Source organism: Armigeres subalbatus, chromosome 2, assembly GCF_024139115.2.
Source record: "Armigeres subalbatus isolate Guangzhou_Male chromosome 2, GZ_Asu_2, whole genome shotgun sequence".
Classification (NCBI taxonomy): domain Eukaryota; kingdom Metazoa; phylum Arthropoda; class Insecta; order Diptera; family Culicidae; genus Armigeres; species Armigeres subalbatus.
In genome coordinates, this window is record NC_085140.1 from 62,108,668 (window position 1) to 62,337,243 (window position 228,576).

A 228,576-nucleotide genomic window follows, 5' to 3' on the forward strand; every position below is an offset into this window, starting at 1 on the left:
TTGAAAATACTGATTTTCAACTGTTTATTATCGATAATTGACAAAAAGTTTAGAAATAGGTAAACCAACCAATCACGTACATGCATCACTAGCACAGACATCAAAAATCAATCACTTGCGGGTTTGGATCTAATCCTCAGTTTGAACTAGGAATGGGCGTTTTTCGGAAAAATATCGATACTGCCGAATCGATGTTTTTATTATCGAAATATCGATGCCGAAAAATATCAGCGTTGGAACATCGATATTCCGATATATCGATAAGCCCGAAAAATTAAAAGCATGAGCAAAACAAAAAAAAATCCATTTCAGATCATCAAATTACACATCAAAGATTCGCTGTTTCAAACAGTTTGTGCCTAATTTGCTATATTTTCACTTTGAAAAAAATCGAAATCCGATATCAGCTACAAAAAAACGATACGGTCAAAAATCGATTCAAAATATTGATAATTCGGAGTAAAATATCGATTCCCGATATATCGTATCAGTATCGCCCATTCCTAGTTTGAACAAGATTTCACGCAGAGCGGACGCATCAAAGCGATCCACAGTGGGGAAAATGCGACCCGAAAAGGTACCTATTTATTGCGGCTACTTGCTGCGCCGGAAAAATACCATTCCTTAAGGGAAAATCCACGACAAATCGAATGGTGCTATTTACATTCGCCGGAAATTATGGAAACTGGCCGTTTTGTCCCATTTACCTCCAAAAATTATATTTTTTCTATGACAGCTACAATTTAAAATCGATTGCGGCTAACTATTTCTATGTTTTCTGATGCTAATTAAGTAGAAAATACTAATGGTATCTATTCCGACCATTTACCCCTGGAATCGTGTTTATCTATGACAGCTACAATTTAAAATCATATTCGGCTGACATTTTTTTGGTTTTTATGCTAGTTTAGTAAAAAATACAAATGGTATAAATTCCGGCCATGAAAAATGACTGGAAGAGGCTATTTTGCCCCATTACCCACGAAAATCGATTTTTTCTGTAGCTGTCATTACAATTTAAAATTGATTTCGACTAACTGTTTCTATGTTTTCTGATGTTAATTTAGTAGAAAAATAGTGAAAACTGTTCCGACCTTATACCATGACTGGAAGTGGTCGTTTTGCCCCATTTACCCCTGGAATTGTATTTTTCTATGACAGCTACCATTTAAAATCAAATTAGGCTGATTATTTCTATGTTTTTTATACTAGTTTAGTGGAAAATACGAATGGTATAAATTTCGGCCTTGAAAAATGACTGGAAGTGGTCATTTTGCCCCATTTACTTTCGATTTTTTTTTCTGGAAGTTTCAATTTAAAATTGATTATGGCTAATTGTTTCTATGTTTGCTGATGCTAATTTCGGCCTTGAATCATGACTGGAATTGGCCGAGTAGAATCTATTCCGACCTTATACCACGACTGGAAGTGGTCGTTTTGCCCTATTATCCCCTGGAATCGTATTTTTTCTATGACAACTACAATTTGAAATTGATTTAAGCTAACGATTTCTTCGTTTTCAAATGCATATTTAGTAGAAAATACAAATGGTATCAATTCCGGCCTTGGATCATGACTGGAAGTGGCTATTCTGCCCCATTAAACTTCGATATTTTTTTATGACTGTTACAATTTTAAGTCGATTGTGGCTAATTATTTCTATGTTTTCTGATGCTAATTTGAAAGAAAATACAATTGCCATATAATTCGGCCTTAAATCATTACTGGAAGTGGCCGTTTTGCCCCATTTACTTCTTAAAATCTATTGCGACTAGCTAATTCTATGTTTTCTTATGCTTAAAGTAGCCGCACACCTCAGGAAACCCTTCCGCTCATCTCAATAATAAACATAAAAATAGTAAGGCGCAATCGATTTCAAATAGCTAGAAAAAATGATTTATAGATGCAAATGGGGCAAAACGACCACTTGTGGTCATGATCCAAGGCTAGAATATTTAATAACTGTATTTTCTTACAAATTATCATTAGAAAACATAGAAATACTTAGCCGCAATTGATTTTAAATCGTGGCGGTCATACAAAAAATGATTTTTTTTTTTTGAAAATGAGGCATATTGGCCATTTTTAGTCACGATTCCAGGTTTGTAGTTCCTACTGAATTTGCATTAAGAATCATAGAAATAATTAGCCAAAATCGATTTTAAGTCTTAGCGATCATATGATAAATTGACTTTTAGAGGTTAAGGGGGCAAAACAGCCATTGTTAGTGACAGTCCAAGGCCGGATTATGTACAATTTAGACCATTCGTATTTTCTACTAAATACGCATCAGAAAACACAGAAATCGTTAACCGAAATTGATTTTAAGTTGAAGCTGTCATATAAAAAACTACGATTTTCGTGGGTGAATGGGGCCAAAAGGACACTTCCAATTATGATCTAAGGCCGGAATTTACACCATTCGTATTTTCTACTAAATTAGCATTAGAAAACATGATAATAGTCAGTCGCAATTGATTTTAAATTGTAGCTTTCATAGAAAAAAACGATTTCAGGGGTAAATAGGGAAAAATGGGCACTTCCAGTCATGGTATAAGGTTGGAATAGATACCCTTCGCATTTTCTACTGACTAAACATCAGAAAACATAGAAATAGACAGCCGCAAATGATTTTAAATCGGAGCTGTCATAGAAAAAATACGATTCCGGGGGTAAATGGGGCAAAACAGCCCTTTCCAGTCATAATTTAAGGTCGGAATAGATACCACTTGTATTTTCTACTTAATTAGCATCAGAAAACATAGAAATAGTTAGCCGCAATCGACTTTAAATTGTAGCTGTCATAGAAAAAATATGATTTTTTGAGTAAATGGGTTAAAACGGCCAGCTCCCATAATTTTCGGCGCACGAAAATAGCACCATTCGATTTATCGTGGATTTTCCCTTTAGGAATGGTAGTTTTCTGGCGCAGCAAGTAGCCGCAATAAATAGGTAGGTACCTTTTTGGGTCGGATTTTCCCCACTGTACGATCGCAGCGGAGCGGACACAGCATCACGGAGGCGCTGGTAACATTTTCAACGGAAATCCATCGCATTGGTGGAGGTGCTCGGTGTGTTTGAGATGTCGTAAAATCCCGATAAATCGATTAGTTACTAATCGATTACTCTTGATTCTTGTCGATTATTGAATCGATTAATCATTGTATAGTAATCGATTCAAAATTAATCGATTATCACAACGATGAATCGATTAATCGAAATAATCAATTAATTTTCGACATCCTTATGATGTCGTAAAATTCTGATTAATCGATTAGTAACTAATCGATTACTCACGATTCCTCTCGATTATTGAATCGATTAATCGTTGGGTAATAATCGATTCAACATTGATCGATTATCACAACGACGAATAGATTAATCGAAGTAATCGATTAATTTGCGACATCTCTAGGTGTGTTGCTGCAGATCATTCAACCTCAAAGAACCAGCATTTTATATGAAGAAATGGTTGACTACAAAAAATAGCAGTGTTGCGATCCCGTGCCGCCAGTGGCGATGCTTTTATTACATTACATTTATTACAAATTGTGGTGTCAGTTAGATGTTGGAAAGGCGCATTGAGGAAAAAAATGGTTCTTCTCAGGTCTAGCATTTTCTGAACAGAAAGGTTTAATTGCAAAAATGGACTGTTTCGGAGGCATCGGCGTCTGGCGTGGAAGCATGGTTTCTGTTAGTGATTCCATCCATTCAAATTTACCGGCTCAATTTGTGCAATACAAGAAAGCTGCTTTCCGGCGCGCAACCCATTTTGATCGGGATTCCGCAAAGAGCGGATTAACCATTTATAAGGCAGTGGCAACTATATTGCCACCAACAAATTATATGTTTTTCTGTTTATTAACAAGAGCTCTACTTATTATTTTCCATGTAGTGACTATATTTACTATCTAGTAATCCCCCAGATGAATTTGAGCCATAAAAATTGAAATGTCACTTTTGAGAACGGTTTTTTTTAAAGAATAGATCGTAAGTTTCGAGATGGATTTTCAGTTATAATTCGAAGAAAAATGGCGACAAAGATAAACTTTCTCCCATTGGTAATAATTATTTTGGATCTCATGTGTTGTAGTATGGTGTGATTAGCGTGAAAAATGCTTTGCCTTTCTTGTATATTTGGTTTTTGTATTTTTGACGAAATTGCTTGTACAGTTTTCTCTTATGATGCGTTTTCCAACTAGGACTCTTCGCTAAAAAATGTAACTCGCCTTGTTTTGATTTGTTTTACGATAAAAACTATTTTTTAAAAATCTTTTATTTATTTTTGTTGCATTTTCTCCCGCTTGCCACTGCCTTGGCAAATAACATTCTCCGAACCCGATCGGTCCCGATCAAAATGGGTCGCGCGCGCCGATGAGCAGCTTTCTTATATCTAATGAAGTAATACCATTAGCTCCACCCCTTCATTAATCGTTATGAGTGCACATTATATTTACATCCATACCCGATCACAAAGGGGCGGGGCTAATGGGCTTAATTTATTGCATACAAGAAAACTACTTTCTGGCGCACGCGAGCCATTTAAATCGGGATTCCACAAATAGCGGTTCGACATTTGATGCAGCGGAGCGGACACAGCAGCACGAGAAGCCATGGGTAGCAGTGGTAGGCAATGCTGAAAATTTATTCCAAATGGTGGAGGCTTAGCGAAAAATCAACGAGTGGCGCTCGGTCAGTTTCAACGCAAGGTGCCGACAAGCGTTTCAATGCAGTTATTGGAAAGGCGCATTGGAAAAATGAAATTGTTTCCTCTCAGGACCAACATTTTATGGAAAGAAAGAGTTAATTGCGAAAATGGACGGTTTCGATGAAATCGGGTTTGGCGTGGTAGCTTGGTTGCTGTTAGTGATTCCATCCATTCAAATGTACTGCATCATCTTCCGACGCGCTATCAAATTCGCTTTTTACAGTTGAATTCTGCACTTTGAAGAAAGATTATTTAAGATAGTCGGATCAACCTTATTTTGTATAAAATGGTGGCTTTTGTATAAAATCAATGAAGACACCACCTTAGTGGAAATTATTTACAGCAAGCACCCATTGGTGACCGTTGCTCGGACCGACAGATGCCAAGCGATAATGTTTTGCAATATGAATAAACTTCGTCTTAAGTCAAAAATTATTCCTCGCAACAATACGAATCGTAGATAACCAACATCTCATAACCAAATTCAGAATCTTGCGAGAAAATTTCATAGGATTCTTAGAATTAGTCATTCTCCGAACGGTCCATTGTCTGTGGAATACCGATCAAAATGGCTCGCGCGCGCCGGAAAGCAGCTTTCTTATATCTAATTAAATAATTCCATTAGCCCCGCCCCTTCATTAATCGTTGAATGCACATTATATTTACACCCCTATCAGATCACAAAAGGGCGGGGCTAACGGGCTTAATTTATTGAATACAAGAAAGCTGCTTTCTGGCGCGTGCGAGGCATTTTGAGTAGTGACAATGCTGAACAATTTATTCCAAACGGTGGAGGCTTAACAAAAAATCATCGAGGACTGTGTGTAATTAATTCTTGAAGTTCTCCTCACTTTGTCACGTACGCTTCCATCGCGGGCGAAAACCAAATGTTTCAAATAAATATCCTCAGCTTGCACATCTTTGCGTTGATTGGCTGCCACCTAATCACACGATGGCGCATCTTACCCAGCACTATGAAGCCGGTTCCCAGCTCGTTGGTGGTGCCACAGCTTTGGTAGAAGGTTGCCGCTCGATGCCCGCTTTCCCACACTTTCTGTCCTGTCCAGCAAATCTCCTGCAGCGCCACGACGTCGAAGTTGCGGGATGTAATTCATCGTAGATCATCCTGTCGCAACCTGCGAAACCTAGCGACTTGCAGTTTCATGTTTCAAGCTTCCAATCGTGATCCTTTATTCGTCGTCTAGGTCTTTGCCGAATATATCGAGTCGTATTATCTCTTATATTGCTCGTAATAATTGGTTTTACAGGCGGCTTATTGAGCCTGCGCAAACCTCCTGTGTCGTCGGAGGGCCGTTGTGTCAGGTCTGTTTTGTGTCCCACCTGATACTAGGAATTGGGATTGTGCGCTTTGAGCGACAGACGGTCGCTTTGGTTGGGCCTACTTACGGATACATTCAGATTAGGTAGGGTAAAAATATTGGTTTATATTTTTGGATCGCTTCTTTTAACTTTTTTAATTGTTTTTAATTTAAGCTTTATTAGTTCTGAGTATTAGTTAGATTAGTATGTACACATTAGAGTAGGCATTGAGTTTTATCATTCGTTGCAATGTCATTTTAAAACTAAGTTTTGACCTCAGAAAACGCAAAATTTCATTAGTGAACAAAAAAAAGAAACGGATAATTTCTTTTTTTCAAGAAACTCAAATTGGCACTATTCAAGAACTTGCAAAACATAATGCCAAAGAATACATGCAAGCCATGCGTCGTTAGTTGTGGCCCATTTGTGAGTTTATTTAAACATTCTTGGTTCATATGTTCGATTTCAACATAACCCACCCCTGTCGCAGGTTGGTCCTTGCTGCGTTCCCGTATGTGGTCCCTGCTACGGACCCTCAACCGGTGTATGTGCTCCGGGCATCCCCTGTGGACCGTGTTCGCCGTGTTATGGACCCTGCAATCCGTATTGTGGCCCTTGCTGGGGACCGAACGGTCCATGCGCCAGAATCGAATACTATGACCGATGAGAACGGAATTCATTTGCTTGTCTAGAGTTTACAATAAAGCAATGATTTTCGCAGCAAAACTCAATCAAACAGAACTCTATTTTGATTACTAGAGAAATAACAGAAGTAATTCGTTGATAACCGTAATTCTAACTGTTTATTTTCAGCGATGATGTCTTAAGATAGTTATCATGCCTGTTCTTGTTTATAAGATGGTCAAAGATTTCGTATAAATCTTGGTTTGTTCGAATTGATTTGCTTGAGTGAACGAGAATTTGCTTTAACATTCAATGAATAGGATATTCCATCGTAAGGAAGAACAAGAACTGTTGTAGAATACGGACGATCTTGTATATCACCAGGCCAATGTATTCAATGTTTACGCCCGAAGAGTTCTTGTTCTACATAATATCAACAATCTTAGAAACATTAAGGCAAACGTCATTGCTAGGTGGATTAATCTTTTTGCCTTTCTCGTACAACAATGTTGTACCGAAAGGCTATCATTTCACTCCGAAAACGAACTTTTTATAGAAGCCTCTAAGATCCATAGTATTATATACCAATCGACTCAGCTCGACGAGCTGAGCACATGTCTGTCTGTCCGTGTGTATGTATGTGTGTATGTGTGTGTGTGTGTGTATGTGTGTGCACAAAAGCTATAAAAAACATTAAACAACTTTTCGTATAGAAATCCTTAACCGATTTTCTCGCAACAAGTTTGATTCGATAGTTGACAAAGCCTTGTTGATCACTATTGAATTTTATAACGATCGGTAATTGCGTTTAAAAGCATCGGACCATATAAACCCCATATAAGGTTGGTGTCTTAACTAAATGCGAGAAAGGCACCATCGCTAGGTGGATTAATCTGTTTTTTTTTTAAGGATAGACCTTGAAATGATTTTTTTTGTTAGGAGTAGTCTTGATGACTATGTTAAAACACTGACTGTTGCTTCAAGTATAATTATATTAATTAAAAAGACTTGACGATATGGATGGTTGGGACTCTTCATTAGACTCAAATCAGTAAGCTCTTCTTGCATCGGTCCGTGCAGTTTTGTATCCACTTTGTAATTAAAAACAAGTGATAAAGATCAATGAAAAGGATCATTAAAATCTGGATGTCTCCAGTAAATACAAACGTTCTACGAACACATACACCTTTTGACTTAATGTCTTGGAAATATCAAGCCCTAACTAAACTAAACTTTTCAGAAGTCTATCTGGGACGGAAACTATTTGTTTTTCGTACCTGTAAGGATGTAATTACCAAATTCGTTTGGAAAAGTTTAGCATTCATGCCATTGTAGGCATTCGTTATTCAAAATTATTCGCCTATCATCGCACAATTATAATCTGTGCTTATTATATTTCAGTCACCACAGCAAATATGACCTATCCAATCATATACCGGAACGTCGTGCGTGGTACACAACTATTTAGCTTAGAATACACGTATGGAAAAACAAGAAATCCGAACAGAATGAAATTACCATACGCCGCAATCGCTGGCGGCCCATCGCACTAGGGTCGTTGCGCGAGGTTATCCGACCGTCGCCGAGTCATTCCCGTCCCGAGCTGAGCCGCTTGGGTGGCGCGGGCGGATGATAATGATGGTGGTACGCAGCAAACTATGAAAATCTGCGCACACCTCGCGGCAAATCCGAACGCGTCCAGCACCACATGGATGGGCAATGATGGTTGGATGGGTTTGTTGGTGACACATACCGAACTATACATGCGGTCCAGAAGGAAGGAGGAAAAACGAAAAATAGAATCGTCCATAGTCAACGGCGTTTTCCAGCTATGGGTATGCGATATTTTTGGTACATGTACTCCGTTTGCCTAGGAATTTCTTAAACAATTTCAAAACTTTGCTTTACAATTTTTTATTGCACATGTGGCAAATTCACAGCTGGGGCACTCCTTAGTCGTGCGGTAAGATGCGCGACTACAAAGCAACACCATGCTGAGAGTGGCTGGGATCGATCGGTCTAGAACATTTTCGGGTTGGAAACATTCTCGACTTCCCTGGGTATAAAAGTAACATCGTGTTAGCCTCATGATAAGCAAATGCAAAAATGGTAACCTGGCTTAAGAACCTCGCATTTAATAATTTAGATGTGAAAAAAATCGTTAGGGTTTTAAAAGTCTGAGTCCCCCAGCAAGTTCAATTGCAGGACAAGCTTGATGTTGACTAGTTGATCATTTTTTTATCATTGTTTCGGTAAAAAATTACAACAAAAATGGTATTTTATGTGACACTAGTTGACCCGGCAGACGTTGTCCTGCATAGTAGGCGAAAATGCGCGTTGCAAACTGCCCTTGCGAATCCTTATTTTAGTTTTTCACGATTTACACAACTTTACTAATAATTTTTGACTGGGGAAATATCATATAAACCCGTCGGAAACGATAACGGACATATTTGCTGAAGGAATGGAGAAAATCCATCCAGCCGTTTTCGAGTTATGCGGATACGAACACAGACCATTTCATTTTTATTATATAGATAAATGTATGTCTTGGCTATTAGTATAGAAGCAGAAGTATCCTTGGCTGAATCAATCAAAGTTGCAAAAAAATGTACTCACATGAGCTTTCCTTTATAAACAAACAAATCTCTCATCGCATACCCTAAAATCCAAAGCACCGAAGAACATCCGCATATCTATTGGGGAAAAGCGCTCCGTGGTCTGCGAAACAATTATATTAAATAGACTCGGTGGAAAAGTTCTGGTTTCATTCGAACTCCAACCGTCGTCAGGTGCGCTGTGGATACGCGTGAGGTTCGTTGTTTCAGACGCGATCGCGAGTTTAGGTCACACTTGCTGTGATCGATCAATGAATCTACCAGATAGGCGCCAGGTGCCGGTGACTTCATTCCGACAGAGCTGACATAATTTGGTGGTTTCGAACAAAAGTAGATCGTACTGACCCCTGGAAGTGTTTTTTTTTTCGGTGGTTCATTTGTATTGTGGAAAAAATAACAACCGACCCGGGGACAGTGTGAACAAAAGAGCTGAACCTTGAAAAAAGTGGCTCCGAAAATAGAAGAACGAAACCCGGCTGCGTGGCCCAACAATAGCCAGTGGACAACATAAACTTCGTGAATATTCAAACACGAACAACTCAATCTAGAACAACGGGCCGGTTCAGCGCCAAAGTGGGGTCATTCATGTAACCTCCAAGCTCTGTGGGGGTGGTTTGGTGTAAATTCCGTTTTTCAACTTGTACCGATTTCTATCAAGCATTTTGCTTTTCTCGTATTTTTCAGCAGCATTAGTTAATTGGCAGTTTATGGAAATCTTTTGGCATGTTTCGTTGTTTCAACAATTACCATTAGCGAACGTTGTTGTTTGGTAGGATCTCTTGACAGTGATCGCGGTCGGTGTGTTTTGCGGGGGAAATTAGCATTTGGTTTCGTACCGATCGCATTCTAAGTAGTGTGGATAACGAGAAGAAACCCCAACGAAAAACGATAGCCTAAAAGTGGTGTGGCACGTGTTAAAGCGTAGTTATTTTTTGGAATAGTGGAAACAGGAAAAACAAAACCAACACGCAACAGCAGAATGGGCGATGATACAGCGTTTCGAAAGGTGAGTGATCTGCTATTTTGATTGTTTGATTTCATCTGGGAAATTCGGCCTTTTTGTTGATGGTTGCGAATAATCTTGAGAATGAGTGACATTTCAGGGTTATTATGAAGAATCATTAAAATAAACGCGGGGTTGTAATAGATGATGAATAGCTTGTCGCGTGTTTATTTGCTAGATCAAAGATTATGTTCTACATCTATGCATGCTACAGAGTTGCAGATATAACAAGCACAAAATTATATCTGTTTCTTCAATTTTAAACTAACTTGTAGGGTAATTCGCCAAATGTTGAACGGCCAATTTTTTCACCTATTGTTGAACGCACGTGCATTTTTTATGGGAGTTCAACAATAGGCGACAAAATTAGCCGTTCAACATTTGGCGGTTTCCCCTATGTGAGTTTTTTTTTTAATTTTTTAATTAGTTTCAAATGGAATAATTCGCTTTTTAAAATGATTCTATATTAGTTAGTAATTATAAATATAAACTAATAAAGACATGCTTTGTGTATTCTCTATACTGCCTGTAACAGCATAGTTGTCCCATCTTTGCTGGGTTTCCTATTCATATGGGACAGTTATGCGAATTACAGGCAGTATAGTACTAGTCAGGGGCTCTCATTAGCCGTGCGGTAAGACGCGCGGCTACAAAGCAAGACTATGCTGAGGGTGGCTGGGTTGGATTTCGGATTGGAAATTGTCTCGACTTCCCTGGGCATAAAAGTATCATCGTGTTAGCCTCATGATATACGAATGCAAAAATGGTAACTTGGCTTAGAAACCTCGCAGTTTTCTGTGGAAGTGCTTAATGAACACTAAGCTGCGAGGCGGCTCTGTCCCAGTGTGGGGATGTAATGCCAATAAGAAGAAGAAGAACTAGTCAGGATGCCCATAGAGATCGTCCTTTATATGGGCTGACCAGATCATTTCAGTGAAAAAAAACGGGATAAACGCACTTGTAAATCGCGACATGTCAAAAAACCTTGTGACAAAATTCAAGAGCTGTGAAATTTTGAAAATCTATGGGCCTAATTTTCGTTTTCCGTGTAAGAATTTAGTGAAAAATTTTAGAGTGAATCATGTACCAATCATTTACCGCCTTCTATTGTATTAAGTTAACTATGGAAAAAAACTGAACCACAAATATTTCACTCTTCAAAGGGGGAGGATTGTCTTTAAAACCACCCCCAAACTTTTCCAATTCTGAACAACTGAAAATAACAAAAAAAAGGCGGAATCACAAATGGCAGAATCTCGAAAGGCAGACTTTCTTATACATGTAACAAAAGGCGGAATATATCATAAGGCGTAATTACAAAAGGCGGAAATACGAATGGCGGAATTTCAAAAGGCAGAATTCTGTCATTTCTTAGTTTTACACAGGCGCCTGCTTAAGGTAAAGGAGGACATATTTTATTCTTTGAAGGCTCGTATCTGCCCGGTCTAAGTTGAAGGAGGATATGATTCCTTCTTTAAAAGCACGCCTCTTCGTATATTTATCTAATTTCTATCGGGGGTACGCCGTTTGGCATAAAATAATTTGGCCTAATAGTTGTTTGGTATAATGGTCGTTTGGCATAATTGATTAAAAATAATATATACTCAGAAAAAAATAAAAAAATTCCTTTTTGGCATTTATATAAATTATAATACCAATATGAGATTTTTTCTCATCTACATATAGGCTGTTCTTTCAGTTCAGGTGGCTACACGGTAATAATTAATATTCTTATCGACGATTTAGGTTCTATTCAATTTCCCTGAAAACTGTCTGTCGAGAAATGTATAAAAAGATTCAAATGTCTTTTTCCCAGAATATATTTACTAATTCCAAGCAGATCTTTCCTCAGAACGTATTATTTGCCAAAAAGTGAAGGTAAAAGTAATTCTATTTTATTGAATTTTCGTTCGTATCACTTTTTTAAATCAAACGGTCGCTCGAGATAAGGTGAAACGCCTGATGTGGCCTTTCTTTTAAAGCACGCGTTTGCTCTGTGTAATGCGAAAGGGGAGACTATTCTTTCTTTCAAATTACGCAATAGCTCGGGATAATGCAAAAGAGTTGATGATGCCTTCTTTTAAAGTACGGAGCAATGCAAAAGGGGAGATTATTCCTTCTTTTAAATTACGCTATTGCTCAGGATAATGCAAAAGAGTTGATGGTGCCTTCTTTGAAAGCATTCTTCATTGTAAATATCTAGAAGTCTATGTTGAAGTCCAGCTTTAAGTTGCGTAAAGAATATGATTATTGAAAATAAGATCATTTTCACTGCGTTATGCCAAACGACCATTATCCGAAACGACTATTATGCCAAATGACCATTATGACAAACGACTTTATGCCAATCGGCCTAATATCAAATGACTTTATGCCAAACGGGGTAGCCCCTTTCTATCTATTAAAATCTCATTTCATGACTGAAACACTAACAGCCTCCTAGCTTAGTATCTATTAAGCACATCCAGAGTTATTAAGTGTACGATTTGCAGCCCAAAAAACGACCGTTAAGAGATTCGATTTCAGTTACCTTCAGCATGGTATGCTTTGTACAAAATATGTTATATCGCTGAGCTACGAAAGGTCTCCCCACTAAATAACAAGAAAACATGCATCTGGCCGATCAACGGCCAAAGTGTATCTTTTTGTAGCGAAAGGAGAATCACGCCATTTGATCTGTTGGTTTAGAATGTCCGCATAAGTTAAAACAGCCTAATGCAATTCTGCCTTTCGTGATTATGGATTTTGTGATTCCGCCTTTCGTGTTTCTGCCTTTTGTATCGTTCCGCCTTTCGTTCATTCTGCCTTACGTATTCCGCCTTTCGTTTGACACCCCAAATATTTCACTCTTCAAAGGGGGAGGATTTTCTTTAAAACCACCCCCAAACTTTTCCAATTCTGAACAACTGAAAATAACAAAAAACCCAGATCAATCCACCTAGCGGTGGTGGTGCCTTTCTCGCGCATTAAAATAATAAGAAAAACACATAGGAGAGATCGAAATAGCACTTTAGTGGGATAGATTTTACTTTTTGCATCAATTCATTCGCATTTGCGGTCATTTGAATGCATTGCTGCAAACTTTGAAAATTTTTTTTTTCGTTTTCCCAAGGGGGGACCCTTGGCAGAAAAACAATGTTTTTCAATAACTTTGGAACGCAATGACCGATCGGGCCAATTTTCAATAGGAAACAACTAGACCGCAATTCGCGTCGACTGCAACTTGTTGCGAGTAAATAGAGTCTCACATTTTTGTACACACACACATACAGACATCACCTCAATTCGTCGAACTGAGTCGATTGGTATATAACACTATGGGTCTCCGAGCCTTCTATCAAAAGTTCGATTTTGGAGTGATCCTATAGCCTTTACGTATACTTTGTATACGAGAAAGGCAAAAATAGTCAAAGTATCCTGCCTAAAGTGTAGTTTACAGTTCTGAAAACACGTCACGGGATTTGGTCTTCCATGTATTTCAAAGGGGCAAGTTTTCCTAACTATAAACCAGCCTTTAAAGCCGGTCTGAGTATCAGAGCGATAAGAAAACAAACACATTCTAAGAAAACAAAATTTCAAAATACAAATGCGAAAAGAGCCCTATTGCTCTGGTATTATTAATTTCTTGTGCAAAACCCTTTTCCAAGAATATAAGTGAGGGAAATCTGTGGGTAAGAATAACAAGAATCTCAGCAAGGAAAGAATATAAACAAATCGTGATTTTAATTACTTCCATGATAATTAGGCTGACCAGATCATTTCGGTGATAAAACGGGACAAACGCGCTTGCAAAACGGGACAGGGTTAAGACAGGCATTTTTATCTTTTCGTCATAGTATCGAAACCAAAACAAAAATAAATCGTAAGCTCAAGAGAAACGTTCTTCATAGTTGGAGATTAACGTTGCTTTTGTTGGTTTAGCCTAATGTGACCAGTAAGCGTCCTGCGAAACGCGGAAACACAGGCTTGAAAATGGATCCTCCAAAAATGCATTTCGCATAGATGTTAGGCAAAAAAAAGGAAAATGTTTGTAAGGCTGTATAAATTGTAATAAATCTGTATAACGAAGTTAAAAAATGCAGCGTCACATTAGTTTAGCTCCTACGACGATGGACGGATATACCTGCCGTGTCCCCATGTCAAAAAAAACCTGGAATAAAATTCAAAAGCTCTGGAAATTTCAAAATTTATGGGCTTAATTTTCATTTTCCTTGTAAGAAATTAGAACTATTTTAGAGTGAATCATTCACCACCATAACCTTATATTGTATAAGGTTAGTTGTGGAAAAAATACTAAACTACAAATATTTCACTCTTCAGAGGAACGCGGACAAAAACACGAAGGCAAAGAAAATTACGCAACTCTCAACATTTGGAATTTTATTTTAATTTACTCTTAGGCATGGGTTAGGAATTTTATTATTGGCCAATATCAAGAACTTTTCCAATTTCCAAAATGCCAAAAGACAAATGCGAAAAGGGCGAGATTATTGATTTTCCGTGCCAAATCCCTTTTTCATGAATATAAGTGGGAACAAATCTTAGGATAAGAATAATAAGAATCTCAACAAGGAAAGAACATTGATAAAATGTAATTTTAATTATTTCCATGAATATGATTGGCACATGAGAATAAATGTCAAATCTAATCCATTCACAGTCCTTTTTGATCGAAATTGATTTAAATGACGCTAAAAGTAGCCTCACACCTCGGAAATCTTGTCCATTGATTTGTGCCCATGTGCTCCCAAAAAACGGGACTCATGCAAAGATAAAAAGCGAATGATAAAAAAACATCCTGAGCAATAGTTCGGTTTCCAGCTCGGACTCTCGGAGATTTCCGCCTGATTTTCAGGCGTTTTAAATCAGGTCGAATTTCTAATTTTTCGTAACGGAATCCTAAAGAAAACTCGTTTATACACATTTCATTTTCATTTTCATTTATTTAGTTAACATCTAAACAGATAACACTGAATCAACAATTTGACGCCACAATGCACGGTTCGAGGCCGCATCTCTCCATCCTCGGATACGCCCCACGCTCGCCAAGTCGTTCTGCACCTGGTCTGCCCATCTCGCTCGCTGCGCTCCACGCCGTCTCGTACCTGCCGGATCGGAAGCGAACACCATCTTTGCAGGGTTGCTGTCCGGCATTCTTGCAACATGTCCTGCCCATCGTACCCTTCCGGCTTTAGCTACCTTCTTCGAGCTCATGGTTCATTCTTCGCCGCCACACACCGTCTTCTTGCACACCGCCAAAGATGGTCCTAAGCACCCGTCTCTCGAATAATCCGAGTGCTTGCAAGTCCTCCTCGAGCATTGTCCATGTTTCATGTCCGTAGAGGACTACCGGTCTTATTAACGTCTTGTACATGACACATTTGGTGCGGTGGCGAATCTTTTTCGACCGCAGTTTCTTCTGGAGCCCGTAGTAGGCCCGACTTCCACAGATGATGCGCCTTCGTATTTCACGACTAACGTTGTTGTCAGCCGTTAGCAAGGATCCGAGGTAGACGAATTCCTCGACCACCTCGAAGGTATCCCCGTCTATCGTAACACTGCTTCCCAGGCGGGCCCTGTCGCGCTCGGTTCCGCCCACAAGCATGTACTTTGTCTTTGACGCATTCACCACCAGTCCAACTTTTGTTGCTTCACGTTTCAGGCGGGTGTACAGTTCTGCCACCTTTGCAAATGTTCGGCCGACAATGTCCATGTCATCCGCGAAGCAAATAAATTGACTGGATCTGTTGAAAATCGTACCTCGGCTGTTACACCCGGCTCTCCGCATGACACCTTCTAGCGCAATGTTGAACAACAGGCACGAAAGTCCATCACCTTTGTCGTAGACCATTGAACGATCTTCGGCCAGCGCAGATTCTCGAGGGTGAACGTAGTCTCTTCTAATCATCTTTTCACACGCGACAAAATCGGAATAACCGTTTAGAACACACGGCAGACAGTTTGAACTTTAAACAGCGACTGTCTTTTACAACATCTATTTCAAGACTGACTGGTGCAGGCTATGTTTGTGTGGTGGCTACCCGGCTGTTCTCTCACTCTCTCCTGACGCTTTGATGAGCACTTAGAAAAGGATTAGGACTGTCAGGTATAAACTTAGGAATAGAACTTTAGGTATATTTTATTTATTTTTTTTAGAACTTTAGGTATATTTTATTTATTTTTTTTTAATATGTTTTTTTTTAATCAATAAATTTTTGTTTTAGTCCTTGTTTTTTTGTTATTTTACTTTCATTTTACTTACCGAGTTCATTGATTCTCTACAATCTCCCTCTCATCTACTCCTATTAAACATAAATACATATAAATAGGATTCAAAACACATAATTTCTAACCGCAAGGGATTTGTCAAGGAGAAAAAGGCAAAATAATCCCATTTCTCATAACATTTGATATTCTCTGTATTTTATTTATTTGAAAATATAAATTTATACTAGAAGTAGTAAGTGAAAATTGAAATCGAGTTAATTGTATGTAAAATACATTACCTGTTTTGGTTTCCCCTTCATATTGAACCAAAAAATCGCATTACAATTGAATAAGGTAATTATACTATATTTAATTACAAAGATGTCCATAGAATAATTTAATCAAGTAGGGAACCGTTAGAAACGTGGTAAACAAACATGTCCTTAAATTTTTCAGGTTTTCTTATTATTCGTTTAGGCCTGGTAGAAGTAACGTGAGTCTTTTGTGCGGTAGATGGTGCTTCTTGAGCATTTACGACATTCGAATAAGGGCGGTAATTTCGACTCGCACCCGCATCGTTGTTAGTTATTTCGAATTCTGTATCGGTGAACACAACAGGTCTATCTTCAACATCCTTTTCTGCTGCATCATCCACTACAGCTTCATCTTCTGTCACATCGTTGCTATCGAGATCATTTTCATTCGCGTCATAATCCTTTTCAGGAACCAGCTTGATGTCCTGGACGTTCCTGACGTACTGTACGCCTCTGCCACTACGGATCACAACCTTTGCTCCTTCACGCATCAACACTGTGTATCGTTCTCTTGAAAAATAACGGATCAGTTTTGTTAGGTCGTGGAATCGCCATTACCACTACGTCACCGGCTTTGATAGTTGATGGTTTAGCTCCTCTACATCTATCTGCATAGCTTTTGCTAATCAGCTTGGTCAAGGAATCCCGTTCTCTAACATCATTGCGATCTAATTCCTTGATGGATTTTGACTCCCACAGCGCAGGAAATGACCCACGGTATTTCCAGCCCACAAGGAGCTCAAAGGGCGTTATTCCGAGCCGCGAATGTGGCTTAATCGTATTATGGACATGAACATACCGGTCAAGAGCGCTTCTCCAATTAGTCGAATCTTCTTTACTGCCTGCGAGGGCCTTCAGAATGCCTTTGATTCTGACGCTCCACGGCACCATTGGATTGAGCACTCAGAGGAATGGACTTTCTAACTCGCACTCCTTTTCGCTCCCAATGTTCGATGAACTCTGAACTAAAGAACGGTGGTCCATTGTCACTCTGAATAATCATTGGGAGGCCCCAAGTTTCGAATGCCTTAGATAGAGCGGCAATCGTGTTACTTGCGGTTATGGCACCAATTTCCACAACAGACAAAAATCTCGAATAAGTATCGACTATGATCAAGAACTCTCCAGTGCCACATCCGCGTACTGTTAAAAAATCGATTTGAAGAATCTCCCAAGGTCCGTCAGGAAGAGTGCGGCTTGAGAGTGGTATCGGTGGGTTTTTTCTAGAAATCACTAAACAAGTTTGACAAGATTTGACAAATTTTTCTACCGCGAAGCTGACGTCAGGCCACCAAAAATATTCGCGAACGATGCGCTTCATTGCTGCTGTACCAAGATGGCCTTGATGAGCGGCCTCCAATGCTCGCCGACGAAGACTTGTTGGAAGTAGTACCTTATCCTCTTTAAATACGGTTGATCCAACGAAGCGTAGATCCGATCGATGAAGCTGGTACCGACGCAATGAATTTGGCCAATCGTTAGAAACAATAGCCGCGCGAACTGCCATCAGTTCTTCATCTGTTTCGGAACCGCTTTCGATATCGCTCCATGAAATATCCATACAACCAGCATCAAGAGCGTAAAGAACATGTTTATCGTCTGCATCATCAAAAGGAGGATCACATTGTGCTTTGCTGATAAGCCTCGAGAGCACATCTGCTACGTTCATATGTCCGGGAACTCGTTTTATCGTGAAGTCGAAAGGCTGGAGTCTTAGCGCCCATGCCTCCGCTCTAGAAAGAGCTCGCTTGTTGACTTTTCTTCCTTCACCGAAAATAAACTGGTTTGCCTCAGAGTCTGTTCGGATCGAAAAAGACTTGCCAGTTAAATAAAAGGAAAATCTTTCTACTCCCCACACAATAGCTAATGACTCTTTCTGAGTCTGTGGATATTTTCTTTCCGATTCCGTTAACGCTTTCGACGCACAAGAGATTATCCTCGGTTTACCCTCTTTGTCGTATTGGACAAGGACAGCACCGAGCCCGCTTGGCGAAGCATCCACAAAGACGTCTGTCTCATCATCGCTGCAGAAATAACCCAGTTTCAGGACTGAAGTGAGCGCATCATCCCTGAGAAAGTTAAACTCGTTTTCTTCGTCCTCAGTCCAATAGAAGGTTTCTGATTTAGCCAACTCCCGCAACTTCTCCGTTTTATCTGCCCGCTTGATAATGAAGCGCTCAACGAAATTTATTAAACCCAGGAAACTCTTAACCTCTGACTGCGTCTCCGGTCTACGGAAGTTTTTAATGGCTTTCAACTTCTCTTCTTCTACCATAAGGCCTTCGCTGGACATTGTGAATCCTATGAACTTAACAGAAGTCTCACCGAAAACACATTTCTTCTCGTTAAGACAAACGTTGTGCTCGCGAAGACGACGAAGCACCTATTGATAACAGCAAGGGTCAGGCTAACTTCAAGATAAATTTACAGATTATTGACATACCTCTTCCAAGTTTCTATCGTGCTCCTCCTTAGTGCGGCCGAAAACTAAGAAGTCATCCAAATAACTCACGACTCCTTGACAACCAGAAAGTATTACTGTCTGGCAAACTTCCTGGAATATGTCTGGGGCATTACATAGCCCAAAGGGCAACCTTTTGAATCGATAAGTCGCATCACCAGCGAAGAAATTGGTGAGGTGTCGAGATCTTTCATCCAAAACTATGTGAAAAAATGCACTTGATAAATCAAGTATAGAGAAGTAGGTTGCTCCGTGTAGCTCAGCCAATATCGCTTCAAGAGTTGGCATCTTGAAGGGGGATCTGATGATACTCTTGTTCGGACCTCTCAGGTCCACTACCAGCCTAGTCAATAACACGCAAATTATTAACAAAATATTACTACTACTATATGAACAAACCTTATATCGTCTCTCCCTTTCGGTACTACGAGCAAAGAAGAACAAAAGGATTTTTCCATACCGTCTGCTACCGGTTCAATTATCCCTGCCGCCAACAATTCATCCAATCTACGTTTCGCCTCCTTCTTAAATGCTGGTGGAATACTAGTATAAATGCTTCTTGACGGAGGCTTGTTCTTGTCGTAAGCTAGTATAACAGGCGGAACATTAAATTTAGGAAACTCCTTTGTTCCTGAAACTGAAAGAATTTCTCCAGGCGTAGGACTAGATCTTGAACTATCATCGTTCATAACTGGCACCCTCAATCCAACTTGCAAAATGCTATACCGAAATGCAGTACTTCTACTTAAGAGAGACCTAGCCTGATCTACAGCGTAAAACTTTTCCAGTAATACTGGACGATCCTCGGAGATAATAAGTTCAGCAACGAAATTGGCCAGGACATTGATATTGCTATTGGCTGCGTAACCCTTCAATACCTTATCTGAACCTGTTTGGACGTTAAAGATGGCCGCTCGTGATTGATCGTTGCTCATTATTTCTCGAAAAATGTCTCCATTGATTGTATTAACTTCGGCTCCAGAGTCGATCAGAAAGTTAACAGACAATCCTGCAACACGTCCTTCAATACAAGCCCCATTTTCAATCCCTAACTGTGAAACAGGCACCTCATTGACCATCGCTTCCGTTGCCTGAAACAACGCAAGAAACACCCAGTGTTTATTCAATTCATTTGTAAATATTGACTTTTTTGTTCTATACAAAAAAAAGCGCTATCTGGTATTGTTTTATTTATTTCAATGTAAGTGAATTGAATTCAAGAATAAGTGTGTTTATAAAATCACAACTAATGTGAAAAATAATCAATGGAAATGTAGTATGTTAAACAGTAGCACAACCGTATCGAGAATTACACAATATGACTTACGTTAGAATCCTCCGGAGACTCGTCCTTGGTAATCATGGCAATTTTCTTCGGTGCCGGTCCGACGGTACCATCATTACCATTGAGCGCCTTTCGTTTTTGTGTTTCTCGTGATTGGCTGCAAGCTTTGGCCAAGTGTCCCTTCCGTAGACAAGTTCGACAGACTTTGTCCGCCGCTGAGCATGAAGAAGCTAAGTGATATCTACCCAAGCAACGCCAACAAGGTTTATATTTCGGCTGCGAGGTTGTATCCCGATGAAAACCTTGTCTGCTAGGTCTGATTTGTTGATTGACGAATCTTGTCTGACTTCCAACAGGCGACTGATACTGGTGATCGTATTCCGGGCGAGCGTAATGAGACTCAATTCGACTGGACCCTGATGAATATCCGGAAGAAACTGGCGCAACGTGGGCCTGTTGTGTGTGAGACTTGGCGAACAACTCCTCGTTTTTCTTTGCGATTTCGATAGCTCGCGCTTTTTCTAGTATTACTGCAAGACTTCCTCCTTTCCTCAAAATTTTTCTACCCATTTCGCGAATACTGAAGTTAAGTGCATGTGATTGGATCACATCTGCCACATTTTCTATAATCTGGTTGTCATCATAATTGCAAAGCTTTGCTAGGTTGATGACACGTTTCACATATTTGACATCCGATTCACCGACAATCTGAGTCAACGATCGAAGTTTCTGTCGGTGAAGTAGAGTGTTATCGCGTGAACCAAAAAAATCCATTAGTCGACTCATCGCGCTTGAATACGGATTATTGCCGGATGTGCTAGATGAGCCCATATTATCCAGAAGGTCCAGAAGCTTTGGTCCTGCTTTTGATACGGAAAATACTCATCTTTGTAACTTCGTCTGTTACCCCAACAAGTTGCATTGAAGCTTCTAGTAATGTACGCCAGTTCTCAAAAGAACGCCTATCTATATCATCTTCACCTCCATGGGTCTACATTCCGCAATGTTCAACGTGGCGAACGAAAGGTTGTTCATGGATGTTGATAACGAATTATTGCTTGTGTACGTATCTCGAATGGTAGACTGAACACGGGTTGACTTAGGATTTATGGAAACCGCGTTCGATGTCATTAGCTGTTTGTTCCTGGCCTTGACCTTCCGCAATTTCAACGAAAGTTCCGCGTTCCGCTTACGCTCAACCTCCAAAGCATCTTCCTCTGATGACGGAATGGCATGTACCACTTCGATCGATGATCTGAAGGCAATAAAAAGAATATAATTCAATCGAGAAGCTGTACAAATATTATCAGACATAAACAGTCAATCGGTTTATTATTCAGATTATAAGTTTTGGTAATAATGCCTTTTTGTTGCCAACAACCCAAGTGATTGCAAATTCGTCTTTACTCAGTTTATTCCTGAACTGGATTCCAATTCATAAGATAAGCTCAGCAATATTTGAAACTATTATCGGTTCACTTCTATAATTGAACCTTCCAAGTTTGTCTCTCCTTAGTTCACTCCAGATCAAGATTTCAACTGACCTATCTCGGCCCAGTAGTACTTCCGAACTACTGACCAGTCCGCTTCAGAACTGGATTTCAACTGAGCTGACTCGCCCCAGTAGTACTTTCAAACTGCTGACCAGCCCACTCCAGAACTGGATTTCAACTGACCTAACTCGGCCCAGTAGTACTTTCAAACTACTGACCAGTTCACCCCAGAACTGGATTTTAACTGACCTAACTCGGCCCAATAGTACTGTCAAACTACTGACCAGTCCACTCCAGAACTGGATTTCAACTGACCTAACTCGGCCCAGTAGTACTGTCAAACTACTGACCAGTCCACTCCAGAACTGGATTTCAACTGACCTAACTAGGCCCAGTAGTACTTTAAAACTGCTGACCAGTCCACTCCCGAACTGGATTTCAGCTGACCTAACTCGGCCCAGTAGTACTTTCAAACTACTGACCAGTCCACTCCAGAACTGGATTTCAACTGACCTAACTAGGTCCAGTAGTACTTTCAAACTACTGACCAGTCCACTCCAGAACTGGATTTCAACTGACCTAACTAGGTCCAGTAATACTTTCAAACTGCTGACCAGTCCACTCCAGAACGGGATTTCAGCTGACCTAACTCGGCCCAGTAGTACTTTCAAACTACTGACCAGTCCACTCCAGAACTGGATTTCAACTGACCTAACTAGGCCCAGTAGTACTTTCAAACTGCTGACCAGCCCACTCCAGAACTGGATTTCAACTGACCTAACTCGGCCCAGTAGTACTTTCAAACTACTGACCAGTCCACTCCAGAACTGGATTTCAACTGACCTAATCAGGCCCAGTAGTACTTTAACTGCTGACCAGTCCACTCCCGAACTGGATTTCAGCTGACCTAACTCGGCCCAGTAGTACTTTCAAACTACTGACCAGTCCACTCCAGAACTGGATTTCAACTGACCTAACTAGGCCCAGTAGTACTTTCAAACTGCTGACCAGTCCACTCCAGAACTCGATTTCAGCTGACCTAACTCGGCCCAGTAGTACTTTCAAACTACTGACCAGTCCACTCCAGAACTGGATTTCAACTGACCTAACTAGGTCCAGTAGTACTTTCAAACTACTGACCAGTCCACTCCAGAACTGGATTTTAACTGACCAACTCGGCCCAGTAGTACTTACAAACTGCTAACCAGTCCACTCCAGAACCGGATTTCAGCTGACCTAACTCGGCCCAGTAGTACTTTCAAACTACTGACCAGTCCACTCCAGAACTGGATTTCAACTGACCTAACTAGGCTCAGTTGTACTATCAAACTGCCCATGCAAAATTTCCATGCAAATAATAGTTTGAGTTTATCACGATTTTCACAATCTTATTCGTAATTTTCACATGAAAATATATTGTATAAACCCGTAGGAGATTATAACGAATAGAAAACCCATTTAATAAACATGGACAAATTCTGCCTGAAGCTCGTTCAATTTAGCCACAGCCTATTGAATAATTAAAAAATTGCGGAACTCCTTGACCATACGTATACCCTATAGTACAATACGATTTACCGAATAGTTTCGGTAATTATAATTCAAATCTTCGTAGATTAGTTAACATGAAAAAAAAATCGAACCTGAAATTGAACCTTGAACAGAGCCAACTATCATATTAATTATTATATTTCCTTTTGAACAAATAACTGTGGTTTAAACCCGATCGAGTACAAGTACAAGTGTGCTTACAGCAACTTGAGTCATTGTCATATGTTGAGTATGTATCATGAAAATTATTGAATGCATAAATACTACTGCTAAATGGGAAATAAATTTAAACGATACCATATAATTTAAATATAAAACATATTTGAAGCTTTATGAAAATATGTTAACTGCGTACAACATAGTACATATATGCCCGTTAATATGATACTTACTTAGGTAGGGAGCGCAACCTAGAATGGCGGGATAGGTACAAGACGACTTGGCAAATATGGGGCTCAGCCGTGGTGGCAGTTATATCGCGGTCAAATTCAATAACAATCACATTCAAATATAGTGGCGTCAAATTATGTTGATTCATTGTTAATTGTTTAGACATAAACCCATAGTATTCTGCGCTTCATAAGTAACCATACTATCATTATACAATTACTATACATAAGCGGCTTCGTGTTTACCCAAAATAGCTGAAGGATTAAAATTATACATTCGATTCACTAACTTTGTTGCAATAAAATATCAAATTTCCACCTTTGTCGGAAAGCAGAAAATCATTTGTCTTTTATTAATAATTTCATTTACTTAAAGCGGACTATCTTTGCGATTTGTTGACATATTATAGTTAGTAGTAAATGTAGACTTAATTATCACCTGCATGAATGAAATAGAACACCTACGAAACTAGTGTCGTTTTCTGAAAATCGTGAATCAAGCGACCAGTATTCTGCTTAGGATTCATCAACACAACGTAACTGCACTGTAAACCAAGTCAAGTAAACGATAATCGATGATAATAAAGTGGTTGTCAGTTTTTTTTATGAACTATTATCGATTGGGAATTATACCACTTTCTGCTGCTATTTAATTGTCCGGTAGTAAAAATATGGAATTGTAGACACCACATAAATACTCGCAACAAAAGCATCCCGTTGTTGAATTTTTTTTTTTACAGCATACTTCAAAGCACTCGACTTACCTTGCATTTTTTTTTACTTCTCTCATTATGAATGAAAAGCGCACAGTACATTATGATGCGTTCCCGCTGTTCGCTCGAAAATGAAAAAGAATGCGAAACGGGAAGTAAATGAAACAACACACTAATACAAACGTCCGCATCAACGGTTCACTGAGTATGGTGAGTTTCAACTCGCACATACCATCACAACCGATAGGAAAAAACGGTGATTCAACAGAGTGGTGATCATCAACACACACACATAAACAACGCAAAACGATTTTGTGGCCGAGAAAAAAATTGATCGGCTGGTCGCCATGTTTCATTTAGCGTAGATTCTTGCAAATTTGTTAAAACAATTTTTCAAACTTACTGGTTGGGAGCGCGATGTTCTCTACCGGCCGGGCCATTGTCGTAGACCATTGAACGATCTTCGGCCAGCGCAGATTCTCGAGGGTGAACGTAGTCTCTTTTAATCATCTTTTCACACGCGACAAAATCGGAATAACCGTTTAAAACACACGGCAGACAGTTTGAACTTTAAACAGCGACTGTCTTTTACAACATCTATTTCAAGACTGACTGGTGCAGGCTATGTTTGTGTGGTGGCTACCCGGCTGTTCTCTCACTCTCTCCTGACGCTTTGATGAGCACTTAGAAAAGGATTAGGACTGTCAGGTATAAACTTAGGAATAGAACTTTAGGTATATATATTTTTTTTTTAGAACTTTAGGTATATTTTATTTATTTTTTTTTAATATGTTTTTTTTTAATCAATAAATTTTTGTTTAGTCCTTGTTTTTTGTTATTTTACTTTCATTTTACTTACCGAGTTCATTGATTCTCTACAACCTTGTCTTAGTCCCCGGCGCGATCCGAACGAACTGGAGTGTCGTTTATACACATGGGAGCGAAATTTGAGACAAGCTCCTGATGTGTAAACTACCTTTAAAGTACGTGCGGACAATAAATATTGCCTTTAATCCGAACAAATTTTCCCTCGGTTTGAAACTGCCTTAAACTCGTTTTGTTCAGTTGATTTATAAATTATTTTTTCATGACGTCGTTTTTTATAGTGAATGATTTCGAAATATTCAAAATTATTCAGAAAGACTTTAAATAATCTTTATTTGTTCGAAACGAATCAAATGATTGAAAAATATGTGGTAAAGCAGATTTGAAAAAAAATTGAATTACCTACTTCGGAAGATTCAAAAAGAATAATCGGAAATTAGCTTAATCTGAACATTAGAATGTCTGTCCCTGCGCTTTATTTTATTGACGTTGAGGCGTGACCTGATTTTCAGGAAATACTTGCCTTCCAAGTTACTAATTTCGATCAATCCACTAATGAAATTGGCCACATTTTAATGCCTCCGGAATAAGCAGAAAAAATAATTCAAATGAAAGTTTATGAAAAAATCCCCCGTAGAAGCTCACATTGTCATTAACTGTGGAAAACCTTTTAAAAAATTGATCAATAGAAAATACAAAACGGCATAGATATAATTCTTTTAAATACAACACTAATAAAATAACATCTCACACTTTTTTTATGGGTGGGTTTCGTCCACTTTCTTTGTTGAGAGATGAGCCAGCCGAGGGCTGTAAATCTATCTAATAAAGACATAAAAAAACACTTTCTTTGTAGGTATTTGATCTCAGATTCCGGCGTTAAAGAATCAATGAAAAAACGGGACAAATTGAGGATTTTTTAGATTACGACGGGACAGCACAAAAAGGTTTAAAAAACGGGACAGTCCCGTTAAATACGGTACGTATGGTCAGCCTAATGATAATGGTTGACGCTTGTAAATAAATGTCAAATCTAATCAATTCACAGTCCTTTTTGATCGGAATTGATTACAACGACGTTAAAAGTAGCGTCATATCTCGGGAATATTGTCCGTTGATTTTGTTCCTATGTGCTTCCAAAAAGGCGGGACTTATGCAATTTCGTCACGCAAAGGAAAACAAATTCTGGCCAATTTATGCAGCTCGATCTCTCAGATATAAATAAAAAATAAATAAATAAATAAACTAGTCTTAAAGTACGTAAGGACCGAAATCCGAAAAAAAAATCCCTCGGTTTGAAACTGCTTTAAATTCGATTTTGTTCAGCTGATTTGTGATTTATTTCTTAATGTCGTCGTTTTTTTTACAGTGGATGATTTGGAAATATTTAGAATTATTCAAAAGGACTTTGAATGATTCTTAATGTTTCGAATAGAATCAAATGATTGAAAAATTTGTGGTATAGCAGATTTGAAAAAAATAGAATTACCTGCTTCGCAAAATAAAAAAAAATCGAAAATGAGCTTAATCTGGAAATTAGAATGTCTTAACCTTAAGAAGTAGATCCATGGAAAATACATAACGGCATAGATAGCATTCTTTTAAAAGCAACACTAATAACATAGCATCCCAACTTTTTGATGGGTTCTGTCCATTTCCCATTTTCATCCCCCCATCAGATGACACGATGTTTGCCCCTTTCAATATCTAGAAACGCGAAGTATGAATGGCATGCTACAAAAATCTCAAAAAATATTTGTCCCGTAACAGGACATGAAAGAGTGCAATATCTGCTTTATTTTTGTGTTTATTACCGCTTTGAACTAGGTGAATAAAAGGATATATGATTAATTTCTCGACTAGTTACTATTCTTCGCATACACCTATTAAAAATTTTAGAAATTTTAATTTTAAAATAAAATACAACATCCTTTTATGACTGCCTTTCATGTGAAGTTGATCGAAGAACCCACGATTCTTTCATTTGGTCGCCTGAAATAGAAAAAGGCGCTTTGCTCTCTGTCTTATGACGATTAAGACCTTTTACAATACTGGTTTCGTCTACTTTCTTCGTATTTGGTTTTAGATTGATCTTGCCTAGCTTGAGGTACCTCCAAGGTTTTTTTTAAATCACATGAAAGCTAACATGCAAAAGTGAGTAATCGGCTCCTATTCAATTTGATTACATTCTTCAAAAGCAATTCCGGGATACTGACGAAATGTCGATAATTTACGTACTTCTACTTAGCCATTTCTAACATTGGTAGGACTTATAATTTTCCTATTAAAGTGAATAAGCTTTAAATTGTTTCGATTAAATTTCTTATTTGGTTATTAAAGAAGACGTACCACAAATGCGTTACGAAATTATAAAAAACTTAAAAAGAAATGGTTAAAATATAATAGTTTGATATTTATGAAACATAAAATTGTTTCTGAAACTTTTAGTCTTCCTATGGAATACTTTGGTGAAGAAGGCTCAGTTCGTTCCCTAGTCCGATGTAGGAAATATTCTCAACTTCAACTCTCATGCCCTGAGTATCATCATATTAACAATGCAATAACATCGCTTTGAATCATCTAAGTAACTGTCGTGACCGTAAATAAAAGAACCTTTAGATTCCTGAGAGGATTTCAAAACTCTGATAGTTTTAATAATTTCAACATTTTGAAAACATGATATTCTGAGTAAACCACTGGAATTCTGATCGGAATTCCATAATAAAAAGGATATTAATCGATGTCCTTTTTTATGGAATTTGATTTCCTGTTCTTGTTTTTGTTAGAGCTTTTGATTGTAGAGAATATCGAGCAAGCTCAGCAAAACTCGTCTAACTCGCCAGAGTTAAATAAAATCATCAGCAAAATGGTGCGTCCGCTTCCTCATAAATGAGTTGAAGCGTAAAGACAGTTAACAAACATACAGGCAAGAACTTTTTTTTTTAAATTTATTACCAGACTAAGGCCGAAGTGGCCTGTGCAGTACATAAAAGTCTTCTCCATTCAGCTCGGTCCATAACTGTACGTCGCCAACCACGCAGTCTGCGGAGGGTCCGCAAATTGTCCTCCACCTGATCGATCTACCCTGCCCGCTGTGCACATCGCCTTCTTGTTCCCGTCGGATAGTTGTCGGGAACTATTTTCACCGGATTACTATCCGACAGTCTGGCTACGTGCCCGGGTCACCGCAGTCTTCCGATTTTCGAGGTTTTTTTTAAATTCTAGATTGAATTCAACACCGAATTTATCCGAGGTGTGAACGATGGATGGTTCTCCCAACAGCTGATGCAACTCGTGGCTCATCTGCCTCCTCCACGTACCGTCCGCCATCTGTACCCCACCATGGATGGTACGCAACACTTTCCTTTCGAAAACTCCCAGTGCGCGTTGGTCCTCACGAGCATCGTCCAGGTCTCGTGCCCGTAGAGAACTTCCGGTCTAATAAGCGTTTTGTAGATAGTCAGTTTGGTACGGCGGCGAACTCTATGCGATCGGACTCTACTCTATTGCGGAATCCAAAGTACGTACGATTTGCTGCCATGGTGCGTCTCCGAATTTCTCTGCTAGTATCGTTATCGGCGGTCACCAGTCAGCTCAAGTACACGAATTCTTCAACCACCTCGATTTCGTCGCCGCCATACAAACTCGTGGTGGGTCCCAGACAACCAGAATGCATGCATAATAGAATTGTTTTTCTGTTATGCGATGCATATGCGCACAAATTTCATCGCTTACCAGTCGCGAAAACACTTTTTACGTACAAAAGTGGAGGCGATATATGTATTTCTTATCCGACGTTGCACGGAAGTGTATGCGATGTGCACGATTTTTATGCGAGTTTGTTCGTTATGCATTGCGATGTAGTTTGTGATAACAAACTCTGTTTGACAGATAATCCGATTTCATGTGAGTTTGATTGCAGGAATATGCGATGTCAACAAATGAAGCTGGAATCAACTCGTAAAATAGCCTACTGTGCGGGAAAATTTATAAATAAACTGATGAGATTTGCACAACAATGCGATTCTGATGAAACTTGGATCGGTAAACGATTTTGATCGTGCATTCTTATGCGATGTGTGGTCGTCTGGGGTGGCTTACGTTGTCCTCTCTTGAACCTCTTCCTATTATGTACTAATTGTTGATTACTAGTCCAATCCGTTTAGCTTCCCTTTTCAGTCTGATGTAGGCCTCCTCCATCCTCTCTAAGTTACGTGCCATAATATCAATGTCGTCGGCGAAATCAAATCACTGGACGGACTTCGTGAAAACAGCTCTCCTGGTAGTTGGTCAACTGCAGGGGCTTTTTGTTTTTCAGCCGGCCGATCTCCTCCTGGATTTCCTGGAGATTCAGAGCCGGCAAGAACAAATATTACTCAAAAAGTTGTGTAAATCAAAGTATATTAGGACACTGACTGTGCCAATACGTCGTTCACTTTTGGGCACTTTTGCTTATCCGATTTGCTCACAACAAGTTGCATTCGGCTGGGAATTCTGTCTTTTTTTTGTTTGTGTTGTCAAATTGACGGCTGGGACCAATGTGATCCATCTCGCCGGCACTTATCTTTAACCGATTTGCTCGAAGTTGAATTTTACGCAGAATACTGAACCATTGTTTCCTTTTGAAAATTGGCCAGATCGCACTATGGGATCAAAAGTTATTGCCAAAATACTATCTTTTACAGAAAAATCGCGTGAAAAGGTGTCACCCATTTTGTTGGCACTTATCAAAAACTCAGAATACTGGCCCATTGTTTCCATTGAAAATTGGCCAAGTCGCACTATGGGCTCGGATGTTACAGATTTTTTACAGAAAAATTGCGTAAAAAAGAGTCACTAATTTTTATTTGGCACTTATCCTTAATCGAATTGCTCGCATTTCAACAGTTGCATTCAACGCAGTATTCTGACATTATAGCAAGGAATGCTTAGAAAAAGCAAAGAATATGAATATTTGTAACATATTTATCCAGTAGTAAATTTAGCACAAACTTTATATAAATAAAAAAATACTGGAACTTATTTTTGTAGAAATTTCTGTTTTTCGTTTTGGTAAAGGGCTGATTTTGCTGATAAACTGTAAGTAAACTGTTGAATCCATAATACCAAAATTTTCCACAATCCATAACACTAAAGTACTGCTAGAGTTATAAGCTTTTGTTTAAGTCAAGTATGAAACTCAAACTTGCTTTATTGCTTTCTTGTATTTTTTTATGGAAATTTTCTTATTTTTTCATTGTTCTTTATTGATCATTTTGTGGAAAAAATTGTAATTTTGTTTTGTAATTGTTCATTGCTAATATTGATTTATTTATGGAAATTTTGTATTTTTTTCGTTGAACATTTTGATTTTTGACCCTTCCTTCGGAAGTGTATATAATTTCACTTTGTATGCGTTACGCAGGTGTGTTACGTATTGATCTATCCATAAATCTCGTGAATTATTAAATAAAATGTATGGTATTTTAAACAAATTCACTTTGACATTGAAAATATAATTATAACAAATGATATGACATGGAATTATGCCTATTTTCCCGATTTGTTTCAAAGAAACAAATGATTTTAATTGAGGAACATATAGAAGCATGTACAAAAAAATCTTCTCAGAAAAGCAAAAAACGTAAAAATTGAAAGGGATTTCAAAAATTTCTTCAGTGGAAGCTAGATAGCAAATGTGAGCATATTTTGAGACACTAATAGATCACTTGTATACATGTATGTGTGCGTATGTGTGCAAATTCTGAAATTTACTACCATAAAAATCTCGCTCATTTTTAAGGTATTGAACAAGTTTAGTTTTACCAAATTAGGCATCCATAAGGCGAAATATATGTTATTATTGAACGCTATTGAGTTTCGCTCAGATCAATGACTGGTTTAGTTAGTTCTGGATTAATTAATATCGAGGTCTCTGGAAATTACAAGTACAATATATGCAACCAGCGTTACGATAGCTACTAACCATGTCACAATAGTTATTCAATCCGACGAGCGCCTTATAGATAGGCAGCATGAAGTACAGTACGTTATCATTCGTTGAGTTGTCACTCAACACATGACATCCGCCTTTGGGTAGGCAATTATTTTGTCATTTTCACGGTAAATCACCGTGGGAAGCTGAGTAGTTTTATCTCGTTTTAAATACTGGAGACTGGAAAAAAAATTCCTTATAACTAAGGAAGGGTCAAAATCCCACTGTAGGTGGATTAATCTGGGTTTTTATGGAAAATTCTTCTTTTATAATTGCAATTTTTGCTTTTAAAAGTGCTTATTTATTTTTGTTTTGTGGAAAATTCTTAATTGTTTATGGAAATTTTGTTTCATTTGTGGAAATTTTATATTTATTTATTGCTCATACCCTGATTTCTTTATTGGCAATTTTCTATATTTTTAAAGGAAATTTCTAATTTTTTAGGGAGAGGTTCTAGCTCTTCTGGGAAATGGATCACCTGAAAATGGAGATGGTGCCTTTTTATTCATTTTTATTCATATATTTATTTGGTAGGCACTCTGTGTTCTTAACCGGTGCCGTAATCTACGGTGATCTACGGAGACATCGCGGTTGACTATCATCTTTGAATTTGCAAGATCCGACCACGCATTTCCAGAATTCAGCGGGAGGAGAGTTCACTCGGGTGTCGATTCCCCATAGACCGATTAGCGACCGGGTAGTCGCTAATGTGAGGCAAGGGTGCATTTCATCTTGGTGGGTGCGATCTTGGATCTTGATGGGTGCGATCAACCGTGTACCACACATTGAGCCGCTTTGGCAGTTTATTGTTGTGGAACATCCAGACGACTCTGATTTGGCTAATAAAAACGAAACGCTAGTTCTGCGATGCTCTTTTGTGTGTGCTTAACGAGCTCACCGTATGCTTCTTTGCGGTGGGTGCACCATCAACGCCCGCAGAACAAGGTGGTTGAGTGTCAACGGGAAAAGGCCCTCAAACTTTGCAGTAGCCGGACGATCGGAGGAATTCAATATCTTGACAGTCTGATATCATCAGATGACGAAATTGGGATTGATATGGAACCATGAGTCAGAAAGACTGGGGCTACCTTCGTGAATTTTCGAAACCGATTTGTTCCACGCACCGAAATTCGAATGTACTACTCTATCGTGAAGCGTGTTGTGTTTAGGCAAAGATAAAACAGATGATGGTGGGCTGCAAAATGGTGGGTTGACATCAAGGAAGGAGCGCCCAACAGAGCTCTGGTCCCCACAAGTCCCTATCTCACGCTTCCACGGGTCGTCCGATGACAAAATACCGCCAGCTAAGGGTTGTGTACTTAGCTGGTAGTGCAGCCTTCTTCTGACATCAGCTAGAGTGAGAAGGTACGCCTTGAGCGTCTGTTCACCAGGAGCTGCGGCTCAAACAGCGTCTGCCTGGTACCCAGCGGCTGATTAACGAAATGCTGTATCGCGTCAGCTATACCTAAGGTGGCAGCCCCATCATCGCGATGTAGGTAACGCGACCCCGGTAAGGTAGCTTACTGAAGCCTCTCAAATACCACGAAAAATGGAGATAGAAGAAAAAGAGAACGTTATTTTTGGCAACCGACCCGGCAACGAAATAAGGACTATGATTGGAAACTCGGTACCTGGAATGTCAGGACCCTAAATGAACCTGGACGAGTGAGCCTTCTGGCTTCGTAGTGATGGGCAAGCAGATGAAGCGAGTGATGCGGTGGAAACCCATTAGCGAACGAATCTGTGTGTTGAGGATACGGGGCAAATTCTTCAATTACAGCCTAATCAACGTTTACGCACCGACAAACGATAAATCCGACTTCGCGAAGGACAAGTTTTATGAATGTCTTGGTAAAGCCTACGGAGAGTGCCCAAAGCATGACGTGAAAATTGTTATCGGAGACGCTAACGCTCAGGTCGGTAGAGGGGACTTTTCCGTCCCATAATCGGTAGGAAGAGGCTTCACTCCGCTACCAATGACAACGACCTACGGCTAGTAAATTTCGCTGCAGCCAGAGGAATGGCCATCAGCAGCACCTACTTTGCACGAAAGAACATCCGAGAGCACATCTGGAGACATCCAAATGGTGAAACTTGCAACCAGATAGACCATGTTCTGGTGGATGGGCGCCATTTCTCGGATGTAATCGATGTGCGGACATTCAGAGGTCCGAACATTGACTCTGATCACTACCTCGTTGTCAGTGAAGTTCGATCACGGTTGTCAACTATATCGAACGAAAGATCACAGCGAACGATGCGTTACAATATCCAGCGATTGTCGGCGGAAGGAGTATCGGCTGAGTACCGCCAGAAGCTCGACGAACGGATAAGTGCAATCAACGTTAGCGACAACATCAACGATCTATGGGAGTCGATCCATGGAGCGGTGAGCACAACAGCACGAGAAGTGGTAGGCACTGCACAGAGGCGACCCAGGACGGGTTGGTTCGATGTGGAGTGTCAGAGAGTGACAGACGAGAAGAACGTTGCCAGAAGCCGGATGTTGGTGTCAGGTACCCGATCGAATAGAGATCGGTACAAGGAAGCAGGAGCAGTCGAAAAACGAACCCACCGCAGGAAGACAAAAAAGTACGAAGAACAAGTGATTAGTGAGGCGCAGGAAAAATGGAGCAGAACGATATGCGGAGGTTTTATGAGTCTGTCAATGGCGTGCGGAGAAAGACAGCGCCATCTCCCGTCATGTGCAACGACCAACAAGGGAATTTGCTGACAGATAAAACTGAAGTGGCTGCCAGGTGGAAGCAACACTTCGAGACTTTGTTGAATGGAGGAAGTGACGGTGCATCGGAGAACAGAATAAATATTAGCGACGATGGACAAGCTGTGGAATCACCTACACTAGATGAGGTTAAAAAAGCTGTCAAAGAGCTGAAAAACAATAAGGCTGCGGGGAAGGACTGAACTTCTCAAACATGGCAGTGAGAAGCTTTACAAAGTTCTGCACCATATTATGTCGAAAATATGGGAAGACGAGGAAATGCCTGCTAGCTGGTTGGACGGCCTCATTTGTCCTCTCTTTAAGAAAGGGCACAGACTGGAGTGCGCCAATTACCGAGGAATAACCCTCCTTAATTCGGCGTACAAAATTATGTCCCGTATTCTGTTCAACAGATTGAGACCGCTTGAAGAGTCCTTCGTCGGCGAATACCAAGCAGGGTTTCGTGAGGGCCGATCAACGACGGATCAAATGTTTACCCTGAGACAAATCCTTGATAAATTCCGGGAGTACAACTTGCAGACACATCATCTGTTTATTGATTTCAAGGCGGCATACGATTCAGTGAAACGGAATGAATTATGGCAAATTATGCTTGAACATGGTTTTCCGGCGAAACTGATACGGCTGATTCGTATAACGTTGGACGGATCGAAATTAAGTGTAAGGGTTGCGGATGAAATATCGACGTCATGTGTTACCTTAGATGGATTAAAGCAGGGTGATGCACTCTCGAACCTACTGTTCAATATAGCGCTCGAGGGAGCGATTAGGAGAGCTGGTGTGCAAAGAAGCGGTACCATTATCACAAAATCGCATATGCTCCTGGGATTTGCGGACGATATCGATATTATCGGAATTGATCGCCGTGCCGTGGAAGAGGCTTGACGCCTTTTAAGAGGGAGACAGCGAGGATTGGACTCACGATCAATACCAGCAAAACGAAGTACATGGTCGCTGGCAATCAACGTGGGTTCATTAGTGGTGGTGGTAGCGAAATAGTGCTGGATGGTGAAAAATTTGAAGTGGTAGAAGAATTTGTGTATCTTGGAACATTAGTGACGTGCGATAATGATGTTACCCGCGAGGTGAAAAGACGTATTGCAGCTGCAAATAGGGCTTATTACGGACTTCGTAACCAGCTTAAGTCCCGTAGTCTGCAAACGAAAACAAAACTCGCGCTGTATACTACTCTGATTCTTCCGGTGGCTTTATACGGCCATGAGACATGGACGTTAAAGGAGGCTGATCGGAGAGCTCTCGGAGTGTTTGAGCGTAAGGTGCTGCGGATAATACTCGGCGGTAAACAGGAGAACGGTATCTGGCGGCGTCGCATGAATCACGAATTGTACCAGGTGTATAAAGGGCTGGATATTATTAAGCTTATACAACACGGCAGACTACGGTGGGCTGGTCACGTTGTTCGTATGCCGGAAGAACGTCAAGCGAAGATAATATTTAGTAGAGAACCCGGAAGAGGCCGCAGGTTTCGTGGAAGGCCGCGTACACGATGGCTTTTTGCAGTTGAAGAGGACCTGAGGGCGCTCAATGTTCAGAGCGACTGGAAGCGATTGGCCCAGGATCGAGTCCAGTGGAGAAGGATACTCCATTCGGCGTAGGTTCATCGAAGAGCTGTAGCCCATCAAGTAAGTAAGTAAAACAGATGATGTCTTAAATTTATAACTCGAACGGCCTTACACTGCCGAGCAACATAAAAGCCATCAACAACCTATAACAAACGTGGATGGAAATGGGCCCGGCATATATTGCAATAATGCAAGGAAGCCCAGACGGAATCTGTAAGGAGAGGATATAGAATATTTATGCCGATAGAGATATATGCTCGTATTTTCATTTAAAATACTTTTGGGACACATTTATAGCCTATGAATGATATATTTCGTATCAAGATCAAAACAGTGATGCATAAAGTTCAAAATTTTAAAAATTAAAAACAGCACAAAAAAATTTTTTTTTTCGCCCCCTCAGTATTTTGGGAAAGTTGAAGGGGGGGGGGGGGTGACATAAAATAAATTTAATATTTGTATCGGCCTATAAAAATATTACTTAGGACACTTAGGCTGTGAACCATTCCACCGCTTCGTTTAACTTTTAATTAAAATTTGACAGTTCGATCCACTTGAGTTTTGACAGATTGATAGTTATTTGGAGCAAAATGGATTTATCGCCAGTTTTCTCTCGAACAAATTTCAATGCATGTTGGATATTTATTTAATTCCTATGACAGATTCATGACTGCAATCTCTATGACCAGTTTTTTGGCGTTCTTATTGATTATTGCCACATCGGTAACTGCCCAAGTAACCATTAAGCCGTTAAAATCGACTTTATTTCGGCTCTATAGTCGTAATAAAACCCTGTCAGCAGAGCTAATAAGACTTAAAATATTCTTTAGTGCTGCTCAAAAGCCGCTTTTGGCAAATTATTTGGCTGGTTTAGTGCTTGCCCCTAACTATATTTCCACGCCTATGCCAAAATGTCAAAATTTTTAGACGAGTTGGAACGGAACAAAAAAAATGAAATGGAAAATACTTGTTTACACATTCTGATGCGTTCTTTCTCTTTTATTCCTATTGGGGATTCAATTTTTTTGCTAATTTAATTTAACTCCGGACTTGAACGCTTGGAGCTGTGTATGATGCTTTTTGTTTAGGTTGATCGCTTACTTTACCATCTGATCCAACACGGATCTGCATGGATGTATTGTTTGGAAGGGATAAAAAGCAGAAGGATTTCATCTGCCTCTGCATCAAGGGCGAGAAAGTATTGAAAATGACGGAAAAAAAAAACATTGAGTAATTAATTATAGACGGATTTGTTTGTATTTAAGAACCCCACAGCTCATGAAACACTTTCTTGTATTTTCCATGCAATATGATGCGTCTTGGCTGCGGATTATTATTCATCATCGTAACAATATTTAAAAGCACACACGACTGATCTTAAGAAAAAATGTTTCTAATGCGAGTAAAAGAGACAGGTTATGAAATTCTAGGTGTGATTGTTATTGATTATACCAAAACGTCATAGATAGTAGCTCTAAATTGGCAATCATAATTCCCTTATTCGGCTTGAATCCACAGGGCTTATATCAAAGCGTTATATACCGATATACGGCTTCTCTTGATGCTCGAAGTTTATACGGCTGATTAGCATTTGAAAATCGTATATATACAGCTTATTGGCACTGAAATGTTGTTATATGGTTTATATAAGGTTTATTAAAGTGCTTAATGGTTACCTGGGTGCAACTCATTTAAATTTTAAAATCTTACTCATTTTTCGAGCACGATCAAAGATCTGAGATCTGAGTAGGCAAAGTCGCGTTGTCGATAGCACTGCACGGACTGCTTTGTCTCTTTCTCGCTGTAAAGAAATTAGGAAACAACAAGGCCAGTAAACGTCAAAATTAATGAGGAACGAAAGAGAAAGAAATGTTTTCGTGCAGCGCCCTATTCTGCCTTCACTTTTTTCTCCATGAATAGTAAAAAATATGGATTCGTAACTAGTGAAGTCTAATAGGATATCAAGTGTCAGCGACAAATACAGATTGAAGATTTTCACCAGTCACGCTCCTTTGGCACAGGAATATTCTATCAAGGAGAGGTGGAGCAACTTCAGTCTTCATAATAGTGAGTTCAATTGCGTTAATTTATCCTAAATTTTTCGATTAATATGATTCATAACTCTTGTTCAATTCAAATTTCATGGACTTAATTGAAGCCAAGGTTGTTATCAATCATTTAGTAACTTTCGTTCGATCATTTAGTAGTTTATCAATAACTCATTAAAGAAGCTGAATTTCAAAATATATTGTATGGTGGACTTCTAGTGCGAAGGTTTTTCTATAACTCTGCATAATGGTTAGTTGTTAGAATCCAACTAATAACGGAGTTATATCGCTATTTGCAGTAAGTTAAACTAAGTGATTGGAATTTTGTTATAATTTAGTCTATGTTGCTGAAATTAGTTATATCTCCGTTACTAGTGGATTTTAAACAACAAACCATTAGGCAGAGTTGTAGAAAAACCTTCACACATTAGAAGTCTACCATACAACGCATTTTGAAATTCAGCTTTTGGAATTAATTATTCACAATCTACTAAATGATGGAACGTAAATTACTAAATGATCGAAAACATCCTTGATTGAAGCCTCAAAATGTCACTCCATCAGCCAGCCATCACAAGCTTGAAAAAAGAATCTCTGGCCCAGATGGTGGAATTTTAAAACACTTTGTAGGACTAATTAAACATACATCGGTTTAAGCGATTCATAGTCCTCTTTCTAGAAACAAATTTATGAGTGAGTGAGTCGACGAGTTCTGCTTCAATCAGAGCAATTCAAAGTAAACTACTTCCATCTACCACTCGCTCCAAATAAGCAACCGTAAACAGAATTTGAGATAATTTTGTCCGTGGATTGAATTATCGTTAAACGAAATTTCATCAATACTTTGAGCATTTGTAATTTTAAAGGAAAGTTATCAGATAATTCAATTTTCTACTCTTTTAATTATCCAATGATGGTAAAGAAGACCCAAATGATTTCTTCATTCATTTAAACATTACAGTCCCTTCCCGATTTTGGCAACACGACCGGATTTTAATGTTGCCAAAATGGGGATGTTGCCAAAAACGGGAAAAAAAATGCATACAAAATTTCAATTTTTTTTTGTTTGTTTTATTTAAGCTAAATACTTAGAATATGTACTACAAAGTATGTGGAGTGTGTTTGAGTGATGCACGTTCATCATAATTGACATTTTTGCGATATTATGCATAACTCGGAGATTGTAGTTTACACAAAATTGAAACAATCTCCAATTTTAATTTCATATTTCGTCAATTTCATAATACAAATTGAATAATAAATAGCATTTGAAATTAACAATAGCGTCGGCCACGTCCTTACAAAAGTTCATGGTGATAAAGAAACGTTTCTATTGTAGGTGAACTTTTTTGTGGTCGGTGTGATTACCCGAGCAGCACAAGTCAGACAAAAATGGTTGCAGCAACTTGATTGTGACTAAATCTGGTCACATATGAGTTGCAGCAACCTATGTGAAGCATGTGTGCTGCTAGGGTAAGAGTAAAGTTCTGTGCCCAATTTTCGCTGACATTATGGAAAAAATGGACGCAAGGCATAACACATTCCATTGTTTAAGAAAATGGTAACATAAATCTGCATTCTGCACATTGGTCAAGCGTATCCAATGTAGATGGAAGAATCCTACATCAGACTGAAGAGGGAAGCAAAGCAGATCGGACTAGTCATTAACACGTTGAGAACGAAGTAGGCTCAAGAGAAGACAACGGCCATTCATCACAAGCTTGTATCAATAGCGACAAAAGAATTCGCATACTTGGGCTCACTTGACCTCCGATAACTATACCAGCAGACAAATTCGGAGACGCAACGTGGCAAGAAAGTGTACGTACTATGGACTCCAAAAAATACTCCGATCGAATAGAGTTGCTGAATAAATAATAATAAAACCACATCTAACGCATCACTCGCGGTGGTTACAAGCTCGGTGGTCTAGTGGCTACCGCTTCTGCCTTATAAGTAGGTCAGTAGTCAATAAGGGACCGACTGTTTACTTCGATGACATTTACTTCCAGGGTGCAGCAGCCGTAAAAAGTGTAGACAACAACCTTCCGTGCACCATGTTTACGGCACTCGTCACTGAGTGGCGATATCGGCGTTTCTATCTGTGTTGTTAAGCCTGCTACTCTATGTTCTGAGATTTTCACATTTTCCACCATGAGCTCATGGAAGAATGGTAGTTGGAAATCGATAAAATGTATGGGAAAATCAAGTATTTTGCAAATTTATGGAAAATGGAAGTGTTTTAGAAGAAAGTAGTGATAAGGAATGAAGTATGAGGTGAAAAGATTATCTCCTGCACTTAGTTTGCACTGATTAGTAGTTTTATAGTGATGAAATTTCGATTTTACTACCACTGAAAAAACGCCATCTCTTGCATTAATCGTTTTGACTGGTACCTTATTCCAGGCTCGTTCCTTTCCTACTTTATATTTCTATCATAGTTCTTTCTGTGTTTCACATTCTACCAAAACGATTCCTACTGTTATAACCTTCCACACTAACAATTTCAAAACCTCCCGTGGCACCTATGAGAGGTCGTAGAGTTCTCTGCATCTTTCTTAAGTAGGTGTCCGACTAACCATCCTTCCCCTTCCCCAGCATTCGCAAAGACGTGACCAGGACAGATATGGACTATTGGAGAGTGCATTGCTTCAATCTAAGAGATAGTGATTAGTCCCAAATCAATATCTGTGGTAACGGATGAATGTGATACTACTCTCATACAATAGTATTGGCTTGTACCACCTACGAATTTGTGCGAATTGCTCAATGCTAATGCTAATCTAACGCATCACTCGCCTATCGAACCAGCTAGAATTACACCAGCGATCTCATGGGAACTTCACAGGAGGTACTCCACTTCTGATACTTCGCCATCACAAACAGAACTCTCGAGAGCAGCCATTGGAAGTGTGAGTGAGCATTGATCTATTGCAATCGTAGCATCCATAGCCAATGAGTGAACTGCCTCGCTCAGATGGATGCCAAACAACGAGTAGGAGCAATCGCTGCTGTGATAAACAATGAGCAACACCGTCTAACAAGCCAAGCCATGTAACAATGTAAGCTACGATTTTTGTATGTGTACCCCGCTTGCTCTAGTACAATCAACCCAAGCAATCAAACCACATCATGCGTTCTGCTTTATTTGCTCTTCATTCAAGGTGATAAGATAGTCGACAGAAAGTATCAACGCCTCCCATTCAGTGTGCTAGAGTTCTAGACTCTTAAAGGTCTTTATTTTTTGAATGCTTGAATGTCTTCTTCTAATAGCGCACCGTATCGACGCTCATTGTTGTGTTAGCAAGTGATTCGCTTCACTCAATAGGCTCCCATTGAGCGTTGAAGATCATTAACGACAAGCATCATAGAATCCAAATTTAAAAGTACTCGCGTTTGCAAAGGCACACCACTTAATACGGAAGCAACGCACAACTGTCATTTTCATTATTTCAGCTTTGCTGCGACTTTTGTGCGTTGTTCCCATATTGAGTAGTGTGCCTTTAAAAACGCGAGTACTTTTAAATTTGGATTCTACGATGATTGTCTTTAAACGGTGAATCATCGAACGTCCAATTTCAAAGATCTTAGGAAGCTCATAACTTGCCCCGCGGCAGAGCACCAAGTTGGCTTAGATTAACCCGATTTCTCATGATCTGACTTTTTTCAATGCCTGCTTGAGAACCTTACGATTACATGTTACCAAACTCTTACCCTTACTGTTGAACTATTGTAAACATGCTGGAATCAAAAGGCTCTTTATGCAATTGACACATCAGGAAACTGGAAAAGCCAACAGAGTTCTGATATTAATCGCTAGACAAATTTGCGTCAATTTTAAATAATAAGACTCTTTGAAATAAAATTGTTGCTTATTATCTATACGGGAATGCACCAGAAATACGGATAAAATGATAAAATGACAGCTTCTCGGCTGATATCGGAAAAGATGCGCATAATGAGCAAAACGACTTGATGGCTATATAACGTATTTAGAAAATAGAATGTGCTAATCACTAGCAATTAAACCTACTGGGGTATGCTTGCTCCTGGATCACTTATGCAGTATCTGTTGCATTGTGATGTAAACAGCGGGCTTTGCTTAATAGGTGTTGTACTATGTACAACGGTGTGAGTCAGCTTGTCGATGACAAAATCAGTGAGAATGCCAAAAAATACGGCATTCTACGGTGGGTTGGTTATATTTGGGTAGTGTGAATAGGGACGTGGAAAACGTGAATAAAAGAGCAGCAAAGTTTCAATCGAAATTGTTTGCAATGAGCGGTGATACGAGTGGTGATTTATTATTTCAGTGAAAGTGCCCACTATTCGTACAGAGCCCATAATACGCATATAAACCTTAATGATATTCACTTTTGGTTTTGTTTATCCTATTACATATTAATAAAAAGATTTTAGCTCTAAAAAGTAATAAAAAAATATTTTCGAGGTTGTTGCCAAAATCGGGAAGAAAATGTTGCCAAAAACGGGTGTTGCCAAAATCGGGGGTAGACAAAAACGGGTGTTGCCAAAATCGGGATGGGACTGTATTGGCTTTTCTAAAAGACGATCAAAGTAATAATGATGCTTATAGTATGTTTAGATTACGAGATTTATAACATGATATAAAGTTAAACGACAACTTCTACATCAAGATACTCCTTATCATAGCTTGATCATGATAAAGCTTGTAGCCGGAATAGGCTCTCAAAATAGTGTTAGCTACTCTCTTAAAGTTTTTGAAGATACTGTGAAGAACATGTGCAATAACACTTTATTCTTGCAAAAATGGACACATTCAGGCTTCTGATTAATTATTTGTTTACAATTTAACTTCAAAGATTGTTTTCAGTTATCTGCAATTAAATTGCCATAGCATCATTATTCTATAAATGAATGAGTACAAGATAAAGTGATGACCGAGTTTTTAACATTTTTATGTTTTGTCAGCCCCCGATTTTATGACAGTTTTAATATCATTTCTTCATGATCCAATTTTGCCACATTTTTTTGTTATACTCAGAAATACTGCAAAAAACAACTAATGATTTTCATCGTCTTTTGTTTGTAATAAATTATTTCAAGAACTTGGAAGAAGAAGAAGAAACATTATTTCATTCAAATGTTAGACTTCCAACTATATGACAGTCAAAAACTAATAATTACTTTATATTTGAGCTATTTGGACTTCTCTAAAGAATTGTTCTCAATACTTTTTATAATGAGCGAGAAAGGCATCATCGCCCGCTAGGTGGATTAATCAGGGTTTTATGTACCATTTTCCAAACATTTATGGATTATATGTCGTACGTTCATGGGAAAATAGCAGGAAGGATATTATTTTTCTTGATCATGTTTAATGATACATATTTTTTAATTTGTTGCTAAATCTTAGCTTAGTTGTGGATCTTAAAATTATTGTTTATGGATACTCCTGAACTATTTCATTTTATGGAACATTCAGATGTTATTTACGGATTATTATTATTTTTTATGGCTCGTTTTTGCACATTCACCGGTACAAAGTAAGGGCTGCCTAGAAATCATGCTCATACTCTTGGAAAACTCGGAACATCGGTCCTCAGACCGATCTGAGATAAGATAACTAGAGGCTTTCTACATCCAACGGTTCCATTTTTTATTCAAAATCAGATTGTTCTTAGCAAAGTTGTGCTGTTAAGTAATAGCTATGTTAAGTTTTAAAATTAATTTCCACTACATCATTTTTAAAGGGAATTAACCCATGGTCGTAATTTATTTTGATCTTGGGACTTTGAACAGCGATTTTGCTAATTTTTTAAGGCAACAAATGTACTGAACAGAAAAAAACTAACTAATAGTAACGTCATATTAAAGAAAAAAAAACTGAATGAAAAGATCATTAGTCGTTTCAAATTTGAAGGTCTAATATAAATATGTCTTTTTGAAAAATATCTCCTTAAATTGATATATTTTGCAATTATAATGCATCATATCATCCGTCATTACGCATTTTTGTTTCAGGTACCCCCTGAATTTGTGCCCAGAGACCAGCGAAGGTACCCCCGAGGGTACATGTACCCCAGGTTGAGTACCGCTGATCTAAGGGATACAACTGTCATCTTGACAACGTTTATCGTGCAGTCTTTAGTAAGAATGACACACAGGATAGTTTCCCTACCATTTTCATTTTGAATCCTAAAACAAGTCGCACTTTTGAAACTATTGAAATAGTATTTATAACATGTGATCGTGACAATATATTTGCTCCAACCACATTTTTCAACTTATGCGTCCTCAAATCGCTGGTTAAGAAAGTGCATCCAAACATGACTTAATTGGGCAACCGCAAAAAAAAATTCTCATGGCGAGCTATTTGCATTCCGCATTTCTGTTGACTCAATTTCAATTCACATCTTAATTCCAATTCCCCCGAGAGATTTGTGCACGTCGTCGTTTTCTGAGCTTCGTTTTGTTTCCTCATCGAAATATCGTACCCATCGTCAATTTAGCTCGCCGAGCGGCCACAGTCCGGTGGCAGCCATGAAAATGTCAAATCGAAAACCCCAAATTAGACCGTGCTGGTTGGTTGATGTGAGAAAAAATACCGAATTTCGTTCTTCGTGGTCATCCGGAGAGGTCACTCACTGTGTCACATTGGGTCCGAGATGCTCTCCGTTTTGCTGACTTTGTACGTTCGCTCGGTTGCTTCCGTTCTAACGGGTTTGCTCTAGGGAGATCTTTCCGATGAACAGAAAGCCGGGAAATTCAATTATCTTTTCCATTTCGGCACCGGGGCCGTTGGAGTGGACGTGCAGGCATGGGAATTTGCTTCCCGAAGCAATGCAACGGGAATAAAGTATCAGAGGTAGGCAAACTGCCGGGCATCAGGCATGGCTATAAATGTCATCGTAAATATTCATTTGTGGTAAGAGTTTTTTTTTTGGTACGCTCTGCCACCCACGCGGCCACGTCCGGATATCGACTCGTTCGTTAGGGCCAAGGAATTCTCAGGTAATCAGGCATGTATGCTCTTCCTACTTCTGGAAACATATCAAACGTATCGGAATCGGATATGAGACTCCCACGACGCAAGTCCTAATTGAAACTGATGCCATTTCCCGGGCAAAAGAAAACGGATGTCCGATCCCAATTTAACTAGAAAGTCGGTTGTTGGTGATAAATTTTCTGGGCTTTTTGTCCGGGATATATTTCCCGTAACGACCCAACTAGAACTGGGGCTCCTTGCAAGCGTCCTTGTTGGATCATTGTACCTTGAACCATTCGTATACAAAAACGCTGTAAAATATTTACAAACGATCAGATAACAAAGCCAAAAGAGATCTACTGCCACACCGTTCGGTTTGGTTGGTCGCCGTCGCCGACGTCGTCGGTGCTGGTCGATTCGAACGAGAAAGTTTTCCACTTCCTTTCTGTTTGTTGGTTTACATTTTTCCTGTTACTGGCACGGCGCTAGTTGTTTTATTGCCAAGTGCCATTGCAGCACAGGAAACAGGGAAGGAAACTGGAAAATTTGTTCTATTAATGCACACGACATCTTTTACATGGTTTATCAGTCTTTTAGTTGGAGGGGCATTTTATACAGGTGGCTTTTGGTTGGTGGGGCTGGAAAATATGGCATCGCACAAATCTTTGACTCAGTTTCAGTTTTCAAATTTGGGAAAACTGTTATTCATGAGAAATGCTTTGTGGAGTTCATAATATGTCTGTTGCTGGTTCGACAATGTAAACATTATGAGTTTAAATGCATTATGCATGCTGAAACATAAAACAAGGTGTGAAAGGTAAAACGATAGGGAAATAACCAGGCATTGCAATATCATTTATATCCTATAGTTCCATCAGTATGTTTTCCCAGATCCATCTGCAAGTTGTGGTGCCTGCCTAGGATGTGGTGGGGTTTGACAGCGGGCTCTGTTAAACTTCTATAAAAACTGCACACTAAACAGACCTGACTCTTCGATGAGACAGGAGGCTTGCGCAGGTTCAATATGCTGCCTGTAAAACCAAAAATTACGAACCAAGAAACTTAAAATCAAATCGACCACGTTCTAATCGACGGTAAATTCTTTTCCGACATCACGAACGTCCATACTTACCGCAGTGCAGTACCTTGTTGCAGTATTTTTTTTTACAAGGGAAAATGCATTTACACACTAACCCAGCACACGTGCATTGTAGTTGCCAAACTACCACACGGAAGTGTACTGGAGTGTCGGACTCGACCGTACCGGTAATACCGACTAAACTCCCTTGGGCTCCGCCATCGTTTCCCCCAGGAACCCCCAGAAGTAGCCTACGTCTACTGGCGCACACCTCGGAGCTGTTGGACATCATCCTCGATAATGCCGCCACAGCAGTCAAAGCCTTCTTGCACGCATGTTCTGCATGGCTACCGAAGGTAAGCTTGTCGTCTATGATGACCCCAAGAATCTTCAGACTCCGCTTTGAAGTGATCGCGACGTCTCCCACGTGAACAACTGCATGCTGTGCCGACTTCGGTTATTGACGATAACCACCTCCGCCTTATGTTGAGCGAGCTCAAGGCCTCTCGCACTCATCCAGTCCGCCACAGTGCTGATCGCGTGTTCTGCGGTTGGTTCTACTTCGGGGATCGACTCCCCGTAGACCTCTAGGGTTACATCGTCAGCAAAGCCGACGATCTTCACGCCAGGAGGGAACTTTAGCTTCAGAACCCCGTCATACATAAGGTTCCATAGTACCGGGCCCAGGATTGACCCTTGCGGGACTCCTGCGGTAATGGGAACACTTTTCTGACCGGCATCGGTCTCGTATAGCAGCACACGGTTCTGGAAGTAGCTTTCCAAGATCCGGTACAGTCCCACCGGCAGGCTAAGCCGGTGTAACGAGAGCGCGATGGCATCCCAGCTTGCGCTGTTGAATGCGTTCTTCACGTCCAGTGTCACCAACGCACAGTATCGAATTCCTCGCCTTTTCCGTTGGATCGCTACCTCTGCAGTCTTGAGGACTGAATTGATAGCGTCCACCGTGGACTTACCCTTCCAAAAACCAAACTGGTTACTCGACAGGCCATCCGTACCCTCTGCGTACGGGGTGAGCCTGTTGAGGATGATCCTCTCGAGCAGTTTACCCGTCGTGTCGATCAGGTAAATTGGTCTGTACGCCGATGGGTCGCCCGGCCTTCGGCAGCAGTACCAACTTCTGCCTTTTCCATCTCTCAGGGAAACGACACTCATCTAGGCATCTCTGCATAGCTAGCCTGAACATGTTCGGGTTCTGCCTTGAGAGCACTGTTTGGGACTCCATCAGGCCCTGGAGCTTTGTTCATCGCAAGGGAATTAGCCACTGCGAGCTACTCTTCATTCGTCACCAGAGCCACCATTTCGGCCACACTCCCGGCGCTCTCCTGCTGCTCTTAATGGCCTTGTTAAGGGCCAGTCTCGCAGCTCGAAACACTTCACGGCGGACCGCTCTTTCCTCCTCGGTGCGGGCTCTTTGCGTCCTACGTCTAGCCTTGAGGCAGGCTGATCGTAAGGCTGTAATTTCGGCACTCCACCAGTATGCCGGGCGTCTGCCATTTCTTGGCAGGGCTTTCCTCGGCATAGTAGCGTCGCACGCGCGTGATAGGACAGCTACCAGCTCATCTCCGCTTAGACTGCAGGTGTTTGCCTCCAGTTCCAGGACCGCGGTGAAAACTTCGCTGTCGAAGTAGTTGAACTTCCACCCACGGACCTGACAGGGATCACCCGCCCTCGGATGCTGCACACCATAGTTGATCTTGAAGCGAATTGCTAAGTGATCACTATGGGTGTAGCCCTCGTCTACCCTCCAGTCCAGGTCAGAGACCAGACCGGGGCTGACAAACGTTACATCTATCCATGACTCGGCCCCATTCCTACGGAATGTGCTACTGGCTCCGTCATTGACAAGCACTGCGTCGAGTTTTGCAAGTGCCTCGAGTAACGCTTGTCCCCTCTGATTGGTGCAGCGGCTGCCCTATTCCACTGCCCAAGCATTAAAATCTCCCGCTATAACGAACGGGCTCCGACCTACTAGGTCGGACGATAGTGAATTGTTCCATTGGCCACCTTGGCGTAGTAGCTACAATAGAACACACCATTGATCTTGGCTATCGCGACACCCTCCGCGGAGGAGTGTACAACCTCTTGAACCGGGTACCTTCCCGTTGTGCAGATTGCCGCCGATCTAGACCCGTCCGCCACCCAGCTGCCATTGTCGGCAAGGACGTTGTACGGGTCGGACAGGAGGGCGACATCGGTCCTCGACTCCGAGACCGACTGCCACAGCAGTTGCTGGGCAGATGCACAATGGTTCAGGTTCAGCTGTGTTGGTTGTTCAGCTTGCACGGCTTTTTCCTATTGGCATCTCCGAAGGGACACGCAGGCCCGCCCATAGCATGGTTCCGGGCCTGCTTCTTACTGGCGCAGATGAGGCACTTAGGTGCCCTGTCGCATTCCTGAGCCTTGTGTCCCTCCTCGCCACAGCTACGGCACACCTTGCTTCGGTCTGGGCCCTTGCAGTCATAAGACTTGTGCCCGGACTTAAGGCACCGGTAGCACCTGTCCACTGAAGGTGGCTGGAGCACGCTTACTGGGCATACTGACCAGCCGATCTTCAGCTTCCTTTTCTCAGTGACCTTTTTGGCATCAGCCACCGGTAGTCTGAAATAGGCTACCTGCGTACCAAAGAGTCCCCCTCTTAGACGTACAGAGGACCGCTCAACCTCTGTGCCGCACTGCTCTTTGACGGCAGAGACGACGTCTTCCGCGGTCGTGACCTCGTCCAGTTGCTTACACTGGAGGGTCACTTCCGCACCCAACGACCTGACCTGAGTGCCGTCACCCAAGACCTCCTGGACAAGCTTTTTGTACGCTACACCGCTGGATCATTTCACCGTTCTTGGTACGTCTGACGCTGCGCACATCCTGACCCAGGGCCGATAGGCTATCGGCCGCTCGCAGCGATTTGAGGACATCGGCGTACTTGTCCTTGTCGGTTTTCACCAGCAAGGCCTCGCCTCTGTCTCTCACCTTCTTCGCAGGTCGAGGGGTGTTCGACTTCCGCACCCTACTGACCAGCTGCCAAGGATTTGCATCCCCTTGGGCGGATACCAATGGCTGGCTGGGGCCAGCTTGTGGCTCAGCAACTTGAGCCTGTTTGGTGCCTTTCACCTTCTTGGGCACACGCCCTTCAGGCTCCGGTGCACCATCCAGACGACGTTTTGCCTTAATGGTAGCGCGTTTGGGTCGCTTCGAGTTTGGCGTTTTCTTGCCCTCACTGGCCGTAAGGGCGGAGTCGGTCGCCTCTTTCGCCGCAGTAACACCGCTAGGGGAGGAGAGGGCCTTAGTCTGGATACCTTTGGCTACCTTCTCTGCTACCGCTACACGCCTGATGTAAGCGTCCTGTTCTTGTCTTGCGACTCGAACAGCTTGCCGAAGCACCAACAGGCTCTGTTTAAGCTCCTTGTTGGTGTTCTGCTTACCGCTTATGAACTCGATGATGTCATCGAGTTTCTCGGCCACCACCCGTATCCCTGGTAGTGGCTCATCAGGCGTGCAAGCAGGGCTACTCCCCACCACCACAGTCTCCTTCGGTACTTCCAGTTGCAGCAACCGTCACTCCGCTCTCCCCCTCTCTAATAGGGGACCCTGCTAGACCCCTTTTGGCAAAGGGGTCCACCACCTCCATCTCCAAAGTCTTTGAAGACTCATTGCTATATGGGTCCCCCTTGCGGCTGCCGCCGAATCCTACAGAAGTAGTCGCCTTTAGTGATCCCATGGTTATCTATGCCTGTATTGCGGCAAACAGGGAGGCCATGCGTGCGAGGGTTGACACTTGCGTGTTCAGAGCCAGATCAGCGCAAGTCAGGAAAGGGCATCTGAGCCTACTCCCACCCAGTAGGCAAAACCGGATGGCAGGATTGGGCAGCGTGCTACAAGGCCCGCCATGGTTTTATGGGACGGAAGACAGCCTAGCCATTAGCCCACTCGCCGTTTCGAGTCGGTGCCACCCGACCCTACTAAGAGAGTAGAATGTCAGACTGCCAGCCCTCGCTTCACAATACTGCAATCGCGCTCCCTCGTTCGTAGCTCATTTAACCGACTGGTCATGTCAACTAGTGTTGACCGACCATCGTTTCCAGTGGGTACCGCGCGGAGGCGAACTACACTGCCCATGCCTGAGCTTAAACGTCATGGCTTAACATTGGGTGGATACAAGACGGTAGATTAGCTCAAGAAGACGCGCAGCAGCTGGAAGTGGTACTCCCAACGGAAGAGCAGCCAGGCGCAGCTTATCTTGAAAATGACTGGGGAGATATTCGATCTTCCATTGGAAGCACAGTAACCATCGCACTAGGCACCATGTCCCGGATCAGAGAAACGACTGATATGACGGCGAATGTGAGCCGTAAATGGAGGAGAAAAATTCAGCATGCACGAGGGCGAACGAGGCACGATATAAACGGGCACGGAACAGACAAATTCGATTTTGCGTAGGAAAAAACGCTAACAGGAAGATCAAGACTGTGAAGAAAGGGAGCAACTTTTTTTTCTTTATTTAAGTGATTTTTTAATATTAAAACTAAGTTCATCACTACAGGCGGAGCAACTGTACTGCACTAATCACACACGGAAATTCTATGAGAACCGTTTTTGTAAGGGCCACGTGCCACAGCCTGGCATGTGTAAGGACATGAACGGGCATATTCTTACGAACGAGCTGTGCAGAATAAGACTTGATCAATAAATACAACATTAATCAAATTGTTCCCTCACTTGTCTAAGGGATAAAAGTCTGAACCAATTTAAAAACATGCTTCAAAGACAACCAGTTACGTAGATGCATCTTGGGCAACTTAGAACATCTGAACAACTCAGAACAATACACAATGTTCTAGTTTGAATTCTATGGGTCTGTGCCAACATAAAATACAAATCAATAGACTGATGTGTACTGTGTTGCGCTCATAGATAAAACGAATAAATGCCATGGAGATCAAAGTGCTATAACTATTCCGTAGAATTCGGAGACCTTAGAAGTAATTAGATATTATTAAAAAAAAAGTTTAATTTTGAAACAAACAAAAAAAGATTCGTCTGCCGGTGAGACATCTCACTTCTCACTCTTCATTTTTCTCTTCTCACTGCAAAAGGTGAGAAACGCGAAGTGAGTGACCCTTTCGGCCAAATGACCATTTCGGTCAAATGACCATTTCGGTCAAACGATCCTTTCGGCCAAATGGCACTTTCGGCCAAACGACCCTTTCGGTTAAACGATCCTTTCGGTCAAATGACCCTTTCGGCCAAATGACCCATTTCGGTCTGATGACCCTTTCGGCCGAACAATCCTTTCGGCCAAACGACCTTTTCGGTCAAATTACACTTTCGGTCAAATGACATTTCGGCCAAATGACTTTCGGCCTAATGGTATACTGGGACAAACAACTTTCTAAAATACTAAAAATGACGTGACAATATTTTCGGCCACCTACTTGTATGGACCCGTCTCATAGTGCATAGGAGAGGAGAAAACTGCCAGCTGTCACCGAGAGAAAAAATCAGAAAGGTTATGTACAAGACACAACCGCCCAACGTAAACTACGTAAGGCAGTTTTGTTCATTGAGGATTGTAGTGCCATCATGCATGAATATTTTTAGAAAATTCATTTGATTACTTATGTCACTGGTTTCGAACAAAACTAGCGTATCTTAAGATATGCAAATTGTTGGCGATTCAAACCATGCGTGAGTCAAATCCCATCAGAATCATGGCCTAGAGATTTGCTCATGATTCGAATCGCAATTTGCATCATTGCATGATATTTACGTGTTCTTCATTGTTGAATGCATTGAATTAACTGTTTTTCGTCTAAAACAATGGCTAATAATTGCACATATAAACAAAACATACGCCTCGATTGCGTTTTGACGCTTTTAGAACGAAATCATTTTTCAGTGAGTGAGCGAAGCGATTCTGGCCGAGAAACTCAAGCGCTATGCTCCCTTTACAGAATCGCAGGCGAGTTAGCTCGTGCATGAAACCTCGATGATTCAGATTTGAGTATGATTCTATCAACAGTGAGTGTCACTATGGATAAAATATTCGTGCAACCATTTTATTAATATCATTGCAAGACTTTTTAATCAGGGAGCAAGAAGGTGATAGCTCTATTGTAACTCATATAGCCCGTTTCAAGAACGTATGCGTTCGGAAGCTTTTGTCGTATACAATAAGTACCGCATGATTGCATCCACGTATTATGAAAATATCTAAAGTGCATTCACACTTCCTGAATCAAATTTAAAACCTTCTGATTCAGACACGCATTTAATTGGACAAAATATTATCAGGCCGTTATTAATATGTTTTAAAAATATGTCTACCTCCCCCCCCCCCTCCTTCGGATTGTTTTGCTCAAAAATAACAAAATTCCGGTAAATTTTGAGAACTTTCAAAACATTCTTTAACAAATCCGAGGAGTTTTCTTTTATTTTTTTTTCCATTTTAATATTTATTTTTTACTAGCAGACCCGACGAACTTTATTTCGCCTAAAATTGATTTATTTTCTGATTAGTTCTCAAGTTATGCAGAAATTTTTGGTTTATTTGTATGGGAGCCCTCCTTTCCAGAAGGGGAGGCGTTGCAAACCATCACAGAAACATATTTTCTCTTCCATAACCTCCACACGCCAGATTTGGTTCCATTTGCTTGATCTCGAGTTATGATGAAATTGGTGTTTCATTTGTATATGAGCCAGGTTTCAAAGAGGAGATGGGGTTTCGAACCATCTTAAGAACCTTCCCCGGCCCCAAAAACCTCTGCATTCAAATTTTAACGCCGCTCGATTCAGTAGAAGAAGAAGAAGATTACCCCCTCCCCCTTGACTTTGCAGAGATCATAATTTTTCATAAATATGTGTAACGGCCTTATTAGTTTTCAGTTTGCAAAAAAAAATGCTTAACATTTTTCCAAAGTCGTTTTTTAATATAAAAATGTTTGTGCAATTACATTGCGATGATTGCATTACTAGCAAGGGCATTGGCATTGATAACAATTGATCGTCGCATGCCTGCACAAACATGCCCCTATCTGCATAACTTTTTATACAGCATGCACTACATTATGGAACGTACACACGGTCAAGCAGTTTGACCAACATTGACTCCACCTCTCGTTTATTCAAACATCCATCAAGTTTTACCAACAGCGGCACGAACAACCAATTTATTCGACCAACAATATCACACACGAACGACCGACGCGCCAACTTGAGCACCAACCATCAAAAATATTTGTGCAACTTCACTACGAATGCTCAAACATGTTCGGGGAACCTTGACTCCACCCCCGACAACTCAAACCAAAATCAAACCGTTTTAATTTTTTCCAACCGAGCCGCCAACTGTCAAATGGTTGTTCGAACAACTTCACACACGTTCAAACAAAGCAGCAACCGAAGCGTTTTCTTGGGGGCGGAGTCAATGTTCGTCAAACTGCTTGACTGGTGTGTACGTTGCATTACGCATTTTTGTTACATTTGTTTCGACCGCGGTCACTGGTCCGGCTCCATTGTTCTACTTTTTGTGCGAAACACCGCAGGGTGGCAGGGTGCTGCCAAAATGATCCGATACCCTATTTTAACGTTCATAACCCAAAAATACAATTGACAAATTGGTAGAGAATTTCCGAGTCGATTGATATATAAATCTCAAAAATCCATCGAAGATAAAGGCGCTATTAACGTTCAAAATCTCGAATTTGGAAATTTTCATTTGTCACCCTGTATCCAAGTCTTCCTCTTAGACGTAGTTTACGTCAAAAGTAGATTCATAGGAATTTCACACGGTTTTAAACAAAAATTAAAGATTTTTTCCCGAAAATTCTTGATTTAAGGGTTTTTTAAAAGCACACGAAATAAGTATGTTATCTCGATTTTTATATCAATTGTTTAAATAGTCGCTAATTCATAAGATTGTTGAATTTCCAACACCACAAACCGAAATTGTTTAACTGGAAAATCTTCAACATGTCTTAGAGGCATTTTAATTCAAATTTCCTTTATCATGCCATTTTCTAGGTTTTTTCTAGGTGGCAGCACTGATGAATCTTTCTTAAATCTCCTTCTTTCGATATTCTTCGTTGTATGAAGCATGACAACATTTAGTTTGATTCAATCTTGGTATTTACGGAATTGATAGCTTCTTGTACACATATTACACAAAAACCATACACTGTGAAACTAAACTATCCAAAATCGAGTGTGAAAGCATCCAAAATTAAGTATTTCACTAACACTTCCTTTTTGGATAGTTTTTTGTTCCCATTGATGGGTGATATTAACTTTGTTTCGAAGTCTAGTCCAATAACTCACGCCTGAGTTATTTTGGTTTATATGTAAATATCCAAAATAAAGTGTTGGGACTTCACTTAGTTTCGGTTGAAAACTTACTTGACGCCATTTTAATTGATCGTTGTCTTCACTCGGGAATTGAATTTGTTAATTAATAATGAAAGCATAAAAGCAGTTTTTAGTTTACAGTGAAACGATAAAATCATTTGATTGCAAGTAAGTTTCAATTGATTAATTATGAATAAAAGTGTTACTTATAAATTTACTATGCGACATTTCAGGATTACTGATGGATGAAAACTCTGGGAATGACAAATTGAATCAAGGATTTTTCAGGGCCGCTCCTGTCCCACACCACTGCAAAGCAGAACATTCTTTCAGGTGGAAGCAATTATTGTGCGGCAGTAATGCTTCGATAATTAGGATAGTGTTCCTGGAAGCAGGTCATTTGTGCTTTATTTATTGCGAACATTCGTGCTTGTTGCATACCGGAAGCAAATTGATATCCATATAGTGACAACAATTATGGACATTTATATATGTAATACACTGAATATGTAATAAAAAAAACATGGGAGCGGGCAGTTTTTCATAGTCCCTAGAAATTATAGTGCTTGAAATTTCATTTAAACATAAATCACAATAGCATTTATATAGAAATTTTCATCCAAAATCAACTCTTGTTTGATAAGTAAAATTCACCCAAAACGAAGTGTTTTTGAATAACTCAAAATTAAGTACTTAGCGAATAACTCAATTTTGAGTGGTTGCACTTAGCTGTCAAAGTGAAAAAGACTTAATTTTGGATTGTTTCGGATCTCCGTGTACAAATTATCAGGATTTCTTACAAAACTTTTATAACAATCTGACAATATGCCGAAATTTTATGCAGGTTTTTGTAAGGTTGCTATATCTACTGAATTGTAATCAAATCTGATACCCGCTGATTGGGTGCAGAATTACTTGTATTTAATTTCAGAGTTTGGGTCATAATTTAATTTTGTGCTGTTGCAGAGTTCGAAATAGATGTGATGAATAAATTAATAGAGAAGTACATCTGCGACAACACACTGTGCTGGTTTATGTTTTCTCTTGTTTTACAATCGTTGGGGAAATCTGTACGAAATACGACGGTTTGGTAAAATGCGTAACTTTATATTCGCAGTCAATAACCCAAATATTGTAACAATGGCTGAGTCCAATAAACATGTGGAAGGCATCACACAAAACGAGAGAAGAATTAAAAAAAATCAACTAGGTATTTGAGGTTCTTTTCCTCAAAACTTTTTCATTCGACAGAAAAACATTATAACTAAAGGGTGTTCGACTGTTGGTAAACACTTTGAAAAGATTTTAGGATGAAATCTTCGTTGGTTGCTCCTTGGGGGCTTATGTTGTGCATATTTCCCCTTTATGAAAAAAAGTGAATATTGTTTTGATTGCGGAAGCAGTTCCACTGGAAACGCTGCCGCAATCAAAACAGTATTCACAGGAAAATGTTAATTTTTATAAAACAAAAACATTTCACAGTTGATAACTGGTTTTTGTTTGTTCTGAAGCGCGCTGGAGCTCGGAAGCAGCTCTCTAAATAATAATTCCATGCCGCACTCGGTGACAAGTGTTGCTCGTGGTACAACAGGCACCGAAAACATACTCGCATTCGTCCTTGGTGACCCAACGTGGCCACTACGGGGAATAAAAGTTTAAATTGCATTCACAGTAGGGTGTTCGAAAAACAAATCAATTTGAAATAAAAGCATTGATGAACTTTCGAAAGTGGGTCATGTTTGGAAGGTAATTATGTATAGTCATGCTGGGGGTAAATTTCCAGGTCGCATCCAACTCGGTCGCATTCGTTTCGGTCTACAAAGTCATTTAGCCAGCCATGAAGCTGTAATTGTTAAAATCGATATTGTTGCTTAGCCTCTCAAATTGATTTTTTTTAAATTTCACATCTTATTATATGTATTAATTGTTTTTCTTTTTAATTTTTTCTGTAATTTTTATGCAACATTCAAAACAAATTGTAGAGAAAAATTTAACGACATGTAAAACATCAGCCATACCAGCAAACAAATAAACATTCGATTTTCATTTAGGTAAATTAACATTCAAGATAACAAAAATAAAAAAATAATAAAAAAATAATGAAAAGATATCTATAGTGGAAATACAATTTCTCTGCAAAACTTCTGATTGGTTTCTCATCACCCTGATGCAGAGCAGTTACAGTACAATGAAAGTTCATGTCGCATAAAACCGCATTTCGGTTCGTGTTTTTATTACTCTATACCTTTGCATCATTCCGGATCATCGAACTATCAGATGAGCTTGATAAAATACACAACACCGGATCGAGCAGGCACGCAGGGTATATACCTAGCTAGATTGAATCAATTCAGATAAAAAATAACACACTGGCCTCAGCATCCAAACATCAATTTTCCACTCAATTTCATTTGATCAATGGCGTCGGTGTGGGGTACTGTCCTGGTGGTGACCACTTCGCTGTTATGGGTTTTCGAATCGAAAACAAAACAATTATTTTCGCCATCGCATTTCAACTGGACGAAAATCGAATCTTTGAGGGAAGGTTGGTTGAAAATACACTTTTGCAAGTTTTGTTTGACGATGTTTGGCGGTGAGATGCGCTGCTGAAGAGTAAGACTTTAGTAATTTGAATTGTTCTAATGAGGATCAAAAAGGCATTTTATCAATCGCTCTACACTTTATGTATCGAATTCTTGTTTTAAATATATAAAACTAAGAATTAAATCAATCAGTAAATCATGGATCGATTGTTCACCTGAGAATCCAACATTAGAATATTCGGAAGAATTTCCTTGGAAAATTCCTTCGAATTTCCTTGGAAAATTCCTTCGAATTTCCTTGGGAAATTACTTCGAATTTCCTTGGGAAATTCCTTCGAATTTCCTTGGGAAATTCCTTCGAATTTCCTGGGGAAATTCCTTCGAATTTCCTTGGGAAATTCCTCCGAATTTCCTTGGGAAATTCCTCCGAATTTCCTTGGGAAATTCCTCCAAATTCAGGAAAATTCCTCCGAATTTCCTGGGAAAATTCCTCCAATTCCTTGGGAAATTCCTCCGAATTCCTTAGGAAATTCCTCCAATTCCTTGGGAAATTCCTCCAATTTCCTTGAAATTCCTCCAATTCCTTGGGAAAATCCTTCGAATTTCCTTGGGAAAATCCTCCGAATTTCCTTGGGAAATTCCTCCGAATTTCCTTGGGAAATTCCTACGAATTTCCTTCGAATTTCCTTCGAATTTACTTGGGAAATTCCTTCGAATTTCCTTGGGAAATTCCTTCAATTTCATGGGAAATTCCTTCAATTCCTTGGGAAATTCCTTCGAATTCCTTGGAAATTCCTTCGAATTCCTTGGGAAATTCCTTCAATTTCCTTGGGAAATTCCTTCGAATTTCCTTGGGAAATTCCTTCAATTTCCTTAAATTCCTTCCAATTCCTTGAAATTCCTTCAATTTCCTTAGAAATTCCTTGAATTCCTTGAAATTCCTTCAATTCCTTGGGAAATTCCTTCCAATTCCTTGGGAAATTCCTTCCAATTTCCTTGAGAAATTCCTTCCAATTCAGAAATTCCTTATGAAATTCCTTCCAATTTCATGGGAAATTCCTTCAATTTCCTTGGGAAATTCCTTCAATTCCTTGGGAAATTCCTTCCAATTCTAAATTCCTTCAATTCCTTGGGAAATTCCTTCAATTTCCTTGGGAAATTCCTTCCAATTCCTTGGGAAATTCCTTCAATTTCATGGGAAATTCCTTCCAATTCCTTGGAAATTCCTTCAATTCCTTGGGAAATTCCTTCCAATTCCTTGGGAAATTCCTTCAATTCATGGGAAATTCCTTCAATTCATGGGAAATTCCTTCCAATTCATGGGAAATTCCTTCAATTTCATGGGAAATTCCTTCCAATTCCTTGGAAATTCCTTCCAATTCCTTGGGAAATTCCTTCAATTCCTTGGAAATTCCTTCCAATTCTTGGAAATTCCTTCGAATTCCTTAGGAAATTCCCAATTCCTTGGGAAATTCCTTCAATTTCCTTGGGAAATTCCTTCCAATTCCTTGGGAAATTCCTTCAATTTCCTTGGGAAATTCCTTCAATTTCATGGGAAATTCCTCCAATTTCCTTGGGAAATTCCTCCGAATTCCTTGGAAATTCCTCCAATTCTTGGGAAATTCCTCCGAATTTCCTTGGGAAATTTCCAATTGGAGGAATCCTTCAGATTCTGGAAATTCCTCCGATTCTGGAGAATTTCCCAGGCTGGAGGAATTTCAGTCGGAGGTTCCATCAGAGGTCAGGAGGAGTTCGAAGTCGGAGGAATTTCCCAGGAATTCGGAGAAGTCGGAGGTCAGGAGGAGGAGGAGGAGGTCAAGGAGAAGGAGGTCCCAGGAGGAATTCAAGGAGGAGTCAGGAGGTCAGGAGGTCCCAGGAGTTCGGAGGAGGAGGTCCCATGAAGGAGGAGGATTCGGAGGAATTCCATGAATTCAGGAGGAATTCCCAAGGAATTCGGAAGAATTCGGAAGAATTTCAGGAAGGAATTCCCAAGAAATTCGGAAGAACTTCCCAAGGAAATTCGGAAGAACTTCCCAAGGAAATTCGGAAGAATTTCCCAAGGAAATTCGAAGGAGTTTCCCAAGAAAATTCGGAGGAATTTCCCAAGAAAAATCGGAGGAATTTTCCAAGGAAACTCGGAGGAATTGCTCAAGGAAATTCGGAGTAATTTCCCAAGGAAACTCGGAGGAATTTCCCAAGGAAATTCGGAGGAGTTTCCCAAGAAAATTCGGAGGAATTTCCCAAGAAAAATCGGAGGAATTTTCAAGGAAACTCAGGTATTTCCCAAGGAAATTCAGAGAAATTTTCAAGGAAATTCGAGGAATTTTCCAAGGAAACTCGGAGGTATTTCCCAAGGAAACTCGGAGGAATTTCCCAAGGAAATTCGGAGGAATTTCCCAAGAAAATTCGGAGGAATTTCCCAAGAAAATTCGGAGGAATTTTCCAAGGAAATTCGGAGGAATTGCCCAAGGAAATTCGGAGGAATTTCCCAAGGAAATTCGGAGGAATTTCCCAAGGAAATTCGGAGGAATTTCCAAAGGAAACTCGGAGGAATTTCCCAAGGAAACTCGGAGGAATTTCCCAAGGAAATTCGGAGGAGTTTCCCAAGAAAATTCGGAGGAATTTCCCAAGAAAAATCGGAGGAATTTTCCAAGGAAACTCAGAGGTATTTCCCAAGGAAATTTAGAGAAATTTTTCAAGGAAATTCGGAGGAATTTCCCAAGGAAACTCGGAGGAATTTTCCAAGGAAATTCGGAGGAATTGCCAAGGAAATTCAGAGGAATTTCCCAAGGAAATTGAGAGGAATTTCCCAAGGAAATTTGGAGGAATTTCCCAAGGAAATTCGGAGGAATTTCCAAAGAAAACTCGGAGGAATTTCCCAAGGAAACTCGGAGGAATTTCCCAAGGAAATTCGGAGGAGTTTCCCAAGAAAATTCGGAGGAATTTCCCAAGAAAAATCGGAGGAATTTTCCAAGGAAACTCGGAGGTATTTCCCAAGGAAATTCAGAGAAATTTTTCAAGGAAATTCGGAGGAATTTCCCAAGGAAACTCGGAGGAATTTCCCAAGGAAATTCGGAGGAATTGCCAAGGAAATTCAGAGGAATTTCCCAAGGAAATTGAGAGGAATTTCCCAAGGAAATTGAGAGGAATTTCCCAAGGAAATTCGGAGGAATTTCCCAAGGAAATTTGGAGGAATTTCCCAAGGAAACTCGGAGGAATTTCCCAGGGAAATTCGAAGGAAATTCCCAAGGAAATTCGGAGGAATAATTCGGAATAATTTTTCCAAGGAAATTTAAAAAAAAATCCGTTAGAAAATCGAAGGATTTTCCAAATTAAATTGTTTTAATTTTTCAAAGGCAATTCGGAATAATTTCCAAATGAATTTCAAAGGATTTTCTAAAGGAAATTCGAAGAAACTTCCAAAAAAATCACAGTTATTTTTAGGGAAAAATCGAAAGAATTTCACAACGAAATTCGAAGGAATTCCTTTAAATTCTGAGGTATTTAAAAAAAAATAAAAAATTCAGAGGTATTTCAAAAAGAAATTCTGAGGTTTTTTTCAAATGAAGTTCGGAATAATTTCGAAGGAATTTTCGAGAGATTTATTTTAGGAATTTCCGAAAGATTTTCCTTGGGAATTTTTGAAGATTCGAAGAAATTTTTGGAAAAAACATTCCTAGAGACCTTTTTTTATAAATTACGAAACAATTTATAGAAGATAATCTGCAATTAAAATTTCGTACAATTATGCCAAAAATGCTGGTGCCCCACCATTTCCAGAACTCTGACGCCGCCAGTGACTAAGAAAATTCCACCAAGTAGTCTATTGAGTTAACGGGTGGTCGTTTCGGTTACTCCATGAAGAAAAATGCGTTCGATCGTTTTGACTAAAACAAATAAAACAGTCTTACACAGTGAATTGGTGACGCAAACATAACATTCCTTGAACACTTCTAATGCCGGAACTATTTGAAAACATTCCTTGCTATTTTTGGTTTGGGTGTATAATTTTATTATACCATTCCCATAAAAAATTACCAGCCTCTTCTGAGAAAAAAAACACTCCTCACGACCATATTATAACAGCTTTTCCTAGCAATAAACTTTTAAGACCCAAACACCATTGTTGACATCAAAATGACTCCGTTCCGCAAGATTATGACTCCCCGAACCCCTGCTGTGTTAATTGACCGTGATGAAACGAGCAGAATCACGCTCGTGCTAGCCGAAATTACTATTTTAACACTCATCATCCGAAGAATGAGCGCACAGCTTGTTCTGGTTCGAGTGATAAATTATAGCCATTGCATAGGTCATATTGTTTGGATCTGGTGGAGTCGACGCCGATTCCGCTGCCACCATGCTGATACGGTTTGCTACCCTTCCCATGACGACGATGACGACACAGAGACAAACGATTACTTTTTCCAGTGGGCTTCGAAGCTTTGCCCAAGGGCCACATGGTACAACTTTTGAATCGTTCAACTATTGCCTACAGCTTAGTGTCCATTCCTCACTTAAAAAGGTATGAACTGTGTGGATTCTAAGCAAAGTTTCCATTTTTTATTCGTAAATCATGCTCCTCAATATTTAGCTCGTGCTGGTCGGAAAAAAGTTAACAATTAAACACAAATAAAACCCCTTATCGGCTGAGGACCACTGACTTAAACAACGGTTGATGGGGACTTCGGTTTGCCAGAGGGGTTGGGAAGAGGTTCAATTTGCGCATTTCGGTGCGGAAAATTGCCATTAATGGAAGCATGTTCTGCCAGAATCATACAATGTACTTTGTTCTCACTTTGTGTCAAATTAGATTAAATTACCCACATATGACAGACGGTTCAAATAGCATTTTTAGGGTACTTGGGTAAATAATTTTAGAGTAGTTAATTTCCCAATTTGTATTCGTGTGAAGCGAACGTTTCCTTCCGGAGATTGGCCTATTTCTGTCATGGCGTGCATGAAATTTGTTTCAGCAATCAAGATTTCTTGATTGTTAAACATTAAAGAGCGTTTTTATGCTGAGAAGCTACCGCCCTCCGCCCCAGTGGGTGAGGTCTGACATGCAAGCATACAATCAGTGCCGACCTCCCTCGGTTACCTACCGACCGTCATTTCACCACCCTTGATATGGGCCATGGGTGCCACAAGCTGGAATTGAAACTTATCATAATAGCAGTAATTAACCTTACACTGGATGAAAAGAGGTACATACCAGTCAACACGAAAGTACGGGGTGTTATTCGGATCAGATTACACACATGCAACCTTTCAACCATAAGCTCTTTGCGGCCCCCCGAACCCACTCGAACAAAAACGCATCATCACTGGTCGTCGCGTTGGTTGGGGTCTGCGCCACGCCGCCGGGCGTAACGTGATCAGGGTCGGATGGAAAGCCGGGAAATTCATAGTTTGACTCCAAACTATGACTGTAGTTTTGAGTCTGGTATGAAAATTTAAAGAATACCACTCTGCTACAGAAGATACAAAATTAGGGACCGTCACAAGTTTCGACCCTGAGTCCATAGTCTCACTTTCACAGAAAAACAGATTTAATTAATATCAAAAGGAAACAACGCCAACTTCAAAAAGCATTCAACTTTCTCAGCTTGTTGGTCACAGAGCGCTGTGTGCTGCAGCAGCCCGTCGCAACCAAAAGGATAGTTCGTAGGCAGGATATGGGTAAAAGTTTTCCGAAGGGATGTCAGCAGTAGTGGGACGGAAATTTAATCACTTCCCATCACAGTCTAGCAGTTGGGACGGCTAAGCAGCGTATACCGGGTTCTGTGGAGCCATCACCCCTTCCTCTAAGGACGCTTTATGATCACTCGAAATGACCACGTCTTCAATAGTGTTTTGTATGGGTCCGGATGCGGAGGGTGATGGAAGCGGATGCTTTCTTTGCGTGTTGTGTTGTTGTAACATACAGCAGAAGCAGTTTCACGCTCCTTTAAGCAGAAGTGTTTTCTTATCATTCTGGGCGGGTATCACCATCGGGGATGCATGAGTTGGGTTAAGGGGGTCAGACATTCTTACAGAAAAGAGATTGGTTCCCACAAGACACAGGGCATATGGTGCGGTAAACGAGCTCTAGGTTTAATCGATTTCTGAGTTCAGAATGGTGGAGCTGTAGGGGAAACTGGACACACATGATCCCCACTTTTTGTTTAGCATATTTCTCGGTGTAACATGCACAGATTTGCACGCTTCTTGATGGACTTGATAAAGAATTTAATAAGCTATTCAAAAACGTCATTGGAAGCAATTATTTGTTCATGAAAGTTATCAAAAAATCGATTTTGCTGAAAGATAGAAAATTTGGCATTTTCAAAACTTGCGGGAGACTTGATCCCCATATAGGGGGAAATTGATCCCGTTATGAGCTGAACATGTTTAGGTTCTTCCAAGTCTAATGAAAGGACGCATTGGTCTAGCCTCAAATCCTAGCAATTCTTCATAGTCTGTCGTAATAGCAGTCGTGCGAAAATTAAATAATGTTGGTTTTAAAAAAGGCAAGTATTTTGGTTCTCGAATAGAGTAATAGTGACAGATAGAATGCCTGCTATAGCAACAAAATTGGCATAGTGATGATGATTCATCTGCAAACCATTCACTCCATTAAAGGACAGTGGTCATATCACGACAACCATGATGTGCTCAAGAGGATCTCGTTTTGTGATTGATACAATTATTATTCCAAAAATGGTTGATCGTTACATAAATATATCTTTGTAATTTTAGAATCTAATTTTTTTTATTAAATGTCTGAAAATTGGCCACACTGCGAATGCCATGGCCCATGGTAAATATCCCTGAGTACCTGTTTTGAGATCAATAAAAAACTTGTGATATATCGAGATCGCCAGACTATTTACTACCAATACCACAACCGTGATCATACCAGGATGGTGACTTCATACATCAATATGGAACTGTCACGCATCATCATTTTTGTAGTGTGTGTTATTATTACACAAATGCGATTTCTCTAAAGTCTATCTGCAGACTGCAGTCAACTCGATTTTTTTTTTCTTTATTTTAGAGGTTTTCAATCCTAACCTCTTTAAAATTTGACCTCCTCGACAGAATCTCCGTACCAGGGATTGCAGAAATCGCTCTTAATAGATAACGAACAACGATAAAAGAGAGGCAAAAACCTCTTCGAATCATAACAAGCCATGAAAACAAAACTATCGCACTTGTATACAAGTTGGAAAAAACGGTTTCGGATCAGTGGTGCGAATTCTCAATCTCAGTGACTGAAATTTGTTGGATATTGATACCATTGCCTCTTCACACTCACTTCCTAATAGTGAAAACTGAAAATGGTTAGCAGCAACAATCAAAGATAGAGTAAACAAAAGACCTCTCTTCTCATTGCACATGCAGCCCGCAGTGACAGTCCATTCAGTTCACTCGCTGCTGCGTGAATGCGACGGCCCTATAGACCTGTGCAGGAGTTCATGAAATTCACTCACCCGATGGATTTTGACATTTGAGCGGGACGTCTTCTCGAACAAAAGTTCATTTTGCGTTCATTATGCGACCCGCTCAAACGTCATAATTTCTTGGGGGAGTTCATTTTGCGTTAGTCTATATAAATGCATGGGTGAATACTATCACTTAAAAGACAATGACAGGAAATTTGTGCCGAATGATCATCAGCTTCAGCCCGCTGCTGGCAAACCGATGTTAGCTAAGCCACTCCTGCTTTGTCTTTCTGACTGAAAGGCACCGTCATAGGCAAAGAGGAGCAGAGAAAAATACAAAACAAAAGAATCACACTCAGCAGGCATTGTTGATAAATTGCACCACTGTTTCGGATAGGCGGCCCCCACCTAAAGGGGGTTTGATAAAACGCGTTTTTCTCGCTCATTTTATGTTGGGGACTATATTTGTTACGTCCAGCTGTGCCAAACAAGTTGAAATACATTATCAGAACCGGTGCCCCCGCAATTGGGGCTTATTAAAAGAAATTTATCATGGGTTGTAGCTCCCCGAATCAGTTCATTATCGTAACAGCTACCGAAAAACGTCTCTCACGGTATGCTACCTATCGAGAGTGTATACAGACATGATAAGTGAGAGATTTTCTCATTCTCCTTTGGATTCAAACCCTGTTCCGTTCACGGCCATGGTAACGTCATCGGCGAATCCTACCAGCTTGATCCCTGGCGGAAGCTTCAAGCTCAGCACACCATCGCACATAACGTTCCTCAGTAATGGACCCAATATTGATCCCTGCGGTACACCTGCCGTGATGAGGGCGCTAACCAACTAACCTCGTCTGTCTGGTAGTAAGTAAGTCTGTAAGTAGGTTCCCAGAATCTTGTACAGCCCTACCGGCAAGCATGGAAAGCATCATTCGCGCAACGTTCAATTTAAAATCATCAATGAACATACCTCTGCTGTGACAAACAATCATAGCAACCAAGCATGTGGAGAGTTTAGCATTCACGCGAAAAGAGAAGATCAAAACATAAACATGAAAGAGTTGACAGTTTTCATTCATGACTGTGTTCATCTGTTGATTAATTCTTGCTCTACACAAAGCACACCATAGGTGTGTTGTTAAACTCATCTTATCGTTTTTTGATGAGTTTGCTTGTTGTTGTTGCAACTGTGTCGCGCTACACGATAAGTAGTTCATCCGCAACCATCATGCAACACATCAATCCATCCTAAGGTGGATCATGGTGGGCTGTGTCAATCAGTGGAGCGAACGAAGAGCACCAACTTATTTTGACAGTTCGTTTTTACGCTTTTAGTTTATAAATAGTTCGTCATCAAACTGGCGAAGGAAATTGTTTAATTTTTGTTGTAAGTATGTTTATTTCAAAATACTAAAATATTATCCAAATCAAAATCATCTTTTCAGGACATTAAATAAAGACATTTCGGAAACGGAAGATGAAGAGGAGCATAGTCCCCGCATGGAATATATTAAAAATTAGGTTCTAGTATTGCTAGAATATATATGTGAAACAAATGTAATGTATCCCAAATAAACTTATTGAAATACATTTGACGACGAGTTAATTGCCACGAGCCAAATTGGTCAGATCGTTATTGAATTAGAAGTTCCTTCACTTGATAATTGCATTACATTCCTTTTTTTAATTGCTTTTAGAACGCCTCGAGAGATTCTTTAGATGATTACAAACACGATTTAAACTTTTCTGAGAAAACTCCACGGGATATTTTAACTTCTATCAGGATTCCTTCAAAAAATCCTGGCAAACTTTCTCCAAAAACTCATTCGAGCGGAAGCAATTTCGGAGGAATTTCGGCACAAATTGCAGAAGAAATCTACGGAGGCTTTATTCGCGTTATCGAGAGGATATTTAAAAAAAATCACGGAGGAATAGCCAATAGAATTCCCTAAAAATTTCTTAATAGAATGCCATTAGAATACACCGAGGAAATTCATTTCCGAATCAACTTGAAGGAAGCAGAAGTGCTGAAAACTCCAGAAGGAATGACCGAAGCAGTTCAGTATTTCCTACGTAAATAATTTTATTTAATTTCTTTGGGAATTCTCTTCAATTCCTCTAGGAATACCCCGGAAATTTATCCAAAAACTCATTCAGGAGAACCTCCAAAAATTCCTCAAGGAGGTCATCCAAAAATTCCTCAGGATGTCTTCCGGGAATTCCTTCAGTGATTCCTTTGCGAATGTTTTAGAAAATAACTTCAGGAATTCCTTTCGGAAATGCTACCGACTTCCTTCGGAAAATCCGCCTTCTGGTATTCATCCAGAAAATTTTTTTATCAAATTTCTCCAGGAATTTCTCCAAAAAGTCCTTCGGGAACACCTCCAAGAGTTCATGCGGGAATTCCTCCAGAAATTTTATCCGGATTTCTCCAAGGAATTACTTCGAAAATTCCTCAAGGAATTCCTCCAGAAATTCATCCAAAAATTCATTCAGGAGTTCCTACAGGAAATTCTCCAACAATTCCATCGGAAATTCCTCCACGAATTCCTTCGGAAATTCATCCAGCAATTCCTCCAGGAACTCCTCCGGAATTTTCCCTAAGAATTCCTTTAGAAATTCCTCCAGTAATTCCTCCGGAAATTCCTCCAGGAATCCCTCCGGAAATTCCTCCAGGAACTCCTCCAGAAATTCCTCCAAAAATTCCTCTAGAAATTCCTCCAGGGATTCCTCAGGAAATTCCTCCAGGATTTCTTAAGGAAATACCTCCACGAGATACTCCTGAAATTCCTTCAGGAATTCCTCCGGAAACTTCTCCAGCAATTCATCCGGCATTTGTTCCAGGAGCTCCTCCGGGAATTCCTCCAGAAATTCCACCGGAAATGGCTCCCGGAATTCCTCCAGAGATCACTCCAGGAATTGCTCCGGAAATTTCTCCTGAAATTCCTTCAGGAATTCCTCCGGAAACTTCTCCTGGAATTCATTTGGTATTTCTTCCAGGAATTCCTCCGAAAATTCTTCCAGAAATTTCTCAGGAAAATCCAAAAATCCAGCAAAACTTGTCCTGGAAATCCTCCGAAAATTCTTCGGGAGTTACTTTCTCAAATTCCTCCAGGAATTCTTTCCTAAACGAATTCCTCAGAAATTTTACCACAAATTTCGACGGAAGTACATTCCTTCAGGAATTCTTCGGGAAAATCCTTCAGAAATTTCTCTGGAAATTCTTCCGGAAATTCCACCGCAAATTCATCCAGAAATTCTTCCAGGAGTTCCTCCGGAAATTCCTCCACCCATTCCTCCGCAAATTCCTCCAGGAATTCCACCGGAGATTCCTCCAGGAATTTCACCGGAAATTCCTCCAGGAATTCCAACGGAATTTTTTCCAGGAATTCCACCGGAAATTTCTCCAAAAATTCCACCAAAAATTCTTCCAGGAATTCACAGGAAATTCCTCCAGGGATTCCTCCGGAAATTCCTCCAGGAATTCCTCGGGAAAATCCTCCTGGAATTCCTTTGGAAATTCCTCCTGGAATTCCTTTGGAAATTCCTCAAATCATTCCCCCGAAAATTCCTCCAGAAATTCCTCCAGCCATTCCTCCGGAAATTCCTCCAAAAATTCCTCCAAGAATTCCACCGGAAATTCCTTCTGGGATTCCCCCGGAAACTCCCCCAGGAAATTCTTCGGAAATTTCTCCAGGAATTCCTTCGGAAATTCCTCCAGGAATTCCTTCGGAAATTCCTCCAGGAATTCCTTCGGAAATTCCTCCAGGAATTCCTTCGGAAATTCCTCCAGGAATTCCATCGGAAATTCCTCCAGGAATTCCTTCGGAAATTCCTCCAGGAATTCCTTCGAAAATTCCTCCAGGAATTCCTTCGGAAATTCCTCCAGGAATTCTTTCGGAAATTCCTCCGGAAATTCCTCCAAGAATTCCTCCGGAAATTCCTCCAAGAATTCCTCCGGAAATTCCTCCAAAAAATCCTCCGGAAATTCCCCCAGGAATTCCTCCGGGAATTCCTCCAGGAATTCCTCCGGAAATTCCTCCACGAATCCTTCGCAAATTCCTCCGAGAAATCCGTCGGAGATTCCTCTGGCAATTCCTACAGGAATTCATCCAGAAATTCCTCCAGGTATTCCACCGGAAATTCCTGCAGGAAATCCTCGGGAAAATCTTCCAGGAATTCCCCCGAAAATTCCCTCAGAAATTTCCTCGAAAATTCCTCCAGGACTTCCTCCGGAAATTCCTCCAGGAATTCCTCAAGAAATTCCTCCAGGAATTCCTCTGGAAATGCCTCCAGGAACTCCTCTGGAAATTCCGCAAGAAATTCCCTCGGAAATTCATCCAGGAGTTCCTCCAGGACCTCCCTTGGAAATTCATCCAGGAGTTCCTCCAGGAATTCGTTTGAAAATTAATCCAGGAATTCCTCCGGAAATTCATCCAGGAAATTCTTCGAAAATTCGTCCAGGAATTCCTCCGGAAATTTGATCAGAAACTTCTCCGAAAATTCGTCCTGGAGGAATTTCCGGGAATTCCTGGAGGAATTTCGAGGAATTCCTGGAGGAATTTCCGGGGAGTTCCTGGAAGAATTTCCGGGGAATTCCTGGAGGATTTTTCGGAGGAATTCCTGAACGAATTTTCGGTGGAACTCCTGATCGAATTTCCGAAGGAATTCCTGAACAAATTTCCGGAGAAGTTCCTGGAGGGATTCCTGGACAAATTTCCGGAGGAATTCCTGGACGAATTTTCTAAGAATTTCCTGGAGGAATTTCCGGAGGAGTTCCTGGAAGAATTTTCGTAGGAATTCCAGGAGGAATATTCTAGGGAATTTTCGGGGGAACTCCTGGAGGAATTTCCGGGGGAGTTCCTGGAAGAATTTCCGGGGGAATTCCTGGAGGATTTTCCGGAGGAATTCCTGAACGAATTTTCGGTGGAGCTCCTGATCGAATTTCCGAAGGAATTCCTGAACGAATTCCGGAGGAGTTTCTGGAGGGATTTTTGGACAAATTTCCGGAGGAATTCCTGGACGAATTTTTGAAGAATTTCCTGGATGAATTTCCGGTGGAATTCCTGGAAAAATTTTCGTAGGAATTCCAGGAGGAATTTCCGGAGGAATTCCTGGAGCAATTTTCGAGGGAATTTTCGGGGGAACTCCAGGAGGAATTTCCGGGGGAATTCCTGGAGGAATTTCCGGGGGAATTCCTGGAGGAATTTGCGAGGGAATTCCTGAAGGAATTTCCGGAGGAATTCCTGAAGGAATTTCCGGAGGAATTTCCGGAGGAATTTCCGGGGGTATTCCTGGAAAAACTTCCGGGGAAATTCCTGGAAGAAATTTCCGGGGGAATTCCTGAAGGAATTTCCGGAGGAATTCCTGGAGAAATTTCGGGGAATTCCTGGAGGAATTTCGAGGAATTCCTGGAGGAATTTCCGGGGAGTTCCTAGAAGAATTTCCGAGGGAATTCCTGGAGGATTTTCCGGAGGCATTCCTGAACGAATTTCCAGAGGAACTCCTGGACGAATTTCCGAAGAATTTCCTGGATGAATTTCCGGAACTTCGTCCAGGAATTCTTCCGAAAATACGTCCAAGAAATCGTCCGAAAATTCCTTCAGGAAGACCTCCGGAAATTCGTCAACAAATTCCTCCGGAAAATAGTCTAGGAATTCCTCTGGAAAATCGTCTAGAAATTCCTCCGAAATTTCCTCCAGCAATTCCTCTGGAAATTCCTCCATGAATTCTTCCGGAAATTCGTCCAGAAATTCATCCGGAAAATCGTCTAGGAATTCTTCCTTGAAATCCACCGAAAATTCCTCCAGAAATTCCACCAGAAGTTGCTCCATAAATTCCTCCAGGAATTTCTACCGAAATTCGTCTAGGAATTCTTCCGGAAAATCGTCTAGGAATTCCTCCGAAATCTCCTCCAGGAATTCAACAGGAAATTCGTACAGGAATTCATCCAGAAATTCGTTCAAGAGTTCCTTCGGGAATTCCTCCTGAAGTTCCATCGGGAATTCCTCCGGAAGTTCCTTCGGGAATTCCTCCGGAAGTTCCTTCGGGAATTCCTCCGGAAGTTCCTTCGGGAATTCCTCCGGAAGTTCCTTCAGAATTCCTCCGGAAGTTCCTTCGAATTCCTCCGGAAGTTCCTTCGGGAATTCCTCCGGAAGTTCCTTCAGAATTCCTCCGGAAGTTCCTTCGAAATTCCTCGGAAGTTCCTTCAGAATTCCTCCGGAAGTTCATTCAAAATCCTCCGGAAGTTCCTTCGGGAATTCCTCCGGAAGTTCCTTCGAATTCCTCCGGAAGTTCCTTCGGGAATTCCTCCGCGAGTTCCTTCAGGAATTCCTCCGGAAGTTCCTTCAAGAATTTCTCCGGAAGTTCCTTCGGGAATTCCTACGGAAGTTCCTTCGGGAATTCCTACGAAAGTTCCTTCGGGTATTCCTCCGGAAGTTCCTTCGTGAATTCCTCCGGAAATTCCTTCGGGAATTCCTCCAAAAGTTCCTTCGGGAACTCCTTTGGGAATTCCTCCGGAAAACCCTTCAGGAATTCCTCCGGAAGATCCTTCAGGAATTCCTCCGGAAGTTCCTTCGGGAATTCTTCCGGAAGTTCCTTCGGGAATTCCTCCGGAAGTTCCTTCGAGAAGTCCTCCGGAAGTTTCTTTGATATTCCTGGAGGAATTTCCGGAGGAATTCCTGGAGGAATTTTCAGAGGATTTCCTGGAGGAATTTCTGAAGGAATTCCTGGAGGAATTTCCGGAGGAATTCCTAGAGGACTTTCCGGAGGAATTCCTCCAGGAATTTCAAAGAAACTTCCGGAAATTCCTCCAGGAATTCCTCCAGAAATTCCTCCATGAAATCCTCTGAAAATTCCTCCAGGAATTCCTCCGGAAATTCCTTCAGGAATTTCAAAGAAACTTCAGGAGGACTTCTCGAAGGAACTTTCGAAAGAATTTCCGAAAGAACATACGGAGGAATTCCCGAAGGAACTTCCGGAAGAATTCCCGAAGGAACTTCCGGAGGAATTCCTGAAGGATCTTCCGGAGGAATTTCTGAAGGGTTTTCCGGAGGAATTCCCGAAGGAGTTCCCGAAGGAACTTTTGGAGGAATTCCCGAAGGAACTTCCGGAGGAATTCCCGAAGGAACTTCCGGAGGATTTCCCGAATGAGCTTCCGGAGGAATTCCCGAAGGAACTTCCGGAGGAATTCCTGAAGGATCTTCCGGAGGATTTCGAATGAGCTTCCGGAGGAATTCGAAGGAACTTCCGGAGGAATTCCGAAGGAACTTCGGAGGAATTCCAGAAGGAACTTCCGGAGGAATTCGAAGGAACTTCCGGAGGAATTCCCGAAGGAACTTCCGGAGGAATTCTGAAGGAACTTCGGAGGAATTTCGAAGGAACTTCCGGAGGAATTCCAGAAGGAACTTCCGGAGGAATTCCCGAAGGCACTTGCGGAGGCATTCCCGAAGGAACTTCCGGAGGAATTCCCGAAGGAACTTCCGGAGGAATTCCCAAGGAACTTCGGAGGAATTCCGAAGGAACTTCGGAGGAATTTGAAGGAACTTCCGGAGGAATTCCGAAGGAACTTCCGGAAGTATTCAGGAATTCTCGAAGGAACTTCCGGAGGAATTCCCGAAGGAACTTCCGGAGGAATTCCCGAAGGAACTTCCGGAGGAATTCCCGAAGGAACTTCCGGAGGAATTCTGAAGGAACTTCCGGAGGAATTCGAAGGAACTTCCGGAGGAATTCCCGAAGGAACTTCCGGAGGAATTCCCAGAAGGAACTTCCGGAGGAATTCCCGAAGGAACTTCCGGAGGAATTCTGAAGGAACTTCGGAGGAATTCCAGAAGGAACGTCCGGAGGAATTCCCGAAGGAACTTCCGGAGGAATTCCGAAGGAACTTCCGGAGGAATTCCCGAAGGAACTTCCGAGGAATTCCCGAAGGAACTTCCGGAGGAATTCCAGAAGGAACTTCCGGAGGAATTCCCGAAGGAACTTCCGGAGGAATTCCTTGAGAAACTTCGGGACCTGGAGGAACTTCCGGAGGAATTCCTAGAGGAACTTCCGGAGGAATTCCTAGAGGAACTTCCGGAGGAATTCCTGAAGGAACTTCCGGAAGGAATTCCTGAAGGAACTTCCGGATGGAATTCGAAGGAACTTCCAAGGAATTCCAGAGGAACTTCCGGAGGAACTCCTACAGGACCTTCCGAAGGCCTTCGTCGAGGAACTTCCGAAGGAATTCATAGCGGAACTACCGAAGGAATTCATAGAGAAACTTCCAAAGGAATTTCTGGAGGAACTTCCGGAGGAATTCCTGGAGGAACTTGGAGAGGAATTCCTGGAGGAACTTCCGAAGGAATTCCAAGAGGAACGTCCGAAGGAATTCCAAGAGGAACGTCCGAAGGAATTCCAAGAGGAACGTCCGAAGGAATTCCTGGAGGAACTTCCGAAGGAATTCCTGGAGGAACTTCCGAAGGTATTTCTTGAGGAACTTTCGAAGTTATTCCTTGAGGAACTTCCAAAGGAATTCCTGGAGGAACTTGCGAAGGAATTCCTTGAGGAATTTCCCGAAGAATTCCCGGAGGAACTTCCCAAGGAATTCCTAGAGGAACTTCCAGGAGGAATTCCTAGAGGAACTTCTGGAGGAATTCCTAGAGGAACTTCCGAAGGAATTCCTAGAGGAACTTCGATGAAGGAATTCCTGAGGAACTTCCGAAGGAATTCCAAGAGGAACTTCCGACGGAATACCTGGTGGAGCTTCCGAAGGAATTCCTGGAGGAACTTCCGGAAGGAATTCCTGGAGGAACTTCGGGAAGAATTCCTGGAGGAACTTCCGGAGGAATTCCTGGAGGAGCTCCGGAGGAATTCCTGGAGGAACTTCCGGAGGAATTCCTGGAGGAACTTCCGGAGGAATTCCTGGAGGAACTTCCGGAGGAATTCCTGGAGGAACTTCCGGAGGAATTCCTGGAGGAACTTCCGGAGGAATTCCTGGAGGAACTTCCGGAGGAATTCCTGGAGGAACTTCCGGAGGAATTCCTGGAGGAACTTCGGAGGAATTCCTGGAGGAACTTCCGGAGGAATTCCTGGAGGAACTTCCGGAGGAATTCCTGGAGGAACTTCCGGAGGAATTCCTGGAGGAACTTCCGGAGGAATTCCTGGAGGAACTTCCGGAGGAATTCCTGGAGGAACTTCCGGAGGAATTCCTGGAGGAACTTCCGGAGGAATTCCTGGAGGAACTTCCGGAGGAATTCCTGGAGGAACTTCCGGAGGAATTCCTGGAGGAACTTCCGGAGGAATTCCTGGAGGAACTTCCGGAGGAATTCCTGGAGGAACTTCCGGAGGAATTCCTGGAGGAACTTCCGGAGGAATTCCTGGAGGAACTTCGGAGGAATTCCTGGAGGAACTTCCGGAGGAATTCCTGGAGGAACTTCCGGAGGAATTCCTGGAGGAACTTCCGGAGGAATTCCTGGAGGAACTTCCGGAGGAATTCCTGGAGGAACTTCCGGAGGAATTCCTGGAGGAACTTCGGAGGAATTCCTGGAGGAACTTCCGGAGGAATTCCTGGAGGAACTTCCGGAGGAATTCCTGGAGGAACTTCCGGAGGAATTCCTGGAGGAACTTCCGGAGGAATTCCTGGAGGAACTTCCGGAGGAATTCCTGGAGAGGAACTTCCGGAGGAATTCCTGGAGAGGAACTTCCGGAGGAATTCCTGGAGAGGAACTTCCGGAGGAATTCCTGGAGGAACTTCCGGAGGAATTCCTGGAGGAACTTCCGGAGGAATTCCTGGAGGAACTTCCGGAGGAATTCCTGGAGGAACTTCCGGAGGAATTCCTGGAGGAACTTCCGGAGGAATTCCTGGAGGAACTTCCGGAGGAATTCCTGGAGGAACTTCCGGAGGAATTCCTGGAGGAACTTCCGGAGGAATTCCTGGAGGAACTTCCGGAGGAATTCCTGGAGGAACTTCCGGAGGAATTCCTGGAGGAACTTCCGGAGGAATTCCTGGAGGAACTCCCGGGGGACTTCCTAGAGGAACTGCCGGAGGAATTCCTGGAGGAACTTCGGAGGAAGTCCTGGAGGAACTGCCGGAGAAATTCCTGGCGGACCTTCCGGAGGAATTCCTGGAGGAACTTCCGGAGGAATTCCTGGAGGAACTTCCGGAGGAATTCCTGGAGAACTTCCGGAGGAATTCCTGGAGGAACTTCCGGAGGAATTCCTGGAGGAACTTCCGGAGGAATTCCTGGAGGAACTTCCGGAGGAATTCCGGAAGGAACTTCCGGAGGAATTCCTGGAGGAACTTCCGGAGGAATTCCTGGAGGAACTTCCGGAGGAATTCCTGGAGGAACTTCCGGAGGAATTCCTGGAGGAACTTCCGGAGGAATTCCTGGAGGAACTTCCGGAGGAATTCCTGGAGGAACTTCCGGAGGAATTCCTGGAGGAACTTCCGGAGGAATTCCTGGAGGAACTTCCGGAGGAATTCCTGGAGGAACTTCCGGGGGAATTCCTGGAGGAACTTCGGAGGAATTCCTGGAGGAACTTCCGGGAATTCCTGGAGGAACTTCCGGAGGAATTCCTGGAGGAACTTCCGGAGGAATTCCTGGAGGAACTTCCGGAGGAATTCCTGGAGGAACTTCCGGAGGAATTCCTGGAGGAACTTCCGGAGGAATTCCTGGAGGAACTTCCGGTGGAATTCCTGGAGGAACTTCCGGAGGAATTCCTGGAGGAACTTCCTAGGAATTCCTGGAGGAGTTTCCGGGGAAATCCTGGAGGAACTTCCGGAGGAATTCCTGGAGGAACTTCCGGAGGAATTCCTGGAGGAACTTCCGGAGGAATTCCTGGAGGAACTTCCGGAGGAATTCCTGGAGGAACTTCCGGAGGAATTCCTGGAGGAACTTCCGGAGGAATTCCTGGAGGAACTTCCGGTGGAATTCCTGGAGGAACTTCCGGAGGAATTCCTGGAGGAACTTCCGGAGGAATTCCTGGACGAACTTCCGGAGGAATTCCTGCACGAACTCCCGGAGGAAGTCCTGGAGGAACTCGGAGGAATTCCTGGAGGAACTTCCGGAGGAATTCCTGGAAAAAAACTTCCCGGGTTAATTACCGAAGAGATTCCCGATTTTCGAAAGAATTTCCCGAAGAACACCCCAAACGATTTCCCTTAAGAATTCTTGAACGATTTCTCGGAGGAAATCCAAAACGATTTAATAAAGGAGTTCCTGGATGAACTCATGAAGGTATTCCCGAAGAACTTTTCGTAAGAATTTCCTAAGCAATTTCCGGGAAAATTACCAATTGATTTTTTTTGAAAAATTCACGAAAGTATTCTTGAAGGAATTGCTAAAAGAAACCCCGGAGAATTCTTTCATGAATTCATTTGAGAATTCCTTTGTGAATTCCTTCAAAAAGTTCTTTGGAAATTCCTCCGGAAATTCGTTTAAAGAAAATCCTTTGGATTTTTTTTCTGCAATTACTTTGAGAATTCCTCCGGGAATCTTTGTGCAAATTACTCCGAGAAATCCTTCAGAAATTCCACAGAGAGTTCCTTCAAGAATCTTCCGGATATTCTTCTAGAATTTTTTTTACGGGAATTCCTCCAAGCGCTTTGGGAGCTCTTCCAGAAATTCTTCCGTGATTTTCTCTTTTCAGGAATTCTCATTCTCAATTCAATTTATCCAATTATTTTTACCAGAATTCCTCCAAAAACTGATTCAGAAAACCCTTCAGGTATTTGTTCGTATTTTTTTTTCAGAAATTGCTTTTGGAATTTAACCAGGAGTTTGTCAGGGAAATTCTCCGAGAATCTGTCTGGGAATATCTTCGGAGATTGTAACCGTTTGGTTCCAATTTTGCTTGTTGGCTCCACCACAAGTCCCTAATTTTCCCTTCCCCTGAACATGCCCCTGAAAAAAGGAACGACGATCACTCAATCTCTGTAAACCGACCCGGTGACAAGCGCGGTGTCATCATCATCAATAGACATAGACCGCTGTCATCATTGAAACGCAGTATGAAAAAAAATTATAGCCCAGGACATCCTGGCTACAATCTGGCGATGGGCTAAACAATAGGATGTCAGTAGCCTGGTGTAAACAATACAGTGAGTGAATGTTTGTTCCGTTTTCATGCGTACCCTAAATTGACAGTATTGAATATCAAGCAGTTTGAGGGGGGGTAAAACATCAACACCCCTGTAGCTTTAATGCCTACTCACAGCTGGAGCGCAGGGGAAATGTAGAATAGGGAGTGCCGTCAGAATACATATATGTGTAAGTTTCGAAGAAACGGCTTTCCATATAAAAGACGGGGGACGATGAGGAACCTTCCTTTTCCAACTGTGATTGTCGAACGGAGTCGAAGTGCGCGCGTGTGTAATTTCCGTTTCGAGTAGCTAGGTCCAGTGGAAAAGTCTGATCGTTAAAAGATTAAGTGTTAGTAACGATTAAAAAAAGATTACAAAGAAAAGGTGAAAAGACGAATTTACTATAAACAAAAGAATCGTCCACAACGCACATGTTAAAACAATAAGAAAAAGGTCCGTTCAAGGGGCCTTTTTCTTCCGTTCTATTTTCAAGTTCGTCCTCAGGTGTTCATGGTGGTGGTGCAAACTCGTGCCGAATAACTACAACCCTCGGCGGCAGTGTAACAGTCGACGTAAACACGATAGGCAAACCGCGAGCAAGATCGGAACGTTCCCGGCCATTCCGGCATTCTTCGCCGATGTCGCCATTGTTACCGCGAACGAGATCGGACAGATCCCGGCCATTCTCTTTCCATCTACGCCTTTTGCGACCGTTCAGCATCCGCCATTGCAATCCGCTCCGCGGATAGAGAAATCCGCCATGATACCATCAAACACCGGAGGTGGTCTAAGAAAGCCCAGGACCATTGAGAACAACCCTCCATCCGACCTATCATCAGGATTCCAACCAATGTTTCCCAACTACCACGATTCGTACCACAAGGACCAGTGGTTACCCAGCATCGAACCCCAGCCTACCATCGAAAGCTTTCGCACCGATCATCGAGACTCCAGATCCGGATCCGGCAGCAACTAGCGAACAGCAAGTATACCCTTTGTGACGTCGTAAATAAATATTGTTGATTAGTATGTAGTAAATCGTGGTAGTTCAGTTATTAAGAAGTGTCCTTGAATAGTAAACCTTTCACAAACTTTTCTTTTTATGCGTCCCCTGGTTCACCAAGGAACCGTCATGCCTCGCCTTTCGAGTGATCCAGTGGTAGCAAGACAATTATCTTCCCTCCTGTGTTCTGATTCCGCTTTGTTGTTCAATCGCTCGCAACATCCGTGGGAGGTTAACTTTATTGAACTCCTGCTTCGAGACAAAGACTGCTGTTTAGAGTGTGTATGAGGTGGAACAGTCGATAAACGACCCTCAGATACCTGATCCGTGAGCCAGCGAGTTTCAAGATTCGTCTGAGAATTCCTTTCGGATTTCTTCATGTGATTCTTTCGAAAATTCTTCCTGCAATTTCATCGAGAATTCTTTCGGGTATTCCTTCGGTAATTCCTTCGAGAATTCCTTCAGGAAAATCTCTTGAACAAATTCCAAGAGTGGTTTCCTAATAAATTCCCTGATGATCTAACGAGGAAATTTCGCAATGAGTTCCCGAAATAGCACAAAATTCGCGCTAGATTTTGATCAAAAGTTTTTTTCTCGAATTCCATACTTCAGTGGACTTCCTATGGGAATTTCAGCAGAAACATTTTCAAATTCCCGTATGATTTCCCAAGGACTTTTCGAACGGATTTCTGTGCGGCATCGGGAATTCAAATAGAATTGCATTGGGAATGTCTACGTGGATTTCACTTGGAATTCTTCTGTAATCACAAAACAATATTGTTAGAAATTCGCAAAGGAATTTATGAAGCTATTCGCAAAAGAGTTAATAACATTTGGAGAAACTCTAGGGGGATTTCCTAGAACATTTCCCAAAGAAACAACAGGAGCTCCAGAAGTCTACAAATAGTTAAATTTCATTTTTATGATGCAAAAGGGGGTCGCTGGGCCAGGTCACCAGCGTAAATCCGAGAACTTACACTTAGCTCCAGAATTCTACAAATAGTTCGAAATATTTTTTTCAAGAGACTTGAATGAGAAATTTATGAATAGATTTCCAAAAAAAATCCAGCGTAGGTTGTCAAATGCATTCCTCGAGGAATTGCTTAAGGATTACTCAATACGGTTCTTGTTTGCTTCCGGAATTATTCCTCTAGAATGGCTTCGGTGGTGAATTCCTAAAAAAATACTTGAAGGATTTGTTTGAGGAATTTTCGAAAGAATTCAAAGGCGAAAAAAAAATAATGAAAAAAAAAGTCTTGAATGAAATATTGCGACATTTACTCCCATTTAGACTTACCCTGAATAAATGATTATCACAGTCGAATCTCGCACTCGATTTCGCAGTGCGTCAGGGTTACTGCAGAGTAAGGTTACCTATTTTGTCCATACATTATTTATTTTGAAATACCTTATTTTGATTGGCCTTGCATCTGGCAGTCAGCAAATTCGATAGTCAACAATAAAAATAGTTTGTTTTCATCATCGTCTCAAAGCGGTTGACAGTGCGAAGTTCGAAAACGTAGTGAGAAGGATTATCACAGAAAGCTAAACAATTGTGAAAAGAGCAATATTAAGGAAAATTAAACTTCTGCGTCTTCAAAAATATCCGAAATAACTCGCTTCAGCCAAACAAACCACTAAAGTAACTGCCGGAGCAGCTCTTGGTGGAATTTACTAATAACCAGGAATTGCTGAATCGATTCCGGCAAGAATGTTTAATGGAATTTCCTGAAGTATTTCTGCAGAAACTCCTGGGTGTGTTTCTTGATAAACTTCCAGAGCATTTGCTGAAGATAGTTCCGGAATAATTCTAATACGTTTCGTTGTTTAGCTAATGTTCCAACGTCAACACCAACAAGATTTCCAATCACGAATCAACATGGTTGACCTAGAAAAACAATCAATGAATAAATTATTAGATATTTAATTTCCCGAAAAAACATCTTTGAAAATAAATATCAACGCTTGGAACAGTTTTGAATAATGTATTGGAATTGAACATTTCTTTTTGACATCTAAGATGTCAACAAACCGAGGTTTTATGCAACAAGAACTTTGCTACATATGCGTGAATCAAGTTTGTCACGGATGAACCATACGAAACAAAAAAATGACATACTACTCATCAAAATCAGTCATCAAAGGCGATTGTTGAATTTAACAACACAGCTCATGATTGCTTGTCAAAACAATCATAAGTGAACGCATTCGTTGAATCACGACGATTGTTTTGAAAGCATTCGCAAATTGCTAATTGCTTGCGTTATTTGGTCCCCTTTTCTGTTTTCATCCGAACAAGTAAGTACTTTTCAATTTCAATAGTCAACTCGCTTTATAACCGTAGCGTATGAATTTCAGGATGAAACGTCGCACTACACAGAAAAGTACGCTGCTGCAGGTTATCCATGTGGACGACGGGAAGTACCGCTGCAGAGCGGATGACAAGTGCAGCTACCAGCAGGAAACCCTGATGCCGGGGAACTTTAAGCGGCATATACTTAAAATGCACCCCAATGTATACGCGGCCATGGATCTACCTGCTCCGGCACCAGAAAAAGCTGCAGAACCGCTCAAGAAAAAATGAAAAAGCTCGCTGTGGAAATCAACAGGGAACAGGTGCTACTATGTCTTACGCAGTTGGCCACGGCGCTGCCACACTCGTTTCCTGAAATGACCGGATTCAAGACGTTGCTAACCCCCCTATGCGATGCCGCCGCAATCACGGCCAACCGTAAAACGATTGCTAGTTTGGTGGAAAAATCAGCACGCGTTGCTCGGGAGCGATTGAAGTTGATGGAGCTACTCGAGGCAACCGTCATTTCGTTGGCTTCAATGCCAGATTCAATAGTGATGGAATCATTACTATACGAAACCTCGGTAACTATTATTCTGAATATATCCGCAAAAAATCTTGATTCTTAAGTGTAGAACTATCTGAAACGAAAAGTGAGTTTTACCCAGACTCTTAGCTGTTTGCTTGCTAGAAATATTATACTACGGGAGTCAGGGAACGATGTTAAAAATGCCGTGGTGTGGATAGATAAAAAAATAAGGGTTCTTCTTAATAGTCGGTCCAATTACACTTCATCGATTTGCACTACACGTCAAAAGTATGGAATCGCTGCAACATGCATTGCACCGCCAGAGTTCAATATTGCAACCCCTCGAAAACTTTAACAGAACCAACTAGCGTGAAAGTTGTTTGCAGGTGATGCTAACCTTTTTTAAATTTTGCAAAATTCAGCTCGGGTGGTGTATGTGTATGCTAATGGATCGGGGATAAATAACGTCTGCATCCATAGCTCACTATTACTTAAAATTTTGAAAACCCGATAACTGTAGCTTCCAAAGTACCTTCGTAATTGATCGGGTGTCTCACTTACCTGTTGCATATACTTATTGGTTTCATCTGTAGTCATTCATAAAAGTAATGAATACTAAAGCATTGTTTTATTATGGACATTTATTGTCAGGTGATCGCAATCTTACCCCGTGAAAACGTGGGACATGATGGAACCTCTGGAATGTCCGCAGGAGAAACCTGGTATGCAATACAAATGTTGCTTGCCTAAAATAGATCCAGCGACATGTCAACCTTCACGGATTTTTAAGCAGATGCTAAATATGAGCTGTAAATGTTTTTTGGGCAACGGCCAATCCGGATTCACCAGAATGTCCGCCGTAGGAACCTTGTATATGGGATTTTTTTAAAATACATGAAGTAGGTCTTATGATGGCTCTGCTCTTTCTTCACAGATTAATGTAAGGTTGTATTTTTTTTTATTTCTCTGAAATTTGCATAAACATTCTTTATGATTGCATAATTGGTTTGCCATTTTGACTCTAGTCTAACTTTTGACAAGGGCCTAAGCAAAAACACCTTGAATACTTTCAATAAAAATTAACTTGAAAACGGCTTGTCCGATCGTTTTGGTGTCTTGGACAATGTTTTAGGTATTTTGTAACATTTAATAGGCGTATTTTGAAATTATTTACAAATAAATGAACTTTAGAGAAAAAAATTCAACAATTTTATATACGCATACATTGAAGGAAGGGATGCGGTAATAATTTTGATGTGATCCTTTATTGTTCAAAATTACAATTGTAGCAATCAAGGAAACTCAAGAAAGGCAGACGAAGGAAAATTTACAGCTGCTTACTGCAGAGGTGCTGGGTGGCTTCGGATTATTGCTGAATGACGTTTATGCAGTTACCCACGATAATGGCGCGAACATGGTTGCCTCTGTCGCCGAGATGAAAAAATCACTGGAGCACGCAAACATCGATTTAAACGAAATTGTGGGGGGGCAGCAGGGACAGCAGGAACAGCATGATGTCCAAGGGCTTGACGACCCCTCCCCAGCTGTCTGCGAGTCAGGGAGAACTGCCTAGGGCGTGGTGGGATTTAGCAGTGGGCTCTGCTAAAATCCCTCCCAAAAAACCACAAGTGCCCGTAAGCGGACTCTATCAAAGCGACTGTGTGCCGCTTCAAAAGCACAAGCCCAGGGAGGGAGTGCCAACTGGCATGTGGAGTGTCCCTACTTCGGTAGGGTAGTGCGTGAGCTGCTTCGGCAGGGAGTGAGTGATCTGTTGTGCTGAGGCAGGAGTGTCATAGCGAGTCGCCGCCGCTATGGCCACCTCGAAGCGCAGCAGAAGTCTGAGTATGGACTGCACATGCTAAGGTAAGAGTGTCGTAGCGTAGTATCGTTGATTAGTCCCCACATACCGCTATCGACACCTCGAGGCATGGCAGTGGAGTGTTAGAATAAGTTGTGGAGTGTACCTACTTCGGTAGGGTGGCGCGTGAGCTGCTTCGGCAGGGAGTGAGTGATCTGGTTGTGCTGAGGCAGGAGTGTCATAGCGTGTCTCCGCCGCTATTGTCACCTCAAAGCGCAGCAGAAGTCTGAGTATGGACTGCACATGCTGAGGCAGGAGTCGAGGTATCCCATCGACACCTCGAGGCATTGCAGTGGAGTGTTAGAGTGAGCACCCGAAAGGGTCACATGGAGCGAATGGTCTTTGGAGAAGCTGCTTCGGCGGCAGGGTAGCAGTGGGTTGTACCCACACACCTACAGTTGTGCACATGTGGTGCATGGGGAGTGTCCCTGCTTCGGCAGGGTAGCGTATGGTCTGCTTCGGCAGTGGTGTGATTGATCTGCTCGTGCTGAGGCAGAGTGTCGTAGCGCAATATCTGTAGGCCCAGGCAGTTACCGCTATTGACACCTCGAGGCATGGCAGCGGAGCGTCCGGGAGAGCATCCAAGTAAGACTCAAATGGAGTGAATGGGGTGCGAGCACCCAAGTCAGTCTCGCGTGGGACGAGTGCCTGTGTGAGCGATAATGAGTGAGTACGCTTAGTACTGCCGTCCCCCCAGAAGTAGTACTGCGAGGTAGTTCCTGGGGGAAACGATGGTGGAGCCCAAGGGAGTTTAGTCGGTATTACCGGTATGGTCGAGTCCGACACTCCAGTACACTTCCGTGTGGTAGTTTGGCAACTACAATGCACGTGTACTGGGTTGGTGTGTAAATGCATTCTCCCTTGTAAAAAAAAAAAAAAAAAAAAAAAAACGAACTTGTGGATTATTGCTTCGAGGATTGCGAAGAAAACGTTGATCCGTGTGATACAGGACATGATGATGACGATCCAGATGACCAAAAAGAGGTTGAGGATGCCGAGACGGAGTCCGACGACGAAGATGATGATTTCAATCCTGGTAAAAGTAAACAACTAGAAGAGACACCCCCGGTCCCTTCGGACTCATTTGACGCCTCCATGCAACACGTTTTGGGAAGAGTTCGGTGCGCAGCTCATACCGCTCAACTGGCGGTATGGGACGTTATAAAGCCGTATGAAAAACGAATCAGAAAAATTCTGAAGCTGGTGATTAAATTACGGCAGCGAGAGTATTCAAAATTCGTTAAACAGCATGGCGCCCACCTACCACCAATCAGCAACAAGACCCGGTGGAATAGCACATTCCTAATGCTGAAGTCCCTCTTCAAGCAAAAAACTTTCTTCAACATGGTAAAAAAAGCGTACCCGGAAGTCAGTAAGAAGAAAGTCCATTCTCCTCCCCAGATCATATTTCAGTAAACCTACCATAGGGAAGATCCATGAAGTACGTCACGCAAAAATTTTCGATTTTCAAACCCCCCTCCCCCTTTCCTCACGCTTTTTGTAACAAAATTCGAAAATTTTGGTATAGATCGTCACGCTGCTATGATCACCCTCCCTCCTAGAGGCGTGACGTACTTTGTGGATAACCCCACAGACCAATGTCCTCTGTTACTCTCGTAGACTGTAAATTTGACAACGTATTAACCTTTTTTCAACTACAGATTTTACACCGCATTGGCAATTTATTGAGCAGTTTTGCGAAGCTTTTGAACCTGCATTTGTTCTAACATTGCAACTGCAAAAGCGACACGTCTCGCTAGCGATTTTTATGCGTACTGGTTGGTGTGCCAAGCCAAACTATGTCGTTTAAAGGATAGCTGCTTGGCGCAACGACTTCTGAAAGCGTTCCAGCGGCGTTTGCAGAAACTTACTGAGTCAATGCAGTTCAAAGCCTGCATTTATTTGGACCCAAGGTTCAATTTCCTGGGATCTCGAAGAATTTCTTCCAAAGATAAAGAACTTATCGAAGTATGTTTTGCTTTCAGCTGCTATGAACTATGGTTTTATATTTTTCCACTAAATTTCAGGAATTTCTCATCAAGCTCCACAACAGAGTAAATGGCAAAACGGATCAATCTGCCAGTCCAGATTCTGATGACATCATCGATGAAGATGAGCTAGAGCTAATATTGGCAGGATTTTTCGACGAAGACTCGCAGGGAAACACTTCGGTGACCAACAACTCCACCTTCGCTCAGAAATTGAAGCAGCTAGAGCTGAGAGAGAAGGTATCGATTCTCGATACGTCGCGTCCTAGTCCGTCGACGAGCGCTGCGAAGCCTGTTCGTTTCAATCTATTGAAGCATTGGGTGAGCCAGAAGTTCGTGAGCCCTGAACTCAACAGAGTTGCCCTGATTGTACTATCAGTTTCGGTCACTCAAGTTTCTGTCGAACGAGCTTTTATCGCCCTGAAGCTGGTGCTAAACGATCGAAGAATGAACCTCACGGCCGCTGTTGTGGAAAATAATCTGCTGCTGAAACTCAATCCAGATCTGCTTCCTCAAATCGCTGCCATTATTGAAGGAGAAGAATCGTAGCTCGCCTACAGTTTGCTATATTATAATCATCGTTTCATTTTCTCCCAGTTCCTGTTAATTCTAGTGGAACCTTGGCTGTGGAATTATGACCATTTCATGAAATCATAAATACATTCAATTTTGTTCTTGTGATATTTCTTTAAATATTTCCGAATGTTACGTTTTTATTCCATATAGCAAAGCAAGAGAAACAAAACTGAGTTTTTGGTGCAAAGGGGAGGCTGGATAGACTAGATCCTTTGGAAGACTTGCTGCTCCTCGAAGAGAATAGAATTTTGTTTCAAGTAGTTTCGCTGCATGATTCCATAGTTTTATTCGGTGCAAAAATATGCATATTCTCGAAAAAATCATGAAAAACGAGCTGACATATTTTGGTTCCCGGACGTGATCAGATGGGTAGGTTCTCCCGATGGAGTTTCATAGCAAAATGTTTACATTGTGCTGTAATAATGCAAAAATGGTTGGAGGGTCCACTATTGATTGAGGGTCCACTATTGGGCACTTTACCCTATATAAATTCCTATTTTGGAGTTTTGGTGTTTTGGTGTACAACGGAAATTGTCCTGTCACTGGTTCCACCGGGGCACTCCAGAGGGCCCCGGAGGTTATCAAAGGCGTCCGTGGTCCTCTTTGGCAAAAAAAAAACAAAATATGCCGGTTCTAGAAAAATCATGATGAAAAAGACCGTCACATGCTAGGTTTTGGTGTAAATCTGAATTTGTTACCTATCGCCGGTTTCTTTAAGACACTCGAGAGGTTCCGGAACGAGGCCAATAGGGTCAATAATTTTCTTTGGCACAAAAATATGCATATTCTTAAAAAAAAAATCATGAAGAATGATTCGTCACACGGAATATGTTGATGTAAAACTGAAATTTTCCCGTCACCTGTTCACCCGAGATACCCCGGCGAGGTTTCCTGAAGTGGGCAATAGGTCCATTATCTTTTTCGGCGAAGGAAGAGCCGTCAGAATTAAAATTGTCACCTATTACCAGTTTCCCAAGGACACTACAGAGCTTCCCAGACGTGGCCATGGTGCTCATCGAAAAAAAAAACATATGCATGTTCTTGATAAACTATGAAAAATGAGCCGTCACACGGGATGTTTTTGGTGTAAAACTATAATTATCCCGTCACCGGTTCCACCGGGGCACATCGAAGTTGACCAATGCGTCACATTTTCAGATTACGGCAGTGGAGTCCTTGTTCCTATTCGACACAAACTTATGCACAAATTTCAAAAATCATGAATATCAACCAATTCTATATATATATTGTTATGAACTAGATTATTTGTTCCTAATAAAAATGTTATTGCATGCATTGCTCCCCAAAAAACTACCACGTGCTCAAGGATGCAATCTTGCAATCAAATTCCAACAAACAGATTGAATCACGTGTGAACCTTCACGCAAAAATTTTCTGATTCAATTTTCGGCTAATGGTTTACGATCTGCTTGAATCACGTAGTGTGCTGTCATTCATTCTCTCAGTTCATTGCTTTGTGGAATCATCCGTATCAAAAATCGCTTTGGTTCATTTGGAGAGACTTCACCATACTGCAAATGAACGGGAACAAACTGTCAAAGCAATGATCGCATTAGTCAAGAATCACGCGTGTGAATGAATTCTTCCATCCTTGCCTGCCGGTACTCCTAGCCGAAGCAACGAGTTCGCGATCTCCATCCAGCACGCACTGTTGAATGCATTCTGCACGTCGAGTGTTATTACTGGGCAGTAACGTATACCGCGTCGCTTGCATTCGATGACGACCCCTGCTGGTGGTGACAGCCGATTCTACACGGATAAAATTCAATTCCCGAAAATGATAAAACTGACTCATGATTTCATGATTATATTACAACTAGCTTTATGTACCCGGCCTTGCTCGGAATTGCCAGTTTGATTCGCAGTTTTTTTTTTCACAATCGGAAAATGAATAAACCAATTGGTCAACAGGATAATTGCGTTTTCTTATCGATACTTCATCATTTGATCAGAAGAAGGCAGATTTCATTTGAAAACATTGACTGATTTTGAAGAAGGGAGCAAACCCATAATCGCCATATTCCGGGCAAACGTTTATTTGTAAAGAAGGAAAAACATCCACCGATGCCTTATTCCGGGCAAACGTCTATTTTTAAAGAAGGGATCACATTCACCATCCAGAAGGAAACACATTAATCATTGCTTGTCACTGGGCAAACCATAATTTCGATAAATGGTTAAATTGATCGATAACTAAACAATACAATAATGGGTTCAGAAGTTAGGCTGGAGCATACACACAAACATACAAACATTGAGTTTTATATATCTCGGGTACTTATTCAAAAGGACGTATGTGATTTTGTAAACAAAGATGCATACGTCGATTTGTCAAATATGATGGCACTCCTACGCAAACCAACACAACGAACATGTAGCCGAAACCTCCCCCTACCTGTATGTGGCGATGGTTTGCGTGGGAGTGCTATCAGATTGCAGAAATCAACGTTTAAATTTTTGTTTACAAAATCACATACGTCACATACGTTGAATAAGTATCCGAGATATATAGATAGCTAATAGCTATATGTATCCGGCTTTGCTAGGGACTGAAAAGTAAATTATTCAATTAAAATGTCCAATGCTGTAGCACAAAACCCACAGAGGTAGATCTACCGCTCATAGAATTGTTCCTTTGTATCAATCTATTTTTATATATTTGTTTGGCCCTTCTACCTTTTCAATAAACATCTTCCAAAAATAGAGAATAAGTGTACCAAATCTGGTTGTAATTTATCCTGGGAGTTACACTGAATTGCTCATTTTTTAAAGACAACCCCTTCCCCCATAACTTCCCTTTTTCCCCAATGACCCTCCCACCTCCTTTGTTATCTTCTCCTTGGGATAGAAAATGTGTACACCAAATTTGGTTGAAATCGGTCCTGGGAGTTAGGTGTTACACTGAATTGCTCTTTTTCTAAATACAACCCTTCCCCCTTACCCTCCCTTTTTCCCAATGATCATCCTTTGTTATTTTCTTCTTAGGATAGAGAATGTGTGTACCAAATTTGGATGAAATCGGTCCAGGAGTTCAAAATATACACTGAATTGCTTGTTTTCTGAACAATACCCCTCCCCTCAGACCCCTCCCCTCTTTCCCAAATTACACTTCCATATGATCGACTACTCTTAGTGAATATGTGTACAAAATTTGGTTGATATGGGTACTGGGGGTTGGGAGTTACACTGAATTGCTCGTTTTATAAAGACAACCCCTCCCCCCATACCCTCCCTTTTTTACAATGACCGCCCCACCCGCTTTGTTATCTTTTCTTTAGGGTAGAGAATGTGTGTATCAAATTTGGTTGAAATCGGTGCAGGGGTTCAGAATTTACTCTGAATTACCCGTTTTCTGAACAATACCCCTCCCTTCTTTCAAAGATTACACTCTCATATGATTGTTTCCTTATATTGAATATGTGTACAAAATTTGGTTGAAATCGGTCCTAGGAGATGCAAGTTACACATAATTGTTCGTTTTCTAAACAAAACCCCTCCCCCTTTTCTAAATGACCCTCCCATCCCCTTTGTCAACTTCCCCTGAGGATAGAGAACGTGTGTACCAAATTTGGTTGAATTCGGCCAAGTGGTTCAGAAGTAGTTAGCGAACATACATACATAGATTGATTTTTATATATATAGATTTCATTTCATGTTATGAAAATACACCATGATTTTGAATCATGAATTCATGATTTGTTCAACCATAACGCGTTGATGCGTTACGATTTGCACAACTTACGTTCTTGGGCTCATGAAATCATGAGTCATCAAACCTGAAATCATGAGTCTTTTGACCTGAAATCAGGAATCTAACTCATGAAAACGGGAGTTGTTTTTTGTGAATATGGGCTCAATCTGCCATCAAATCGTACTTCAATTCTCGATATCATGAGTCATTTGACCGGCAATAAAATTCACGAAAATGGAAGCTTTTGGAGGCTCAAATCATCTGAATGTAATGTATTTTTTATGTTTCCAGTTGAAATCTAAATAAGGGAATTTCTTTCGATCATCGTGTATCACATGAAACGTATTTTGCAACACTTTTTTTTGTTGTTGTTATCCAAACCTTTTTGCTCTAAATGGTTTTATTTTGATGAATAATGATACCTACCAAATTCGCATTATGCAGGCACTAACATGGAAAATATGCGTTTTCTTGGGCTCCGATCCTGACAACTTTAGTAGCACATATCACTCAGCGTCGTTTATTGTAGATGAAAACAAGATACTCCAGGATATATGGAATCCAGTTTGCCGTTTCCAATCTTTTTTGTCATCCATCGACATCTACAAGCATAAATTGCGGGTTCGTGAGCTCGACGCAAACGCTTTTCTCGGTAGTCCATTTTCCTCTATAATGGCAAGCTTAATGTTGTCAACTAAAACATTATCATTTCTATACAATTACAATACAATTTCTATACAATTCTATACAATTATTTTGATACTTACAGATCAACTTTTGATGAAATCCTTTTGCGTACGTAATGGACGATGGAACATTATAATCTGGGACATTATAATTATGATCTGACAGATGCACGTAACGCTTGTCGTAATCATGATTCACGGTCATGGTTGCGGTTGTTATGACTCATGATTTTAGTCAATTTGATCATGAAATCATGAGTCATAATCATGGTTTCATGAAAAAAGGAGGATCATGAATTCATGATTTTCAAATCATGAAATCGGTAAGAGATTTGTTTCCGTGTAATGTACCCAGAGTAGACCGTCCTCTTTAAAAGCCGAATTGCTCGCTCGATAAACCTCCCGCCTCCTCCACGTACGGTGACAGCCTGTTTGGATCAACTTCTTCACTAGCTTCCCTACCGTGTCTATTAGACAGATTGGTCTGTACGCTGAGTGGTCTCCTGGTGGTTTGCCCGATTTTGGTAACAGGACCAAACGCTGTCTCTTCCATGTATACGGGAATATCCGCTCGTCCACGCACCTCTGCATAGCTGACTTGAACATGACCGAATTGGTCATTATGGCTTCCTTTAACGCTATGTTCGGGATCACGTTCGGACCAGGTGCTGTACTCGGGTCGAGGGACTTTGCCACCGTCATCCTCGCCACCTTCTATTCTCGCTGATGGCGGCCAACCCGAGCAGCGAGTTATACATAAATCACAGTAACTTATATGTGACCAGATTCAGTCACAGTTAAGATTGCTGCATCCAGTTTCACTTGACTTGCGCTGCTCAGAAATGGATCGGGCCGTGGTGCGGGAGTAGTACGTCGATGATCGTTTTCAGCCTTGTTGGACATCGCTCGAGAGGAGCCAGTGCCCCTCTTGTTTCGGCCATCATCATTCGGCCATCATAGGCGTCTCCCCATGGGTTCAAATTGGCGCTCTGGCACAGTCTGTCAAAGCAGTCCTTTTTGCTCTCTTCGATGGCCTTGTTTAGGGCCAGCCTCGCCGCTTTGAAAATCTGGATGCGTTCTTTCCTCACTTCCGCCGAGCGTGACCTTTGTAGTCTTCTTCTTCGTCGCCGCTCAAACTTTCCGTGTTTTCTTCCAGACCCTCTGAAGGTCTTACCGTCGAAGTGAGCGATCTTTCATGCTCGGGTTGTAGGAGTAGCTCCCTGGCTGTCTCTCTTTGCTTCGCTGCATATCCTGTACCGGATAGCCAAATGGTCACTGTGGGTGTAACCGTCGTCGACCCTCTACTGCAAATCACCGACTTAACTTGGACTGCAGAATGTTACGTCTATTATCGATTCCGTTTCGCTGGAAGGTATTTCTCAAGCCTTCGTTGCACAGCACGACATAGAGCTTGGCTAAAGCTCCTAGCAGCTTTTGCCCTCTCCGATTAGTCCAGCGACTTCTCCACTCTATCATCCACGCGTTGAAGTCTCCTGTAATGACCACTGGCTTGCTACCCACTAGGTGTCATCCGATCGACAATCTGGGTGAATTGTTCTATCGGCCACCTTGGTGTGGCATAGCAGCTGCAGTAGTACACTCCAATTTATTTTCGCTATAACTGTACCCTCCGCTCTTGTGTTCAGCACCTCCTGGATCGGGTATCTTTCCGTCGTACAGATCGCCGCTGATCTGGATCCATCCGCTACCCAGTTCCCGTTATCGGTGGGGATGCGATACGGGTATGCCAGGATAGCTACGTCCGTGCCCACTTCTGCTACCGACTGTCACAGTAACTGCTGGGCGGTCGCACAATGGTTGAGGTTCAGCTGCGTTACTTGCACGGCTTCCTCGTATAACCACTCAACGGGCACGCAGGTCCACCCATGGTGTGGAGGTTGCGTTCCTGCTTTCTGCTCGCACATAGCGTACACGATGGTGCTTCATAGCACGTATGCGCTTTATGGGCATTTTCGCCGTAACGCCTACATAGGTTACTCCTGCCCGGCCCTTTGCAAGCCCACAACTCGTATCCCGCTTCGAGGCAACGAAAGCACTTATCGACTACCGGTGGTTGGTAGAGGCTGACTGGACATACTGACTTTCAGCTTACACCACCACTCCACCTTGGTCCTTGATGGTCGAGCCCTCACTTCTACACTCTTGCCTAGGACCTCCTGGGCTAGTGCTCCTGATGAAATACCGTTTGCCTGTGAGCACTTCCTTAAGACAAGGATCATCTCGCCAGCTCAGGTCCTATGCAGATCTTTCATGCCATCATAAGCTCACTTTGATAAAACTAACAAGTTTTAAGCGAACCTTGGAAAATGGTCTTGAACACCTTCTCAAGAGTGGGCCTCTTTCGTCTTATAGTGGTTTTATGGCTGACTTGAAGCAAGCTTGTAGGACAATTGGCTTTAAATGTGGTTTTAAGGCACAAGTCTAGAAGTGTGCTTCAAGTGCATCATAAAATTAATTTTGCTACTTGGGTATGGAATTAAAGTAACATAAATATATTATATATATAAATATAAATATATATAATATAATATATAATATATAAATATTAGACCTCTTCATGTTTTCAAAAAGTATCAAAAATTCAACTGGTCAGCCCAGAATCACAATTCTTATGCTAAAATAAGTCTCCTGTCGGTTTAAAGAAATCTCAGCGTGCAAATTTATGACAAATGTTTAGCTTCTGATTTTTAAGAATTTAACGATAAATCGCACATTGACAATTATATTACTCAAATTTCCAGAGAAAAAAGAGGAATATTAATATAATAAATTAGCAATCATTTGTCATAAATTCAAGAATTTTGTAGAATAACGACTTTTGGGGGAAACAGTATTTTTATGCACTTAAAAGCTTGATAATCACTTTAACATGGACAAAACGTGAACGGAACGAATCGCAATGTTCACAAGACTTATAGAGTACACCCAAAACTTCCGTATAGAGGTTGTTGCGATAGTTTTCGACGTTTATATCTCTTGTTAGATATTTCCAAAATTGAAAATATCTCAAAAACACTAAATCGACTTGAGCCACCTCGAAATTTTATCCGAATTAGCTGAAAATTTGACAGGAGACTTATTTTAGCATAAGAATTGTGATTCTGGGCTGACCGGTTGAATTTTTGATACTTTTTGAAAACATGAAGAGGTCTAATAAATATATATATATATAAATTACCTTTAATTTGAATTCTTTGGAGTGAAAATGGGTCATCGCTCTCCCCGGCAGTCTAGAGGCCGTAGAGCAAAATCGTTAAAAAAGGTCTCTCATATTTTAGTCTTCTTGCTGTCAGATACAGTCAATCTATTCTACAAGCATTATTAGTAGTTAACTCATTCTCACCCCCATTTGATCCATTGTCACCCCCGACGACTGTACTATTGCATTTCCAAATTGAATAGTACTAATTGATCGCATAATAAGTGAACAGAATTATTCTTCTTCAAATTCTGCAGCTTTTTTTTTTGCTTTCTCTTTTCTTTATCCTACAAACTGTTGAAAGAATAATGCATCAGAACTATACGAACATTTATATGTGGGAACTAGCTTTGTAAAAATAACAGAGGGAGAGACTACTACACTTTATTATAGAATGAAAAAAAATCCATAAAGCCTCCCAAAACCATTTTGCGTGCCTTTTTCCGTTATCAGAGCATTCATGATCGTTTTTTTTTCATTGAAGAGATCCAATCAATAATTCGGATATAATATGGTATTCATCTCCCTTATTCAGATGTTGCGTCTCTATTCCGAGAAAGGCTGCTAAATAAAAAAAAGGTACTTCTCGCACCTGGAGTCCTCACGCTAGTCATAAAATATTCGAACGAACAGGAGCAATATTTTCCAAACTTCAGACTTCTGTTTCCTCCCAATATACCTACAGAGTAAATAAACGGCGTGAGCTGTTCAAAATGCTACCGAGTGGATTATTTTTTTTATTATGGTGCTATTTTAGGGTTACGGCAGGATCGGTTCTCGCTATAGGCTCCAAGACAAAAATGCTGCTATCTTTTAGTTTCAGGATTATGTGACCGGAATGGACGGAGATACTGGCCGTAACCCTACTACGTGTTTACGCTGCCCACTGATCTACGTTGTTCGTAAAATTGAAAATTTCGAGAAAATATGAGGGTTAACCAATAGGTTGAGATGAATGCCAGGAATGAGAAAAGAGCTTTTTAACTATGTAGCATAAACCACAGGAATAAAATGATTAGAGAATAATTATCCTATGAATAAAATAACCCGAATGTGTAGGTTTACTAATAGGGTATAAAGAGATGATGTTCGATGATAATAAAAATCGCAACGTTTGTGTTTTGAAATGAAAAATTAAGAACGTATAAAAGGAAAAGAATAAAGCAAACTGAGTACAAATAACTAATTTATTTACTTAGTGGGTGTGTTCTCTGTTTTTGCTATTAGTTTGAATGACATCATTTTCGTTTCCGTCAACACTTTTGAATACAATTTACGAACTTAAAAACATTCCTATAGTCGCAGCTCTATTTGAAGTATTAAAAAAAAATGTGTTTGAATTACTTAATTTTATTTCTAAAAGGATACGCTAGCACGAGAAGATTTATCCTTCGTTGAAAACGGAAGTTTTCTCCTTGTTAAATTACGTTTATAACCTGTTTGAAAATAAGACAACAATTTTCATCACATTCTCGGGAAGTGTTTACATGTGCTGAGCTGGTAAAATAGCCTGCCATTAACACCAGAAATCACACACCAACGAAACAGACAAGTAGGTAAATAGATATCTGAGGTAGCTTTATGGCAGGCCATCCCAGCGTCTATTGTGGTAGAGCTGTTGTAGCTCAATGATAATTTCCTCAACCACGCACGTTACCATGCGCCAGAAATGAACGTGGATCTGTGCATGGTTAATAAAGCGTAGCGAACGTGTGCCGTCGTGGCGGCAGCAGTTCTACACATAGTGGAGATTGCTGACGCCATTCCACTGCTATCAACGCTAGAACGAGCAGCCTCGCTGCTCACGGTTGTTGTTGGCAGCAGCATGCCCAAAGTTGGGTCACGAGTGCGACATATTCACGTAATTAAATACACCTCTATAGAGCATCATAGTTCACGCCACGCCTTTCGGTGAAATGTTTACTACCGGTGGTAAACTGTCCGTAGTAGTGGCAGCAGCTGCAACAGAATGCGACAACATAGTGCCAGTTAAGCATTATTGCAAACGCCATTTGGTCGAGGTGCACGGAATTGCGTGCGTCCGTCCTTGGGCAGGTGAAACATGCGACAGGATTAAGGTCATGCTGATACTTTGTACAGGGCATTTATAAAGGAGACATGATGACTGTTTACAACTTAAGTAGTGCTAATAGGAAAATCTTGAATTGCAAAGACGTTTGTCCAACAGTTAAAAAAATAAATATGCTTATGATTTATTCTTCATATGCAATATGAAGACCTTTGTGATCGGCTGCAACAGTGCCTTCTTATATTACAGGTCGGACTCAATTATCCGCAGTAAGGTTTTTTTTTTTATTCCAGAAAAAAAATCAAATCTGCAATTAAATAAGGAAACACTTATGTTTTATTTTATTAGCAGTGGTGTAGTCAAAAATTATTTGGGAAAAGCGCTGGGTAATCCACCTATCGGTATCGGTGACTTTCTGGTGTATTATGGAAAGATAGTATTTTTGCCATAACTTTTAAGTCCATAGATCCAGCCAATTTTCAATAAGAAACTATAACTCATTTCTTATATATTGTGCTAACGTAAGAATTATACTACATACACAAAACGCAACGCGAGACTGGACACAACACTTTTGGTTCTCACACACTAGAAAAGGATTTTCAAAAAGTTACCTTTTTGTCGACCGGTTTGGGGCCGTCCAGAAACCACGTGGTCATATATTGGGGGAGGGGGGTTTGGAAAATGACCACGCAAAGCCACATGGGGGAGGGGGGAGTTGCTCTCGAACCACGTGTTTTTTTTACACGAAAAACTTTTGGTGAATAACAATAGCGGGGTAAAAAATACAAATCAAAAAGAATGTTCATATTTTCAATTTTTTTACATTCTAATGAATTTCTTCGACAGAACTTGTCGGAATTTTTTCGGAATACTTTTTTTATGCTCTTTGTGAACTCTATCACATTTTTTTTTAATTTTCCAAGTATTTTTTATTCGAGGCATTATTTAGAATTTCCACGGAAGAGTCTATGGATTATCTTCAAAAAATTATTTGGATTTTCAAAGAATAAATCTTTTTTTTAAGGTTCATGTTTATTGAATTTGCTCCATAAATTCTTCCAAAATTTCATCGGGATTTCATTCTTCTTCGGAATGTCATTTTTATTTCTTTGTTCAACTAAACATTGCTTTAAATCTTTACCATGCAAAGATGCACAAGAAATGATTTAGAAATTTTGAGAAATTTTCACATCAGAAAATCTTTAAAATTTTGATTTATTTTTTTAAGGAATTCCTACTGGAAATGCTTCAAAAGTACAACCTTTACAAGTACTACAAAAGTACAATATTTTCGTTATTTCCACTTGTAAAAACATCGGAGTTTCCTCTGGAAATTCATTATTGGTGTTTCAGATGAACTTTTTTCGATTTTCTACTGGAAAATCTTAGGATTTTCCAACGGAAATATTTTGGCATATTCCGAATAATTTCTTTTGGAAATAAAAAAACTGCTGAAAATTTTTAAGAATTTCTTTTGGAAAACGAAAAAAAATTCCATTGGAAATTTAGAAGAATTTCCTTTGAAGATTCATTAAAGATGCCCAGGATTTTGAAAAAAAAATCTTTAGAGATTTCCTTCGGAATTTGATGTTTATTGGAATATTCATCGTAAATATGCATTTCGGATCCTTCTACGGATTCTTCCAGTTCTTCAAAATTTCTACCGAACATTTTTCCGAACTCTTCCACAGAATTTCGGAAAAAATATCGTTGAAATTCTAAAGATTTTTCCGTTGAGACTCCAAAGAATTTCTTGTCAATATTCCATATGGTTTCCCTTGCAACTCCAGAATAATATTCTTGAAAATTAAGAAGATCTTGATATTCAAAATTAAACCAAGCAATAAATGTAGGCAATAATTTAGGCTTAAGAAGCCTAGTTTTTTATGATATTGAATAATTAGGATAATTGATTAAAAAATCTAATAATGCACCTAAATGTTCTAAATGCACAAAATTTTAGTAGTGCGTATGAAAAAGGTTATGGCATAGAGAAACTTGCATTGGAAAAATCAACATGAAATTCTAAATAAAATGCTTTTTAAATTCATAAAAGGGTCTTAGAACTAAGTAGATTCCTGCGATATGAAAAAAGTGGCAGTGTTGCAGAAAAAAACAATCCAATTCCTAAGAACAATCTAGTTTAAAAAATAGTGTTATAATAACGATTGAAATTGAATTCCAAAACAAATCTCAACCCTTTCAGGACGGATGGGTCATAAATGCCCAGCGTTTTAGATTGTCTATAAAATCACAAAAGAGAGCTAGGCCACCATTTTCTTCAGTAAAATTGTTCATCTAGACATTGGATTTACTGAAAAAATATGGGAGCTCAAATTTGACTGATCCTGAAAACTCAGATATCCGAAACCTTGGGAAGCTTTCGATTCTAAGAACATGCAAATGAAGTTGAAATGTTTGAATCATTCTGAGCACTCAGATAAGATGGGTCATCCTGACCGTTAAGCCAGTGATTAATATTCAGGAATACGAGATGCTCAAAGTACTCCAAAATGCTCTCAAGTTCAGCCCACGATATCTACCAGATCAATCAAGACATTTGCAATGTTCTCATCATCGGTATATACCCAATCCGATGAAATAAGCATATGATCCTAATTTCCATTGACATGAGATCCAAGAGACAAGGTACTCAAAATTATCTTGAGTCAACATCAAGTTGCACAATGACTATGAGGTTTGTTCGCTTTTTTTGTAGGGCCTTAGAAGCACTGGGTTCATGGTCATCTACCTGATCGATCCACCTTGCCCGCTGTGTACCTTGCCTTTTTGTTCCCGTCGGATCGTTGTCGAGAACCATTTTCACCGGATTACCGTCCGACATTCTGGCTACGTGCCCGGCCCACCGCAGTCGTCAGATTTTCGCGGTGTGAACGATGGATGGTTCTCCCAACAGCTGATGCAACTCGTTATTCATTCGACTCCTCCACGTACCGTCCGCCATCTGCATCCCACCATATATGGTACGCAACACTTTCCTTTCAAAAACTTCCAGTGCGCGTTGGTCCTCCACGAGCATCGTCCAGGTCTCGTGTCCGTAGAGAGCTACCGGTCTAATAAGCGTTTTGTAGATAGTCAGTTTGGTACGGCAGCGAACTCTATTCGATCGCAGCGTCTTGCGGAGTCCAAAGTTCGTACGATTTCCAGCCACTATGCGTCTTCGAATTTCTCTGCTGGTATCGTTATCGGCGGTCACCAGTGAGCCCAAGTACACGAATTCTTCAACCACTTCGATTTCGTCACCACCGATAGAAACTCGTGGTGGGTGGCTTACATTGACCTCTCTTGAGCCTCTTCCTATCATGTACTTCGTCTTCGACGTGTTGATGACTAGTCCAATCCGTTTAGCTTCGCTTTTCAGTCTGATGTAGGCTTCCTCCATCCTCTCAAAGTTACGTGCCATGATATCAATGTCGTCGGCGAAACCAAATAACTGGACGGACTTCGTGAAAATCGTACCACTCGTGTCAATCCTTGCCCTTTGTATTACTCCCTCCAAAGCGATGTTGAATAGCAGACACGAAAGACCATCACCTTTCCGCGTTTCGAAGGGACTCGAGAAACTACGCACATCACCCGATCCATTGTCGCCTTGATCAACCGTATCGGTTCATCCGGAAATCCGTTTTCGTGCATTAGCTGCCATAGCTGGTCCCGATCGATGGTATCATATGCTGCTTTGAAGTCGATAAATAGCTGATGTGTGGGCACGCTGTATTCGCGGCATTTCTGCAATACCTGATGTATGGCGAACACCTGGTCTGTGGTAGAGCGTTCACCCATAAATCCCGCCTGGTACTGCCCCACGAACTCTCTTGCAATTGGTGTTAGTCGGCGGCATAAAATGTTGGAGAGTACCTTGTAGGCGGCGTTCAGCAATGTGATTGCGCGGTAGTTGCTACAATCCTGCTTATCGCCCTTTTTGTAGATGGGACACACGACACCTTCCATCCACTACTGCGGCAGAACCTCATCTTCATAAACCTTGGTAATCACCCAGTGCAGCGCTCTAGCCAGTGCCTCACCACCGTGTTTAAACAGCTCTCCTGGTAGTTGATCAACTCCAGGCGCTTTGTTGTTTTTCAGCCGGCCGATCTCCTCCTGGATTTCCTGGAGTTTCGGAGCCGAAAGTTGCATGTCCTGCGCGCGTGCTCCTAGGTTCATTACCATACCGCTACCGTTGTCTGCCATATCGCCATATCGTAAGAAGGTTCCCGTTTATGTCCTTACACATATCGGGCTGTGGCACGTGGCCCTTACGTGAACGGTTCAACTTCTCATAGAACATTCGTGTGTTATTAGCGCGGTACAGTTCCTCCGTCTCTTCACGGTCTCAATCTTCTTGCTGGCGCTTTTTCCTCCGGAAAATCGAGTTTTGTTTTTTTGCCCGTTTGTATCGTGCCTCGTTGGCCCTCGTGCGGTGTTGCAGCAATCTCGCCCATGCTGCATTCTTCTCCTAAACTAGCTGCTTACATTCGCCGTCATACCAAATGTTTCTCTGATCCGGGGGCACCGTGCCTAGTGCAGCGGTTGCGGTGCTTCTAATGGCGGATCGAATATCTCTCCAGCCATCTTCAAGAGACGCTGCGCCTAGCTGCTCTTCCGTTGGGAGTGCCACTTCCAGCTGCTGCGCGTATCCTTGGGCTAGTCTACCGTCTTGTAGCCGCCCAATGTTTAGCCGCGACGGACGACTCCGACGCGTGTTGTACACCGTCGAGAGTTTTGAGCGCAGACATACTGCAACGAGGTAGTGGTCGGATTCAATATTCGCACTGCGGAAAGTGCATACGTTCGTGATGTACGAGAAGAATTTACCGTCGATAAGAACGTGGTCGATTTATTTTTCCGTTACTTGATTGGGTGATTTCCATGTGGCCTTGTGGATATTCTTGCGGGGGGAAGAAAGTGCTTCGGACTACCATTCCGCGGGAGGCTGCAAAGTTAATGCATCGTTGGCCGTTGTCATTCGATACGGTATGCAGACTTTCCGGTCCGATGACCAGTCTGTACATTTCCTCCCTTCCTACCTGAGCGTTCATGTCACCGATGAAGATTTTGACGTCCCGCAGTGGGCATCCATCGTATGTCTGCTCCAGCTGCGCATAGAACGCTTCTTTCTCGTCGTCGGATCTCCCTTCGTGTGGGCAGTGCACGTTGATGATGCTAAAGTTGAAGAAACGACCTTTTATTCTCAGCTTGCACATCCTTGCGTTGATTGGATGCCACCCAATCACGCGTTGGCGCATCTTTCCCAGCACTATGAAGCCGGTTCCCAGCTCGTTGGTGGTGCCACAGCTTTGGTAGAAGGTAGCCGCTCGATGCCCGCTTTTCCACACTTTCTGTCCTGTCCAGCAGATTTTCTGTAGCGCTACGACATCAAAGTTGCGGGGATGTAATTCATCGTAGATTATCCTGTCGCAACCTGCGAAGCCTAGCGACTTGCAGTTCCATGTTCCAAGCTTCCAATCGTGATCCTTTATTCGTCGCCTAGGTCGTTGCCGATTGTATCGAGTCGTGTGATCTTCTATGTCGTTCGTAATAGTTGTTTTTAAAGGCGGTTTATTGGGCCTGCGCAAACCTCCTGTCTCGTCGGCGGGCCGTCGTGTCAGGGCTGTTTAGCGTCCCACCTAACACCAGGAATTGGGCTTGTGCGCTTTGAGCGGCACACGGTCGCTTTGGCGGAGCCTACTTGCGGATATATGCAGCTTTTTATAGAGGTTTAACAGGGCCCACTGTCAAACCCCACAACATCCTAGGCAGGCGCCACAACTCGCAGATGGCCTGGGGAGGGATCGTCAAGCCCTTGGACATAGTCCCTGCTGCCCGCGAATGCTTGTTGAACTTGTTGCAAGCAAATCGGTCAACGCTTCGTTTCAAAAAGTGTGTGTATAATAATTAGACATGTCCAAAGAACATAAAAATGAACTAAACTCATTTTTTCAACGTTCTAAGACGAGTTTAGAACTTTCCATTTAATTCCACTCCGTTTTGTTATCGTTGTTGAGTCAAGTTCAAGACACTGAAGATGACCTCACAGTTGAGGTTGAAAAACGTATCTGCAAAGATAACAAAACGTAGTGGAACTAAAAGGAAAGTACTTAACTCGTCTCAGACGGTTGAGTGCATTCCACTAAAAAAACTTGAAATATTTTTTCGTAGATTTCAACCAATTATGTCTGCATGTAAAAACTGCATAAAAACTTCATTAACAATCAGATAGGGGACAACTAAAACGATATAGAATGATTTGTCAATAGAATGAGGTTGCCCATAACCAAACCAATAAGGATGCCTACAACCAAATTTCGCAGGCTTTTTGCAATCGTCATTGAGCCTCAAAATAGATTAAGTTTACTGTATGAATATGCATTGGAACTCACTTTTTGAATAAAATCACTTCAATTTAAGGCACTTTAAAAAAGGCAAAAAAAAATCGTTTTGCTTTTTTTGTAAAAAAAAAAAGATTTGTTCCTAGTTCAAAGAAGATATGCCTTTTGGGGCCCTCCTTAGCCGTGCGGTAAGACGCGCGGCTACAAAGCAATACCATGCTGAGGGTGGCTGGGTTCGATTCCCGGTGCCGGTCTAGCCAATTTTCGGATTGGAAATTGTCTCGACTTCCCTGGGCATAAAAGTATCATCGTGTTAGCCTCATGATATACGAATGCAAAAATGGTAACCTGGCTTAGAAACCTCGCAGTTAATAACTGTGGAAGTGCTTAATGAACACTAAGCTGCGAGGCGGCTCTATCCCAGTGTAGGGATGTAATGCCAATAAGAAGAAGAAGAAGAAGAAAAAGCCTTTCAGGTTATATTCTCTTCTTATATTTCATACCTGGATGTTCAATCTAGTTGTTTCTCCATTATGTGGAGAGAATCGGTCTAAATGGACAACGAACGAAGGCTGCACAATAAATACATACCTAAGAAATAAGTGTAGACATTATTTGATTATGACCGTAGATTTGAATTCACTCTGTTTTCCCAAAAGACAACACTGAAAGTCCGAAAATGAGGGTATATCCTCCATTCGGTACTACAGACATTATAATAAGGTACATCAGGGCAAGTTTTTTCAAAATTGAAATTCGAAGTGCTATAAAAAATTTACCCTTGGATAAATTTTGAATCCGTTTGCGGTGTTTGCTAGTTCGGGCAAAAATTATACATAAAATATGAGCAGCCTCTCCATTTTTTTTATAAATATTTTGTTTACTGAAATTATTTTTTTATCTGCATCGTTTAAACTTGCCCCGCGTATCGGTGCAAGTTGAAACACTGCGCTGTATACTAGGGTGGCTCAAATTAGTATGGGAAAAACTTTTTTCAATTTTTTGATGGGCCGCCCTCTTATTCGGTTCTATTTGATGCCCTGATGCTCTAGACAAAATTTCAGCCAAATCGGTCAACGTTTGGGCGGTGCTAAATTTGTTGGAAGTTTATATGCAAAAATGTATGCAGAAACATCCAAAAACAGTGAATTGCAGTTGGACGGCACAACTTACGATGAAGAACTATGATATTCATTCAGATCATGGAGAATTTAATACAGAATGGTATGCTGAAAACCGCGAGAAGATTAGAGTTTGCCCGGCTAAGTTATTAGCATTTCTGTGAAGTGGGGTTTGAGCAAATTTCGTTTCTTTTACCTTTGAAAAGAAATAAATTCACCCCTACAACACTCCAGTAAAATGCTAATATCTTTGCCTAATAAACTCTAATCTTCTCGCGGTTTTCAGCATAACATTCTGTATTTTATTTTACAAGAACTGAATGAGTATTATGGTTCTTGATCGTAAATTGTGCCGTAAAACTGCAAATCACTGTTTTGGGATGTTTCTGCATACGTTTTTCCATATAAACTTCCAACGAGTTTAGCACCGCCCAAACGTTGACCGATTTGGCTGAAATTTTGTCCAGAGCATCAGGGCATCAAATAGAACCGAATAAAAGGGCGGCCCATCAAAAAATTTAAAAAAATGTTTTTTGAGCCACCCTACTGTATACAGACATAAGCTAATTTAGCCGTATTAAAAACAAAATGTATGTACTCAGTAAGATCCAAGAAGCACGAGGTTGTTAAGGTGACTATAATACTGCCAGGATTCACATAGGAGTCCCATGTAAGTTTTCGACAATTTTGGTATTCTTTCAGAAATTAGCTTAAAATTGTCTTCTGTAACTGATAAAACAGTACTAGAAGTTTGAAAATCAAATCATCTTGATATTTACTCGCATAAAGGTCACATGCCAGACTTTTAAACTCTTTCACACAAAAAATAAACTTTAATATAGTCATTAGGGATTAGGGTGGTTCAAAAAATCGATTTTGCTTCACAGCGCTCATCTGATTTTTTATCATGTTCTGAGTGTGCTCTGAAAATTTGAGGTCATTTGGATTAAAACTGATTTATACCTGCGCTTAATGGAGAAGCGTCATGAACAGTATAATGAAAAAAAATAATTTCCCCATGCCAATTTGCATGCAAACTTGAAACGGCTTGTGCTAGACCAGTTTTAATCCAAATGAGCTAAAGTTTCTCAGGACAGGACTCAGGACACTCAGGACATGATAAACTATCAGATGATCGCTGTGGAGCAATATCGATTTTTTGAATCACCGTAACAGTCATTTAATTGTCCCACTGCTGAACCATATACAGATAAAGAGAATAAGGTCAAATTTTTGGAAAGATTTTTCCAAATTATTAGATTTTTTTTTTGTATTTCTCCATGTAAAACAAGTTTTGAAAAATTCAACGGGAAATTACTCAAGTCTGAGAAAATGACATGGGACTTTTATGCAAATAAGGCCAGTATACAACAAAGTCATAAGCGTATTTTCAGAGACCAAATTTTAAAGAATGCACTACTAGACGTGCCCAGCTTAGTATGGGGAGAAAAAATGTTGTCGAATTCCACGGGGCACCTCCCAGGATTGTGTTTTTGGGTGAGAAAATCAATCTCTCAAAGTTTCAGCTCAATCGGTGTGCATAAGGTGGCGCATTTGATTTAAAGTTTGTATGGGGCTTTCAGCCAAAATGTATAGGAAAATGCTTTCGATTGCATGCTGCCTTTGTTCAACGTTAGTAAAATTACAATCAACCAAACAGCAACCCATCTTTATCGTTCGTATGTTCGAAATCAACAGCCGCTTTTCAAAAGTGGGCTGAAAACAGCATCCACCTATAGAGCTCATATTGGAAAAATAATAAATAATAATTTTATCCATTTCGCTCGACACTTTTGGTGGCTGAAATAAGAAATTGTGGGCAATTATCGTTGTTTTTAACTACTGGGTGCAATATCCAAAAGTAGGCAAGTCGCCTGATGGCATAATATTGGTTGCAGCTCATCATATGATGATGACCCTACCTATATAACATCCTTATTATCAGTAGACGGCTCGTGGCTCGTCCTAGTCGCAATTTTCTATTGATCGTTTTTGATTTTTCATACCTAAGCTGAAAATGTAGCCCCGTTTCCAATTTGCAGCCATTTATAACCAAAATACGCAAAATTGTTTTCGGGATGACTGCACTGCGATACACGATTCGACCAAAACAGCCTCCATTCATCTGCATTTCACCGCCCCTGAGGCACCAAATTATTAACCAATTTCCCAAACCGCAATCAATTTTTAATCGTGTCAAAGGCAGCCAACTCATGGTGAATAGTTTCCGAGAGGTCCCCGTTCGTGCTCACTTCAGCATCGCTCGTTATGACGTTTTCGGCTGTGCTCGTTACGGTGACTTAAATAAAGAACTTTATTTTGAAAATTCGATCTGTTAAGGGTTAAGACCACTTTAACCACTATAAAACGTATTACCATCTTTCTTGATTGAACTATCTTTATTTGAGTTTCGTGAAAGAGGATAACTTTTACTTCCACCCGAATGATGTTCTTACATTCCTTTAAATTAAGCCTAAAGCCAGAGCCACCGTGCTGATGACTGCATTCACATCAAGTACCTACCTACCCAATTGAGGCGTGGGTGGGCTTCAAAAGGCGCTACCAACCAAGCAGGCATCAACCGGAAACTTTGTTGTGGTTTTGTGTCAACGTGCCTGCGTTCATGCTCCCTGCTGGGGGCTACATTATTACAGCCTGTACCAGCAGGATCCTTTGTAGCTGATGCCTACTTTCTTTCCGATTCGGCGGGGCCACGGGGGGACGATTACAGATCGGTGTGCTGTTTTGAGACGACACAAAAAAGCAGTTTCCCAAACCGAGTTCAAGTGGGTCGTTTTGGGTGGGCTGGTTTTCATCTAGCAGTTGCAAAGTGGTGTACACCACGTCGAGGGGAAAGTATGTGGCCGGAAAATATCAAGTTTGTCCGTTGGAAGTTGGGCAAGGCACAAACATGCTATCCCTTAAGTGGTTGAAAGCTGTTCCTGGTTGTCTTGAAGGTAGCACTACGTGGTAGACAATAGTCAAGGACCGGGAACTCAGTAAGTTTTGTTCCTGGGGAAAGTTTTAATGTTTCCAAAACAGCTCATTTTATGACACCCCAAGTGGCCGTTGTTGTATCTAGATGGGGGTTGTCACCATTTTCATACGCAGCTCTGAAGTTCTTCGACGAAAATGTTCATGAACTGTTTCAGAATTTCGGAATTTGAATGATACTAATTCTGTTTGGGGATCATTCATATTGAAATTTAGATTTTTTTTCTTCAATATTTTGTTTTATGTGTATTGATCTCTGATAGAAAATGCATTTTAAGCAAAAAAAAATGTGATGAAATTGTATAAACTTGATCTCATTGATTGCTTGAGTAAACTAGATCTATAAATTAAAAAAAAGGAGATTTAGAATAATTGTCGTACAGACCCTTCCAGGAACATGTCCCAGCTATGTCATTGGCATAATTCCACAGAAGAAACAATCTCATTTTAGAATACTCGTCCGGCTTGTCAATTTTCCATTACATAATCTTTATTAGGCGTTCCTGATAGCCCTTCCATCATTTGACGAAAAGTAATTAAAAAGTAATTAAGAACCAATTGACGCACGATTTCCACTAACACAAATTTCCAGCCGACAACCACGCTCTCTTGAAAGTGAATGTTGCAATTTCAATCAAACAAATAAGCGCCCATTTTCACTTGTCCGCTTGTCCACTCCAACAAGCTGGCGACAACAATACGACAGCATGATGCATCAGGCATTGCAGTCCGATATCACTTTTACTTCTTCACCGGTTGTGCAGCAATTTGCAACAATAATCATCATCGGTATTTGCGAGTGCACACAGTAGCTGCAGATTCCATTCGGAATCAGAATGGTTCGGATTGGGAATCAGTCATGTTACAATTTTGACCTGCATTCGAGGACAAAAGCGAATTTGTCTGGTTGGTTCATGTGGCGAGCGGACGTGTGCGGGTGGTAGGCGACCTCTCACCACCACCATGTACGACGATGAATCCGATGATGGGGGAAATGTAATTGTAAATGAGAAATTGGAGCTACGATGGGGAGGGTCTTTGGTCGTTCCTGATAAAATGTGAAATATTATTTGGTTGACATGTTTTTTTAACAATTTATTAAATTTCCTTTGAAAAAATAATTTAGGTACTTACATTTTCAAGCTACATATTTTTATACAAGCAGACCCGACGAACTTCGTTTCGCCTCAAATTGATTTATCTTATTAGTGCTCCAGTTATGTAGAAATTTCTTTTTGCTAAGAAAATTATTTTGAGCTTTTTAGTGGAATGTCTTCACTTGTCATAAGACGAGTTTGTACAATCCCATTGAATTCCACCACTTAATTGTATCTTGACAGATACGTATTTCGACCTCAACAGTAAGGCCGTTTTCAGTGTCTCGTACTTGACTCGAAAAAATAAATTCTCTAAAATCACTGCAAATTTTTCGGATGAGCTCAAAATGGTTCACTCTGAAAGCGAACACTTTTTAAAAAATCCCTAAATGATTAGATTCAAAAAATTACTTGGATTTCCTTTCTTGTCAGAATGCCTGTCCAAATATTTGAAAAGGGTTTCTTGAACACATTGAAAAAAATCTCATCCATGAAGGGTTTTCCGTGGAAATTGCGGAATATTAAATTTATCTCAAAACTAAGGATTTCCCTTGGAATTTGTGAATTCAAATAGGTTAATCCTCAAATTGTAGTATATTTATTTCTAAAAGCTTAATCCTTCATGGTTCAATAAAAAAGCGTACAAAATCAAAATCTGCTTATAGGGTTTCATTGGTTATCAAAATTCTAGAAGAAACTCCAGGATGGATTGCTTACAGGATTCAGGAGGATCTGGCTTATAGGGATCCAGGAGGGAATGGGATTCGGCTTACGATTCGGTCTATGTGGTTCCAACAATAATGTATAAACTATCCGATAAATATGAAAGGTTTCTAAAATAGTCATATTTACAAAAAAAAAGATGAGCTTCCAACTCACCTTTAAAATCCTTGTAACGATAGGGTTATCTACAGTTGCATTTTTTGCAATAGTTGAAAGGTCCCTGAAATCACATTCAAAACTCATTTTTTTTTTTTACCATTTCATTTATTTGGTAGGCTTAGTCGTGTGTGACACTTTGCGGAGCCGCTATTCTTAAGTATGATATTTTTACAATCAGTATCATCTTATCATTAACAGTTAGTAGGGAAAAGGGACGTAGACCATAATACTCGTGGTGACTCAAGGTTAAAAATGAGGCATTCCACGGGGGCATGTCAGTCGATCCTGAGCGACCATTTCGAAAATATTTGAAACTCTGCACAGTTTTTCAATTTCATCTAAATCGTCATTTTTCGATATCAAATCTTCATATTGAGTCACGACTAACTTTTCAAAAGGGTGTATGTGAAAATGGTTAAAAAATATTTAAAAAGCTGCACAGCAAAAACGGAATGTTCGATTGTTATGATTTTTTCAGCACAGTTAGACAACTAAATGGTGATTCTTAAGAAAATGTGCACAGTAAAAAAAATTTTTTTGCCTTTAAAAATATAATTTTGTCACAAAACTCAAATATCTCAAAACCCTATCTTTTTTCGAACGTAATTTTTTTAGGGAAAACGGTCCATTATATTAGCTATCTACCATAAAAATTTGGTGATGGTAAACTAATAAACAAAAAAGTTATGACATTTCAAACATTTCACAATTTTCACATTTAGTAAAAATTTTTTTTTCTGTGTAAGTTATTTCGAGAATTGCAGTTTGATGCAGATTTTATTGTTAAGGGACGTGATTTAAACAAGTTGTTTTCATGATATTTTGATTTAATTATTCATAGCATCTATAAGAAACTTAGACACGATCCAGTGTTGTGATCAAAAGTATTGATAGTGTCATAATTGTCATTGCACGTGACTGGCGAAAAATTCTTTTCATAGTGTTGAAACCTGTTGATAATAACGTTGATAGAAACATATCAGAAATGTTATTTTTAAGACAAAAGCTGCAAAATCAAAGATTTATATACACGTGTACGTCTATAGTTTACCTGCAAAAATATACCTCTTAGAGAATAGACTTTATGATCGGGAGGAAACGAGTATCTTCAACAACAACAAATGCATGATAGGTACATACCATGACAATGCTCACGAAAAAGCAAAAAAAAATTACTACTACTAAGGTTGTTAAAGATCTTATAGTAATTTTTTTCTTCAGTCAAGCAAATGACACCAAACTAGTCAGTAAAAACTTAAAAGTGATTTTGTTTATTGAAATATTACGAACAACATGAGTAGCCGCTTTCTCAACTGTTGTAGGCCGTTGGATGGAAAAAAGTGTTCAAAAGAGTTACGAAATCTCACCGAAAGCACCATAGATAAACTGAAAGCGACTGGTTATGCTCCAATGTCCACATTGAATACAAATTTACGCATTTGCACGTCCTGCCGTCTAAACGTTGACAAAAGAGCAATCTGTATATCATCGGTTGAGCAGAGCGCAGGAAGTTCGAAAACGACAGCAACTGAGGAATTGCCAGATGTATCGACAACAACTGAGGAATTACCAGAAGTATTAAGTGCTGAGAGCCTTGCCACCGTACCATCAGCGAAATCTGTTTCAACAAATCAATCGGAAGATGAGTGTATCCAAAAGGTCAACATCGAACGCTTTAATGAGGGCATAGCTGGGATAAAAGTGACTCCGATTAAATGGAGTAAGATGGACTACGTTTATTACCCGGAGAAAAAATACCGTGAAATAAACGAAGCTGTACGAAGAAACCTCTTCAAATTAGGACCTGATGATGTGGAAAATACAGACTACGATGAGGTAATTATAAATATGAAGGAAAGGTTCTCGAATGCAGCCACGACAAGGAAAGAAAAATTATTGATTTTGTCGATGCTGCCAAGTTCATGGTCTATTCAGGATGCCATTGATGAGTTCAAAACCAATAGAAATACAGTAAAAGAGGCAAAACAATTGAAGAATAACTGTCTTTCAACCAAAAATACTAGGTCTAGTACTGCATTAACAGATGAGACAAAAGAAATAGTAGTTCAATATTTTGAAGATGATGAAGTAAGTCGAGCTATGCCTGGTCAAAAGATTATGTATCAGTAAAAAAAGATGGAAAGCGTCAAGCAATCCAAAAACGATTAATGATGACGACTTTGAAAGAAGCGTACACACGCTTCAAGGAAATTCACGATAATATTAAAATAGGTTTTTCCTCATTTGCAAGCCTTCGGCCAAGGCAATGTAAGCTTCTTTCCAATTCAGGAACACATAATGTGTGTCTGTGCACAACCCATGAGAATATTAATCTTATTTTACATAGTTTGAAAAGAATCAATTTAACAGAGGATATTAAAATGTTAACTGGTAGTCTTTTGTGTGAAAATACAACATCAAATTGCTATCTACGATCTTGTTCGGATTGTCCAGATTCTTCATCATTGGAAAATACTTTATTCGCTGAGTTTGAAGAAAAATATATTGATCAGTTATCATTTGAGCAATGGGTGACCACGGATAGGTGTGACATAGAAACTATTGTAAAACCTGTAGATGAGTTTGTGTCATATTTTTGCTTGAAATTAGAAAGTTTAATTCCTCACGATTTCATTAAAACAGAACAATCCAGCTTTTTAAAAAATACGAAAAATACATTTACAAAATGGTGAATTTTTAGTCATTTGTGATTTTTCTGAAAATTACAGCTTTGTATTGCAAGATGAAGTGCAGTCCCATCACTGGAACGTACAACAAGCTACAATTCATCCATTCGTTATTTATTTTAATGGAAGTACGCAAATTGAACACTTAAGTTTTATTATAATTTCCGAAGATTTAAGACACGATTCAGTATCCGTAAACTTGTTCATTGAAAATGATTAACTTTTTACGCGTTGATAAGCATAAAGAAGTCAAAAGATATATTTCATGTCTGATGGAGCAGCGTCGCAGTACAAAATCGTAAGAATTTTTCGAGCCTATGTCAATTTAAATCAATGTACGGAATTGATGCAGAATGGCATTTTTGCTACATCACATGGCAAAGGTCCTTGTGATGCTATTGGAGGAACAATAAAGCGCATGGCCACAAGAGCAAGTTTAGCCAAAGAACGTGAGCATCCAATTAAAACTGCGAAAGAACTTTTGATTGGGCAAATCGTAGAAAAGAAAAAGATTTAACCAAATTATCATTTTGTTTTACTACTACTGAAGAGTACGAAATAAAGGCTTCAGAGCTCAGCGAGCAATTTAATAACGCGAAAACGATCCAAGGAACCCAAAAATTTCACTGTTTCATTCCATTGAGTTTTTGTGACAAAAATGATATTTTTAAAGGCAAACAATTTTTTTTTTTACTGTGCACATTTTCTTAAGAATCACCATTTAGTTGTCTAACTTTGCTGAAAAAATCATAACAATCGAACATTCCGTTTTTGCTGTGCAGCTTTTTAAATATTTTTGAACCATTTTCACATACACCCTTTTGAAAAGTTAGTCGTGACTCAATATGAAGAAAAATGACGATTTAGATGAAATTGAAAAACTGTGCAAAGTTTCAACTCAATAGAAAATCATGAATTAAAAATTTTCTTAAATTTTGATGCTGTTGCTTGGAATCGCTCAAATTACTTAATTCAGGACGGGCGGGGTAGGAATATGGGTTTAGGTTATTCCAGCTGCTCATCCGGGCATTTGACGTTGGAAACGGTTTTGCGTGGCGTCGTGCTCGATTTTTGTTCGGCATGGAGCATCTTCCGGATGGCCAGGGCTTTGTGGTACACGGAACAGAAAAACAGAATCGAACGGAGAAAAAAACTGAGAAAGAGAAAAACACGGGCATTAGACTTTGATATCAGCCGAGCGAAGAAAGGCATAGATGGCCTGCATATAATCCACATCGCGATCTCCCAATACACCTCTTACTTCCCTGAAGGGTTGCAAAACTCATTTTGAAATGAATTTTGTTCAATCTTCATGCAGACCCATCTCTCCCTATAAACAATTGCGCCTCGATGTTTAAGTTAGGGGTTTGCCAAGGTTAGGACTAAGCATGCAGACATACCTTAATCTCATCCCAGGGGCTGCCTAGCCTACAGATTCTACTGATATGACGGCCTCTAGCCGCCGGATGGTGGACGCCAGACTCACCCTGGCCAATACCGATGCAATGGTTCAGCTTTTGGGAGGGATTTACGCACACTGCACCCGCGGAAGGTCGGGGAATCCCGATTTGGCAAACGTTTTAGGAATTCGATGCACGTGGCTATTGCTAATCACGAATTCCACAGTTAGTGACTCAATTTTACGGCACTGTCACTTTGAGACGATTAACTACCGCACTTGGGGTTCGGACGGTCACTCTCGGTTATCGACCGGCCAACGTAGTGAGGTTTCCAACAGACTTTCACTTGTTCATACGGGGAACACTTTGAACTTGGGGCTTCACGGTTACCGACAATCGACACGGTACGACTATCTTCAACGAGCACCAAGCACCAAGAGAACTTCTCTTCAGTGCAGCGGTTCTCAACCTTTTTGTTGAGAGGTACCTCTTCGAGCTTTTACATTCATTTAGGTACCCCCTATTTTTTCACTGTACAGGAAAATAAGCTTCTTCTTCTTCTTATCGGCATTACATCCCCACACTGGGACAGAGCCGCCTCGCAGCTTAGTGTTCATTAAGCACTTCCACAGTTATTAACTGCGAGGTTTCTAAGCCAGGTTACCATTTTTGCATTCGTATATCATGAGGCTAGCACGATGATCCTTTTATGCCCAGGGAAGTCAAGATAATTTCCAATCCGAAAATTGCCTAGACCGGCACCGGGAAACGAACCCAGCCACCCTCAGCATGGTCTTGCTTTGTAGCCGCACGTCTTACCACACGGCTAAGAAGGGCCCCAAGGAAAATGAGCATAACGCATAAATATGAAAAAAGGATCTGAAAACTATCGGGACATATGGCACTCCAAAAAGTTGTCAGATATTTTTGCGGTTCCGTGAAGTTTTTCAATTCAAATAAAGTTTATACATACTCTTAGGACTTTTTGAAGCTTCCAAACTTCTTAAAAATAGTCCTCCGAGCCTCTTGAAAGTAAGCTGCTTCCGTGTCTCTTGGAAGGTTGCTTCCGAGCCTTTTGAAAAGAGGTTTCCAAGACTCTTAGAAGGAGACACCAGAGCATTTTGCAGTCTATTGAAGGATTTTTCCAAGTCTGTTGACATCAGGCTTCCGATCCTCTTGAAAGGAGGCTTCCGATCCTCTTTAAAAGAGCCTTTCGAACCTGTAGAAAGGAGGCTTCCGAGCCTCTTGAAGGGAGGCTTCCGAGCCTCTTGAAAGGAGGCTTCCGAGCCTCTTGAAAGGAGGCTTCCGAGCCTCTTGAAAGGAGGCTTCCGAGCCTCTTGAAAGGAGGCTTCCGAGCCTCTTGAAAGGAGGCTTCCAGGCCTCTTGAAAGAAGGCTTCCGAGCCTCTTGAAAGGAGGCTTCTGAGCCTCTGTAAAGAAGCTTCCGAGCCTCTTGAAAGGAGGCTTGCGGGCCTCTTGAAAGGAGGCTTCCGAGCCTCTTGAAAGGAGGCTTCCGTGCCTCTTGAAAGGAGGCTTCCGAGCCTCTTGAAAGGAGGCTTCCGAGCCTCTTGAAGGAGGCTTCCAGGCCTCTTGAAAGGAGGCTTCCAAGCCTCTTGAAAGGAGGCTTCCAGGCCTCTTGAAAGGAGGCTTCCGAGCCTCTTGAAAGGAGGCTGAGCCTCTTGAAAGGAGGCTTCCAGGCCTCTTGAAAGGAGGCTTCCGAGCCTCTTGAAAGGAGGCTTCTGAGCCTCTTGAAAGGAGGCTTCCTGAGCCTCTTGAAAGGAGGCTTCCGAGCCTCTTGAAAGGAGGCTTCCGAGCCTCTTGAAAGGAGGCTTCCGAGCCTCTTGAAAGGAGGCTTCCGAGCCTCTTGAAAGGAGGCTTCCGAGCCTCTTGAAAGGAGGCTTCCGAGCCTCTTGAAAGGAGGCTTCCGAGCTTCTTGGAAGGAGACTTCCTACCCTCTTGTTTTTTAGCTTTTCGGAAAAAGCCGCCATGCCTCTCAAATAAAGGCTGGTTGTAGTGCCAAGATTTAATAGGTTCTGATTCTCTGATCACCATGCATATGATATACAATACAAAGTTCGCAGCTCTGGTTTAGTACATCGGGAGGCTGGGCTACCAACGTTTTTCCGACGGCGTGTTTGAGGCAAGATTATATAACAATAATTCTAGCTCTATATATTTAAGCTTTTATTTTTATAATATTTATGGCATATTGAAAATGTAACAATGTTCAAAAACCTGTCCCAAGCGGGAAAATTACCTTCCTGGAGGCAATAAACTATATAGCGGGTCGCCAATCGCGTCTCCGGTTTATAATCGGATGGTTTATGTGCCACTCCTAGAAGGAGACCATCCGACAAGTTTGCGTTGCCCGGCTTGAGACCTTCTGAGGGGAAGGGTCACTTTTCCTTGAAAGAAAGCTGACTGGCTAACCTGGATACGCGTGTGAAACATACATTTTCAGTGCAAAACGTAAACAAACGAGCATAAATTCCATACAAAAATCCAAGATGGCTGAGTTGGGGATATTGACCAGTCAGAACACCCCCCAATAAATGCATCTTGTCTCCGGCTACGCGACTCTTCTCCTTCAGCTTACTCCGACCTGACTCCGACAAGCTTCTCTGTACTCACTCTCACTTGTCACATGCTATGAGTTTCACATGGGAGCCGTATCACTATGCTACTACGGAATCACGTACAAATTGTTGTGCCTCTTATCGAGTCACATGGCCATGGACGATACAAACAATTACGCATGCATTTTACTCACGGTTTCGAACTAGCTGTTTTGGGGAGGACCTACGGATGGGGCCGGAGCTGCATTACGCACTACTCCGGGCCAGAACTCACGCCGACGGACGGCGTATTGCGTCGATGTTGCTTGACCACTCACTCCCTCATTTGGCACGCGGGCTTACGCTTGAGCGCGGTACAAACGTCCGTTGGTCCTCCTGGCGCGCAAAGAAAAATTGTTGAGGCGCCGTCGGTTGTCACTGGACGATGATGATGCCGACAACGGCTATGCGGTTGGAGGACGTTGAAAATTGATCATGCCGATTGATGATGTTTTGCGGTAATTTGGCTTCGCCTGCCAAAGGTGCGATGTTGATGGTTCGCAACCTTCTCCGGCCAAGTGTACCCCGGAAACAATTGCAGCCGTTGCGTAGGATCAAAAACGGTCTATCACGGATGTAGTGTGTCGGCTGCCTTTGCTGTCACGGACCTTTTTATACAATTCACAAAAGCACATACGCACGAGGTTGGAGACGCTGTCTTGCAAATTCACAAATTAACTAATTACCTTTTGAACTCGGATCTACGCACACACAATTTACACGGAATCTAGCTAATTGAGCGTTCATTACTTTATTACTACAGGGAAACAAAGAATATAAATTAGCTAACACCTATTTAGAAACTATGTCACTTTTTCCTTTTGAAACACAGTACGGTACGGAACAAAACTGACCGCTTTTGCCTCTTCTACAGAACGGAACAAAGTAAACGATTCCGGGCTGGGAAAATCCTCAGATACTGCGAAAGTTTAGACATTGTCTCCAGAATTCGCGAATTCAACGAAGTTGAAATTTTTGAACCCGAGCATCAAAAGAATTTATCCACGAAATCCCTCAAAATCGTGAATCTTATTCCCACAGACCATTCAAATTAGCCAGTAAGCTTGCTCGCTAAGAATCGTGTCAAGCGTGGAATGCCGGACAAGTCAAAATTCAACGTAACTTCATAAGATCGGCGTGCGGGTCGATGGCCGCAATCCACGCGCTACTTTTGGCGCTAAATGCTGGCTAAACCCCATGTGTTTCTTTGGTAGCTGACTGTTGGGAACTCATAAGACTCAATTCTTAGCGTAGGTAACTCAATAGCGTACTTCTTCTAGACCATTCTTGCGGTGATCCGACACAAAGGTTTATTTCAAAGGACGCAACCAGACATGTAAAGTTTTATAATTTAAATAAATAACCAAATAAATATATTAACTAAGCATTGAAATAAATAAATATGGCGTACTTGTTAGAACTAGCGGAAACTTTCATACGGAATGGAAATCCAGTCTATTGCTACACATACCGAAGAGTCAAGACACATGGAGCTGAACGGAGCAACCATTCGCACCAAGAACACGGTCAAACGGAATCACGGTGGATCGTCGCCTGACCTGCGGCGAACACTGCAAGAGAACCCGGGAAACCTGCAAGGTAAGATCCAACATCATTAAGCACATCTCTCGGAGAAGAACACGAAGTAATCGAGCTCTGCGCCTTCGTGTAGTAGATGCGATTCTTACCAGCCACCTACTATACGGATCCGAGCTCACGTGGATAAACTTGCCCGAGCTCACGCGCTCCCTAGCACTGCTCTACAACCGAGCTGTTAGGCTAGTCTCGAGACACCTCCCATCAACACCGGCGGACATCGCATGTGCCGAAGCCGGCGTTATGCCCTTCCGCTATCCAAGGTGACCATAGCCCTCAGCTACAAAACCATAGGCTACTTGAAATAAAAACAAAGCCTCCGATGGCCCCTGTTACCTCCTCGACAGGGCCAATCAGGACTTCCAACAGACAACCTAACAGCAGCTACCAAAAATCGCCGGACTCCACCGCCTTGGCCCAAGGAACTGGTCGTCCAAACCCCCGAAGCAGTAAACGCAGCCTCTTCAGCCAGCGGATCCAGGAACGATACCGATCAACGTCGACAAGATACACAGACGACATAAGTGTGGAAAATCAACTCAAATAGTCAGTCCGATAGTGTGACGTTCGAGAACGAACTAAGTGGGAATCCAGCTACGTGCGTGTGTGGTGATTGCGCCTTTTCGACGCTTCTCACCAACTGTAGTTGGCGTCCTGTTGCTGGTAGTTATCCGTGTGGCTAAGTGCATCTCCTGAGCGAATACTGCCAGGAATTACCATTTGGCTGGCCGACGTATGGTTATTTGTTTCCGGGGTTGACAACTGCGGACGACTTCCGCCCCAGTTCTGCGGGACGACTTCCGTGGACCAAAGTCGGACCTATCCGGTCGGCCGACGACTTCCTGCGGGCGGTGCGTAGTGAACAAGCCGATCGTCCCCGAGCTTGGCAAGACCTACCAAGTGACAACCACACAGCCTGCCAACATCTTGCCCAGAGGTGCCGGGATTTCTACGTATTTCTGAAGATACTGTCTCGCCCGAACCGACGCGCCATAATTTTTGTCATTTTTTTTGCTGCGATGCATTGAAATTAATGTTAAGAAATGAGAAATGATGGAAATAATAAAATTTATTTCCCTAAAGTAACAATAACAATTCATTAGATCCTCCCCATATATCCTGAGACCAGCTATGACAGCTAATGCACGAACACGGATTTCCGGATAAACTGACACGGTTGATCAAAGCGACGATGGATCGGGTGATGTGCGTAGTTCGAGTTTCAGGGGCATTCTCGAGTCCCTTCGAAACGCGCAGAGGGTTACGGCAAGGTGATGGTCTTTCGTGTCTGCTATTCAACATCGCTTTGGAAGGGTAATACGAAGAGCAGGGGTTAACACGAGTGGTACAATTTTCAATAAGTCCGTCCAGCTATTTGGCTTCGCCGACGACATAGATATTATGGCACGTAACTTTGAGAAGATGGAGGAAGCCTACATCAGACTGAAGAGGGAAGCCAAGCGGATCGGACTAGTCATTAACACGTCGAAAACAAAGTACATGATAGGAAGAGGTTCAAGAGAAGGCAATGTGAGCCACCCACCGCGAGTTTGCATCGGTGGTGACGAAATCGAGGTGGTAGAAGAATTTGTGTACTTGGGCTCACTGGTGACTGCCGAGAATGATACTAGCAGAGAAATTCGGAGACGCATTGTGGCTGGAAAACGTACGTACTTTGGACTCCGCAAGACGCTCCGATCGAATAGAGTTCGCCGCCGTACCGAACTGACAATCTACAAAACGCTCATTAGACCGGTAGTCCTCTACGGACACGAGACCTGGACGATGCTCGTGGAGGACCAACGCGCACTGGGAGTTTTTGAAAGGAAAGTGCTGGGTACCATCTATGGTGGGGTGCAGATGGCGGACGGTACGTGGAGGAGGCGAATGAGCCACGAGTTGCATCAGCTGCTGGGCGAACCATCCTTCGTTCACACCGCGAAAATCGGACGACTTCGATGGGCTGGGCACGTAGCCAGAATGTCGGACAGTAACCCGGTGAACATGGTTCTCGACAACGATCCGACGGGCACAAGAAGGCGAGGTGTGCAGCAGGCAAGGTGGATCGATCAGGTGGAAGATGACTTGCGGACCCTCCGTAGACTGCGTGGTTGGCGACGTGTAGCCATGGACCGAGCCGAATGGAGAAGACTCTTATATACCGCACAGGCCACTTCGGCCTTAGTCTGAATAAATAATAAATAATAATAAATAGATCCTCCCCGCAAAAAAGTTAATTTTTAATCTCCCTGCTCTTAGCACGCTTTTTGTTTCGAACATCTGCAAGAGTGAGGAACGCCTAATAAAGGTTTCGCCAAGGGCGCTGGGCGTCTACGCTTAGGCTCTGCATACGTTCTGAAGAATCCCTTGCAATATGGGTATAAAAATTCATGAAATTGTTTCGGAAACATGGTCCTATGTGTTAGGCCATAGGATGGTTTGACAACGGACCGGTATCCGTGAGGCCTATAGTGACCACAAATTCATTCAGAAGAAACCATGGCAATACGGGCATATTTTTTTTGTTGAAAAATGAAAAACTTCTGAATTCCAAAAGAAATTTTTCTTGATTCCATTCCATTGAGCCATCCATATCTTTTTCTATATAAATAAAAATGAATTTCTGTCTGTCTGATTCTCATAGACTCGGAATCTACTGATCCGATCAGCGTGGAAATTTGTATGCAGAGGTTTTTGGAGCGGGGTAAGGTTCTTAAGATGGTTCGAGACCCCTTCCCCCTTTGGAAAGGGGGGCTCTCATACACATGAAACACCAATTTCTTCAGAACTCGAGAATGAATTAAGCAAATTGATCCATATCTGGCATGAGGAGGTTTTGGAAGGGAATGGTTCTGTGGTGGCTCGGAAACTCTCCCCGTTCTGGAAAGGGGGGCTCCCATACAAATAAAACATAAATTTCTGCAAAACACGAGAACCAATCACAGAATAAATTTAGTTTAGGAGAAACAAAGTACATCGAGTTTGCTAGTGTACAGTAATGTCAGTGTATATATTATGTAAAGCAATGTCCACATAGAATCCGGAATCATTTATTGTATTGTAGCGGCACGGAAAGTGATCGCTGCAAGAATTCTTTTACAGCGGTTTGTCTACCTATTCGCCCACTTGCTGTGGTATAAATTTCACGAAGTTTCGTGCAGCGTAACAAAAATTATTCCAGATGGATGCCGAAAGGAGAAAAAAAAGTCTGCACACCCACGTTGATAATCCTGTCATCGACGATGGAACCTACGTCAAAATGGATTTCGGACAGCTTCCTAGCCAAAAATTCTACATGGTGACGGCACGAGGAGTAGTTCCTGCGAAGTTTAAGTTTGCTTTTTGGACAAACTTGCAAAAAAAAAACGGATGATTTTGGCAAGGGATATGCAACTGTGGGGCATAGATCTAAGTGTTTGTGACGAATAAGACGATGGACTCGAAGCTGTACAAGGAGGAATGTCTCAAAAAACCGCGGTCGACCTTCCATAAAGCCCATAAAGGTCCCGTGAAGTTTTGGCCAGATTTGGCGAGTTGCCACTACAGCCGGGAAGTCATCCAGTGGTACCGCGATAATAACGAAGATTTCATCGATAAAAACATAAATCCACGCAACTGCCCACAGCTCCGGCTCATCGAGACATTTTGGGCAGTAATGAAGCGGAAGCTTAAGAAAAGTGGAAAAAGTGGAAAAACAGCTCAGGACGCGACTCAGATGACCAAAATGTGGAACAAATGTGCCAAGGAAGTTGATTCCGGAGGTGTGCAACTTTTGATGAGAGGAATAAAGAAGAAGGTGCGAATTTTCACTATAAACACGAAGAAATTATTTGCATCAATAATTTTTCCTTAAAGTACAGTGAATTACCCTTGTTTTGATGTATTAACCTTATTTGTACGTCAATCCGCTACCGAGATACAGATGATTTTATTATTCCGGATTCTAAATGGACATAGCTTTACTACATTTGCTTACATATTTACTTATTTATTTTCTACTCGTGTTTCCTAAGTTTTGATGGGACGAATCTGTTGCGCATAGAACAAACCCTGTGAATTACAAAACATTTTCATTAGAACCTTGAATTATTAGAGCCATCAATCCATGAGCAGGTCAAAAATATTATAAGTGTGAAATTTATTTTTTCCGTAATCCATAGAACGAGCAGAACCACCATAGAACAGACCCATCAGTGACTAAACCATTCTGGTGTTGAACGAAATCGAGTTACAACGAATCTATTGGGTTACAATCGTTGCTACCGTTTTCCCTTCCGTGCCCTGTCCCACAACGAAATTAATCTTTTCAACCAAACTACCTTCCATCGCTTCTGACTCTGCCGATGCCTCCAACCAACCTCACGCCCCACCCATCGATTACAATTTATTTAATGTTATTTTTCCATTTATTCTATTCTATTTCGATTCACAGCTGGCCAGCTGCGCGCTGGTTCTATCGCTGGCCCTGCTGCACGGGGGCTCGTGTGCCAGTTTATCCAACGGAGGCAATGGCGGAGGCGTTGGCGAAAGTACCGTTGGCGAAACGGTCTCGTCATCGAAGTTGGTCACCGGACCGACGCTGGGCAGTTTGTACCGGAGCACCCGGGATGAGTACGGCCACTACGGGCGGGAGCAGCGGTGTGCCAGCTGCGGTGGGGGCGGCGGCTACGGTGGCTATGCTGATCGGGACATGAGAACGTACGGCGGCCGGCAGGGTGGAATCTACGGGTACTACAGCGGCCGGGGATCGGCTTACGACGATAGGAACTGGTACTATCGGCCGGAGGCCTATGACGACCGCTATCGGGGCGGCGATAGATACGTGAACATGATGATGGGGTAAGTTTGATATGTGGATAAATGGTTGCACAGGTTTGCAGCGTTATTCGAACTTGATGAGTTTATTCTAGAATTAGTTTACAAAATTTCTAACTGTTAAAACCTAGAGGACTTGAAATATTGCATAGCGATTTAGATAAGAATACTGCATTTACACGAGTTTCCCAGATCGAAACTGCTCGTAGTCAACACAAATTTTATCACTTATGTTATGGTAAGGCCAATCTCTACGATAGGACAGAAGACATTCTAAAAAAATTAGATTGCCAACAACAATTTAAGAAATTTGAACTCTAAATATACCAATGCGACTTACCACTTTTATTGATAACTTGATCAAAGCACATAGGCCAAAGTTTTCCTTCCATTTCGTCGACTAGTGTAATGAGGATGTAATAAATCAACATACGAATTATTAAGAGATGGGTCCAATTTTATGCCAGTTAGGTTCGACATAATCTAGCTAAGCCAGCGCTTCTCTTAATTAGGGTGAAACTTATCGACTCGGTTTAACGATTGCAGCTATGACGACCGCTACATGCAGCAGATGAGCCCCATGAACCGTTACGATGACCGATACTACCCGTCGTCGATGCGCGGCTACTACGACAACCGCGGGGAACAGCGAATGCCGGGAAGCGGTTATTATCCGGAACGGATGGGCATCTACGGCTACCGCGGCAATGGCTACGATAATCTCGATCCACTCTACGACCAGTACCTGATGTCGTCCCGTGGAGGCACTAGCAATTATAATAACAGAGGTACACGCGTCCGAGATTCTATCAATAATCCACGGTTCGTGTCAACTGTTGAACTTTTTTTTTCAGATCGGTACTACGGAACTTCCGGTGGATATGGCGGTTACGGAGCATACGATCATAAGAACTTCCGGCCTTGGGACGAAACTTACAGGTACTATTACAATTAGTGGAAATGCTGCAGAAAACAAGATGTAGATAAAAAGCGATATACATCAAATCTAACCAATTTGAACCCCAACAGCTTCTGCTTAGGCTTGGCAGCGTGCTTGAATCTAATCCAGCTTGTGAATAAAACTTTTGTACAAATAATCCTTCGAAGAAATGATTTCGAACAGCTTCAAACACAGCTTTGCGCTTCTTATAATCCCAAATGCTTTTCCCGTTTCTCTCAACGTCCGCCGTAATGCATTTTGCAGCTTTTTACAACAATTCCCAGAATGGTCTGAAAGACGACCCCATCTCGGCTTTTAGGTTTTAGTACCCGTTTCATCGCACTGGCAGGCCGCAGCCTGTTTTTTTTTGTTCCTGTCAAGGTGTAAAATGGTGTAAAGTTTTATGCCACGGCCGGAAGCTTCTCGGTAGCAATAAAAGAAACCGCTTCGTTGGATGTTTTTTATTAGTAATCAGAATCTCAATAAGCGACTCCCTTTCTGGAAATTGAAACGGTTTTACGTGGACTTTGAAAGGAAGAGTACGCGCTTCATCGGTGTGGTTTTAACGGGTGTGATCCAGGATTTAAATCGGTGTGCATCATGTGAAGAAAGCATTTTATTGGCGAATGAGTTACAGTTTTCAATCGAATGAAAGAGCATTGTATCATATATGAATATTAAAAGCAAACAATATTTTTTGCTGACGTCTTCAAAACGAGTAATTTTTAACGACACTGTTCACACACATTCGAAAGCAAACGTTCTGTTTGCTAGGAGCAGTTCAAAAGATATTAAAGAACTCGTTTGAAACGTTAACATACAGAGCTTATACAGACTTTTAGATAATGTTGCCGACTTATACAGTAAAGTGGCTCACATACTTTTTTTCCTTTCTCGTAAACTAAGTATGCATAAAGACTATAGCACCGCTCCAGAGTCAAATTTTTGATAGAAGGCTCGGAAAACAAATTGGCTTTGCTGAACGAGCTGAGGTATTGTCTGTTTGTGTGTATGTATGTATATGTGCAAAATTTTGTAGACACAACTTGAACTGGAAGTATTTGGAACTTAGCATTGTCCGATTTACTCGCAATAGGTTCCATTCGACAGGGAATCCGATACCATTATATGCTATTGAAAATTGGCCATCGGACTATGGGGTCAGAATCTATGGCCAAAATACTATTTCCTATATGCCAAACACCCTAAGAAATACTCACTCATATTTATTGGTACATAATGCACGAGAAAGGCACCAACACCGCTAGGTGGATTAACACCGCTAGATGAATTAATATGGGCAGGTTCTTTCAAAATTTAATACTTCCGCATAACGAAAAAAATTGTGAACTATCTGACGATAACATTGTACAAATGTATTAATTGAGAAAATGTTAAATCATTAATTTATGAATGATACGAAGTTTGCTCAAACACTTCTCAGAAAAATGCAAAGATTTTTTTCATATGATCAAATCATCACGCCATTTTTACCATAATATTGATGAAAAAATTGTGGACAAACTGGGCGGGTTGCATATGTAGTAATTGTGTTTTTAATGTCATCAATGAAGTGCTGAGTGTCAAGATTTCTTCTATTAATTAATACTGAGCTTTGTACCAATATGAACTGATTAGAGTAAACATTTTTCCAAAGCATCAGGGGTTCCAGTAGAATTGAATAAGGGTGCAGTTCAGTTTATTTTTGGAAAAGATTTTTTTGGAAATTAACTTTGTATCAATCGATCGTAATATTTTGCCCAACTATTAGAAACAATGGATTATGGTTAACCAATTAATTCCGTTCGTGCATTGCAAGCCCAGACATCGCATTCGTGCAGCTTTCGGTCTGGGCTCTAATTCTCAGTTCAATCAGGACTTCACGGAGAGCGGACATGAGGGCCGCGCCGCACAACAGAAGCGCAACGATGACACCGGTAGCAGCGATCCCAGCTGAAAGAGAATATTGCGAGAAGACAGAAAAATTCGAACGAGAGTCCGACGGTCGACCGTCGGAAAGCTGTTCCGCAAACGTCAAATCACTTGATGCACGAAAAATAATGTTGGTTGATTTTTTCGGTGTGAATGTTGATTATTAAAAACAAAGAAAATATGTAACTTTAAACGAGTGTTACTTGCCGCTATATATTTTAAATAAGTTTTATGGTACTTTCAAGGCATTTCGGAACGTATTTATGCGTTTTTGAAACATTTTAGACTTCTCGAATATTCTTGATATCAAGGAAAAGTGTTCATATCACTTTTCGCACAGTGCATGTCATATGAAGTTTCCGACATTCAGTCTTCTTCTTCTGCTTTGTTCCGCAAAATTAGAAGTTTTCTCTGTTCTCGCAATAATAATCGATTACCCGAAGTCGACAGCAGAAAGTTAACCATTGAGTGGCCAATAACAGCAATCAAGAAAAGCCATCGTCAAGCAGAACGCCCCTAATCTTTCGGAAGAAAACGGAAGAAAGCGTGAATGTGAGCAGAAATTAGCTGATCCAGCTAAAAGCTCGTCGCAGCTAGAAAGAATCAGTGCCTCATCATTCGAATCCCAAACAGTTTTGTTCAGCACTATGAATTTCGATCCCAAAAGAGTAGTCAATCGCTGGAAATCATACCCCAGAAAGAGCTGCAGAACAATTCAGTGTTGTTCTGTACTGTGCAGAAAATTCCGAGGGCTGCTCGATAATGTCCTATCAAACAATCGCTACAGACGCCAAAGATGCAAATAATGTTCTGTAGCGTTCAGTTTTACTTGGGTGGGTTGCTGCGTACAACGACGGAAATGAATTTCTGCTGAAATCGCTATCAACGAGATCGTTGCGAATTTACTTTTTGCAGTCAGTTGCTCGTTGATTTCCCACCACCAGTTGCTAACAACGAAATCATCACGATTGAATTTTCAGAAGTCGTTGCTGCGCTGCCTTCTGAATATTGATGAAGCACTTATGGGATTGGTTGATTTACCGAAACTGATTGCTAAACTGTTAGCAAATGCTCAATAATAATTAATAGTAAATCAGTGTATTTGATATGAAACATTGACCAAGACAATTTAGCAAGTAACGGCTGGGATATCAATGATCAAAGTCTATCATATTTTGATGACGTTTTTTAATTTTTCGCAATCGCGTATACGGTTTTGAAAACACAGACGGTAGCCCTCGTCAAAACCGATTTATTTCCAATAATACGCCTTTTCAATCACTATTAGGTATTAATAGCAGCAACTCAATATCAAGAAGCAAAGATGCCACTTGTACAAATGCCTTCAAGGCTTTCTACGGTAGTTGGTTTGGAAATTTTCTTGCGAATTCCTTTCGAATTTCTTTTGGGAATTCTCTCGGAAATATCTCCACAAATTCTTTTGGGAAATTCTTTAGAAATTCCGTTCTTCGTACATGCATCTGAGCATACCTTGGGTAGTAAATAGCTTTGGGAATTCCTGTTGAAACTCCTCCGGTAATTCATTAAAGATTTTTTTTGTTTTAATCTCTTCGTAAATTTTATGAAGTGCTTGAATGCTTGAGAAACTTATCTAGAAGTACAGTATGGAATTCTTTTAGCTTTTCCTCTGTGAGCTCTTTCGGAAATTTCTCAGGGAATTATTCTGGAAACTTCATGAAAATTTCTATGCGAATTCCTTCCTAAATTCCTTTTGGAATTCCTTTGGGACTTCCTCTGGGGACTCCTTTGAAAATTGCTATGGTATTTTCTCTGAGTTAGTCGTGGGAAATGCTTTTGAGGATATCTTCGATTATTTATTATGAAATTCCTCATGAATTGTAACTGGAAATAGGATAAAGGATGTATTTTGGACCACCCTTCCGGGAGCTCTTATTTTGGACCACCAAGAAGAATTTGCACTCAGTGGTCCAAAATATGAGCCGCTGAACTGGTGGTCCAAAATACCTCCCTTACTCCTCCCCTCCCCTCTCCCTCCTCCCTTGAATAAGTGACGTCACGACTACATGTTTTCTACGTTTCTGTTAAAGAGCTCGATGAAAACTAGTCGTTAACACCGTTTTAGGAATGTGGCGTATACGTTACTCGGAAATCTACCTACCTTAAAAATTCTTTCGGAAATTTTACTGTGAGAGTTTTTCAGGAAATGAAATTCTCTGAAAATTCTTTAAAAAAAAACTTCCGTCCTTCTAAAATCGCTTGGAAGCCTCCTTTCAAGAGGCTTGGAAGACTTCATTCTAAAGCTGGGAAGCCTCCTTTCAAGAGGCTCGGAAGCCTCCTTTCAAGAGGCTCGAAAGCGTCCTTTCAAGAGGCTCGGAAGCCTCCTTTCAAGAGGCTCGGAAGCCTCCTTTCAAGAGGCTCGGAAGCCTCCTTTCAAGAGGCTCGGAAGCCTCCTTTCAAGAGGCTCGGAAGCCTCCTTTCAAGAGGCTCGGAAGCCTCCTTTCAAGAGGCTCAGAAGCCTCCTTTCAAGAGGCTCAGGCCTCCTTTCAAGAGGCTCAGGCCTCCTTTCAAGAGGCTCAGAGCCTCCTTTCAAGAGGCTCAGAAGCCTCCTTTCAAGAGGCTCAGAGCCTCCTTCAAGAGGCTCAGAAGCCTCCTTTCAAGAGGCTCAGCCTCCTTCAAGAGGCTCAGAAGCCTCCTTTCAAGAGGCTCAGAAGCCTCCTTTCAAGAGGCTCGGAAGCCTCCTTTCAAGAGGCTCAGGCCTCCTTTCAAGAGGCTCAGGAAGCCTCCTTTCAGAGGCTCAGGCCTCCTTTCAAGAGGCTCAGAGCCTCCCTTTCAAGAGGCTCAGAAGCCTCCCTTTCAAGAGGCTCCAGCCTCCTTTCAAGAGGCTCAGTAGCTTCCTTTCAAGAGGCTCAGACGCCTCCTTTCAAGAGGCTCAGAAGCTTTCTTTCAAGAGGCTCCGAAGGCTCCTTTCAAGAGGCTCGGAAGCCTCCTTTCAAGAGGCTCGGAAGCCTCCTTTCAAGAGGCTCGGAAGCCTCCTTTCAAGAGGCTCGGAAGCCTCCTTTCAAGAGGCTCGGAAGCCTCCTTTAAAGAGGCTCGGAAGCCTCCTTTCAAGGGGCTCGAAAGTCTTATTTCAAAGGCTAAAAAGCTTCCTTTCAAGAGCCTCCAAAACTCAACAAAATCTTTTAAAAAGCTTGATGTAGCTACAAAATTAATTTGCAATCAGAAAAAATTCAGACAACTTTTTTGATTGACTATTATATCCCATGAGTTTTCGGGTCAGTTTTTCACTTATCTCATGACTTATGCTTATTTTCATTTACAGCGAAAAAATGAGGGTACCTCAAGGAATCCAAAAGTTCAAAGGGGTATCTCTTTGAAAAAACATTGAAAACTGCTGACTTAGGGAATTCTTAAAAAAAATCCTTAGAGGTCTTTGGGGAATTACTGGATAGAAATTTCCAGAGTAGTTTCCAAAGCAATTTCTGTAAGAAAGCTCAAAGGAATATCCAAAAGATTTGGCAAAGTAGCTACTAGAGGCTGGTGATGAACTTCAACAAATTTTAAAAATTATTCAAATATAGTAAATAAAAATACTACTGGAGCAATTGTTTAATTGACAATCGATCCGAGAGGGTACAATCAGAATCAGGATTGAGGATGATGAACAAGCAGTGGAGCCACCAATGCTAAAAGAAGTGAGAAAGGCTATTCGAGGGCTAAAAAACGGTAAGGTCGCTGGTACGAAATCCTGGTAGAGCTTCTAAAAGTTGGGAATGAACGGCTGAACGAAAAAATCCACCGAGTGATTGAAATGATTTGGGAGACACACAATTCTGTGAAACGGAATGAACTGTGGCATATAATGCTAGGACATGGCTTTCCGGCAAAGCTTATTAGGCAGATTCGTGCGACGCTGGACAGATCTAAATCGAGCGTCAGAATACCTGTTGAGAAATCCGAATCGTTCGTGATCAGGCCTGGGATTTGTCACCATCATACAGAAAAACCATGCGACAAAACCAAAGAGAAAACAGTCACCTCAAACTGGACAACACAACCTAACCAAGGTAGCTCGATACAGCGTACTACTGGTCTCTCGCTCCGACAAGTCATTTTGAATCTTGTCACATACTTATTTTGTTACGATATATTTGTCGTGTGACGCTTTCCATCGCGACTAAGGTTTTGCACAACCAAACGGATTAGAATAGTTGTCATTGTTATTGACAAAAAAGTTCGTCATGTCACCTTTGAATTTTGTCGCGACAAAAATTGTTGTCGTTGTCAGCAAAATGTTGTCATTATGAATTGATGACAAAATGTTGGGAAACCATTGAAATGGTGTGGTTTCTGGGTTTTACAGCAGTTGAAGTCGAGCTTATTTAAAAAACGGCTAATATGTACGGCATAATAATAATGTGTCGAATTTTGGTGATTTTAGTCCAGCTCCTCCTGTTTCACCAAAATGCGTCATTTAATTACATATCTAAAATGCATGTTTAAAAATCACGAATGGTTTGAAATTATCTATATCCGGAAATCTTTTAAGCGAGCCATTAACACTCGAGCACACAAGCTGTTGTATTTTGAACATCATAAACAAAAAAACATATCACGCTGTACATAGCTTAAACAAGCCCGCATGAGCGTTTCATGACCGTAATTACGTAAGCACTTATGGAAGGAGTACTATCATTTTCTTACTCTCCATATAAATAAAAAATAATGTGTAAGAAAAAAATTTTACATAGGAGCGCGTGGCTAGCGATTAAAATTTAATACTCCGCCCAAAATAACGTGCAGTAATTCCAATCAATCAAAAATGTATCGCATGTTCCTTAATTGCCCCTAATGTAGGATATACGCTTAAATAAAATTCCGTATTTCTCTTATACATAAAATATTGCAGTCAAATAACCGTCTATCAGGCAATTGCTACAAACGGTGTACCGGTTAAAATCCACTGAGGTCGATATTTACGCGGACGATTGATTGTACTGCGTAAGTCAAAACCGCGTAAAAATGACTTTATCAAAAATCGCTGTTTCGTATGCTCCGATTTTTTTTCAAATCCACGTAAACAAAATCGGTTAAAAAACAGCATCAATACAAAACCCGCTTGAAAAGTACGAAAACTCCATAAACCGCGTGAAAAGCGAGCAAACTTGCGTTGCGTTAAATGGTTCAGTTATTCTACACTGGGGGATCTTTCTCTGTGCAAGAGACACTTGTTTTTTTTGTTTATGTATTATTATGTACGTAACAACGCAAAAATTGAATAAAATGTCTTATTTCTAAACAGAAAATCTGTCAAGAGAACAAAGAAATAATTAATTATAAAGTGCTCTTTTCAGTATGATATTTCCAATTTGTCCGCTGCTATTGCTCCTCCACGCAGATGGACAACCAGAAGATGCGACATAACTTACTTTCGGGACCAATGTTGTGTCGTGCACAGAGCCGAAAGTGTATGCGTTGTCACACTTTTGTCGCAGATGTGTGCTCTAACAAGACATACAACAAAAGCAAATTGTCGCGGTTGGAAAAAGTTGTCATCTGGTCGTGGGGATCCAGTCGTGCGACGGAAAACTGGAAGTTGACAAGTTTTTTTTTACTGACCATGTTTTTATGTATCTTGTCAAGTGTCACTGACAAACGCGACAATTCCCAGGCCTGTTCGTGATATTAGATGGATTGAAGCAGGGCGATCAGCTCTCTAATTTTTTATCTTACATGGCAGCAAAATAAAATTTCTATAAAGAATTAAAAGTTTTACATAACAAATTAGTAAATTGCCAATCAGGGTATAAGCAACAAATAAATAAAAAACTTCCTTAAATAATGGAAAATTACCATAAACAATTAAGAATTTTCCACAAAATAAAAATAAATTAGCACTTTTAAAAGAAAAACTAAACACAAAATTTCCATTCATAAATCAATATTAGCAAAACACCATTACAATATTTTCCACAAAATTAATATTTTCTTTTCATAAATAATAAAAAAAATTCCACAGAACAATCAATAAAGAGCAATAGAAAAATTAAAAAAATTGAATAAAAAAAATCAAGAAAAAAATTAAATAAAGCAATAAAAATGATTATATTTTCCATGAACAATGAACGCTTTTAAATTTTCATATTTTTGATTGCCTACCTATTTTTTTTGTGAAAAGTTTTTATTTTTTGTAGCGGATAAAAAAAATTTGCTGAAAAAAAATTTATTTTGCCGGAAAAAAAATATTTTGCCGAAAAAAAAATTATTTTGTGGAAAAAAAAAATTTGTTTGATTGCTAATATTGATTCATTCATGGAAATTTTGTATTATATTCAATATCAGTCAAATTTTTATTTCTTCATGGAATATTATTATTTTATAATTGCAACTTTTGCGTTAAAAAGTGCTATTTAATTTTTGTTTTGTGGAAAATTTCTAATTGTTCATGGAAGTTTTGTCTATATTAGAGAAAATTTATTTTTATTAATTGCTTATACCCTGATTTCTTTAATGACAATTTCCTAATTTGTTTTGGAAAATTTCTAATTTTTTAGTGGGATTTTTCATTTTAGTCATTCAACATAGCTCTGGAAGGTGCAATACGAAGATTTAGTATGCAAAAAAGGGGAGCACCCTTGGTTTTGGACATCGACTACATCAGTGTAGATTAGACTGGCCCAGGAAACAAAAAGTTGGCTAATTCCACGGGGCACCCCCCAGGATTGTGTCTTTGGGTGAGAAAATCAATCTCTGAAAATTTCAGCTCAATCGCTTGTTGCATAAGCTGGCGCATTTGATTTGAAGTTTGTATGGGGATTTCAGCCAAAATGTATAGGAAAATACACCTCCGTCACTCATTCGATCTGGAAATTGGTTCTGATTGCTCGATTGACCTCAGAATTGCAAAAACGGCAGTTGGTATGCTACAGAACAATTTCACAGAACATTGTATGATGATTAAATGAACTTTTATATAGGTTTCGGCTGATGCGATTCGATCAAAAAACCCAAAAATACACAAACCAGCTCCTAATAAATCAGCCGAAAATTATATAAAAGTTCATTTAATCATCATGAAATGTTCTGTGAAATTGTTCTGTAGCATACCAACTGCCGTTTTTGCAATTCTGAGGTCAATCGAGCAATCAGAGCCAATTTCCAGATCGAATGAGTGATGGAGGTGTATTTTCCTATACATTTTGGCTGAAATCCCCATACAAACTTCAAATCAAATGCGCCAGCTTATGCAACAAGCGATTGAGCTGAAATTTTCAGAGATTAATTTTCTCACCCAAAGACACAATTCTGGGGGGTGCCCCGTGGAATTCGACAACATTTTTTTCTCCCCATAGTAATCTGGGCCAGTCTAGTGTAGATCGTAGAGCAGTGAAAGAGGCTTTCGTACCTTCTAAACGGGACACTGAAAGAATAGGAATGATCATAAAATCTGTCAAAACTAAGTACCTGGTGGCTGGCAGAGAACGTGGCAGTCTAAGCAGTGTTGGTTCCGAGGTGAAAATGGATCCGATTTGAGGTTGTCGACGAATTCATATATCTTGTAACACTCGTTACATGTGATAATGAAAAGACGTGTTGCAAGTAGGACTTCCTTAATTTCACATGAAAATTACAATGGAATTGTGTAGAAATTTATTAAACATTTCCGTAGGAATTTTCCACGAATTTTCAGAGGAATTTTCGCAGAAATGATTAAGGAATATCCAGGTGAAATTTTCAGAAAGCTTCCGCGTGGAATCTCTGTTGTTGGAAGCATATTTGATATCCCCTTTTTGTATTGTCAAATTAATTCCCAAAAGAATGTTTTGACGAATTTTTAAAGGATGTTCCAAAGAAAATTTCAAATCAATTTTCAGATAAAGATAAAAAATCTCCTAAGGACGGAAAGGATTACAAGAATACTTTTCAATGTGTCTTTCATCTTTCTAACAGACTGCGATAGCGTAGCCGGTACCGTAATCAATAAATTGATGGCTTGAGTCAGTCAAACCTGCATTTACACATCCGACTTTTTGAATAATATTACGGAAAGACCAGATGAATAGTTATCATTTTGAGCTTATCCATCAGAAGCTGCGTTAGTCGAACTCCACTTTTTTAAGGTTATCGAACCGTCTCCAAATAAAATGCTGAAAGCATTTTTTTCATTACGAATGTGACACATGTTCTTCTTTCTACATTTTGCCACCGGACATGTGCCACCGCAAATCAAACATCAAAGCAGAACTGGATGTCCTCAGTTGCCATCCCAGAATCCTGCACATGAATAACAAATGCAAATAGTAGAATCAGTCAGATGAATATCCATTCCCTTGATTTCCTCTATAACCCGATGCAAAAAAACATACAGATATGGAAAACGAAAACACGTTGGAAAAATATCAAAAGAGAATCACTTGTCTGTTTGTGGGATTGAGCTTCCTTTTGAGGAACAGATGGGGGTAGTGGTTCGAACGAAAACACACATTAATTAATGAACTTCGAGCCCGAAGACACTGGCGACTGCTGACGACCGACCGACAACGGAGCTGTCACATACCCCAAGTCATTTATAATGAAAATCCATAAATCACTGGAGGATGTCAATTAAAAGCAATTTATGGGAACTGGATGATTGTATCTTGAGAGATGATCCTTCCTCCATCCGGCTCGTCAAACTCGTCACTCCGAAACGCATACCTTCGTTCGCTTATCTTCCGTTTATGAATTTTGCCGGCAATAACCCTAAGAAGGACGACGTCTACGAACAGAATTGGCACTGCACCGTAAGAACAAAGCGTTCCTTGAACCGTCGATGGTTCTCAGCTTCCCGATGCATGTCGCCTTTTGAATTATTTGATTGGAATTTCCCATTCCCTGGGAGCGATATTGCTCCCACAACAAAGGCCTTTCCAGTGAAGATGAAAAGGCAACTCAAAACCCCTCGGAAGGAAGCTGTGCGATGTATGACGCTCCAACCGTTCGGCTCGTTAGATCCATCAGCCATGCAAATTTGTTTACAAATTCTTCGAACAGTTTCAAAGTGCCCAAAAAGGGGCAAATCAAGCCACGGGCGTAATGGCAATGGCCACCGAAACATCGTTGATCGAAAGGCGAACGACTCGGAATGAGTAAATGCTTTTAATGAAAGCACTAAATTGAGCTTAATGACTGTTTGATTATCGTACGATAAAAAAAGTGTGCTTTCAATATACGAACGAACGAACGAACGAGTGAGCAGCACCGCGCTGGCATAAACGGCGCGGTGCAAGCCGTTCATGACTCCAACCGCATCCAGCTCGCACCTTGCATCAGAAGCAGTGCTGTACTCACCGATGACCAACCGATGGTAGAACGGACTTCCTCTCTAATGGTTTTCCGGCGTAGCTGCTGCCCCACCGAACGAGCTGAGCGTGTGAATTCGAGTCCGTCGAGCTCTAATGGTCTAATGATTCACCCCATAAAAAGGGCGCGCAATTACTTATTTGAAACATATCGGATCGAACGCCGAATGTCCTGTCCAGTACTCAACGATCGTAACGTAATGCACTCGGGGAACGGAAGATTGAATGAACATCTGACCTGTTTGTTTGAGAGATATTTTTAACGAAACTGGAGTTTCGAATATTTCAGGGCATTCTTCTTTATATCATTTTGATTAGACACTAAAATTAATAACCTGAAAACTGCTTCAACCTCTAAAACTTTCTGTAATCATTTTCTATTTCTACGGCGAATGAGTTTATTCGAAAATCTTATATCTAATGGTGATCCAAGCCTGAGAAACTTTTTTGATTACACCAATTGGGTGCCAATAAAGATTAAAGATGAGATCCGAAGTGCGCCATCGAATGCAGACAGCAGCGGATCTGCTTCTTTGTTGGAAACAACTTCGAATGGATGGTTGGAAAAGCGAGGATACGGTGTTGCCACAGTGCCTGAAAACTTTGATCATTAAAAAGTGTTACCCCAGCGTTGATGTTCCGCGTGTGCAATAGGAGCGGTAGCTGAATTGGCTCAAACCATTTATCTCGTCTCTCCAGCCACTCGTTATTGGATTCAATAACGATTCGAATTTTTGTTTTCAATTGCCATCCGCAATCCATTTCTTCAAATTGTTTTCAACAATCTGTTTCTGGAATCTTGAAGTTTGGTGCTACGTGATTTTAATCATATTGATTCATGGTTCCCCAGAAATGATAAATTTGAGTTTTTTTAATCAAATGGAAAACATTTGAGAAAATACAGTTCCACTAAACTTATTGATGTTTTTGTTTTTCTCAAGCATATTCGCTGAAATTAATTTCATTTTGAAGTTTAATCATTTATAATTCTATGTAATGTAAGTATTCATCTAATCAGTATAACAATGTCTTCGTGGAATGTTCTTTCCGATAACTGTGTTTCACTGTTCGTTTTTATTGATCAATAAAATATAGAAGCTTATTTGGATATTGGTTTTGTGTAACATAGATTCATCTGATTCCCCAGCAATCAAATAAAGTTCGCTTCACCTAGCATTAAAATGGAATAAATTGAGAGTTCAGATCTCCGTCAATGTTTTTCTTGCTCGTCTCGACAGACAAAGAATATTACTCCCTTCAACCTTCCTGGAAGATTTAGTGAAAAATTGCCACTGAAGAGATAGCTTTGAAGGGTCGAAATTTTCAGAATTTGGGAAAATCTCTTCCAAATATTAATATCAAACCACTTCAAAACGATGATCGAATGCTGATTAGTAACCTTCCGCGAGCCTCAAAATTAGCCCAAACTCAAACACCAGACTGTGACTAGGAGCCACACAGAAGGAAGCCCACTTGGCGGCATCGCAAATCAGAGCGACCGGCGCCGTTCCGCAAATGTGAGTTTCTCGTTTTCAGCTTTTCGTTGGCAATAACAATTACCCAGAATCATGATTACGCGCCGTTCACAGTTCGACCGAGTCAGTGCCACATTAAAACTAATTAACCAACTTTACTGAGTTGCAGATAGACTTAAATTTGCAGACACATCCACATATCCACTCACACATTAGCATCTGATCCAGGGAATGCGCTTTGACTTTGGAAGCACTCGAAGGCAAGGGTATTTTGCTCTTTTCAGTAAATTAATGAGTTGAATCGAAAATCCGCTGCAAAATTATTCCAACATGGGTTTAGCAAAAATGCTGTGGTATTTTATTTTACCACTATTTTATTTGGTTACTCTTATGTTCTGATGTATGATAGGGATGTTCTTGAAATGTCCATTTTTGTACGAACAGTTTTTATTATTTTATATCTTATTTATTTATTCAAAAGTAATCTTAATTGAACAGCACAACCCCTCTTTCCCAGTAGAATTGTAGAAACTATAAAATTATGTCCATTGAGCAAATAACAATCCTTCCCGCTTCTTACTCTGCACAATCGCATGGCATGCACGCAAACTCAACCCCCTAGAATCGAACGAAAGAATGGTTTCAAGCTACAATTAAACGAAAACTCCCTCCATATGCAACCATTTTAACAAGAAACTTTCTCCCCGCGTTCGTACTAAACCATTTATCCTATCCCAAACCAAAAATAAAAATGAAACCAAAACCATCCTTGGAGAAGCGGAACTTCCGGTTTTGATAATTCTGGACGTGGTTATTATTTTGCAAGTCGTCCATCCCCACCATCGGCATCGCCATCGGGCGGAGCATCTGGTCCCCCGCAGCATCAATACCCCTCGGCACCGTCATCCCCTTCATCCTCCCAGCACCACTACCAACATCATCAATCGTCATCCTCGTCTGGCCCGTCCGGGACGTACTCCGGCAGCAGTGGATCATCGAGTGGACACTACAACGGACCGGACCGGCCCGATGCTGGTCCTGGCCGACCGTGCTGTTCCGAGTGTTGTGCCCCCAGCAGTCGTTATCCGTCGGGTCCAACCGGAACCGGTCACGGATATCACCAGACACCATCGCAGCACCATCAGCAGAACCAGTACGGCGGCGGTGACCGTCCCGATAGCCACGGTCGGCCCGGTTCCTGGAACTATCTGAGTGGGGGAAGTGCCTCCGGCGGGCAGGATTACCATCAGGGTGCGTCAGCGGCGGGAGGTTCGTCGCATTCGCAACCCGGTCAGGAGTACGGTGGCAATCGGGGAAGCTATTCCGGGCAGCAGCCACAGCAGCAGCCTTCCCAGCAGCACTATCAACAGCACAGGCCAGATGCCCCTGGTAGCGGCGATCGGCAGCAAAAGTGAGTAGATGTTGCTTGGTGTGCTGTTTGATCGTGTGCCATTAACTTTTGGAATGCGTTTTATGATACTAATCTTGATGTTATTTTCTAGTTATAGTTCTAGATTTTGGTTGTTTATTTTTTCTGCAGTGGATTGATAATTTAATGTTCATGATTTTTCAGCAAGTACTGTAAAAAGAAATCTGCAGTGATTTGAAAAGATGTAAAATATTTCAATTTTTTTCTTAACCTGTTATTTGAAGTCCGAGGGCGGATTTTACAACAGATGACAACTACAGCTGCTACAGCTCCGAAACTAAATTATTCCGATCTTTCCAAGAAAAATCTTCCAAATTTTCCGAAGGAAAATCCTTCAGAATATCCTATTGAATTTTTTTCCGAATTTTCAAAGGGAAATGCTTAGGATTTAGGATAGGAAAATTATTCCGAATTTCCGAATACAAATTCTCCAGAATTTCCTATGGAAAATTGTTCCGAATTTCCGAAAAGATATTCTTCCGAACTTCTATTTTATCAAATTTTTTTTAGAATTATTTTTGAAATTCCAGATGCATATTCTTTCAAACTCCCGGACGGAAACTCTTCAAAATTTCCAAAAGCAAGTTTTTCCGAATTTTCGAAAGTGAAATCTTGAGAATTTCCGAAGGAAAATTTATTCGAATTTCCGGAGAAAAATTCCGAAGGGAAATTCTTCCGAATTTCCGAATAAAAATTATTCCGAATTTCCGAATACAAATTCTTCAGAATTTCCGAATACAAATTCTTTAGAATTTTCGATGGGAAATTGTTCCGAATTTCCGAATTTTCCTTCCAAAAGGAAATTCTTTCGAATTTCCGAAGGGAAATTCTTTTGTATTTCTGAAGGGAAATTTCTTCGAATTTCCGAAGAGAAATTCTTCCAAATTTCTGAAGGGAAATTCTTTCGAAGTTCCAAAGGGAAATTCTTCCGAATTTCCGAAGGGAAATTCTTCCCAATTTCCAAAAGGAAATTCTTCCGAACTTCCGAAGGGAAATTCTTCCGAACTTCCGAAGGGAAATTCTTCCGAACTTCCGAAGGGAAATTCTTCCAAATTTCCGAAGGGAAATTCTTTCGAAGTTCCAAAGGGAAATTCTTCCCAATTTCCAAAGGGAAATTCTTCCGAATCTCCGAAGGGAAATTCTTCCGAACTTCCGAAGGGAAATTCTTCCGAACTTCCGAAGAAAAATTCTTCCAAATTTCTTCTGAAGGGAAATTCTTCCGAAATTCAGAGGGAAATTCTTCCTAATTTCGGAGGAAATTCTTCCGAACTTCCGAAGGGAAATTCTTCCGAATTTCCGAAGGGAAATTCTTCCGAATTTCCGAAGGGAAATTCTTCCGAACTTCCGAAAGTAAATTCTTCCGAATTTTTGAAGGGAAATTCTTCAAATTTCCGTAGGGAAATTCTTCCGAATTCCCGAAGAGAAATTCTTCCGAATTTCCGAAGGGAAATACTTCCGTATTTCCGAAGGGAAATTCTTCCCGAATTTTCAAAGGGCTCGGCTTAATTTCTGAAGCTAAATTCTTGAGAATCTCGGAAGGGAAGTTCTTCCGTATTTCTGTAGGTAATTTTTTTTTTCGAATTTTCGATTTGCGAAGGGAAATTCCTCTGATTTTCCAATAGAATTTTTTTCTGGTTCTCGCAAAAAAATTTTTTTTCAATTTTCAGAAGGGAAATTCTTCCGGATTTCCGAATGTAAATTCTTTCGAATTCCCGAAGTAACATTTCTCCGATTTTCCGAAGGAAATTTTTTTCCTATTTTCCGAAGCAAAATTCTTTTGAAATTCCGAAATGAAATTCTGCAAAATTTCTGAACGGAATTTTTCCTAATTTCAGAAGGTAAAATCTTTTGAAATTCCGAAGGTAAAATCTTTCGAATTTCCGAAGGGAAATTCTACTGAAAATTGAAATTTTTAGTTGAGTGTCCATACTTCACGTGTGAACTTCTTCATTATTCAAATGACTGCGATTCAAGGGTGTCAAGGAAAAGTTGAACAATACGTTTTCATGAGTTTTGAAGAAAACCATCAAGCTCCAACTGAAATCGATCTATGGTGACTAGTCTTCTATCTATCTATCTTCTTCTATCCATGAGCAAGAGCATGAGCAGGATAGAACGCTCGCGGTTGCTACTCCATTATTGCTGGATCAAACTATCTATCTTTATATAAAATGAGTTTACATTTCTTTTGAGGTAATGTAACTCACTAATGAACGGGTTCACCGATTTGCATGATTTATGCATGGTTTGTCTTGGGATCAGCCATGTTTGTATTAACTAAGATTTGATTTATTTGACGGGGAAAGTTGGAAAATTGCCAAAATGCAACGGTTTCATGAGTTCTGAAGCTAGCCATCAAGCTCAAACTGAAATCGATTTAGAGTGTGACGTTGCAATCAACCAAATGATGACATATCGAAAATAAGACCCGAGCTAGATCTGGCAGTAAGTTTTGCCAGTAAAGAATTAAAAACAGATATTGCAATATCATCTGAGTACAGGAAATTATCTTTGCTTGTGCAAAGATATTGTCCCAAATCAAAGAGCGCTCTGGAAGATACATATCTCGCGGTTAGCGGCGTAACTGCATTGATCGAGGATTTGATGACGATCCGGATAGCCAGCGCTGTTTGGATTTTGTCCACGCTGCGAAGGAGCTGCTTCAACAAAAGTTTGTGACAAAATGTTTCTCCGTGATCACATAGCATGCACTCATATTAAGTCATCACATAGCATGCACTCATATTAAGCAATCCGTTTTAAAGCGAAACTACCTGGATTAAGGAAGATTCCGAAAATTGTTCAACGTGTTCAAAACCCCTGAAACGCGATCGATTGATCTTGTTTACTACAATCATGAAGTTTGACATGTCGCAAGCGAGGGTTATAACAGATCAAAAATGGTCAATTTTCCTGAGGCCCTGGATTGCGGAATATGTCCATTATCCAACACACGACCAAAAACCTTATAATACGATCTATCAATCTTGTTTTGCGAAATCATGAAGATCGACATGCTGCAAGATAGAGTTTGTCCCTGATTAAAATGTCCATTTTCATCGAAGAAACAGGATTTTGGAAGAATTTATCCAACTTGTCTAAAATCTCTCGGAATAATTGAACTGGTTTTGAAACTAGTATTACCTTTTTTTAAATTCAACTTGCCGTGCGCTTACTTATAGAAGCGCTAAATCGTTCCCACGGGTGCTAAGAAACCCACCCCAGTACACTCCGAGATATCTTCGGAACCAAGTGGACAATTCGTTGAAAAATGCAGACGTGATGCTTTTTAGGTTCAAAGAAAGTGACACATAGTGCATTAGCGGGTCAAAAATGATTCAATCTTCAATTTGCCCCAAAAATTCATTTTTCAACCAATGGTCAAACTACTGCTGATTACTGACTGTTTATTTTTTGCTGTTGGGGAAAGGGGGGGCAATATGCCCTAGCTAAGCAAACACTGCTTTATTGTCTTGTTTGTAACGCTATTGATGGGTATTTTTACATTATGCATCAGTTAAACAAGATAGCTAGTTGATGCTGTTCAAAAATTGTCAAAAATCTCAATCATATTAATAATATTCACATTTCAAAAAAGTGGTGATATTCTGTTGCCGGAATACTCATGAGGCAAAACGCCTTTTAGCTGGCAGCTCCTAGGGAACAAAGTACCACGCGTCGGCGAATCAGCATTCTGGTATGGATAGTGCGTGGAGACGCAAGTACATTGTAGGTCAGTGCCACTAGGGCGTTTTGCCTCGCCAAAATGTTAGATGTTTTTTCAAAATAAAGAAATTTCCGGTTTTTCCGACCTTCCCATACACTATTTTGAATTTTTTTTCGCCTAACCTACATAATTTTAGATCTAGTTTTGTTACGGACATCTTAATGACGGTAAATATGAGGGAAACCACAAAATGCGTTTTGCCTCGAGGGGGCGTTTTGAGGCCTCTTTCCCTTTAGTTATTTTGGTTCTAAGGAATCTGTTTTTAATGAACAAAGGTTTAAACAATTTTTGGTGCTATCACTTGTGCTTCAAATGAAAATAGTTACATTATAATGTAATAATAATCCCAATAGAATGTAGTCATTGTCTATTCTCATGGTTTATCTTATTTCCTGGTTATTCAACGATTCGGTGTCCTTCCATAACATCTCCCAAGTAACATTTTAAGTTTTATAACGCTCTTGAAGACCATAATTTACTCTTCAAGAGTGTTATGAAACCAGCATAAAACCAACATGTTACTAGGGCTGGAACATCCGTTACAGTGAAAACTTTACTAAACTTGGATCTTGCATAACAAATGATCATCGTGGATCATCCGCAAAAGTTGTCACCTCATTTATCATATCCCAGAAGAGCATGAGATTAAAATAAATGTTGTCATATTCTTGTGAAACAAATTAATGTCGTGACCCTATCTCATGGAACTGAGTGGCCACCGGAAGCTTCGGGATATCCGTAAAAGTGGTCATTTCATGACACTTATTCTAGAAGAGGATGAGTTGACTGAATTGACCCCCTCTACGAATGTTTCGCGTTTACCGGGGATCTTCCAATGATCACACAAGTCCATGAGAAAGAATCACGACATTCCATTTTCGCTTACAGTACAACAAAAAGTAGTGAAAAGTTGCACTTTTTACGATGAGTCTCGTGAAACGATCACTTCTATGGATGTTCCGGATCCTTCGGTTAAACACCGGACAGTCGAATAACCTCGAAATTGAATAAACCTTGAAAACATGTTATGGTTTTTAAGCTGCAAAAAAATGGCATTTCCAAAATTAGGAGGCTAGCCAGCCACGGGCAGAATTTTTTTTTGATAAAGACAAACAAGTTTGTCGCAAAAAATCGCCTTTGAATCTTTATTCTTCAAAACTGATACTTGTGAACCAGTAAAGCCAAACTGCAAAAACAACCCGAAGTCCAGAAATGAGTTTTTGGGAGTGAACTACAGTTTGGATCTTTTTTTACACGCTAATGAGCTGAATATGTGTCACTTATTGTAGCATTCCTAAAGATCGCTGAAAGCCGCGCATCACTGACATTTTTTTGTTTAAAAAACTGCCCAATGTCACTTACAGAACTACAACGTCACAAAACATTTCTGGACTGAAATAGATCCCAAAGCACTAGGAACATGAAAATATCTTCCTGGTCAAAGGAATTCCTTGAGAAATTACAAAATTCCACGAAAAGCAAAAATGCATTCGCTTTGAAAAACGCCCATAAAAACTAATAGAAGTACAAACATACATTTTTTTGGATAAGTCTCATATATACCAGTTGCCCTTTGAAAATTCTCGAAAATGAGGTCGTAAAAATTTATTTCAACCTCATTTTCGATAATTTGCCTTTCCAATGTGATACAAAATGTAATCTTCTTAAAAATACATCTCCGACGCATTAACAATTCATGCACATCTACATCATCTGGGACAGAATTGTAAAAAAAAAACAAACTGATTTATTCATCTAACCGAATTATTGTCTTTCTCGTTCTACTATGAATCATTCTTTTTCAATAAATCGGGAATGCATCCTGATAAAATTCAAAAGCATCCACTGGAATAATTTTCCAAAATGGGAAAACTTTTGGACAAGTTACTAAATAGTACTGAAAATAATTGCCACAATAGTTAGTTGTTTTTGACCTCGCTATTATGAAGTACTTAGAGCTCAGATAGCCTAGTCGATAAAGGCATGGCATCACCAAGTCTGTGGTGGCGGATTCATTTTCAGATTTGTTTAACGGGTCTGGGTTTGGCATAGAGTCTTTTGCCATATATCGTCATTCGGGATGAGGGCATTTGGCATAAATGACGTTTGGCATAATTTGAAACTGTAAAAGAAGTCCTCATTCTAATATTGAAGCAATCAATTTCCAGCTTTGGAGCAGCTAGGAGCAAATTACCACACTGACTACCGGGAAGTAGACCAAAAATAGGTTTCAATACATGATACCCTCACTTTTGACGCAATTATGCCAAATGGTCTTTACGTCAATTTTTGTAATGCCAAATGACTTTATGCCACACAATATACAAATCTATGCATTTGGTTGGCATCGAAATCTCTCAATGACTATGAAGGTGCATCGAAAACACTCTTAACCTTCTGTCTGTGCTCAAAAAATATTTAAAAAAATATTTATGTTGTCATATTGACCCCAAATTGGAAATGTTATAACTTTTTAAATATTCAAGCTATTTTGTATGTTTTGCGATGCTTCGGAAGATAATTTAATCATCTTCCAAAATGCTCCAGGGTGGGTACCTCGTAGAGAGCGGTTTTCGTGAAGAAAGTAGAAAAAATCAGTGAATTTTCAAGCTAATAATCCTTATATCAGGGTTTGCAGAAATGGCTCTCAATCAGGCAGGCTTCAGAATTCTCAATCAAATGAATAAAAACCTGCGAATAATCCATTAAGCGGAGTGTGATTTGTCATGGTTCCCCTGTGAGGTAGTATTCTCACACAACATTTTTATCCGGATAGAATGGCGGGTGATAAATTCGTGAGCGCCGGATCGCCGGATAATTTAATATTAATCCACAAATTTTTCTTCTCGTCGCCTCACAAGATAAATTTTCCAAGTATATTTACAAAAATTTAGGACCGCAACGGGATTCGAATCCAAAACAATTTTAGAATGTTCAGAGCGCCCACTAAAACCACGCCACCACATGAATTCGGGACTGCTTTGCGATTTGGGCGTAACTTATTTTGTAAACAAACATTGCTTCATGGATTCCGGAGAATGCAAGCGTTTTCATCCCAAACTAATTCCCTTATCCGGTAGAGGAAAGCTTAATCTGTCGGACCCATACCCATTGTTTTAGCAGGAATTCCCCTTCCAATGTTTGTTTACAAAATAAGTTACGCCCAAATCGCAAATTGGTCCCGAATTGATTGAATGCAAGGGGAAAAACTGCTGTATTGAACCTTCTGCTTATCGTGGCGCTTCGTCAGATTCAATCAGCTTGGAGAGGCAAAGTAAACAGCATTTGATTTTCGCGAAACATGGGAAGAAGGATAACAATTTTTCGCACCATCGCTTGTGCCGGAGTTTATCGCACTGTAATTTATCCGGATAAAATGCATGGTGGAGTGATCAGTTGTCGCGTGAGTGAGTGAGAAATCCGAACCCTGCTCTCAATAGATAACGAACAACGATAAAAGAGAGGCAAGAACTGTTCCGAGCCATGATAACATGATAACAAATTTATCAAATTTGTATACAAGTGCGAAAAAATATAATCGGATAGGCTGCCACCACAGAAGAATGATGATTCTCGCTTTGTTTTCGCTCCTTTCGTGTTGGTTACTGCACAGATGTGTAAAACAAGTTGAACTGCATCATCAGAGCCAGTGCTCCCCGCATTTGGAGCTTTCTAAAAGAAATTTATCATGGGGTATAGCCTCCCGAATCAGTTCTCTATCATGACAGCTTGCGAAAAAAGTCTCTCGCGGTATGCTACATATCGTATGTGTATACAGAGATGATAAGTGAGAGACTTGTTCTTTCTCTTTAGGATTCAATCCCTGCCTTATATCTTTCGAAAAAAATTCTCATTGCACTGAGCACCGTTTTGTAGTCCTGAACATCCCGAACAACTGTGCAGAATATAACTTGAGTATAGGTACAAAGAATCTCAAGACACTCCATTCCCATTTGAAGAACTTTGCTAAAGACATCATCTTTACAAATCTCATTTTCTTTCGATAACAATATTTACAATGTAGAATATTCCATTTATAGAAATATCTTGAGTAGTATAAAATGATGTTTTCATACATACAACCCCCTAGCGGCCAAATTTCAAACTCATCAATGTCTACTTATGTCAAAGCACACGCCTTTCGATATTGGTAACATGAACATGAAAAATCACTGTTTTTTACCCTTCTTTATGAAAGCCCCTCCCCGCGAGGTACTTGCCCTCGAATGGTCAATCTTAGCACTGGCGCTAGGTCACGACGGGGCACGTGACCCACCAATTCGAATATTTATCTGAAATTCAATTATATACGCAAAAATTGTCCTGGAAAAACTAACTGATTTTCTTAGAATTTTGATTATTCCGGGAGAAACTTCCGAAGGAATTTTTGAAGTTATTTTCGAAAGAATTTTAGAAGAAATTCCAGGAATATCATTGCAAAATCCAATCGGTATTTCTCCGGGAATTCTATTGAAAATTCCATCGTAAATTCCTGTAAGAATTGCCTTACCAAATCTATCCGAAAATCTTTCAGGCTTTACTTTGGAATTATTTTCGAGAATTCATTCTGAAATTTCTCCAGGAATTTATTCAAAAATTTCTTCTAAATATCCTTCAGAATTGTTTTACACTCCAAGAATAATTTAGAAAATTTCTCAACGGATTCCTTTCGAGTTTCCTCCTTCGGAATTTCTTATTGAAAGTCCTTCGAAATTCCATCGGAACGGTTTTTGAGTAAAACCATACAAAATTTAAGCAGAGACTGTTCCGGAAATTTTGTTGGTAGATTTTTTTCCTGAAACTTATTAAAGAATTAAGTAGGCAACCCTGAAGAAGTTTTCGGAATGATTTTTAACGGATATATTCAAGGTATTTCCAGATGATTTTTTCGAGGAGCTCTTGAAGTAATTTCTAAATGATTGATATTGTTGATAATACTAGACCAACATTTGAAAAGGGTGTAACAGCAAACATTTATTCCTTATGATTCCTCGTCTACATATATTGCTATACATGTAGACGAAGAATCAGAAGGAATACATTTTGGCTGTTACGCCCTTTTCAAATGTTGGTCTAGAATAGATTTTAATAATAATTTTCTGAAGAATAATTTGTAAGTAAAATTTTAAAGAAATTTTATGAATTTCTTCTTAGAGTTATGGAAGGAATTTCTTGAGGAATTAGTAGAAGATTTTGTTTGACAAAACCTGATTAATCCACCTAGCGGTAATGGTGCCTTTCTCGTGCATTATAAAAATAGTATTTTGGCCTTTACTCTTGAGCCCATAGTCCGATCTGCCCAATTTTCAATAGGAAGCAATGGTAGAGTATCTTGCGTCGAGTGCAATTTGTTGCGAGTAAATCGGTTAAGGATATGTGCCTGAAAATTGAGTGACATTTTTTTTACCCAATTTTTCTATAAAAAGTGGTATTTTGGCCATAACTTCCGAGCCCATAGTCCGATCTGACCAATTTTCAATAGGGAAACAATGGCAGAGTGTCCTGCGTCGAATGCAACTTGTTGCGAGTAAATCGGCTAAGGATAAGTACCTGAAAATGAGTGACATTTTTTTGGGTGGGTGCACAGACGAACACACATACACACACACACACACACACACACACACACACACACACACACATACACACAGACATCACCTCAATTCGTCGAGCTGAGTCGATCGGTATATAACACTATGGGTCTCCGGGCCTTCTATAAAAGTTTGTTTTGGAGCGATCATATAGCCTTTACCGTATACTTAGTATACGAGAAAGGCAAAATGGTAAAATTTTCGATCCCATAGTCCGATATGGCCAATTTTCAATAGGAAACAACGGGACAGGATTCTACGTCGAATGCGATTTGTTGCAAGCAAATCGGTTAAGGATAAGTGCCCGAAAAATGAGTGACATTTTTTACGTCGGTATATTTGGAATGATTAACGGAGAAACATTTGATTTTAATTTAAGATGGATGTTCGGAGGAATTTCGTAAAAAAACGCGGACAAATTCCTAGAGGAATTTCCGGAGGAATTCCTGGAGGAACTTCCAGAGGAATTCCTGGATCAACTTCCGGAGGAACTTTCTGAGAAATATCTGGAAAAACTCCCGTAGGAATTCCCGGAGAAACTTTTGGAGGAATTCCTGGAGGAACATGCAGATAGATTCCGGAAACTTGTAATACACAAAATTGATTCACGCTGTCTCACGCCACCGCCAATCACCACCACGCCACTGCCACTAGCAGAAAATGATCTATCACGCCTCACTGTCGATAAAATTTCAATCGGTGCACAGGTCTAGATAGAATATCAAGTTAAATCATGTATGGAATTTTCGACCAAACAAGCAAGGTATCCCAGGAAGAACCCATGGGAGAAACTACTGTTCCAGGATAAACTTCTTCGAAAATCCCAGTAAGACGTCTTACTTGTTGTGAGCAAATCGGTTAAGGATAAGTGCCCGAAAAATGAGTGAAATTTTTTACGCGATTTTTTTCGTATGAATTTGTATTTTGACCATAACGTTCGATCCCATAATCCGATCTGGCCAATTTAAAATAGGAAACAATGAGACAGGATTCTGCGTCGAATGCAACTTGTTGCGAGCAAATCAGTTGAGGATAAGTGCCCGAAAAATGAGTGACATTTTTTGAGTAGTTTTGCGCACACACACACACATACACACACACACACACACACACACACACACACACACACACACACACACACACACACACACACACACAGACATCACCTCAATTCGTCGAACTGAGTCTATTGGTATATAACACTATGGGTCTCGGGCCTTCTATAAAAAGTTTGTTTTGGAGCGATCATATTGCCTTTACCGTATACTTAGTATACTAGTATACGAGAAAGGCAAAAATCTGATATATTTGCTGATGGCATTCCTTAAAAAATTTCAAAAGGGTTCCTGATTCAGTTCCGGAGGAATTCCTTAGGTCATTTTCAAAGCAAATAATTAATAAATGTATAAAAAGAATTCTCCTGAAAGGTTTCCCGTTGGAATTCCAAACATGTTTTCAATAGAATTTACAAAATAATTGCCGATGAAGTTCCGAAAAGATATTCTAAATGAATTCTCGAAGAACAATTTCCGAATGATTTTCTGAAGGAATTTTCGGGGATATTTCGGATGGTATTTCCGAAGACAAATTGAAGAATAATGGAATTCCGGAAATAAATTGAAGGATTCCATTGGATATTCTTCTTTTTATTCTTATTGGCATAACATCCCCACATTGGGACAGAGCCGCCTCGCAGCTTAGTGTTTATTAAGCACTTTCACAGTTATTAACTGCGAGGTTTCTAAGCCAAGTTACCATTTTTGCATTTGTAATATCATGAGGCGAACACGATGATACTTTTATGCCCAGGGAAGTCGAGACCATTTCCAATCTGAAAATTGCACAGACCGGCACCTGGAATCGAACCCAGCCACGCCACCGCACGGCTAAGGGGGGCCCCATAGTATTCCTTCAAAAGTTCAAAGAATGGAATTATAAGAAAATTACGGAAGTTATTCCAAAATTCATTTACGAATTCTTCTCTGAATAAGTTTTAATAATCCTGCCAGTACGTTCTCAAGAAATACCTTCGAAAACTCTAGGAAGAACTAGTTGCTTCGAAATTTCTTCAAATTTCCAGGAATTCTTTCGAAAATAATTTGGAGATTCCTTTTGATTTTTCTAAATTCCATTTGAACATTCTTATAGTAATTCCTTCAGGAAATCCTTTAAAAATTATTTCAGGAATCCTTCTAAAATTTCATTAAGAAATCTTTTTGAGAAATCTCTAGAAATTTCTTAGGAAACTCCATCAGGAAATCTTTTGAAAACTCCTCCGGAAATTCCTTTAGGATTTCATATTTCATTCTTCAATGTTTTTTGCGTAATAACTCTCTCAATCAAATTTCTAGAATAATTCCTGCAGGAATTTTGTAAGGAATTTCTGATGAAATCAACAAAGGCTTTGTGAGTGGTTTTGCGAAAGAAATTTTATTAATTATTCCTGGAGGAGTTCTCAAAAGAATATCTGGGCGATTTTCTAGAGACGTTTTGGAGGGACTTCAAAATGTATTTCAGGAGGAATTTCTGAATAAATTCTCGAAAAAAAAATCCAAAGAACAACCTGAATAAGTTTTCGGATAATAATTCTGAACGAATTTGTGAAGGAATTGTTGAACAAATTTCCTGAATAATAATTATAGGAATCCACGAAAAGATTTCAAATGAAATTTTCAAGTTTTAGATTTCTACAGAAGTTCGTTAGAAAATTACTTCAGATACTCTTGCAAGAATTCCTTCAGGAATATCTGAAGGAAACCCTACGGGAATTCTTCTAGGAATTTAATCGGGAATTCCTTTAGAAATCCGGACAGTAGTAAGATAAAACACTTTTTTGAATCTGGAATTAAGACTTCACGTCAAAATAAACTCCAAAAATATCAGGATTGCAGTCGACCGATCATTTATCATACTTCATCGGATATTTTCAAGAATTCCTTAGGAAATTACTTTAGAAGTTGCTTCGGAAATTTCTCCAGTATTCATCCAGGTGATATTTCATGAATGTTTCCAAAAGTTCGTTCGGCAAGTTCTCCACACATTTTTTCGTAAAAAATACCCCCAGGTATTAACTTGGTTAGTCATCCAGAAGTTCATTCAGGCATGCCTTCAAAAGATCCTCCAGGAGTTCCATAATAAACTTCTCTAAGTAATACATCGGAGAATCCTCCAGTGATTCTTTAGTAAAAGGAATTCCTTTAGCAAATTTTCAGAAATCCAGAAATTCTTCCAGGTGTTCCATTCCTTCGGCTCCCGTAAATCCACCGGAATTGCTTTCAGTAATTTACGAACGAATTTCTTAGGAAATTTACAAAGGAACTCCTGATGGAATTTCTGAATGTTTTTAGTTTCTCTGTACATTCCTCCAAGAATTCCTTCGGAGTTTCGGCAAAGTCACTTAAAGATGCGACGCGAGACAAGTCATAACACTTATTGTTCTTACAATCGTCAAAGGAGTTAAAAATCACCTTTCTGTCGACCGGCTTTGGGCGCGATGTTACCCATCTTCAGGACAATGTCCGACTGGTTACTTCTAGGGGAGGCTAATATGTAGCTGTGTTGGTTCGGCAAAGTATCTGGAAATCACTTAGGAAATAGATCCAGAAATTCTTTTGGAAATGCATCAAGATATGCCGTCAAGAATTCCTATAGGGAAACCTTTGAATAATTCCGTCTTGAGAACTTCTTCAAAATACCCTTAACGAATTATTCCCAGAAATTCTTGGTCGGAATTCCTACAAGAAATGCCTTCAGCAATTACTTCAGGAATTTCTCAAAGAATTTCTTCCAGTAATTCCTAAAGAAATCCCTTCGGAATTTCGTTAGAACATCATCCAAGAATTCTTTCTATTTTTTAGGAATTTCTTGAAGAAATCCGAATGCGAATCGGACATTCCTCCGAAAATTTAGTTAGTCTCAAACCTTCGGATATTCCTTTGAATTCGGAAATTACTATAAGAGTTCTTTCGGAAAAAACATCCGAAAATTCCTTTGCAATTTCCGTTAGAAACTCTCCCGGAAATTCCTTTTGTATTTCCTATTTCATTCTTTAATAAATTTTCTGAAAAATTCTTCCAACAAAATTTCCGAAACACTTACTGCCAGAATTTAGGAAGAAGCACTTACAGTTATCTCAATTGAAAGCAATGAACGATTGCGGGCATACAAATTAACCTCATTGAACGGGTGGTGATTTTAAATTATGTTTATTTTTTGGAGTGAAAGTATAGCCTCTCGGGCACAACTTTGGTTTAGGAGAAAGGTACAAAAAAAAATGAAATAAATCAATCCACTGCAGCCATGGAATTCACAAGACATCGCAATTTCGCTTCGTTAGAGCGCCATATCAAAAGACAGCACAACATCCAAAACATTCACCTGCATATGCAGAAACACACCCGCTCGCAAACACACAAGCATGAACACCTACACACACAACTCACTGACACGTGGGCGTCATCATCTTCGTCGTTTGCCTGTTTGCTAGCAAGTAAGGTAACACACCCTCAGCCCCATGGGAAAAAGTAAATTTGCTTCCGCTAGCAAGAAAAGTGCTTTTTTAGAATTCGTTTTCTTTTTTACATTCGCTTCTTCAATTCAGACGCTAATGGTATCAGACAGCAGTACTGCGGCAGCAAAACCGGTAAGCGGGAAAGCTCACGAAAACTCGATTTTCCCACCCTGAACAATATATTATTCCGCTTGGCAAGGGAACGGGAAGTGAAGTGGGGGTGCGTCCCGAAATAGATTTGCAAAGGAATTTCGAAAATGCACTCCCACAGAAATGCATCTGGGGAGACGAGCGTGAAAAGCGATTGCACATTAGAGAATCGGAGAATAATGCTGGAAACAGAATCAGATGACGGGGGAACCTTTCGAGGGGGTGTGTGGGGTGGTAACAAAAATAACATCGTACTCAATTGCACCGGGAGGATGTTTGCTTTCAAGCTGTTGAAGTGCCAGCAGCAAGCAAGTAAGCCAACATGCTTCAGCTCTTTCGAATTTATTTTTTCGTATTTTTTGTGGGAATTTATTCTGGTTTTGCAATGCACACATACCGCCGCACATCGCACTTTGGGAAATCAATCACCATGCTGGCACCTTAGCTTGAATACAGCACTATCAGTATTTTTTATGCACTTGAATCTCATAAGCTCTCGTGGATGTCCATTGAATATTGCTATCCGACACTTCCTTGTGATGCACAGTGATACTATAAGAGAATGTGAAATGTTTTAGTAGATTTGATTTCAACTGTCTGTAAACAATTTATAATTTGATAATGTGTCTGCATACTGATTTAATGAATGCTGTATTTACAACCTTGGAAAATCATTGCAGCGATTTTTGTAATATAATCAGTTACCGGAAATGTGGATGTATCCCAATTTTCGCTATAAAAGCATAAATACATAATCAAATAAGTTTTTTTATCTATACGGAAGATTTTTTCTAGCAGGGTGGAATCGAACCCACACTTCACAGCACATTCATCTAGACGACTGACGTCGCTAATCGAAAAGCCAAGTAGCATACGATTTTCCAGGAAACCAATTTTACCTGCAATGCGTATTATGCAAATATGTCGTAATCACATTTAATCAAGAACGAGGAGGGCACAAAGTTTTTCTTTAAATTCCAAACACATCTGCAATTTTTTATCTATAATCGAATCACGGATAATAGAGCCTCGGGATAATGGAATCCGAGCTGTGAAACACTTAGCTTCCAGTATGGTATGATTCTGTTCAAAACTAAATTCACTAATTGAGAACCGGTTTGATGCCACTCCAAACACATTTCTTTGAAAATTCTCACTCCAAAATAATCAAATCATCGACGTGTCGGCCTGGTCATTGAGCCCCAAACCAAGTTCAGTGCGCCAATCAACCATTCGATGTTCACAGCCTTGTGCAAAGCTCCTACCGAAGGTCTATGCCAAGGTAATTCCCCGGAAAGTATGCTCACACCAGAATTCAGAATCAGAACTAATCCCTATTCAAATCGGGTGACATTTTCCCAAAATCCTGGTCATACATGGCACCTTGCCTCCAGGTCAATTTGTATTCCACGCAGTCATGTTCTGACTTGTCTGCAAAAACTTACCTGCTGTCAAGTGTGGGCGGGAACTACTTTCCGTTGCACCGTGGGACAATGTTCAACAATTCATTTCCCATATACTGTATGAGTAGACCCATGGCACTACGTTCCCACTGGAATTCGGTCCACCTGCAGCTTGAATGCCTACAGTTTGAGCAGCATCACGCTCACCACCGGCTTTCAATGCATACATTTATTCAGCATTAGCCTGCTTAGGTTTTAGAACATCACACCATCGATTCGTTGTGGTTGCGAGAAGCAAGAAGGAATGGAATGAAAATGGGATTATCCCGTCCCAAAGATGGGGTTTGTACCGAACCATGTCTCCATTTGCTCCATTCGAACGCTCCATTATAGGACGTACACCTATTCCCCATATGGTGTGATGTCACCGGAGAAGGTAAATTCGAAAAGCTCCGCAAATATTTACAATTTACATACATTTCAGAGATGCTTTCTGGTTGCTTTCTCTTGTCGACGCCGTCGTCGTCTTCATCGCAAAGGAATATGTGTATATGAACCAGGAGGAAAAGCTTGTGTAAGCATAGATTGCCTCAGTATTGCTTTCCCATCGTGGATCCGACGGAGGCGGCAACCGTGTGTGTTCTATGAACAGGACACATTGCCGTCACAACATCAGCAATTTTTGGCTTGACACGATTTACAAGTGCGACTTGGCTAAGAAGGGATGTGTGAAAATGGCATGTTGTAAATATTATTGCAATACATGTTTTCTGATCCTGTACAGAGTACATATCAGCATTTGATGCACAAGCACACGTTAAACAGCACTACATTCATTCAATAGAATGACCTATCTTGCGGTTCAAGAACAAATGCCTAAAGAATACATATATAGAGATGCTGTATCTGAAGGACTTTGTTTTGAATTTTCTTACGCTTGGTCTATCAATATTTACACAGAATCTTTAAAACGGAGGGAAAAGTTTCATAAAGAAATATTTTTAGAAGACATCCGATATGGTATAAATAGGTAGAAAAATATTGTAAGAATACGAAATTTGATGTCCTACGTCGTAATCTGTATACAAATTCTTAACGTGTTTTCGATTATTCAATGTACTGTATTAATTATTAGATAAATAAGACCGCTTCGTGCTTTCGTGCTATGCGGTGTTTTTCTCTCTTTGCTGAAGGAAGTTTTTAAAACTACCCGAAGCTATTTTATTTTAAAAGTGCTTCTCAGCGCTATTTGTACCTACTGATCCCGTTACAATCTTTGCTTGGACGTTGGACCCGTTTACGGGAGTAAAAATCCGACAAGCGGTGGTAATCCTGCAGAGTGCAGGGACACCGTTCTGGGAAAAAACCTTCTTAGTTTCTCAGTTCGATTTAATTCATGACGAATTTGAGCAAATCGAATCTATCTCTAGCCCAGGTGATTCGATTCATGCTAGGAAGGGTGACTGCCGCGTTTTGCCGGGATCCTTTGACGATCGCAAACGTCTTATATAGTATTTTATATAGTATTTAACTGAGAAGCGGCATAATTTCTTCACATACGACGACAAAACAGAGCGATTGTTCAAAGCCGATTGTGAAAGGTCTCTTAAGTGATGATAAATGACTGGATGAGATTAAAATTTAAATCTCTCAATTCCTTGGATTTCCATCAGTCTTAGTAATTAAGATGGAAAAGAAATCTCGCTCAAGTACTTCCCAGAGGAGTATTTCGCAAGAATTTTATACTACACGCAAACTTTCACCTACTCAGTGACTGAGTAAAATTGTATTGCTCTCTCTTTCTATCCCACGGAAATTTTACTCAATTTCCGTCAAAAGCAGGACAACTCAAAACTATGAGTAATCCTGGTTTTGACGGAAATTGAGTAAAATTTCCGTGGGAAGAAAAAAGATGGCAATACAATTTTACTCAGTCACTGAGTAGGTGAAAGTTAGAGTGTACATATAACGAAATAAAACAAAACTAACGCGCACACATTATGGCTTCTACTCGTGACCTCAGCTCGTGATGAATAGGATCAGTGGCGTAGCCACGGGGTGGTTTTGGGTATAAAACCCCCAAAGACAAAATTTTTGAAGAAAATTTTTTTCGAAGAAAAATGTTCAGAAAACCCCCAGACCAATTTTCTGGCTACGCCACTGAATAGGATGATGACATGATGACGTTCGACACGAAGTTGTCACAGCTGCTGTTTGACAGCAGTAGAGGCTCAATAGATTTCGCGCTAGGGACGCGCAACACCTCCCCTGTTTAATAAATCTGATACGGCTCGTAACGGATTGGTGCGCGGCGCTGCCTTGACGACCGTCGCTGGACAATTTCCTCCAATTCAGGATGCCTAGCTGGAGTTCGTTGTCGACGCTGATGATGGTTAGGCTCCATAAAGTTCCTCAAGAATTCTATTCTAATGAATTATTGGCAGTGGCTGATTTTCTACTCGCCGCAGCCACATCCAGGCGCTATAGTATATGCACAAAATAGCCAGCAAGAGTTAACCGCCAGAAATTTGTATGGCGAAAGACATCTAACGCTGGTTTTCTCAAAATTAGGAACTTTTTATGAAAAACTATTTGGTACCGGTTATGAGGGATGGTGTCTGCTACTACGCCTACCAAATATTTTTTCGATTAAAATGCTTAATTTTGAAAAATCAAACCTTAGATGCCTTCGCCATACTGATTTCAGAAAGTTAACTCCTAGTGTGCCGCTGTAAGCACGCTCAAAGCAGGCGATTCATTGTAACTCGTTCAAGCCTTCCGGTTCTACTGGTGGCTCGACAGCCTCGAGCGTATTTCCAGAACTGGATGGAGTCAGACTCCACGTATCGAGTAGAATTTCAAGTGGAATTTCTCGATTTGTTGCATTCTCATTAGGGTGGTTCAAAAAATCGATTTTGCTCCACAGTGCTCATCTGATTCTTTACCATGTTCTGAGTGTCCTCTGAAAATTTGAGCTCATTTGGATTAAAACTGATTTGGCACAAGCCGTTTCAAGCGCAGGCCAAAAGAAAACCTACATTAGGTATAAGGGATACTCAACAGCTTTCACCCAACGAAAACCGCATGTTGATTAATCGTCCCAATAATTAGTAATCGATTTTAAGACAGGTTGCGAATCTCTAGTCATGATCGTTAAACTTCTTTGAGGGCATCACTGAAATGTGCAGTGCAACATAGTAGCCTGAATTTGTGTGTGCTATCTTTCGCGCCACGGGCAGCAATGTTGCCTGTTGATGAGTTATGCAATTAGCTCCAGAAAACCACGGTATGGATTAAATTCGATTACTAATTATTGGAAGGATTAATTAAGATGCGGTTTTCACTGAGTGAAAGCTGTTGAGTATTCCTTTTAGCTATGTAGGTTTTCTTTTAACATGCGCTGGATGGGGAAGCGTCATTAACAGTATAATGAAAAAATAAATTTCCCCGTACTAATTTGCATGTAAACTTGAAATGGCTTGTGCTAAATCAGTTTTAATCCAAATGAGCTCAAATTTTCAGAGGACACTCAGAACATGGTAGAGAATCAGATGAGCACTGTGGAGCAAAATCGATTTTTTTAAACCACCCTAATTCTCATTCTTGCTGTCGTAGCGCTTTCGTAACTGATTGCTGTGGGAGCGAATGAGGCGTTGACGATCAGGTAACCAGACATTGTACATGACTTGTCCAATTCGCTCCACTACTTCTCCTGGTACCCAGCTCCACTCGTTGCCTTGGTGTACTTGAGCATATACTTTTTCTTTCACTTCGAAATGTTTTGCTTTTGCTCCATGCTTTTCGTTGTACTGGATTGCTTGCTTGGTGCTGTCATCTTTGTAGAACATACTTGGTGGTTTCATTAGCTCAAACGATGTTCGAAGAGGTTTACCGAAGAGAATCTCAGCTGGTGATTTTCCTCCTGGCACATTTCGGCTGGGTGTTGAGCGATAGCAGAGTAAGAAAGTATCTATGGCTTGTTCTAGATCTTCCCCCCCGGCTTGAATTTTTTTGATTGTCCTTTTAAAGGTGTCGACAAACCTTTCAGCTAATCCGTTGCTTTGTGGATGGAACGGTGCTATTTTTAGGTGCATGATGCCATTTGACTCGCAGAATGTTTCGAACGCATCGCTAGTGAGCTGGGCTCCATTGTCGGAAACTAATACTTCGGGCATTCCGAAGCGGCTGAATATCTTGCGAAGAATTGCGATTGTTGCTGTTGTTGTAATCCGTTTTGTTGGAACAACTTCGGGCCACTTAGACAATGAATCTACAAGCAGCAGGTAGTATGTGTCGTTGACAGGTCCTGCGAAATCCACATGCACTCTTTGCCAGGGTTTAACGGCAGTAGGCCAAGGTTCCAATTTGGTTTTAGTGTCAGTCTTGGCTACAGCACGACATACAAAAAACAAGGCAGGCTCATCACGTATCTAAACATTCAGTTTGAATGTAAACATATGACGTCACTGCTATCTTCGTACAACATGGACCGAGACGATGCTCTATACGGTCGCAGCATGCTTACTTTTGTAGTCCAACATGTGGCGATAAAATATGCGTCACATTCGAAGTGTCATTTTTCTAACGAGCCTACCTTGTTTTCTGTATACCGTGGGCTACAGCAGCGCATTCTTGACAGTTTCTGACTAGATCAGTTATGTGTTCGTCGATGTTCGGCCATTATACGAAATTTCGTGCTAACGACCTCATCCGTTCAATACCTGGGTGACCCTTATGTAATTGCCGAAGAACCTTCTGTTGAAACTTTCTTGGAATAATGACTCGTTCTCCATACATCAAGACCTTTTGCGCTTCATAAAGAGATTCTCGACGAGCGAAATACTGTTGCAGGCCACGATCCTCCGCACATTGGAACAACTCAGAAAAAAGACGGTCAAAACCTCATTGTGGCGTTTAATACAGATGTAGAACCATGATTTTTTAATAGAATGTGTTCAAAAAGCTGCCCGGCGAAATCTAGAGCGTGAAATCCCCTATTATGTTTTAATGCGATACCCGAGCAAAAAAATTGTTTTTCAATTTTTTTTTTTGTTCGGGCTTTTGACAATGTTCTAGAATATTGTGTTTTGAGAAATTTTGCTGTATTTTACTGTATGTTTTCTTCCTAATTTTATAGGTTGAATCGTTGTTTTTCGATACTGCTGTCTAAAACTCATATAAAAATCGATTTTCAATATTTTTAAAATAAATATACAACATATCAACACGTTTTATATCACAAAATAAAAAATGGAACTAATATACGATCGTTTTCAGATAATATGGTCTTTCTGATTAGAATTTCAGTCAAATAGAACGGTTTTATTGAAAAATAGGCTAATTTCTTGATTAAATATCAGCCTTATAGGCACATTTTGGCAGCTAGATTTCCGTTATTCTAAAAGCTGATTTTGTATAAAAGAAGCCAGTGGGTAAAGCTCAGTTGGGTCTGATGAGGCTCATTGGTTTTTGTTCCAATTTGTATAGTGTAGTTTTCGAAAAAAAATAGGTTGTGTTTCACCTGTATCCAGTTTGTACTAAAAATGCTATAGCTCCCGCTCACAAAAAGCATTCCCCTTCCCTTAAGATATGGAAGATAGAAATATGCATTCAAACATGATAAGTAAGTAAAATATAAGTATACTAATTTTGTTGTTTCAATTTGATTTGCCTTTAATTGATTATTAGGCAGTTGTTTCCGCATTATCGATTAACTGTAAGGTGCAAGTATCTTAACCAATAAGGTATTATACGGGTACAGTACCGAGTTTTGGCCATATCTCCATATTCGAGCATTTATTTAAAATATTTTAGAAGTTCTAGTGATGTTTTAGCTCTCATAAAGATACACTTATTATTTAGTCAAATTTACTTCTAAAACCAATCGATTTTGTTAGAAAACAATGTTTTTCAAAAGTTGGCTGAATTAGGCACTGAATTATAAGCAAAGGGTACGCTCACCCTACTTATAGAAATAATAAATAGATCCACAATAAGGCCGATGAAATGAGTATATGATGAGAAAGAGAAATATTTATCGAAAACTACACTATAAAAATTGGAACAAAAATCAGTGAGCCTCATCAGACCCGACTGAGCTTTACCCACTGGCTTCTTTTATACAAAATCATCTTTTAGAATAACGGAAATCTAGCTGCCAAAATGTGCCTATAAGGCTGATATTTAATCAAGAAATGAGCCTATTTTTCCAATAAAACCGTTTTATTTGACTGAAATTCCAATCAGAAAGTCCATATTATCTGAAAACGATCGTATATTAGTGCCATTTTTTATTTTGTGATATAAAACGTGTTGATATGTCGTATATTTATTTTGAAAATATTGAAAATCGATTTTTATATGAGTTTTAGACAACAGTATCGAAAAACAACGATTCAACCTTTGAAATTAGGAAGAAAACATACAGTATCTTTAGCAAAATTTCTCAAAACACAATATTCTAAAACATTGTCAAAAACCCGAACAAAAAAAAAATTTGAAAATAAATTTTTTTGCTCGGGTATCGCATTAAAACATAATAGTGGATTTCACGCTTTAGATTTTGTCAGGCAGTTTTTGAACACATTCTATGAAAAATCATGGTTCTAAATCTGTATTAAACGCCACAATGAGGTTTTGACCGTCTTTTTCTGAGTTGTTCCAATGTGCTCCGCCGGGGCCTTGCCGGGTCAACCCTTCCTGATAAAACTCGTTATACTTTGAAGCGTTTCATCCTTAGCAGTCTCTTCTGCAATTGTTTTATAGGAAACTGGAAGATGCTCAATTGACTGACCTACAATATTGCAGATGACTTCTTCGATCTCAATAGATGCCTTGACAAAATCTTCATCTGGTTGGATATGGGAATTGATTAACCGTGACAGGATATCCGCGTGCCTGAAATGAAAAATCGTACAATAACATAGTGAGCGCCCACCTTTGCAGGCGGTCGGAAGTGTATAGCGGAATTCTGTAGTGTGAAACGTCTGCCATAAACCATGTGATGAAAGTTTGTAACAGCATAAACCAAACCCAATGCCTTCTTTTCGATTTGGCTATACCGACTTTCTGCCGGTGTAAGGCTCCTTGATGCGTTATATACAGCCTTTTCTGACCCACCCGGAAAACGATGGCACCAATGCCAACGTTAGATGCTTCCGCTGATACTACGATGTCGAGGTGAGGATTGTAGTGTGTCAACATTAGAGGTGATTGTAATATTTCTTTGAATCGATCAAAGGACTGTTGACACTGATCGGACCATCGAAAACACACTCCTTGTTTCAGTAGTTCGTCCAGTGGTTGACGAAGCTTCCTCATTTCCCGGATGTATTTCCCATAGTAATTAACTCCTCCCAGATACGAACGCAGTGTCGCGATGTCATTGGGTGGTGGCATGTTAACTACAGCTTTCACTTTTTCAGGATCAGGGCGGACGCCCTCCTTGTCCAGCAACTGCCCCGGGTAATTTACCTGACGCATGAAGAAATGAGATTTTCCGAATTTTACTGTAAACCCAAAGTCTTGGAGGCATTCTAAAACTTTGTGTAGTTTCTGCCTATGTTCCTCCTTTGTACAGCCTCCGACAAGGACGTCGTCAAGGTATGGACATGTACAGGTCAGTCCGGCTAGCATTGCATCCAGTATTTGATGGAAAGATTGATATCGGGGGATAAACGGTTGAACTGGTAAAGGCCCTTGTGCGTATTGATGTTGATCAGCTTTCGACTTTCTTCATCTACTTGTACCTGAAGATAGGCATCCGATAAATCAATATGGCTAAACACAGTGCAGTTGGCCATCCGATTGAATATATCTTCCGGGAGAGGCAAAGGGTAATTATTTGCCTCCAGTACGCGGTTTAAGCTGGCACAAATTCGGACGGTACGATCCGGTTTACGTACAACCACTATTCTGCCGTCATACGCATATTTGTCCCATGTTTGCTGGGATTCCCTATATACATGGGACAAGTATGCGTATAACGGCAGTATTGGTGCTGCCCATTCCGCGTACGTAATTGGAGTGATTATTCCTTTGTCTTGAAGCCGGTTCAACTCGTCTTCCACGACAGCTTCCATGCTATACGACACTGGACGCTTTGGTTTAAACACCGGTCGAGCGTCGTCATGGAGGGTCAAGTGCACCTGCATCTTCGTACATAGACCCAACCGGTCGGCGAAAACGTTTGGAAATTTTGCTTTCAATTCCGCGACTTGTTTATTTTCTTGCTTGACATCAATCACCTTACAGAAGGACGAAAATGGTACGTCCCGCAGCCCAAATTTGTCGAGTAGATCTGAGCCAACGACGTTGAGAGACAGATTTGAAGAACAGACGTAACAGTCACCTTCTCTTTGATTGCCGCTGATGCCAGTGTAGGCGCGGAACATTGCGTCGATTTCTAGTCTGTCGCCAGATGCAATCTGAATTTCACAATCCGGTGATGACATTTCTGGCGAACCGATTTTGAACCAGTTCTCCTTTGATATAATTGTGATGTCGGAGCCGGAATCAACAACGGTCAACAGGAACACCGTTGATGGTTGTCTTGAAGTATCGTCTGTTTCGCTCCACGTTTTTAACTACCACAATCTTGTTTGAATGCTAATTACGGTTTACTTGCTTCCCTTTGCCTGGCTTCGGAGGTTGCTTGTATGAAAAACAGCTGCAACAGCCCTCCGTATGTCCCGTTCTCCCGCAATCACGACATTTATGATCCTTAAACCCACACTGACTCGAAAAATGCATTCCGCCGCAAAACCAGCACGATGACTTCGGCGCACTTTCTCTAAAACGGATTGCCTTTTCCTTCCTAATAGACTGCGAGTACGTACGGACGGCATTTGTAGCAGCAACGGTTGATGTGGACGGTTCTCCTCCAATGAGTACCGTATCCTGCTTCATATTGATGAGACTTTTGCATTCTTTGACAATTCGTTCAAGGGTCATGTCGCCTTCGTTCATTCTTGAAAGTAGCCGCATCCTTATATCCGAATCCTTCGGTGACTTGAGTCCACATACAAAGATAAGACATTTAAAATGATCTTCCTTCAATTCTTGTTGACTTTACACGAGTAGCTGATGATATCTTCATCTTCGTCTTTCGTTGTTTGAAGGCACTGATATTTCCTTGGCCAATTTCGGCAAGATGAATGATGTGTAACTTTCCTGCGCATGTGGACTCAACTTTCCTAATAATAGTCGTACCTTCGCATCATCTGCAAGTTGGGCTGCATCTTCTCAAATAAATCTGCATACCATGAGAACCAGGCATCAAACGAATAACCTTTTTCAAGGTCATATGCGAATTGAGTTCTCCAAAGCCAGAATCACCAACACTAATGTCACTGTGTATGATGTGTAAAATAAAAGTGGGTGGTAATACCGTGTTGCAGCAAAGCTATCACAAACACTTTGAGAGGAATACTGCGGATTCACGCACACCTCTATTCATTTGGAGAAGTCAATTCGGTGATATTTGTTGCTAAGGAATCCAATATCAACTCATTCCGATTTGCATTCTGAACGTTTCCTTGGATGGCAGAAACTTGCTGCGACAGCTGTGTCATCAACACTTGCTGATTGCTGAGGATTTTCAATATCGTCTCTTTGAATGGCTGCTCTCCATTGTTAGACTGCGATGATTGTGATAGCGACATGTTCACACGTGGTGCCGCACTACAATTGTTTATATGCTTCTTTTATTATCGCGACGCAAAAATCAATACTACGCGAATTCCCGCAAACTCGTCGCCACTTTGTTACGATGGACAACACGGAGTTATAGTGACTCGTAACAACTAATAACTTTATTATACGAACTACATAGGGTAACCGTACCCTTAGTGGAGGTAGCACCAATAGTGGAGGTAGTGGGGTTTTAATGAGATTTATCATATTTATAGACTTTACGATGGTTTCAGTTGATGCATCGTGCTTTAAATATCCTGTTAAATGTAACTTATCTTAAAATTTCGCTTGAAAAACTATTGAAAACAATTATTTTCCTTAACAAAATTGACTCCCTTGCACCTATAGTGGTGCAACTGTACCAATAGTGGCGAGTCTCATAAGAAACCAATGGATAGCACCACTATGGGAACCAAAATTAATTTTTACCGCCACTAAAGGAACAGTTTACCCATAGTGGTGCAAGCAATATTTGGTAATTGTTGATGTCAAATGTCATCTACCTCATTTTTTTAGCAAATTTATTAGTTTTTTTATTCAATAAGATATTATAGCTTCAAATTTCCCATAATTATCAATTTATAAAAAATATTTTCTTTTGTGGATCTACTAATACCTCCACTATTGGTACCGTTACCCTATAACGAAATAAAACAAAACTAACGCGCACACGTTGTAGCTTCTACTCGTGACCTCAGCTCGTGATAAATAGGATGATGACATGATGACGTTCGACACGAAGTTGTCACAGCTGCTGGTTGACAGCAGTAGAGGCTCAATAGATTTCGCGCTAGGGACGAACAACAGTTAGTGTAACAAACGTTGTTTTAGAGACCGACGAATCGTCTGCATGTCGACGGTTGTTACCGGAAAGAGTATTGTAAGTAGGGAGAGGAAGTGTCATTACTTAGATCAGGATTCACCTTGGTAAGTGATGTAATCCAAGTAACTAGCATGTTAATGTTGACGCGAGAACAAAGTAAAGATCAGTTACGACGTATTTTGTTGTGTCATTGTTCACCCAACGTAAGGGCAGACAATCAATCGCTCCGGTAGAGCTATTGTTAATTTATCTTTTAACTGTCCGCGATTATTAGTTAGCGTGATTGTTTTATATTAAACTAACGCGAGGGAAAATAATTAATATAAAACATAGATTTTTTCACGTACAGAAAAAATAGCAAATATTGTTATATCTCTTTGTACGTTGGTGTACCAGAAAGCTAAGAACTATGTACTGTATTGGAATGCAAATTGGTTTGTGAAAATTCTAACATAAGCTGTCCCTAAAAAATGTATGCTGGGTGTTTCTGTAACTGTAATATTACGTGGTCCCACTCAGGAAATGACGTACCGCACATGAGAAAACATCACAATGTTATTTATTCATAGCTTATGGGTCGTACACATGTTACGTAAGTATTTTTTCTGGGTTTTTACCCCCCTCCTCGCATGTAAGATTTTTTTCATACAAATGATTTTTTATTCATATGGTGCGTAAGAAAATGACGGGCCCCCCTCCCCCCATAAGTGCTTACGTAATATGTGTATGGCCCCTTAGCGGCGACACGTGAAGTTTTGAGCAAATCAACCACTTTCTTGATTTGTTATAAAAATCGACTCGACTTCTATAAAAACATTCTTCATGCCTGCCGTATCCTAACGGAACTATCAATTCTATACTTTCGCCTCTAGGGTAAGACGGTATAATATGCCCCCCCTAAGGCAACTCCTCGATAACTTTTTACTTTTCAACGCAATTTATGCAAACTTTGTGTTATTTGGTAGTCCAGGAAGTCGCAAATGCATTGCCCGTGAGTAGTCATATAAAAATATTACAGATAACACGTAATAAAACTTTTTTGAAAACTCGTAAAAAATGGATTTCAAAAAGTGCCTGGGCAATACGCCCCACCTTAACCAAAGACGTTTCATAGCCCTTCATTAGTATTTTATCAATTACATAATAAAAAGGTTACAAATTCTTATGTGCTTGACAATAAAAAACCAACATAAGTCCATTTAAGCAGGTTGAAATTACATTTCAATAGTTTCCATATAATTTGGAAGCAACTGATGCAAGCTCGCCGCGCTTGTGTCCAGTTGGTAAGGGCATATTGTCCTGCCTACACTGGGGCGTTTTGACCGACCCTGTGACAAGCGCGGTGTCATCATCATCAATAGACATAGACCGCTGTCATCATTGAAAAGTAGTATGAAAAAAAATTTGTGCCCGGGACATCCTGGCTACGATTTGGCGATGGGCTAAACAATAGCATGACAGCAGCCTGGTTTTGACCAGTGAAACATGTTTTTGGAAAACGTTTCATTTTTGAAGATGGAAGCAATTTTATATTATATTAACCACTGAGAAAAGTTATTTTGTTGCCCAAATATGTGTTCCAGATCAAGTTTTGCGGACAGTATGCTAGCGTCGCTCCAGAATGTTGAGCAAACAAACATTAAAAGTTACATAAAAACTGTGACTTTTTGTATTTTGCAAATATTTTCATTATGTAGCACAAACATACTCCCATATCCACATAGGATGATGGTTTTACAAATATTTATAGGTACCAACTGAATTTGACCCTTAGTTAGTTATAGTTTTCTAGAAATCAAAGAGGGGCGTTTTGGCCAGGTGGGGCGCATAATACCGTATTACCCTAATTCTATCATGAACATGTACGTCCAAGTTTGGAAGATGATATTAGCATTTCCATATCACTGTAAATCGTTTAACTTCACGTAGAAGTAACACACACGAAATCATTAATTTAGTATCAAATGATTCACTAAGTTAGCTCCAATAAATTGGTGCGGGTGTTAAAATGTGAAATCTTCTATTTTGATACATTTAATACTCCGTAACGCGTGCATTTAATACATATTTGTCAAAGTAGGACTTAACATCAAATTCGTAATGATGTATTGGTCCGATATTGTGAAATACATTTCTCGCTTAACTTTTCAAAAGGTCCTAAGTCACATTTTTTTCATGATTTAATTTGAGTATTCCAATCAAGAGATTAACATGAAATACGTTGATTGCATTATTCAGATTAAATCATGAAAAAAATGTTACTTAGGACCTTTTGAAAAGTTAAGCGAGATTTAATATAATGAATGTGAAAGAAATGCATAGATTAATACAAAATTAATATTATTATTTTAATTCAGATAAAGGAACATATAATATGTGGAATATTCAGTCGATGTAACCAATATATTAATAATAGTAGAAATAACAGATAGAATGAATGTGATATGAGTGAACTGTTCGTATAATATAATACTTTATTGCAAAACCGCTAGAAATTATATTGCTCAAGATGGTGAGAGAATTTCGGAATTGATTCCGCAGACATAACAAGAACTGTTTTAGTTCGTAAATTGCCGTTATACGCATAATTGTCCCATGTACATAGAAATCCCAGCAAACATGGAACAAATATGCATAAGACGGCAGTAATGGCTGAATTGTATCAAGATACGCAGGAGTAAAAGGGTATAGGATATATTTGGAAACGACTCACCGGGGTCAAATTTCTCAGGTTTCTCAGCGCAAAGATCAGTTTCGAGTCTATGATGAGCTTGATCCATTGCATCACGATCAGCACCAGCTCTGCGTTTTTCGCCAGGTTCAGCCACTCAAGATCAATTCACTGCTTCGGAAATTTTTCCCACTCATGAACACTTGAATAACCAGAAACCTCTTAACCACAGATTTTAATCTTTTTACTGCTGTAGCGTTGTAGATAGTGATGGCTCTATTTTGCTTAGTATCACTTGCCGATGAAAATTTGAAGAAATTTGATTTTTTTTTGGTAAAGAAGCAGACGAGAGAAAAAATTTCACGTCATATTCACCATTTATATATTGCAAAAATGCAATCTGTAAAAATGGTACTCTTTGCGGTTGCGAAAAACGGAGACCGTCACGCAAATATGATATACATACTTTGAACTTCAATATTTCAGCTGTTTTTCGATGGATTTTCAATTTATCTGGACCATTCGATCAGAGATGAATCAACGCTTCTTTGTATATATCTAAAAATACTGATTTTTAACTATTTATTATCGATAATTGATAAAAAGTTAAGAAATAGGTAAACTAACCAATCACGTACATGCATCGCAAGCACAGACATCAAAATCAAGCATCTTACGGGTTTGGATCTAACTTTAGTTCGAACAAGATTTCACCAAGAGCGGACACGGCCGAGCGGAAGCAGCGGAGTGGACACAGCAGCACGAAGGCGCTGGTAACATTCTCAACGGAAAACCAGTGTCGGTGGTCGGCGTGTTGTTGCGGATTATTCAACCTCAACGAACCAGCATTTTATGTGAAGAAAGGATTGACTACAATATAGCACTGTTGCTATCCCGCGCCACCAGTGGGAATGCTGAAAATTTATTCCTAATTGTGGTGTCTTGGCGAAAAGTCATCGAGTAGCCGTCGGACAGTAACAGCAGGAAAAAAAAATGCAATGGGTGCAGTTAGTTATCGGAAAGGCGCATTGGGAACAGAAAATTGGTTTCTCTCAGGACCAGCATTTTCTGAAAAGAAAGAGTTGATTGCAAAGATGGACTGTTTCAGTGTCGTCGGCTTTTGGCGTGGTAGCTTGGTTGCTGTTAGTGATTCCATTCATTCAAATTGATTGCATCATCACCCTCCGATCTGCGCTTGTGATGGTGCTGCCGAACGGAAACTTTCTGTCTTCGCCAAATGATTAATTTAGCACTGTGATGAGAATTCTCGTATCCACCTTCCTTGAGTGAAATGAAATAATGGTCCACCAAAGAATATATTTCCAATAAGATGAGTTTTCAATCCCTAACAGCAACAAAATGAAATTAGAATCAAAATCAAAACAAAACCCTGATTAATTCCTAGTGGTGTTGGTGCCTTTCTCGTGCAAAAAAAAAACTAAAAAATATGAGTGAGTGTTTTTAGCGTGTTTTGCGCATAGAACATAGTATTTTGGCCATAACTTTTGATCCCATAGTCCAATTTGGCCAATTTTCAATAGCAAACAATGAGACAGGATTATCAGTCGAATGGAACTTGTTGCGAGTAATTCGGCCAATGCTAAGTTCCAAAAAGTGTGTCTACAAAATTTTGTACACATACACACATACACACACACATACATACATGCACACAAACAGACATCACCTCAATTCGTCGAGCTGAGTCGATTGGTATATAACACTATGGGTCTCCGAACCTTCTATCAAAAGTTTGGTTTTGGAGTGATCATATAGCCTTAACGTATAAGTATACGAGAAAGGCAAAAATAAATGTTGCCATCCATTCGAACAAACATATTGCATCATCTCTCTCCAACACGAGCTTGCGATTCTGTTTTCGAAGGTAACTGTTAGTCGTCGCCAAATGATTAAGTTTTGCACCTTGAAGAAAATTCATCTCGGATCAACTTTCTTTTGGTGAAATGGTGAACCGGAAAGAATCGATTTCATTTAAAATGGCCAATAGAAACAATACCTAAGCATCTTGTCAGAAAAGTTTTTTTTTGCTGACGATAACTAAATCGATGAAGACGCCACCTAAATGGAAAATATCTACCGTAACCACACCCGTCGGCTACTGTCGCTCGGATCGACAGATGCCAAGCGATAATGTTTTGTAATATGAAGAAACTTCGTCTTGGGTCAAATTTTTGTTGTTACTCTTATCAACAATAAGCATTTTGAATAAGAACTCTTAACCAAATTCAGAATTGGTCCACTCTCTACGGAATGCTGATCAAAATGGCTCGCGCGCGTCGGAAAACAGCTGTCTTGCATTTAATAAAGTAATCCCATTAGAACCGCACATTCATTGATCGTTATGAGTGCACATTATATTAACATCCATAACAGATCACAAACGGGTGGGGCTAATGGGCTTACTTTTTCGTTCAACCTCAACGAACCAACATTAAACCAAATCATCAAAATGGCGTATTTTCAATTTTCCCAGCCAACAAAAAGCGTAAATCGTTTCTTGTCAGGACCACCATATTCAACAGAAGAGAGTTGATTTAAGATTTTTTTTTATTCGACAGAAAATTCAATAAAAATGATAGCATAGGTAGCGGTGATGGCCGTCAGCGATGGTTGCGGCAGAAAAGTTATTTTTTTTTTTTTTTTTGTAAAATTTGTTTATTTTTGCATAAGATAAAAATTAATTTACAAAATTATTACTTAAGCGTGTTGAATTTCAAATTCTAGAGATCCTATATCTATAGCATTATTACATTGTGCAATAAAGAAGACATATTGAATAAACATTTTCAAAATTTTTAACTTTTTTTTTTTTTAATTTCATTATCCCTAATAGTTTGGGTCGCAGGAGCTCTCCTATCGAAAGTCTTCGCCATCCATTGAGCAATGATGAAATTTTGCCTTGCAGCAAACTCCAAGCTGCTTGGACTCGTACACATTCGCTGAGTTTGTGTTCAAGTGTCTCAAGTGCACCGTTGCAGTGCAGGCAGTTTTCTCCGTCGGCCCTGTTTATTCGGAACATCAGTCTCCGATGATCCAGTTTCGCGTTCACCAGAAGGTAGAGGGTGCTACGCTGGGTTGAAGACAGACCTCGTATTGCAATATTTGTCCAAATTTGTTGCCAATTCTCCGTTGGATGCTCACGCGATATTTTCGGTTCTTCTGTTTGCTCAACGTAAAATTTGTGAATATTATCGGCGGATGGATGTTCTTGGATCAGTGGAGGGAGTAAAGGATAGTTGGAAAGGATCAGCTTTAAACATGGACAGTCTGCGGGTGGGTTGGGATTGACTTGGGAGAGGAGGGATTTGTAAAAGGAAGGGAATCGATATCATTCATATGCCTGTTTAGGAGTAGAGCTTTGCATTTAAAAGCAGGCAAATGTAGTTGCATACCTCCAGATTTTAAATTCCGCGCGAGCTGATGCATTGGCACCCTTGCTGGAATTCCACGCCAGAGGAAAAAACCCATCGTCGCCGTCAGCTTTGCGGTGTGTACAGCATTCGGTGAGAGAATCGAAGCGAGATACCAGATCTTCGAAGAGATGAAAGTGTTGAGCAATATTACCTTTTGATGCAAGGTGAGCGTGCGCTGTGAGTGTAGATGCACTAGCCGAGCAAATTTGCCCACTAGCTCATTCCAATTTAGCTTATTCATCAAGCGAACGGAGTTTGCAAAGGTCACTCCCAAGATGCGAACAGTGTTTTCACTTCGCAGCCATGGTACAGTGAGTGGCATATCATCAGTGTACCCAACTGATATCGACGAGGATTTCGTCAAACTTAGCTTGGCGCCAGACACGCGTTCAAAGAGATGGAATGTTTCCCTCATACAGTCGAGCCTTGTTCTGCATGTGGAAATCACCGACACATCATCGGCATACGCAACCACGAGATCTGGCCCACCCAGCATCTCGAGTCGTTTCATCAGAGGGTGCAGGTATAACACGAACAGATGCATGGAGAGTGGGTCCCCTTGTCGAACCGATCTCTCGATTGGGAACGGTTCTGATAGATGTCCATTAACAATGAGCCGTGACGATGAGAGTTCTCCTATTTTGGTGAGCAAGCGTACGAAATTTGGATCGAAGCCGAGTGAGCACATGTTCCGAGCAATGAACGAGCGATCCACGAGATCAAAAGCGTGCCGAAGATCGAAAGAAGCCAACAGTCCCCGTTGTTTTGATTTTTTCAGATATGCTATGCGGTCCTTGATAGCAAGAGTAGCTTGAAATATATTGCGACCAAAATTAGAGCATTTTTGGCTATCGCTGATCACATGGTGTGTTCGCATAACGTTTTCGAGACGCTGCTTCAGAACCCGGGAAAAAATTTTATAGTCGCAATTTAAGAGAGATATCGGGCGATATGCATGGGCCGTTTGATCATTTCCTTTTTTCTTCACCAGAACGATCACGCCGTTGACGAATTCGGGCTGGAAATCTCCGGCAAGCGCTTCATTCATGACCAATGTTAGTTCTCTCCATATAATTTCAAACGTTCTGAGGTAGAACTCACGTGGTATAGAGTCTCCTCCGGGAGATTTGTTCGGGCTGCTCGTTTTGATTGCTTCGAAGATGTCAGCTGGTGTTATTTCCTCCATGCATTGGTTGTTCGTCGGATCGTTCTCGGGGATCACCCTTTCGCACAAAAATGTGTTGTCATCCACTTCTTCTCTCACATCAGCGGAATATAGCGCACGGTAGAATTCAAGCAGGTGCCTTTCGATGGTTTCGGATCTATCGATAATGTCGTTGTTGTCATCCCGTAGCTGTGTTATGGTCGTTCTTTTTTTCCGCCTTTCGCCTAGATGAAACGCAGAGATCGGCTCCCCGGATACAAAGGTCTCATTGATGCGCATGAATGACTGGGAGAAATTGCGTTGCAGACTTAACATTTGTGCCTTTATCCGATTTATCACTGACAGCAGTGCTGGATTATGGTGATAGTTGTCGTATGCTTGCCGTAACTGAACATATAGTTGTTGATGTGCTCGATGAAAGCCGTCGAAAGCTTCCTTCGATTTCCACCGGACAAACGATTTTATTTTCGGTTTCGCACACGACAACCACCACTGCATCCAAGACGGAAAATTACGTCGCTGCCGAGTCCAATATTGCCAGCGCACTTGGAACTCTTCTATATTTTCTGCGGTCAGAATATGGGGACGGAGAGACCAGTAACCACGACCAGGTTCCCGTCCAAGATGTGGAAGACAAATTCTAGCGGTCAGTGCCTTATGATCCGTGAAGGAACAAACGTGTGTGTACGCTGACTGCAGATGGGATCTTAGGCTCGGGCTGACGTACATTCGATCGAGGCGAGACGACGATATATGCGTAATGTACGTATAACCAGCTATGTTCGGGCATACTTTTTCCCAAACGTCAAGAAGTTGAAGCTGCTGTACGGTAGCGAGGAGAGCGGGCTGGGATTGGAGCCCGTGGCATCGCATTGCCGCAAAACACAGTTGAAATCTCCTGCTAGCAATATGTGTTCGGTTGGATGACGAAGGTAATACGCCAACGTATTGTTGTAAAAGCGCTCTCTTTCCGCACGCAGGGCTGTGCCGGACGGTGCATAGACGTTACAAAGTGTTGTACTTTGCACCTTCAGGGCGATTAGTCTCCCATCTAGGCTCTTCTCGACGTTTGAAAATTGTATATGCTCTTTGAGCGCTATTGCTGTTCCTTCTAGTGTGATCTACATTGCACACAATGTTATAGCCTGGTAGAGCAGGCTGTTCATTTTCTACTTCTTGTAAAAAGCAATATCGATCTCCAGCATTCGAAGAAAGGTTCGGAGGGCATTTAGTTTGGTCGTGTTTGCTATGGTATTGATGTTTATTGTGGCGATGTTATAGCTGTTGAAAGCCATTACAAAACCGAATCTCCCTCCTCGTTTGCCTCGTCCACATGGTTGTGTCGAAGCTTCTTACCCGGCGGACGACCACCACGACGCTTGCTGCTTGTTGAGCCCGAAGAGATGTCGGTTTCGTTTCCATCGCTAGCTGGACGCATAGAAACTCGGCTTGATGACAGAACGGTCTGTTGGAGCGCCGGCGGGGCATGAGATTGCTGCTTTGCTCGACAAGACTTTCTTTTGTCGGCTTTTGGATGTTCGTGGTTGTAGTTGTAGAGCTCGAAGCGGGCGGCTTCGCGGCGGCAGGCAAATCGTTCGCGTTTGCTCTCTTTGTAGACAACGGCTGGGATTGTACGTTCGTTTCTCTTGGCTTTGCTGTAAACAGCTTCGCGAACGACGGCTTGGGCTTTGATGGACCGGGCTTTGGTGCAGTAGGAATCGATGTCGTCTCTTTTGTCACATTGGCGTAGGATTTCTGTACAAGTAGTTTCTTATTCTGTACACATGTGATGCCATTGTGTACGAATTCGCTACAGTATTTACAGGTGTGTAGCTGCCCGAAGTAAACTACATTCGTCGTCTGCCCGTCTATTGTTATGTAGCTTTTGATGTTGCGCTTCACCAACATTCTTACAATCCGAGTACCCGTCGGTAGCCCAGCGAAGAGATATTTGCTATCCCATACCTGGTCGCAGATTGAGAGCACCTCTCCGTAGGCGCTGAGAAACTCGGATATCTGCTCGTTTGTGATATCCTCCGACAGATCGGTCAGCTTCACCTCCACAGCCCCATCTTCGAGTGTGATACGTAGTTTGTAGACTTTGCCATCAACCTCCGTCTCGTGCTTGTTGTCGTGCTCAGCAACGATGTTTTGGGCTAGCTCCAGGTTGATGACCTTCACAAATGCGCAACCGAGTGCTCTACTTGGCTGCAGTCGGACAACTTGCTCGCGTTGTAGGCCTAATGTGGACCCAACAAAATCGTGAAGCTCTTCGAAAGACGGCTTCTTCGGCACGTTCGCATAATCAATGCGAAACGTGTTTTCGCGTCTAATGCTCATCGCTACACTATTCGCGACGAGAGAAGAACGCGAAACGATAGATGACGGAAAACTAAAGCGATAGAAAATATAATCGTGCGGCTTCCAGCAAAACGCGACTGTACTGCTTGGAAGATGAGCGCAAACTGAGGCGGGGATAATGGGCTTACTTTTTCGTTCAACCTCAACGAACCAACATTTTACTAAACCATAAAAATGGCGTATTTTCAATTTTCCCACTCAACAAAAAGCGTAAATCGTTTCTTGTCAAGACCACCATATTCAACCGAAGAGAGTTGATTCAAGATTTTTTTTCTATTCGACAGAAAATTCAATAAAAATGATAGCGTAGCGGTGATGGCCGTCAGCGATGGTTGCGGCAGAAAAGTTATTCGCTGCGATAGCTTCGGCGAAGTGAAGTTTTCTTACTAGATTTAATCATTTAGTTGTTATGAATGTTTGGAAAGGCCCATCATAAAAAAATAAATCTGGGCTTTATTAGGATTACTCGAGAAAGGCGCAAAAATTTTAATTAGCTAGGAAAAAACAATTAAAAAATTTAAATTATGTGGTGAGTTATATTTTGGATTGACAACCGTATTGATTTAACAGGACGGTTTGTTTGTTTTGACCCTCCTTGTGTGTGGCCATATACAATTTGATCAACTTCTCCCAACAATGACCAAATGCTATAATTTTCTCATAGCACAAAGCAATAAATATGCTTAATGGTATGTACTAGTTAACATCTCAACATTCCATTACTTTTTTAGGATATCTGGAATTTAAGCTGTTGCGTCAATAAGGGGACATTTGATCACTCATTTGTTACCCATACAAAATTTTGAAAAAAAAAACCCAGATTAATCCACCTAGCGGTGATGGTGCCTTTCTCGTTCGTTCAAAAGGTTTGGAAAAATCTCAAATAACACCAATATGTGGATTGGTCTTATTTTTCATATTTTTTTATATGCATAAAAAAAATTCTCGCCAAACGCAATTTGTTGCAAACAAATCGGATGAGCATAAGAGCAAAAAATGGCATTTTATTTTGTAGTTTTAAAATTAGTATTTTCGCCATAACTTTTGACCCAATTGTACGATCCGGCCAAGTTTCTATAGGAAACAATGGGACAAGATTCTGCGTCGAACGCAATCTGTTACGAGCGACCTGAGAAGCACACATATTGCACATCAATCACAGTTACTTATATATGACCGGATTCAGTCACTATGTGGTTACTGCAACCAGATTTGTTGAACTTGTGTTGCTTGCGGGGGAATAGATGAAGTCGAAGTGCTAAAAAAATGAGCTAAACTTTTTTGAACTCTTTTTCACAATAAATAGTAATTTGACCATGACATCTAGGCCCATAGTCCGATCTGGCCAATTTTCAATAAGAAACTATGAGACATGCTGCGTCGAATGCAATTTAATGCGAGCAAATCGGTTGAGGATAAGTGCCCGAAAAATGAGTGACATTTTTACACGATTTTTCGTATGATTTAGTGTTTTGGCCATAACTTTTGATCCCATAGTCCGATCTGGCCAATTTCAAATAGGAAACAATGGGACAGGATTCTGTGTCGAATGCAACTTGTTGCGAGCAAATTGGTTGAGGATTAGTGCCCGAAAAATGAGTGACATTTTTTACGCGATTTTTTCGTAGGATTTTGTATTTTGGCATGAGTGACATTTTTTACGCGATTATTCCGTAAAAAAAGTGTTTTGGCCATAACTTTCGATCCCATAGTCCGATATGGCCAATTTTCAATAGGAAACAACGGAACAGGATTCTGCGTCGAATGCAACTTGTTGCGAGCAAATTGGTTAAGGATAAGTGCCCGAAAAATGAGTGACACTTTTTACGCGATTTTTTTGTATGAATTTGTATTTTGGCCATAACTTCTGATACCATAGTCCGATCTAGCCAATTTCAAATAGGAAACAATGGGACAAGATTTTGCATCGAATGCAACTTGTTGCGAGCAAATCTGTTAAAGATAGGTGCCCGAAAAATGAGTGACATTTTTACGCGATTTTTTCGTATGAATTTGTATTTTGGCCATAACTTCTGATCCCATAGTCCGATCTGGCCAATTTCAAATAGGAAACAATAAAACAGGATTCTGCGTCGAATGCAACCTGTTGCGAGTAAATCGGTTAAGGATAAGTGCCCGAAAAATGAGTGACATTTTTACGCGATTTTTTTGTATGAATTTGTATTTTGGCCATAACTTCTGATCCCATAGTCCGATCTAGCCAATTTCAAATAGGAAACAATGGGACAGGATTCTGCGTCGAATGCAACTTGTTGCGAGCAAATCGGTTGAGGATAAGTGCCCGAAAAATGAGTGACATTTTTTGAGTAGTTTTGCGCACACACACACACACACATACACACACACACACACACAGACATCACCTCAATTCGTCGAACTGAGTCGATTGGTATATAACACTATGGGTCTCCGGGCCTTCTATAAAAAGTTTGTTTTTGGAGCGATCATATAGCCTTTACCGTATACTTAGTATACGAGAAAGGCAAAAATGGTATAATTTTCGATCCCATAGTCCGATATGGCCAATTTTCAATAGGAAACAACGGGACAGGATTCTACGTCGAATGCAACTTGTTGTGAACAAATCGGTTAAGGATAAGTGCCCGAAAATGAGTGACATTTTTACGCGATTTTTTCGTATGAATTTATATTTTGGCCATAACTTTCGATCCCATAGTTCGATCTGGCCTTTTTCAAATAGGAATCAATGGGACAAGATTCTGCGTCGAATGCAACTTGTTGCGAGCAAATCAGTTGAGGATAAGTGTCCGATAAATGAGTGACATTTTTTACATGATTTTTTCGTATGATTTTGTGTTTTGGCCATAACTTTTGATTCCATAGTCCGATCTGGCCAATTTCAAATAGGAAACAATGGGACAGGATTCTGCGTCGAATGCAACTTGTTGCGAGCAAATCGATTGAGGATAAGTGCCCGAAAAATGAGTGACATTTTTTAAATGATTTTTCCGTATGATTTTGTGCTTTGGCCATAACTTTTGATCCCATAGTCCGATCTGGCCAATTTCAAATAGGAAACAATGGGACAGGATTCTGCGTCGAATGCAACTTGTTGCGAGCAAATCGATTGAGGATAAGTGCCCGAAAAATGAGTGACATTTTTTACGCGATTTTTTCGTAGGATTTTGTATTTTGGCCATAACTTTCGATCCCATAGTTCAATCTGGCCAATTTCAAATAGGAAACAATGGGACAGGATTCTGCGTCGAATGCAATTTGTTGCGAGCAAATCGGTTGAGAATAAGTGCCCGAAAAATGAGTGACATTTTTTACGCGATTTTTTTGTATGATTTTGTATTTTGGCCATAACTTTCGATCCCATAGTTTGATCTGGTCAATTTCAAATAGGAAACAATGGGACAGGATTCTGCGTCGAATGCAACTTGTTGCGAGCAAATCGGTTGAGGATAAGTGCCCGAAAAATGAGTGACATTTTTTACGCGATTTTTTCGTATGAATTTGTATTTTGGCCATAACTCTCGATCCCATAGTTCGATCTGGCCAATTTCAAATAGGAAACAATGGGACAGGATTCTGCGTCGAATGCAGCTTGTTGCGAGCAAATCGGTTGAGGATAAGTGCCCGAAAAATGAGTGACATTTTGTTGAGTAGTTTTGCGCACACACACACACATACACACACACACACACACACACACACACACAGACATCACCTCAATTCGTCGAACTGAGTCGATTGGTATATAACACTATGGGTCTCCGGGCCTTCTATAAAAAGTTTGTTTTTGGAGCGATCATATAGCCTTTACCGTATACTTAGTATACGAGAAAGGCAAAAAACCAAAAAATATAATATTTGTTCTCAGGCGCCTATCTTTGGGTATGTTTGACAGATTTGATGAGGGTTGACTGGAAAAAAATATTTATTGAGTCGATATCAAAGAAAGGGGATCAAGTTTTCCCAAATTTTAAGATGGCATGGCTGTAAAAAATTCATATCAAAAATCGTCCATGATACGTATAGCAAAATAGAAAGTTTGCGTATTTTGAAGAAAACATATTTGAATAATCAGAGAACAACTTTCTATTTTTTCAAAGCAAGTTCTTGGAGGGGAATCAATTCCCCCCGAATATTTTTGAATTCAATTTTTGACAGCACTTCAAAAAATCGATTGTGTATAACAACAACAATTTACAGGCTGTCACACAGACAAATTATATATTTCTGGTAGAGTGTGTGTGAAAACCGCATAAGTTTATTTACTTAAAAGGGGATCAAGTCCCTCCAGTCTCCCCTATTTGTATAAGAATCTAGCCTTTTCGCATATGCCCAGTTCACGTACAGGTTTTGGTAGATTGTTATACTAGAATGTTACTTACTTGATACTTGATGGGCTACAGCTCTTCGATGAACCTACGTTGAATGGAGTATCCTTCTCCAATGGACTCGATCCTGGGCCAATCGCTTCCAGTCGCCCTGAACATTAAGCGCCCTCAGGTCCTCTTCAACTGCAAAAAGCCATCGTGTTCGCGGCCTTCCACGAAGCCTGCGGCCTCTTCCGGGTTCTCTACTAACTATTATCTTCGCTTGACGTTTTTCCGGCATATGAACAACGTGACCAGCCCACCGTAGTCTACTGTGTTGTATAAGCTTAATAATATCCAGCCCTTTATACACCTGGTACAATTCGTGATTCATGCGATGCATGAATTACTAGAAAGTTAGAAAATATAAAAATCAACGGTTGAGATAGCGACTTAATGTAGCTGACAAAAGTCTGTAACTTCCCATTGGTGTTCAAAACAAATTATGATGAAATCATTGAAAAAAGTTATGAGCGAAACACGCAACTAGTTATAAGTTTTAACTGGAGACAATCCCTTATATGTAGAACGTTCGCACAGAAAGAACTAAAATTAAGATACAAAATAGGAAAGGGACGAGCCTGATGTTGAACGCAAGACCTCCTGTCAATAAGGTAGAAGCGGTAGCCGCTGAGCTTGCTCGCAAAAAAAAATCTTGTCCATGTATTAATCACTTATTCTAGCCGATTTGTTCACAACAAGTTGCAATAACTCTCAATAACGTATACATTTATACAATTGTTAATATAGAATCCTAACAATTTATGTAGGTCTGTCACGCATCTATGTTCGTAAAAAAAAATCAAAATACTGGTTGATATAGGCCAGCAAACACCTATGGAGAAGAGCAATTAGTTTCCCAGATTTGATTCCCACTCAGAAGTCCCAAATCCATAAATTAGTTGCACATCCCTAGGCACATGTTATACATATAGAGATTCTTCCTTCCCCGGCCAGGACGCCCCGAAGAAAGCATTCGCATCAGAACTCAGGCTGGTGTAACAAAACAAATTTACATTTTATCTCAAGTGATAGAATGCAATTCCTTCGCCCGGGCGGTGTGTCGCCTTTCTTCCCAGTTTGGAAATACGGCCTGGAGTTGTCTACGACGATAAACCATGTCGACTTCCGTCGACCGCACAGTCACACTCGGCAACAGTTCCAGCACGTTGTAGGAAACGAATGCAATTGCACTTTATCCTATGCGACGGCGCTCATCTTGGCTCTGTTGGCACACCGGTTGATCTATTTGTTTGGTTTCGATTTTTTTTCTCTTCTTTCGGTTGCAACTGTTGTAGGTTATGGCTTTGTAGCTCTGTGTAATGTCGATGTCGTACTCCTTTGAAAGAGTCCCGGAATATGTAGGCACACACATTTCCCCAAATGGCTCTTGGTGGACCAGTTTTGCATGAAGCCAAGTCAACAGAAACCGTATAGGACAAGACCCAACCGCCCCATCGAGGACGATGGTCAGCAGAATTGGAACATTCCGGCGGATGCCCATTATCTATCTTCTTCATTGTCCGGTTCTTCCCCACAATCCCCTGACTTTGGTGTGTATCCAAATGGCATGTGTTTCGCCATAACGGCCGTGGACGTGAACAGAAATTGTGCATTTATTTGTAGCCACTGTGTTCGGTGGGAGTTGGAAAAAAAGGTTGCATTTGCTTAGTCAGAAGTCCGGTGTTGGCTCTAAATTCCAGCTGCTGACTTCGGTGCCAACGGAAGTCAACACAAAAAGGTAGTTCACCAGAGCAGTGAGGGATGCCATTATTCAGGAAAGCTTCCGCGTCTTGGATGTTGGAGCGAAGCAGATGGGGCCGACTGCCTGACAGTGGTGGTCTGGAAAGCTATGTATAGTGGAAGTAAACTTCAAATACCGGAATTCCTGGGGAGTGCCATGGAATGGCATTCGGTGGCGGCGGTGATGGCATGAAGATTAGCTCAGCAAAGGTGCCAGACGAGTTATTTAGTTCAGTGTGCTTGAGCGTACCGAAAGATGCCACTGGATGTGCGTTGGTCAGTATGTTGATGTGGACATGGACTCGGGAAGGAATCTTACCGCAGGTAAAGGGTCGACCATGAATAGCGTAATAATATTTTCAAGACATGCTGCTCCGAATGTCTCCGTAGTCTTATTTACACAGAGTATAGAAAACTGTTATGAAATATGATAGTCGGCTTTGTTTTTGGACGGTTCGAGTGCCTGCAACTCGTTACGACTATGTTTTATCGTATATTTGTATCATCATTTTTGATTTTTTCGGCTAATCAGCTTTCTGCTATAGATAGTGCGTGGAGACGCGTAGTACATTTTAGGTTAGTCCGGCAAGGGCGTTTTGCCTCGCCAAAATATAATAGGGGAAGAGGCCCCAAAACGCCCTCCTCCCAGGCAAAACGACTTTCGGGTATTTACTTCTGTTTACCATGTTTGAGATAGCCTTACCAAAACTAGATGTAAAATTGTGTAGGTTAGGCGAATAAAGTGTCAAAATAATAGATAGGAAGAAATTTTCTACATTTTGATGAAACGTCTACTAATTCGGCAAGGCAAAACGCCCTAGTGGAACTAACCTACAATGTACTACGCGTCTCCACGCACTATCCATACCAGAATGCTGATTCGCCTACGCGTGGTACGTTGTTCCCTAAGAGCTGTCGGCTAAATAGCGTTTTGCCTCATTCATTTTCCGACAACGAAATATCACCACTTTTTTGAAATGTGGATAAGGCCGAAACAAATATTTAAAAATTATTCTGTCTTCCCTCCTGTCTTATGCCAAAAAATAATATTTTAAGGGGGCAACAAAATAAAATTCGAAAAATTTTGAGAATTTTCAAAACATTCTTTAATAAATCCGAGGAGTTTTTTTAATTCTTGATTGATGACTTGTGAGGAAGTCAGATTTTTTTCTTTTTTTGGAAAAGATGTTTAATTTTGATACACATAGTTAAGTTTGCCATTTTAAGGTGTTTTTATGAGATATTGCGAAAAAAGATTCGGCTGCCGGTGGGACTTGAACCCACACTATTCCATTAAGTACACGGACGTATTACCAATTATACAACAGCTGCCCTTGCGAGAAGTTGTTCCATAACCAGCTAATAACGATGGGATATCAGTCAATTCCCCGTATCCATCGAATCTGCTTTGGCAACATTTCACACCCTTTTCTCTCTACCCAACTATGTGTATCAGAATTGAACAACAGTCGGTTGCGTTTGAATCACAAACATGTGCTTCTATTTGTCGTATTGAGGCGGGTTTGCTTCTGCAACGACAATAGAGGCTCGCTTGCCACCGAGCGTCCGACCAGCTACGGTGTGTGATACTGCAGGGTATCATCTCTTTTTCTTGATTGATGACTTGTGAGGGAAGTCAGATTTTTACTTTTTGGAAAAGATGTTTGATTTTGATACACATAGTTAAGTTTGCCATCTTAGGGTGTTTTTAAGAGATATTGCGAAAAAAGATTCGGTTTTTTTTAATATTTTTCATTTTAATATTTATTTTTCATTATTTACCCCCCCTCCCCCCATCCTTGACCTCACAGACCAATAAGACATAATGTTAATTAAATATTTGTAACAGCCTAATATCAATATGTTGGAATTTTAACATGGCTAGCTGTTGCATGAGGTAGAAACACTAACGCCCCTCCTTCCCATACTCGGAAGCATTCCAACGAATTTACTTATTTCTTTTATGTATGCAATCTACAGATTCTAAATATGTACTGAAAATCAAGTAATTCTTTTGTAATGTGTGAAACTAACATATTGAGGGCGGGAATAGAGGTGCTCCAATTCCACCAATTCCACGTTTATCGTCGGCGCAAGGAAAACAATTATTTTGTACCCAAACGGCGAAAATTCCGCATTTCTCGTAAAAAATGTGAAGAATTTCATGTGCAAATGCCGAAAAAAATCATTACGTGCTCCTAGAAATTTAAAAAATACAAATGTCTGTAGAAATTCAATTGAACTTTACGTGAATGAATCACAATGAATTAATTTACCGAGCAACCATGGGCATAGGCAGGATTTAGATGAGGGGGGGATGGCAACTTTTTTAGGTCTTCTGAATCGTAGTTTTATAAAAACACATGAATATTAGTGCTTGGCACTATTTCCAAAAACTTTGAAACCAAATCCACAACCAACAGTAAAGGCTGGATCACAATAGCGCGTTGCGAGTCGCATCGTGCTGGGCGTTGGGGTCAGCGTTTTGTACTAGATGGATTTTAAAATGCATGATTTTTTGCTCATCAGATAATTTTAAATAAAGTGAGAAAATTATTAACGAACTTAGTATTCAGAAAGAATATAAAATCGCCTATAACAATTATTATAAAAACCCTTCATTCTTCCATAAGTTTTAGAAAAATAAAACCATACATCTGAATTTCTAAACAAATCCTCTCTGAAATAATATTTATTATAAAATAGGCAGAAAAAACAATTTGCGAGCTTTCTCCAGGAATTCCTCCGACAATTGCTCTAGGCATTTTATCAGGAATTCTATCAGGGATTCTTTAGGAATGCCTCCAGCAACTTCTTTGGCAATGTCTTCAGGAATTCCACCATAAGATTCGCCGGGACTTGATCCGAAAATTCCACCAATATTTACTCCAAGAAGTAACTAATAAGTTCTGCAGGGAATTTTCAGATAATTCTTTCGTGCTGTTTCTCATAAAAAATTATGAAAAATTGCACCGTGGAATTCCTAAGAATATTCCGTGGAAATTCCGCAGAATTGCCAGTAAACATTCCTGAGAATTTCGCGAAAAATCTTAGAATTTCTTATGTTAGGTCCATTCCATTCCGTGAAAGTTTCCAATATTTTTTTATAAACATTTCAAAGAATTTCTCCAGGAATCCCACCAAAAAATTATACAGACATAATATCAAAAATGAAATCAACAATGTAATTTACGGATGAATTCCTAGATTAATCCTGAAAGAATTCCGATGGAAACTTCAAGATTTCCACTGGGAGATCCTCCAGGAGTTTCTCCGAAAATTCCTCCGAGAGTTCCTCCGGGAATTCTTCCAGGAGTTCCACCGGCAATTCCTCCAAGAATTCCTTCAGGATTTCCTCCAAATTCTTCCGGGAATTTCTCCAGAATTTCCTCCGGGAATTCATTCAGGCTTTCTTTCTAGAATTCATTTAGGCTTCTTCAGGTATTTATACAGAAATTCCTCCAGAAGCTCCTCCGAGAATTTATCTGGAAGCTCCTCAGGGAATTCTCCGGGAGGTCATCTGATGATGATGATGGTTCAGTTACATACCCCTACAAAGGTTTCAGCTAGACGAAATTTGTCTATAAGATGAATTGTCCAACATTTTTTCCGAGAATTCTTGTGGTAGTTTCACTCCGAGGGTTCTTTGAAAATTCTCCTGGGAGTTTCTTCAGAAATTCCTCCGGAGGTTCCTTCGAGAATTCCCCCGAGAGTTCCTCCGGGAATTCCACCGGCAATTCATCCGAGAGATTCTCCGGGAATTCCTCCGAGAGTTCCACCTTTCAGCTTTTTTTAGGAAATCATTTGGGCTTTCTTCAGAAATTTAGCTGGAAATTCCTCCCGAAGTTCTTCCGATAGTTTCTCTGGGAGCTCCTCCGAGAGGTCGTCTAGGAATTCTTCTAGGAGTTCTCCTGAAATTCCTCTGGGAGTTCTTACGGGAGCTCCTCCGGCAGTTCCTTCGGGAATTCCTCCGGGAGATCCATTTGCAGTTTCTACGATAATTCCTCCGGAAGTTTCACCGGAAGCTTTCTGAGGAGAAACTCCCAGAGTAATTTCCGGAGGGGAGGAATTCTCGAAGAAAATATAAGAGGAATTCTTGGAGGAACTGCCGGTGGAGCTTCTGGAGGATTTTCGTGAAGAACTATGGGAAGAATTTCCGGAGGAAACCCTGGAGGAATTCCCGGAGGAACTCTCGTTAGAACTCCTGGATAAACTCCCAAATGAACTTCCGTAAGAATTCCAGGAGGAACTCCTGGCTGAATTACTAAAGGACTTCCCGGAGGAACTCCCAGAGAGGAGATGAGGATTTGTAGATATATTCCTAAAGAAGGCCTAAACGAATTCCTGAAAGAAAGCCTGAATGATTTCCCGGAGGAACTTTCAGAGGAACAGCCGGTGGAATACCCGGAGTTGAATTTCTAGAGGAACTTCCGAAATACCGTTTCCCTGTCAAATATTCTCCAGAAATTCCCTGAAAAGTTCCTGGAGGGATTCCCGGAGGAACTCTTGGAAAAACTCCTGGAGGAGCTCCCGAAGGAATTCTCACAAGCAGCACTTCCGGAGGTTAATTCTTCGCCGCTTAGTTGGCACTTGGTCTTCGTTCAGCAAGACTACGTTTAATACCGCTAGAGACTCAAGCAGGATTTAACCTCTAGCGTTAGTGAACCGGGAACCCCAGTCCACTGCCCACGCATTGAGATCACCTGCTACAGCTACTGGTTTTAAACCACTTAGCTTCGCCGCATGAATATCGACTACACTAGTGTACTGCTCTATACTCCATCTAGGAGGACAGTAGTAGCTACAAAAATAAACTCTGTTTACCTTTCCTATGATAAAACCCTGAAAGTCAGGAGATGATATTATCTCCTGGATGGGGTATAGCCCATAAGTGCAGATTCCCACAATACCGGACATGTCCGCTATCCAGTTGCCGTTTCCAACAGGGATGCGGTATGGGTCGAACTCAATAACCGACTGTTGTAGCAACGGTTGAGCTGCCTTACAGTGGTTGAGGTTTAGCTATGTTGCTTGCATGTCTGGACCCTTCTAGAGGCCGGACAGGCTTGAGCACCGGTAAAATGCATGCCTGTTGTCAGTGCCCGGGGGACAGATCAGATATTTTGGTGCAGCCTGACAGGTGCGAGCTTGGTGATTTCCAGTTTCACACCTACGGCAAAGGTTACTGCAGTCAGGCCCCTTGCAATCATAGGATTTATGACCGTGGCCAAGGCACCTGTAACATGCCTTAATTAGTTGGCTTGTGCTCAACGAGCATACCGATCAGCCCACTTTCAGTTTTGCCTTATCCAGCACCTTCTTTGCCTCAGCCACAGATACTTGGAATGAGGTAACCTGCATTCCCGCGTAGCCTTTGCGTAGCTGATTCCTGGATATCAACATTGCACTGATCTCTCAGGTTGCGGACCTGAATCCTTTTAGGGGAAACTGGGGTAATATGCACCCCCGGGGCAAAACGACCCTTTGATGTTTTTCAGGACATTTTCGACAGATTTTCAGAAGTTTTTACAACAGCGCATGTAGTTCGGACCTCGAACTACGAATCTAGCAGTAAATATTCTTGAAAGTATGTCCTAAACACCACTGAAAAAGTCAAAAGGTCGTTTTGCCCCGGGGGTGCATTTTACCCCAGTTTACTAGCTACATTCAGGTCCGCCACCTGTGTGACCTTACTTAGCTTCGGAGTTGCACCGCTGATGGCTATCCGCTTTTGGAGTTCCGCAGTCTGACTCTCCGCCAGCCGCTTACCCTCAGTAAGGAGACAAAGCTTCGATTCGGCCTTCTTCCTGGCCTTCGCCGCTGACTCCTTCTCCTTAGTAAGAATGTTGATCTTGTGCTCCGCCTTCTTACTGGCTTCTAGCAAACTCCGACTTCGCCTCCATCTGGAGGGAGATCCATAGTGTTATATACCAATCGACTCAGCTCGACGAACTGAGGTGATGTCTTTGTGTATGTATGTATGTGTGTGTATGTGCGCAAAAAGTCTGGCTCACTTTTTGGCACTCATCCTTAACCGCATTGCTCGCAGCAAGTTGCATACGGCGGGGATTCCTGTCCCATTATTTTCTGTAACTTAAACTTGACTGATAGTGTCAGAAGCTTTGACGATAGCTTCATTTTTTTACACCAAAAAGGCGTGGAAAGTCTCGCCAATTTTTTGACCAGTTTCTATTAACCGATTTGCTCGCAACAAATTGCGTTCGACGGGGAATCCTGTCCCATTGTCTCCCATTGAAAAATGGGCTGACCAGACTCTGAACTCGGAATTTTTGGCCAATATACTATTTTCTACAAAAAAAAAAAAAACAAACTTTACGTAGGAGGCCCGGAGACGCTTTTTTTTCTCGTAAAATACATTTCAAAAATTGTTAGGACACTTAGTCTTAGCATGAGCATGATTGACCGCCCACGATTGCTCTCCCGTTATTGCCAGGTCAGCAGTAATTACACAGTGTCGTGTCCGAATGCAGGTCAATTAAGGAATGGTTAGGAAGATGTTGATGTGTGTTGATACTCGCTTTTATGGAAGCCGACGAGTCATCTGCACTTCCACGAGACATCACAGGGATGTTGGATATATCGGGTAGGTAGTGTAGTAGGGCTCGTTTTGGTAAACGGAATGCGTGTAGTTTGATCAACGTTTAACAAGAACACAATCGAACGCGCACTAATTAATTGAACTACCGACCGCACAAAGCAGAACCAAGTATTTTTATGATCGCACGATCGTTCTGCGTGATCAACTAAACACGATAGGAGGCGTCCTGATTTTTATTTGCCAAATAATTAACTCACCCGCACAAGGCAGAACAAAGTATTCCGATGATCGCGCGATCGTTCTGCGTGGTCAACATAACATGATAGGACGCGCACTCACTTTAATCAGTTTCCCGATTGTCATCTATAAACAAACTGCACAAACTGCATAAAACATTAGACACAGACCATCTATAAATTCTTTTTTTTAATTTCCTGACTTTTACTTCCCGGATCACGGTGGCGTAGTCTTAGCCAAAATTATAATGAAAAATAAAAAAATAAATCGGTTTATGCTAAAATCCGACGCGAGAAAAACAAAACTGAAACGCGGTACACTTCGATCCATAATTTAGATGATGTATGCACTAATAAAACACAGAAAAGAATAGAAAAAAACCCAGATTTATCCACCTAGCGGTGCTGGTGCCTTTCTCGTTCGTTCAAAAGGTTTGGAAAAATCTAAAATAACACCAATATATTTTGAGCTTTTTAGTGGGATGTCTTCACTTGTCAAAAGACGAGTTTGTACAATCCCATTTAATTCCACCATTGGGATTGTACAAACTCGTCTTATGACAAGTGACCAATATGTGGTTTGGTCTTATTTTTCATATTTGTTTATAGGCATAACAAAATTTCTCGCCAAACGCAACTTGTTGCAAACAAAACGAATGAGCATAAGTGCAAAAAATGGCATTTAATTTTGTAGTTTTAAAATTAGTATTTTCGCCATAACTTCTGACCCAATTGTACGATCCAGCCAAGTATCCAGGGGCGTGTCGTGGACTTTTGGTACACCTGTTCTACCACCCTGCTAAAAAAATGATACATAGTTTGGTTTCGGATATATGAGTGGTTTCGTATGAAAGTTGTGCGTTTAATCTAATATTACAATCGTTTCTTGTAGAAATACTACAATAAGAGATCGGCGAAGACGCCATCTTGTTTCCAATCGAACCGTCAAAAGCGGTTCCAATTCGACTTGTTTGCTTTTTGCATCCATAAGAAGCAAGCAAAAAGTTCAAGTGATGCCATTATTATTTTCACTATTTCATGCATTTTCATACGTTGCCATTTCGACAGTTTTTCACTCCGCCGGTCTCTGGTTATAGGGTGGCTAGTTTCTTGTACAACTCAACCAAATATTAGAGAAGAGAAAAAATCATGTAGAAAAGATTTACAAAACAATAAACTACTTGTTAATCTCTTTTGTTCCAAAAATCTTTTAAATTAGGATGCACTTAAAATTTTAAACTCTCGCAAGTCGTCCGAAATTTAAGAGATTTTTCAAATCGGCTTTTTCGCCATTCGGGGTACATGGGACTTATCGCCGCTAATATTCAAACTCTTACATATTTTGTTGCTATGAAAGAAATCTTATTAACCATTATTAGTATAATTGTTTGATGCGACCCCAGATTGTGACGACCAATGAGTACATTTAGAAGCTGTTGTCACATTTAGAAGAAATGTTTTCCAGTTATTTAATTTTTCAAATTTAGTGAATTTAGTTTTCTCTATATTGATTGATTCTGAGTATTCGTAAAAAAAGCATTATTTGATGTCTCTTTTGAAAAATCAAACACTAATTTAATATTGTTTTTGATGCATATTCATCAGGGGAAAAAAGAAAAACAAACTGTTCCCAATCATCGGAGTATGATATGAGAACAAAAGCCCGACCGAAAGTACGTCGCGTCGTTGATTGTTCTTGCAGCGCGTCGAACGGGTTGGACTCCAGGGGCCACGCCCCCCCCCATAAATCCGGCCCTGGGCTTAATTGTGAAATAAAGTTAAGAATTAATTCTCACAGGTATTTTCAACAACGCTCCACAGGCCTGGCCGCTTTTATGTCTGAACTACATTTATGATGTAGTCGAATCTATCACTTTCCAGGATTCTTTCACGAACTGGCTGTGTATGTGTCGACTAGACTAGACTAGACTAATGGCATTTTCAGATTTCGTTATCTAACGTCCAACAGTACATTATCACTAAAATAAAAGTACAATACAAATGAACAAAGTACCATGCATAAACTAGACTACTTCAATTTGGCAATGTAAAACAAATTGTTTATTCGACAAAACTTTTCGTTAAATTTTTTTCATCACAATCGCAATACATTTCAATCTGAAACAATAACAATGTTCATTTGGCTCAGATTCTGACAGCTCTCAATGCTCGATTGGCTCAAGATGGCCGCTTTCGCATATCTTTGAATGTAGGATCCCTAATATAAACGTGCTTGCTTCGCATGCGAAAGAGGATGATGTGAAGAAACGGAGAAAGCTGGCAACGCTCACGCTCGTTCTCTAGGCGCGGAGAACGAGTGAGTATACCAAGGAGGAAATCATTTCAAACCATTTGTCATGGCGCAAAACATTAAATTTTACTTCTGGCAGCGCTGCTGTTGGTTCTTCATTATAAATCGTACAACTGGGAAAAGTTTTCTATGTGATCTGGTGTAGTGGGTCGGATAAACACATATTTAGCTGCAATTTGACTGTACACCAAGCATGTGGCGTTGAATTGATCTGCCTACGCAATATTTTGTTTCGTTAGATGTTAAAACGTCATCGGAAATATTACGTAAAACTTTGTTTAAATAATTTTACTGAGTAAATTATTTGTCCTAATAATTAATTGCCAAGAAATTAATTTCCTACTTCTGAACTAAAAATGGTTTCCTGTTCCAAGAACAGGTAGAACCTATAGACGAGGCGCATCTGCAAGTTTCTATAGGAAACAATGGGACAAGATTCTGCGTCGAATGCAATCTGTTGCGAGCGACCTGAGAAGCACACATATTGCACATCAATCACAGTAACTTATATATGACCGGATTCATTCACAATATGGTTACTGCAATCAGATTTGTTCAACTTGTGCTGCTTGGGGAATAGATGAAGTCTAAGTGCTAAAAAAGTGAGCTAGACTTTTTTAAACTCTTTTTCACAATAAATAGTATTTTGACCATAACTTCTAAGCCCATTCCGATCTGTCCAATTTTCAATAGGAAACAATGGGACTGTGACTGGATTCTGCGTCGAATGCAACTTGTTGCGAGCAAATCGGTTGAGGATAAGTGCCCGAAAAATAAGTGACATTTTTTACGCGTTTTTTTGTATGAATTTGTATTTTGTCCATAGCTTTCGATCCCATAGTCCGATCTGGCCAATTTCAAATAGGAAACAATGGGACAGGATTCTGCGTCGAATGCAACTTGTTGCGAGCAAATTGAGGATAAGTGCCCGAAAAATGTGTGACATTTTTTGAGTCGTTTTGCGCACACACACTCACACACACACACACACACATACACAAACACATACACACACACAGACATCACCTCAATTCGTCGAGCTGAGTCGATTGGTATATAACACTATGGGTCTCCGGGCCTTCTATAAAAAGTTTGTTTTTGGAGCGATCATATAGCCTTTACCGTATACTTAGTATACGAGAAAGGCAAAAAAATAAACTTTGGCCATATCTGTTTAATACCGATCTGTTTAATTTTCAATACGAAACAATGGAACAAGATTCTGCGTCGAATGCAACTTGTTGCAGGCAAATCGGCTAAAAGTAAGTGCCTAAAAAATGAGTGAGATTTTTTCTTGTCGACAAATGTATTTTGGCCATTACTTCGAATCCCATAGTTCGATTCGACCAGTTTTCAATACGAAACAATGGGACAGGATTTCGCGTCGAACGAAACTTGTTGCGAGCAAATCGGTTAAGTATAAGTGCCTGAAAAATGAGTGAGAATTTTGTACGTGTTTATCATGTGAAAAAGTGGATTTTGGCCATAACTTCGAAACCCATAGTCCGATCTGTCCAATTTTCAATACGAAACAATGGGACAAGATTCTGCGTTGAATGAAACTTGTTGCGAGTAAATCAGCTAAGAGTAAGTGTCTAAAAAGTGAGTGAGAATTTTTGTTGTAAAAAAATACATTTTGGCCATAACTCCGAAGCCCATAGTCCGATTCGGCCAATTTTCAATACGAAACAATGGGACAAGATTCCGCGTCGAATGCAACTTGTTGCGAGCAAATCGGTTAATGATAAGTGCCTGAAAAATGAGTGAGATTATTTTGCGCACACACATACACACACACATACACACAGACATCACTTCAATTCGTCGAGCTGAGTCGATCGGTATATAACACTATGGGTCTCCGGGACTCCTATAAAAAGTTCGTTTTTGGAGCGAACATATAGCCTTTACGTATACTTTGTATACGAGAAAGGCAAAAAGTGATATGATGACAAGAATGTACAATTAATAAAATCAATATATAATAGATACAAAGTAGGAAAGGGGTGGAAAAGTCATTGATAATGTTAAGAGGCAGACCTATAACGGGATGTTTATTGCTTAACATAATATTAAAGAAATTAATGAGCGGCATCCGCTCACTGGACAGCACTAATAAATACACCCAACCAACGTCCTTCAGACCTCCCCCTTTACAACTCCGTACAAGAACCCACCAAAATCCATATGAAAACCAGGCACATGCGAAATTCCTAGACTCTTGTACCTACAATCTAGCAAAAAAATCCTCAAAAATTCCGCTCCAACACAGAACCGCATGAAAATCTAACTTAAGTCGAGCCAAGTACGAGACACTGAAGACGACCAGACAGTTATAATAAAACGTAGTGGAATTAAATGGAGATTACTAAACTCGTCTTAGACGGTTAATTTCTCGATTTTTATTCGTGCCTCATTCAATTCGATTATTATTATTATTATTATTTATTTATTCAGACTAAGGCCTGCGGTATATAAGAGTCTTCTCCATTCGGCTCGGTCCATGGCTACACGTCGCCAACCACGCAGTCTACGGAACGATCCACCTTGCCCGCTGAGCACCTCGCCTTCTTGTGCCCGTCGGAACGTTGTCGAGAACCATTTTCACCAGGTTACTGTCCGACATTCTGGCTACGTGCCCGGTTCATCGCAGTCGTCCGATTTTCGCGGTGTGAAAGATGGATGGTTCTCCCAACAGCTGATGCAATTCGTGGACCGTTCGCCTCCTCCACGTACCGTCCGCCATCTGCACCCCACCATAGATGGTACGCAGCGCTTTCCTTTCGAAAACTCCAAGTACGCGTTGGTCCTCCACGAGCATCGTCCAGGTCTCGTGTCCGTAGAGGACTACCGGTCTAATTAGCGTTTTGTAGATTGTCAGTTTGGTACGGCGGCGAACTCTATTCGATCGCAGCGTCTTGCGGAGTCCAAAGTACGTACGATTTCCAGCCACTATGCGTCTCCGAATTTCTCTGCTGGTGTCATTTTCGGCAGTCACCAGTGAGCCCAAGTACACAAATTCTTCTACCACCTCGATTTCGTCACCACCGATGCAAACGCGCGGTGGATGGCTCACATTGTCTTCTCTTGAACCTCTTCCTATCATGTACTTTGTTTTCGACGTGTTGATGACTAGTCCGATCCGCTTAGCTTCTCTCTTCAGTCTGATGTAGGCTTCCTCCATCTTCGCAAAGTTACGTGCCATAATATCTATGTCGTCGGCGAAACCAAATAGCTGGACGGACTTATTGAAAATTGTACCACTCGTGTTAATCCCTGCTCTTCGTATTACCCCTTCCAAAGCGATGTTGAATAGCAAACACGAAAGACCATCACCTTGCCGTAACCCTCTGCGGGTTTCGAAGGGACTCGAGAATGCCCCTGAAACTCGAACTACGCACATCACCCGATCCATCGTCGCTTTGATCAACCGTGTCAGTTTTTCCGGAAAACCGTGTTCGTGCATTAGCTGCCATAGCTGGTCCCGATCGATTGTATCATATGCGGCTTTGAAGTCGATGAATAGTTGATGTGTGGGCACGTTGTATTCGTGGCATTTCTGCAGTACTTGGGGAATGGCGAACACCTGGTCCGTGGTAGAGCGTTCGCCCATAAAACCCGCCTGGTACTGCCCCACGAACTCCCTTGCAGTTGGTGCTAGTCGACGGCATACAATTTGGGAGAGTACCTTGCAAGCGGCGTACAGCAATGTGATTGCGCGGTAGTTGCTACAATACAGCTTATCGCCCTTTTGTAGATGGGACACACGACACCTTCCATCCACTCCTGCGGCAAAACTTCCTCCTCCCAAATCTTGGTAATGACCCAGTGCAGCGCTCTAGCCAGTGCCTCACCACCGTGTTTAAATAGCTCTCCTGGTAGATGGTCAACCCCAGGGGCTTTGTTGTTCTTCAGCCGGCCAATCTCCTCCTGGATTTCCTGGAGATCCGGAGCCGGTAGAATTATGTCCTGCGCTCGTTCTCCCAGGTCCATCACCATACCGCCATCTTCATCTGCCACATCGCCATTCAGGTGTTCTTCGTAGTGCTGCCGCCACCTTTGGATCACCTCACGCTCGTTCGTAAGAAGGTTCCCGTTTATGTCCTTACACATATCAGGCTGTGGCACGTGGCCCTTACGTGAACGGTTTAACTTCTCATAGAACTTTCGTGTGTTATTAGCGCGGTACAGTTGGTCCGTCTTCACGGCTTCTTCTTCACGGTCTCGAGTTTTGTCTGTTCCGCGCCTGTTTATATCGTGCCTCGTTCGCCCTCGTGCGATGTTGCAGCAATCTTGCCCATGCTGCATTCTTCTCTTCCACTAACTGCTCACATTCGCCGTCATACCAGTCGTTTCTCTGATCCGGGGGCACCGTGCCTAGTGCAGCGGTTGCGGTGCTACCAATGACGGATCGAATATCTCTCCAGCCATCTTCAAGAGACGCTGCGCCTAGCTGCTCTTCCTTTGGAAGTGCCACTTCCAGCTGCTGCGCGTATTCTTGGGCTAGTCTACCGTCTTGTAGCCGCCCAATGTTAAGTCGCGGCGTCCGACTTCGACGCGTGTTGTACACCATCGGGAGTTTTGAGCGCAGGCATACTGCAACGAGGTAGTGGTCGGATTCAATATTCGCACTGCGGTAAGTACGGACGTTCGTGATGTCGGAGAAGAATTTACCGTCGATTAGAACGTGGTCGATTTGGTTTTCCGTTTCTTGGTTAGGTGATCTCCATGTGGCCTTGTGGATATTTTTGCGGGTAAAGAAGGTGCTTCGGACTACTAGTCCACGGGAGGCTGCGAATTTTATGCATCGTTGGCCGTTATCATTCGATACGGTGTGCAGACTATCCGGTCCGATGACCGGTCTATACATTTCCTCCTTCCTACCTGTGCGTTCATGTCACCGATGACGATTTTAACGTCCCGCAGTGGGCATCCATCGTATGTCTGCTCCAGCTGTGCGTAGAACGCTTCGTTCTCGTCTTCGGGTCTCCCTTCGTGTGTGCAGTGCACGTTGATGATGCTATAGTTGAAGAAACGGCCTTTAATCCTCAGCTTGCACATCCTTGCGTTGATTGGCTGCCACCCAATCACGCGTTGGTGCATCGTACCTAGCACTATGAAGCCGGTTCCCAGCTCGTTGGTGGTGCCACAGCTTTGGTAGAAGGTAGCCGCTCGATGCCCGCTTTTCCACACTTTCTGTCCTGTCCAGCAAATCTCCTGAAGCGCAACGACGTCGAAGTTGCGGGGATGTAATTCATCGTAGATCATCTTGTCGCAACCTGCGAAACCTAGCGACTTGCAATTCCATGTTCCAAGCTTCCAATCGTGATCCTGTATTCGTCGCCTAGGTCTTTGCCGATTATATCGAGTCGCATTATCTCTTATATTGTTCGTAATGATTGGTTTTCTAGGCGGCTTATTGGGCCTGCGCAAACCTCCTGTCTCGTCGGAGGGCCGTCGTGTCAGGGCTGTTTAGCGTCCCACCTAACACCAGGACTTGGGCTTGTGCGCTTTGAGCGGCACACGGTCGCTTTGGTGGGGCCTACTTGCGGATACATGCAGCTTTTTATAAAGGTTTAACAGGGCCCACTGTCAAACCCCACCACATCCTAGGCAAGCCCCATAACTCGTAGATGGCCTTGGGAGGGATCGTCAAGCCCTTGGACATAGTCCCTGCTGCCCTGCTGCTCATTCAATTCGAATTCTGTGGACATAATTAAAGCCTTGAAATATTATTCCAACAGCTAGTCACCGCAAATAAAAAAAGATCGAAAATTGCTAGCTCGGTATTTTAAAACCCTTTCTGGGATTAATACATAATCGACTTTCTAGAATCAAATTAGTGTGTAAGTTATTTGCCTGCCCCTGATTTCGTCTACTCTCGTCTACTGCCACATTTATTTGTACAGAGTTTCATACTCAGAAAAAGTACTGAAAACTAAGGGTATGCGATAACACATTTTTTCTAACGAAACGAAACGAATCGAAATTTAAAATGTCTATGTTGATTCGAAACGAAACAAATCGAAATATAGATTTCGAGTCTTCGAAACGATACGAAATCAGGGTCCATTTAATTCGAAATTTTTCGAAACGAAACGAAATTTTATTTTTTTTTCCGCGGAATTTTTATTAAATTGATTTTATATTATGTACGGAATTTCGATTTCACTTTTCAAAGTCAAATAACTGTTTTGCGATAAATAGAGTTATAATAAGAGAAGTAGTAGTCTGTGATAAATCGCTTCATTCCCGTTTATATACCATTGCTAATAAGGCAATACCCCAGCATTCGTGCCGCTTTGAAAGCAATACATCATGGAGCGTGTACTCCCGAATCTGATCAATCAGTTCAGTTTTATATTAGTAAGTAGGGGAAAAGCTCCGATCTCCACCTCACTTTACATATATCTATCTCATAGCCAAACAAAGAAATACGGCACCAAATTCGTCGCTTCTTTTTGTCAACATGCGTGCTCACTGCTGAAAAAAAAATCACAAAAATAATAAACAAACCAAATTCCTTTCCATTGCTTTGTTTTTGATGGGATTGAAATAGGAGCTATGAGATGAAGTGGCGAACCGTTTGATTTTGATTTGTTTGATTTTTCGTTTCAAATTTCGTTAAAATCTAATTTCACCTGAATTTTCTTTAATTTTTTGTGAATTTTTTCATAGGGTCAACTCATAGTTTCATTGACGCTAAAGGTCGTAATCGAGTTAAAACCAATCGTGTATAAAAAGAACTGGGTGTAATCTACTCTGGATAAAAAAAAGTTATTCACTTGCTTCGGACTTCAAAAGGGCCCTTGGAATCCACGACACGACTTTCCATCTTTGACAAAGTTATAGTGAACTGATTCATATCTGGTTACATTTACACAAATAAGATAGAATCATTAAAGATACTTTTCGTTTTCTGTTAGATATTTCTAACAAAATACTGAGGATGCTTTATAGAAGAAAACTAAATACGTATTTGTCGACTCAGAACGGGGCTATGTAGTAAGCATCTTAAATAGCAATGCGAGCAAAGGCGTAGGATTGCCAATCCGGAGATGGCGAGCTCGATTCTCGGTCTGGTCAAAGATGTCTTGCCACACAAGATACATTCGTTACGTTCTGGAGCCCTGGTCAAACGAGTAGTTCAAACTGGAGGGTAGATGATGGCTACACTCACAGCGACCACCTGGCGGTTCGCTACAGTATCTACTATACGACCAGCATTCAGCGGACGGAAGAAGGGGCGAGGCCTAGCCCTCGTATGTGGAAGACATCGTACTTCGACAACGAGGTATTTAAAAAGCGCTCCGCCGCGAACACAATACTCTCGGTCTGAGCGGCGAGCAGCTGGTAACAATACTCTCGCGTGCATGCGATGCCACCATGCCTAGGAAAGTCCACCCTAGGAATGTGAGACCACCGGCTTACTGGTGACTCAAGCAATTGCGAACCTGCGCCGCGCCTGCCTACGGGCAAGGAGGCGGATGCAGCGAGCACGCACAGAAGAGGAGCGTGTTGAACGACGGGTGGCGTTCGTGGCTGCTAGAGCCGCTCTGAAGACTGAGATTAGATCAAGCAAAAAGCCTGCTTCTAGGGCCTGTGTCAAAGTGCCAACGCGAATCCATGGGATGACGCCTATAGGGTCGTAATGGCCAAGACACGTGGGGCGATGGCCCCTACAGAGCGGTCTCCAGAGATGCTGAGAGGATCATCGCGGGGCTTTTTCCACGTCATGGCCCAAGTCACTGGCCTAATTTTGTGGAGCTGCCAGGGGTCAGGGTGGCCGACGAAGGAAGAGTAACTGTGGCGGAACTTGCGGGGATTGCACAGTCCCTTAGTGTAGGTAAGGCGCCAGGACCGGATGGTATTCCGAACCTGGCCATCAAAGCGGCCATTGCTGAGGCTCCCGAGATGTTCAGATTTGTCATGCAGAGATTCCTGGACGAGGGAGTCTTCTCTGCAGCAAGGCAGAGCTTCGTCCTATTGCCAAAAGCGGAAAAACCACCGGGGGATCCATCGGCATATAGACCAATGTGCCTGCTTGATTCGGCGGAGGGTGCGGATGGTCTATCGAGTAACCAGTTTGGCATCCGGAAGGGTAAGTCGACCGTATACGATATCTTGTCGGTTACCAAATCCGCGGAGATAGCTATCCAGCGTAAGAGGAGGGGAGTTCACTATTGTGCAGTAGTGACTCGACGTGAGGAATGCATTCAATAGTGCAAGTTGGGCAGGTATTGCAAATGCGCTCCTGCGTCGTTATCGATGAAGACATACAGTGTTTATAAATGCGCGGCACGAGAGGACTGTCTGGTTGGCCTCAATGGTCAAATGGCAGCGTGCGTGGGACAGTTCCACTAAGGGTAGATGGATAACCTAGTCCGGAGGATGTGTAAAGATGAAGTTGGCTGGAACGCCGTTTTATCGGCTATTGTCTCGGAGCTACACAGGAGGTGGCGCGTGGACTCGAGGAATGGCTAGTTCAGGCGCAAATAAGAGGTGGTCCAAGGGCTCTGAGTCGGCTTCATGGGTCATACCAGCGCTGTGATCGAACTCGATCCTTGGAATCCACTTGGCCATATCACAGAGAGATCAATTTGGGGTGCACGCGGCATCATCTTTCTTGATACCAGATACGATAACATGGTCTTCTTCTAAAAAAGCGAATCACGATGTTTGGTGCTGCAAGTACATGCAGCCAACCTCGAGGGTGTGTTGTGCACTGGCCCCCCTTTGAAGCATTACTATTTGGTTGAACCGAAGGGACGATGGACTTGACGGCAATGGAAACGGTTTAGTGGGTCGGGGATGTAGTCCTGCCTCTCTCGTTTGCTGATGGTCCCCAACCCCGCACTCCCTGGACGTCCAACCCAGGATGTCTGTTGAGCAGATTCCCCCTCCATTGCTTAGGAAGAAAAAAAAAATAAGATACCTACTCATGCAATGGTGGACATAGAAAAGTTTTCAATTAATAACTGAGGAAGTACTAATAGAATACTAAGTTGAAAAGCAGTAGTTGAAAAGTTCCAGTTGGGATGTAGAACCATTGAAGAAGAAGAAGTGAGCGTTTAATAGAAAAAATTGTATAACTATAGTTTTGAAAATAGTTTTATGGCTTAGTTCAGCGGCGCAGCCAAAAATTTTGATAATATAAAGTATGGTTTAAGTATAAATTTGTTTCGAAATTCCGCGAAATTCCGTTAAATTTCGTTAGAAGCTGTTTTTTTCTAGCGAAATTTTCTTAATTTTACGAAACGAAACGAAATGAAGAAATCAGATTTCGCCATGCTCAAATTCCGCGAAATTCCACGGAATTTCGTTTCGAACCACCTGAAACGAAATTTTTCGAAATACCGCATATACTTACTGAAAACATCGTTTTTATCTTATATTAAATCAGTTCATGAATTTGGATGTCTGAAAAAGAAGAATTATTTCAATAATTAGTGATGGGATTCGGCTTTACAGTCTCAAAATTGTTCAAACAATAATGTTTTAACTGCCCGACGTTTCGGCTGTGTTTGGCAGCCTTCTTCTGGGGGGAATTAGTTTTACTTATATAGTTTTACTATATTAGTTTCCCCCAGAAGAAGGCTGCCAAACACAGCCGAAACGTCGGGCAGTTAAAACATTATTGTTTGAACAATTTTGAGACTGTAAAGCCGAGTCCCATCACTTATATTTAACAGTCGAGACATCATAGAATTTCAAATTATTTGGGATTCATAACCAAGGATGTTAACGATCGTTCAGTAATTTGCGTTCGATCATTTAGTAGTTTGGCAATAACTCATTCCAGAAGCTGAATTTCAAAATATGTTGTATGGTGGACTTCTAGTGCGAAGGTTTCTCTACAACTCTGCCTAATGGTTCGTTGTTTGAATTCCACTAGTAACGGAGTTATAGCTATAGTTTCAGTAACTTAGACTAAATGGTAACAAATTCCAATCATTTAGTTTAAGTTACTGCAATTAAGGCTCTAACACCATTAATAGCTGAATTCTAATAACGAACCATTAGGCAGAGTTGTAGAGAAACCTTCGCACTAGAAGTCCACCATACAACCTATTTTGAAATTCAGTCTCTGGAATGTGTTATTGACAAACTACTAAATGATCGAACGCAAATTACTGAATGATCGTTAACATCCTTGTTCATAACAGACAGTTATGGCAGTCAAGAACCATTAATTGCTTTATATTTGTGCTGTTTAGACTTCTCTGAAGAACTTTTTTCGATACATTTTATAATAAGCGAGAAAGGCCTCTATGTGGATCAATCTGATTTTTTTTCATTTAAGGCATCTAACGATTCTGTGAGATAAGACACTAAAGTTCACTAACCTATGATGTACTACGCGCCCTCACATTCTTCCCACAGAGCTATATTATAGGATCCGAAAGAATTTACCTCGTTTTCGAATGTTGATCTTTAATAACAATGGCATTTGATTTTCCTCTACGAATTGCAGCAGATCCAACTATCGCCATTCCTGCGGTCGATAAATGCAGTATGATATATCAGATTAGCAATAAATCAATCACTAATGGCTAATAGCATCCCATTTTTCCCGATATATCATACACCAGATTTATGGGCTGTCTCCCCACGTTAGCTACTGCGAACTAATTGCGCTTGAAACTAGCAAAATAATTACAACTAAAACTTAATCCTTCCTGATCCGAACAAATTACTGCTCCATCTGCTCTGTCGAAGTCCTTCTGTGTCTGCAGCACTGCGGTAGCCCATCAAGATTGATTATTCGCATTTGTTTTCAACTCGGGAAAAACTTATTTCCCTTCCGGCAGCCCAACTTCATTCAATCAATCCGTTCCAATCGAATTCCACCTCACCCATGCATCGGTTAATCTGAGGCACTTTTTCAATCTCCGACTGCCTCCCGGCAGTCGCTCGGAAAACTTATATCACTATACATGTCCCCCTCCCTCGCCCAAGTCGGTTCCGTTCAGAGAAAACTTTTAATTTTTCCCACTGTAACCGGGGCTATTAAGTTGGTGGTGGGGTGCTTTCAGCTTCCCTTCCGGTTCGGTTTGAATGTCTTTTTATTATTCATCTTTAGTTTCGCACAACATCTGTTTCCACCGGAAAGCCGATTTCGTTCGGACTACTTCGGAGTCCTGAGTTGGTATGGTCCAACAGCTAGAGAGCACCCGATCTCCGTTTAATTAATTTCCCTGCTGCTTTTCTGCGGAAGCTGCTTTTTATTAGCAATAAATTTGGGACTTGTTTCGCCGGCTTTGGAGACCAGAGGAGGACTTTTTTCGGAATACGAAGCATGGATGGAGAGTGTGACTTGCAAAACACACATACAGGCTGACTCGGATGTTATATTGTTTCAGGAAAAAATGCTGGAAAGTCAAGGAAATACGGAATGGCAGAAACTGCACCCAGCGAGTGAACAGGAGAAAGTTTTCGGCTCCAAAACTAGGTTATAAATTAGCGTTAAACTCAAGTTGGCTTGAAGCGAAGGAACAATGAAGAAATGGAGCATGGTTCGTTCGGTTGTCGGTGAAAAGTTGGTCGTTGGAAGTACATTATGACATTTTAGCATTCGTCATAATTTGTATTAGTACCGTTTATGAATCAAATTTGCTTCAAAACGACTGCAACCCATTTTTTCGATTGTCTGGTTTATATAGAAATGACTGAGCATAGAAAGTTCTTTTTACTCGTCAGTGTTGAAAAGCTTTATTTTTGAGTCATTGAATGGAAATTCTGTGAACGAGTTTTGGCTAAAGCATCTCATGGATAGTAAAATATGTTTAGGTGGTACAGCTCAAATCTCCACCAAATTCGCGATTTAAAAAATTTAAAAAAGTTTCCATTAGGGAAAATATGAAAAAAAAAATGTTACTTACATCAATAGAACTCTTATTCGTCCAAGTTAACTGAGTTTTCCCAGCATCACCATTTAACCAAAACCAAGAAGAGGTGCTCCCTAACAAACACCTTCCACATTATTTGCAGTGATTTCGTTCAACCATTTAACTCGGCTTATTTGCTTCGTCTAACCCTTATTCCCCGAAAACCCACACACCAAATGCTAACCATTAAAACAGAGCTTCCACGCTTCTCTCGCCCCTTCTAGCACTGCCTATGGTTCACGACCCCGGCCGTCCGGCCTAGGTGCCACCAGTTACCTGATGGATAGGGAAACCGGCGACTCGGCCACCGCCAGCGAGCTTCACTCAGCGGACAGTGCCCACGGCGAGGGCGGCGGTCCCGGATCCTCCAGCAGTTCCTCCTCGTCCAACGACAATAGCAGCAACCAAAACAACGATGGCAAACCCGTCGTCGGCGAGAACCCACTGAAAAGCAATGAATCCTAAGTGAGAGCGGAAAAATGAAATAACAAAGTGAAATGACAAATGGAAACTTGATCCCAGGCTAAACGACCACAGGACCACGATGATGAATGGAACCAGATTAAGTTAGGGAAGAGCGAGGAGGATGATAAAAGAACTCGAATAAATTTAAGAAGAGATGACAATTTTCTTTGTTCTAAGGGCAATTATTACGACAGGAGCGTAACATAAACCGGGAGAACGTGTATTCAGCTTTTTCTTAAGATGGAACGCAATATTTTTGTATTTCTTTCGTGAATTGATACAATCTGAAAGAGACGATTTAATATTTAAGGTTTCATATATACTATTAAATAAGTTCTAAGTGTAATGATAGCAATAAAGTAAGTAACTGAGAAATGATGCTTTCGATTATTTGGGTCAATCGTTCTTGTTCCCCATTGGGCAAATACCACCTTGATCGGTAAATAGTTGCTGGCAAACGGAGTCCACAGCGCGGTAAATACTTTCCGCAAAACGACGGGCCCTCGTATCTTCGATGAACGTTTCACAGCCATAACCGATGCACTGATCTCGATAGTGAAATAGTAGACCTTCCTGTTCCGGGACTCGGAGCTCGTGGGTGTCTGTGAAAGTGAATGGTGACGTTTAGAAATTTAAAAATTAGCTATGAAATAGATTAGATTAGATCCCATACTGATTTTTCTCATAGTGCGATAATAGCCATTGAAGTTTCAAAAAGCATTTCAAATATGTGGTGGGCTTCGTGGCCGTGCGGTTAGCGACGTCAATCGTATAGACGCATGTGCTATGGAGTGTGGGTTCGATTCCCACCCCGGTAAGGACGACACTTTTCGTGATCGAAAAATCCTCCACTGGTCTACTGGGTGTTATATGTCCGTTGTATCATGCTAAGTATTTAAGTGTTCAGTCTGTACGACCTCTGATCGAAGACGGTGTTCCTGTCTAATTGTCTAATTGTCATCGGATTTTGCTGAAATTTTTCTGAAATCTTCATTATTCTATTACCGTGAAACAATTTAGAATGATTGAAACATTATTGTTTAGTTTTCTGTTTATCATGTCACATAAATTCCTCATAAGACTGTTAGGAGTAATTTCGAATCATTATTTTTGACGCCTCTAAGTATTTTCAAAATTTAAAACAGAAAATCGAAGTGCTGTTGGCCTATCATTTGCCCGACTTTGAAAGAATATCGGGTTATTTTTTCAGGTCGGTTCATACGTGCGGCACTTTTTCGGTTTTTGTTTTCGATTTTTAAAATAGTTAGAGGCTTCAAAAAATATGAGTGTTCGGGAAAGCTGACATTAAATAAGCCAAAGAATCAACTGAGACAATAAAACGAGATACAATTTTTGACGGTAAGGGTCAATTACGGCTTGTCATAAAGCGTGAAATGGAATAGTACAAACTCGTCTTATGTCAAGTGAACAAACTCCGCTAGAAGCTCAAAATATCTTTTTTATCAAGAAATATAGATTTCATTACGGCATGAGACAAAGAACTATTTTATTAGTTTCAATGCCAATTGATAAGCTACGAAATCCGAAGATTTAAAGTATGAAGACTCCCAAAACCGGTAATAAAGGACCAAGAAAAAGATTAAAATCCCATATCCAAAATAATGTTTGAAAATTGTGGATTGGATTATTTCCATTTATGGATACTTTTACTGTCACCAGTGGGGATGAAGGCGAAACTGTTCAGTATGCGATGGAAAGGGATAATGTACTTTGCTAAGCTCTTATAGATATGCTTTTTTCCGCAATACCTATAAACAGCACGTGCTATCAAAGCATTCATCACCTCACTTTACCGTGTAGCTTTCCTGCTTCCGACGGCGAATCCGACCACTTCAAAGTTGTATTTTATTGACCTAACGAAGGACAACAGTTCCTCCAAATGACTGACAAATCCATTCTAAAGTTGGATTTTTCTTGATTCAAATAGATCCGATAATGATTTGCACCATTCAGAGTTCAGAGATTAATTAATTATATAATTAATTAAGATTAATTTACTAATTAATAAAGATTAAATTAAGCACAACTTCTCAAGTGAACCCATATGAGAGGACTATAACTATTTTGGAAATTTAGAAACAGTTAGTGGCTTCAAAAATATGTCTTCTTCGGGAAAGTCGACCTTGAACGAGTCAAAGAATTGACTGAGGCATTAAAATGAGATACAATTTTTGACAGGAAAGGTCAATTGAGTGCAAGAAATAGTCGTTGTGGACAGTATAAGCTGGAAGGAATCATAAGTAAAGAGCTTTCAGCAATTTCAATGATCTTCCAGTCCGTTCTGGACATTTTTATGATTCCGTACTTACATATTTTGCAACTACTAAAAAATGTCACAAAGTTTCAAAACTTGTTTAGGGCATACAGCCCAGTACTGCTTGCTATTGGAAGCATTTTTGATCCACCAATTTTTTTAAATCTTTTTTTTATGTGAGATTCAAAATGTTGGTTGTAAGTAAAGTATTGAATTTTTTCCCTAGTAAGAGAGGGGTGCCCAACAAATATTTCGCAAAGGGCGCCGGGTATCCACGCTACGGCTCTGGTTGTAGTTAATTTACACAAAGAGTACTTCCAAAAAATATCGGTAGACAGTTGATACGGACACAGCCGTAGCGTGGACTGACATCGCCCTTGGCGAAACCTTTATTGGGCGCCCCTTACTTTTTTGTAGTTGTTTAACGCTAAGAGCAGAAAGATTAAAACATATTTTTGCGTGTTGTAAAATTTCATTTCTTATTATTCTTTATTAGAGTGATTTTTTCAGTGGGAGAAGTTCATCACTTTGGCGTAAAAATGAATGTTTGCTTTATATATTCCTCAAGCCTTTATAACATTCACAATCGGTAGGAAGCAAAGGTTATTCAAAGGCCAGAACACTTTAAGAACTGCCTTGAAGTTTGACGGTTTTCTGAAAGAATCATCTAGGCAACCAAAAAGTTGATCATGTAGTGCGTGGATTCACGACAAAATAATCCAGTCTTTCTTTCAGCACCACTGGATCTAACTAGGCCAATAAAATCCAAACTTCAAGTGTGCAAATCCAACTCTACTTTGGAAAGGATTGGATGACTGGATTGGATTTGAAATCGCCATTGGCCCTTTTGATGAAGAAAAATACAACTTCAGAGTGGCTTGTTGGTGGTTTGAAAAAACTACTGGTCGTTAATAAAATCAACTTTTGAGTGTATTGTAAGAATAGCGAATCACGAAAATCAAGAAAACCATTCCGAAGTGGGACGAACAAACTATTCGGATCAAGGTATACACATTTTTGGAGTGGATCTGACGGGAGTTTTGTGAAACTGGTTAATTTGGTTATTTATCCAACCTTTGACTTATTGAAGTCCTCGTCTAGGGCTCCTTCCCCAGAAGCTTGTTCCATGCTCCTTTCCATTAGTATTTCCTGTTCCTTTTTTTGTTTCACTTTCTTATCCGTCAGGTAAATGTTATAAAAGATAGTGAATGCGATGGCACGAATCTTCCAAATTAGGGGAACATGCCCCTGGACCGATGTACTGAGGAATATTTCAGCCCTAATCCTGGCTAAAAGTCAAAAACATTATTTTTCGTTTTTGAACTCTCAAATAATAATACTAATTTTCCAAAAGGGTTTTCGAAAGAATATTGTTTACTTGTACGCAATGCTGACTGTCAAAACTTCATCATGATTTCAATGCTAGCTTAATCGCAATTGTGATGCATGAAGAAACGTTTTATCGTGTTTTTCTTGGTTTTTATGAAAATCAATTATAACGTTTTCAAGACTGATTTGGTCTGAAACAGTTTTGAGGTGATCCATAATCATGATATTATTTGCTAGCTTTCTTCTACTTTTTTACAATACACCCAGGTTTTTTTTTACACGGTTTGGTTTTAGTCGTTTAAGATCTTCATCGTCAATGAAACAATGAGTTGACCCCACCAAAAAATTCACAAAAAATCAAAGAAAATTCAGGGGGTATTTAAAAAGTTGTGAAAGTTTGGGTTTACCGAGAAATTGATGAATTCCAACCGTGTAAAAAAAACCTGGGTGTATTATGTTAAGAGAATTATTTTGAGCTTTTTAGTGGAATGTCTTCACTTGTCACAAGACGAGTTTGTACAATCCCATTGAATTCACGATAATTGTATCTTGACAGATACGTATTTCACGCATCCTCGCGCAATCGTGACTTATTTTAATTTTTAGCTAAAAATAACTAGACAAAAAAATCATGGTTTTGAGCGGCACAGCATAAACAGGGCTGACAATAGTCGTATTTAGAAAGCGAAAAAATATAGTCTTCGTCATAACATTGCACGACACAACCGACGCAACACCTATTCGGTTTCTTCGCCCCACATGTCTACCACGAAGATAGCCGCGCAGTCAAAAGCTATGACGATTTCCGTCGTTACTTCTTCACATAATTTATTGCACTTCATTAAAGACGGAACGGTTAAAAACATAATGGCATAATATTTGGTACATAACTTTTTGAATATTTTCAAAATTATCAGTGTTTTTATTCTTTAAAAAAAACGAAACTCGATTTTAATGCTACCAAGCGACCGTTTTTGTTTATTTTGTTTTCGTCGTTGCATTAGGGATCCATTTGAAACAGTAAATTATTCACATCGATAAACGGTGTTGAGAAAATGGGAATTTCGTTACTTTACCAGCCAGCTTTTACCTTTGCCAGTTAGTTGATCCCTGTATACTACCATCCCAAGCATAGTTGTCCCATGTCGTTTTTAGTTGATGGCCTTCTTGCAGCCCTGGTGGCCAACAAAAGGATTCATCAACGGATTTAAGATCTAGAAAAGATTGCTTGCAAGCCTAGCGATGATGTCTGATAGAGAATTAACTTATCTGAGAAAATGCGACACCCCAGCATAGAGGGTATCGTAAAAATCTGCCAATTTCTCTGTCATTCGAAGATGACCATCATTTCCTCTTATGAAGACAGTCACCTGGCCCGTACACCCAATATTTTTTTTACACGGTTGGTATTCTTTAATTTCCCGATAAACCTGATTTTTCACAGCTTTTTAAATACCAACTGAATTTTCTTTGATTTTTTGTGAATTTTTTCATGGGGTTAACTCATACACCCAACCGGCGGTTGTTAGATTTTCAAACAATTCTGTATAAGAATCTACCAAAACCTGTATAAGAATTGGGCATATGCGAAATTGTTAGATTCTTATACAAATATTGTATAAGAATCTAACAATTTTGTAAGGTTTTCTTACATTTTTTGTATAAGAATCTAACAATTTCGCATATGCCCAATTCTTATACAAGTTTTGGTAGATTCTTATACAGAATTGTTAGAAAATCTAACAACCGCCGGTTGGGTGTAGTTTCATCAACGCTGATGGTCGTAATCAACTGAAACCCACCCTTGTAAAAAAAGATCCGGATGTACTGCATTTTCTGACTTCGTATTCACTGTATCATTATTTTGAATCAATTAATCAAGATTAAAATTGACTGAGCATCTTTGAAGCTCTACCAACTTTTGTTTTTTACCTGAACCTTTTCAAATATCATATTTCATAGAATGCTTGGATTCAGATTTTATTCGTTCAATATAGCAAAACTTTCTGAGCAAGTTAAGCAAACCGGCCTTCTACTCGTGCCAATCTATAGAGAGCGTCCACAAATTACGTAATGCTCAAAAGGGGGTGGCCTAAGTGTGACGATCCATATAAAAATTTCAGATGTTTCATAACTGATGGTCCTTTATTCAAAACGCGATGTTCCTCATCAATCTTTTGTGTCTTGAAATCGCTTTTTGCAATCATTTCAAGTTAGATATAATATTTTTTTCGTTTCGAGATTTGATTAAAAACTTACGTATTTAATAATGAATGATAAAAAATAGCATCCTGACCCAGCTTTAAAAGCTGACGGATCTGAGTTTAATTTTCTTAAACGCCGCGGGCTACAAAAAATGGAGCTGAGGGCCGCATCCGTACGTTGGGCAACCCTGGTTTATAAAGTCAGCACAACACAGAAATTATGTTTCGCTATCAAAAAATTAAAGATCCATAAAGTACCTCACGCAAAAAGACGAAAAAAATGTTGACATAACGCTTTAACAATGCGTATTTCAATGTGCGACGTTCTGATACCTGTATCAGCTATTGACGAAACAAGGCCTTTCGGAAATAAGTCATACGATTAATCATAGATATATGTAATTCCTGAGATAATCGTCTGATAAGAGCTAAATTTGAAACACTTTGAACCGGCGAATTCAAGACTAATTTGTCATAATTTCGCATAGAAAAGATTCGAGTCAGGCAGTTTTTTGCACGATCGCCGAAAGATAGAGAACACGTAGCAGTCGATCTCATCTAGGGACGTTCCGATACATCCAATATATCGGAATATCGATATTTTTGTTTCGATATCCGATATTTTTATATCGATACTTTGCTTTCAATATATCGGTTATATCGATGTGTTTGCTTTCGATATCGATATATTGAATCAAAACAAAGTTATACAAAAATAACAACTGCATTGTATTTTGTGAAAGAAAATACTTGGATCTGAAATGCCGTATTTTTAATGGTTTTGCGATTTTTTCTCGGTAGCGCGGATGGTGTGAGGTGTGCGCTGTCATCACAAAAAGTTTTGGCAGCTCGATACTTTGCATTGACGCGTCGTTGTTCAATACCTCTCATGAAGCTTATCCTTGAATTCTTATGCGAATTCAATTATATATGTATTTGACGTGTTCCTATGATAAATTAAATAAATCAACTTTAGAAATTATGAAGAGATTCGTGAAAAAGGGAATTTAGAAGTATTGGAAAACATATCAAAATTTGCTTCAAAATGATACCCCATAGGAATTAAAGAGAATTTCCCTAAAATATTTCTACGGGTTTTCTGAAGAAAATTTTGATTTTTTTCTGATGGAACTTTTTGCGTAAATTTTGAAGAATGCTCGTGAAAATTGAAAAAAAATTCCTACCAATAATTCGTCGTAAAAGTTTAAGAGAATTTCTATTTTTAGTTAGGAATATTTCAATGGATTTTGTCGTAAAAAACAGATTTTTTTAAAAGTAATTTAAACTTTAAAAACCTTCGTGGAAATTCCGAAGAGATAATTTTCTGTTGTCAGGAATCAGAATAACCCGAGGAAAAATACAAAAAAATTGTCAGTGGAATTTCAGCAAATTTCTCGAAACTTAAGTTGATTTTTTCGGGCGAACGGAAAATAGCGAGGTCAGTATCATGCCGACAACGCAGCCGCTATCGGTTAAAACTACGACGAACGCCACCGCCGATGATTGTTGAACTGGAACACTCTAGAAGCAGATTGTATTAAGTCAGTTGCATTGCGTAACCTCACCCGTTTTACCTGTGCACTGACACCAAAAATGAAAATTTTGGCAGCCCAAATAGAAAATAAAAAAATATAAGTCGTGTAAGCCCAGCAAAATATAGGTATTCTATGCGTTTCCGCAATAGAGGTAATAAACTATAGAGGACGATTGTCGCTGCGGTTCCCTTTGTTATCGTTCCCAAACATGTTGGGTACCCATCTGTCAAAACGTACTGATTTTTCCTTCGTTGACATTAAGTGCCCTATCCTCACCAGCAAAAGATGTTTCGCCAGTGACGACAGCGACAATCTTCCTCTATAGTTTATTACCTCTATTGTTTCCGCACACCAATTCCTTAAATTAAAATCCAGTGCACAGGTAGATTGAGGTTAGAGAAACGCCACTGGATTAAGTAATAGAGAAAAAAGTCATTTCTAATAATTATTGTAAAGGAGTAGTACAGTAATACAATCGTAATTGAAAAACTACTACAAATATATTCCAAATATTTTTATTTTTGAAATATCATATGATTTTCCGATATATCGATATTTTCAATCCAATATATCGGTGATATCGATACTTTGATTCGATTATCGTATCGAATCAAATATCGATATTTTGAAGTATCGGAACGTCCCTAGTTGAGATGCATCATTCCTAATTTACCCCGATCCGGCTCAGGTCAACCCTGTCATGGACCTCACTGTTTACAAAGGCACCCATCGGATCACAAGAGGCGACTATGTACAATAGGTCCTACAAGAGTCCATACTAGGCCCAACGCTATGGAACGTGATGTACAACGGAGTGCTAATGCTTAAAGGCGTGAAGATTTACGGATTCGCCTAAAGTCGTCCTAACGATAACCGGTTAGTCACTGGAACAGGTGGAAATGCTGGGGGCGAAGACGACCGACGCAGTAAGAACTTGGATGAATGGAGTCAAGCTGCAGCTGGCTCATCACAAAACGGAAGTGGTGCTGGTCAGCAACTGCAAAGTGATTCAGCGGATGCAGATTACTATCGGAGGGCACGACATACCGTCGGTGAGGCTCTGCGATATCTAGGAGTGATGATTGATGACCGGTTGGATTTCAACACCCATGTCGACTATTTCTGTGAAAAGACGCCAAAAATGATCTGTGCGCGCTAGCAACAATCATGCCGAACGTCTGCGGTCCGAAAGGCAGCAGTAGGCGTCTTCTGGTGACAGTTTCGTCCAATAGCCATCCGAGTTGCGAGCGCGCACCGAACCATTTCATCGGAAGCAGTTTGTTTTATCCTAGGGTTGATTCATATCTACATAGCCCTAGTAGAGGATTTCGTGAGTTGGTAGAGAGGTACCAGAAATGTGAGGAAGACGGTGAGACTGGGCTCTATGCTGAAGTAGCAGCAGGAGGGGGACAATGCGGAAAATGGAAGGTGGCTCACACTGGCTCATCCCCAATGTGTAATCGTGGGTGAATAAGGAGCCTGGAGAGGTAAACTTTTACCTTGCATGGACACGGCTGTTTCCGCCAGTATCTACACCGATGCGGCCGGGTCCGCAACGTTAGGCATAACCCAGGTAGCATACATGTTGTAAACGTGTTCCTTCCTATTGCTCATATACAACCAAATTCAGTCATATATGAGCTCCTGCAACAAAATCGGTTTGAGTTGTGCTGCTAGGGAAGTACGTTAGGCATAAACCTTGCAGCACACATGTTCCACATAAGGTACTGCTCATATGCTCAGCTCATATGTGACCAGATTCAGTCACAGTGAAGTTGCTGCAACCATTTTTGTCTGACTAGTGCTGCTCGAGAATGAACGATAGGCATAAGTACGTTAGGCATAATGGACTCGGGCGTCGGGGCGCTGGTCAACCGGAAGCATTCAGCCAACTGGAATCGTCGGACCGACCTCGGAGTCGGTCCTCGAACAACCAACCTGCTGAAGAAAGAAGAAGGAAGTCCTTCGGGTATGCAGGGCACCACCAGTGCGGACGTCATTCAACACTGGAACTGTCGGACAACCGCTGCAACCCGAAGACGAAGTTGGCGCAATGCGCGAAAGAGTCTCCTACCGGTAGTCGGGGCACAATCAGTGTGGAAGTTTCCGGAACTGGTAGACCACCCACGACACCGGGGGGAGTCAGAAGGATTCGAGTGGTGGATCAGTGGATCTGCCAGCCAGTCGGCGAACTAGCGTAAGCAAGGGACCAGCATTTTAGAAGAAGGAAGGTCTGAAATTTAGATGAGAACAGCGCCACATTAACTGCGTGCTGTGTGTTGGAGTGTTGACATGATCTAAAGAAACAGCAGCAAACGGCCAAATCAGAATTATGTTCTACCCGTTGTTGCTAAAGAAGATCGGGAAGTTCCGTTTTAGGCCGAGCAATTACTGGAAGGCCATTCTATTTGTGCTTTCACTCCTGTCATTCACGGCAAGAATAGATCAAATTCTGTGAACTCTCTTGGTTTATCCAAATGCAAAAGGTACAAAACACATTTAAAAAATGTAAAGGGAATGTTCAATGTTCGCTATATTAGTTGAGTTTTACTTGTAGTGATTCTCCTTTCTTTCAAAGCAACTATGTAATAACATCAGATCTAAGGCTTAAAAATTCATTGACGGTACCGATTGACGGTTGGAGATTTCAATATTTGGACATTTCTGTATTAAAATTTTGCAAAATTGTGCATGCCAAATTTTTATACAAAAATTCTAGACCAACATGTGAAAAGGGTGTAACAGCCAAAATGTATTCCTTATGGTTATGATGACGAGGAACCATAGCTTTATAGACGAGGAATAGAAGAATAGAAAGGAATAGATTTTATTTGTTACGCTCTTTTCAAATGTTGCTCAAAAATTGTAAGTTTCATTTCTTATTGCTGATGTGTTTTTTATTGTCTAAAGAAGGTTTAGTAGCCTAAATTTTTTTCATCATATCGACATAAGGAGAGAAAATCCTGAACAAAATATGATAAGAACACATCGAGATAGAGAAATATCGAGCAAATCATCGCATCGGCATATGGAGAGATATCGAGATACAGAGATGTAGAGAATCGACTGTTATAGAACTCCCACGCAAACCAACACCATCAATACGTTGGTTTGTGTGGGAGTGCTATTAAATTCGTCAAATCGACGTTTGAATCTTTGTTTACAAAAGCAGATAAGACGCTTTGAAAATTTTGTATTGAAATGTCAAATAAATCTGCCAGATTTTTCTTTGTCTATGTATACAGCGAGTCATGATTTAGGGCTCAATGGCATCGTCTGGCGTTGGAGAGCTTGAATTTATGACCGGAATAGTGGTAATGGAAGTTTATCTGGACACATTGACACGAAAATTTCCAGCCACTATCCAACAACCAAAAAAGGATCTAAGATAAACATTCCAGTAAGATAAGGAACCAAAGCATACGTCAAAAATGATATCGCAATGGTTCAGCGAGTGAAATTCGATAGGGTGTTGCCAGCTCCATATACGCTTTGGTGCGAAATGCGTCAGTTGCAAAAGGTACACGGGTAACCTGTCGGTCACATAAGGGTTAACCATACAAAACCATACTGTAGATATTTGCATGAGAAAATTATTTTGAGCTTTTTTAGGGAATGTCTTCACTTGGCATAAGGGACATTCCATATGCCAGGGAGGAAATTGTTTTAAAACTTGTTTGAGCAATTGTCCACGCTTGGGGAGCGGGGTATCTAAAACTTATCAAAACCTGTTAACGTAGTATATGGGATGCTCCTAAGACGAGTTAGTACTCCTCCATTCCTACTATTTGATAGTAACTTTATAGATACGTATTCCGACTTCAACAGTAAGGCCGTCTTCAGTGTACTCGTAGTCGAGACACTGAAGACGACCTCACAGTTGAGGTCGAAATACGAATCTGCAAAGATAACAAAACGTAGTGGAATTCAATGGAAAGTACTAAACTCGTCTTAGACGATTGAGATATTCGTATTATTTTTTATATGAAGTTCTGGTAGATTCCCCTGAAGAGATTGCAGGAAAAATAATAATATTTTTATAGGAAATGAATTTTCCATGAAGAAATCCTTAACAAAATAAATTCTTTAAGAAAATCATAGCCAATTTTCTCTCTTGGATTTCAGAGGGGTACATGTTGAAAAATGATGATAGAATGCATTGACTTCTAATTTCAACACAGGTTTCAGAAGTGACAAAAATCCACCTTTAACACAGTGATCCAAACACAGTGACAAACTCGAATAATATTAATATTATGTTGATTGATGACTTGTGAGGGAAGTCAGATTTTTTCTTTTTTGTTTGGAAAAGATGTTTAATTTTGATACACATAGTTAAGTTTGCCATCTTAGGGTGTTTTTAAGAGATATTGCGAAAAAAGATTCGGCTGCCGGTGGGATTTGAACCCACACTATTCCATTTAGTACACGGACAAACAAACTGGCAAACTTAACTATGTGTATCAAAATTAAACATCTTTTCCAAAAAAAAAAAAGAAAAAATCTGACTTCCCTCACAAGTCATCAATCAAGAAAAAGAGAAACGATGATACCCTGCAGTATCACACACCGCTGCTGGTCGGACGCTCGGTGGCAAGCGAGCCTCTATTGTCGTTGCAGAAGCAAACCCGCCTCAATACGACAAATAGAAGCACATGTTTGTGATTCAAACGCAACCGACTGTTGTTCAATTCTGATACACATAGTTGGGTAGAGAGAACAGGGTGTGAAATGTTGCCAAAGCAGATTCGATAGATACGGGGAATTGACTGATATCCCATCGTTATTAGCTGGTTATGGAACAACTTCTCGCAAGGGCAGCTGTTGTATAATTGGTAATACGTCCGTGTACTAAATGGAATAGTGTGGGTTCAAGTCCCACCGGCAGCCGAATCTTTTTTCGCAATATCTCTTAAAAAAACCTAAGATGGCAAACTTAACTATGTGTATCAAAAATTAAACATCATTTCCAAAAAAAAAAAAAAAAATCAATATTATGGTTGGAAACAATGAATCATCATCAACGTTTTTTTTTAGGTTATTGAGAAAGACAGCAAAATGTCTTAGATCAATACTCACCCCTCATCGCTTGCCACACAAAATGGTTCCCCGCTTCGATCACGTTTCTCCCGACGGCCACGTACTTGCTGCGGTTGTGATGCATCAATGGCCTCTTGGTCCGTAGCGTTCGAACTTGCGTGTACAAATACGAATTATTTGCCCATTTCGGCACCTGCCCATAATCCTCCTCGTAAAACTCGTAGAAAAACACCGCCTCAAAGCTGAACGAATGCACGTCAAATAGACCCCGGGCATCCAGATACTGGACCAACGTTTGCTCCTCCGATGTGCCATTCTTCGTTCCCATCAGTGGGAGCAGGAATTCGTCGAAATCCACCAGAGCTGTGTAGTGAAAATTGCCCACCAGCGTGGACCGGTACAGACAATCGTTCAGGGCGGCGAAAATTCCCTCGTAGCGCAGATCCTTTTCGAACTCATAGCCTGAAACAAGCGCAATGGAATCGTAAAGCGACCTAAGAGCAATTGTTTTGAAGCCATAAAGAAATTAAAGTCGCTCACACGCTTACCCTCCAGATTCCACGGAAGCACCTCGGCCACGGTTTGCTCGCGATAGTAACTCATCACCCGGTCCACTTCGGCGGTGATGGATTTATTGTAAAAGTAGAATCGCTCTGCCCCGAGCAGCTGCCAGTACTCAACGAATTCCACCATCCTCGCCGCGTCGCTGTAATTGTGGTGGGCTGGGGCCACGCAGATGGCCAACTTCCGGCTGGGGGGCAACCGGAGGAGTAGGTCCTGCTCGCTGGGGTAGCTGAAATTACAAAAGCGAAATGGTGTGGAGCGAATGGGATGGCTTAAAGTGACTAAGGTAAATGGGAAGTAAAAATGGACGGGCGGAGCCACTCCTGAATAAAAGCAAATTGTCGACAATTACTGTACCCGCTGGGGGCCTTTCTTGTGGATTTTTATTTCTCTATCTTGTTTAGATAATAGGTTGAGAGTGTAACAAGGGAGCCAAGGGCTGACTGTTATGAAGAGCATTTCAATTAGGAACTTTCGGTGCTAAAAGCTACATTAACCCAGCGGCATTAGGTGAATCATTTAAGAGAAAATGCGTTTGGAAATTTACTAATTACTCATTACATTGCAAAATTTTATAATGAAGATAAAAATAAAAATGTTAAAATCATCCTAAACGGTATAACAGATGAGCCAATGAGGCTGATTATCTTGGCTTGATTATAGACAGCAAGCTTGTTTTCAGACAGCGGGTCAACAAAAGCGCTTCCAAATTCAACACTTTGTAGAAATAGTTGATGAACCGCAAATCGCAAATAATCCGCAGTGTAAAGGAAAATAAATGGAATTGATTTTTCTTGTCAGTTTCATAATTAGATTTTTTTTTTACAATAACTAGATCACTTCTAATAAGACGAGTTAGTACTATCCCATCACTATTCCACTATTCCATTCCAAAGTGACCCACCAAATGAATGATGGAAATTTCCAGGGAATTCCAAGATTCTTTTTAAGGTTTTCGGATAGGAATCCTTATGGAATTTAAAGAATTTGTTTTATAAAATCTTAAAATAATTGCTGAGGCAATTCAATGAAAAAAATGAAGAAGTTCCTAATTCAATTTCGGCAGGAATTCCTAAAGCAATTTCCAAAGGAATTCATAAAGAAATTTATAAAAAGGTTTCTCCTAAAAAAAATTCGGAAGGTTTTCCTAAAACAATTTCCGTGGGTATTCTTAAGGACAAGCCTCCCGGAATCCAAAACTGATTTCACTCACATTTTGAAGGGCATCCCACTCGATTCGGAAGCAACGCACAGCTGTCATTTTTATTATTTCAGCTTTGCTGCGTCGCAGCATGCGTGTAATAATAAAAATAACGGCTGTGCGTTGCTTTCGTATCGAGTGGGATGCTCTTGAAAACGGGAGTGAAATTAGGTTTGAATTCGGGGAGGCTTGTCTTTGAATGAATTCCTGAAGAATTTTCGAATTTCTAAAAGAATTGGGAGAAATCCCAAAAAGAATTTGAATAATTTTCGAAGGAACTTCTGGAGGAATTTTAGGAAGAAATTTGGAAAGGTATTTCCGAAAATAATTTAGACTTCCCGACGAATTCCCAAAAATATTCATAAGCATAGGCAAGAATTTTCCAAAATAATTTTGAAGAGAGTTCCCAAAGGGAATTTCTAAAAGAATTCGTAAAGGAATTTCATAATTAAACCGTGAAGGGCATTCTTAGGGTCTGCCTCATTTTGAGAATTAAACTTAAAAGTGACAGTACGCAAATTAAAAAGAAAACTTGGTCATAAACTTAAATAAAGAAAAAAAAACTTTTTTTGTCTTTATTAGCGAGACTTTCGGTCTAGGCTGGCTCGTCTCGTAAAAATCAAAATAAACTTGGTCGTAAGAACGACTGGTGCTACCCGGCAACTCCAATAATACATCGATGAAAAATGATCCGATATCTGTAAAAAAAATCTTGCTCTGCAAGCAGGGTTTTTTTTTGATAATTATTGAAAGGTCACCTTTAAGATTAATTCTCTAAATGAGACATACCCTTAAATTTCTGCAAGAGTTTATTAGGAGATTCCTCCAAGAATTCTTTCGGATTTTCTTGGGATTTCTTCTGGAAACCTCCAAAGATTACTTCGGAGATAAATCCAGAAATTCCATTGGAAATTTCTTATAATATTCATTCGAAAATTCAAAGAAGGAATTATAAGAATAAATCAAAAATTCATTCGAAAATTCCTTCACAAATTCTTTAGGAATTTCTTCAGTACCTACAATACTTATGAAAATTGTTTTAGGAATACTTCCGGAAACTTCTTTATTAAAAATCCTTCCAAAATTCCCTTAGAAATACCTTTGGAAAATCTTTTAGGATTTTTTTTGGAAATCAATTCAGGAATTTCTTCAGAATATATTTGAAGAATTCTGCCAGGCCGTCAGTCCTGAAGGTCATTTGCCAACAGCCATTAGGCCGAATGAGAAGTGAGAAGGGAGAAGTGAAAAATGAAGAGTAATATGTGCTATGGGAGAAGAGAGAAGCAAGAAGGAAAAAGTGAGAATAGAGAAGCAAGAAGCGAGAGGTGAGGAAGTGAGAAGTAAAAAGTGAGAAGTGAGAAGTGAGAAGCGAGAAGTGAGAGGCGAAAAGTGAATAGTGAGAAGTGAGTAATGAAATAGAGATGTGAGAAGTGAGAGAAGAAAAGTGAGAAGCGAAAAGTGATAAGTGAGAAGCGGGAAGTGAGAAGTGAGAAGCGATAAGTGAGAAATGAGATTGAGTAGTGAGAAGTAATAAATGAGAAATTAGATTAGAAGTGAGATTTGAGATGTGAGCAGTGAGAAGCGAGAAGAGAGAAGCAAGAAATACTAAGTGAAAAATGATAAGTGTGAAGTAAGTAGTGTAAAGTGAGAAGTTAGGAGTAAAAAGAGAATAGTAAGTAAGAACGTAAGAACTGAGAAGTGAGAAACGAGAGGTGTGAAACGAGAAATGAGAAGCGAGAAGGGAGAAGTAAAAAATGAAGGATGAGAAGAAAGATGGGCGAGGTGAGAGGTGAAAAGTGAGAAGTGAGAAATGAGAATTGAGAAAACGGTAGCGAGGAGTGAGGTGTGAGATTTGGGAAGTGTGAAGTAAGGAATGATATGCGATTAGTGACAAGTAAAATATAACCCAAGCAGCACAAATTGTTTCACCACTGGACATTTCACTGTGTTGCAACTATTTGGAAAGAAACAATCTTTGCGTATGTGCCATCAAATGTAACTCTCTTGCAATCTAAAAAGTGCAAGAGGTGGAGCCTATGAAAACATCCTTTGATTGCAGTAAAATTGCAATAATGTAGCAAAATACTACAGCGGGAAAAAATACAATAAAAATATAAAACTGGATTCGATTTATGGATCTTGTGATTGATAGTCCTTCACTCTACCACAGCACTATTCAACACTTCGAAGGGACTGCATGTTGACTCACCATAAAAACCATACGATTATGAAGTATTGTACTCGGGTTTCCTGTTACTTGATTGCACCATCACATGAAAAAAATGTGAGTTGTCAAAACCTTGAACGATGCTAAATTAAACATGAAGACTCATTCAACTTATCTGCAACTTAATTTAAACAAACAATTAAATTTTGAAAGACGCATTGAAGTAACATGGTAAAAAATATGCAACTTAATGATTTTGCTTCGTGTTTGTATCATGAAGTGCAGTATTCTTTGTTTGTTTGTTTCAAAATGTCAAACACGTACTGCATTGCAATTTTAATGAAACATTGATCACAATTCAAACGTTTTTGACATCTCGATGCAACTTTTTTGTGCTTTGATGTTTTTCCAATGCCTTTAATGAAACCGAATAGAAACAAGGTGCTTTTAGGAAGATGTTGCGTGTGCTACTTGGGAAGCAGTGGAAAGTGATTTTTGAAAAGTAAAAAATGAGAAGTAAGAAGTGAGGAGTCATAAGTGAGAAATGAGAAGTGAGGAGTAATGTGTGATATGTGAGATGTTAGAAGTGAGAAAAAAGAAGGGAGAAGTGAGAAGGTGGAGATGATAAATAAAAAGTTAGAAGCAAGAAGTGAGAAGTAAAAAGTGAGAAGTGGGAAGCGAGAAGTGAGAGGCGAGAAGTGAATAGTGAGAAGTGGGAAATGAGATGATGAGAGGAGCTACAAGTGAGAAGTGAGATTTAGAAGTGAGAAGTGAGAAATTCGATATGGGAAGTGAGATGTGAGAAGCGAGAAGTTAGAAACGAGAAGTGATAAGTGAGAGCCGAGAAGTGGGAAGCGATAAATGATAAGTGAGATTGAGAAGAGAGAAATTCAATACGAGAAGTGAGATGTAAGATGCAAAAAGTGAGAAGCGAGAAGTGAGAAGCAAGAAGTGAATGGAGAGAAGTGAGTTGTGAGAAGTGAGGCCCTCCTCACTCCAGAAATGAAAAGCAGTAAGATGAGAGAAGTGAAGGCAAGAAGGGTGAAGTTATAAGGGAGAAGTTGGGAGTGTGAAGTGAGAAGTGAGAAGCGAGAAGTAAGAATTGAGAGGCGATAAGTGAATAGTGAGAGGTGAGAAATGAGAATGTAAGATGTGAAAAGTGAGAAGTGAGAAATTAAAATGTAAGATGTGAAAAGTGAGAAGTGAGAAACGAGGAGTGATAAGTGAAAGCCGAAAAAGGAGAAGCTACAAGAGAGAAGTGAGATTTAGAAGTGATAAGTGAAAAATTCGATACGAGAAATGAGATGTAAGATGTGAGAAGCGAGAAGTGAGAAACGAGAAGTGATTAGCAGAGCTTTAAATATTCGATTATTTTTTATGAAGCCCATCGGCCTTCTTTGTCACTTCACTTCTTAACATATTCATATTCGGCTGTGCACCGTCAATTTTCGGAATGAATATGGGTCAGTGAGTATTTATTTGAATATCACAAATTATAATCGTAAAACTGAGCACATGTTTGATCTGTTGATGGTGTTGGTTTGCGTGGGAGAGCTATCAGTTTTGAAAATTTTGTCTTGATATACGAGAAGTAAGGAGTGACAAATGAAAAGCAACATGTGAGATGTGAGAAGTGAGAAGCAAAAAGAGAAAAGTTAGGAAGGAGAAGCGTGGTGTATGATGTAAGATGTGAGAAGTGAGAATCGAGAAGTGAGAAGTGTGATAAAAAATGTGAAAATGAGATAAAGGTGTGAGATGTGAGAAGTGAGAAGCGAGAAGTGTACCACGCGAATTTGACGTCACACATTCCATTGCTTGGATTGCAATCGTGACTTTATGCTCGTTTGGCCACTAATTGAGAGTTCGTTTGGCCACACTCGTCTTTGCCTTAGCTCGTCTATGAAACCTTAGTGTCTATAATCTGCGATTTGGGTACAATATTTGGGCCACAACCCGGGATGCGGGTGGTCGTCGAGCAACTCGATAACATTATCGAGTTTGCAAGCGGAAGACAGAACATCAGCAACGAACTGAAGCAGAACCTGCTGGTGCACCGCACAAGAACAGGACGCTTTTATCAGCCACCCGGGGGAAGCGAGAAGGCCGACAAAGGTGCCACAACCAAGGCCTTCTCCTTCCTTGATAGAGCGACTTTGGCCCAAGAGGCGATTGAATTTTCCCTGACGGGCAACGAGGAAAAGACTGCGCCTAACCAAAAACGGCTCAGGCAGCAAACCGGCGAAGGTGCTCAGAGCAAAACCAAACCCGGTCCCTACGGATTATAAAGACCAAACGTCGTCTGGACGGAGCAGATTGGAGTGGAGAGGAGCCCGAAGAACGTCAACCCGAGAAGGTGACTTCTCGGACCAAAAAGGTGAAAGGCACCAACTAGGGGCAATTCGCCGGGCCACTAGAGGGTACCAGCCGGCCTGTGCAATCGGCACAAGGGACCGAAAATCCCGGGCAGCTGGTCAGTAGCTCAAAGCGGAAGTCGAGCGCATCTCAAAGAAAGTTAAGGAAAGGACAGAGTAGAGGCTATGTTGGTGAAAACTGATAGGGATGAGTACGCCGACGTCGATGCGGGCGACCAAAAACCTTTCGGCGCTGGGACAGGACGCGCGAAACGTCAGACGCACCAAGACCAGTGAAATAATTTTGGTGCTGGAACGTGGTGCGCAAGCTAGCGGGACAGCTGGCCCAAGAGATCTTGGGTGACAGCGCCGAGGTGAGGTCGTTGGGGACGAAAGTGACCTTCCAGTACAAGCAACTGGACGAGGTCACGAACGCGGACGTCGTCCTTTCTGCGGTACAAAGGTCATCCGTCCTTCTGGCACGCAGCTAGCCTACTCTAGGTCGTGGAGCGAGATATGGACAGGTACTATTGGTGCTTAGAGTCGACATATAAGTCCTACGACTTTAAGAGCCCAAAACGTAGCAACTTGTGTCGTCATTGTGATTATGAAGGGCACAAGGCGCAGGAATGCGGTAAGGCACCAACGTGTCCATCTGCTCCAGCGAAAAGCAAGCATGTAATCACGTTATGGGTGGACCTCCGTGTCCCTTCGGAGAGGAAAACGAGGAGAAGCCATGCAAGCAAAACAGTTGAATCTTAACCACTGCCCAGCAGCTGCTGTGGCAGTCGGTCTCGGAGTCGAGGACCGATGTCGCTTTCCTGCCCTGTACGGGTCAACGTCCCTGAATCGGATCGTTATTTATATGACTATTTTCAAGCGTATCTCTGAATTTATTCCATGTACCACAAGAAGCACGCAATATAATTGAAACAGTTCGACAGACCTTTGGTTACGCGTGTAGATCAAAAGGCCTTCTTCTTCTTCATTAGTATTACATTACTGATGCCGCTAGTGCGACTAGTTAATAGTCCTTGAGAATTTTGGAATGTAAGCTTATATAAATATATCACGCCAAAAAAATTAATATACCTTTAGGACGGCAAATAACCAATCAAATGTTTGCTTAAGTTTGGGTATTTATAAAATGTTTACTCAAATTTGTAATTCGTCTTCAAAAAATGCAAGAGGAAAAGCTTAAGAAAAGCATACAAAAATTGAAAATTTTCCATAGAATCCCTCAATACTTTCGACATATTTATGAGCAAAAACTTTTAGACTTAATTACGCAGAATAAAAACAACACTTACTGTATTCTGACGAAGCTGGCGGGCTGCATCGTACTCAACTCCTGATCGTACGTTAAACCGACATCCACCGGCAGCTCAATATCCACCTGATGTTTGTTACCAACCAGTTTGCACACCACAAACGCGGCCGAGAATTCCATCCCAAAGTTCTCGTGAATGGGCTCCACTTGATCAGCCCGATGCCACACAGTGCTGTTGTTCGCATATCTTGAATCGTACCAAATGATGATGAACCATAACGCAGCCGATAATCGCACCAATTATACTCACTTGTAGTGACAGTAGACCTCCCGGCGTCGTACGTTCAGTGGAAGAATGGTGAATATGCGTACACTTCCAAACGGCAGTGTCCCGTCAGCGACTCTGAAGTTATCTGAAAGCAATCCATAGTTCATCAAATAGTGCTTAAATTTCCTAGAACCTAATACACCCACGGACGATCTCCAATCGCGGATCGAAAAAGGCCGAATATATTTGAAGGCGTTCCGATGGATCGCCTATCGGTTTCCATTCATCCAGTTGGTCATCGTAGTCCTCCGAATAACCCAATCGCAATCGAATGCTTTTTTGGTAGAGAGGCAGCGTTTGATAAATGTATTGTTGCTTTGAAAAACATAAATCAAAAGAAGCAATCACTAAATAATTGAATCACATCATCTTTGCTCACCTCGAAAAATCTACTTACGAACAGAACACGAGTGTAGAACAGATAGCCCAAACCCAAGCACAGTATAATGCTAAATATGCCATACTTCCGGATGAAAGCATTCGAGAAGACTGCATTGGCCAGTACGAAGGCTTTCGAACGTGATTTGAGCGGATGGTATTTGACGCGCGAACGCATATCCGTCGTTGCGTTTCGCTCCACTTCCTCCGACGTAGAATGTACCATTGCTTTTACATTTCACACTTAGGGAGCATGCCGTAATTGAATGAGCACTCGAAATGGCCTCCTGTCGATTGTTTTGAGTGTTTACGCATGACTGGTTCGATTGGTTAGAGTTTTTTTCCCTATCGAAAACCGCGTCAAATAGATAAAGCTTCGGCTGATATTAGAAACTGATAAGATGGGGTATGTGCGCGAATGGTAGCGACACTGAGTCCATATTTGGGACAACATTAGAATCGTCACTATGCCGATGTTTCATAGATTGCGTGTGCATAAATTTAACAGTTTGAGTGAAGTATTCCATACTAAACATGGTATATCTTATCATTCTAATCTTAAAGCTTCATTAGCTACAAAGTGATGAACATAAGGGAAACGACTGTCAGGTTGGTTGTATTGTTTATTTATATGTCGTTAATCAAGCTTGTAAACCGTATTGTTACATTGAGAGCATATATGTAATACTAAACTACAAGTTTTAGTTATTGGTTAAAATATTGTGTTATAGAAGTAATTGTACAATTAGATGTTTCTACTGTCGATAACCTGACGATTACAAAAATACTGTTTTAATTTTGATTTGGACATACTGAAGTCAATGGCATGTTTATTATATATAGCCATCATTTGTTTCAAGGGACAATACTATGCATAATTTGTTCGATGATAATTTGTTAAACATATTTCGCGTTGACGTAACTGCCACGATGGGGTGTAAATATTTATTGTTGTTAATAGTTTATTGGAATCGATTTTCTTTTAATTTTATTTATAAATAATGTCATTGCTAACTCGTGCCTATTACCCAAAGTTTGTATATCAATAAGCATACAACGAGATTTGTATGATGCCAAAGGGGAATTAGTCCAACTCAGCTTTTGAAGTGCATATTCTTAAAATTGTTTCTGCACTGACTCAATCCGGTTAAAATGTGCAATTGAAAATGGAGACCAAACAATGCTGCCATATTCTAAAATTGACCTGACAAGCAATGTATAACGTTTTTATTGTATATTACGAAAGTTATAACAAAATCCAAGCATACTATTTAGCTCTATTTATAATCGTGTTGTAATGGTCAACAAAGTCCGAGATTATTCCTAAATCCCTGATTCTATCACCTTTCTATGTTGTGGTTATGAGTAATAACGGTGTTCTGATTATTTATTTTCCTACTTTATTTTCCTCGCCTTTTGTTAGACCATGTATTGAATAAAATAATATTATTTTTGAAACCGATGATATCTTCAAAGTTTTTAATTTTCAAATATAGTTTAATATCATTTTAAAATATTCACTCGTCAGCAAACATATTTTTTTTTATTTTTATTTTTTAGATTTTACGATAAGACGTTAATAAATATAATGAATAGTAGAGGACCTAGGTATGAGCCCTGTGGAACTCCAGAGGTGGCACGAACAGGAAAAAATGTTTTCCCATTGAATTTCACTACTAAATCACGATCGGTCAAATATGATTCAACCCATTCAAACAGTTCTGGATGAAATCCCTCCTTTTTCAATTCAAAAAGAAGTAAAGGTATGCCAACGCGATCGAATGCTTTACTGAAATATGTGTACAGAGCCTCTAAATAATTACCTTTATCCATTGCTTCCAAAGAGTCTTGAACAAATTCAAGCAGATTCGTGGAAGTAGAACGATCCTTGAAGAAACCATGTTGGGTAGATGTGAATTTGTTTGGAATAAAAGATAAAAGGGCTGTTTCACGATAACTACAAACATCAGATTTTATACCAGACTTAACCCTTTCCTCTTCACTTATCAATTCATTTAACTTATCAATTCATTATCATTCAGTATTCAGTCAATAACTCATTGCAGAGGTGGAATGCTGGAAAGTGTTGTATGGAAAGTGTTGTATGTAACTAAGAGTTCTCATTACGTGAAATCCCGTTACATATCATATGCCACCTTTGAGGGGTCATCCAAAAATCATGTGGTCATTTATTTTAGAGGATTTTTTAACCCTCTTCTTCGGAGGTGAGCCAGCCAAGAACTGAAAGCCTCCTTAATAAAGATATAAAAAAGACCCTCTCCTCCCATAAAGTTTATCGTAGTCTTTCTCATGTTTTGGTACATTCAAAGTTAATTGCCTATATGCCGGGTATTAAGCCACCCGGAGTGGAAATTAATTACTATGTCTGAAACTTGATTATGCATATGTACAACATGTGATAGATTTAGTTCGGAAAAGGTATTGGAGGGTAACCGCCCTTCGGTGGGGTTTGATCCCACGACCCCAGTTCGCATGACAGGTGCTTTCCCTACTAAGCTACGAAGGACCTCCGTCGTCCACCGCAGCTTAGCGGGTACTGATGAAACCAAATTCCCAGCACCAGGTACCAGCCGATCTCTCGCAATACATTTTCAGAACTAACTCTCTCAAATGTATTTTTGTACACAATGTCAACCAAGTAGGATGAGTATTTAATATTGTCCGGCTCCTACACACTTGCTTCATCAGCATTTTTTTCAAAAACCAATCAAACATAATTCAACATAAAACCACAGAACAATTGGAGCGATATTTCTATCTTCAAATATTTTGGAAGTTCTATAACTTAATTAAATTGTTCTGATGTCAACAAATGTTAGTTATTTGTTATGCATTTAACTGTTTAAAAACGACATCACTGTTTTTATCTTTTTATCATTTATACATCATAAAATTGTCACCAAGAGTATTTTAAATGGAAATACGAGTACATATCTCTATCGGCATAAACATTCTATATCATATAAGGTCACGGATATCAAGGGGACTTTTGCATACAGATTCTAAGCTCCCTTGAAATATGTGGCCGACCCATTTCCATCCACGTCTTCGAACATCTATTGTTATATTTTATGTTGCTCAACACACAATGTCCAGCTGTAAGGCCGTCCGAATTTTAAATTTTAGGCATCATTTGCGTTATCTTTGCCAATATTCAAGACGTTTCACGATATAGTGCATTAGAATTTTGGTACGTGGATCAATTCGGTTGGTCTCAAAATATTTCGAAAACTCGCGAAGGTGACCCCAGCCTTTCTGACTCTTGCTTCCATGTCGATCCCAATTTTGACATCTGATGATATCAGACTATCAAGACTTGTAATTGAGGCCCCGGTTGCTGTAGCTATCCTTTATTCATCGGTCAGGAAGTCCATCCATGCCCGCCTGTCCTGTCTACAGCAGCGCCCGACTCCCACTTACAGTGATACATACTGTTGACGGGACTCATTCTTAACTCTTCTGAATCTTCCCGTTTCACAGCCTTTGCTTTTTTTGTTCCTCAATCTTTCGTTATATGTTACATGTGTAATCTATTATTTTCGCTGAGTGCGCAGCTTACCCAAGTTGTTCTTGCCGGTTTCGATAAAAGCATTTTTCGCCGCCCACTTCTCTTCTACGCTGCCAGCTTCCAGAATATCCACTACTCGAGTTCCAAATTCTTCAACGAACGATCTTTTCATAGCTGGATCTTCTAGTCGGTCTATTTTGATTAGTCACCCAAGCTTCTCCTCAAATCAAGACAACAACAAATTTTGTTCCAGGATATAAAGGGCTTAAAAATAAAATATTCGATACTACCTTCACAGTCTCTATGTTGATCTGAGGTGTGAGAAGTGGGTTGAACGCTCGCGTGCGTCTATGAGGGCGTTCATAGTAGATTGAGCACTCGTCTGAGGCCACGAGGGTGGACAGTCGAAACTGCGTTCCACTTCTCCACCGCTTGGCACATCCTCTGGATAAGGGTATCCGGGGTTGTGTCCCGACCGCAAACGTCTAGCATAGCTCTGCTTTCGACGTCAAAACGAGGACATACGAACAGTATGTGCTCTGCAGTTTCGTCAACACCTGGGCAGTCAGGGCAGACGGGGCTCTCCGCGAGCCCAAACCTGTGGAGGTACTGCCAGAGGCAGCCATGGCCTGACAGGAATTGTGTCAGATGGAAGTGAACTTCCTCTCCCACCCACCCAGCTCGATATGTTAGGTATCAGCCGGTGGGTACACCTACCTTTAGAAGAGTTACCCCACTCGCGCTGCCATCCGGCAACCGAATTCACCCTGATGCGTTCGTGGGCTCCTCTGGTGCCACATAGCTCGAAACACTCTTCGTCTTCCCGGATGACCAGCCCGACTGACATCATGTTCGCAATCACGCAGGCTGCATCGTGTGATATCGTGCGGTAGGCAGATATCACTCTTAGACACATTAAGCGGTACGTGCTCTCCAGCTCCAGCACCCAGTTTGGAACTGTTGGACATCATCCTTGATAATGCCGCAACAGCAGTCGAAGCCTTCTTTCACGCATATTCGACATGGCTGGCGAAGGTCAGCTAGTCGTCTATTACGACCCCAAGGAGCTTCAATCTCCGCTTTGATGCGATCGCGACTTCACCCACGTGAATCACTGCATGTTGCACCGACTTGCGGTTGTTGACGATAACCACCTCCGTCTTATGTTGAGCGAACTGCAGGCCTCTAGCGCCCATCCAATCCTCCACCGTGCTGATCGCGTGTGCAGCGGTCAGTTTTACCTCGGGAATTGACTCCCCGTAGACCTCCAAGGTTACGACATCTGCGAAACCAACGATCTTAACACCAGGAGGGAGCTTTAGCTTCAGAACCCCGTCATACATAAGGTTACCTTGCGGAACTGCTGCGGTAATAGGTACGCTTCTCTGACCGGCATCGGTCTCGTATAATAGTACACCGCTAACCTGGTGTAACGAGAGCGCGATGGCATCCCAGCTTGCGCTGTTGAATGCGTTCTTCACATCAAGTGTCACTAACGCACAGTATCGAATACTTCGCCTTTTCTGTTGGATCGCTATTTCGGCGGTCTTTACCACCGAGTTAATAGCGTCCAACGTGGACTTACCCTTGCGAAAACCGAACTGGTTGCTAGATAGGCCGTTCGTACCCTCTGAGTACGGGTCAGCCTGTTGAGGATGATCCTCTCTAGCAACTTGCCCGTCGTGTCTATAAGGCAGATTGGTTTATGCGCCAATGGGTCACCCGGCAGCTTCCCGGCCTTCGGCAGCAACACCAGTTTCTGTCTTCTCCATCTTTCGGGGAATCTACACTACACTCTGCAGAGCTAGCCTGAACGATTTAAATATTCATACTCTTCTAACCGAAATTATGCCACCAAACGGGTTTCTTACTTTTGGTTATAACGCTAAGTATTCGAAAACAACAATAATGGTTCAAAATCTATCATTCCAATCCATCAAAAGTTTCATGCGGAATGGACGAGACGGCCAATTTTCCTAACCTCGGCTCTGGTGTTAGATGCTTTTTAGGCCTATGAAATGTTTGTGCATTATTCACTGTAAATCGTTTGTATAAGCCGTAAGGTAAGCAATTATAATGTGCTGCTTCAAGTGAAAATCGTCAGCCGAATTTTGGCAACGAGTGTTCTAATATTGTTCAAAAATGTTTAGGTTAATTATGTCACTATACTAATGAAAATAGTGAATTTAACATGAATGCTAAAATAGTATGATTGTTATCCGTTCATCTAATGTGCGAAAATAGGTAAGTCCATTCCAAAAAACTACTTTATTGGGCAAAAGAAAAATCTATTGCACTGCCTGCCTACTTAGGTGGTTGCTAACAAACCGAGTCAAAGCTATTTTTCACGCAGGTTTATTGCGCTTATCAGTTGAAGAAGTGCATGAAACTTGCGTAATATAATTAAAGTCGGCTTAAAAAACCCAGATTAATCCACCTAGCGAAGATGGAGCCTTTCTCGTGTGTTATTGATTTAATATTTTAGCCATAACTTTTGAGCCCACAGTCCGATCCGGCCAATTTTCAATAGCAAACAATTGGGCAGAATTCTTGTTGCAATTTGTTGCGAGAAAATCTGTTAAGGATAAGTGCCTAAAAAATGAGTGAGTTTATTATATGCGCACAGACATACAAGGGCCCTCCTTAGCCGTGCGGTAAGATGCGCGGCTACAAAGCAAGACCATGCTGAGGGTGGCTGGTTTCGATTCCCGGTGTCGGTCTAGATAATTTTCGGATTGGAAATTGTCTCGACTTCCTTGGGCATAAAAGTATCATCGTTTTAGCCTCATGATATACGAATGCAGAAATGGTAACTTGGTTTAGAAACCTCGCAGTTAATAACTGTGGAAGTGCTAATTGAACAGTAAGCTGCGAGGCGGCAATGTCCCAGTGGGGGATGCAATGCCAATGAAGAAGAAGAAGCACAGACATACACACACAGACATCATCTCAATTCGTCGAGCTGAGTCAATCGGTATATAACACTATAGGTCTCCGGGCCTTCTATAAAAAGTTCATTTTTGGAGCGATCATATAGCCTTTACGTATCCTTTGTATACGAGAAAGGCAAAAATGTTTTTGACTTAGTTAAATCGTTACTTAAATTCCAAAAAACAGATGTTAGTCAAAATTGTAATAAAAAAGCAGATTTTTTGAAGGAATTGAAAATCTGGACGAGAAATAATTGTGAAAGTTATCCTAATAACTACTTCTGATGGATTTTTGAAAAAGTAAAACAATTTATTTGATTAAAAAAAACTTTTTAATGTCAGAATATGGATTTTGAATCGAAATCAATCAATCAATCATGTGTCATGGGCACCCTTAGATGCACTGGGCCCAGATCAGATTTGTGGCGACTTTCTTAATTTCTTTATCGAGGCTACGTCACCATGAGCCGCTGGGTCTGCCTCTGCTGAGATGTATTGCCGGATTCCAGACGCAACTCCATTTACGCTCTCGAATTTCTGTTGGTATCGATTTTCGTGTTATCGTGGATGGTGCTCAGCATTTGAGATCCAGTTGTGAGGCCACTAGGCCTCAGGAATTGTAAAACGTAGACATCGGTTGATGAATACCTGCAATTTCTGCGTGGTCTCTGCTGATGCACCCCGAGTCTCACTGGCATATATTATTGGCTTTGTACTGTGCCTCGATGAGTCGACGATTTTGTCCGGAGCTCCCTGACGCCCACTGATTTTCGTGGTACAGATGGTCGAGAACTTTTACGTAGTCAATGAATACCAAATCCATCCAAATGCTGGAACTTCTCAAATAAACTTATAACATTTTGTACAAGTCCTAAACTAACATTTTTCCGCTTTAAATCTTTCCCAACAAACAAATTAACTCATTTCATTATCGCAGTCGATTATTTGACTTAATTAAGGTCATCTTTGTCAAAGAACCTATATTTTTTAACGCCTCTAACTATTACAAAATTTGAAAACGAAAAAGCTCTAAATTTTATCCTAGCCCCATATCTTTGGATCGGCCGCAGCTCCGATGATTTGAGGACCATTAGCACAAAATTGTATTACAGTCCCTTCCCGATTTTGGCAACACGACCGGATTTTAATGTTGCCAAAATGGGGATGTTGCCAAAAACGGGAAAAAAATTTCATACAAAATTTCATTTTTTTTGTTTGCATGATTGAAGCTAAATACTAGAATATATACTACAAAGTATGTGTAGTGTTTTTAAGTGATGCACGTGCATCATAATTGTCATTTTTGCGATATTATTCATAACTCGGAGATTGTAGCTCAAACAAAATTGAAACAAACTCATGTCCTTACAAAAAAACTGTAGTAATAAAAAAACGTTTCTATAGTAGTCCATTGAAGTGCTGACTTCAATCTGACATCTCATACAAATTTTAGTCCACCGAAAATGCTTGTTTTTATCATAATTCTCTATATGAATCAAATAGCGATCCGATGGATACAAGATGACTAAATGTGCTACAAATTTCGGATTCTTATATAATGGATTTTTATGTAGGCAAACTTTCTTGTGGTCGGTGTGATTAAGAGTAAAGTTCTGTGCACAATTTTCGCTGACATTATGGAAGAATGAACGCAAGGCATAAAATGTTCCATTGTTTTAGAAAATGGTAACGGAAATCTCCATTCTGCACATTGGTTAATCGTATCCAATGTAGTGTGAGTATGGGTTAACTACACTCGACTCACTGAAACCAAATCCCTTTGCACTAGTCGGTCTCCTAGCACTCAACCCAGGAATATTTCAGGCGGCAATGATTGATCCATGCGCAATGATTGTGCACCTCGCACTACGAGTGATAGTGTGGCCAAGTGGAAGCTGGAAGACCATTTGCGGCATGCCACCTCTGACACTCGATAGCAGTCAACCTACTGGTGCTCGCTGCAGTTCAGTTCTCCATGCTAGTAATTAACACGTTGAAGACGAAGTAGGCTCAAGAGAAGACAACGGCTATTCGACAAAATCAAAGTGGTTGAAGAAATCGTGTACTTAGGCTCACTTGACCTCCGATAACGATTTCAGCAGACAAATTCGGAGACCCAACGTGGCAGGAAAGCGTACGTACGAGATCTAGATAATGCTTGTGGAGGACCAAGGAGCTCTTGGAGTAAAAATGGTTCTCTACAACGATCCGAAAGGCACAAGAAGGTGAGGTGAGCAGCGATCAAGGTGGGTCGATCAGGTGAAAGATGATTTACGGACTCTCCGTAGACTGCGTGACTTGTAACGTACAGCAGTACACTTTTGATACTTCGCCATCACAAACAGAACACACGAGAGCAAGCATTGGAAGTGTGAGTGAACATTGTGAGTATTGATCTATTGCAATCTATGCTACATCCATAGAAAATGAGTGAACTGCCTCACTCAGATGGATGTCAAATAATGAGTAGGAGGGATCGTTGCTGTGATAAACAATGAGCAACACCGTCTAACAAGCCAAGCCGTGGTGAGGTATCCATGTAAGCAACGATTTTTGCATTCGTACCCCGCTTGCTCTAGTACAATGAAACCAAACAATCAAACCACATCATGTGTTCTCCTATATTCGCCCTTCTTTCAAGGTGATAAGATAGTCGAGAGAAAGTATCAACGCCTCCCATTCAGTGTACTCGAGTTCCAGACTCATGGAGGTCTTCATTTTTAGAATGGTTGAATAACTTCTTCTATCAGCGCACCGGACCGACGCTCATTGTTGTGTTACCAAGTGATTCGCTTCACTCAATCAGCTTCCATTGATGAGCGTTGAAGATCAATAAACGATGAATCATCGAACATTCAATTTCAAAGATCTTAGGAAGCTCATAACTCGCCCCACGGCAGAGCATCAAGTAGGCTTAGATTAACCCGATTTTTTCTCATGATCTGATTTAAGTCAATGTCTGCTCGAGAGCCTTACGATTACATATTACCAAACTCTTACCATTACTATTGAACTGTTGGCAAACATGCTGGAATCAAAAGGCTCGTTATGCAATTGACACATCAGGAAAATGGAAAAGCCAACAGTAGTAATAGACAGTGCATTTAAAAAATCGAATGTGCCAATCACTAGCAATTAAACCTACGGGGGTTGCTTGTTCCTGAATCACTCATGCAGTATTGGTTGCATTGTTTGCATTGCAGCGGGTTTTGCTTAATAGGTGTTGTACTATGTACAGCGGTGTTAGTCAGCTTATCGACGACAAAATCAGTGAGATGCCAAAAAATACGACATTCTACGGTGGGCTGGTTAGATTAAGGTAGTGTGAATAGGTATATGGAAAACGTGAATAAAAAGAGCAGAAAAGTTTCAATAGACATTGTTTGCACTGAGCGGTAATATGAGTGGTGGTTCATTAATTCAGCGAAAGTGCCCACTATTCGTACAGAGCCCATAGTACGCATATAAACCTTAATGACATTCAGTTTTGGTTTTGTTTATCATATTACATAATTATAAAAGAGTTTTAGCTCT

At 40.7% G+C, this 228,576-nt stretch overlaps 2 protein-coding genes and 1 pseudogene across 11 annotated transcripts; 2 read left to right on the forward strand and 1 right to left on the reverse strand.

The window, feature by feature from the left end:
• The first annotated feature begins 9,413 nt into the window (after positions 1-9,413).
• On the forward strand, positions 9,414-198,316 carry LOC134208736 (uncharacterized). Of its 9 annotated transcripts, none has more exons than XM_062684602.1 (7): positions 9,414-9,466; positions 9,955-10,276; positions 119,366-119,772; positions 120,295-120,536; positions 120,603-120,687; positions 134,194-134,826; positions 197,701-198,316. In XM_062684602.1, the coding sequence occupies exons 2-7, from the start codon at positions 10,250-10,252 to the stop codon at positions 197,939-197,941; spliced, it is 1,635 nt and encodes a 544-aa protein (XP_062540586.1). In that variant the 5' UTR covers positions 9,414-9,466; positions 9,955-10,249; the 3' UTR covers positions 197,942-198,316. The 9 variants fall into 9 exon arrangements, with proteins under 9 accessions (XP_062540586.1, XP_062540587.1, XP_062540585.1 ...); XM_062684603.1 differs by having other exon boundaries at positions 9,425-9,466; positions 9,958-10,276; XM_062684601.1 differs by having other exon boundaries at positions 9,442-9,545; positions 9,958-10,276.
• Positions 79,659-84,516, forward strand: LOC134214845 (uncharacterized; annotated as a pseudogene).
• On the reverse strand, positions 198,239-218,910 carry LOC134208739 (uncharacterized). Of its 2 annotated transcripts, none has more exons than XM_062684607.1 (7): positions 218,585-218,910; positions 218,352-218,520; positions 218,188-218,290; positions 217,918-218,124; positions 210,873-211,117; positions 210,364-210,786; positions 198,239-198,543 (listed from the first exon to the last, which is right to left on the reverse strand). In XM_062684607.1, the coding sequence occupies exons 1-7, from the start codon at positions 218,807-218,809 to the stop codon at positions 198,338-198,340; spliced, it is 1,578 nt and encodes a 525-aa protein (XP_062540591.1). In that variant the 5' UTR covers positions 218,810-218,910; the 3' UTR covers positions 198,239-198,337. The 2 variants fall into 2 exon arrangements, with proteins under 2 accessions (XP_062540591.1, XP_062540593.1); XM_062684609.1 differs by having other exon boundaries at positions 218,603-218,906.
• Between the last annotated feature and the right edge of the window lie 9,666 nt (positions 218,911-228,576).

Excerpts from the sequence above, each read along its gene's own strand:
- LOC134208736 (XM_062684602.1), top strand. The coding sequence starts at position 10,250 with ATGGGCGATGATACAGCGTTTCGAAAG. Across the intron at positions 119,773-120,294 it reads TACGTGAACATGATGATGGG|CTATGACGACCGCTACATGC; the intron begins GTAAGTTTGATA and ends TAACGATTGCAG. Across the intron at positions 120,688-134,193 it reads CCTTGGGACGAAACTTACAG|CGGAACTTCCGGTTTTGATA; the intron begins GTACTATTACAA and ends TCCTTGGAGAAG.
- LOC134208739 (XM_062684607.1), bottom strand. The coding sequence starts at position 218,809 with ATGGTACATTCTACGTCGGAGGAAGTGGAGCGAAACGCAACGACGGAT. Across the intron at positions 218,125-218,187 it reads GAGGTCTACTGTCACTACAA|ATATGCGAACAACAGCACTG; the intron begins GTGAGTATAATT and ends GTACGATTCAAG. Across the intron at positions 211,118-217,917 it reads GCCAGCTTCGTCAGAATACA|CTACCCCAGCGAGCAGGACC; the intron begins GTAAGTGTTGTT and ends TTGTAATTTCAG.